Genomic DNA, 273804 nt, shown 5'->3' with positions numbered 1-273804 from the left:
GTCTTTTGAGCAAATGGAAGTTTCTTATTGGCTGTCGGGGTGCCTGACCCCTGGGAACCTCTTAGGAAATCGCTCTTCCTCTGTAGTTTTCAAGTAATTTTCATTTCATATTACTAATAAGCCAATGCAAGGATTTTAATGCATTTGTGGAAGAATATTGCACTTCATGAGAGTTGAAGTCATTTGTTCTTTGGCCTTATGCCACCAAATGCATTCAAGGTGTGCAGCTCTGAAACAAAGTGCCTGTCATGTCTTATTGCTTGAATATATGGCAAAAGATACACCGTCTTCAGGGGACTTGCAAGGTTCTCCAAGGGATTGCCAAAGGTGCTGGATTAAAAGCCCCATACATTTCAGTCCTCTTTTCCAGGAAGGAAGTGGAGCCTACGCTGAGGAAACACCTTTCCTTCTACCACTCTCCTAATAAGCCCTAAGCCCTGTTCCAGAGAGACTGTTCCTTCATAAGGATGCAAGGGACACTTAATCCCCAGCTTTGTCCACTAATTAGCCTCTCTCTCTTTGGAGGCAGCAAACACAGATGCAGATCCGGATGCGCTTTGGATAGTGGAATGAAAACCAGACTAAAAACACTGACTCATTTCTCCAGACGCCTTTTAGCAGCCTTTAAGATGGTAAAAACTTCTGCTATCTATGGATGTTCACGATGTTTGAAGTGGTGGGATGGGGCCTCTCCCACAGTAATGAAGCAAGAGAAGTAGCAAAAGACGCAGGGGTAAGTGGCTCGGAGGCCCTGGCTGCCACAATGAAAAGGCTCTGTGGTACAGCCCTGTCCTGTCGTGCCACTTACCCAGGCGTCTTTCAATAAATGCCATGGAAATGCCCTGTTTACCAAAACCGAAACCTCTGGAAGCACTGTATCATAAGCCCACTAACACAATTAACTTGTAGTTCATGGTGAAGCCCCCACAAGAACTCATTAAGCCAATGGTGCTTATAGCACAAAGGATTCGGGGCCTGTTTTGAAGCATCCATTGTGACATCATTTAAAAGTCATTTTAAACTCATCCAAAACTGTTGGAAACAAAGGCAGTGTAATGTTCCTAGAATTGTTGGTTTTATTTTCCCTGGGTCAAAAATCTGACAAAAGCCAGTTGAAACTGTCAAGGAAAAAAACATCACAAAATATGAGATTTTCCTCAAATTTGAAGTATGCAGAAAGAATGACAAAATCTGTTATATAGATTACTCTAACCCAAAAGTGAATTAGGGAAGTCTAGGAGATACGCTATCACAACAGATATATGAGTTTGCCCTTGACACATAAATTTTTCACACATTTGAGGACATAACAAAGAATTAAAATTAGATCAATTTGCTTTTAATTTGAATTACCTGTTAAGCCCGATATACAAAAGGTTCAATGCACTGGATATTTGTGTGTGTTTATCTACACAAAACCATGTTAAGAGACAAAAAGAATTTCTTTTCTTCCCATCTCTTGGTGAAAAGGCCCCACTAGCCTTCTTTATTTTTTTCCCCCTGAAGCGTCAGGAAATGCTCCAACTATAGGCTAAGATTTCATTGATTGATTGATTCATTCATGGACTGATTGCTTTTGTTGATTTATTCATTTTCTTTTAAGTATTTACCCAGGGGCTGGCATTGTGAGATAAATTATCCATCTAGCCTAAAATCACACATGAGTGTTTCCTTCTCAATGGTAGAGACTTCTGGTTGCTCTCTAGGATCCTTCTCTTGTCCTTCTTTAGGTGCGCTCTCAGATTGCAGATCATACCCCAATGCAAAAGTGAGTCATAAACAACATTTGTTCTATAAAATATAAAAATATGAAAATGCATCACACAAAGGGGTAAGTGTTCTTTTATAAAGGTTTTTGTTTCATTTCTATATTTGTATGAATATCTATTGGGTTGTCATGTAAATTTATTTCTTATTGAGAATCCTGGTTAAAAACTTTGAAAGATACTGTTCTGTAGTAATAACACTTTGATTTTTAGTTGGACATCTAGCCACCCAGAATAAAGATTACATTTTCCAGGCTCCATTGCCACCAGCTGTGGTCACATGGCCAGAATCTGATGAATAAGATGTGCAGAAATGATATGAAGACCCTCCGATGAGTGCCCTCACTCTCCCCTTTTCCATCTTCCTCCATTCTGCTGCTTGGTGTGTTATATTTGACCAAGGGATGAGAACAACACACTAGGGATGGCAGAACTACTAGCCAGAAGGGACCTCATTCCCAGGATGTCCTCTGGGAGCAAAGCTGTGTGCCTGTCCTGCATGCCCCACCCCCTTACTGGTAGGAAAGAGACAAATGAACTTGTTTTATTGACAATAATACTGGGTCTCCAACATATGCAGCTAGCCTTGAAGAACTAGCACATCCAATTTCTAATGAAAGAAGAGAAAGGAAAGGAAATAAATTCAATTCAACCATTATTCACTGAGTATCTATCATGGATCAGCCCTCTGCTAGGCTGCCAAAATAAAAATTTTGGCTCTGAAGTAAAATGCAATCTCATGGGGGAGATGAGCTATATATCTGAAATATTAAATAATATTGTAAAGGATAATGGGATTAAATGTCAACATGAGTGGAAATAAAAATAAGGCTCTGCAGTCAGATGAGCTAGGTGAGGAAGGTAGAAAGGGAAATCCAAGTAGGTGAGCACAAGTAAGGAGAAAGGAATTAGAGGATAGGAGGAAAGTTCATTCCCAAGAGGTTTTCAGCCACTCTGAAGAACTGGGATGAAATTAAAGACCCTCAAAGTAGAAGCAGCAATGCCCCTTTATCCCAGGTCTCCCCTTCTCAGCCTCAAATAGCATCAACCAAGGTGATCAGCAAGCTTCCACGCTATTGCAAAGCAGCCAACCTGCAGACTTGCTCCTCAGCTAGTCACAGATTCATTCTCATTTTTCAAAAATCTTTGTTGCCATCACAACAGACCAAAGGCCAAAGTTCCTTTGTTAGAACCTCACGCCGAAGAGGATGCCATCCTTTTGGGAAGTAACCCTCGATTTGGTAATAGTGGCTTCCTTTTGGGGTCATATCCATCCCACCAAGACACACGGCCACTTTAGGTTGTGTTGGTCTTTGCCCTATTATACAAGATTTTGGTAGGGCTTATAATATCCTGACAATGTGGATATTCTGGAATTCTCTTTTCTGCATACCAACTAAAAGCCATTTAGCACTTGGGCCTCCTTGCTTGGAAAATGCATGACTCGGAGTTACCTCGCTGGCAAGGCAGGGGCACGTTAAAAGGAAAAGTTTTATTTCAGCAGACTAGCCACAGAGGTATGCGTTAATTAAGTTAATTGTGCCATCAGTGATGCAGACGATGACAGTAACTGTTCCCCATAATGGGGCTGGGTTATTGCCATCATTTATTAAACATGCTGGTTTTTTTTTTTTAATGCAGTTACTTTTCCTTATTCTTTAAGCCCCTACACACACAATTTATAGTTTACCAACCACTTTCACATGAATTATTACATTATTTGATCCTTATTACTACTCTGTGGTGGAGAGAAGTTATTATTCTCTCTGAGCAGATGAGGAAACTGTAGCTCAGAGCTGTCTAGTAACTTACCTAAGGTCACTGCTTCACTGAGGAGGCAAGTTTTCAAGTGCAATGTCCTTTCCAGTGTGCCATACTATTTATCCAAGTCTTCATGCTATTCTTGAGGGCCGATACCAAATTTTTATATTCTGCAGCACCTACCACACTGGGCTGACAAGGGTTCAATAATTCATCTTTGAAAGTGGTTGGTCAATTGTCTAATTGCTTGATTCATGAAATAGTAAGGTAGTAACTCAAATGTATGAGTTGATCAGGATCAAATACAACCTTGATAAATAGAAATCTGGATAATTCAAAGAGTTATCCTAGGCCCCTTCCCCTCCATACCTTCCCCAAATCTTAGGGACTATTTGGACTAACCTGGGTTGTTCTCACTGTAATTACTATGAAGACTAAGAAATGGTTAAGAATGTCAGGTCAGCACAGCCTTTGAGTGGATAACTGAGACTTTCTTGGATATTTCCAAATCCAGTGAATGGCATGTCCATCCAAGGGCTTCAGGACAGCTCTCTATCCTCCCGAAATGATCCCCTACTTTGCTGGCTGCTGTCTGAGGGTTCAGCTTTAAAGGTTTGATATAATTACCATCTCCCGCTGTCAAAACATAAACATCTTTGGGGGAATTAACTCAGAAGCATTTTTAGTCAATTTCACTCTAATGCAAGTGAGTGCATTCATATATATATACAAGAATATATATACATATATATATACACATATATATACATATAAAGGCATATATATTATATATACTTACAATTATGTATATGCACATACAATTATATATATTAATAATTAAACAGAATTGCATAAATAAATAAGTGGATCCAGAAAAGGGGACTTTGTTTTGCCTTGCCAGAGGCACTCAGGCGAAAAGCTCACAGATGGCTGGACAGGGAGGTGTGTCAGGCTGGAGGATCTTGTTTTACCCCTAAAAATGGCCATGCCTGCACTGTGAATTCTAAGAGGCAGATGGAGAAATGGGGTCCTGCATAATCTGCCCCACTCACCTTGCATCTCTCCTCCTTCACTTTCCTAAGCACTTTGCTCCTCTTTTGTTTGGCTGAAGATCCTAGCATGTAGGACACTTCCTCTAGGAAGCCTTCTGGGCTATTCCCATGTTGAGCCTTTGCAAGCCTCTCATTAGACTTGAAATCCCTGGTTCAATACCTCTGCTAGTCTCTTGGCTTCATAAGGGCAGGGAGCAGCATGTCTGCCGTGTTCTTGCTGAATCCCAACACCTAGCACAGGCCTTGGCCCAGTAGGCACCCTAAATATAAGTTGAGTGAATGAATGATTTCTTATGCAAAAAGGATTTGAAACAATGTAAAGAGAAGTAATAAAAATAGAGGAGAAATAGATGATGTGTTACATTTAGGAGTGAATTTAGAACTTACCCTTACCAAAACAACTTCTAAATTTGAAGCCAAAGCCAAATCTTAAGGGTTTGTATTAATTTAGCCTTATCTAAAATAATCTCCCTCTTTCTAAGAAAAAAAAAATTTTAAAGAACACCAAGATTTATTTTAAAAGCTTCTTAGATGTCAGATCAGTTTCATAAAGGAAAATTAAAAAACCCTTTGGATGGATACATTTAAGTAGAAATGGCCAAAAACATGTGGATTGCATTTCTCTTAAACTTTCATGTGTTTGCAAATTGGAAAGAAGGGTCTGGAATAAAATTCATTTTCTATTTTCCTGAAGTCAGTATATTTGGGAAACAGCGATCTTTGAGATGTTCAGGAAACTGAAAATATATGTGGGTACTTGTTTAAGTACTGTTATTTTCAGTAGTACAGTCAAGTGGCTGATAAGAAAGAGGAAGTGGGCATTTAGCATCTGAAAAGAAGCAATTCAAAAAAAAATCTTTTTTTCTGAGTAGCTTTCACATGAGAGAAATCTCCCTCTGCCTCCCCCCTCTACCACAATCAATATTTTTAGGGGGTGAAGACTGGAGGAGAAAAGAGTTTATTTAACCTTTTGTATGAGATGGGGCTGTGGAAGCAGGATGAAGATTTTACTAAATCTGTCCATTTAGGGCCTCTAAGTGCTTTTAAAACGTGTCCTAGAGCAGAATGGAGGGCAAAAGAAAGAGAAACTGGGAATTAAGGCTAAATTATTACATTTAAGTGTCTTGATAGTGGAAATGTCAGAAAAAATAGTAGAGGTGTTGAGCAGATAAAACTTCAGATGTTCCACTTAAATGTTCTTTTGTGAAGAAGCATCCCTAAGAGCTGAAAAGTTGTTTGGGTTGTAAAATGGTCAAATTATGTAATTTTTGTGGAATGAGAATTTATTTTTCCTGTGTTCTATCAATATCAATATATCGTTTTTCCATAGATCTACTAGGTAAGAATTGGGTTAAAATATACCAACCTGAATGCTTAGGATGATTACCAGGCATTTCAATAATTTGCTACATCAATTGAAATTTCCTTCCTAATGAAGATATTTAGAAGAATACTTTCAATATAAAATCAAGAAGCTTAATTACATACAGGAAATTTGTTTAAATGTAAAGGACAAAAAGTGAAATAAAGAAAAGAACTTTTGACAAAAAATATCCATCATTTTGGACATGGATTAAACAATGTTTAGATACTATTAGTCTATTCATATTTAGAGATGAGAAAGAAAAGTCATCCATTTTTAGATTTGAATCTGGATAGCAAATCCATTTGTATCTGAAAGGTGGACTGCTAGAGCCCCCTAGCTGTTGGAAATAATTCTTTTCTCCTAGGTGTAAATAAATAACCTAACTGCAAAGGCAGTACACAGTTCACCAAGAAAGCTACTGGGAAACATTAAATCAAAGCATTCACGACGATTCTCTGCTATTGTCTTACCATTTGAATTGGTAGTAATGTCAAACCCAGCTGTGAGTATTCCTGGACATCTATCCTGGCCTTGCACAGCCGAAAAGAACTACTCCTTGAGGGGTCAACTCTAAGCACATTGTCATCACCTTTCTCCTATTATCATTTTGATTGGTTGGAACGGATGTTCTCCCAAACCCAGAAGCACAGTGAGCTCAACCAAAGTAAACAATTCCAGTCCCATTTTCAGTAGAAGGTGGGTCTGTCATACCCTGGTCCTTGGGATGAATCAGGGGATACAAACTCATGGCCCACAGACAAATGTGTTTTGTTTGACTTGCCAGAGCCTTTTTTTTTTTTCAATTTCAGATGAAACATCATATTTCTAGTTTCTCTTGAAAAATCAAAAGATTTGATAGCTATGGGTATGAGTACCTACATAGCACCAATTGGCAAGAGCTAAATATCCTTTAGATGGTGCGTACAAACTCCGCTCACCAGAATTCCTATCACTTCCTACTGGATAATATAAAAGCAGCATGCTAGTGCAATTTGCATTACCTGCCCAGAGCCTATAGGCATATGAGTTGGTAACCCTTGATCTAAACTCTGAATAATTATACTACTATTACTAAAGCTTCTAGTAATTGAATACTTACTAAAATTCAGGCATTTGTCATAATCTTTACATGCAAGGTCCTTTACATTATTATCTCAAACCTTCATATCAACCATTCAAGATTATTATTATACTTATTCTACAAATAAGGAATATGCGACTCGTATTGAAATCAAGCAATTCAACAGATACATAATAAGGGCTACTATGAGCCAGTTACTATACTAAATACGGGGGATGCAGCACTGAACCCGGCAGCTATGGTCCTAATCTCATGGAGTTTTTGGTCTAATTACAAGCAGATTACAAAAATGAAAGTATAGGTTGCTATGAAAGTATAAAGCAGGAGGGATTCAAGGTGGTCTATAACGGTATGGTCAAATTTTTATCTCAGAGTTACCTAGAGAGCTTGTAGGTACCTCCCTACCTCCCACAGCCTTATTCCCGCCCCTCCTCTCTATTTTTTAATTTAATAGACCTGAGTGGAAGTTGTAACAATTACCTAGATGAATCTGCTACTGGTGAGTCATATGCCAGACCTGTATAAGTGCTGGTGTGGTGGCTTGGAGCCATATACCCCAGAAAAACATGTTTTTGATCTTAATCCATTCCTGTGGGCATGAGCCCATTGTAAACAGAATATTTTGATGAGGTTACTTCAGTTAATGTGTGGCTCAATTGAATCAGGATAGGCCTTAATCCTTTTGCTGGTGTCCTTTATAAGCAGAATGAAACTCAGACACAGAAAAAGAAAGCCAAAGGAAGAAGCCGGAAGCCAACAGAACCCAGAGAAGCTGGAAGTGGCTGCCATGTACACTGCCATGTGAGAGAAAAGCCAAGGACTGAGGATGGCTGGCAGCCAGCCACAGAATGCTACAGTCTTCTAGGAGAAAGCATCGCCTTGCCGAGGCCCTGATTTTGAGCTTCTAGCCTCAAAACCACAAGCCAATAAATTCCTGTGGTTTAAGTCATCCCGTTGCATGGCATTTGTTTTAGCAAATAAGAAACTAAAACACTGATCAAGGAGTCAAGGAAAGACTTTCTGAGAAATCAACATTAAAGATGATTCTCAAAGCATGAGTAGGAGTTGACCAAGTGAAGGGGAAGGGACAGCTGTGATCCTGGAAACCTGGAAGTATGGACTCTGACCTTCAGCTAAAATACTCAGATATTGGAACCCCCAAAGGACATGCATCAGCACTGACGACTCTAAATGAGTTTTGTGACTTCATTGACTGTAAGAGTTATTATTCAGTCATTCCTTAGCAAGCATTTGTTAAGTGCCTTCCGTATGCCAGGCACTTTGGTAGGTATGGGAATTTTGTGTTCCTTCATCCACTTACTTACAATGAGCCAGGCACTGTCCTAGGTGCTGGGAAATTACAGGGAATTGTTGTACTATATCATTTTGCAATTGTTTCACACAGTCCACATATGTTATTAACAAATACTAATAAGTTCTCTCCATGATGATCCCTGAGGATGCCAAAGAACAAGTTCATACTTAAATACCTATCTGTAGGTACCTGAGCTGATAACAGTAGAATTTTTTTCTTAAATATAAGTGAAAGAGTTAGCAATGGTGATGATTCTGAGTTTTCTGAGGCATTCTTTATTTCAGTCATTAATCTATCCTTGTGTTACCACTGAAATATTGGCATTGATTTTTTGGTTTCCACATTTAAGAGTGATTCCCATTTACCAAAGTTCATCTATGCTGTAAGGCTTATCCTGACACATTGGCTCGGAAGCTGTGGTTCTTTGAGAGTGAAAACGGAGGAAGTCTCTTATGACTAAATTATTTTTAAAAGAACTGATATTGTGAAAAAAAAGTCTGGTGGTACATAATTTTTTACATACCTGGGTCAGAGATAAAGGTTTTAGACTGCAAGTCTCAAAGACATTCAGGAGAAAGCTTATCTGAACACATATCATTTAACTTGAATGATATTGATTACAGTCTACCTTGAATTATATGTTGCTGTGTACATTTACTAGTACCCTCACTAGATTTCAAGTTTCTTGAAGGTAGGGACTATTTCTTAATCGTCTTTGAATGGCTCTCAACAGTGAGTAATTCACAGCATTGAATAACTCACTGTATTTTATGTGCACGTAACAGAATAGCAATAAAAATTCAGTGAATGAATGAATAAGTTAGCATGATTCACAGAAAAGCAATTTGGAAAGAAGCAAAAATGAGTTACAATTTGTTTAAAATTAATAAATTTCTGTGTTAGAGAAGCTAAGTGGCAAAACAATTATTTTAATATGATAATAACAAAATGTGGATAAAAAACCTTTCTTTTTTTTTTGAAGCAGAAGAGGTGACTTATCCTTCAGAAAGACCCCCTCCTCAGAAGTGGGAAAAATACTCCTGTCAGGAAGGGAAACCAGGTTAAGTGTTAGGCTGAGAGAAGTTGAGTCACTCTACTGTTTGGGACAGAGGCTATTCGGAGTGAGCTATAGAATCCCAGAGAACGAATAAACATATTTTGTAGTCTGTGCATAGAGGGGCCCAGTGGCTCAGGCTGGCACATGGTCTCCGCTTTAGCCAGGGAAAGGCTAGGGTTAGAGAAAGAGGGTGGAGGACAAGGGATTCTGGAGAAAAAGGAAAGAGACAATTTTAGCTTGACATGTGAAAGGCTCTTTCACCTTATTCCAGGGAGAGAAAGAAATAAAGCAGTCAGTAAAACAAAGATTGGGCCTCAAAATATTTTTAAGTGACTTTGAAAATGTTTTTTTTTTTTTCTGGAATCACCTTAAAAAATTTTTTTTGCATATTTGGTCATCTTTAGGGGGATAATTCTTGCAATCAAAGTGGTTTATGATTGCACTCACATATGCCGCTTATCTTTCATCTACTCTTTCAGAGAGCTAATTCATGTCCCAGTTACTGCTTCAATTGGTTTTAATGAGAGTTCAAGAAAAATATCGAATCCATAGATTCTTGGTAACTGATTTCCTGGGCATTCTCTCTCCTGCCTCCTGATTCCCAGGTTTTTGACCCACATTTAACTAGAATATTTACTACTCGCTAAACCTACTTTGAGTTAAAGGCTAAATGTTTTGTAAACTAGGAGCAGCTGAATTAGTGAGAAAGAGGAGAATCTAAGGAGTCAGGGAAAAGGCTTGGAAAGACAGTGGGATGAGTTTGCAAATTTCTCCAGCTCTCTACAAATTCAAAAATGAAAAGGTGACATTGGCTGACATACTGTTACATAAGCCATATTGTTTCTGGACAGTATAATGCTTATAAAATTTTAAATCCTGTCTTCTCATGAGTTGACTTAGGGAGTCAGGGCTGAAGTGGTTCACAGTGTGTTTCAGCAAGTCAAAATCAAATATATAGGCTTCATTTCAGCTTGTTCTGGGCTGTATCTTATGGAACTAGGAATAAAGCTGGAAGTAGAAAAATTTCCCTCCATCATCTGATGCCATCTCATATATCATTCCTAGCACTTCACTGGCTCTGTTGAAAAAGTGCATGCTATCTGGAAAATTTGGGAATTATCGACATAGGAAAATTACCATGTGCAGTAACCCACTTACAATAGTTTCTACAATTTCTATAAGGACACAACCTGCAGTACACCCTCAGTCATCAAATTACTGTGCTCCAGAGAAAACCTACAGGCATTTGTTTTTTTTTAAATTCGTCTCTCAATCCATGGCATGTATGGAAGCTCCATAAATGATTGTGGCATGGAATGGGATTGGATAGAACAGAATGGAATGGAGTGGAATGAAAAGATGCTTGTAGATTATTGCACAGCATGTAATCAGGGAGAGCCTTCTAATTCATAAAGCAAGTGGTTTCCCATGTAAAGTGATTATCAAATGTAACAATTGTCAATAACTCAACCCTTTGGATTCATTGTTGTCAACATTGTGTTTATATTAGGTTGAACCACATGAATTGATTTTTGATCTCTCCAAATGCCAATTTCATATGGCTCAATCTAATATTCTAATTATTATAATAGGAGCAGTAATAGGTTGAACCATATGTAATGCCGTTTTTGTAGGTCGAACACTGTTGACTTCTGGTAATTTCATATGGTTCAGCTATAGTAATAACACCAATCTACTATTTAGGTGTTACGTAACTACTTTCAGTGTATAGTAATGATAGGTACTGCTACCAATCAAGCACGTACCATGTCCATACACATCATTTCATTTAATCCTAGGAAATAAGGATTAACATTATCCCCCCAGTTATGCAAATATTCCAGGAAATAATAAGTTTCTATTATTATCCCCCCAGTTATGCAAATATTCCAGGAAATAATAAGACATGAAGCTGTTAGTCATTTTCACCTCAGTGCATCATTGGGCTCAGAGGCATGTTTCAGGGAATTAGGGATTGAAGGTTAAGGCCAGAGCCTTGCAGAGAAACAACTTCTTTGAGGCAAGGACGTGGGATCCAGCGTACAATTCCAGGTGACCTTTTGTAGAGCATATCCTGTGTTTCATATATAGCCCCCAATGGGTCCTGGGATCATAGCCATGCCTTGGGAAAGGCAGTGAATATACCAGTGGGTGACAAGTCATCTACACAAAGCCCCTTGCAAATAGAGAGGAGTTCAGCAGATGGTGCACAAGAGGCTGGGGGAAACATACGGGCCATTTTGCCCAGGAAAATACTGATTTAGCCTATTGTCCCAGCATAATTATTAAAAGTCTCACATTTTACCCTCAAAAGCAGAGCCAGAACTAGGGTGAGACAAGTAAGGTAGTCGCCTTGGGAGCAAAATTTAAGGGGATGCCAAAAGACTCTGTAATCATGATAAATATTTTAATGCATTATTTTTAAAACTCAAAATTTGTGCAAAAATTCGTGATTAATAAAATACCAAAATTTTAAATAGAAGCTTCAGCCTTCAATATGGCTCTGCATGGTTCTTTCCCAGTTTGGACAATAGAGTATATGGTCATCATAACTTAGACCACTTTAGTAAAATAATGGCTAATACTCACTTAGTGGTTACTAAGTGCCAAGTACTAATCTAAATGTTTTCCATATATTCACTATGAGGCAAGTGCTGTTATTATTCCCATTTATAGCTGAGAAAATGGAGGTTTAGAAAGTTTAAGTATTTTGTTCAAATCGTACAACTAGGAAGTAGAGGGACCAAGATTTGAATCTGGGCAGTCTCTGGCTCCAAAACTCTAAGCCGTTACACTCTACCACATCTCTGAGAAAGCACTCAATAAATGCCACTGCTATTAATGTTATTGTAAATAATAAAGAAAAGAAGGTGAGAGGGCCGGGGAAACAGGCTTCACCTTCTTCTCAACTTGGACGAAATACAGCCCAGGATACAGCTGTTAGCCAGCTGTAATTTAACCTTTTTGAACCTCTGCTTCCCATCAAATGAAATGACTGGACCAACTGATCTCTAAGGCCTCTCTCAGCTCCAAATAATTGTCTTTTATTCTATGAATCCTCATAACTACACAGCATTTCCCTGGCACTTACTAGTCTTCCAAAATACTTTTGTTTCCTTCTTCCATTTTTAGTTCTTATGTGCTCATCCTCTGTCCTCCCTCCATACGGTTTTTCCTTGGTGATCTCATCCATTCTCACGACTTCAACTCTCACCTCTCTGTGGCTGACTCCCAAATCTTTATCTTAGCTCTGGCCTCTCTCCCGAGGTCCAGACCCACATTTTTAGCTGTCTGCTGGACTCCTCTCCTAAATCTCACACAGGAAATTTTAAGTGAACATGTCCAAAATCAAATACTTCACCTCCCATCATCCTCTCATTGTCCAGACTCAACCCTCCTCCCCCCACCTCTTGCATCCCCAGTCAAGCAGCTGCTGTGACCTGACAATTTTACCTCTACCATATTGTCTTTATTGCTTCCCTGCTTTTCATTCCAACTGTCCCTTCCCCAATCAGGCTTTCACCACCTTCCTCCTGGGCTCTCTTCCTCCATTCTGCCCCAATTCTCACTTTAAGAAGAATGCTGCTGGGATGATCTTCCTAAACCGTAGCTAGATCCCGTCCCTCTTATGAAAGAATATTCAATGGCTTCCCAGTGTCTGCAAAGGAAAGTTCAAATTTAATTTTGGCATTTAAGACCTTCCACAGATTGGCTCCAACCTGCTTTTCTTATCTTCCACTTTTCTACTCCTTGTATCTTATGCCATATATGTTGGGCTAATCCAATGCTTCTTGAATATGCTCATATTTTCCTTTCCTTCATCTCTCTCTACCCATCCTACAAGATTCAACTCAAATGCCCTCTCGTTTTTCAAGTCTTCTCAAATTCCTCATGGCAGAGATGATCTTTTCCTTTTCTAAATATTTACAGCACTTTATCTATACATTTCTTCAGGCACTGACTTCCTATTACATTGTTTGACAACTACACACATTTAATTTTTATCTCATCATATGATAGGCTTCTTAGCTGCAAGGATCTTTCTTCTCTCCCACCCTCATTCCTCCATCATGTCTATCACATAATCACACAGAAGGTGCTTGAGAAAAATGAGAACGCTAAATTGTGCAACGTAATATATTTTTAATGATCACATCCTCAAAACAAAGTAACTGACCCGTACTTTACAGCAAGTTAAAGGAAAGAATCTGGATTACCATTCTCTCTCACAGACCGTAGTTATCTTCTTTGAAGAGAGCTCCTCTCTTGCTGGCAGTGATCCTTCAGTGACAAGCCTCCAGCCCAACTGAAGCCCTACATCCCCTTGAACGGCCTGAGAGCATGCACTCCTTGTTACGAGGCTGAAGTTTGCCTTCCTCCTTCTGGGGGAGCTCCCTGGAGACTAGGGTGGCAACTCTTCGAGCTCTCCTCTTCCCATGCACGTTAAACTCAGGCATTCCTCGTATGGGGTCATTACTCATCTATCTCAAACCCCAAACTTGTAGGGAAGAAGGTTATCTTGGTTTTTGTTTGTCGTTTTTGTTGTTGTTTTAACAGTATTCCTAAGTGACTGTGTATGTATGTTGGGGTGGGGGGGTGATATTCAAGGAAGAAGTATTGAGACAGCTTGCTCTTGTGATTAATAACCAAAATCGGTGCAATACTTAGACATGGCTAAAGGAAACTTCCCAACTATATTTATATTTGGGCTAGGATCAAACATGGGACATGAGTTACAGAGACAGTAAAGAGTCACTGACCGTGAAAGGTCATTCATTCTTACTCTAACAGCTAAGAGGCAACATTTTAAAAAAATGCATTTCCTGCTCAAGTTTGTCCTTGAACCAACAACTGATTATGGAATTTTAATTTAATATTACAGCATATGTTGCCTTTTTGAATTTAAAAATCCATGACTTGACTCCAAAATCTTTTCAAGTTCTCCTAAGACCATTCTTACCAAAATAAGGTCATCAGTGGTAACATTGATAGTAAAATTAAAATTTCTGAAAAAAATGAATCGATACATACAATTAATATTGCAAATAAACGTCAAAATGATATACTTCCCACTATAAAAATGAACCCTGTTTCACACATAAATGTGCTTTGTGGCAATGGTTCAAAATTCTTTTTCTTCAACAGTAAGCAGATTGAGTGAAGTAAAAAATGATGTGCCAGGACTTAAAGGTACAAATGGTACAAATTTCAAAGTATTGATTGCTGACTGTGCTTACAGACATCAAACACTACTTTTTCAGGCAGCTATAATAGTCCACTTCAATAGAGGCATGATATAGTACAGGAAAACTGAAAATGTGGGGTCTATTTGACTGATCAATGGTCCTTTTAATTTATTAAGGTTTGGGTTTTTTGTTTGTTTGTTTTTTAGGTTACAGAAAAAACAATGCAAACTAAGAGGAACTTCATTAACTTCCAACCTTTCTGACCAAGCATCTTTACTGTAGTTCAATAGGTACCAAGATGTTCAGTCAGAATATAAACTCACTTTATATTAGAAGTGCACATTTGGCAGAATCCATAGGCTGTGATGTGCCTTAATGGGAACGCTAGCAGGCCAATGCAACCACTCGTGAGGGACACACTTTATATTTATGTAGGCCGGAAACTTTATGGGGGACTAACTTTTGATGTATAGGTGAGACATATGCTCAGAGTCTGAATCTGAACTCTCTCTACCTGCCCATTCCTTTAAAATCATTAGTAGCTTCTTCCCCAAAGTAATGATCAAGTATAGCATTGAAATTAAGGCAACGTCTTGTATCATTGCACTTGAAATGCTTTTTCTGTAACCTGGAAATGGGAGGCAGATTTGTGTTTTAGAAAAATCTATTAGGGCTCTTTCATTGCAAGTGACAGAAGCTAAACTCACACTAGCTGAGGCCAAAAAGAGAATTTATTGTCACCTGTTACTAGGAAGTTCAAATATGGCTGGATCCAGGGCTTTGGATGACATCATCAGGAATATGTCTGCTTTTTTCATTCTCTCCGCTTTGCTGCATTTGTAATGGCTTCCTCCCAAGCTGGATGTAGCCATGTGGGGGCAAAGATGACCCTTGACATTCCGGGCTACCGATAGTGGGTTCCAGCCCCGAGGACACTTTCTTCAGGCCCTCCAACCAGGGTAGACTGGTTAAAAATCTTTACACTGGTTTTGCACTGATCTGCACATTTGGGCTCAGGACACTCTTCTGGACACTGACCCTAGTAACATGCACTATCTTCATTCTTCAGCTATCTCCTCCCTCCCTTTCCCTCTCTCTCTCCTTGTCTCTCCCTGTCTCTGTCTCTATCTCCCACCCATCCCTTTAATCCATATCAAATTTCAAAACAAATGACCAGTTGGCTCTGCTTGGGTAACATCCCCAACTCTGGCCAATCATTGTACTTGGCAAGGTGGAATATTCTGATTGCTCTAGGACATGTCCGTTCCCTGTGGGTGGTGGCACTTACCTTGATGAACAGTCTCACCAATAACATGCCATGATTGGGGTGGAGGAAGCAGGCCCCAAAAGGAAGTGTCCTACCACATACAAATAAGAAATAGACTCCACCTCAACTACAGAGCCACCATGAAGAATCTGGCTTTGTTGTTTTATGTGGTTTTCTGTGAGCTCAGTTCCCTCACTCAGCTGAGACCCATAAAGCCAGTTGAAATAAGTCAAGTCTGGAAAACCCTCACCAGTTGCTGAATGAGGAAAGGAAGGCTTCTTCCTTCATCAGGCAGTTTGGCTTTGGATCCATCCCCACCAAAAATGTGTTGCTCCAACTTACAACTGCATAAATAAAATTCAAAACGTGGACAAATGGGGGTAGCCCTGGAGTAGTGGAGCTGGTATTAATTTTGGGAAATGATGGGGTGAGGGTGAGGCACTGATGTAGGGGAAACTTCTTTTCCCTTGGAATTTGGTTAAGATGGTGATTATGTCATTTTTGATGCAAAACCAAATAAACAGGTAGTGAGCCCTCCTATGTACCATGCATTCTGCGGACATATCGGTGACTAAAAATTTAAAAAAAAAATCCCTGTCTTCATAAAATTTGCAGCTTCTACTAAAGGGGAAGACAGAAAAGCAAATAGTGATTCGTGCTATGAGAATGGTATAAAGTAAGTTACAGAAGCAAAAATTAAGGGGTGGTTAATTTTATAGGAGACCGAGGGAGCAAGCCCTAAGAGGGAAGTGAGGATAGAGTTAGTAGAGGTTTCCCAGAGGAAGTGACATCTGACCTGAAGAATGAGAGGGAATGTGACAACTCAGAAGAACAGAATTTCAAGCTGAGGAAACAGTAATGGGAGGGGGGGGGAAATCAATGCAACATCTCTTCAATAGTCCCTGGCCAAGTTTCCACGGCCAGAACAAGGGGGAGGATGGAAGCAATTATCGAGAAAACTGTCTCCATCTTTCCTTTTCTCCTGGCTGTGGAAATATGGCCATCGCTGCATTTTTGTAAGAGAGAGTCTTGATTCCAGAGACCACACAATGTTAAGTGATTGAAAAATTATTTTTTAGACAGAACAGAGAAAAACTACAGCACCTGAATTCAACTGGGGAAAACTAGATTTTATGAGAAAGGAAAACTAAAAGTGTTGCTCTCTCTCCTCTCCTCTCTCTCTCTTTTCCTTCCTCTCCTCCCTTTCTTTCCTCTCTCTCTTGCTCTCTCTCCTCTTTATCTCTCAATTCACAATTTCTTTCTTTGGGTTTTCTCTTTAGATAGCAAATCCACCGAGTAAGAACTATGAGTATATATGAATTTGGTACATGGGAGCGTAATAAATACTTGTAGTAGGATGGTGAAAATTATTCAATAATTTACTAACAATTTTTTTTCAAGAATTTACTAACATCAAAATGAAAATAAAGTATACCTCCAGGAATTTATTCTTAAGATCTCTCCTCCATTATCCCATCTCCCCAAAAGCCTGGGTAGCTTGTTAGCATTCAACACTTCCTCTGAAGATTAAATAGTATTAAATCCTTGCCTTACAAGGAAAGAGATTATGGATTTATGTGAAAACAAGACCTTGGTAGAAATGTATGCAGATATCAGGAGGGGGAGATACCCTGGTTTAAAGTTCACAAAATGCACCATAAATGAACAGAAACTGATTGGGTCTCAATTTGATTTTCAGTACCACCGTTTATTAGCTGTGTGACTTTAGGCAAGTTTCTTAAGCTCTCTAAACCCCAGTTCTAAAATGGGGACAACAACTTTACCTGCATCATAAAGTTGTTTTGAGGATTAAAAAGGATAATCCCTGAAAAGAAAAGTTTAACACAGTATTGGTACACAGTATTTTCTCGAGAGCAGCAGAGCAACGGAATTTCAAAAATTGTGTCCCAGAACTGGTAGTACCAATCACAGAAACACATGTTATTTCAAGATTCTAATGTGGCACCATCCATCTCACCTGCTTATGCCTCCACCATGGTGTTGATATTTACACAACTTAGTGCTATCATTATGACATTGATCCATGTTGGCTATTACCAGAGGGTCAAGGGACAACCTTCAGTGCTTTTTGCCCTCCTGTTATTTATAAAGAAGAAAGGGAAGACATTGAATTCCCTTCATGAAAACCTTGGCCATTTGCCAACATGGGAGTTTGGTTTTCAAGATGGCGGAGAAGGCCCTAACGTGATGTTAACATGGTGCCCAAAAGGCCATGACACATGGCCTTTCCCTTACCCCATAGCCGCACTTCTTCCCATTATCTGAAAACACACTTCAAAACAATGCATCACTTCATGGGCATTAAGTTCCAGGAATTGCAAATATTTATTTATTTGACTTGAGTGCATATTCTCTTTGTAAGATAGAAGGAAGCATAAGCTTTTTGCCTAAGTGCAGAATGGGTAGCAGCAGAGCTGTCTATGGTTCAAAACCAAGTATGAATGTTCCCTTTATGTTACACATAAGTAGTAGGTATATAATTCAGTGCTGCATGTCTTTGAAATATATTCGCTTATAGGGCTCTTGACTTTGGATTGATTTCTTACAAAGGAGCTAAAATATGAATTTATGTGCAAACAAGTCGTGGCAGAATTTTCAGTCAACTGCAATAGTAAATAAACTTTTTGTTCCTTGTTTTTGTAGTTAACTATTTCAAAATATTACTCCTCTATCTCATTTAATATATAAGGAGTAAATATGAGTGATTTTGGATATCAACATGAAAATAAACACTTGGAAGGGAGTGCTTAGGGACATATTCCTTATGGGCAGAATCTCCCATGGCTTTGTTCACATCCCTGTGATGTGGACACCAAAGGGATGTGTCAACTGTTTGTGATTTATTGAAACAGCTGAACAGTTGCAACATATGAACCCTTGTGGCCATCTATCACTCTGAATGATGATTAAGTACAAAAGGAACATACAACTTAGAAAAAGAACAACATGAAGTTGGGATAACAGGAAATGGGCCACACCATCTATTCACAATGCAATTTAAGAAAAAATTTCTGGCAGGAAAATCAGTACAGATATGTTAGATTTTGTAAAAGCACAAAAATGTGACTGTATGCACAATGGGTAAAAACATGATTCCTGTTCATAACTAATAGTCATAATTAATCAACATAATACATAAAAACATAATAGTTTCTTACACTAATTTTTCAAGTGTCTGATGTCTTTGGCTTGTGTCTACACTGACTTCTCATGTTCCTTAAAAAGTGTATGGGGTTAAGGGAATTTTTAAAATGGGCAAAGATGCTGTGTACTTTAAAGGCTTCTCAGTTGAGGAAAAGTCAACCAAAAGTGGGGGCTTCTTAGTTTAGAACTATCTTCACTTGCAAACTTTGCTTTCATCATCTATAAAATAGAGACAATGGTGGTAATCATGCTGCTTCCTTCCCAGCATTATTTTAAGGATCAAATGAGAAAACAGATGTAAGTTGCCATTGCTAGTATCAGAAAATCAATTAATTTAAAGGGATGACAGCCCTTATTTCTTTTTAGGAGGTTTAGATGCAGTCTTGTGTGGGAGCAGGGTCACATAATGCACTCTTCCCAAAGGTTGTTATTGCTTTCAAAGTGAGATATCATTGTGCTATTTGTTTTATAACCTTATTCTCCTTCCTAGGCAAAGGGGACCTAAGGAAATATTGGCCATAACCAGATATCTATGAGAATTAATGTGCATAGATAAGCACTCCTGTGCATTTTTAAAAGCAGCTGTGTGTGTGCTTTTGTGTGTGCATATGTGTGTGTGCATTCAGAGCAGAGATTCTAGGACCAGATGGCCTGAATCTGAATCCTACTTACTTGCTGGAAACCTTGGCCAGTAACATAAACTTGCTGTGTCTCAGTTTCCTCATCAGGGAAACGTCAAAAACTATGTTTATGTGGATTAAATGAGTTTATACCCAAAGTACTGAGAATGGTGTCTCTACATGTTGGAAGTGCATAATAAGTGTCAATTATCTTTGTCATCAGGAGGACCTATGTTTCAGCAGCAAAATTATCAGTGATGATTTACTCTGTTCTAACCATATACTCATGTCTTGTCCTTCTTGTACTAACAGTTTACAGGAATGTGGGCCAAGACTAGAACCACAGCTTTTGGTGCTCCTGGCCAGAGGAGGAAGCTGAGTGGCCTATGACTGAGGCCTCGTTAGCTGCCTAAATAGAAATCCATACCAAGGTTTGACCCATGTTTTCTAGAGCATCATTGGTCAGTAAAGTGGTTAAGTATGCTACATGCAAAAGTGGTTTCTTAGTCAAATAATTTGGGGAATATTGGATTAAACTATGCAAATCAGGTTTATTTATTACAGAATGTCTCAGAAACTTTAATAAATTAATATGCATTACGAGCCTCCAGGGGGACTCATAAATGCAGTTTCCCAACATATTTTCACATAGAATCATTGCTTTTTTAAGGAAGGCCTATGAAAATCTTGAGTGATATTAAGCATTCCTTAAGGCACAGTTGGGAAAATACTTCTTTGTATAATTCTTTCCCAAGTGCAGATGTTTTAGGCTTGTGTGTTTTCCATAACAGGATAGTAAAGAACCCAAAGTACCCAATAAAATGCTCTTTTGGGGGGTTTCTTGGAATTCTTCATCCTCCTCTGGAAGGTCCTTGAGATGTCTTTGTTGGTAATGAGTTAATTAAAACCAATTATTATTATTATTATTTTTTATTAAATTCAGTTTTCTTGAAATACATTCACATACCATACAATCATCCATGGTATACAATCCACTGTCCACAGTAGGATAACATAGTTATGTGTTCATCACCACAATCTATCTCTGAACATTTTCCTTACATCAGAAAGAACCAGAACAAGAATAAAAAATATAAGTGAAAAAAGAACACCCAAATCATCCCCCCATCCCACCCCATTTGTCCTTTAGTTTTTATCCCCATTTTTCTACTCATCCATATACTAGATACAAGGGGTGTGATCCACAAGGTCTTCACAATCACACTGTCACCCCTTGTAATTTACATTATTATATAATTGTCTTCAGGAGTCCAGACTGCTGGGTTGGAGTTTGGTAGTTTCAGGTATTTACTTCTAGCCATTCCAATACATTAAAACCTAAGAGGTATTATCTATATAGTGCATAAGAATGTCCACCAGAGTGACCTCTCGACTCCATTTGAAATGTCTCACCACTGAAACTATTTCGTCTCATTTTACATCCCCCTTTTGGTCAAGAAGATACTGTCAGTCCCACGATGCCAGGTCCAGATTCATCCCTGGGAGTCATATTCTGCATTGCCAGGGAGATTTACAACCCTGGGAGTCAGGTCCCACATAGGGGGGAGGGCAGCGAGTTCACCTGTCGAGATGGCTCAGTTAGAGAGAGAGAGGGCCACATCTGAGCAACAAAGAGGTACTCAGGGGGAGACTCTTAGGCACAATTACATGCAAGTTTAGACTCTCCATTGTGGTAACGAGCTTCATAAGGGCAAGTCCCATGATCGAGGGCTCAGCACATCAAACCGCCAGTCCCAATGTTTGTGACAACATCAACACCAGTCCAGGTGAGGATGTCCAACACATCCGCACCTTCTCCCAGATCCTTGGGGCTGGGGAGGGGGAGGCTGTAAATATATTTTTTATTATCTGCCCAAATTACTCTGGGATGTATCACTATTTCACTCCAGCCTATACTAACCTACCATATCTCACTTCCTATTCAAAGTTCCATGCAATTGTGGTGTTTGAACAAATCAACTGTAGAGTTGTGCCGTTTAGAAAATTTAGATCCTGTACCAGATAGATATCTCTTCCCTTGGTCTCATATGGAAGTTGAAGTTTTAAAACACAATCAGTTTCAACCTTTACCCTTTGGCCTGGCTTGCCCTGTTCTTAACCAGACCTGCTTCATTCATATCACTAATTGAAGTCTGGACTCTTTCTCAGCTTTTTTTTTTTTTTTTTTTTGACAGTGGCTATATGCACTAATACTGACATTCATATCTGCCGAGCTCTAGCTCTGAGTTTCAGGTGTCTCAGAGATACGCATTGTTTCAGAGACCAATCAGGTTATACGCTAGGGGATCAGCATCTCAAAGTTTAGAGATAGGCATTACAATTCAGGGATAGAGTTAATTGCTGTAAGAGCTTACAATCTAGGGACTATTACAATTATTATGTCCATGTTAGGTAAAGCCAATTATTTTAAAAACAAAATTCCTCAAGCCCTAGAGATTGCTTTAGAACGTGGAACAACATTCAACATGAAAACTAGGCCTAAGAGTGATCTTTTGGGAACCCATTTACACAATTTAGAGATGATGAGAGTTATTCTTTATGGATTAGAACAAAGTTGTTAACTGCAGAGCAAAAGTCAGGTCAGAGAGAAATACTACTCTTCAGAATGTGCTGATTACAATTTGTATTTTATGGTAGCTGAAAAGTTTGAGCTGCTTGTTAATAAGATCAAAAACCATTACATATATTACTGGCATCCTCAGAAGCAGCAGAACTATTTTGAAATATTTTTATTCTACATTAGTTCAAAAAGCAGTGCGTTTCTGTTGAAAGGACACACCTGCACATTAAAATTTCTCTCTAATATACTTATAGTTTAGGGAAATATTTCCGTGTATCTCTTTGTCTGACTGTGGAGGCTATGCATTTTCTTTGAGTTCTGTATCTTCTGAAAACTAGATGTTGACAAATACAACTGTCACAGTGATTGTAGGACTGCGTTACCCTGATGATTTCTTAATTCGTTGCTTGAATTTAATGCCTCAAAATAAGAGCACTCTTCCTAAAACATTTTGTCATCTTACATTGTTTGAAAAATAAATGGTCTTAGAATAGTTCTTAGCTAGAATTGAAGTTTTCACATCAAGGTCTTTACCTGAGAGAGTCTAGATGTCAGGGATTTCTCTTTTTTAGGTAGGTTTTTCTAATACAAGTAGGGGGAATTGTGTAAAGTCAAGTCTACAGCAAAGAAGAGAAGGTAAAGGAGATGGATTTCCAAGTATTGTGTATTGGAACCAGTACAGGATTCAGGTCTGGGTCTGTTACTAAGCCTTGGGTAAATCAGACCACTGTGTCAATTTCTGTATTTACGAAATGAGGGTAATAGACATAAGTAATCTGTAAGATACTTTTTTTTTAGAAACTTAGTATGGAAGGAGAGAAAAAAGGAAAACTATGCAGTGTAGCAATAAATAGAATTCAGTTTAAAAATAAGTGGAAAAATTCATGTTATTAGAACTTATCATTTCTGTATTCTTGGGTTACCATTTCACACGTAGATAGCAACGGTGATTGCTTTGGGGGATATAACATCTGCAAGCTTGACTCGGTTTTCAGGCTAGAGTTTTGTATGTTGATGTTGTATGCCCAGAATAGATTTTTGCCACTTCTCATTTGAAAGGCTTTCACTTACTATGCCTATAAGCTATGATATTAAGGCTCAATGCCAGTAAAGTTTCAGGGAAAAGAGTGAGAAAATTATTTAAAAGGACCACTTTTTGATAATGGCAGTGTTTTGACAGCTTTTGACAGGCAATTTGGAATAATGCAACCTCCTGGATTACAGCCAACCTCTGAAATGGGTTGTAACATAGAATGATGGCGGGCGGCTTCTGTGACTTCTATATTGGAAAGTCACTGGAATTGAAAGAAAAAATTTCTCCAAGCATTTTAGGTCTATATTTGAAAATCTGGCTTAAATGTTTTGATGTTTAGCCATTTTATTTAATGCAAAGATTTTCTTGTCCTATGCACAGCTCCAAACACTTATCCCAAAGCTGAGGAAGATTTTCTGCCTTTTTGTGTGTGGTAAAGCTTTTCTTCTCAGATTCCACTCCCAACCAGATTACAGACATTTGAATGAACTGGTTGTGGGTATGCATGCCCCATCTCTCTCCTGGATGAAATGAGAACCACTCGGGCATGGGTAACTATATTAGATTGTCATCCCTCAGAGGATGGAAGGCCTCGGCTATAACGGCTTCCAACTTTCTGCTTTAATTCAAAAGTGCTGTCTCAGGTTCTAAGCTCAGGCCTTAAGTCCCCTTCAAAAAACATATTCCACTACTCCTTAAATTCGGAGGGTTAAATGCTTTTGAAAGAGTTGTGTAGCTTAAATATGAGCTGGTTGTGCAGTGCAGGATTTTTAACTGAACTGCAATTCTCCAAACATACCAATATATTCCAAAATTGCTGGTTGCAGTCCATAAAATATTTACATTACAGAGTACATAATGTATGTTTAGTAAGAAACAATGAAATATTTACAGTTTTTCTAAAGATACCATACGGGCTTTTTTCCTCTGCCAAAGCCATTTGTTTGAAGCAGGTAAAATAGGCAACTTGAAGAGCTTTGAGAACCACATGGAAGTATCTGTGAAGGAAGAGAATGTTTTGAGGTGTGAGTGGAAAAGTCTCCATAAGGAAAAGAAACAACAGTTGATCCCAGGTATCAAGATACATATTTCATATGGTTAAAAGTCTAGGGAGGGAGTAGCAAACACTTTTAGTATCCTTACTATTAAATTGATGAGTTGCTGGGCCCAGTTCATACGATATAGTTATTTGCCAAAGCTATTTTGTTGGGAGTGCTGTGAACTTCAGAGGATAGTATGACCTTCCAACCTTCCAAATAAATATATTTAAAACACCTCCCCCCAAGACACATTGACCCTGAACATGGTCCAGAGACCCCAATGACAGTGTTACTAAAATCTCACTGTAGGTGTTTGGTTAAGAGCCTGAAGAAGTTTTAATAGAGGTTTTCAACAAAATCACCTAGAGAGAGTTTTAGAAATAAATTCCAAGGAACACACCCTAAGAAACTCTGATAAGATAAATCTAGTACATGGCCTGGGGATCTTTATTTTTGAATATCTTCCAGGTAATTCTGATAATTATCCAGGTATGGGAATGGTGATAGGCTGAATAATGGTCCCCGAAGATATCCAAGTCCTAATCCCAAAGGGGAGTTTGCAGATGTGATTAAATTTGGGAACTTGAGATGGGGAGATTATCCTCGATTATCTGTGTGAGTCCTAAATTTAAGAGGGAGAAAGAGAGAAATTTGGCTATCTGAGAAAAAGACAATGTGACAATGCAAACAAGATACTATGCTGCTGACTTTGTAGACGGAGGCAGGGGCCATGAGCCAGAGAATGCAGGCACCTCTGGAAGTTGGAAAAGGCAAGCAAACTGATTTTCCCCTAGATCTTCCAGAAGGAACCAGCCCTGCTGACACCTTGACTTTAGCCCAGTGAAATCTATTTCAGACTTCCAGCCTCCAGAATGTAAGAGAATAAACTTATGTTGTTTTTAGGCACTAAGAGTGTGGTAATTTGTTATAGCAGCAATAGGAAGCTAATACAGGAACCACTAAACCACATTTGTTTCTAAACCACCTTTGTTATTAAACACAACTCTTCAAGGCAGAGCCTTAAAAGCCCTACATTTAACCAGTTTCCAGATGTGGAGGGTCATAAAAGCAGCCTTGTCTCTAGAAAATATGTCTGACCCCCCCATCTGTGTCTGACTCTTCCCCTGCAGTTGAAGTCCCTGGAGGATGCGATAATGGCCAGAAAGAGGCAAAGCAGTGCCAAGAGCTGCTTCCCTCAGGCTTGGACATCAAGCCACAAGAATTCATCACCCTTTCCTGTTTCTCAGCATTCTGCTAGCCACTGTGGGGAATTCAGAGGATCAAGAACGGTCACTCCCATTCTCTTGCTGAGTGTAGACATTGCAGAGTGATTATAAACACTTTGGTCGCATTTCCAGGAATGTCAAAGCTGAGGCTGTCCTGGCTAGCAAAGATATTGTCTCATTTGGGGACAGGACAAATGCATAATCGCAATTTAGGAGAAGAAGATGATGTCAAAGCATATTGTTTACCAGTAATACTTGGATTAGACGACCTGGAAAGCAGGTCATTTTTCCATAGTTTTAAGCTCTCAGTAAACCAAGGGATATATTAATGGATTATCTAAGCAATGTTTGAAAATATAGCTCTATTTTCCAAGGTGGGTGAATGTGTGTGGTGGTGGCAGTAGGTATGTGTGTGGGTGGGGCAGTATCTCTATATACTGTGGTACTTGTTCCTATTGGAACTCCTCACAGTGAAAGAAAATTAAAATATGGCAGCTCCATAGAGCTGGGATAGCATCTCGTTTCTATGACAACAGAGTCTGCTCTGCTCCCAAGCTCCATCTGGTATTTTCAGGCCTAACAGCCAGGTAGCATCTAAATGCTTAATGGAAAAAAAGGCATCAATAGAGATTCTTGTGGATTGGGCACAAATGAACACAGCAACACCATGCCCCTTATGAGGAAAACAGTGTATTACTTCCCCAGCAACAGGGCATTATGAAGACAGACCACTAAGTACATAGAAAATGCTTGACTTTCTCTTATGGACTAAGCGTGTACAATAGGAACATAAAATAAAAGCAGCTATTCGTGCTGACATGGGAAAGCCTTTTCCTAAAGACAATCTAACAACACCCACATGGGATGATTCTCTCCTTCCACTCTTGCTTCCTCTCCTGGAGCTGCTTTGTTGAGTTTTGTGTGATTTAGATAATATGGAAAAGCAGCTCTTACCTGCCTCACTGACCCTCCCTTCAGATTTTATCCTTGCTGATTTCTGTTCCCTGGTAGTGCTGCAGAATTTATTAGCAGCTGAATCTCAGTCCTCCATGGGCACCAGCTCGTGGAAAATCATGTTTTCAAGACAGCACAATCCAACACAGCTGGTCTCCACCATCCCCACCCCCATTTTGAAAACAGTGAAACGAAATGAAAGCGCTTCCTTTTTCTTCTTTAGCAATAACATCATTAAAATCATAACATCTGTACAAAGTTGTAATTTATCTAAATGGCAATATGATATGAATTTATAGATAGGTTGCCATGCAATACTTGGTAATTATTATACTAAAAAATTATTTGTTTATGTGACATTCAAATTTAACTGGGTTCCTGTATTTTTATTACTAAACTACCAACCTATTCATAGGCAGGACTACAGGCCTCTGGATTCATTTGATCCCTTAGGCTTGGATACACTAGATCAAAATGCCAAGACATTGAATTGAGTATTAGTTTTCAGTATTTCCTGGTTATTAAAATGAACATTTAAATGTAAGACTACTGTTTACACCAAACTTTTACATTCATTCATTTTCCTTTATTTCTTCAACTTAATGTTATTAGGCACCTGCTGTTTGCCTGACACAGTTCCAAGAGCTGAGAATTGGAGATGCACAAGACCCACAGAGTCCTTCCTCATGGAGCTAACATGCCACTGTTGCCCCTAGATTTTATTGCAGGACATCTACTTCCATTGCATGCAAAGACCCATCAGTTATGGGTCCTGCTTTCCAAGAGCAGATAAATTGTACTTGCTTAATCAGGCCTTATACATATTAATATTTCTCACCAACCTCATCAAACCAATCCCAAATCATTCCTTGAGCACCAAATTGCATATGCCATTCATATTGCCATTGTTTCTCTTTGTCCATTTGTTCATGTTCTTTGTCCCTCAGTATCCCAGATTAGGAGACAATCGATCCTGGAAGCGTTGGAGATTACCTGGTGCAAGCCTGCTATCAGTTTCTGAAGTCTCCTTTTGTTCTTGCTGGAATCCCTCCTTCTAAGTGTCCCCACTCACTTCCACCCCTCCTCAGCCTAACAGGATATCTGGATATATAAACGATATTTGCATTCTTTCTCTCTCTTCCTTACTCTATCTTGCCATGTTGCCCTAACTCTTTTCTCTTTTTAACTATCTTATCTATTTTGTACTGGTAACTAGTAAAGCAGAGGGGGAAGTTATAGGTCTTCAGTATTCCAGAAAGTTCTTCAGACATGGGCCTACTTTTAGCTTTTCATAGATGACTCAAATTCTTTCCCCTCATATCTCATCTTTTGATTGTGGCACACAGTTTTCTTTTATGAGAATTCTATATAGTTTATTGCATATACTCAGGTATGACAATTAAAATATGTAGCCATTGTTGTAGGGAGAATAATATCCTCCAAAAATACCATGTCCTGAAACCTGTGAATATAATACCTTACAAAAAAGATGTTGCAGATGTGATAAAGTTAAGGACCTTGAGATGGGAAGATTATCCTGGATTATGTAATCACAAGGGTCCTTCCTTATAAGAGGCAGATGGGAGAATCAGGGAGGAGAGAGACTTGAGGATGCTATGTTGCTGGCTTGATGATGGAGGAAGGGGCCAGGAACCAAGGAATGCAGGCAGCTTCTACAAGCTGGAAAAGGCAAGGAACCAGAATCTCTCTCAGAAACTCCAGAAGGAATGCAGCCCTGCCAACATCTTGAGTTTAGCCCAATAAGTCCCATATTGGACTCCTGACCTCCAGAGACATAAAAAAATAACTCTATTATTTAAAGGCACTAAGTTTGAGGTCATTTGTTACAGCAGCAACAGGAAACTAATATAACCATCTGTAGAGCACAGGCACTGAGCGATTAGAACTGACAATGTACAGAGTTCTTGAAGCCCTTTGCTAGGCCAGGTGTTAACTGTTATTTGCCACATTGTGGAGAGATCTGCACAGCTGTGGATATGGGGCCAAGACAGTCCATGTGCTGGGGTTGGCTCATGGAGTGCTTGGGACAGCAGATATTTACCAACCAGTATGGAAGTATTTCAACATTTTTACAGTCAGCATAAGTGTGCCAGAGCATTTTGGCTGAATATTTATATGAATATATTTATATACAACAAAATATAAAGGATATAGAGTGGGTTCTGGTATCACTCTTGAAGTTTTCTTCCCTAAGGCCCTAATAACAACCCTTAACCAAAGTGCCCAAGAAAATAATTCTGATGGATTTCTAGATTATCTTCTATGGTCTTACATGGGACTCTCCTACGTAGTGTGAGCTGGGAGGACTCCTTGCTTGAGGGATTTTATTATAAATTCTTTGTTTGTTTTCCAATTTATTATCTCTCCAATTTCCATCTGTAAATACTGAGTCTTTTTTTCCCGCATTGTCTCATTTCCTCTCTTCTTTTCCTTTGCCTCTCCTATCCCCATTTTGATAAAAAGGGAAATCAAGGGAAAAGAGATTCAGTGACTTGCTCAAGGTAACACAACTAGTTATCAGCCAAATTGAACCCCCTACTCAGGTCACCACACTCCGTCCCCATCCACTGTTGAGGACAGTGCTTCCTGGTGATCGTCTTATTCTGAAAATGCCACCGTTTCCCTGTATGACCCCCCTCTGGTCTCCCACTGGTGTTTTAACATCTGAACTCCTCCCTTGGCTTTCAAGGCTCTGCATGATGGAGCCTGCCCGCTTCGCCAGCCCGGATCTGTGTACTGGTCATTGGCCCTGTTGGTTCTTCAGACAGATTCTTCCAGCCTGAGGGACTTTGCTGAAGCACAAATGTGTTGTCCTTACAGTCTAAAGCAGGTTCGTACCTACGCCATTAAGTTTTATACTTCCACTCAGTCCATTTGCATTAATTAAATTGTGTGCTGATTCTTGTTGCCCCTCAACCCTGTAGGCTCCAAGAGTGTAAAGAGCTCATTTACCTTCTTCACTGTGGTGGCACAAAGCTTAGGACACAGTACGTCTTCAATAAACACTTGCAGAATGACACTTGTGGGCGTTTCTCATGGCCTCCATATGACGTATCACACAACTCTCAAAGCACAGAATTCTTAACCAACCTGTAAATCACCAAGACAGGCTGCCAATCAGATGTTGCAACTGAATAAGGGAAAAAGAGAGGTCTCTGGTCAGTTACATAAAAAGCCTAAAGGTTGTGGAAATGAGCTTTCTGACCTCTGCAGTAATCAGCTTACACTGTAAAGCAGAAGATTTGAATCCCCTTATCTACTTCTAGATGAGAATATTATGTCTCATTTACAGTTACAGCCTTCTGGACTGAAATATATTTTATGAGTAATAGCATCTGTAAGTAAGATAAAAGACATCACAAAAGAAAATGAAAGCATTTAAAATACAACAATTACTGAAATAAAATCATCTTTAGGACATTCTTCTGACAAGTTCTCTTAGGTTTTATTAATTTCCCCTAAGAATATCACCATGAATCTTTTTTATGAGCATTTGGATCCTGTGTGTACAATCCTTGCATTTATTCATTAGAGGCTAAGGCCCAACACAGTGTAGGGGCTCAGCTGTTTCCTGCTTTTCTCTTTGTTAATGTCTTGTAAAAGGGAATGGGAAAGCTAGATTACAAAGCAGACCTAATGGGTGTAATACCTGTGCGTGTACACATTTTATAAGTAGAATAATAGGCATGGAATTATAAGCCTGTCAATAGACAGATCACTAGTTTATTCTTGAAAAATTTAAAGGATCATATATACAAAACTTCAGTAATTATAGTATTTTGCAATATTTCCTTGTATGTTTTTGGATATTTAACTTTCACTTCCCTTATTCATTCCATTCAGTTGTATTCCAGAACCACTTACTATTACCTATAAAGTAATCAGCTTATTCTTTGTTTAAAATGTTTCTTAGTGAGCTCTTTTATTTAAATGCTAATTAATTGTTTCCTTTAACCAACTTACAGAGTTTTCTATATTCTATTATCAACACCTGCAATGTCAAATAAAAGATAAGGTTCATGAGCCATGTAAACTATGATAAAACATTTCAAACTTGTCTATGGCATTGTGGAAGGAAAATAATGGCAGCATCTGGCTTTTATAATGTAATATTGCACTAAGGCCACTAAAGTCATTTTTTTTTGTTATCTGCTTTCTACTGGCACTCTGTGTTATAGTTGACAGTAAAAGTCATTTTAAACATTGAAAACATAAAGTGAGTTCATCTTGACAAACGTGCAATCTAGCAAATTGCTTTAAGAAGAAACAAGGATATATGTTTCACTTTTTATATACATATATGTATATATGTACATTTTTCCCTAAACTTTTCAATCAGTTACTGTGAATAATTGATAGTAATAGAGGTATTAAAATTTACCTTAAATTTCCAAATGGTCACTATAAATAATTCATTAAAATTAATAGAAATTTTTGTAGAAATTATAATAAGAGACTAAAGTACAATTAATTATTAATTGTTGGTTTAGGTTTGAGCCTGCTCAAGAATCAGTGTCAATTATTTGGTGGGTAATTAACCAAGTACTTAATAGACAGGCAAATAATGCATTAATGACTAAAGCAGGTGACTGGTAAATAACAACAAAAATCTGTTTAAAATTTTTCTTTTAATTCTCTCCAAACCACCTTAAATTTACTGCCATGGAAACTACAACTTTGTACAACCAGATTTCAAGGTCCTTATCTTATTCATCTTTGTAACACCAAGCTGTTATTTTCATTACATATAACATATATTCAATAAATGTTTATTGAATAAACAAATGACATACACTGTGGAGAACAGTGGTTTCTGCCTTGTGTTTTAGTTTAGTTTTCTGGGGCTGATCGGCTAATCTCTTGGGTAGGGCACCCGGGGCAGTCTTCCTGGATCTTGTACTTGGTCTCTGGACTCTGAAAATGTGAACATCCAAGTTCACAAGCTATACTGCAGCTTTTTTCTACAAAATATTTTAATATTTAATGACTCCTAGTATGTTAATGAAATTTCTTCATCCAAGATATTTCATGAAGAAAGGTTGCTTTTCTTAATTAGTAATTAAGAATCAACAGTATACCTTTCTTTCTATTATAGAAGTGTAAGTCTGTTTGAAAATAAAATCGATACCTTTAAGCATTTATAATTTTATATATATGATCTTATCATAAATACATTTATAGATATATATAAGTATGCATATGTGTATGTATGTGTATACATATGTATGTATTTATGCATGTATGCTTGTCTATTTATCTATTATCTACCTATACTCCATCTCTATCTATCTATCTATCTATCTATCTATCTACCTACCTACCTACCTACCTACCTACCTGCATGCCTATCTCTAATATATCTCTCTTTAATGGGGAAAGGTCCCCAGAGTGGATGACTTGCTCCAAGCCAGCTCTGCATCTTTCTTTAAACTCTTCCTAGAAAGTTCAATATAGAAAACATATAGAAAAGAGGAGTTGCTTTTGTTTTAGTGATTGAAAGCCACTGGTGAACAAAAAGATCTTTCATTGGATCAGGAAGGAATTAGGAGGGGGTTCTAGACCAAGCTCTGATAATAACCATTTTGGGGAATTCCATCAGCTTCCCTGGCCTCAATGTTAACACCTGTTGAGTTTTATAAAGTCCCTTAAACCATTAAAAATTCTTTGATTATAATAGAAATAAACTCATCTATAATTTTTTTAAAAGTCTTAACTTATTTCTCACAATTTAAGTGTTTGGATTGTTTTACACTAATTTCTTTTTTAGTTTCACATATTAGATATGTATTTGGGAGGTAGATCTAAGATGGCGGCATAGAGAGGAGTGGAAGCTAAGCAGTCCCCCTGGAACAACTGAAAAAAAAACCAGAAACAACTAGTAAATAATCCGGAATCACTGCAGGGGGACAAACATGACCACTCATCATACACTAACCTGAATTGGGAGGAAGCCCGAGATCACAGCATAAAATCTGTATGTAAGAACTGCGGATCCAAATCGGGAGACCCCTCCCCCACAGCCTGAGCTACAAAGCCTCGTGATGCCAGAGAGAAGCTTTCTCCCAGCAAGTGAATATAGTTCAGCTGAGCTCCAACTGGGGTTTTAATTAGCGAGTGTGAACTGCTCACTACGAGGTGCGAGTCCCCAGCAGGTAGACGGAGGCTTTGGGTGGCGGCTGACCTTGGAGAGTCGGAGGGTCGCCTCGGACTAGCTCTGTTCCTTTTTTGGCTCAGTGGAGAAAGCCTCGGCCATTTTCAGTTTCCAGTTCTGTGACCCAGACAGGGGTGTGGCACAGGCAGAGAGAGACCAATGAAATGCCAGTGACCTCCCCCTAAGGCGTCCATCTTCTCTAAGAGGAAAGGGGTGGGGCCCAGCTCTACTACCTGCCTTTCATTCAGAACTTACACCAGTCAAGAATTATAGGCTAATCTTTGCATCAGGCAGAGAGCGCCCCTGCACAGCCCGGTGGCCGGGGGCTTCCCTTGAGGGATGATGTGCACCAGTGACATAGCACAGCCTTCCCTCAGCAGAGGTCCTGGAAGATCACAGCTGAGAAGGGGGGCCTGCTTGGAAAACCCGGGGATGCTACATCAATGCCAGTGGTTTTGGGGTCAGCGACAGAGAGGGTCTGGGGCAGAACTGAAATGAAGGCTTAGACTCTTGCAGCAGCCTTGAATCTCTGGGAACACCTGGGAGGTTTGAATATTAAAGCTGCCCTGCCTCCCTGACCACCCAGACACATGCACCACGTTCAGGGCAAACAACTCCAACAACAAACCCAAACTGAGTTCACCAACTGAACCCCACAAAAATCATTTCCCCACACACCACAGAGACAGAGTTGGGAGAACTGACTAGAGGGGTATAGCGACTCACAGACACCATCTGCTGGTTAGGTGGAGAAAGTGTATGCCACCAACTTGTATTTCTGAAAAATTAGATTGGTATCTTTTTTTTTTTTTACAACTTGAAAGAACCCTATCAAGCAAAGCAAATGCCAAGAGGCCAAAAACAACAGAAAATCTTAATGCATACGATAAAACCAGACGATATGGAGAACCCGATCCCAAACACCCAAATCAAGATATCAGAAGAGACACAGTACTTGGCACAATTAATCAAACAATCACAATCGAGGAATGAAAACATGGCACAGGATATAAAAGACATGAAGAAGACCATGGAACAGGATAAAAGGGACATAAAGAAGACCCTAGAAGAGCATAAAGAAGAAATTGCAAGATTAAATAAAAAAATAGAAGATCTTATGGAAATAAAAGAAATTGTTGGCCAAATTAAAAAGACTCTGGATACTCACAATACAAGATTAGAGGAAGCTGAACAACAACTCAGTGTCCTAGAGGTCCACAGAATAGAAAATGAAAGAACAAAAGGAAGAATGGAGAAAAAAATCAAAAAAATTGAAAAGGATCTCAGGGTACGATAGATAAAATAAAACTTCCAAATTTAGGACTCACTGGTATCCCAGAAGGGGAAGAGAAGGGTAAAGGTCTAGAAAGAGTATTCAAAGATATGTATGTGGTTAAGTAAGCATTTATAATAATGTATGACCAATTCTCAACTATTTTTCCTTAGATTACATTGGAGTTTAATTTTTTAACAGACACAGTGCATTACTAATCCAAATTCTAGTAGTCTAAAAATATCTTCAGAAAAGATATTAATTTGTTGGTGATAAGCAATTTTTGAGGAAATGTATCTGCCTTAAGAAACACAACTGACAAAATAGTCTTATTTTTTCTAATCTTTAGATGTTAGATGCAGTAAGGAGAAGTAGTTAAGGATGTGTCTTCTGGAATGAGACTATCTGAGTTCAAATCCCTGCTACTTCCTAGCTACATATGTGATCCTGGACCAGTTACTTAGGTCTCCCTGTCTCTGTCCCCAACCTGTAAAGTAGAAATAATAAAAGCATCAATCTCATAGGGTTGTTGTGTGGACCAAATGGATTAATGCATGTCAAAGACTCAGATTGTGATTGGCACACAGTAAGCTACTCAACACATGTTAGCTATTAGTCTCTTCCTAATTCACTGAGTTTCTAACTCACTGCTAAGAACTGACAGTATAATGCAACACAGACATGCCACTCACCTGCTTGAAAATATGGTATGGTCCTCCATCATATACATGAAAAAATTCAACACCCTCCAAATATTGCCCCACCTAACTTTCTAACCATTTTCTCCTTTACTCTTCATCTATTAGACTCCCAACCTCCTTAAAAGGCAGCTCACATTTTATTTCCTACAGTTAAGTCTTCCCAGATCACCCTTGTCATGCTTACTCTCTCCCTCTGCAACATTTCCATTGTCCAAGAGTGAGGCTCTATTATACACAGCTACCTGGGAGTTATTTGTGTATGCCATGTCCCATTTGATAGATTCTGACTTCTAGGACGGCAAGGCCTGTATCTTTTTTGACATTGTATCTCCACAGTACCTAGCAGAGATTTTTTTTTTAATTCAGTTTTATTGAGATATATTCACATACCATACAATCATCCATTGTGTACAATCAGCTGTTCACAGTACCATCTTATAGTTGTGCATTCATCACTCCAATCTATTTTTGAACATTTTCCTTACACCAGAAAGAATCAGAATAAGAATAAAAAATAAAAATAAAAAAAGAACACCCAAATCATTCCCCTCATCCCAACCTATTTTTCACTTAGGTTTTGTCCCCATTTTTCTACTCATCCATCCATACACTGGATAAAGGGAGTGCAATCCACAAGGTTTTCACACTCACACTCTCACCCCATGTAAGCTACATTGTTATAGAATCATCTTCAAGAGTCAAGGCTACTGGACTGGAGTTTGGTAGTTTCAGGTATTTACTTCTAGCTATTCCAATATATTAAAACTTAAAAAGTGTTATCTATATAGTGCATAAGAATATCCACCAGAGGGACCTCTTGATTCCATTTGAAATCTCTCAGCCACTGAAGCTTTATTTTGTTTCATTTCACATCCCCCTTTTGGTCAAGAAGATGTTCTCAATCCCAAGACGCCGGATCCAGATTCCTCTCTGGGAGTCATATCCTGCGTTGCCAGGGAGATTTACACCCCTGGGAGTCAGGTCCCACGTAGTAGGGAGGGTAGCGAGATCACCCGCAAAAGTGGCTTAGTTAGAGAGAGAGGGCCACATCTGAGCAACAAAGTGGCACTCAGGGGGAGACTCTTAGGCACAATTATAAGTAGGTTTAGCCTCTCCTTGCAGCAACAAGCTTCATAGGGGCCAGCCCCAAGACAGAGGGCTCAGCACATCAAGCCGTCAGTCCCCAATGTTTTGTGAGAACATCAGCAGCAATCCAGGTGAGGAAGCCCAGCACATCTGCATCCTACCCCAGCTCTTCAGGGGGGCCCTGAATATACATTTTTATTCTCCACCCAAATTACTTTAGGATGTGTTGCTATTTCATTCTAATCTATACAGATCTACCACAGCTCACTTCCTATTCAAAGTTCCATGTAATTGTAGTGTTTGAACAAACTAACTGTAGAAGTTATATTGTTTAGAAAATATAGATCCTACACCAAATAAACATCCCTTCCCTTGGTCTCACATGGAAGTTTTAACACACAGTCAGTTTCAACCTTTACCCTTTGGCCCTATTTGCTCTAGTCTTAACCAGATCTGCTTTATTCATATCTCTGATTGAAGTCTGGGCTCTATTTCAGCTTTTTTTTTTTTTTTTAACAGTTGCTTTATGCATTAATACTGATATTTATATTTGCCGAGCTCTAGCTCGGAGTTTCAGGTGTAACACAGATACCCAATGTTCCAGAGACCAATCAGGTTATACACTAACGGATCAACATCTCAGAGTTTGGAGACAGCCATTACAATTCAGGAATAGATTTGACTGCTGTAAGAGCTTACAATCTAGGGACCATTACAATAATCATTTCCCTCTTAGGCTGTGCTCTAAGATTCAATTCTGAGTTTACACATTGTGGTTAGTCCATATTGGTGAGGCATTATAGTGTTTGCCTTTGTTTCTGGCGTACTTCACTCAACGTGCTATCTACAGGATCCACTCACCTCGCTGGGTGTCTCACAGCTTCACTCCTTCTCGTAGTTGCTCGATATTCTATTGTATGCACACATCACAGTTCACCATTCTGTTCCTCAGTCAGTGTACCCTTTGGCCACCTCCACCCATTGCAAATCATGAATACTGCCTCCATAAACACCAATGTTCAAATGTCCATTCATGTCTCCGTTCTCGGATCTTCCAAATACATATCCCATAATGAGATTGTAGGACATTATGGCCCCACATACTTCACCTAGCAGAGATTTTTACACTTAGTAGATACTTGATAAATAGGTGTTAAACTTGGTGAATCCATTTTTTTTTTTCCTTTTTGGAAGATGCCCTAAGAAAAACATAAAATAAATGAATTACTTTTCTTCTTTCCATTGAAATATATATGCCCTGGGTAGTGGGTATTAACAAAGCCTGGTTTAGAACTTAGGGAGGTCATCAATCTAAGAAAGGAGAGGAAGTGCATTTTAAATCACAAAAGCAATATAGCCTTATATAATGCCTTCTAGCAAAGCAATTATCAATTGTTCAATAACCCAGGTGCTAGTGTTATTATGACAAAAGTCTGAGGTTTAAAGACAATGAGTGATCTTAACTTTTATATTCCATAGGTATGCAATTCAATGAAACATGTACAGATGGAAAATTTATATCTGAGAATCATATGTAGAAATCATAATAGAAATAATTGGCTTTCTTTCTAAAGAACATCTGTTGAAACATCTGAAAGCAGTTGTTTATAGTGCTGCCAAAATGTTGAAATATATAATAATTCTCCAATGAGGTTAGAAATAGCCGGGGGAAGAAAAATACATTTTATGTAGTTGTGTTTTTATTAAATCTTGTTGTTTCTTTCTTTAATATGACACATAGGAGATGCTCCATAATATTTGCTGAATGAATGTTGAATGAATAGCAGAAACTCATTAAACAGCTATTGAATGAATCATTTTCTTTTTTTAAAAAGGCTTGTAAGATCAATACCTTTTCAGAAAATAGTATGCCTGAATTTTACCCCATAATGTACTATTTTTATTTGCATAAAGTTAAGTAATGCTACTCCTGTTTTGAACATTACAGAATGTAATCTATAAGAAAATATATCTTAACATCATAGGAAATGTATGACTAAAGCTAAACATAGGATAGTAACATTTTAGTATCTTCATATGTTGCTTTTATTCATTATGAAACATTTAAAATTTGAATAGTGGGCTTGTATGTTCATTTTTGCTTCAACAAAACAAAATTGAATTAAAAACCCTGCTAATGTCTATAATTGTGGTACCTCTAAGAAGACTCTAACTCAGGATTTAAAAGGATAAAAATATTCTGGGATGTAAAGAAGATTGCAGAAGATGAAGAAATCATTTTTCCCCATATCTCCTTTCCTGAATTACCAGCAGCTCTCTCTTCCAAACTCTTGTGTGAGTGAGGCCACTGGGCTCCTCAAACAAAGGCTGCCCGAATTTCACTCTGCCAAGTTTCAATACAGAAAGAGCATGTTAAATAATAAATGTGAGTTTGAGTGTAACTAATAAAATTGGAATGTTAAATAGCAGCATGCTTTTGAAACCAGCCTCCTTGTGAGGATGCTCCCTGTGAAAGTCCATGGGAAATAATTCTGAAGGGAGTGATATTAATTAGTAATATAATTTATCTTCTGGGAAGTCCTTTCCTTTGATGGCAGCTGCAGTACAGTTCATAAGCCCCCAAATGAGTGTTCAAAGAAAATGATTCAAACAACAATTTCAGCTTTGTTTCCACCCTTGAACAGATAAAAGAGTCAAATTTATTTCTGTATATCTAAATTTTACACATGTAACTATATGAGGGAAAATTATGAGGTTATAAAAATGTGTTTATGATAAGTCTTCAGTGAAATGGTAAAATGCTTGTGATGTAATAAGAGAACAGAGCAGAAGCCAAAATTAAATTCAAAGCCTCTGATCTCATATTTCTTGGGTTCAGATCTCATTCTGCCATATTTGAGGTATGCAACCTTGTGCAAGCTTCAGTAGAATTTAAGTAGATTTACTTAAGTGTTCTGTACTACAGTTCCCTCAACCATACTATGAAGATAATAGTAAAATCCATCACAAAAGGATGTAAAGTGTTCATAATAGCACCTGACAAATACTCAAAAAATATTAATTATTACTATCATTCTCATTATTATATATTCACAGTAACTTCAAGTTTGGATAAGAAAAAAATGCAAGGGCAGGGGGTCGCTGGGAAGTCAAGGGACATAATATCATTAACATTTGCTTCTGAATGATGAGCTTATGAGCAACTCCTTTCTGCTTCATTACACTCTTCAGTATTTCTCCTTTTACAATAGAGTTAAAAATTTTATGCATGCATGGCTTGATGGGAATAAAGGTGGAAACCTGGAATAGGTTAAGATTTATAGCCAATTATACTATATTATAGCATTAATTAAATGTTAATTAACCCTATTGTATAAATGGTGTGATCAAATTTATGTTTACCTTACTTTACTTAATTCTAAATACATTTTAACTGAAAAATAGTTTTAAAAGTTTAATCAATGTCAATTTAACATGCAGAAATAAGTCAAATGTTTACTATAATCTCAATATTTTGACCTACTAAAACTAAAAATATTTTATTTTTTAATTTAAAAAATCCCATGCAAAAATCCCAAAGGTGCCTTTCATGTGTAAGCTTTAATTAGCAACCACTTTGGTCTCTGACACATATTGCGCAGATATTGAAGTGTTAATATTACTGCAGCTTGATTACAAAAGGCAATGATTAATTTTAAAGCAGACAAAAAAGATATGCCCTGATTACAAAGGAATGATTAAGGCAGAATGTCAGACATTGCACATTTATAGCAGTCTTTGCCATAGTCAAAGGATAAGACTTTGCAAAAGTTTATATTTAGAATCACCAGTACTTTGAACTTTATAATGCTGGGTGTCTGTGCCATGGAGACCGATCACCTCGACTCCAAATAAAGCCTAAGACTTTTGGGGGCCGCACGGCCCATAGCGAACCGCACAATGGCAGAATGGGCCCAACTGGACTCCGTAGTTGAAGTTCTCACTTTGCAAGGCCTGATCTGAGGCACTCACGAAGTGTTAACCGAAGGTTTCCACCCCTCGGTGTTGTTGGCAAATATACATTTTACTGAGAAATACAGCTGAGAGTAAAGGCTGACCACAAAAAGGGTTGCTGCCCAGACTGGGAAGCCAAAGCCCGGAGCCTCCATTTTTATTTGCCTTCGGGACAAAAAAGCAAAACTTTGAGAGGACCAGGCCTCGCCCGAGGGGAGCTGCTTTCCGCCAGGGACCTAGGCGAGATTTGAAAGGAGGAGTGAGGGCTGTTGGCAGAAAAAACCGGGTTAGTGAATTCTAACACGGGAAACAAAGGCAGAGGGAGCGGGCTGCGGGGCGCTCGGACCGGGTAGCGCAGGCCGGGGCGAAGCGGCAAGGGGCGGCGGGTGGTCGGCGTTCCCGCGGCGGCCGCCCCTTCCTGGCCCGCGGCCCCCGCGCGCGACCCCTTGAGGGCCCTTACCCTCGGGGCTCCGTGCTTGGTGTCGCGAGGGTGCAGGGACGCCGATCTGAGATAGTCCCAGAATAATCCTTCTTTATTGTGCTTCCCAGGACCCTCAGACTCTGTTATAAAATATTTAACGTCGAGAAAAGGATCCACAGGAGCCTGGGCCTGAGATGAGTTTAGAGACATTGTTTCAGCATATCATCTTCACAGAGCACCAGGCTGAGGAGAGTCGTCGCTTGATGCGAGAAGGTCGGGCTTTTCTGTCTTTCTGCAGGGGACTTTTTGTTTTCCCCCAGTTGGGTGCTTGGAGCAGAAAGAAAACCCGAAAGCTATGGTCAGCAAAACAGTTGGGGAGTTTGTTTTCAACTTTGAGGGAAAGAAAGCTGAAAGGTGTCTTTCCCAATGCTACAGAAATGGGGATTTTAGAAATATTAATGTGTTTAAGGATTTAATTTATATTACAGTAAGGTCGGAAATAAACAGATGTCGTGAAAAAATTAAGAAAGCGGCAGAGGAGCTGAATGAAGAGAAAATCAAGTTGGAATCTAAGGTATTGCCATGTAGAGCATGATAATTATCACTGGAAAAAAGTCTGGTGTAACTTGACTTTTTGAGGGTATTTCACTGATTAGCTGTTCTTCAAATAGGAAGCACACTCGTCTATCATGTTGCTTGGTAGTATTGAAAGTTCTGAATTCAGTGACACCTTTAGTTCTAATATGAACTTGTCCTAAAGAAACCAGTTCAAGTAATGGAGAATTCATTTCCATTTTGGGGAATGGTTAACATTTTAAAAGCATACAAATGTTCAATAAGTAGTTGATACAGTATATACATTTTGAATAATAAAGGTGTATGCTATGTTGCTGTAAGTACTGAATGTAACTATGGGATGAGTATCTGTCTTTTGTTTTTCCATTCTCTTCCACATTTTGGACACGTCTTTCAACGAAAAGTATAACTGTTTGACTAGCACTTCTCTTTGTAAATTTGCGTCATTTGAGATAGAAGCAAGAGAACCTGATGGTAGAGGGTGAAAGCAGAGAGTTAATAATCTGGGAATAGGAGGAAACCATCTCAGGGTTTTGATCTGCATGAGAAAATCAATTTTAGGGAGATCAGCTGAGCTCTAATCTGGAGGATAGGAGCAGGACAATTAAGCTAAGGCTTTCATCTAAGTATTTCACAATGAAGGCCTGGCTATGGATGGGGCAGACAGCCATACACAAATATTTATTCAGCACCTCATGATGAACTAAGCAAGTAGTGTGCAGTAGGAAGTCTGTTTGAGGAAGTTTGTTTGCTTAAAATAGAAATGTCTCCCTCTGTGAGGAATTTCCATTTTTCTGTATGAATAAAATAATCATACAACCCTTCTCCCAACTAGTGAGCTTCTGCTCTTCCTTCCAAGTCTTGCTCAAACATCACCTGTGAAGCCCTCCCATAGACATTTTGGAAAAATGTTTTTATTATAGCAGGCGGTGAATTACCCTTACTCATTTTTTTTTGTTCTCAGTTGCCCATATCCAAAGCCTAGCACATAGTATGCATTAATGTTTTGAGTGAATGAGTGAATACCAGTAATTGTGATAATAGGGACACCACTGTCTTTTAAAATAGAATTTGGCACTTTTCAGTGAGACCATGGTTCCCATTTTGCCTGTGATTAGCAGATAAATTAACTCCTATCAGCAATGCTAGAAGTTGGTCTGGGTGAAGTATTAAAGAATGCCATGATATAGGCAGGTTTTTCATTGAAGAAGAAGTAAGCTGCTTTCAGGATTGGTAACTAGAAGCTAATAGAAGTAGTAGGTGACACATATACAATTAGAGTTAGGTAATGCATAGCTAACGTTTATTGAGCACTTGTGTGCCGGGCACACCTCTAAATGCTCCACCCGCATTAGTTCCTTGAATCCTGACTGCAGTCCTGTGATGAGGCACATCTTTAACCCCACCTTAGAGGTGAGAGGACTGAGAAACAGAATTTAATGGCTTGCCTATGGTGTATGATTTTAAAACAATGAAACTATCCTAATGTAAGTAACAATTCAGTAGTGACAGCATATTTTAGTACAACAGATTTTCTTGAGCTCATCTTAAAGTTTATTCTTCGTGAAATTCACATATAATAATGTATCCAAAGCTTTAGAATCTAGTCGAGGGCAATATTTTTAAAAGGTCACTTATGTAAATTTTTGTACAAAATGCATTTTTTTCTCTGACTGGTGAAGATATTGACCTGACACATACAAATGATGGAAGAGAAAAAGTTTACTCTGTAATATTTTCTTTGCAGGAGCCTAGTTTGTCTGAAAATGGAAATGTAATTTGTTGATACATACATAAATGTAAAAATGTCAATTCAGATATTTGTACTAGAGAGATGGGAGAGCAAATCCCTAACATTGTTTAGAAACATTTTTAAAATGACTAATTAATATAAGCTCATAAATGTGCATTGCTTTTTAATCAGCTTATGTATGTGAGTAATAATACAATTGTATCTTACTAATAAAATTAACATATGAGGCTCACATTTCATACAATTCAAATTTGTAATTGAGATAATTTGATTTATCGTTAAAGTCAAAATTGTGTGTGTCTGTGTGTGTATATGTGTGTGTTTAAAGATTTTAAGTGTCACCACAATTATAAATGACTAATGGGAAGAACTGAAGAAGTAATCATAAATTGATTTCTTGTTCCTTTTATTCTCAGAGTTAATTATATGTCTGCCAATAACAATGAAAATATGTTTACTTGAATATTTGACTTGGCATTTATTGACCAATTTATCAAGTGGAGGCAGCATAAGGAAAAGACTAGAACATAATTTGAATAGGGCAGTGCTTAAGGTATTTGTACAGTGATACATTCAGAAATTATTTAGGGCATTTATTTTGGAGGTTGCTTGTGATAAAAAACTGTATTTAGGAAGTAGAATATTCATTTTTTTTTTCTGTTCTGTAAAATCCAGGTAGCATGTAATTAGAACTTGAATGATAGTATTTTCCTTTTAGGGCTCGATGAGTCCTTTAAAAAACATGGTTGAAGAAGTCTCAGATAATATAGTATGGGTACTTTGTGAATTGGACAGCTACACTATGCCTGGTTAGGTTCAGTAGTGTGAAAACAGAAAGATGGGAACACGCCTTGGATTTGCATTTATGCTTACCAGTATACTGAATGCTTCTTCTGAATGTTGAGGAAAGGTTTTATAATATTGATGTCAGAGCAACCAAACTTAAGGACTCACAGAAAAATTACAGTTTTTATTTAAGCATCTGAAAGAGGTTCTTCTACTTAAAAAATGGCATATAGGTAAAATTTCGGCATTTAATCTTTATAAACATATTATATAAAACCCAACATAATGCCATACTCTCTCAAGAGAGAGTAAATGGAGAAAAGTCTGTGGCTGTTTTGTGAATATTTTATTTTTTTCTCTCCCAATTTTAACTTCTTGCACAAGCATCATAGCAATAATAAAAGAATATTTCATGAATATTTAAAGGAAAATTATATTGAAATAAAAAATAACTTAAGGTATTTCCTTTTACTTTTTTCCCTAATCTTCAAAATCTACACATTTCTTTTTTTTATTGGTATAAGTTAAGAACCCTCCCAGAACAACAGGTGGTCATATCCTTTGGTACTCTACTAGCCAGTTAGGGAAAGAACAGTCACAAATTATTATCATTTATTATATTGAAATGGAGTTCTGAAATTGAGGTGTTTTTTTTTTTTTTTACATTTCATGCAAGAGATATTTAGATCATACCGAAATTTAATTCTCTTTACTTGTTGACTTAAAGTTGCTTAAAAACCACAAATTAACATCTGTTTAAATAACAGTGCATGTGAATTATTTAATCTTAATTTTAGAAAATAAAGTAGAAATTCTGCTTATCAAAATTTAATATAAACCTATATTTCTAATGGTGACCAAGACAGTTTTGTGGTAGTTTCTCACACTGTCACCACATGTGTTGCTTACGTTCCTATGCCTTTTTCACATGAAATTCTTTTAAGCCAAATCTCTTCTACCCTGAACCTGTACAGTTAATTTTTAAAAGTTGCAATATGGAACCTTGGATATATTGTCCCTGACTTTTCATCTTGTACACATGTACAATTTCCATAGCCAGTCAAGGTATTTCTGAATCTGGAGTCCTTTCTTTGAAAACTGAGATACCTCGTAGTTGGAGGTTTGGCCTATATTCTCCTCAGTCTCCAATGCCACTGCCAGCTTATGCAGTATTCTAGACTACCAGTTTACTTTCTTCATTCCTGTCATTGTACCAACCCACTAGATACTTCCCCTTGTTATTTAGATTTTACACCTGGCTTCCAGGCCTTCTCTCTGTCTCAGCTCTTGCCATCATCCTTGATGATATCACCATCCATATGAACTACTCAGCCACAAACCTGGCCTCTTAGTTCCTTGGCCTCCACATTTTCAGTGAACCTTTTCTCCATCCTACTTCAGTCACCTAGTTGCATAATCATACCCTGCACTTTTTCATTACCTAAAGCCACTTCACTTTCAAAATCAATAAAGCATTCTGCTTTCTATCCATAACCTTTTGTCATTCCATATTGCTTGCTTAAGTTCTCCTATTATGTTGTTCCTCAGTTTCATCAGGACCTTAGCAGTGTCCTCAGCAGCATCTGCCTCACAGGTATTGCTCTTTCCCCAGGCATCATGTGTGAATTACAGCTAGAAAAGAGGGAAGAAGCAAAAGGCTTTTCCTCATGAGGTTTCATTGTTTTAGAGGGGAAGGGAAATCCTTTCCCAGAACTTATGCCTGTATTTCAAGGATTAGAATATTGTCACATGGCCAGTCCTGGGAAGGAGTCTGGGAACATGAGTATTTTTAACTGGGTACATTTCTCTGAATAAATTTGGAATTTTGTTAGCAAAGAAGAATGGTAGGAGACTGATTCCCCTCTTGTCCTTGAAATAGTTACTAACAACTCCCAGGGGCAAATGCTTTTTTTTTCCAAAATCAAAGAGAAGCTTCCAGAGGCTTTCTTTGAAAAGTAGGATAACTTTTCCAGAGCCTCATCAGATGCCTTCTGTCTTATTTCAGCAAATTGTGACACATTACCAGCCTTGAACCACTACCTGTGGTCAAGGGGTAGTAACTTCTTCCAAACATAATGGCATGCAGTTCTCTAAGTATTGCTTAAGTATTCTCAAGGAAAGGAGGAATGCATATTAGGGAAGCAGCCATCTTGTCTAAAACAAAGGTTTTAGTGGCTGGATCCAGAATGGCCATGTAGAGATTCCCTGTAGTTGCTTGAAATTTTCTGTTAATTATTGAGTATGTACTCTTTATATGATTTATCTTACATGGCAGAATACAATGAAAGGTTTTCCCCTCTAAATTATACTTCTGTGAAGAATTGTTTTATGTTGGAGTCTTTAAAAAGCCTTTCACACTATGAAATTTTCTCTAAATGCCTTTATTTTGACAAATACTCAATTAATAATGTTTTTGGATATGGAGAGATGACCTAATTGAATTGATAAAAAAAGAGATGAAGACGTTTAAGAGATTGAGTAGTTATTCCTGGGAGTATGACCTCAGAATTCTGAGTGCTAGATATTATGTAAAAGCCAATTATTGATGACTTAAATAAATTCCATAAATCTATCAAGCATAATATTGTGATAAAAAAGCAAGCTATAAAAAGACGATAAAGGATGAAACTATTTAAAAACATGCAAAACTATGCTATATTTTATGAGGAGCATACGATACATAGTAAAAGTATAATGACATATGGAATGATAGCACATCAAGATAGTGATTGTCTTTGATGAGATGAAAGATATATGCAGTCAGGGAAGGGTGTACAGGGCACTTCAGCTATGCTTGGTAATGTTTTATTTCTTAATCTGGGAATAGGGACACAGCTGTTATGTTACTTTAAAAAATAAAATTTGAAAGTTACAGAGCGGTCTGTTGAATAAGGAGAAAGATTTAGCAATATTCCGTCATTCTCTGGCACAGATATTCTTTGTTATTTTTTTTATTGAGATAGAATTCATATTCTGTAAAATTCAACCTATTAAAATGCACAATTCAATGGTTTTTATTCTGTTCACAAGGTTATAGAGCCACTTCCACTATCTAATTCCAGAGTATTTTCACTACCCTAAAAAAAACTCGATACCTGTTAGCAGTCAGTCCCCATCCCTCCCCCAAACCCACCAGCCCTAGGCCACCACTAATCTCCTGTCTGTCTGGATTTGCCTATTCTAGACATTTCATATAAATAGAATCGTTCAATTTGTGGCCTTTTGTGACTAGCTTTTTTCACTTAGCATACTGTTTTCAGGGTCCATCTTTGTTATAGTATATATCAGTACTTCATTCCTTTTTATGGCTGAATACTATTCCACTGTATGGATATACCACGTTTTCCTTACTCATTCATCAGTTGTTGGACATTTGGGTTATTTCCACCTTTTGGCTATTATGAATAATGCTGTTTTGAGCATTTGTATGCAAATTTTTTAATGAACATGTGTTTCCAGTTCTCTTGGGTATGTACCTAGGAGTGGAATTGCTGGATCATATGGTAACTTTAGGTTTAAATTTTTGACTAAATGCCAAAGTGTTCCACAGCAACCATATCATTTTATATTTCTACCAGTGATGTATGAGGGTTTCCGTTTCTCCACATCCTTGCCAACACTGTTAATCTTTTTTTTTTCTTCTTCTTTTAATTATAGTCCTACTAGCGGGTAGTGTGATGGTTAGGTTCATGTGTCAACTTGGCCAGGTAATGGTGCCCAGCTGTTTGGTCAAGCAAGCACTGCCCTAACCATTGCTGTGAGGACATTTGTGGCTGGTTAATAAACCAATAGGCTGATTTATTAAAACATCAGTCAATTGGCTGCAGCTGTGACTGATGACATCAACAAAGGGAGTGTCTTCCACAATGAGAGAATGCAGTTGGCTGGATTTAATCCAGTCAATCAGTTGAAGACTTTGATGTGAGACAGATAGAGGACCTTCACTTCTTCTTCAGCTGCCCAGCGAAGCATTTCCTGAGGAGTTTGTCGAAGTTGCCAGTCGTTTCCTGAGGAGTTCATCGAACACGTTCATCAAAGTTGCCAGTTCGTTTCCTGAGGAGTTCATCGAACACGTTCATTGAAGTTGCCAGTTTGTTTCCTGAAGCTTTCATCTAACATCCTCATTGGAGTTGCTAGTTTGCTGCCTGCCCTGCAGAATTTGGACTCGTGCATACCCACAGTTGCATGAGACACTTTTATAAATCTTATATTCATAGATATATCTCTTTGATTCTGTTTCCCTAGAGAACTCTAATACAGGTAGGAAGTGGTATCTCATGGGTTTGATTTGCATTTCCCTGATGACATTGATGTTGAGCATCTTTGTGTGTGCTAATTGGCCATTTGGTCCATCTATTCTTAACACGAACTGCTTGAATGATGGTCATGTTTATGTTTACATTGTTTTATGGGGGTGGTGACCTGGTTTCTGAGAAATAGCAGTCTCTCTTCATATTAATAGAACTTAAATGATTACATTTCTAAATGAAGAGAAAAATATTACATACAGCATTTATCAGACTTTTTTTTCAACTTTGTTTTTATGGTCTTAAAATCAGAAGAATATTTCACGGTAATAGAAGTTAAGAGCAAACTTATAAATGTATATCAGATAACCCTTTTTGTTTGCAAATGTTTATAAATCACAAAAGTTACTTACTTCCTGGCCTGGATCCACATAGCAGAATATCTGCTGCACTGTTTTCAATTGTAAAATCTACCACAGTGCCTCTCCTCTTTTTTAAAATATTAGCCTGAAATATTAGAAATGTTTTGGACAGAAAAAAATGCCTCCTTTCTAGGAACTGAGAGGATTGTTCTCTAATTAAAGAAAAGTAAGTTTGTGGTTCAGTATGCAGAAAGCATAAAATTAAATTTTAGTTTACTGGCCCCATAAGACTATAAAGTACAACAGAACACCTTTTCTAAAGTTTACTTTTTGATTTATGAATTCTTGGAAGATCAATTAGCCTCGTTTCCCACTTCTTTTAAATACCTCCAATCACACATTGGGTAATTATTCATTCAACAAACATTCATTGAGAAACTTCTAAATTATACTGTGAGTAACTGGCAAATAAACTATATAACACTTTTCTCCATTAACTAGAGGATTGACATCAAGCAACTTCAGCTAGTAAACCTAACGGTAAACTAAATTCCTTATGCTCTCATTAAAAAAAAAGTTTGTAATTAGTTTTAATTTTTTTCTGTGTGATTCTGCAAAGAAAACTTTAGCACATTTGTCTTGAATAATTATCCAAAACTTGGAAACAGACAAAAGGAATTAATGTGTGTGACAATTTGAATGTATTATGTCCCCCAGAAAAAGCCATATTCTTTGATGCAATCTTGTGGGCAGATGTATCAGTGTTGATTAGGTTGTAATTCTTTGAGTGTTTCCGTGGAGATGTGCCCCACCCAACTGTGCATGATGACTCTGATTGGATAATTTCCATGGAGGTATTACCCCACCCATTCAGGGTGGGTCTAAATTAAATCACTGGAGCCATGTAAATGAAATGACAAACAGAAGGAACTCAGTGCAGCTGAGAGTGACATTTTGAAAAGGAGCTACAGCCAAGAGGGACACTTCGAAGAATGCACTGGAACTGAGAGAGGAGCTTCAGCTTACAGAGACATTTTGGAGACAGCCTTTGAAAGCAGACTTTTGCTCCGGAGAAGCTAAGAGGATAAATGCCCCAAGAGCAACTGAGAGTGACATCTTGGAGAGAAACTGAAGCTTAGAGAGGAACATCCTGGGAGAAAGCCATTTTGAAACCAGAACTCTGGAGCAGACGCCAGACATGTGCCTTCCCAGCTAACGAGGTTTTCCAGACACCATTGGCCATCCTACAGTGAATGTACCGGATTGTTGATGCGTTGCCTTGGACACTTTATGGCCTTAAGACTGTAACTGTGTAACCAAATAAACCCCCTTTATAAAAGCTGATCCATTTCTGGTGTTTTGCATTCCGGCAGCATTAGCAAACTAGAACAATGGGTGAGCTTTGAGTGTATTGTTAGCCTGCCTGCCTGGGAATTATATGATTAGCTAGAGGTGTGTACCTTTGTAATGGTTCTTTTGTTCTTGAACGTACCAACCGTTCTTTGACCTCAGGACCTTTGCATTTAGTTTCCTCTGCCTGAAATGCTCCATCCTTCAGCTATTAGTGTATCATTTCATTAAGATCTCTCCTGTGGGGTGACCAGCCATCCTGATGTGCCCAGGACTGAGGGATTTCCTGGGACATGGGACTTTCAGTGCTAACACTAGGATGTTTTCATGCAGACCATGATGATTGATTACCCTGGGTCTTTGCTCAGTTGTTGTCTTAGAGCAAAATGTGATCTGCAGAGCCAGTGGAGTCCCTACAACCTTTTCATGGTTTATTATCTGAAATAATGCAAAGATATTATTTGTCATTTTGTCTTTGTTGACATTTGCATTAATGAAACAAAAGCAATAGTGAGTAAGACTGTTAGGACCTTAGCACAAATCAAGTCGATGGAGCCCAAACTCTACTAGTGGCCATTGCATTCTTCACTGCTGTGCACTCACAGTTACAGCAGTTTCACTTTGTGTCCTTGATAAAGCAATAAAAACTATTATTATTTGGTAAAGACCCTTAGTATATATGTTTTTAATATTATGTGTGGTAAGACAGAAAGTTCACATAAAATTTTTCTGTATTCCAGAGTACAAGGATTGTCTCAAAGAAGAGCACTTGTGCACTGGTTTGAGTTGAAGTTAGAACTAGCTATTCCTTTTTCTGGAACAACATTTTTACTTGAGTGATTGACAAACTATAGTTTTTTAGACTTGGCTCTTTGGCAAAGTTTTTTCAAAAATAAAAAAGGGTGAGCCTGACATTTCAGGGAAAACAACTGACATCATCATCATCATCATCATCATCATCATCATCATTATTATTATTTTGCCAGTGATGATATTCAGACTTTCAAACAAAAACTAAAATTTTGGAAGACTCATCTGCTACTATAAGCTTGAAACTTCCTAGTACTTAAAGATTTTTCTAATTAGTTTGCTAGTGATATTAATGCATACTGTTTTTTAATATTGTGTTATGAAGTGTGTCAACATTTGGACAATCTGCATAACTCAGTGAAGCAATATTTTCCAGATGACCAATGCATGATGCTACAAAACCATGCATGGAATAAAGGTCCCCTCAAAGGACAAGGTAGATGAATAGATTTTAATGTAACAAAGAATGAAATGGTTTGACATTGCAGGTAACCTTCAAGGAACTACCACTTGTTGAGTTTTAGTGTACTCTAAAGAAGAATATGCACAATCATCTGAAAAGGGTATTAAAATACTCCTCCCATTTCTAGCTACATATCTGTGTGAGGCCATACGTTCATCATATATTTCAGCAGCAAAACATATTGCAAAAGCCTGAATGAAGAAACATATATGAGAATCCAGCTGTCTTCTCTTAAGCTAGGCAATAAAGAGATTTGCAAATAATGTAAATGCAATTCTTCTTACAAACTTTTTTGTTTGTAAGAAAATTTTGTCATTTAAAAATTATTTATAAATGTTAGCATTCAATGAATTTATTTTTTTACCTTTTTTTGCAACATTTTCAAACTTGCAGGACAGTTACACAAATAGTATAAACATTATACAGAGAACTCCAACATATCCCTACCCTCAGATACCCAGATCCATTAATTATAACATTTTGCCACATTTGCAATATCAGCTATCCATTCATCTGTCTGTCTGTCCATCCATCAATCCATCCATCCACCCATCCATCCACCATGTCATTTACTTCTTCCCAGCCATTCTAACACCCCAGCACCAAATATATATATATATATATATATAGATATAGATATAGATATAGATATATGTATATGATTATATAAAGTTTCAGAATTCATAGACTTTTGTTAAATATTAACTTGTTTGTTGCTATCCCTTCCTCTCACTTAATCTCTTTCTGCATCTTCAGGGGTGTCTAGGCCTTGAGCATCCTAACTTGTTCATATAGAAAGAGGGTGTCAGCATAATGGGGACGGGGGCCACATCTGATAGTTGACGTTAAAGAGGCTATTGCCTCTGGGTTTTAGGACTTGTGGGGTATAGGAAAACTCTGGTGGATTTAAGTTACTGAAAGATAAAACTTAGTGAGTGCATCCTTTATAGAATCTTCCGTATTTGGGGACTACATTGGTAAGTGCATGGCATACTGTAGCCATTTGGGATGTCTAGGTGGAGCTTGCATAATAAAAACCTCCAGGATAGCCTCTAGACTCTATCTGGTATCTCTCAGTCTCTGTGACCTCAGCTTGTTACCTTTCTCTTCCCCCCTTTTGGTCAAGTAGCCATTTTCAATCCCTCACTGCCAGGGCCAGGCTCATTCCTGGAAATCATGTCCCATGTCACCAGGGAGATTCATTTCCCTGGGAGTCACGTCCTTCGTGGGGGAGGGGTTAATGAATTTATTTGCCGAGTTAGACTTACAGAGAGAAAGGCCATATCTGAGCAACAAAAGAGGTTCCCTGGAGGTGCCTCTTAGACATCATTAGAGGAGGGCTCAGCCTTCTATATACAACCCTAAATTTCACAAGAGGGCTTGATTTATTAAGTAGTGGGTTCCTAACTTCACTTAATATATATTCTATCCCAAGGTAAGCGGTTTCTTATGTTATCTTCACTTAGTTGTACAATCATCATCACTCTCAACTTTAAATAATTATCGTAATGTAATACATCCCAGAGCTCTTATCAGCTGTGAATTATTCATCCCTAGTACTGTAGAGTTGGTAAGAAATTCCTATTAAATATAGTCATTAATACATAGTGGGTAGTTTTTCCACACCACTCTGTTGTTAACCCTCTGCACCAGTGTCATACCTTATAAGTGTATCATGCTAATGCTTATTTAAGTTTGTGGTGCTACTCTGTGGGTTACATGCCTTTAAACAACCATTTACAAAGGGTTACATGCCTTTAAACAACCATTTATGAACATGTTCACCTTCAATGCATCACTGATACTTATAATCTCATTAACGAGCCACAGTCACACTTGACCATTCCCATACTGTTAAGATCACTCTCATCATATCTGTACATATTAGATTATCATTCCCCCTTCATTAGCTTCTGACTATCTCTAGGTCCCCTATATTCTATAATATAAGACACTTATTTTACATTTTTCAGAGAGTTCACATCAGTGGGTAGCATACAATATCTCTCCTTTTGAGTCTGACTTACTTCATTCAGCATTATGTCTTCAAGGTTCACCCATGTTGTCATATGTTTCATGACCTTTTTGTTTCTTAGTGCTGCGTAGTATTCCATCATGTGTATATACCACATTTTATTTACCCACTCATCTGTTGGAGGACATTTGGGTTGTTGCCATCCCTTGGCAATTGTGAACAATGCTGCTGTGAACATTGGTGAGCAAACATCCATTTGTGTCAGTGCTTTTCAGTTCTTCTGGGTATATATTGAGAAGTGCAATTGCTGGATTGTAGGGTAACTCTATATCTAGTTTTCTGAGGAAGTGCCAGACTAACTTTCAGAGTGGCTGTGCTATTACAGTTCTACCAGCAATGAATAAGAGTTCCAGTTTCTCCACTAGGATTTGTAGTTTCCTGTTTGTTTAATGGCAGCCGTTCTTTTATTTTTATTCATTTTTTTGAGCTATATTCACATACCACACAGTCATACAAAACAAATCATACATTCAGTTGTTCACAGTACCATTACATAGTTGTACATTCATCACCAAAGTCAATCCCTGACACCTTCATTACCACACACACAAAAATAATAAGAATAATAATTAAAGTGAAAAAGAGCAATTAAAAAAGAACACTGGGTGCCTTTGTCTGTTTGTTTGTTTGTTTGTTTCCTTCCTCCATTTTTCTACTCACCCATCCATAAACTAGACAAAGGGGAGTGTGGTCCTTACGGCTTTCCCAATCCCATTGTCACTCCTCATAAGCTACATTTTTATACAATTGTCTTCAAGATTCATGGGTTCTGGGTTGTAGTTTGATAGTTTCAGGTATCTACCACCAGCTACTGCAATTCATTAGAACCTAAAAAAGGTTGTCTATATTGTGCATAAGAGTGCCCACCAGAGTGACCTCTTGGCTCGTTTTGGAATCTCTCTGCCACTGAAGCTTATTTCATTTCCTTTCATTTCCCCCTTTTGGTCAAGAAGATGTTCTCCATCCCACGATGCTGGGTCTACATTCCTCCCCAGGAGTCATATTCCACGTTGCCAGGGAGATTCACTCCCCCGGGTGTCAGATCTCACGTAGGGGGGAGGGCAGTGATTTTACCTGCCAAGTTGGCTTTGCTAGAGAGAGAGGGCCACATCTGAGCAACAAAGAGGCATTCGGGAGGATGCTCTTAGGCACAATTATAGGGAGGCCTAGCCTCTTCTTTGCAGCAACAGTCTTCCCAAGGGCAAGTCCTGTGGTAGAGGGTTCAACCCATCAAACCACCAGTCCCCTATGTCTGTGAGCACATCAGCAACCATCGAGATGAGGCAGGCCATTACCCCTGCATACTCCACCAGCTTCTGAAGGGGGCTCTGCATATTTTTTCCTTGTTTTTTTTTTTTTTAAACCAACTGTATAAAAAATTTTAAAAATTAAAAAAAACATACAGTAAAAGAACATTTCAAAGAGACCATAACAAGGGAGTAAGAAAAAGACAACTAACCTAAGATAACTACTTTACTTCCAACATGTTCCTACTGTACCCCAAGAAAGTAACCTAATATAGCAACATTTCTGTGAACTTGTTCCCACTATACCCATCAGAAATTAACAGACCATAGCCATTCCTGGGCATTCCCAGAACGTTAAATTTACCCATGATAGCTTATCTGTTCTTACTAGGTTATCATTCCCCCTTCCTTAATTGCTTTCTGTTGCTAGTTCCCCTACATCCTACATTATAAACCATTTGTTTTACATTTTTCAATGTTTACATTAGTGGTAGCATATAATATTTCTCTTTTTGTGCCTGGCTTCTTTCACTCAGAATTATGTCTTCAGGGTTGATCCACGTTGTCATATGTTTCACGACATCGTTCCTTCTTACAGCCGCATAGTATTCCATCGTGTGTATATACCACATTTTATTTATCCACTCATCTGTTGAAGGACATTTGGTGTTTCCATCTCTTGGCAATTGTGAGTAATGCTGCTATGAACATTAGCATGCAGATATCTGTTCGTGTTACTGCTTGAAGATCTTCCAGATCTTCCAGGTATATACCGGGAAGTGCAATTGCTGGATTGAAGGGTAACTCTATATCTAGTTTTCTAAGGAAGTGCCAGACTGACTTCCAGATTGGCTCAACCATTATACAGTCTCACCAACAATGAATGAGTTCCAATTTCTCCACATCCTCTCCAGCATTTGTAGTTTCCTGTTTGTTTAATGGCAGCCATTCTAATTGGTGTCAGATGGTACCTCATTGTTGTCTTAATTTTCATCTCTCTAATAGCTAGTGAAGCTGAGCATTTTTTCATGTGTTTCTTGGCCATTTGTATTTCCTCTTCAATATATTTTGGCCATTTATAATTGGGCTGTCTGTACTATTGTCATTGAGTTTTAGGATTTCTTTATATATGCAAGATATCAGTCTTTTGTCAGATACATGGTTTCCAAAAATTTTTTCCCATTGAGTTGGCTGCCTCTTTACATTTTTGACAAATTCCTTTGAGGTACAGAAAGTTCTAAGCTTGAGAAGTTCCAATTTATCTATTTTTTCTTTTGTTGCTTGTGCTTTGGGTGTAAAGTCTAGGAAGTGACCACCTAATACAAAGTCTTGAAGATGTTTCCCTACATTATCTTCTAGGAGTTTTATGGTGCTTTCTTTTATATTGAGATCTTTGATCCATTTTGAGTTAATTTTTGTGTAGGGTGTGAGGTAGGGGTCCTCTTTCATTCTTTTGGATATGGATATCCAACTCTCCCAGCTCCATTTGTTGAAAAGACCATTATGACCCAGTTCAGTGACTTTGGGGGCCTTATGAAAGATCAGTCGATGGCAGCCATTCTTATTGGTGTGAGATATCTCATTGTGGTCTTGATTTGCATCTCCCTAATAGCCAATGAAGGTGAATGTTTTTTCATGTGTTTTTTAGCCATTTGTATTTCCTTTTTCAGAGAAATGTCTTTTCATATCATTTGCCCATTTTATAATTGGACTGTTTGTACTGTTGTTGTTGAGTTGTAGGATTTCTTTATATATGCAAGATATCAGTCTCTTATCAGATACATGGTTTCCAAATATTTTCTCCCATTAATTTAGCTGCCTCTTTACCTTTTGACAATTTTCTTTGAGGTATAGAAGCTTTTAATTTTGAGGAGTTCCAATTTATCTATTTTTTCTTTTGTTGCTTGTGCTTTGAGTGTAAGGTCTAATACTAGGTCTTGAAGATGTTTCCCTACATTATCTTCTAGAAGTTTTATGGTACTGTCTCTTATATTGAGGTCTTTGATACACTTAGAGTTGATTTTGTATAGGGTGTAAGGTAGGGGTCCTCTTTCATTATTTTGGATATGGCTATCCACTTCTCCCAGCTCCATCTGTTGAAGAGAATATTAGTGGATTTTGGGGCCTTATCAAAAATCAGTTGACTGTAGATCTGGGGGTCTATCTCCAAATTCTCAATTTGACTCTACTGATGAGTATGTCTGTCTTTGGGCCAATACAATGCTGTTTTGACTACTGTGGCTTTATAGTAAGCTTCAAAGTCATGAAATGTAAGTCCTCCCACTTTGTTTTCCTTTTTTAGAATGTTTGTAGCAATTCAAGCCATCTTTCCCTTCCAAATAAATTCTATAAACCAGCTCTTCCAAGTCTGCAAAGTAGATTGTTGGAATTTTGATTGGAGTTGCATTGAATCTGTAGATCAGTTTGGGTAGGATTGACATCTTAACAATGTTTAACATTCCTATCCATGAACATGGAGTAGCTCTCCATCTCTTCCGGTCCCTTTTTGTTTCTTTTATTAAAGTTATGTAATTTTCTGTGTAGAGGTCTTTTACATCCTTGGTTAAGTTTATTCGTAGGTACTTGATTTTTTTAGTTGCTATTGAGAATGGAATCTTTTTTTTTGAGTGTCTCTTCGGTTAAGTCATTTCTAGTGTATAGGAACATTACTGACTTATGTGCATTAATCTTGTATCCTGCCACTTTGTTTAATTTGTTTATTAGCTCAAGTAGCTGTGTCATTGATTTCTCAGGGTTTTTCAAATATAAGATCATATCATCTGCAAATAATGACAGTTTTACTTCTTCCTTTCAAATTTGGATGCCTTTTATTTCTTTGTCTTGCTGGATTGCTCTGGCTAGAACCTCTAGCAAAATGTTTAATAATAGTGGTGACAGCGGGCATCCTTGTCTCATTCCTGATCATAGAGGGATGGCTTTCAGTCTCTAACCATTGAGTACTATGCTGGCCATGGGTTTTTCATATATGCCCTTTATCATATTGAGGAAGTTTCCTTCAATTCCTACCTTTTGAAGTGTTTTTGTCAAAAAAGAATGCTGAATTTTGTTGAATGCTTTTTCAGCATCTGTTGAGATGGTCATTTGATTTCTCCCTTTGGATTTGTTAATGTGTTGTGTTACATTGATTGATTTTCTTATGTTGAACCATCCTTGCATGCCTGGAATGAACCCCACTTGGTCATGGTGTATGACTTTTTTTTTTTTTTATTAAATTCAGTTTTATTGAAATACATTCACACATCATACAATCATCCATGATATACAATCCACTGTCCACAGTATGATAACTAGTTATGCGTTCATCACCACAATCTATCTCTGAACATTTTCCTTACATCAGAAAGAACCAGAACAAGAATAAAAAATAAAAGTGAAAAAAGAACACCCAAATCATCCCCCCATCCCACCCCATTTGTCCTTTAGTTTTTATCCCCATTCCTCCACTCATCCATACACTAGATAAAGGGGGTGTGATCCACAAGGTCTTCACAATCACACTGTCACCCCTTGTAATCTACATTATTATATAATTGTCTTCAGGAGTCCAGACTGCTGGGTTGGAGTTTGGTAGTTTCAGGTATTTACTTCTAGCTATTCCAATACATTAAAGCCTAAGAGGTGTTATCTATATAGTGCATAAGAATGTCCACCAGAGTGACCTCTCGACTCCATTTGGGTGTATGACTTTTTTAATGTGTGTTTGGATTTGATTTGCAAGTATTTTGTTGAGGATTTTTGCATCTATATTCATTAGAGAGATTGGCCTGTAGTTTTCCTTTCCTGTGGCATCTTGATCTGGTTTTGGTATTAGAGTGATGTTGGCTTTATAAAATGAGTTAGGTAGTGTTCCATTTTCTTCAGTTTTTTTGAAAGTGTTTCAGTAGGATTGGTGTCAGTTCATTTTGGAAATTTGGTAGAATTCCTCTGTGAATCTTGGCCCTTGGCTTTTATTTGTAGGAAGCTTTTTGATGACTGATGGGATCTCTTTGCTTGTGATTGGTTTGTTGAAGTCTTCTGTTTCTTCTCTGGTCAGTCTAGGTTGTTCATGTGTTTCCAGGAAATTATTATTTCCTCTAAATTATCTAGTTTGTTGTTGTACAGTTGTTCATAGTATCCTCTTATGATTTTTTAAAAATATCTTCAGGATCCATGGTAATTTCCCCCCTTACTTATTATTTTGCTTAGTTGGGTCTTCTCTCTTTCTTCCTTTGTCAGTCTAGCTAAGGGTTTGTCACTCTTGTTGATCTTCTCAAAGAACCAACTTTTGGTTTCATTTATTCTATTTTTTTTTGTTCTCCATATCATTTATTTCTGCTTTAATTCTTGTTATTTCTTTTCTTCTCCTTGCTTTAGGAGTAGTTTGCAGATCATTTCCTAGCTTCTTCAGTTGTTCCATTAGTTCTTTGCTTTTGGCTCTTTCTTCCTTTTTAAAGTATGCATTTAGAGCTGTAAATTTCCCCCTCAGTACCACTTTTGCTTCATCCCATGAGTTTTGATATGTTGTGTTCTTGTTTTCATTCATCTCTAGATATTTAGCAGTTTCTCTTGAAATTTATTCTTTTACCCACTAATTGTTTAGGAGTTGTTTTTAACCTCCAGATATTTGTGAATGCTCTAGATCTTTGATGGTTATTGACTTCTTGTTGCATTCTGTTGTGGTCAGAGAATATGCTTTGAATAGTTTCAATCCTTTTAAATTTATGGAGGCTTGTTTTATGCCCCAGCATGTGATCTATCCTGGAGAAAGTTCCATGCACTAGAGAAGAATGTATATCCTGGTAATTTGAGATGAAATGCTCTATGTACATCTGTTAAGTCTAATTCGTTTATCACATTGTTTAGGTTCTCAATTTCCTTATTGGTCCTCTGTCTTGTTTATCTAACTATAGAAGAGAGTGATGTATTGAAGTTTCCCACAATTATTATGGAAACATCTATTGCTTCCTTCAGTTTTGCCAATATTTTTCTCATGTACTTAGGAACCCCTTGATTGGGTGCATAAACATTTATGATTGTTATTTCTTCTTGGTGAATTTCCCTTTAATTAGTATATAGTGTCTTTCTTTGTCTCTTATGACAACCTTACATTTAAAGTCTCTTTTATCTGAAATTAGTATTGCTACCCATGCTTTCTTTTGCCTGTAGCTTACTTGGATTATTTTTTTCCATCCTTTCACTTTCAATTTCTTTGTGTTGCTGGGTCTAAGATGACTCTCTTGTAAACAACATATTGATGATTCATATCTTTTAATCCATTCTGCCTTTCTGTATATTTTAACTGGCAAGTTTAATCCATTCACATTCAATGTTATTACTGTGAAGGCATTTCTTGAGTCAACCGTCTTATCCTTTGGTTTTTATTTGTCAGATGTATTTTTTCCCCTCTCTCTGTTTATTTTCTTTAAGGTACTCTTACTAAAACTCTTCAGTTCTGTGCTCTTCTCCAGACCTCTCACTTCTTTCTTTTTTTCTCAGCCAGTAGGGCTCCCTTTAGTATTTCCTGTAGGTCAGGTCTCTTGTTAAAAAATTTTGTCAGCATTTGTTTGTGAAAATTTTAATGTCTCAATTTTGAAGGAGAGCTTTGCTGGATAAAGAATTCTTGGCTGGCAATTTTTCACTTTCAGAATTTTAAATATGTCATACCATTGCCTTCTAGCCTCTATGGTGCCCACTTCTAGCCTCTATGGTGCTTAGTCTTATGTTGTTTCCCTTGTATGTGATGAATCACTTCTTTATTGTAGCTTTCAGAACTTTCTCCTTTTCAGCATTTGACAATCTGTTCAGAGTATGTCTTGGAGTTGGTTTTTTGGATTTATTCTATTTGGAGTTTGTTGGGCATCTTTTATTTGTGTATTTATGTCATTTAGAAGGATTGGGAAATTTTCCCCAACAATTTCTTTAATCCCTCTACTCCTCTCTTCCCCTTCTGGAACAGCAATGATTCTTATATTTGTGTGCTTCATGTCATCTATCATTTCCCTGAGATCCGTTTCAAATTTTTGGATATTTTTCACCATTCATTCTTTTGTGCTCTTGCTAATTCATTCCTCTACCTTTTCAAATCTGGTAGAAATGAATCTTTTTAATTTGATCAATAGTATCTTTTATTTCCATAAGATCTGCTATTTTTTTTAAATTTACACTTGCAAATTCTTTTTTATGCTCTTCTAGGGTCTTCTTCATGTCTTTGTATCCTGAGCAATGATACTGATATTTGCATGTACTTCTCTGATTAATTGCTCCAAGTTCTGTCTCTCCTCTGGCTTTTTAATTTGGACATTTGGGTTGTCCATATCTTCTGGTTTCTTCATATGCTTTATAATTTTCTGTTGTTTTTGGCCTCTTGGCATTTGCTTATCTTGATAGGGTTCTTTTAGTATATGCAGACTTATTTGAACATTTATCTGTAATTTGACAGAGCTACAGCTTGTTGGAGTGCACTTTCCCTGACCTACCAGCAGATGGCGCTCCTGATCCACCTCTTACCCTCAAGCCAATTCTCCTCAACTTTGTCTGTGTACTTAGTGGGGGTCCAAACCATGTGGAGGTGCAATCAGTGCACCAATTTTTCGTGTGCACTGGTGACCACCAGCTCTGTGGGTGGGGGTTGTACCCTGTGCAGTTTGGCAGGGAGTCTGCTCCAGAATACAGTGGTCCTGTCCATTCCCGGGGCTGCAGGTGGAGTACTCAGTAGGTATTAAATGAACATTAAGTGAATAATTGGATTAAAAATTTTCTCATAGAATTCCGTGTTTTCCCTGTTGCTGAATTCTGTACATTTCATCTAATGACTTTCTTATGTGGTGATGAATCTTCTCCTGAGCTTAAAAGTTACGAGCTCATCTTTAGTAGGGGTTAACCTTCCTGGAAGTCCCACATATTCCCTTAATAACAAGGGTGTTCCTAAGAAGTTGTTTTACCCCTGCTGCCAGAGTCTTGCAGGTTTTACTTTTTCAGGACCAGGTTATTGTCCGGCGCCTTCTCGCTCGGTCCCGCGCGTCCTGTCCTCGGCCGGCAAGGAGAACAGAGGGAAAGAGGGAGAGACGCAGACAAACTGACACTTGAGGTACGCAATGGCAGTGAATGCAAGCCTTTTACTGGAGCCAGGAAGAAAATTTTCTCTGTTACATATTCCACACGAGGCCCTATACCCCGTGGGAGAACAACCTCTATGCGGCCGTCAGGCACGGCTCCCTGTGGGCTGTCTCCCCGAGGCTAGCCCGGGTAATTTCTTATATACAATAGTTACAACCAATGTGCTGGCAGTACGCAAGCGTGTACAATAGGCTAGCAGCAACCGCTGCCTCATGCGTCATATGCGGAAGCAGGATACGGGCGCCATCTTGGCTCAAACGATGGGCGGGGGGCTACTCTGGAGCAGGTCGCGGCGTGTCCACTAGGCCCTAACCCGGGTCCGCTGCAGTGAAAAAGGAGCGAGGCGAAAGGTATGTTGCCCCGTACGGTTAGCTCAGTTGGTTAGAGCTTGGTGCTGATAACGCCAAGGTCGCGGGTTCGATCCCCGTACGGGCCACCACTTGTCCGGCGCCTTCTCGCTCGGTCCCGCGCGTCCTGTCCTCGGCCGGCAAGGAGAACAGAGGGAAAGAGGGAGAGACGCAGACAAACTGACACTTGAGGTACGCAATGGCAGTGAATGCAAGCCTTTTACTGGAGCCAGGAAGAAAATTTTCTCTGTTACATATTCCACACGAGGCCCTATACCCCGTGGGAGAACAACCTCTATGCGGCCGTCAGGCACGGCTCCCTGTGGGCTGTCTCCCCGAGGCTAGCCCGGGTAATTTCTTATATACAATAGTTACAACCAATGTGCTGGCAGTACGCAAGCGTGTACAATAGGCTAGCAGCAACCGCTGCCTCATGCGTCATATGCGGAAGCAGGATACGGGCGCCATCTTGGCTCAAACGATGGGCGGGGGCTACTCTGGAGCAGGTCGCGGCGTGTCCACTAGGCCCTAACCCGGAAAGCGGCTCCCCACAGGTTATATTTTAATTTCTGAGCTCAGGATTTATGTACTGCATGGATAAGAAAAGTTTGAACCTCATATCCATGATCAGTTCAGGATGGGGAATTGAGTTTCTCAGGTATGACTCCTGTTCCACTCATGGCTCAATGGAAGGCAGCTCACTTATATGCTGTATCTCTAAGCTAGAGGGTGGAGTTATGCTACTCTCTTTCATAGCTGGCATAGACACTTCTCAATTCCTGACATGCAGTGAGCCCAGTTCCAGTTCCCTTTGTCCTTGACTTTTGGTCAAAATAAAATCCTAGACCCTAATGCTTGCATCCAATCTTAAGATAACCCTGTGGGCTTGAATTCTAGCACATCATTCTTAATGTGAGTTCTCTTGTTATTTCTGGCATGAAGATTTACCTCTCTTGCTTTCAGCTTAGCTATGTATATGACATTTTAAATATAGTTATATTTTATCCAGCGCTTGTCTATATTTGGTATAGAAAGTGGATCCTTCCCACATTTGCTTAAACCACCATATTAACCAAAATTTTCCACTATATAATTTTTTAATGCCTCAACTTCCTCATTCCTGAGTTTTTAATTTTTATATTTATATGTATATAAAATATTTAATATATATTTATAAAAGACAAATTTTATCTTTCTGTAATCTGTGTAATCCTTCAAGTAATTTTCAGGAAGAATACATGACTGGTATATTTTCTAAGCCCTTAATGTCTGAAAATGTCTTTCTGTTGGCTTCACATTTGAATGACAACTAATCTGTATACAGAATACTTGAGTGAAACCTGTTTTTAGAAAATTTCATAAATCTATTAGAGAAGTATTGAGATCAGCATAGGGTTTTAAAATCTTGTTTAGGTTACCTATTTTATTTTTCTTCCTTTATTGCTTATAGAAGTTGGTTTTATCTATATAATTCCAAATCTGTAGATATCTATTACAGATATATCTATTAATTTTGTCTTGAACAAGGGCAAGCCTCCCACTTCAGCCTCAGCTGTTACATTCTGGTTTCTTTCTCAAGAACCCCTAATTTTTATAGCTTAGATCATTGCTCTCTGTTCTCTGTTTTCCTGTTATTTAATTGCTATTACCCCCCACAGTCAAGGAGAACTTTTTATACTTTACGTCACTGATTCCATCTTTTGCAGTGTTAGATCTACTGTTTAATACTCTCTGCAAATTTTAACTCTGGGTTTCCTTTTTCTACTTCTTAAAAATTATATTTCCTTAATGTTCTGTCTTTTTATCTTAATGTATATCTTGTTCTCTCATTCTCTTGTTTTTTCTTTTTTAGTGGACGTGTCTTTTTTTTGCATCCTCTTGAGGACATCAAATAGTTGATAAACAAAAAATGTTTTGAATCCTGTAGTAATATATTATGCAGGTATACAGTGACCTTCTCTGTAATATCTAAGGCAATTCTCTTTTTCTCTTCTGTTACAGTATATTTTTCATAGGGTCCATGTTGATATTCTGTGATATCTGTTCAGACTGGCAGTTTGCCAACAGATAACAATATATAAATTGTTGTTTTCTCGAGTACTTGGAGAATGAACTGTCTTCTTAGAGGTAAAGCAAGTTGACAAATTGATGTGAGTAGCCCCAACCCAGTTTCTTCTTGGAGTACAGCTTTACTTAACTGAGGTATGATCTTTTCTTGCTCATGTGCCAAGTTTTCTTATTATGAAAAGGAAAATGTATATTTAAAAGACTTGACGTGTTGTAGTTCTTCCATTTAAAAGAGTACATGAAAAACTGCTACATTTAGCATCCACCACTTCCATTGTTTTATATCTTGGCAGACATGGTGATAGGTAAGGTAAAGTATTGACACCTGAGTTGTCAAACAGCAGCAGAGTTACCTAATTTCAAAGTATCTCCCCATCCCCAATGAGACTCTTTCAGTTTAAGAAGTATCATTACAAAATGTTCTTGGCCTGTCAGCATTTGTACATTATTGCCATTCTAATCAGATTAATATCTAGGTGAGATCAGCAGCTCTCTGGGATAGGAGATTTATTTGAGGAAAGGGGAGGGACAGTTTTGGAGTGTAGGGGTTATCTCATAAGCCTTTGGTGCTTATACGGTCTTATGAATTGTTATTGCCTGAATTAATATTCATGTAAGTTGAAAAGGCTGTGTACCACAGATTCTTTGATTCAGACAACGTCCATGTCTTCAAAGAAGTTCAGTTCTCCTGTTAAAATTCTAATCAACTCCCCCTTATAACAGGAAAAAAAAGATGGAAGGGGGAGATATGTAACCACCACATGGCAAAATAGATCATCTGGTTACTCTAGAATGGTCTTTTCTCTTTATTATGAACCTGTGTTCCCTTCCATCTTTATAAGGAATGCTTGCTTATGCTCCAGTGGGAATAGTAGATTATATTCACAGGAAATTCTGAGGGCTCTCTGCCATTATTTTTGGTGAACACGCAGAATTTTTTTTTTTTTAAATTGAAATAATTTTATTGTTTAACTCTTCATAAAAGTAGTACGTTTATTGCAAAATATTCCAGAAACAGCTAGGCAAAAGACAGAAAGTGAAAATCAATCATAATTCTAGTATGCAGTTTATATTTCATGTGATTTCTTTTGGAATTTTTTTAAATGCATGTATTTATTTTTCCTTAAATATCTTTTTTCCATCTACTATATCCTGCTGTGTTTTCGGTAGATATAGGTCTAAATAAGCACTTTTTAATGGTTGCATTGTATTTCATTGAATGGATTACCATATTTTAGAAACACTAATTTCCTATTAAGTAATTACTATTACTATTAATAAGTTACTAGTATTAACATCACTGTGATGACAGTCTTGTACATACATCTTTTTATACTTACCCTGTTTTCTTAGGATTAAGTCTTAGAAATGAAATTGCTGTATCATTGGGTACTTTTTAAGGCTTTTGATCACTTCCAAATTGTCCTCCAGACAAGGTTCAAGTGTATGTTGCAACAATTTTTCACCAACTTGTATGCTAGAAATTACCAACATTTTTTTGCAAATATAAGAAAAATGGCATTTTGATACTTTTCATTTGAATTCTTTTGTTACTCATATTTTTCCTTGTACATAATTGTTCATATTTATTTTATGAGTTACCTATCATATCCTTTCTTTTTTCTTATTGACTTCTAGATTTTCATTTGTTATAGATATTATTCTTTGTCATTTTTTGCAAATTGTATTATTTGTAGCTTGACTTGATGAGATATGTTTTTCTAGTTAAAGTTTAGATTTTCTGTGTTGCTGGAATTTTTAATCCTTTTATTTTTTTTTCTGAGATTCATTCCAGGTTTGTAAAAGCTTTCTCACTGCAAGACTTTTGATAGTATCTTTTTCTAGTACTTTTATGGTATTTTATTTTTTTCTTTACTATTTTAAATAAAAATAACTACCCAGTTGTCCCCTGGGTAATCCACACATTTCCCATTGATTTCAAGCACCACTTTTATGATATACCAATGCTTATATATATTTGTGTCTGTTTATAGATTTTCCATATTATTCTGTTAATCTGTTTGTTTTGGCACCAGTATGATACTGACTTAATCACATTAGATTTAAAGTATCTTTGACTCTCTGTGAGGGCAGTTTCTTTTACAAAACTTTACTGATTCTTTTTACAGATTTTTGTTTTTCTAGATAGCTTTGAAAACCATTTTCTCAAATTCCAAACAAACACACAAAACCTGAAACAAAACTATTGGTGTTTAATTGAGGTTACATTAAATTCATATGGTAATCTGGGAAGAATTAATGTATTTATAACTCTGAATCTTCACATACATGAACACAGTATATTTTAGTTAGTCAGGTGGTCTTTTACATTCCTCAGAAGTTTTTTCTTATAGGTCCCAGGTGTTTCTTGTTAAGGTTATTTGTGTTTTTGTTTGTTTTTGTTTTTGCTGTCATGAATGGGATATTTTCCATGTTTTTGTCTATTTATTGTTGATAGATAGAAGAGTTACTTCATTTTTGGTATTTATTTTGCCAGTCTCTTTCCTGAATTCCTTTTTATTTCTAACAATTTCCCAGTAGATGTTCTTTTTATCTTTTTGTAATTTTTATTAAGTATACAATAATAGCGCCTGCCCAAACAGGAAAGAGAGAATTGTGTCTTTGCATTTTGGATAATTATATCTTTCATTACTTTTTCTCACCACATTGTGTTGACAAGAACATCCAGTACAAACTTAAATAGCACTAGTATAATCAGACATCTAGATAACCCTCAATGAAAAGGTGAGATTGAGTAAAGACTTGACGCAGATGAAGGAGGAAGCTGGGGAAAGAGATTTCCCGGGAAAGGGAATAGCCAGTACAAAGGCCTTGAGGAGGGAGTAGGAGGGAGTGTACCTGGGATGTTCAGGGGATGGGAAGTAGGCCACTATGGATGGAGGGGAGTTGGAGGGGAGGAAACTAGAAGAAGACAAGCTTGGGGAGACAATGAGGGAATGCAGGTCATGTAAATGCAAATTAGTTCTTATAATGCAGCCAATTAAATGTAAACCAGTTTAATGGTTTAAAACCTTATAAACCATTTTAAGGATTAGTATTTCCTAATATTGAATCTTCCTTGCTTATTTATATTAGGATTAGTGTGTCATGATGACTTATCCTTTAATAATTCGTCTGTGTTTTAGAAAAGTATTTACAAAAAATAGATCTATTTTTAAAAACTTAATCTCTGCCATTGATGCAATATTCATTGATATACTTCAGATTTAAAATATCTCTTTATCTAAGTACCTGAAACAATCAAACTACAACCCAGAACCCATGAATCTGGGAGACGATTGTATAAAAATGTAGCTTATGAGGGGTGACAATGTGATTGGGAAAGCCATATGGACCACACTCCCCTTTGTCTAGTTTATGGATGGATGAGTAGAAAAACGGGAGAAGGAAAAAAAAAAAAAAAAGGCACCTAGTGTTCTTTTTTACTTTAATTGCTCTTTTTCACTTTAATTTTTATTATTATTATTTTTGTGTGTGTGGTAATGAAAATGTCAAAAATTAATTTTGGTGATGAATGCACAACTATATATAATGGTACTGTAAACAATTGAATGTATGCTTGTTTTGTATGACTGCATGGTATGTGAATATATCTCAATAAAATAAAAAAAATCTCTTTATCATAGTTGTAACAAACGAATTTTCCCCCAATTGCTATGAATTTAGGAATGTGTATCTTCTACGTAACTCTTTATGTTTTCTGTGTGAAGTTGCCTGTTATGCTATTGGGCAGAGCATTTAATCAGCAAACTGTCAGTTCCTCAAGGCCAAGATTATTTTTAACCACCACCACCACCACTTACTTGGACAAAAACATTAATTTAAAATTCTCAGTCATTTTCAATTTTCAGATTCTTCTGGTAGAAAAATACCGAAAGACACCCAGAAGTAAGAGTAGTAAAAAGTCACAAATTACGGCTATTCTGGAAACTGACCTAGTTGACCAGATAAGCCGGCTTACTGGGAAAACTATGAGTTTGTTAAAAAATTGCATATCCCAAGAGAAATAAAACAGGGAAAGGAAAAGAAAAATCTTTATTGCTGAGGGAAGCAGAATTAACCATGGAATTGTCACTGCTATAAATTAAAATTTTCCAAAACAGTAATGTTTTTTGACAAGCCTGGCTATTTGATTCGAGAGTGTAACTTTAAGGATGCATACAAATGTTTTATCTTCATTTCTGGTCACACGAAGGAGAGAGATGCAAAGGAAAAATTTGTATTACTGTCACTAGGAACCTTCTACCTTTTTATTTTTATTGTTTGTAGCCCTTTGGGATCCCTGGAACTTAGGAAATAGAGTCAGTTTCTGAAGTTTTTATTTATCATGAGATGTTCAGTCTACCATGATACAAGATAGTGCCTCAATTCAAACCTGGCTTAGAAAAATATGTTCAGAAATATTTTCTAAGCCACATTATTACACTTTTTCTAGTATCTGTCCAATTCTGATCTCCACCCATTGTCTCTGTAACAAAAAGATGAGAAAGAGAGATTTCTGATAATAATGTGTTCTGAGAAATGACCTCATCTTTTGATCCCATCAGTATATTCAGGATTGTATTTGGAGTATTTACCTAAATTTTACACATCAGTAGGTCTGGTTTCCAAACAAAGGAATGTGAAAAATAATTTAAGAAACTAGTTAAAACAACAAAAAAAACAAAAGGAACAACCAGAAACCCATTCTGCATATAGGTGACCATGAAAAGCTATTTTGGTTCTGAAGAGTTATTAATTTACAGTTGGCAGAAAGGAAGGAACTGGGCAGATCCAAAAGGTTTTTGTCTCTTTAGTTTCATTAAAATATGAAGGTTATATATTAATGATATTAGGCTTTATCTAGTTTCTGTGACATTAACTTATTGATGTCCCCCAAAATATGTGAATCAACATAATATAGGCTTTCTCTTCTTACTTGACCTTCCTGACTAGCTTTCCCAAACTCCTGCTTCTTTCTTTATTATAGTATTTTCCCATTTGCCAAGACCATTTTGTATTAAGTGTTTTCTTCATAGACCCTAAGTAAATTTAAAAATTAATGTTATTATAAACTCTCTGTAGCTATTGCCTTTCTGGGAATTTTTAGGTCTTAAATTAAAAGAGGAAAATTTAGAAGTAAAACATGATAGGAGGGTAAGACAAAGTGAGATTGAAAAAGAAAGGCAGACAAATAATAAAAACAGAAACAGGGAAGACCTCAAGGTGGATAGTCACATAGAATTTTAGGAAAGAGTAAATTATACATATACTTTTCTAAATTTTTTTGAACAACTGTCTACTATTCAGTTTTGTTTTGTTTTTCTTTAAGCTCAGTTTTATTGAAATATATTCACATACCATACAATCATCCATGGTATACAATCAACTGTTCACAGTATGATCATATAGTTATGCGTTCATCACCACAATCTGTTTCTGAACATTTTCCTTACATCAGAAAGACTCAGAATAAGAGTAAAAAATACAAATGAAAAAAGAACACCCAAACCATCCCCCCATCCCACCCTATTTGTCATTTAGTTTTTATCCCCATTTTTCTACTCATCCATCCATACACTAGATAAAGGAAGTGTGATCCACAAGGTTTTCACAATGACACTGTCACCCCTTGTAATCTACATTATTATATAATTGTCTTCAGGAGTCCAGACTGCTGGGTTGGAGTTTGGTAGTTTCAGGTATTTACTTCTAGCTATTCTAATACATTAAAACCTAAGAGGTGTTATCTATATAGTGCATAAGAATGTCCACCAGAGTGACCTCTTGACTCCATTTGAAATCTCTCAGCCACTGAAACTATTTCTTCTCATTTTGCATCCCCCTTGTGTTCAAGAAGATACTCTCAGTCCCACGATGCCGGGTCCAGATTCATCCCCGGGAGTCATATCCTGCATTGCCAGGGAGATTTACACCCCTGGGAGTCGGGTCCCACGTAGTGGGGAGGGCAGTGAGTTCACCTGTCGAGGTGGCTCAGTTAGAGAGACAGAGGGCCACATCTGAGCAACAAAGAGGTACTCAGGGGGAGACTCTTGGGCAAAATTATATGCAAGTTTAGCCTCTCCTTTGCAGTAACGAGCTTCATAAGGGCAAGTCCCATGATCGAGGGCTCAGCACATCAAACCACCAGTCCCAATGTTTGTGACAACATCAACACCAGTCCAGGTGAGGAAGTCCAACACTTCTGCACCTTCCCCCAGCTCCTTGGGGCTGGGGTGGGGGGGTGGTGAGGCTGTAAATATATTCTTTATTATCTGCCCAAATTACTTCGGAATGTGTCACTGTTTCACTCTCGCCTATACTAACCTACCATATCTCACTTCCTATTCAAAGTTCCATGTAATTGTGGTGTTTGAACAAACTGACTGTAGAGTTGTACTGTTTAGAAAATATAGATCCTGTACCAAATAGACATCTCTTCCCTTGGTCTCATATGGAAGTTGAAGTTTTAAAACACAGTCAGTTTCAACCTTTACCCTTTGGCCCGGTTTGCCCTGGTCTTAACCAGACCTGCTTCATTCATATCACTAATTGAAATCTGGGCCCTTTTTCAGCTTTTTTTTTTTTTTTTTAACAGTGGCTGTATGCACTAATACTGACATTCATATCTGCCGAGCTCTAGCTCTGAGTTTTAGGTGTCTCAGAGATACGCATTGTTCCAGAGACCGATCAGGTTATACACTAAGGGATCAGCATCTCAAAGTTTAGATATAGGCATTACAATTCAGGAATAGAGTTAACTGCTGTAAGAACTTACAATCTAGGGACTATTACAATAATTATGTCCACGTTAGGCTATGTTCTAAGATAAAATTCTGAGTTTACATATTGTAGTTAGTCCATGTTGGTGAGGCATTAAAGTGTTTGCCTTTATTTCTGGTGTACTTCACTCAAATACTGTGTTCAGGATCCATTCACCTCGTTGTGTGTCTCACAGCTTCACTCCTTCTCGTAGTTGCTCAGTGTTCCACTGTATGCATACACCACAGTATACCATTCCGTTCTTCAGTCAGTGTACGCTTAGGTCATCTCCACCCTTTGCAAATCATGATTACTGCCTCCATGAACACCAGTTTGCAAATGTCTATTCATGTCTCTGCTCTCAGATCTTCAAATGACATACCCCATAATGAGGTTGCAGGACCTTATGGTTCCCACATACTTCATTTTTTGTGGAACCACCACACTGACCTTCAGAAAGGCTATACCATTCTACCTGCTCATCAACAGTAGATAGGTACATCCCTCTCACCATGTTTTCTCCAACACTTTTACTCCTATATATATATTTTCTTACAATTTTATAGAGTTATATTCACATACCATACATTTATCCACAGTGTACAATCAGTTGTTCATGGTATCCTCATAAAGTTGTACATTTATCACCACAATCAGCACTTGAACATATTGATTACTACAAGAAAAATTGTTTTTTTTAGCAATAATAGAAAAAAATGATAAAAAGAAAAATAACATGTCATACAATACAATATAATAGTAAGGACAGCAAATAACACCACTACCAAGAATCCCATATTCCTCCCCTATATCCCCCTCTCATATACATTTAGCATTGGCATATTGCCTTTGTTACATTTAATGGAGGTATATTACAATGTTACTGTTGACCATAGACTCCAGTTTGCTTAGATTATGTTTTTTCCCAAATACCATCCCTTTTTCAACTCTCTACATGGTTGACATTCATTTGCTTTCCCACATGCAAAAACATTTTTGTATTTGTATATTTAGTAACAGTCATTGGCCACTCCAGTTTTTGCCAAGTTATACAGTCCAGTCTTTATCATCTATCTTTACCTCTGGTGTCATACATTCTCCTATCCCACCTCTTTCAGCTTTACTCACAGACATCTTTGTCCAGTGTACTTACAATACTGTGCTACCATCACACAGTATCATGCTATCTATTTCTGGATCTACACAATCAATCCTAAACATTCTGTAGTCCTTCAGCATCAAATGGCTGGTCTCTGCCCTCTTTCTATTTCCTGGTCGCCTGTGTTGTCAGCTTTTAACTCCCAAAGTTTGTTCATTAATGTCTGTTCATATTAGTGACACCATACAGAATCTGTCCTTTTGTTTCTGGCTAACGTCACTCAACATAATGTCTTCAAGTTTCATCCACATTATTATATGATCCATGTCTTTGTTCTGTCTTACAGCTGCATAATAGTCCATCATGTGTATATACCACAGGTTGTTTATCTACTCGTCCATTGATGGACATTTGGGCTTTTCCATCTCTTGGCAATTGTGAATAATGCTGCAATAAACATCAGTTTACAAATGTCTGTTTGTGTCTTAAGTTTCAGTTCCTCTGAGTATATAGCTAGCAATGGAATAGCTGGGTCATACGGCAAATCTATATTTAGCTTCCTGAGGAACCTCCACACTGTCTTCCAGAGTGGTTGCACCATTCTACATTCCCATCAACAATGAATAAGTGTGTCTCTTTCTCCACATCCTCTCCAGCACTTGTCATTTTCTGTTTTTTGGATAATGGCCATTCTGGTAGGTGTGAGATGATATCTCATTTTGGTTTTGATTTGCATTTCCTTAATAACCAGTGAAATTGAGCATTTTTTCATATGTTTTTGAGCCATTTGTATTTCCTCTTCAGAAAAATGTCTGTCCATGTCTTTTGCCCATTTTTTAATTGGATTGTTTGTCTTTCTGTTATTGAGATGCAGGATTCCTTTATATATTTGGGATATTAAACCCTTATCTGATACATGGTTTCCAAATACCATCTCCCATTGTGTAGGTTGCCTTTTCACTTTTCTGACAAAGTCCTTTGATGTACAAAAGTGTTTAATTTTGAAGAGATCCCATTTGTCTATTTGTTCTTTGGTTGCTCGTGCCTTGGGTGTGAGGTCTAAGAAACCACCTCCTATCACAAGATCTTTACATATTCTTCTAAGAGTTTTATGGTCTTGGTGCTAATGTTTAGGTCTTTAATCCATTTTGAGTTAATTTTTGTATAAGGTGTGAGATAGGCATCCTCTTTCATTCTTTTGGAAATGGATATCCAGTTCTCCAAACACCATTTATTGAACAGGCTGCTCTTTTCCAGTTGCTTTGGCTTCACTGTCTTATCAAAGATCAGTTGTCCATAGATGCGAGGGTCTACTTCTGAACATTCGATTCGATTCCATTGGTCAGTATATCTGTCCTTATGCCAGTACCATGCTGTTTTGAGCACTGTAGCTTTGTAATATGCTTCAGAGTCAGGTAGTGTGAGACCTCCCACTTCATTCCTCTTTCTCAAGATATTTTTTGGCTATTCAGGGCACCTTACCCTTCTAAATAAATTTAGTTATTGGTTTTTTTCTATTTCTGTAAAGTAAGTTGTTGGGATTTGAATTGGTATTGCATTGAATCTGTAAATCAGTTTAGGTAAAATTGCCATCTTAACTATATTTAGTCTTCCAATCCATGAACATGGTATGTTCTTCCATTTTTTCAGGTCTTGTTCGATTTCTTTTAGCAGTTTCTTATAGTTTTCTATGTAAAGGTTTTTTGTGTCCTTGGTTAAGTTTATTCCTAAATATTTGATTCTTTTGGTTGCTATTGTAAATGGGATTTTTTTTCTTGATTTCTTCCTCTTGTTGCACATTACTTGTGTATAGGAACACTACAGATTTTTGTGTGTTGATCTTGTAGCCTGCTACTTTGCTGTATTCATTGACTAGTTCTAGTAGCTTTGCTGTAGATTTTTCTGGATTTCCTACATATAGAATCATGTCATCTGCAAATAGTGAAAGTTTTACTTCTTCCTCTCCAATTTGGATGCCTTTTATTTCTTTTTCTTGCCTAATTGCTCTAGCTAGAACTTCCAGCACAATGTTGAATAACAATGGTGATAGTGGGCATCCCTGTCTTGTTCCTGATCTTAGAGGAAAAGCTTTCAGTCTCTCCCCATTGAGTGTGATGTTAGCTGTGGGTTTTCATATATTGCCTTTATCATATTGAAAAAATTCCCTTCTATTCCTATCCTTTGAAGTGTTTTCATCAGGAAAGGATGTTGAATTTTGTCAAATGCATTTTCTGCATCAATCGAGATGATCATGTGGTTCTTCTGCTTTGATTTATTGATGTGGTGTATTACATTAATTGATTTTCTTGTGTTGAACCAGCCTTGCATACCTAGAATAAATCCCACCTGGTCGTGGTGTATAATTCTTTTAATGTGTTGCTGGATTCAATTTGCGAGTATTTTGTTGAGGATTTTTTCGTCTATATTCATTAAAGAAATTGGTCTATAATTTTCTTTTTTTGTAGTATCTTTGTCTGGCTTTGGTATTAGGGTGATATTGGCTTCATAGAAAGAGTTAGGTAGCTTTCCCTCTTCTTCAGTTTTTTGAACAGATTGAGCAGGATTGGTACTAATTCTTTCTTGAATGCTTGGTAGAATTCACATGTGAAACCATCTTGTCCTGGGCTTTTCCTTTTTGGCAGCTTTTTGATGACTGACTCAATCTCTTTACTTGTGATTGGTTTGTTGAGGTCATCTATTTCTTCTTGAGTTAATGTTGGTTGTTTATTTTCTAGGAAGTTGTCCATTTTGTCTAAGTTGTCTAGTTTATTAGGATATGGTTGCTCATAGCATCTTCTCATTATCTCCTTAATTTCTGCAGGATCGGTAGTTATATTTCCTTTCCCATTTCTGATTGCATTTATTTGCATCTGCCCTCTCGTTTTTTTTGTTAGCCTAGCCAGTGATCCATCGATTTTATTGATTTTCTCAAAGAACCAACTTCTGGTTTTGTTGATTCTCTCTATTGTTTTCCTGTTCTCAGTTGCATTTATGTCTGCTCTAATCTTTGTTATTTCTTCCCTTCTGCTTGCTTTGGGGTCAGTTTGCTGTTCTTTCTCTAATTCCTCCAGGTGAACAGTTAACTCTTCAATTTTTGCTCTCTCTTCTCTTTTAATATAGGCATTTAGGGCAATAAATTTCCCTCTCAGCACCGCCTTTGCTGTATCCCATAAGTTTTGATATGTTGTGTTTTCATTGTCATTTGCCTCACAGTATTAATAATTTCTCTTGTAATTTCTTCCTTTACCCACTGGTTTTCTAAGAGGGTGTTGTTTAGCCTCCATATGTTTGTGAATTTTACTACCTTCTGCCTTTTATTTATTTCCAACTTCATTCCATTATGGTCTGAGAAAGTGTTCTGTATAATATCAATATTTTTAAATTTGTTGAGATTCGCTTTGTGACCCAGCATGTGGTCTATCCTAGAGAATGTTCCATGAGCACTTGAGAAAAAAGTGTATCCTGCTGTTGTTGGATGTAGTGTTCTATAAATGTCTGTCAAGTCTAGTTCATTTATCATACAATTCAACATCTCTGTTTCTTTAGTGATCCTCTGTCTAGATGTTCTATCCATTGATGAGCATGGTGTATTGAAGTCTCCAACTATTATTGTAGAGGTATCTATTTCTCCTTTTAGTGATCGCAGTGTTTGCCTCATGAATTTTGGGGCATTCTGGCTTGGTGCATAAATATTTATGATTGTTATGTTTTCTTGATGAATTGACCCTTTTATTAATATATAGTGTCCTTCTTTGTCTCTTTTAACTGTTTTACTTTTGAAGTCTAATTTGTCTGATATTAATATAGCTACTCCCACTTTTTTCTGGTTGTTGTTTGCATGAAATATCTTTTTCCAACCTTTCACTTTCAGTCTATGTTTGTCCTTGTGTCTAAAGTGAGTTTCTTGTAGACAGCATATAGATGGGTCCTGTTTTTTAATCCATTCTGCCAGTCTGAGTCTTTTTATTGGGGAGTTTAATCCATTTATGTTTAGTGTTATTACTGTAAGGGCAGTACTTTCTATTACCATTTTGTTTTTTTGGAATTATGTCATATCTTATTTTTCCTCTCTCTCCTTTTACCTTTCCTGATAATCTTCATTTCTGCACTCTTCTCCATCTCTCTCTCTCCTGTGTTTTCCTATCAGCCTGTAGCACTCATTTTTGTATTTCTTGTAGTGCTGGTCTCTTATTCACAAACTCTCTCAGTGTCTGTTTGTCTGAAAATGTTTTAATCTCTCCCTCATTTTTGAAGGAAATTTTTTCTGGGTATAGAATTCTTGGTTGGCAGTTTTTCTCTTTCAGTATCTTAAATATATCATGCCACTGTCTTCTTGCCTCCACGGCTTCTGCAGAATCTGTACATAGTCTTATTGACCTTCCCTTGTATGTGATGGATTGCATTTCTCTTGCTGCTTTCAGAATCCTCTCTTTGTCTTTGACATTGGACAACCTGACCAGTAAGTGTCTTGGAATAGGTCTATTGGGATCTATTCTATTTGGGGTACGTTGTACTTCTCGAATCTCTAATTTTCTGTCGTTTATAAGAGTTCGGAAATTTTCAGTGAATATGTCTTCTATTACTCTTTCTTCCCCTTTTCCCCTCTCTTCTCCTTCTGGGATACCCATAACATGTATATTTGTGTGTTTCATGTTCTCACTCAGCTCACTAAGACCCTGCTCATATTTTTCCATTTTTTTCACCATCTGTTCTTTTGTGTTTACGAATTTGAATGGCTTGTCTTCCAGTTCACTGATCCTTTCTTCTGCCTGTTCAAATCTACTGTTGTGTCCCTCCATTGTGTTTTTCATCTCCTCCATTGTGGCCTTCATTCCCATGAGTTCTGCTGTTTGTTTTTTAAGTTTATGAATTCTTCTTTGTGGTCATCCAGTGTCTTCTTTATATCCTTCAGCTCTTTTGCTATATCTTCCTTCATTTCATTGAATTTATTTAGCATTAGTTGCCTCCACTCCTGTATCTCAGCTGAGTTATTAGTTTGTTCCTTTGGCTGGTGCATGTTTTCGTGTTTCCTGGTATGGCTTGTTATCTTAAGTTGTCTAGGCATCTGATTTTCTTGATTAGTTTATTTTGGAGCTTGTTTTCTATCTTTTACCTAGTGGTTTTATTGTTGGTTGGCTTTGTTCTCTGGCCTCTGTTATTCAGTTCAACTTATTCTAGACCTCTAACTTAGGCTCTATTTAGTTGATCAGAATTTTTCCCCTCTTGTTTTTTCTGTTTCAGATATGGTTGACCCTAGTCAGATTTTCCCAGTCTAGTGAGGCCCAGGTCTCATTGAGAGGGTATGAAGTTTTTCTGAGAATGAGACCCTCCTATGAGGCCTTTAGAATTGGTTCTTTTCCCCTCCTGTCCAGCAGGTGGTGCTTGCCAGCCCACCACTCCCCCACCAGTGTAAGGAGGTGTGGAGACTTTAGTTCTCCTTGTAACTCTGATCCTGTCAGGGGTGTGGCTGACTGAAGCCAGAATCTGAATTCCAGCCCCTGGCATCTGAGTTCCCAGAAGAAGGACTGCCAGTTGAGCTGGACCTCCCTCCACTCTCCCAATCCTCAGAACTCCAGTTGTCTCTCAGGGGCACTATTCCCTTCTCCCCTCTCCTCTTTGGGGCATCTCCAGCTAGATTTCTTGGTCAGGCTGAGTTGCCAATTAAAGACAGGGGTGGAGACCTTCAGAAGTGAATAAGGAACTCAAAGATGCTGTGGGTACTCTGTCTCCCCCAAGCCCAGCCTAGTCCCTCAACCTGGGCTTTCCAATAGAAAATAACCACTTATGTTACTTTTAGATTAAAGAAAAATAGAAAAGAAAAAAAAAGAGAGAGGAAAAAAAAGAAGTCTCTTTTAAAAGTCTTTCCCCAGTCTGGAAGTTTTGTCAGTGTCAGAATAGAGCATTTAAAGATATACTTTGGGCTATTGTCTGATAATTACTCTCCAGCAGCTTCAGTTCCACCCCAGCTGGGGGCTATTGAAATACAAAAAGATAAGGGATCAGTGAGAAGCCAGAAGGGACAAAATGTAGGGGGAAAAAAATGACTTTTTTGGAGCCTGGGAATGGGTGCCCACTTTTACGTGCCCCCACTTCTCGGAGCTCAGCCCTTGTTTATCACCCCCAGCTCCCAAAATTAGTTAATTAATTTGTTAATTAATTCTGCAGTTGAGGCTGGGTTGAGCCCCCCTTCTGGCCCTCAGCAGATTGCTGTTTCTGTTTTTTTTTCCCCCTTTCAGACAGCCAGCAGCAAGACAGTCTGTGAGATCTGGGTGGGGAGGGGCGCCAGACCCCTGGTCTGGGGAACTTACAATGTTTGCTGCGATCTCAGCTTTTCCTCCAATTCCAAACTTGCATCTGATGTGTGACTGATTACTGGAGACCCCCAAAACACTGTTTCATATAGTTCTTGGGTAATTGCCAGCTGCTCTAGGGGAGAGATGAAATTCTGCACCTAACCACTCTGCCATCTTGCCCCGCCCCTCTACTATTCAGTTTTTGTTACATAGCTTTAATTTTTCAAGTTACAGAAAAATATTCCAACTAAGCTCCAATATGTCATTAATACTCTTTTTAATATTTGTTAATTCTCCCTTTTAAAAAAGAGAACATGAACTCAGTTGTAATTTTGGGTCTTAGTTGATGATAGCTAGAATGGAACACATGAATTCTGAGTCCTTAACATTTAAGGCTTTTCTGAATTTGAATAATAAATTTGCTTAAGTCTTATTAAAAATCCCTTGGTTTGGTAAGTAATATTTTTTTTTTTTCCGTTTTTGGGTTTTGACACAGGTCTTTTATACAAATCTATGGCAGAAACAGAATTGCAATTCAGGAATTTTCTTCTGAAAGGCATAATATATGAAATACCTTACTAGATCATCCAAAGTTTATCCAGCCAATATTTGGTCTCTAAAGCATTTTTTGTGGGCATTCATGCTTACTCTCCACAATAGCACCTCTAAGAGTTAGGTATATACGTTGCAAGCATCCTTCTCTCAGTAACCTCTGATGGATCTAATAGTCAGTGTTTTTTCTGAATGTTTATTAAACTTGTGTATTTTTAAGTTATACAATTACCAAAATTAACTCTTTTATTACTTTGAAATAGTTCTAAACATTTCCATGTTAACATGATTTAGAAGAAAAGAAGTTAGAAGACCTGGATTTTAGTCCTGGGTTTGTTCCTAATTAGTTATATAACTATTTTCAAGGCATTTAACTTCTCTGGACCTCATTTTATTCTCATTTATGTAAGTAGTACTAAATAGCCCTGAAGTGTTTTCTTATTTTAAATAATACTGGTAGAATTCATGATCATAGTCTTGTTTGTCTGTGTTACCAACTTCCATGTGATTTTATAGATTTGGCCGTATGTTTTCTAATTTCTTTCTTCTTAGATGGTAAAATATTAACTACCCCATTTCCTCTTCCCCCAATTTAAAATTTTTTTCTCAGTTCCTTTGGTAATGTAAATTGCACCTCTCTTATCTTTCTCTGTTGTCCTCTTACTTAAGATATGGGTGATGAGAACGGCACCACATACCAAAGGAGTGCTTAGATATAGATATAAGATCATATTTTCTGTTTTATTTCTGCTACTTTTTTTTTTTTAATACCAGTATTTCCAGAATTTTTTAGCCATAGCATTTCAAAATGTCTTTGAGGCCATCCTTTTCCTCTGGACTAGTCTATCCCTAAGCTCTTTACCATTCAATATCTTCTTGGATAGAGATTTCACAAGCTGTCTCTCACCTTGAGCAAGTTCTTATAGCTAACATAAATCTTGCTTTCTGCAATATAAGTTGAATTTATTTCCTTTTTCTTTTCTCTGTGGAGATGGGAACTGCTCCAAACTGGAAATGGTGCTTTCTTATGAGGGCTAGTAGTGAGCATAGTAGAAAGATTATTTCCAGTCCAGTGTCATTTTATCTTTTATATTAAAGTTGCCTGACTTCCATTTCAATATTCATGGCCTCAGAAGATTCTATTCTTTAAGGCCCAAATGAAGTAATAGTTGTGTATCTATTATTATTGTTTTTTATTTCTTTTGCCATTTAGAACCAGATGAGCTACTAAAATAAAATATGAGTTTTCAAAACCCATATGAGGAATTTAGTAAATTTGTATTTCATTTGGTGTAACTATAGTTATGGAATTAGGTTTTTTGCCTATGGTTTGTTGACTTTCTCTCATTATTTTAATAGTTATATTATACACATGATTTGTTTATCTATATCTTCCTTATAAGTTGTGGGAACAGAAACCCATTCTTTAAAACAAGCAATCTTGAAACAGACTTCAGTGTGTGTATTCAAAAAGCTTTGGTACCTAAGCTTGGAGAAGAAAAAGAGAATGAATGCATTCTCTGCCCTTGAGGAGCCTATAGTCTTATTGGGGAGAGAGACTATAGAATTTCAAAGCACTTATAAAATAAAATAAGAGAGTGCCTATAAAATAAGATGTTTAATGTGAATTCAATTTTGCAATTTAAAGATTAATACAGAAAATGTTACATACCTACTATATAGAATTGTTCTATTAACTAAGTGCCCTAAAATGCCTGCTTAGTGTCGGAAATAAAGCGGTACCTGTAAGGGAATAAACGCTCTCTCGGTTCTGGAGGAGAAAAGAATTTATTTACGATCTTGCAAGATAGGGCATCCAGCCAAATACATGGAAGGCTGGTGCACCAGAGGAAGAGAATGGTGACCTTTAAATCTCCTACTCCTAATTCGCAAGTCTCTCCCCTGTTTCCCCATTGACTGGGTACTACAGAGGTTACAGCCTATCCGAGAACACTAACTAATTCATCTTTTGAGATTTTAATTTGTACAGCCAATCCCAGAGAGCCAACTAGCTCATTATTGAGATTTTGAACTGATCAGCCAATCCCAGAGAGCCAACTAGCTCATTATTGAGATTTTGAACTGATCAGCCTATCCCCTCCAAATTTTTATTTTTATTTTTTTTGCTGTGAGTTCCCGCCTCTGATATTACCTCATATCTCTTTACATTCCAGTAACTATGGTTACTTTTCCATATAAGGAGCAGGCAGATTCTCTCTTCTCTTTGTCTGGGGCTTGTTTAAACTGGTTTTGCCTCCATTTCCCTTATTCCGTGTTGTCTCTATGTGAAAACGAAACTTATTCCTTCCTTACAGATTCCCTCCTCTTTCTTTTTAAACACTTTTAGTTTTCACATTTTAGATTCTCAAATTTGCTAAGGGCTTTTTCACATTCCTCATCATAGGGATCTTTCTTATTTTTGATTCTAGTGGTTTTGATGGGTTTTTGAACTAGCCTTTGAGCACACGGGATTATGTAGCACCCAGCTGTTATAAACATTTTGGCTGGAATGATAAGGAAAATTAAAATAGATGTTGCAATTCCTTTCCATTTCTTGAACCAATTTTCCAACCATTCTTTGAGTGGGTTGTTAATGCTAGAATTCTTTTCTAGTTTCTGAAATAAGGCTGTTAAGCCTTGTAGGGCTTTGGTGATAGTTCCATTAGATGCAGTATTATTGGGGATGAATGTGCGACAATTTCCCCCAACTATAGCACAGACACCTCCTTTTACAGCTAGCATCATGTCTAGGTCCATTCTGTTTTCCCATGCCATTCGGCTAGTGGCATCTAACTGTTCTGCTATTTCTTTAATGACATCCCTGGTATAGTTGATAAATTTTAGCTGATGATTGACATTTTCATTGATGGTGACCCACCAGAATAAGGATGATTTAAATTCTGCAGCTACTTGATTTTTAGCTTTAAACTCATTAGGAACTTTCTGGGGGAACCCCTATACTATCTACAAACATCTTTTTATTGAAGGAACTAGGTACATTTTGTACATTTTTCTTTTCTCCTTTGCCTTGGGTTGGTACTTTCTTATTACTTTCAAATGCCAGGGTAAATGAGATAGCCAATTGAACCAGAGCATAGGTTCCTCCCCACCTTTCAGGTAGTGTTGGCCAGAGGATGCCCTTCCCACAGTACCACCAGAGGTCTGCTCGGGGTATAGTTAGGCTGGAGAAGTTGCCAGTACTATCCTTGCTCACATTCCACACCTGTGTACACAGAGCCATGGTACCAAGATCCTGCAACCCTTCTTCCCATCTGGAGAGACAGGCAGAGTGGTTTCTGGGACCAAGGTGAGACGCTGGTATGGCTTTGACACTTCCCTTCTGGACTGGAGGGAAAAGGGAGGACAACGTACTACAACTTTCACCAGGAGTAGCATTTTGAAAGAGGAGTGTTATACATTTAAACTCCCTTTCATGCTTTTTCATCCCCAAGGGGAAGGGCATAATCTGAACAGTGGGTTGTTTGGTTGTACAAGCATAACAGTCACTTCTGTTTAGACTCTGGATGGTATGTTTGCCCCATTCTACCCAGGCATTTGTATTTCCATAACCTGTCTCTATTTCTGTGGTTTGCTTTAAGTCTTTGGCCTTAAGTATTCTAATGACCTTGGGGTCAATTTGAACTGGAGAGTTAAATTCCAGCCAAGTTTCCCTTAATGGTTTTTCCTCCAACTGGGTAAGACCCATCCCTCATACTGTGTGGTCCACCAAGCAGTGTTCCAAGAATAACAGGGGTTAGGTGTCTCATAAGTTTTACTCTCAAATGTTCGCCCCCCCCCAACAATCTTGCTTTCTATTTGAACAGTCTGCTTACATAAATGCTTATATTCCTCCCTCAGTTGTTGCTGATGTTTTAGATTTTTACAGCTCATTACTTGACAGACATCAAATTGTACATTTTGAGACTTTAAGCCTTTGACTACACTTATAACCAGCTTAGCAGAACCTGTTACTCCTTGAATATAGAACATTGTGATCAGTATAAGCAATTTCATCATTAAGCTATACACAGAGCACAATGCAAACACAGGGTTTAATCCAGCCCTCCCTCCCTCCTAGTATGTTCTTTCAACTGTTGCCTATTTAAAGTGATCCTTAGGGGATCTGAGGTAGGAGTCACTTTCCAGGATTCAGGTTGAGTTGCTGGATACTTATCGTCTGGTTCAGGCACTGGTCCCTTCACTCGTGTGTAATGAGTCCAGCCTCTTTCTGCCATTTGGGCTGCCGTCTCAGTTGTCAGCAAGACTTGATAGGGTCCTTCCCAGATCGGTTGAAGTTCGGATTCTCTCCACGACTGGATCAGAACCCAGCTGCCAGGCTGATGTCGATGGGCAGCAAATTCAAGAGGCGGGGTCTGAGCCAGCAGTCCACGGTGCCTGAGAGATGATAAAGTAGAAGACAAGGCCAGTATATAATTCTTAAGAAAAAGATCCTTTGTGTCTAGGGAGGGGAGCTCTCCAGTCCTCCTGGGGAAAGGCAAACCAAAAAGCATTTCATAAGGGGAAATTCCGTTCTTTTCTAGGGTCAGTCCTGATTCTTAGTAGAGCTATAGGTAAGCACTTGATCCAAGGTAACTTTGTTTCCAAAACTAATTTAGAAAGATGTTTCTTTATGGTTTGATTCATTCTTTCCACTCTCCCAGAGGATGGTGGATGCCAGGGAGTGTGGAAGTCCCAAGTGACACCCAGGCTTCTCATGACATTCTGCAATACACGGGAGGTAAAGTGACTGCCATTATCAGAGTCTATATTTTCCACTAACCCATAACGGGGAATGATTTGTTCAAGGATAGCTTTAGAAGTTCCCAATGCTGTAGCTGAGGATAGAGGGTAGGCTTCCACCCATCCAGTGAGGTGGTCGACAATTACCAAAATATATTTTAAACGACCGATTGGTGGCATTTCAGTATAATCAACTTGAATGCTCTGGAATGGTCTCAGGCCTGGCTCTCTTCCCCCTTGTACCTGTTTTCTTAAAACCTTTTTATTAATTTTTTGACAAATTATGCACCGTTCACAGATTTGTTTAGCAACTGTATAAAGGCCTACACATCCAAATTGTTTAAGTACTACATCACACATGGCTTGTACCCCCCAATGACTCCCCTGGTGTAGGACTGCTAATATCTCCCTCATTATTTGTTTATTTAACATTTGTTTGCCATCTGGGAGAAACCATTTCCCCTGATCATTTAAGGTTGCTCCTAACTGTTTCAACTCTTTTACTTCTTTGGCAGAGAATGTAGGGACCCCAAATTCCTTAGGGATAGAGGGTATTAGGACCATTATTTTTAAAGGGGGGTAGAGAGAGGCCTCCTTAGCCTTTTCATCAGCCAACCTATTGCCTTTTGCCTCAAAAGTAGGTCCCTTCTGATGTCCATTTATATGCACCACTGATATTTCTCTAGGTAAGAGTAGATTGGTTAATACTTGTTTCACCAATTCCCCATGAACCAGTTCTTTTCCTTTGCTATTGATTAATCCCCTTTCTTCCCAGATCTTTCCAAAGGTGTGGACTACCCCAAAGGCATACTTAGAGTCAGTGTATATTGTACCATCCTTTCCTTCTAATAATTTGAGGGCTTGATTTAGTGCATACAACTCACAAGTTTGAGCTGACCACTTATTGGGCAATCGGCTAGCTTCTTTTACTTCACAAGTTATCCCATCTACAGCTGCATAGCCATTGTGCCTTTCTCCTTCTAGGACTTTGGAGGACCCATCTATGAACAGTCTTTCCCCCGAGTGCAGGGGAAGATCCCTTAGGTCAGGTCGGACTCGAGTTTGGTATTCAATTAGGTCTAAACAGTCATGCTCAGGGGTCTCTACTTGCTCTAGGCCCCTTCCAGAGGAAGGAGGCTGGGTTTAGGCTATGATCTGTTGTTAAGACCAAATCATCTTTTTCCATTAGGATTGCCTCGTATGTTAAGATTTGGGAATCAGTTAACCATTTCCCTGCCCTTTGAGACAGAATAGTTCTCACTTGATGAGGAGTACTAACTACTAATGCCCCTCCAAAGGTTAATTTCCTGCTTTCTTCTACTAAAAGGGCAGTTGCTGCAATGGCTTGAACATACCCAGGCCACCCCTTAGAGACTGGATCTAAAACCTTTGAAAGGAAAGCCACCGGCTTTCTTTGGCCTCCCCAGATTTGGGTTAGGACCCCCAAAGCTTTTCCCTTATCTACTGTAACAAACAGGTGAAAGGGTTTTTCAAGGGAAGGAAGTGCTAGAACAGGAGCTTGCACCAGTGCCTGCTTGAGTTCATTTAATGCCTTTATTTCCACTTTCTCCTGTTCTATCTTGTCAGGCTCTTCCTCTAGTAATTTTTCGTATAGCCCTTTAGTTCGAGATGCAAAAGAATCTATCCACAATCTACAGTACCCTACCAATCCCAGGAATTTTCTTAGCTCTCTTTTTGTTTGAGGAAGAGGCAACTCTACTATGGCCTGGATCCTTTCTGGATGGATTTTTCTTTTTCCTTCACTTATGAGGTGGCCTAGGTACGTAACTTCCCTTGCTACAAATTGCAGTTTACTTTTAGATACCCTTAATCCTTGTTCCCCTAAAAAGTTCAGTAGATTTTTCGTAGCTTGAGCCACCACTTGCCTTTCTTTACCTGATATTAATAGATCATCTACATATTGCAGAAGGGTGATTTCAGGTGGGACTGGAAATTTTTCCAGTACCCTCTCTAACTCTTGCCCAAAGAGATTGGGGGACTCCGTGAAACCCTGAGGTAAGACCGTCCATCTGTATTGCTGCTTTCGCCCATTGAAGGGATCTTCCCACTCAAAGGCAAACAGGTCTCTACTTTCTGGATCAAGGGGACAGGCCCAGAAGGCATCCTTTAAATCTACTACACTAAACCACTTATGATGGAAGGGAATTTTACTCAGGAGAGTGTAAGGATTAGGAACTACAGGGTGTCGAACCTGGACAATTTTATTAATGGCCCTTAGATCCTGCACCATTCTCCAGCTACCATCTAGTTTCTGAATGGGGAGAATGGGAGAATTAAAAGAGGACATACAGGTTTCCAAGAGTCCATCTCGAAGGAGACCCTCAATGATGGGTTGGAGTCCCTGTCTTCCTTTAAGAGGAATAGGATATTGTTTCTGGCACACGACCTCCCCTTCCATTTTTAACTTGATTTTAATTGGGGGAATTTGCAACCCTCCCCTGTTTCCTTCTTTTACCCATACTTCCTCCTTAATGTCTTTTTCATCTTCTTCAGTGAGCAGGGCCAAAACCTCAATCCGTCCATTCCTTACCTCTAAATCCAGTCCCATAGGTATTATTAGGTCTCTTCCTAATAAATTACTCCCAGCTTCTGGGATGTGCAACAAGGGAGCTATGATTTGATTATTTTCCCAACAAATGTTAGTAGGTTCAAGAATGGGAACTTTAAATCCCTCCCCTTTTACCCCTGTGACGGTGAGGGAACTGCCAGAGAGCCTGGCCCCCTTTGGAAGATGATTTACAGAGGAGCAAGCTGCTCCAGTGTCTACCAAGAATGTAATTTCCTCTTGATATGGGCCCACCTTTAAATTTACTAAAGGCTCCCGGTGGGCTTCTGAGATGAGGAGCCTCTGACTCTCCTAGTCTTCAAAATTCATTAGCGGTATAACTCGACCCTCCTTCTGTAAGTCTGGTCACTCCCTTTTGAAATGGCCAGGTTTTTCACAATGATAACACCCTGCAGAGTTCTGCATTTTCCTTCCTCCTTTTTTTTAAATCAGCCCAGCCCCCTCCCCTATCTCACCTCTGTCTGCATCCTCCATTTCCTGTTTCTAATCTTTTCTTGACCAAGTGGTCAACAGTGGCTATCATGACTTTAGCCTACTGCTTTTGTTTTTCGTCCTCCGTTCTTACAAATACTTTCTGTGCTTCCCTTAATAACTCCTCCAATGGCTTATTCATCCATCCATCTATTTTCTGGATCTTTTTCCGAATATCAGGCCAAGATCCCTTCACATAGCTGACCTTTAACATTCCCTGGGCTACAGGGTCATCAGGGTCCATACCTGAATATTTCCTTACTTGTTCTCTCAATCTTTGTAGATAAGCAGAGGGAGACTCATCTTTCTCTTGATTTACCTCAAAGGCCTTATCCAAATTTTGAGATTTGGGTACTGCCAATTTTATTCCCTCTACAATGAGGTCTCTGAGATCCTTCATTTGTGCCCTATCCTCTTTATCATTATTATCCCAATCAGGGTCAGTATTTGGAAATTTTTGCTCTGCTGCCATCACCCCTTGCCCTGGCGGGTGTTGCCTTTCCCATTCTTTCATAGCAGCCCCTCTTATCATTCCTCTCTCCTCTTTCATAAAGAGGATGTTTAATATGGACATAAGTTCAGACCACGTGTATAGGCTAGAGCCTAGGAACTGATCTATTTGCTCAGCCAGCCCCATTGGGTCCTCTATTAGCAATTTCATCTCCTTCTTAAAATTTCTTACTTCTGCACTCGTTAATGGGGCATTTACATACCCGACTTCCTTTGGCCCCGTAGGCACCTCCCTCAAGGGGTAAAGGGATTTAACGGGGTGATGTTCCCTTACTCTCTTTCCTTCAAGAGTTTTTGGAAATGGAAAATTCTGTACATCCTTTTTGCACTGTGTCATTTCTTTCCTCAACCATTGATGGGTCATATCTGGTGGGGCAGTTGGCGCCGATGGGCCGCCTGATTCCCCTGGAACCTGTGTGGACTTTATTAGGTCCTCAGACTCTAACAATCTCTGCCCTGGGGGAGGAGGGGAATAGTAGGGAGGAGGAAGGCTTAATAAGGGGTCCCAGGGTTTAGATTCTACCAACTCATCTTCCAAGTTTGGGTTTTTATCTTTCACAGGGTAGAGGGGAGTTTTTTTGTTCTTTAGCCAGCACGTGGCGTAATCAGACACCTCCTTAGAAAAGGGTTTCTTCTCATTAACATAAATTACAAAGTTGGCACAGAGCCAGTCCTCCTCTGTCTCATACTTTGGCCAGAATACATCTGGTGGTGAAATGCTTTCTTCAGTCCAAATGTAACAACAATATTTAATCATTTTCTTTTTGTCCTTTCCCTTGGTCTGATCGCTATTGGTCCAATATTTTAACATCCTACCTAGTGGGCTATCTGGAGGGATGTCCCCGAGGGACTCTATAGGTGCCCCCTTTTCTTCTTCCCCGGCCGGCCAACTGCCTCTATTTCCCATCCTGAGTCTTGTCTGGGCTTCTTTCTCTCAGTTCCTTTCGCTTCGTCCGTCTCTGGCACTTTCCCTCGCGGGAGAAGGGAACCGCAGATTGAGACTCCACACTCGCTTCATGCAGTATGTCGCACGTCTCAGTCACACACAAGCAGCTCCAGACTCATCAGGAATTCCTGACCACCAAGGCAATATATTACTTTTCTTACCTTGGTTCGTACACGGAGTTGCCTGGTCAAACAGAGGCAAGCCTTTCCTTTTCCCCCTTTTCTCATCCACAACCGGCAGATCCAAGCGTCTGGTCTCGGGCCCTTTAGCTGCCAGAGATGGGCCCCCAATGGTGGAGTCCGAGACCGCTCAATCAGCGGGGCGCGCCTTCCCTTTGTCCACCTCGGGGGTCCCCCTCGGAAGCTTCGGATCCCGGACGAGCCTCCAAGTTGTCGGAAATAAAGTGGTACCTGTAAGGGAATAAATGCTCTCTTGGTTCTGGAGGAGAAAAGAATTTTTATTTATGATCTTGCAGGATAGGGCGTCCAGCCAAACACGTGGAAGGCTGGCGCGCCAGAGGAAGAGAATGGTGACCTTTAAATCTCCTACTCCTAATTCGCAAGTCCCTCCCGTTTCCCCACTGACTGGGTACTACAGAGGTTACAGCCTATCCGAGAACACTAACTAATTCATCTTTTGAGATTTTAATTTGTACAGCCAATCCCAGAGAGCCAACTAGCTCATTATTGAGATTTTGAACTGATCAGCCAATCCCAGAGAGCCAACTAGCTCATTATTGAGATTTTGAACTGATCAGCCTATCCCCCCCAAATTTTTATTTTTATTTTTTTTGCTGTGAGTTCCCGCCTCTGATATTACCTCATATCTCTTTACATTCCAGTAACTATGGTTACTTTTCCATATAAGGAGCAGGCAGAATCTCTCTTCTCTTTGTCTGGGGCTTGTTTAAACTGGTTTTGCCTCCATTTCCCTTATTCCATGCTGTCTCTATGTGAAAATGAAACTTATTCCTTTCTTACACTTAGTACATTCTGATTTGTTTCTTTTTTTTTGTTTTTATTTTGAAGGTTCAACAATTTTCTGAAAAATCCTTCTCCATACAGCTTTTGAAAACTCGTGAAAATACCTTAGAGAGACAGTGCAGTGAAATTTCAGATCAAAGGAATATGCTTCTTCAAACCTTTGTAAGTCTCTGGCAATTTAGAAAAATCTATGTCTCTAACTTTGTCAAAATCATTTAACTTTACTTAGGTGTACTTTTAGAAAACTATCCATATGCATGTTGGCAGATAGTCCTGTTTCAGATGTGCAAAAGTATTAAGAGCTATTTAAAAAACAATTGGTTGAAATGTACTATACCAACACTACGAGTCAACAATTGAGGGGGTTGGTTAGGGATATGGGAGGATTCGAGTTTCCTTTTTTTTTCATCTTTCACTTTATTTCTTGTCTGGAGTATTGAAAAGTTTCTAAAAATTGAACAAAAATTAAGTGTGGTGATTGATGCACAGCTGTATGAGGGTACCAGGGGCAACTGATTGTACCCTTTGGATCTTTGGATAATTGTATGATAGCTGAACAATCCCAATAAAAATTAAAAAAAAAAAAATTGGTTGAGTTACTTTTGTTTGAAAGAATTCTATTGGCAGGAAAGCAATTTAGAAGTTATTGCAATTGTAATAAGCATAAAAGAAACTGATTTGAATCCTTCAGGCTTGGAGACCCTGGTTTTCATACTTTTGCCAGGCAGAGAGTTTCACACTTTAGGCCTATTTATGGGTGTGGGTGAAAGGATGGACTTTGTCTTTTTATCTTAAGTCAGAGCTAACAGATTGAATGCTTTAAAATGACACAGTTTCTGAATGTGGTTCATAATTAGTTGAGATTTCTTAAAAAATCCAGTAATGTTTTTAGCATCAACAAAAGGTTTAGGTTCTAGCATTGTGAAAAGATTTTTGGAATTTTTATTTCTACTCCATGTTGATATTTTCATAAAATGTAAACTATTACTTAGAACTGAATTTTAAAAAATTTCCTTGTATTTTCCATCCTCTCTTTCCCCAACTTTCTTAGTTTTTTTTCCTTTGATTTTAGATTTGCATTTTCAAGTTTGGTCGTTTAATTATTTTATCACCTAATTTTATATTGCAGTGACAAATTGTCATATGTGATTATAAAGTTTAATACACAAATAAACACAGGTATTACAATGAATGGTGGGATTTCCATATCAGTAATTCTTCCAAAGCTTTAAGAATAAGTCTTTCAACTGAAGATGGTTAGTTGGTATTGTGTAACACCTTCAGTTTTTTTTTTTAATTAAGTTTTATTGAAATATATTCACATACCATACAGTCATCCATGGTATACAATCAACTGTTCACCGTGCCATCATATAGTTATGCATTCATCACCACAATCTATTTCTGAACATTTTCCTTACATCAGAAAGAATCACAATAAGAATAAAAAATAAAAGTAAAAAAAGAACACCCAAACCATCCCCTCCCATCCCATCCTACTTATCTTCAATTTTCAATTAATATTAATGGCAGAGTAAAGCATTTTATATTATGAAGTATAATTTATACTTTGGTTGTTAATTTCAAATGATTGCAATTTAAATCACTAAAGAAAATTGCTGCTGCAACTAATGCCTATATCTGATATTTCATGTCTATTTTTCAGGAGGCTACAAAGAAGAAAATGAAAGAGGAAGAGGAAAAATTCATTAAAGAAATTACAAATTTCAATAATGAGTATGAAATAACAAAGAAAAGAGAACTTCTCATAAGAGAAAATGTCAAGATTGAAATATCTGACTTAGAAGACCAAGCAAACATGTTGGAAAGGGGTATGAATACATAAGACCTCATTTATCTGGCATTAATGAGAAATATTTATTTTCATCAATAGATTGTCTATAAATTAAATTTTTCATAAACAGATTGTTCTGTTGTATAGCTATTCTTACACTTTTGTTGTAATCATCCTAATGGCTATTTATCTTCTATTGTGAGCAGTCTTAAACTCTTTAGAAGTAAATGGGACAAGAGTATTTGGTCATTCTTTCAAAAAACAATATCTGTTTACTATCTGTTATGTAATAAGCACAGTTTTCCATCCTGGGGATATAACCCAAAAAGTGGAGGAAGCAAATATTTAAACAGATATTTACAGTAAATGTGATGGAAGCTTAAAATAGGGGCTAGGACTGGTGTTGTAATCCTTGTTTTACCATCAATCCAGTATAAACTAATAAATAGAGTTTCACAGAAGGGTGGAGAGATTTTCATTTCAGGAACACTATTCTACAGGTTATTATAGTCTATGGTAAGAACTAAAGCACTGCCTAAGAGAAGAGGGGATGAATTCAAGAGATGTTTAGAAAGAGTGACAGGATTTTGTGACTGATTAGATGTGGACAAAAATAGGACAAGAAGGTTAAATCTCAGTTTTCAAACTTAAGAGGTTTTGCATAATGATAATATCAGAAGGAAGAGTATTAGTGGGGAAGGTCTGTGTGAATTATAACCTTTTCTGGACAAAATGATTGAATTTCTTTTAAGGTACTTTTAATTGGTGATGTCTATGGGATATAGAGGTGAGATGCCCAGGTAGCAGGTGGAAATTTGGTTGTGAAGTTGAGGAGAAAGATCAGAGATAGAAAATTAGGTTTGGGAGGATAAGTGAATCCTGAGCTGTTGGTGACATCATTGAGAAGGAACATGTAAAGGGAATATTGAAGACCAAAGACCAATGAAAGAAACCTGAAAAACACAGCAGTTAATAAAAGGAAGAAAAAAAGAATGACAGAGTAGTCAAAGAGGGCAAAGAGGAGAACTACAAGAGAGTAATATTTTGGAAACAAAGAGCAAAAAAGGTTTTCTTCAAATGGATGAATGAATTTTGAGAGTATTATCATGGAGAAGAGTGGGAGAAAATTGAAAATAATGGATTGAGGAGTGAGCGCAGGTTGAGGAAATAGAGAATGCAAATATAAATGATACTAAATGGGAACTGAGTTTGCTTTTTTTGTTTGTTTTTTTTTTTTCAAAGAGAGAAAGAGATTTATTGCTAGTCACGGAGCAGGAGAACAGATGGCTTATGGGTCCAAGATCTGTCTCCCCAAACAGCAGAAATTCTGATAGTTTTATAGCGTCCAAAGATGGGCAGGTTTTAGGATGATGAGTATAGTGGCCCCAGATGATGTAATTATAAGTGATCTAATTGTTGAGTATGCGCAGATTGATTATGTGATTAGTCACAGAACATATGTAAGAAATGGTAGGCTTAATATGATGCTGGGCCTGATTTTTAGTATGATAATGAGGTATAGGTGACTTGTAGGTTAAAGTTTAAGCTACTGCGCATGTCAGGCAGGCTCATTTTGGTTAGATCCGGCCTCGGTTGTCAAGATAACCTTGGACTTGGGGTGGGTTAGTTCTGGGCTGACCCAAGACCCTTCATTAATAAACCTTAGGGGCTGTTTTTAGTGAACATAAGACTCCAAAGTAGAAAAACTGTATAAATGGGTACAAGTGAAGGTTAGTCACAAGGTTTTTATAATCGCAAGGGCACAAGATAAAGGCTATACAATCATTATCAGAGATCAAGGCCGCTGGATTACAGTTCAGATTTCAGATATTTCCCTCTGTCTACTATTAACATATCAGAAAGTAAAAAGGAATATCTATGTAATAATTCAGTAATCATCATCAGTCCTTAAATCCTAACTTCTTGGTTACAATCTTCCTTCTCATTTGATAATTTTCCCTCAGTCTTGAGGGATATCTGGGCGATGACTCTTCTGATTGCTCTGTGCTGGAAAGGGGCATCAACATTATGGATCAGAGGGATGAAACTGGTCGTTGTTCTTTCTTGGAGAGACTGGTGCTTCTGGGTTTCAGAACTTATCTGGCATAGGAACAATCTGGAGGCTTTAAGTCTCTGAGAAACAAACTTACTAAGTAATATTTTTATAGCGCCCAAGGTTCTTTAGGTTTTCAGGAATACTGTTGGTTGGGGTTTGCATATTGTGGCGGTTTGTAATCTCTGGCTGAAATTTGCATAAGAGTAGCCTCCAGAATGACCTCTCAACTTGATTTGAAATCTCTTAGCCATTGAAAGTCTGTTTATTTCTTTTCCTCCTTTTGGTTATCCAATTCCATGATGCCAGGGCCAGGCTCATCCCTGGGAGTCATTTCCCATGTTGTCAGGACCAGACTTACCCCTGAGAGTCACGGGGAACTGAGTTTTAAAGGGAAGCCTTTCTGAAATGTACTGTTCCTTTATACCTTTATTAAATGAAGAATAATAAACATATTTAACTTTTTTATTACCTGAGGCTATCTTTATGAATAATTTATTGTTGGGCTTTCCATATAACAATTGCTATTATTATTGTGGGTGGTAATTATTAGGTTTGTACCATATAACAACCACCATCCTAAATATTACAAGTGCTGAAGTCAGGCTGACTGAATTTAAATCTCGACTTTACTGCTTAATAGCTGTGTGAGTTTGGGCTAACTGCTTAACTCTTCTTTGCCTCAGTTGCCTTATCTGTAAAAATGGAGGATAATGATAATGACCTTACAAGGTTGTTGAGAGAATCAATGAAATAATATTTAGACTCTTACGATGCTGCTGGGTATATGATCAAATCCTTAATAAATATGGAGATTATAGTTTTTAATTAGTCTCATTTTATACGTAAAGGACTTGAGGTTCACAGAGATAAATTACTTTGAGAAGAGAATGTAGGACAAAAGTTCTTCACCAGGGGTTCACATAATAATCTGGAAGCTTTTAAAAAAGATTAAATATTTGAGTCTCATCCCAGACCTATTGAATCAGAATATCTGTGGATGAGGAACAGAGAAAAAAATTTTTTTCTCTTTTCCTTTTTAAAGTCCTCTAGGTGATTTTGATGTGTTCCCTTATTTAATAAACAAAAGTGTAGAATACAAAGTATTTATCATAGGCGGTACTCTGAAACTAACTTCCTTAAAAAGTCATGGATGGGTGTTCTGTTTCTGATTTGGAGAAGAGAGTCCCTAACAAACAGATCCACCTACAAATAATAGCTTTAAACTAGGGACCAAATATAAAAACAAAACGAACAATTACCCAAAAGCTCTGTAGAATGATCAAAGGCAACCTGGTTTCGGGGAGGAGTTATATGTGGAGCAAGAGACTAAAGTGGAGAAAATTCTTCTGTGTGTGTGTGTGTGTGTGTGTGTGTGTGTGAGAGAGAGAGAGAGAGAGAGAGAGAGAGACTGACTTTGCCCTGAGGGCTGATGAAGCCACAGGCCTGGCTGTGTAGGGGTTGCTGAAACTCTGATAGAAAGCTCATTTTTCTTGTCACAGGTTCAGAGGAAGAAGTTCTGCACAATCAGGGCTGTGGGAGTTACAGATGAGGCTCCTTAGCTGTAGTTCCTTACATACTCCTTGAGTATATTTCCAATTAATCTGAAGACCTCAACCTAAAGAAACTAGTTACATTCCCCTCACACATCCGATATACTGTGGTGATACAGGCATAGTATAATCACTATAGTCACCTCTGTTCATGAACACGCAAAACAGGAGTAACACAAGAGTCATTGGTTCATAACACGTCTGAAATTCAGCCAGACAAATGGAAATTCCTTAATTGAGATTCAGTCCTCCTCCTGCCTGGGAATGATTCTCCATGACTCTTGGCTCTACCCTTTATGCTCTTGCTTCCAATCTCTGTGTCTTTCTTGCTTTTACATGAAGAAGTCTTTCTTGCTTTTTACATGTGTTTGCAGCTGCTAGTTTTTTTCAGTCTGTTCCCTGCCTGTAGAAGTTTGGTTATCCAGCGTTCCCTTTTTATTTTTAACGGTTTCTACCTTTCAGACTAAGCTCACCGTTTCTTCCAATACACTTCTTTGAAAAACTTTGAGGGTCTTGTGTGAATCTTATTGAGTTTCATTCCAATAGACAAAACCGCACCTATAAATCTCCGTACAACTTCAGCTTCTGCTGAAACGGCTGAGAAAAAATGCCCTTAAGCTATTTAGTAGCCCTATAGTTTCACTGAATGGTTCTCTGAAACACCACCTTGGATCTTCCCAAGGTCATAATGGAAGGGTTTACATTTAAATACTTGGCTTCATCTTTAGACTATGATTTCCTAAGAATGCCATTTTTTCCTAGTGGGAGTCCTGATTGCTGGCGATCTTGAAGAATGGCTAACACAGGTATTTTTCTATTTATTTTATTTTTTACGTTTTTATTTTGAAATATTTTCAAACATACAGGAAAGTTACAAAAATAATGCAAACCCCATACAGAGAACTACAACATACCTTTATCCCCTAGATAACCAGATACACCAATTTAAACTTTTTGCCACATTTGCTATATCTATCTGCTGTCCATCTATTATCAATCCATTTTCTGAACACTTGAGTGTAGGTTGTAAACATCATGCTTCTTGAACACTTAATATTGCTGTGTACATTTCATAAGAAATAGGATATTCACCTATGTAATTACCTTAAGTGCAGTAATCAAGTTCAAGACATATAACCTTGACGTAAAGTGTGTAGTTTATATTCCAATTTTTTCATATGTCCCTCTGAGCCTTTTCTCCTCCCTTACTAGATCTCATCCAGGATCATGTATTGAATTTAATTGTCATTGTCTCTTTAGTTGCTGTTTTTTTTTAAAAAATTCTGGGAACCAAATACAATATAAATTTTTCCCATCTCAACCACTCCCAAGCAGACCATTCAATGGGATTCATCACATTTGCAATATTGTGGTACTCTCACCACTTTCCATTACTTCCATTAAAACTTTTTTGTCTCCCCAAACAGAAACCCTACATCCATTATGCATTAATTCCCTGTTCTCCCTGCACCCCTCCTGCCCCTGGCAGCCTATACTCAAATTTCTGTCTCTATGAGCTTACATATTCTGATTATTTTCTTTGCAGTTACCATGGGGCTTAAATGTAATGTCCTAAATCTATAACTGTCTTGTTTGCTTAGATACCAACTTAGCTTTAATAGTATACACAAACTGTGTTCCTTTATACATCCACCTCCCCACCTTGATATACTTCTTGTCAAAATTATAAATTATATTAATAAACTCTGAGCCTCAAACAATTGATTTATCATTACATTTTTTTAAACATAGTGGGAGATTTTAATAAATTTTCTTAGTTTATGAAAGAATAAGTAGACAAAAAAAAAACTAAAGATAAAGATAATTTCAACAGAATAATTGACAAAATTGACCTAAGAGCCTCATATTGGATACTGTACCAAAAAAACTGCAGAATATACATTCTTTTCAAGAACACATTGTACATTTGCAGAAATTGACCATATATGAAATGTAAGACACATCCTGCAGACTATGTTATTTGCAATTAAGCTAAAATCAATTTTTAAAAAGTATTAAAAACAACTGTATTTGGAAATTAAGATATATACTTCTAAATATCCCATTACCTAAAAAAGAAATATAAAAATTAAAAAAATATTTTGAGTAGTAACAAAAGTATTGAATACTAAAATGTGTGAGATACAACAAAAAAAGTATGTAATAGGAAATACATAGACTTAAATGCATACATTAAATAAGACTAGTACTGAAAATTAATAAGCTAAGCATACATCTAAAGTTAGAAAATTTCATTCATGTTTTTGTGTAGCTATAGCTTATTTTAATTGCTATATGATGTTACATTGTTATATACCGCAATATATTTATCTATTCTCTGTCAAAGAGCATTTAGGTTGTTTTCACAGTTTTGCTATTACAGTGTTGCTATGGACTTGATTATAATATCTCCTGCAGTAGACATTTAAGAGTTTCTCTTTGGTAAATATCTAACTATAGAATTGTTAAAGTGCAACATCACAAAATAATGCCAAGCTGTTTTCTTAAGTGGTTATACTAATTTATATAGCAGTAGTGAATAAGAGATAGTCTTAGCCACATCCTCTCCAACACTTGGGTTGTTGGACGTCTGAATGTTTGCCCATCAAATGAATGTGAAGTGTGAAATGGCATCTCCCTGTGGTTTGGAAATTTATTTTGCTATCACAGTTGAGTCTTAATTTCTCTTCATGTATTTATTAGCCAAAATTTTTTCCAGTTCACATTTTTTGCTGATTTTTCTGTTGGATGGTTTATTTTGTTCTTTTTACAGTCTTGATACAATTCTTTTTTTTTAATTCATTTCTGTTGAGATATATTCACATACCATGCAGTTGTACAAAACAAAGCATACATTCAATTGTTAACAGAACATTATATAGTTGTGCATTCATCACCAAAATTAATTTTTGACATTTTCATTACTATACACACAAAAATAATAAGAATAAAAATTAAAGTGAAAAAGAGCAATTAAAGTAAAAAAGAACACTAGGTGCCTTTTTTTTTTCCTTCCCCCATTTTTCTTACTCATCCATCCATAAACTAGACAAAGGGGAGTGTGGTCCATATGGCTTTCCCAATCACATTGTCACCCCTCTTAAGCTACTTTTTTATACAATCATCTTCAAGATTCATGGGTTCTTGGTTGTAGTTTGATAGTTTCAGGTATTTACTGCTAGCTATTCCAATTCATTAGAACCTAAAAAGTGTTGTCTATATTGTGTGTAAGAGTGCCCACCAGAGTGACCTCTCGGCTCCTTTTGGAATCTCTCTGCCACTGAAGCTTATTTCATTTCCTTTCACATCCCCCTTTTGGTCAAGAAGATGTTCTCCATCCCACAATGCCAGGTCTAGATTCCTCACCGGGAGTCATATTCCTCGTTGCCAGGGAGATCCACTCCCCTGGGTGTCAGATCCCACATAGAGGGGAGGGCAGTGATTTCACCTTTCAAGTTGGCTTCGCTAGAGAGAGAGGGCCACATCTGAGCAACAAAGAGGCATTTGGGAGGAGGCTCTTAGGCACAATTATAGGGAGGCCTAGCCTCTCCTTTGTAGCAACAGTCTTCCCAAGGGCAAGTCCTGTGGTAGAGGGCTCAGCCCATCAAACCACCAGTCCCTATGTCTGTGAGCACATCACTGACCATCGGGGTGGGGAAGCCCAACACCTATGCATTCTCCACCAGCTCCTCAAGGGGGATCTGCATATTTTTTTCATTTTTTTTTAAATTAACTCTTTTTTTTATCAAGTATATTAAAAAAACTAAAAAAAAAAAAACATACAATTAAAAAAAAGCATTTCAAACAGACTGTAACAAGGGAGTAAGAAAAAGATAACTAACCTAAGATAACTACTTTACTTCCAACATGTTCCTACTCTACCCCAAGAAAATAACCTAATATAGCAACATTTTTGTGAACTTGTTCCTACCATACCCATCAGAAATTAACAGACCAAAGCCATTCCTGGGCATTCCCAGAACGTTAAATTTACCCACGATAGCTTATCTCTTCTTATTAGGTTATCATTCCCCCTTCCTTAATTGCTTTCGATCGCTAGTTCCTCTACATTCTACATTATAAACCATTTGTTTTACATTTTTCAATGTTTACATTGAAAACAATTTTTTCTTTTGTTGCTTGTGCTTTGGGTATAAGGTCTAGGAAGTGGCCCCCTAATACAAAGTCTTGAAGATGTTTCCCTACATTATTTTATGGGAGTTTTATGGTACTGTCTTTTATATTGAGATCGCTGATCCACTTTGAGTTAATTTTTATGTAGGGTATGAGATAGGGGTCCTCTTTCATTTTTTTGGATATGGATAGCCAACTCTCCCAGCCCCAATTGTTGAAAAGAGTGTTATGTCCCAGTTCAGTGGCTTTGGGGGCCTTATCAAAGATCAGTCAGCTGTAGATCTGGGGGTCTATCTCCGAATTCTCAATTCGATTCCATTGATCAATATGTCTTATCTTTGTGCCAGTACTATGCTGTTTTGACAACTGTGGCTTTATAATAAGCTTCAAAGTCAGGTAGTGTAAGTCCTCCCACTTCGTGTTTCTTTTTTTAGAGTGTTTTTAGCAATTCGAGACATCTTCCCTTTCCAAATAAATTTGATAACTAGCTTTTACAAGTCTGCAAAGTAGATTGTTGGAATTTTGATTGGGATTGCATTGAATCTGTAGATGAGTTCGGGTAGAATTGACATCTTAATGACATTTAGCCTTCCTATCCATGAACATGGAATATTTTTCCATCTTTTAAGGTCCTCTTTGATTTCTTTTAGTAGAGTTATGTAGTTTTCTTTGTATGGGTCTTTTACATCTTTGGTTAAGTTTATTCCTAGGTACTTGATTTTTTTAGTTGCTATTGAAAATGGTATCTTTTTCTTCAGTGTCTCTTCAATTTTTTCATTTCTAGCATATAGAAACATCACTGACTTATGTGCATTAATCTTGTATCCTGCTACTTGCTAAATTTGTTTATTAGCTCTAGTAGCTGTATAGTCAATTTCTCAGGGTTTTACAGATATAAGATCATATCATCTGCAAACAATGACAGTTTTACTTCTTCCTTTCCAATTTGGATGCCTTTTATTTCTTTGTCTTCCTGGATTGCCCTGGCTAGCACTTCCAGCACAATGTTGAATAACAGTGGTGACAGTGGGCATCCTTTCTTGTTCCTGATCTTAGAGGGAAGGCTTTCAGTCTCTCACCATTGAGCAATATGCTGGCTGTGGGTTTTTCATATATGCTCTTTATCATATTGAGGAAGTTTCCTTCAATTCTTACCTTTTGAAGTGTGTTTATCAAAAAGGGATGTTGGATTTTGTCAAATGCTTTTTCAGCATCAGTTGAGATGATCATTTGATTTTTCTCTTTTAATTTGTTAATGTGTTGTAATACATTGATTGATTTTCTTATGTTGAACCATCCTTGCCTGCTTGGAATGAACCCCACTTGGTCATGGTGTATGATTTATCATTACATTTTATGTATTTGTCTTTTAAGTTCTGTAGAAAGTAACAAGTATGGTTACAAACCAAAAATACAATACAATACTACTGGCATTTATATTTACCCATGTCATTTTCCTCACGAGAGATCTTTACTTCTTCATGCAACTTCAACCCATTATCTATTGTCCTTTTCTTTCAATCTTCAGAAATCTTTAACATCTCTTGTGGAGCAGTCAAGTGATGATGAACTCCCTCAGCTTTTGTTTATCTGGGAATATCTTGATCTCTCCCTCATTTTTGAAAGAGTTTTTCTGGAAATAGAATTCTTGGTTGGCAATATTTTATTTTCAGCAATTAAATATGTCATCTGACTGTCTTTTCTCCTGAATGGTTTCTGATGATAAATTGGCAGTTAGTCTTTTTGAGGCTCCTTTGTAAATGACATGTTGCTTCTCTCCAGAATTCTCTTTATCTTTGGCATTCAGCAGTCTAATTATAATATGCTGTGGTATTGATCTATTTGTGTTTATTTTGTTTGGAGTTCATGGAGTGACTTGAAGTTGTATATTCATGTCTTTCATTAAATTTGAGAAATTTTCAGCCATTATGTCCTTGAATATTCTCTCTGCCCCTTTCTCTCTTTCTTTTCCTTCTGGGACTCCCACAAAGTTTGTATTGGTACATCTGATGGTATCACACAGTTTTCTCAGTCTCTGTTCACTTTAATTCATTCTTTCTTCTTTCTGAGCCTCAGACAGAATGATTTTAATTGCCTTATCTTCAAGTTCTCTGACTTGTTTGCAAACTCCAATCTGCTGTTGAACCTCTATAGGGAATTTTTAATTTCTGTGGTTTTGAGCTCTGGTTTATTCTTTTTCATAATTTCCACCTCTTTATTGATGGAAAGAGGTTGATAATGTCTTTGTGGTCATCTTTTGTTTTCTTGATTTCCTTCAGTTCTTTGTCCATGTTTTCCTTTAGCTCTTTGAGCATATTTAGAACCATTTTTAAAAGTCTTTGGTATGTCCCTGATTGATCATCCACATTGATGGTTTCTAATGCTTTAATCTTCTCCTTTGCCTGCACCGTTGCTTCCTGTTTCTTTGTATGTTTTGTAACCTTTTGTTGAAGCCTGAACATTTTGATATTTTTTGTTATTGCTGAAATTTAGACTCTGTGGCATCTGTTCTTAAGCTTGTATCTGGCTAGTGTTATGATTGAGGTGTTTTTGAATGCCAAGAGCTTTAAAAAAGGGGTGGGGGGAGGAAGGGGTAAATATCTTTTCCAGTCTTTGCAGTTGACCTATGTAAATGCTGTCTTTTAGGGCTTACCCATACAGTAGGTTGCATATTGCATGAAATAGCTCTAGGCCAAATTGTAGGAGCCACCATGAATTTTCCCTGGAATATGCATATGATCCTAGGAATTCCCCCATTTACAAAGTTGCAAATGACCCCTCTTCACCAGGAAACAGTTTCCTCAGGGTCTTGGGCACTGCACAGTGTCATACAGCCAGCAGTCCCTTGCCCCAGGCAGCATGACTTGACTGCTCTTCCACAGTGTTCTGTAGGTGCAATCCCTGAGCTACCTTCTACAGGCAGGGCAAGCTCTGAGGGAAAGTCCCTCAGGCTACCATGAGAAAGACTGGGCCAGACATACATGTTCCCAGCATGTGCATGGGGGCCCCTCTGCTCACTCTGGAACCTCTGGGATCTGCATTGGGAACATGGCCCGGCTCCATACCAAGCTGATGAATATTAGAGGAGGGACCAGCCAGGGCACCATGAGATCCTACTGCTTTTAAGAAGTCTTCTTGATATGGTGCTTTCCCTGTTACTTCAATCCTTTAACTACTTTCTTGGGCCCTGAGAAATATATTTATTGCCAATTCTTGATGGTTGTTCAAAGCTTCTACAGGATATGAAGCCCTGAAGTGTCCCACTCCACCATCTTGATCAGGGACCTTACAGGGTTATTTTTTTCCTGGGACAATCACTAAGAAAAACATGTAAAGACACATAGCTGCAATAACAATATGTAAATTAAGGAGTAATCTTAAAAATATTTTTATAATCCAAGAGAAAGTGGGAAAGGAGGAACAGAGAAAAACAACTGCAGATAGCAGACAGAAAACAACTAATAAAATAGTAGGCCTAAATCCATCCATATCAAAAATTACAGTAAATGTTAATGGATTAATTACTCCAATTAAAAGACAGAGCTTGTCAGAATGAATATAAAGTCAAGACCAACTATATACTCTCTAGAAGGGACACAATTTAAAGATACAAAGAGATTGAAAATAAATGGATGAAAAAAGATATACCATGCCGTAAGAAGGCTGGAGTGACCATATTAAAATATAGTATAATCTAGTTAAAGTTGGAGACTATTACAAAGATTAAGAGGGACATTTCATAATGAAGAAAAGATCAATTCATCAGGAAGACATAGCAAACATCAATGTGTATTTGCCTAATAACAATTCCCCAAAATAACTGCAGCAAACATCTACAGAATTAAATTGTCTTATGGGGTTTATAATGTATATATGGGTAGACAGTACCAAAATCATAGGATATTTTAACAACTTTCATTGAACAATTAGGCAAAAAGTCAGTAAAATCATGGAGAACCTGAACAACACTAGGAAACCATCCTGACCTAATGATAATTATGGAACATTACATTGAATTTGCAGAATGTACATTCTTTTTCCATGCATCTGCTACATTCACCAAGATAGATTATATTCAGAGCCATACAGCAAGTTTCGATAAATTAAAAAGATTGAAACCATACAAAGTATGTTGTCTGACCATAAAAGATTAAATTAAAAATCAGTGAGAATAAGATATCCAGGAAAACCCCAAATATTTGGAAATTAAGCAACACACTGTAAATAATCCATGGATCAAAGATAAAATGACAAAGGAATTAAGAAAATATGTTGAACTGTGTGATAGTACAAACACATGTATCAAAATGTGTGGGCTGCAGCTAAAGCAGTGCTTAGAGTGTGTGCCAGTTTGGATATATTATGTTCCCCAGAAAAAGCCATGTTCTTTAATGCAATCTTGTGGGAGAAGATGTATTTAGTCTTGATTAGGTTGAAAACCTTTGGATTAAGTTGTTTCCATGGAGATGTGACCCACCCAACTGTAGGTGATAACTGATTGGATTATTTCCATGGAGGTGTGGCCCTGCCCATTCAGCATGGGTCTTGATTAGTTTATTGGACTATTAGATCTCAGACAGAAGGAGCTCAGTGCTGCAGCTGAGAGAGTCATTTTGCAGATGGCCATTGAAAGTAGACTTTTGCTAGCCCAGAGTTTGCCTGAGAGAAATTAAGAGAACAGTCCCAGATGCTTAGAGAGAAATGTCTTGGGAGAAAGCCATTTTTAAACCAGAACCCAGAGCAGATGCCAGCCACATGCCTTCCCAGCTGACAGAGGCTTTCTGGACTTCATTGCTGTTCTTCAGTGAATGTACCCTATTGTTGATGCCTTAGTTTGGACACTTTTATGGCCTTAGGACTGTAACTTTGTAACCAAATAAATCCCATTTATGAAAGCCAATCCATTTCTGGTATTTTGCATAATGGCAGCATTAGCAAACCAGAACAGAACTTTAAATGCTTATTAGTAAAGAAGAAAGATCTGAGATCAAAGATCTAATGTTTTACCTCAAGAAGCTAAAAAACAAAGAACAAAGTAAACCCAAACCAAGCAGAAGGAAGTAAATTAAAAAGGTTAAACAGAAATCAAAGAATGGGAAAACAGCCAAATTCAGGGGGAAAAACAATACACAAAGCCAAAAGCTAGTTTGTTTAAAAGATGAACAAAACTGATAAACTCCTAGCTGTATTGATCAAGAAAAAAAGACAGAAAACATAAGTCACCAAACTCAGGAGTGAAGGAGATGTTATAGATACAGATACTACAGACATTATGATGATAATAAAAGACAGTTGAACAACAGCATGGCACCAAATTTGACAACTTATGTATAACGGATAAATTCCTTGACAAACCCCAGCTACAAAACATTCATTCAAGAAGAAATGGATAACTCTATCTATTTAGAGCATTGAACTTGTAGTTAAAAATATTCCCACAGACCCGACTCCCAGGGTTGTAAATCTCCCTGGCAACGCAGAGTATGACTCCCGGAGATGAATGTGGACCCGGCATTGTGGGACTGAGAGTATCTTCTTGACCAAAAGGGGGATGCAAAATGAGACAAAATGGTTTCAGTGGCTGAGAGATTCCAAATGGAGTCGAGAGGTCACTCTGGTGGACATTCTTATGCACTATATAGATAACACCTCTTAGGCTTTAATGTATTGGAATAGCTAGAAGTAAATACCTGAAACTACCAAACTCCAACCCAGCAGTCTGGACTCCTGAAGACAATTATATAATAATGTAGATTACAAGGGGTGACAGTGTGATTGTGAAGACCTTGTGGATCACACCCCCTTTATCTAGTGTATGGATGAGTGGAGGAATGGGGATAAAAACTAAAGGACAAATGGGGTGGGATGGGGGGATGATTTGGGTGTTCTTTTTTCACTTTTATTTTTTATTCTTGTTCTGGTTCTTTCTGATGTAAGGAAAATGTTCAGAGATAGATTGTGGTGATGAACGCATAACTATGTTATCATACTGTGGACAGTGGATTGTATATCATGGATGATTGTATGGTGTGTGAATGTATTTCAATAAAACTGAATTTAATTAAAAAAAAAATATATTCCTACAAAGAAAACTCCAGGCCCTGATAGCATCACTGGTTAAATCTTAAAAAAAAAAAAAAGAAAAATTAAGAAAGAAATAATACATATTCTACACAAGATGATTCATAAAATATGTGATGATGAACACTTTTCAACTCATTTTGTGAAGCCATAATTACCTGATACAAAACCAAACTAAAATATTACAAAAAACTACAGGCACATGTCTCTTATAAACATAGACACAAAAATCTAATGATATGCTAGTAAACTAAATACAGAAATATTTTTAAATGATAATACACAATGACCAAGTGGGGTTTATTGCCTTAATGCAAGTTTGGTTTGACATTTAAAAATCAATCATTGCAAACCTTCCCATATTGACAGAATAAACAGGAAATTATTATTTTAATAAATGTAGGAAAAGCATTTGACAAAATTCAGCATTCATATATGACCAAAACTCTAGGTAAACTAGGAATAGAAATGGACTTCTTCAATTTAATAAAGAGCCTGTCTGCAAAGCCTACAGGAAACATCATATTTAATGGTGAAATATTGATTGCTAACATCATACTTAGTGATAAAATACTAAATACTTTCCTCCAAAGATTGATAATAAGACAAGGATGTTCATTCTCACCATTTCTATTCAGTGTGGTTCTGGATGTCCTAGCCATTCTAGCTATTTCAATAAAACAAGAAAAAAAGGCATAAATATTAGAAAGGAATAAATTTGCTGATTGCATGATTGTTTACATAAAAAATAATAAAAAATTACCAAACAACTACAAGAATTAATAAGTCAAAATAGTATGGTTTCAGGATACAAGATTTGTATACAAAAATGAATTAAGTTTTTATATACTAACAGCAAACAACTGGAAAATGGAATAGAAAATACCATTTACAACAGCATGAAAAAGTAAAATAGGATCAAATTTAACAGAAAAGTTGTTAGACTACATGGATAACATTGCTGAGAGAAGTTTAGGAAGACTTCAATAAGCAGAGAGATATGTCATGCTCATCGACTGGAAAATTCAATTTTGGTAATATATCAGTTCTCCTTAAATTGATCAGAGATTCAATTGGATGCCAACAGCAATGTCCTGTAGGCTGTCAAACATCGACCAGCTGATTCTAACATTTTCATAAACACAAATGTCTTAGAGAAGCGAAATCAGTTTCTAAAAAGAAGAACAAAATTTAAAGATTATACTCCCTGGCTTCAAAATTTACTAAAAAGCTACAGTAAGCAGATAAGAGGCCATTGGCTTAGGACTAGGCATATCAACCAATAGAACAGAAAAGAGTGCAGAAATAAACTTATGATGTATGGCAAATTGATTTTTGACAAACATGTCAAGGTAATTCAGTGGGGAAGGCAAACCCTTTTCAATAAATGGTGCTAGAACAATTGAACGTTAATTGCAAAACTTTTATTCTCAGCTCTTTCTTCACACCATATTAAAAATTAGCACAAAATGGGCATCCACCTAAATATAAAAGCCAAACTATAAAGCTACTAGAAGAAAATATAATAGAAAATCTTTGCCATCTTGGGATAGGCAAAGATTTCTTAAATGGGACAGAATCTTAAAAGAAAAACTAACAAATTAGACTTGTTCAAAATAAGTTTAAAAGATATGATTAAGAAAATGAAGAAAAGCCACAGACTTGGAAAAAATATTTGCAACGTATCTGCCAATGCACTGTTGTCCAGAATATAATGATGTCTTATAACTTAATACAATGGGAAACAACTAAATTAAAAAAGGAGAAAAGTATTTGAACTTCACAAAAGAGTGTATACTGATGACCAATAAGCATGTGAAAAGATGTTCAATATCTTTTTTTCATCAAGAAAATTCAAATTAAAACCATGAGTTATCATTATATATCCAATTTAACTAAAATTAGAAAGAATGACCATGCCAAGTATTGGGCAAGGATGTGGAGCAAGAAACTCTTATATGGTACTAGTGGGAATGTAAAATGGTAGAATCACTTTGGAAAACTGTTTTGCAATTTCTAAAATAGTTAAACATACATTTACTGTACAAACCTCAAGAAAATGAGACATGTTCACACAAAGTATGATACACTAATTTTTAGCAGCTTTATTCACAATAACCAAAAAGTGAACACAACTTAAACATCCATTAAGAGGTGAATGGGTAAACAAAATGGATATATCTATGCAATGGAATACTCATCAATAAAAATGAAAAATTGGCTGACATGCAAATGGATGAATCTCAAAATCTATGCTGACTGAAAGATGCTAGATGCAAAAGAGTAGATACTATATAAAATGCAAACTAATCTATAGTGATGACAAGCAGATCAATGGTTGCCTTGTTTAAGAGGGATAAACTGCAAAGGGGCACAAGATTCTTTTGTGGTTGGTAGATATATACTATTTCTTGATTGTGATGGTTTCTTGGGTGTATACAACTGTCAAAACCCATAGAATTGTACACTTTAAATGGTTGTAGTTTATATAAATTATTCCCCAACAAAACTGATAAAGAAAAAATAGTCCCTGAAGTCAAGTTGCCTATCAGACATCTGAAATATGAAAAAATATTTTGTAACACATCATCTTTAGAGCTTCTTTGGAAAAATCTGTAATATTACAGACATTTCAACAAAATATTTTATTCACTCTAGAGATCTTCAAAGGAGTACAGGAATTCCTTTAGAAACTGTGGAAATTTTGGTTTGCAGCATCTAGCAATCATTTTCTATAAAGCTCCTATAGATATAATCTATTTTAAATTGTTTTATTGATTCTCAGTTTCCCAGTGATAAATTTCCCATTTTCATTACTAAATGGTTTCTATCAGTATATTGCGTTTCCATGGCATTTTGTTATTTCGTAACATCCACAGGTCTGTACTGATTGCCTAACTAGAGCAAAGTTTGTAATATTATAATTGGGAGAATATCTATGTAAAACTAATGTCTACTATGTGCAAGAAACTGTGCTGGGACACACACACACACACACACACACACACACACACACACACACACTCTTTCAGGTGAAAAAATCTGAAGCTCAGAAAGTTAAGTGACATACCCAAGATTGCATGGTTGATGATAGGTAAACCTAGCTTCAAACCAAAGTTCATGCTTTCTCCAGTTGTCGGTGCTTTCTCCACATAATGAAGGGGGAAAAAATTAAAGGCAGGGAAAATCCATGGGCAGAAGAAGAAGTCCATTGTAGCCTTAGGACAGGGCATATAAACCAGAGTAGAGCAAGTGATATGCAGCATTCTCAGAGTGTTTCTTTCTCTTTCTTTCTTTACTCAGAAGCATGTTACGCAGTCAATTACACTTTTTAATTAAAAAACCTTTTAGAGAAACTCAAATACTTCTTTTTTTACCACAATCACTTCTTTATTATTAACTTTTACATTTGGTGCTTTTGAATAAGAATTCATTATTTAGCAGTTAAGGGCAAAAATAAAAATTAGATAAATATCACATGCACTGTAGTAGCCCTCTTACTTGGTGTCCTTTCTTCCAAAAATATGAATTTATTTTAATAGATTTGCTTCCATGGTACCTCATACTGTTGGTTATTTATACTTTTAGAAAGACCGTCTCTAGGTATTTCATAACATTTCCATATGAAACTTTAATCTCTGTAAGGGCAGGGACTTTTGTTTTGTTTAATGCTGTATCCCCAAAAGTGTGAAAGAGATAATTAGAAACTGATGACTACTTCAAAAGGAGAAATGCAAGATGTTGTGAGGACATGTAATTGGGGGACCTAGCTTGGTCTGGGTAGATAAAAAGACCTCCTGAGGAAGTGACCATTAGACTGAGATCTGAAGAATGATAGGATTAGCTGAGAGATTTAAGCACAGATGTCAGGTAGTTGGAGAGGACTGGGCTGGAGCTGTTAAATTTGAGAATCACCTAGGGAGAATGTATTGAAAGAACATGAACAGAACCCTGAGGAACTCAAGACAACAAGGAGAAAGCCAGCAAAGAGCCTGAGAAAGAAGCAAAAAGGTGCACAGGAGGAAATATAGGGAAGAGAGTATTTGAGGGATAATTTCCTCTGATGCTGAATGCTGGTGAACTAGAAATCAAGATAAGGACTAAGAAATAGCAATTGGTGACCTTTAGGAAAAACAAATTGAGGGGGAAGTAATGAAGGAGGAAGGGCAGAAGCCAGATTATAGAGGGTTGAGGCGTGGGAGGAGAGGATATGGTGACCATGAGCATAGGCAAGTCTTTAAAGAAGTTTCTCTGCGGATAAGCTATTAGGCCAGTAACAAAGGGGGATATGAGGCAGTTGGCAGTTTTTAATGAGGAAGGAGTGTCTTTTCTACTTTCTCTTTTTTTGAGATGGGAGATATTTGAGCATATGTAAATGCTCATGGACTAGAGCCCTTAGAGAGGGAGAGTTGAGGATTTGGGAGAGAAGTGAAGTTCCCTGAGAAGATAGGAAATGGTGTACAGGTGGCAAGGCTGGTGAGGTGTTTTGAGAAGAAAACAAAACAAAACAAAAATGAAAATCAAGAAACAACCTACATGGCCATCAATAGGGGACTCTTTAATTATCTGAGTATATATCTTCTTATACTTTTGTAAATATATTTGTACAGTAAATTCTACAAATGAAACTGCTGGGTCAAAGGGAAATTTTAAAAGATGTCACCAAAATATGCTCCTTAAAGCACTGATTCAATGATTTTTTTCCTACCAATTAGGAAGGAGAGTGCCTGTTTCCCTATATTAGTACCCCATGGAATTCTCAAACTGGATATTATCAATCATTTTAAGCTTTGCCAATCTGAAAAGTGAAGATATTATTCTCATTGTTGGTTTGATTTGTATTTCTCTAATTTCGTGTGAAGTTGAGTTTATTTCTCTGAATTTATTTATCACATATTTCTTTTAACTCTCTTCATATTCTTAGCCTACGTTTTTATTTTTTTCTTACTGATTTATATGAGCTTTTTGTATATTAAGGAAATTAGCCTTCTCTCATAATGTGTTATAAATATTATTTTCTGGTTTATCATTTCTCTTTGACTATATGTATAATGTATACATGTGCACATCATATAGAAACTTTAAATTTCTTTAAATCATCTTCAACAGTCTTTTCCTTTATGGCTTCTGGGTTTTGTCTTTGTCTTATAAAGGTTTTCCCTGTCTAAAGTTAATTAAAAAGTTTACCCATGTTTACTTCTGGTAATTTTTCTCTTCAGTTTTAACCATTTATATTATATACCCATCTAAAATTTATTTTGTTCTAAGGGGTTAAGGATCCAACTTTATTCCATTTTGTTATAATGGAAAGACCTCATAGGGGTAAAGCATAATTTCTCACTCTTAGGTATGATGTTATCTGTAGTTTTTTTGTGTTTGTTTGTTTTGTAGATGTTCTTTATCAAGTTGAGGAAATCCCTCCTCTATTCCTAGTTTGCTGAATTGGTATTGAATTTTTAAAAAAAGCTTTTTACACGTCTATTGATATGACAATATGATTTTTCTTCTTTAGTCTGTTGAAGAGATGAATTACGTTAATTGAATTTCAAATGTGGAAACTAGCCTGGCATTCCTGGAGTAAATCCCACTTGGTCACGGTGTATAATTCTTTTTTATACATTGTTGGAAATAATTTTATATATATATTTTTGAGGATTTTTGTACCTATTTTCATGAGAGATATTGGTCTGTAATTTTCCTTCCTCGTAAAGTCTTTATCTGGCGTTGATACTAGGGTGATGCTGGCCTCATAGAATGAGTTAGGAAGTTTTCCCTTTGCTTCTAATTTCTGGAATAGAATGTAGAGAATTGGCAATCATTTCTTCTTTAAATGTTTAGCAGAATTCACCAGTGAAACCATCCGAACTTGGTACTTTATATTTTGGAAGGTTATTAATTGTTGATTCAATTTTTTAATAGGTATAGGCCTATTCAGTTTATATGTTTCCTCTAGCGTGAGTTTTGGTAGATTTAGTCTTTCAAGGAATTGGTCCATTTCAGGTGAGTCAGTTCATAACATTCCTTTATTACCCTTTTGACGCCCATGGGATCAGTTGTGTTGTCCACTCTTTCATATCTGATATTAGCGATATGTGTCTCTTCTCTCTTTTTCTTGGTTAGCCTTGCTTAGAGGTTTTTCAATTTTATTTATCTTTTGAAAGATGAATAAAATTGGTTTTGGTTTTGTTGATCTTTCTTAATTTCCTATTTTCAGTTTCATTGATTTCTGCTCTGATTTTTATTTATTTATTTCTGCTTACTTTGGATTTAATTTTCTCTTCTTTTTTGAGTTTCTAAGCTGAAGTTTAGATTATTGGTTTTAGATCTTTCTTCTTTTCTGATATATGCATTAAATCCTATAAATTTCCCTTTAAGCACTGCTTTTGCTGCTTCCCACAATTTTTATTAAGTTGTATTTTCATTTTCATTTAGTTCAAAATATTTTGAATTTCTTTTGAGTCATCTTCTTTGACCCTTGTATTACTTGGAAGTGTGCTGTTTAATCTCCAAATATTTTGAGATTTTCTAACTAGCTTTCTCTGTTGATTTCTAATTTAATTCCATTGTGGTCTGAGAACATACTTTGTATGATGTCTTTTCTTTTAAACTTGTTAAGGTGTGCCTTATGGTCCAGGATGGTCAGTTGATTTTTGAGAAATATTTTAGGGTAATTCAATGAGAAAAGGATAGCTTTCTTCATCAAATGCTGCTGGAGCAACTGGATATCTATTTGTAATAAAAATAAATAAAAGTCCCCACCTGATCCTTTAAGTAGAGGTGGATCACAGACCTAACATTACAGTTAAACACCACAAAACGTCTAGAAGTAACAGGAGAAAATCTTTATGATCTTGGTATAAGTAAAGATTTCTTATGTAGGACACAAAAATTTGAACCATAAAGAAAACAACTGATAAATTGAATTTAATCAATAAAAAGAATATTAAGGGGAGGCGGGGCAAGATGGCAGACTGGTGAGCTGTATGTTTTAGTTACTCCTCCAGGAAAGTAGGTAAAAAGCCAGGAACTGCGTGGACTGGACACCACAGAGCAATCTGTCTTTGGGCATACTTCATACAACACTCATGAAAACGTGGAACTGCTGAGATCAGCGAAATCTGTAAGTTTTTGCGGCCAGGGGACCCGCGCCCCTCCCTGCCAGGCTCAGTCCCGGGGGAGGAGGGGCTGTCAGCTCCAGGAAGGAGAAGGGAGAATTGCAGTGGCTGCTCTTACCGGAAACTCATTCTACTGATTCAAACTCCAACCATAGATAGACTAAGGCCAGACACCAGAGACTCTGAGAGCAGCCAGCCCAGCAGAGAGGAGACAGGCATAGAAAAAAAACAACACGAAAAACTCCAAAATAAAAGCAGAGGATTTTTGGAGTTCTGGTGAACACAGAAAGGGGAAGGGCGGAGATCAGGCCTTGAGGCGCATATGCAAATCCCGAAGCAAGGCTGATCTCTCTGCCCTGGGCACTTTTCCTTAATGGCCCTGGTTGCTTTGTCTATTAGCATTTCAATAACCCATTAGATCTCTGAGGAGGGCCGTTTTTTTTTTTTTTTTTTTTAAAATCCTTTTTGCTTTTTCTAAAACAATTACTCTAAGAAGCTCAATACAGAAAGCTTCAAAGAATTGAAATTTGGGCACGTCAAGTCAAGAGCAGAACTAAGAGAACTCTGAGACAAAAGGCAATAATCCAGTGGCTGAGAAAATTCACTAAACAACACAACTTCCCAAGAAAAGGGGGGTGTCCGCTCACAGCCACCATCCTGGTGGACAGGAAACACTCCTGCCCATCGCCAGCCCCATAGCCCAGAGCTGCCCCAGACAACCCAGTGTGACGGAAGTGCTTCAAATAACAGGCACACACCACAAAACTGGGCGTGGACATTAGCCTTCCCTGCAACCTCAGCTGAATGTCCCAGAGCTGGGAAGGGGGAGCAGTGTGAATTAACAGAGCCCCATTCAGCCATCATTTGAGCTGACTGGGAGCCTCCCAACACAGCCCAGCAGCCCAGAACTGCCCTGGGGGGACGGCACTCACCTGTGACATAGCACAGTCATCCCTCAACAGAGGACCCGGGGTGCACAGCCTGGAAGAGGGGCCCACTTGCAAGTCTCAGGAGCCATACGCCAATACCAAAGACTTGTGGGTCAGTGGCAGAGACAAACTGTGGCAGGACTGAACTGAAGGATTAGACTATTGCAGTAGCTTTAAAACTCTAGGATCATCAGGGAGATTTGATTGTTAGGGCCACCCCCCCTCCCCGACTGCCCAGAAACACGCCCCACATACAGGGCAGGCAACACCAACTACACACGCAAGCTTGGGACACCAATTGGGCCCCACAAGACTCACTCCCCCACTCACCAAAAGGCTAAGCAGGGGAGATCTGGCTTGTGGAGAACAGGTGGCTCGTGGACGCCACCTGCTGGTTAGTTAGAGAAAGTGTACTCCACGAAGCTGTAGATCTGATAAATTAGAGATAAGGACTTCAACTGGTCTACAAACCCTAAAAGAACCCTACCAAGGTCAGCAAATGCCACGAGGCCAAAAACAACAGAAAATTATAAAGCATATGAAAAAAACCAGACGATATGGATAACCCAAGCCCAAGCACCCAAATCAAAAGAACAGAAGAGACGCACCTAGAGCAGCTACTCAAAGAACTAAAGATGAACAATGAGACCCTAGTACGGGATATGAAGGAAATCAAGAAGACCCTAGAAGAGCATAAAGAAGACATTGCAAGACTAAATAAAAAAATGGATGATCTTATGGAAATTAAAGAAACTGTTGACCAAATTAAAAAGATTCTGGACACTCATAGTACAAGACTAGAGGAAGTTGAACAACGAATCAGTGACCTGGAAGATGACAGAATGGAAAATGAAAACATAAAAGAAAGAATGGGGAAAAAAATTGAAAAACTCGAAATGGACCTCAGGGATATGATAGATAATATGAAACGTCCGAATATAAGACTCATTGGTGTCCCAGAAGGGGAAGAAAAGGGTAAAGGTCTAGGAAGAGTATTCAAAGAAATTGTTGGGGAAAACTTCCCAAATCTTCTAAACAACATAAATACACAAATCATAAATGCTCAGCGAACTCCAAATAGAATAAATCCAAAAAAACCCACTCCGAGACATATACTGATCACACTGTCAAACATAGAAGAGAAGGAGCAAGTTCTGAAAGCAGCAAGAGAAAAGCAATTCACCACATACAAAGGAAACAGCATAAGACTAAGTAGTGACTACTCAGCAGCCACCATGGAGGCGAGAAGGCAGTGGCACGATATATTTAAAATTCTGAGTGAGAGGAATTTCCAGCCAAGAATACTTTATCCAGCAAAGCTCTCCTTCAAATTTGAGGGAGAGCTTAAATTTTTCACAGACAAAGAAATGCTGAGAGAATTTGCTAACAAGAGACCTGCCCTACTGGAGATACTAAAGGGAGCCCTACAGACAGAGAAACAAAGACAGGACAGAGAGACTTGGAGAAAGGTTCAGTACTAAAGAGATTCGGTATGGGTACAATAAAGGATATTAATAGAGAGAGGGAAAAATATGGCAAACATAATCCAAAGGATAAGATGGCCGATTCAAGAAATGCCTTCACGGTTTTAACGTTGAATGTAAATGGATTAAACTCCCCAATTAAAAGATATAGATTCGCAGAATGGATCAAAAAAAATGAACCATCAATATGTTGCATACAAGAGACTCATCTTAGACACAGGGACACAAAGAAACTGAAAGTGAAAGGATGGAAAAAAATATTTCATGCAAGCTACAGCCAAAAGAAAGCAGGTGTAGCAATATTAATCTCAGATAAAATAGACTTCAAATGCAGGGATGTTTTGAGAGACAAAGAAGGCCACTACATACTAATAAAAGGGGCAATTCAGCAAGAAGAAATAACAATCGTAAATGTCTATGCACCCAATCAAGGTGCCACAAAATACATGAGAGAAACATTGGCAAAACTAAAGGAAGCAATTGATGTTTCCACAATAATTGTGGGAGACTTCAACACATCACTCTCTCCTATAGATAGATCAACCAGACAGAAGACCAATAAGGAAATTGAAAACCTAAACAATCTGATAAATGAATTAGATTTAACAGACATCTACAGGACATTACATCCCAAATCACCAGGATACACATACTTTTCTAGTGCTCACGGAACTTTCTCCAGAATAGATCATATGCTGGGACATAAAACAAGCCTCAATAAATTTAAAAAGATTGAAATTATTCAAAGCACATTCTCTGACCACAATGGAATACAATTAGAAGTCAATAACCATCAGAGACTTAGAAAATTCACAAATACCTGGAGGTTAAACAACACACTCCTAAACAATCAGTGGGTTAAAGAAGAAATAGCAAGAGAAATTGCTAAATATATAGAGACGAATGAAAATGAGAACACAACATACCAAAACCTATGGGATGCAGCAAAAGCAGTGCTAAGGGGGAAATTTATAGCACTAAACGCATATATTAAAAAGGAAGAAAGAGCCAAAATCAAAGAACTAATGGATCAACTGAAGAAGCTAGAAAATGAACAGCAAACCAATCCTAAACCAAGTACAAGAAAAGAAATAACAAGGATTAAAGCAGAAATAAATGACATAGAGAACAAAAAAACAATAGAAAGGATAAATATCACCAAAAGTTGGTTCTTTGAGAAGATCAACAAGATTGACAAGCCCCTAGCTAGACTGACAAAATCAAAAAGAGAGAAGACCTATATAAACAAAATAATGAATGAAAAAGGTGACATAACTGCAGATCCTGAAGAAATTAAAAAAATTATAAGAGGATATTATGAACAACTGTATGGCAACAAACTGGATAATGTAGAAGAAATGGACAATTTCCTGGAAACATATGAACAACCTAGACTGACCAGAGAAGAAATAGAAGACCTCAACCAACCCATCACAAGCAAAGAGATCCAATCAGTCATCAAAAATCTTCCCACAAATAAATGCCCAGGGCCAGATGGCTTCACAGGGGAATTCTACCAAACTTTCCAGAAAGAACTGACACCAATCTTACTCAAACTCTTTCAAAACATTGAAAAAAATGGAACACTACCTAACTCATTTTATGAAGCTAACATCAATCTAATACCAAAACCAGGCAAAGATGCTACAAAAAAGGAAAACTACCGGCCAATCTCCCTAATGAATATAGATGCAAAAATCCTCAACAAAATACTTGCAAATCGAATCCAAAGACACATTAAAAAAATCATACACCATGACCAAGTGGGGTTCATTCCAGGCATGCAAGGATGGTTCAACATAAGAAAAACAATCAATGTATTACAACACATTAAAACTCGAAAGGGAAAAATCAATTGATCATCTCAATAGATGCTGAAAAAGCATTTGACAAAATCCAACATCCCTTTTTGATAAAAACACTTCAAAAGGTAGGAATTGAAGGAAACTTCCTCAACATGATAAAGAGCATATATGAAAAACCCACAGCCAGCATAGTACTCAATGGTGAGAGACTGAAAGCCTTCCCTCTAAGATCAGGAACAAGACAAGGATGCCCGCTGTCACCACTGTTATTCAACATTGTGCTGGAAGTGCTAGCCAGGGCAATCCGGCAAGACAAAGAAATAAAAGGCATCCAAATTGGAAAAGAAGAAGTAAAACTGTCATTGTTTGCAGATGATATGATCTTATATCTAGAAAACACTGAGAAATCAACGATACACCTACTAGAGCTAATAAACAAATTTAGCAAAGTAGCGGGATACAAGATTAATGCACATAAGTCAGTAATGTTTCTATATGCTAGAAATGAACAAACTGAAGAGACACTCAAGAAAAAGATACCATTTTCAATAGCAACTAAAAAAATCAAGTACCTAGGAATAAACTTAACCAAAGATGTAAAAGACCTATACAAAGAAAACTACATAACTCTACTAAAAGAAATAGAAGGGGACCTTAAAAGATGGAAAAATATTCCATGTTCATGGATAGGAAGGCTAAATGTCATTAAGATGTCAATTCTACCCAAACTCATCTACAGATTCAATGCAATCCCAATCAAAATTCCAACAACCTACTTTGCAGACTTGGAAAAGCTAGTTATCAAATTTATTTGGAAAGGGAAGATGCCTCGAATTGCTAAAGACACTTTAAAAAAGAAAAACGAAGTGGGAGGACTTACACTCCCTGACTTTGAAGCTTATTATAAAGCCACAGTTGCCAAAACAGCATGGTACTGGCACAAAGATAGACATATAGATCAATGGAATCGAATTGAGAATTCAGAGATAGACCCTCAGATCTATGGCCGACTGATCTTTGATAAGGCCCCCAAAGTCACCGAACTGAGCCATAATGGTCTTTTCAACAAATGGGGCTGGGAGAGTTGGATATCCATATCCAAAAGAATGAAAGAGGACCCCTACCTCACCCCCTACACAAAAATTAACTCAAAATGGACCAAAGATCTCAATATAAAAGAAAGTACCATTAAACTCCTAGAAGATAATGTAGGAAAACATCTTCAAGACCTTGTATTAGGAGGCCACTTCCTAGACTTTACACCCAAAGCACAAGCAACAAAAGAGAAAATAGATAAATGGGAATTCCTCAAGCTTAGAAGTTTCTGCACCTCAAAGGAATTTCTCAAAAAGGTAAAGAGGCAGCCAACTCAATGGGAAAAAATTTTTGGAAACCATGTATCTGACAAAAGACTGATATCTTGCATATACAAAGAAATCCTACAACTCAATGACAATAGTACAGACAGCCCAATTATAAAATGGGCAAAAGATATGAAAAGACAGTTCTCTGAAGAGGAAATACAAATGGCCAAGAAACACATGAAAAAATGTTCAGCTTCACTAGCTATTAGAGAGATGCAAATTAAGACCACAATGAGATACCATCTAACACCGGTTAGAATGGCTGCCATTAAACAAACAGGAAACTACAAATGCTGGAGGGGATGTGGAGAAATTGGAACTCTTATTCATTGTTGGTGGGACTGTATAATGGTTCAGCCACTCTGGAAGTCAGTCTGGCAGCTCCTTAGAAAACTAGAGATAGAGCTACCATTCGATCCAGCGATTGCACTTCTCGGGATATACCCGGAAGATCGGAAAGCAGTGACACGAACAGATATCTGCACGCCAATGTTCATAGCAGCATTATTCACAATTGCCAAGAGATGGAAACAACCCAAATGTCCATCAACAGATGAGTGGATAAATAAAATGTGGTATATACACACAATGGAATACTACGCGGCAGTGAGAAGGAACGATCTGGTGAAACATATGACAACATGGATGAACCTTGAAGACATAATGCTGAGCGAAATAAGCCAGGCACAAAAAGAGAAATATTATATGCTACCACTAATGTGAACTTTGAAAAATGTAAAACAAATGGTTTATAATGTAGAATGTAGGGGAACTAGCAGTAGAGAGCAATTAAGGAAGGGGGAACAATAATCCAAGAAGAACAGATAAGCTATTTAACGTTCTGGGGATGCCCAGAAATGACTATGGTCTGTTAATTTCTGATGGATGTAGTAGGAACAAGTTCACTGAAATGTTGCTATAGTATGTAACTTTCTTGGGGTAAAGTAGGAACATGTTGGAAGTTAAGCAGTTATCTTAGGTTAGTTGTCTTTTTCTTACTCCCTTGCTATGGTCTCTTTGAAATGTTCTTTTATTGTATGTTTGTTTTCTTTTTAACTTTTTTTTTCATACAGTTGATTTGAAAAAAGAAGGGAAAGTTAAAAAAAAAAAAAAAAGAAAAAAGACAAACAAGGAGAAAAAAAAAAAAAAAAAAACGATGTAGTGCCCCCTTGAGGAGCCTGTGGAGAATGCAGGGGTATTCGCCTACCCCACCTCCATGGTTGCTAACATGACCACAGACATAGGGGACTGGTGGTTTGATGGGTTGAGCCCTCTACCATAAGTTTTACCCTTGGGAAGACGGTTGCTGCAAAGGAGAGGCTAGGCCTCCCTGTATTTGTGCCTAAGAGTCTCCTCCTGAATGCCTCTTTGTTGCTCAGATGTGGCCCTCTCTCTCTGGCTAAGCCAACTTGAAAGGTGAAATCACTGCCCTCCCCCCTACGTGGGATCAGACACCCAGGGAAGTGAATCTCCCTGGCAACGTGGAATATGACTCCCGGGGAGGAATGTAGACCCGGCATCGTGGGATGGAGAACATCTTCTTGACCAAAAGGGGGATGTGAAAGGAAATGAAATAAGCTTCAGTGGCAGAGAGATTCCAAAACGAGCCGAGAGATCACTCTGGTGGGCACTCTTACGCACACTTTAGACAACCTTTTTTAGGTTCTAAAGAATTGGGGTAGCTGGTGGTGGATACCTGAAACTATTAAACTACAACCCAGAACCCATGAATCTCGAAGACAGTTGTATAAAAATGTAGCTTATGAGGGGTGACAGTGGGATTGGGAATGCCATAAGGACCAAACTCCACTTTGTCTAGTTTATGGATCGATGTGTAGAAAAGTAGGGGAAGCAAACAAACAGACAAAGGTACCTAGTGTTCTTTTTTACTTCAATTGCTCTTTTTCACTCTAATTATTATTCTTGTTATTTTTGTGTGTGTGCTAATGAAGGTGTCAGGGATTGATTTAGGTGATGAATGTACAACTATGTAATGGTACTGTAAACAATCGAAAGTACAATTTGTTTTGTATGACTGCGTGGTATGTGAATATATCTCAATAAAATGATGATTAAAAAAAAAAAAAAAAAGAATATTAAGAACTTTCACAACTTACTAACAAGAAGCAAACAAGCCAATTAATAATGAACAAAATATTTGAATAGACATTTTAAAAAAGAAGTTATACTGTTGGCCAATACACACTTGAAGAGATGTTTGACATTTTCAGTCATTAGAAAGAAAGCAAATTAAAATTACAATTAGTTACTACCAAAATGCCTCAATTTGAAAAGATTAACCATGCTAAGTATGGCAAGGACTTGAGACAACTGGATTACTGTTATATATTGATTGTGGGAATGTAAAATGGAATAAGCCCTTTGAAAACACTTGGGCAGTTTCAGATAAAGTTAAGTATATACTACCTGTTTATCCAAGATAAATGAAAACATATGTCCACATAAAGATTTGTACATAACAGCTTTATTCATAATTGGTAAAACCCAGTAGGTGAAGGAATAAAAAGATTGGAGTATATTCATACAATGAAATACTACACAGTAATAAAAATGAACAAACTGCTGGTGTATAGCAATATGTATCAATATTAAAAAACATTTTGCAGAGTGTAAGAAGCCAGATACAGTGTATATTCTATATGATACTGTTTATATGGAATTTTAGAAAAACTAATCTTCTATAGTGATAGAAAATACATCAGTGTTTGTCTAGGTCTGGAGGTTGAGGGGAGGGAGATTGACTGCAGGAAGATGTGAGTGACCTTTTGAGTGTGATCAAAATATTTTATATCCTGACTCTGTAGAGGTGTTTACCTGAGTGTACTGTATACTTAAAATGGGTACAGTTTTCTTAAATATGAATTTAACTCAATAAAGTTGATTTAAAATAATATTATGTAGTAGGTGCTATAACAGTTATGGACTAGTAGCCTTGGGTAGATAGCAGAGAGGCACTTAGCATAGGTTGGCCATGCACAATATTCTAGAAGGGATGTGTCTTACAGGGTGAATTGGAGTTTGTTATAGGGAGAAAAGAAGGGCTCTCTGTGTTGAAGAAATATTATTCCCAATATTTTGGTATCTTGTATCCATATAGTGAATTCTAGGCAATGCCATTTTAAATATGCTTTAGTTAGGAAGAATAATTTTTTCTTGTTATCTGATTAGGAAGCTTGTTTATTTAGTGTTACTACGTTATTTTGAATTCTTTGGTAGCCTAACCATCATCTAACTTATTCTTCTGTACCCAGTTGGTGTACAGTGATTCCTTGTCAGTTTATTAAAAAGAGTTCCTAGGTGGCCAAGGAAATCCAGTTGGGGATTAAAACTGATCATATGCTCCTTAAATTATACTATGTGAAAAAAGTTAATAATTGCTGACATATTTAAGTGAAGGCCTAAATACTTAAAATAATTTTTTGTTTGTTTATTTCAAGAAATTAAGTCAATGGAACATGATAGTAGCCAGTTAAATGAACTTCAGAAACAAAAGAATGAATTAATACAAGAATTATTTACTCTTCAGAGAAAACTTAAAGGTATTACCTTTATGAGTTTATTTTTCAGATGAAAATAAATACTTACATGGGAGGGTTATATTATTTTTTCAAAATGTATGTATTTGTTGGGCTACAGTGCAGTTATTGGTATAAAGAAGTAATAGATAAATCCCTGAATTGATCAGTGTTAGATTTGGTGTTTTTAGTGTCACAACTTTTGTTAAAATCTTTTCTGTATCTTTAATTGCTATATTAAAATAGGAAAATGTGAATCACTACTATGCATATTTTTACATGCAAGCACCAAAAATTAGAGTATTGTTCTTATGAATGGATAAAGATTACTCTTATGTTTAATGTTTAAAAGATTGTAACATTTTCTGGATTCTTTAGTTTTTGAAGATAAAGAGAATGAGGCGATTTGTACTACCAAATACCTAGAGGCAGAAAAAATAAAAATCAAGGAAAAGCCTCAAAATGATGCTGAATGCTTAAGGTAAGTGTTACTGATCACGCTTTGGTACAAAATCTGGTAATTTTTCAAATTGTCAAGTAGATTTTGGAATACAGCCAAGTAAATAGATTTGTATTCAAGTTCTGGATGAAAATGTTTCCTTCTATGTGTATTCTGAAGCATGCTAAGAAAAAAACACTTAACTGGTTAGAAAACGCTACACGTAAGTTTCATGATGCGTTGGGTTGATAAATACTGAAATCAATTTTATCTTTTCTTTTACTCCATGGCTTCCATTTTATTCATATCCCAATAAAGAAGACAAAATATTGGTTCTTCAACTCTATCTTCTATTATTCCTAACTTTTTGGGAAATAATTGAAATTATTTCTAGCCTTTCTAGATTCCAGAAAAAAAACTTCACAATTTACTATTTTACTTGAAATTTCTTACTCTGGTTATATGCCTAAAACCTGAAAAAGTATTTTCTATATGTAATATTTTAGATGCTTTTTATGCATTTGGATAATGAAAGAATGGCTGATATTTGAAATGACATAGTCACAAATACAAGGAGAAAAGGCCACAAGTTTATTAATTTGACTAATATTTATTAATAATTCAGTGTTACATTTGCTATCTTTATTTTAATATAAGAAAAGAAATCTCTTACTGAATCTATGAAGAAGTAAAAGAAGCCTTTTTTCACATAAATCATATAGGAAATATGTCCATTAGAGCTGAACAAATGCTTCATATTAGCAGTGTATTGCCTTAGGCCTTAATTTTTAGTGGATTGTGAGAAAATATTTGCAATTTAATTTTATGTTACATTTTATAAGCATAGAATATCCATCTCTTGAGTGATATGTACAATGACAATCTGCTCATTGATTTTTTTTACACTTCTAAAAATGGCATTGCCCACTGGCATCATTAAGGTCTTCCAATATGAGCTCCAGTTTTGTGGGTTTATCACTCAGTCATAAAAATTCACTCTTGGTTAAAATTAAACATAAAAAGTCTGTTAGAAGGTGCTTTTTTCTTCACAAATGGTGGCAAAGGAAATTTGGATAGAAAGACTCATCAGTCTGTGTACTTAGTCTGCTCATTGCATTTTAGCAGTTATAAATGAGATGCCAGTATTGATCCATTTCCACTTTAAATTCTTTGATATGTATAGTTTAGTTTTCCTGTCAGTATGTTCCATGAAAGTTATCCTTAGTGTAAAGTGCAGAGTAAAACTGCTGCTTGTAAAGATTTTAGGAAAGAGGGCCATTAGTCTTATAATTAGTGCAATAACAAAAAGCTGATGATGACTCTGCTGGTTTGAATCTGTTATGTACCCCATAAAAGACTGTATTCTTTTAATCCACTCTTGTGGGGGCAGACTTGTGGATGGGACCTTTTGATTCGATTATTTCCGATGAGATGTGACCCTGCCCATTCAAGGTAGGTCTTAAATTAGTTTACTGGAGACCTTAAGATACCTTAGGGAGAAAGAGAGAGCTCAGAGCTGACACAGATGCAGACTCTTGGAGATGCAGATAGAAAGACATTTGGAGATACTAAGCTGAGAGATGAAGCCCAGAGTTTGCCTGGAGGAGCTAAGTGAGAAACCACAGATTTTTAAAGAGAAAGCTACTGAAATCAGAAGCTAAAAGCAATGCAACCTAGGAGCAGAGGACAGCACATGCCAGCTACCTGCCTTCCTAGCTGATAGAGGTATTCAGGACGCCATTGGCCTTTCTTCAGTGAAGGTATCCTCTTCTTGATGCCTTTATTTGGACACTTTTATGGGCTTAGAACTGTATATTTGTAATTTAATAAATCCCCTTTACAAAAGCCAATCTCTTTCTGGTATATTGGATTTTGGCAGCTTTAGTGAACCAGAACAATGACAAGAAATGATAAGACATTATCATATGAAATCATAGAGGCCAAAATCAAGGTGGTTTCATCTTCAAATTTTGGAGAATAGTGTTTACATCTATGTGACCAAATGTATACTGAATTCTACAATAGTTGCATTTGTCTTAATCATTCAGGTCAGATCCACACTAGTATGGGTGTTTTTATAACAGAGGTTTTCAAACTCAGCACTGTTGGCATTTTGGACCAGATCATTCTTTCTTGTAGGGAGCTGTCCTAAGCATTGTAAGATGTTTAGGAGCATATCTGGTCTCTATCCACTAGATACCAATAGCACCCCCATCCCCAGTGGTGACAACCATACGTGTCTTCAGATATTGCCAAATGCCCCCCAGATGGAGGGAAAATCACCCCCAGTGAGAACCAGTTTAATTGTAGCAGTTATTATAATTATCATTTTACTTTCATTAAACTTTGACCAGTAAGAAAGCAATAACAAAAAAAAAATTATATTAGTTCATCTCTATGAGCATATTGTTTCTACTTTTAGTAATTAAAATATTTTTATACATGTTTTATTCAGTCTGTATTATTGAGGTTCTTTTATAATGATTAGTTTTTTTTTAAGTTAATGTGCTATGTTCTGGTTATTTGTTGGACCCTATCTTCATGTCGTCCGTTAATGTAGAGAGCCAGTACTTTATATTCACAATGGTTTAATGGTCTCTGCTTTAGATAATCATTCCCTATTTATAAATATCAAGATATTTGTTTATTTACAAGATTATAGTTTGAAGAAGGTGGGATTGTTAACACATGCTAAAGCAGCTAACCACACAATATGGTTATGATTAATACTTGAGCCAGAGATTGGTTTAATTTATCAGAAACCTCCAGGAAAGTTGTATAACCATGAATGAACTAGTGTTTTCATATAGTCCAGGGAGCACAGATGATAAATTTCAGATCATAAAAAGCAGAAAGCGTAATGGTAAGATCACAGGTCCTTTTGAATTCTAGCTCTCATACTTTACCAAGTTAGTGACTGTTCTAGTTTGCTAATGCTGCGGAACGCAAAACACCAGAAACGGATTGGCTTTTATAAAAAGGGGGTTTATTTGGCTACACAGTTACAGTCTTAAGGCCATAAAGTGCCCAAGGTAACACATCAGTAATTGGGTACCTTCACTGGAGGATGGCCAATGGCGTCCAGAAAACCTCTGTTAGCTGGAAAGGCACGTGGATGGTGTCTGCTCCAAAGTTCTGGTTTCAAAATGGCTTTCTCCCAGGACGTTCCTCTCTAGCAAGCTTGCTCCTCTTCAAAATGTCACTCACAGCTGCACTGAGTTCCTTCTCTTTGAGTCAGCTCATTTATATGGCTCTACTGATCAAGGCCCACCCTAAATGGGTGGGGCCAGGCCTCCATGGGAATATCTCATCAGAGTCATCACCCACAGCTGGGTGGGGAACATTCCAAGCAAATCTAAACAGCACCAAAACATCTGCCCCACAAGACTACATCAAAGATAATGGCGTTTGGGGGACACAATACATTCAAACTGGCACAGTGAGCTTGGACAAGCCATTGAACTTGTCCATGACTCAGTCTCCACATCTATAAAATGGGGATATAACAGTATCTACCTTACAATGTTATGTAAAAAATAAGTGACTTAGTATATAAAAAATCCTTAGAATGGTGGCTGGCACATAGTAATTGCTTATAAGTATTAGGTATTATCACTTATGATTTCAAGACTTTCTGGCTTCTTTGTTATTTCTTCTGCCTATTCTTTAAATGCAGATGGTCCTCAAAGTTTAATCATTAGTCCTTTTCTTACATTGTATCCTCTATGTGCTATCTCACCTGGTCTGGTGGTTTTAGCCATCATCTATAGATAATTTCTAAATCTTTATCCCTAACTCCTCTTTCCTAAACTCAAGTCCTGAATCTCCAACAGTCTGTAGTAAACATAGAAATAGATCTAAAGTGATACTGCCTTGATTTAAAAACAAACAAAAACCCAAACAAAATCATTATCAAAAGTTTAAGGGTTTTCATAATATTTGCATATCCATCATCTTCTTGTATTTTTGTGACATTTCTTATACTACTATTTCATCAGAATGCTATTTTTAGTATCCCAAATATGTTATAGGCTTTCACACCTCTGTATCCTTCTTACCTTCTTCTCCTCAGCTAAAATCCAACTTAGTCGTCAAGACCTATGTCAGATGTTATCTTCTATGGATATTGCTAAAGTCAGAAATATAGCAGACATTCTTGACATGGTCATAAATCTCACCATTCTCATCCTATCCCAGTCCATCTCCAAGTCTTATTGATTTTATCTCCAACATATTTTTTGAATCCTTCCACTTCTCCATCTGTGTTGCTACCACCCAAATTATAGCCATTGTCCTCCTTCACCTGTTTGACTGTAACAATCTCTGCTCTTCTCTTACCCACTCTTGCACCTTCCAATCCATTATAAATTGGATCATGTCAGTTCCCTGATTCAAAATTATTCAGTGGCTTCATAGTGAACTTGGAGTAAAACCTAAAGTCCTTAAAGTAGCGTACATGGCTTTCACAATATGGCCTCTGACCATCTTCCTGATGTTATCATTAACCTTCTCACTCCGTCCCCTCAAACACTCCAAGCTTCCTCCCACCTAAGCACCTTTGTGCATGCTCTTCCTTCTCCTGAAATTATCTGTCTGCCAATCTGCCTGAGTATTTCCTACCAGGTAGGCCATACTCCATCCTTTAGGTCTCAATTTAAAGGCCTTCCTCAGAGAAGCTCTCCTTGACCCTCTGGTCTAAATTATGTAACCTAGATTATTTTCTCTACTAGCTAAGTGTATTTTTATTTAATCCCTGGGATAGCCCCATTTTGGAATGGAATGTTTTTCCCACACCTGATTTTTTTTTTCTTCTGTGTAGAAAAAGGCTTTACTAGTTTAACCCTAACTTTGCCTTCTTCCAGTCTTCACTTCGTATCCTAAACTGGGGAGGATTGACTCAATCTGATTTGTGAGTTAAACTATCTTTTTGGATGTTGTCCTGCTTCAGAGCATGTGTTCCACTCTTCTCTACTCCATAAGTTTTATAGTGATGGGACCCCATGAGAGAAAGCTTGTGGGGTCCATTGCTGCCTTTTAGGGTGTAAGTTAAGTTAGTATAATTCTGGAGTACAATATTAGAATGGCCCTTGCTTGCAGATGTAAGTAACGTTCTCCATTATCTGCTGTATCAGTACTAAATGTGATGTTTTCACCTCCTTCTGCCTTCCTTATTTCTTAATTGGGCAGAACTCAAGCAGGAAAGAGTGGTATATATTGAATGCTCTCAAATTCCCGACAACTATTACTTTTATTTTATTTTTATTTATATTATTACTATATTATTATTTATATGTTATTTTTACTATTTATTATTTATTTTATTTTTAATTAATTAATCAATTAATTTTATTTATTTATTACCCAAAACAAGGATCCCCCATACATGGTCCTTGAACATGATTTTTATTTTCTCCGAACAGTAACATAACAGACAACTTTTAAAATTTCAGGCATTTTTCTTACCGACAAAACTTTTTAGACTGGTTTTAAATTTCTTACAACCAATACTTGTGTTTATTTAATAGAGCAGGGAGTTTTCTTTAATAAATAAAGCTGCAGAGTCAACAGCATAGGATTGTTATTCTGAATACTTGAAGATAGTGTGATTTTGTGAAGAATATATTTGCAATGGAAACTGCACAAAAGTTAATATACACCTGCTACTGAGAAACTCTTAATGCATTTATATGAAGTATAAAGCAGTGCTGTTGCCTTTTCAGTGAAAAAGTCATCTAGTTCACATTAGAGAGGGTGAAAGGATTTTAATACTATAATATGTTTTTGTCATCTTATAAATCTAAGGACCATCAATGTGACCAACTATTGTTGGGGAGGGAGGGATCCTGATAGTTCTCTCTTACTCCAAATCCTGGGTTAGTTGGGTTAGGGCATCTCCTTTTACCACATTTTTTCTGTATCCCCCACCAGACAAAAGGGGTTTGTTTATAAAGGTAAACATACGAAAATGAAAATAAAAACCCCAAAATTGTATTACTATATTAAAAATACCAATTAATTTAGACAACATTCACAAATATTATATATAGCTTGTGTAATTTTGTTACATAGATAAATATGTATATATATGTATACATATTTGTATACATATATGCATACATATATGTATGCATATATATTTATTTTACTAAATATGTATGTATTTTTAAATTATGATACTAGGCTATGTTGACTGAATTAAAATTCAAACAGTACAAAACTGTAAAATGTCAAAGTCTCCCCTCTCATCACCTAACTCACACTCCAGGTGTGACCGTTGTTAAAGTTTGGTGTGTATCCTCTCAGAGTTTATGTATTTTTTGTGCATGTGTATGAGCACATGCACATATGCATATATACATGTGTGTGTGTGTTTAACAAAAATGGGATCATGGGATCTCAATTACTGGTCTGCAATTTGTTTTATTACTCAGTAAAATATTATAGACATTTCTGTAACATTATTTAGAATAACCATCTTTATATTTTTTTAGTAAAGTAATATGAATTCTTACCCTGGTTACCTTTAGAAAATAGTCTGTGTTTACCTTGCAACATTCTGTTTTATCAACAAGAATGAACTTAGAGTAGACAAGTGCAACAAGATCTTAGTTCTGAAGTTTCTACAAAATACTATAATAATAATTATATATCTATACCGAACCTATATCATCTCTCTCTTCTTTTTAACGTTTACAAAATATAAAAATTCCCATTTAATTCCTGGATTATTCTTAGCTGTGTATTTTGTTGACCCTACATGTTATCTGTGAAAACATCATCAGTTATTCACTAACAGAACTGTCTCTACAGTATTGATTATGTAGTCTTCAAACTAAAAGAGATCCTGTATTTTGTGAATTCTTGGCATATGCTGCAGTTATTAAAGCTTCTAAGCAAAGATGGGAAATTTTTGACAGTAAAATTGATTATTTTAAAACTTATATTCTGATATGTTTGTCTACTTTGCCCCTAAACCTGGAAATAATTTTGTTTCTTGTACAAAATTACACAAGCTATATATAATATTTGTGAATGTTGTCTAAATTAATTGGTATTTTTAATATAGTAATACAATTTTGGGGTTTTTATTTTCATTTTCGTATGTTTACCTTTATAAACAAACCCCTTTTGTCTGGTGGGGGATACAGAAAAAATGTGGTAAAAGGAGATGCCCTAACCCAACTAACCCAGGATTTGGAGTAACAGAGAGAACTATCAGGATCCCTCCCTCCCCAACCTCCTTCTCAACAATAGCCTCTGGTTCAGCCCCAGGCACCTGTGAAGACTCTTACCTGTCTGCTGGTGGCCTGGATTAAGGGAAGGTGTATTAGTCAGGGTTCTTCAGAGAAACGGAGCTGACAGAATATAACTGTTTGTGTGTGTGTGTGTGTGTGTGTGTGTGTGTGTGTGAGAATTTTCTGAGATTTATTATAGAAATTGGTTCACATTGACTGTAGGGATTGGCAAGTCCAAATTCTGTAGTGTAGATGCATGTTGGGAACTTTGATGAAGGTTTTGATGAATTCTCCAGGAGAAGCTAGCTAGCTGAAGTAGAGATATAAATTCTTCTCTCTCACTGCTGAAATCATCTGTTCTCCCTTAAAGGTTTTCAGTTGATTGGATGAGACTTCTCTCATTGCCAAAGGCAGTGTCCTTTGTGGACTGTAGATATAATTAGTCAGAGATGTGATCAACTAAGTAATGATTTAAATCCACAAAATACCGTGGCAGTAACAACTAGGCCAGTACCTGCTTAACCAAACAACTGGACACCATAACCTAGTCAAGATGACACTGTGAACCCAACCATCAAAGAAAGCATAATTAGAAAATTGTTATTTCTGCTTTCACACATTCAACTTTCAAACCCATTTCAGGAATAAATTACATATGAAAAAAGACAGCCTATATTACTTTAAAAATAGTAATTTTTTTATTTAAATGGCACTGAAAAATTTCAGTGCAAATTAATATAAAGCTGTAATTTGAAAAGTTCAAACCATAAAAAAAGTAGAAAGTAAGTAGAAATGAATACTTATTAAACTCTAACATGATTAAGGAAAGCAAAAAGGACAAGATTAACAAATTTAAAATTACATGTGTCAAAAAGTTATTAACATGGAATGGTAAAGTGGGGAACATGGTAACTATGGCAAACAAAGGATAACCATTTATTAAATAATCAACTGATAAAAATCAGTAAGAAAACACTAAGATCAATAGTTTTTCTTTCATGCACTTATTCTACAAACATATATTAATTAAATGCCTATCTTGTACCATACGCTATGCTGGTTACTGGGGAATAAAAAGATGAATTACACAAGTTTCTTGTTCCCAGGAAATTTGTGATATTGGAAATAAACTGGCAAAATATTTGAACAGAGAAATCATGACAAAAAAATTTAACAAACTGAGAAGAAAAATCCTGTTATAACGTTTATCAATGAAATGCAAATTAAAAACACTAAATTTTTCTAACAAATTATAAAAGACTTTAAAAAATAACCATAATTGATCTAAGATGACAGCATAGAGAGGAGTGGAAGCTAGTTAGTCCTCCTGAAACAACTAATAAACAACCAGGAACAACTAGTAAATAATCTGGAATAACTGTGGAGAGACAAATATGACCATCACTCATTGTACACTGACCTGAATTGGGTGGAATGCCTGAGATCACAGCATAAAATATGTAAGTAAAAACTGTGGCTCCAAGCCATGAGCTCCCTCCCCCCACAGCCAGAGCTGCAAAGCCTTGTGGTGCTAGAGAGAAGCTCTCTCCCAGCAAGCAAATATACTTCAGCTGAGCTCCAACTGGGGTTTTAATTAACAAGTGTGGACTGCTCACTACGAGCTACGAATCCCCAACAAGCAGACAGAGGCTTTGGGTGACAACTGACCTTGGAGAGCTGGAGGGTGGCTGCGGACTGAAGGGGGCTTTCTGTTCCTGTTTTGGCTCAGTGGAGAAAGCCTCAGCCATTTTCAGTTCCCAGTGCTCTGACTCAGACAAGGGTGGAGATTGCACAGGCAGAGTCTATTCAAATGCTAATGACCTCTCCCTAGGGGGAATTATCTTCCCTAAGAGGAATGGGGTGGGGCCCAGCTCTACTACCTGCTTTCCATTTGGAACCAGACCCCAGAGCCTGGGGGAAAACAGCCACGGGCCACACCTCCTTACACCAGGCTGGAGTTACAGGCTGACCAGTGCCACCTGCTGGGCAGAAAAGCACAGTGACCTGAGGCATCACAGGGTGTACCAATTTTCTAAGACACACCGTCAGGGAAACTGGATACTGAATATTTCTTCCTTCTGGGACCTGAGACTGTTCTGGTCTGGGAAAACCTTATTGGGGTAACCAAGGAAACCATGCCTAGACAACAGAAAACTACAACCTACACTAAGAAAAACGAAGTTATGGCCAGTCAAGGAACAAACTTACACTTCAACTGAGATACAGGAATTGAAACAACTAATAATAAGTCAATTCAAAAAGTTTAGGGAAGATATGGCAAAAGAGATGAACCATATAATGAAAACACTGGGTGTACATCAGGTAGAAATTGAAAGTTAGAAAAACCAACTGGCAGAATCTATGGAAATGAAAGGCACAGCACAAGAGTTGAAAGACACAATGGAAACATACAATAGCAGATCTCAAGAGGCGGAAGAAAACACTCAGGAACTGGAGAACAAGGCACCTGAAAACCTACACACAAAAGAACAGATAGAGAAAAGAATTGAAAAATATGAGCAATGTCTCTGGTCACTTAAGGACAGAATGAAAAGCAAGAATGTACGTGTCATTGGTGTCCCAGAAGAAGAGAAGGGAAAAGGGGCAGAAGCAATAATAGAAGAAATAATCAATGAAAATTTCCCATCTCTTATGAAAGACAAAATTACGGATCCAAGAAGCGCAGCATACCCCAAACAGAATAGATCTGAACAGGCCTATGCCAAGACACTTAATAATCAGATTATCAAACATCAAAGATAAAAAGAGAATCCTGAAAGCAACAAGAGAAAAGTGATCCAACACATACAAAAGAAACTTGATAAGACTGTGTGGATTTCTCAATAGAAACCATGGAGGCAAGAAGGAAGTGGGGTGATATACTTAAGATACTGAAAGAGAAAAAACGCCAACCAAGAATCCTATATCTGGCAAAACTATCCTTCAAATATGAAGGAGAGCTTAAAATATTGTCTGACAAAAAGAGAATGACAGAGCTTGTAAACAAGATACCTGCTCTTCAGGAAACACTAAAGAAAGCACTGCAGACAGAAAGGAAAAGACAGGCATGAGAGGTTTGGAAAACAATTTTGGGAGATAGTAGCACAGCAATGTGAGTACACTGAACAAAGATAACTGTGAATATGGTTGAAAGAGGAAGGTTGGGACCATGTGGGACACCAGAACAAAAGACAAAGGATAAAGGCTGGGACTGTGTAATTCAGGGAAACCTAGGGTGCTCAATGATTGTAGTAAAAGGTACAAATATGTTTTTACATGAGATAGAACAAATTAATGTCAGCCTTGCAAGGTGTTAAAAATAGGATGGGATTGGGGGGAAAATGCAATCAGTGCAAACTAGAGACTATAATTTAGAGAAATATTATATTATGCTTCCTTTAATATAACAAAGGCAATATACCAAAGCTAAATGCATATGAGGGGTGGGGAATAGGGGAAGGGTATGGTACCCCTGGCACTGGTGATGTTGTCTGTCTCTTTATTCTGCTTGAAGTTAATGCTATCTTTCCTTTTGTTGCTTTCTAGCTGTCAAGTTTTTTTTTTGTTGTTGTTTTGTTTTTTTCTCACTTTTTTGTCTCTCTGCTTTCTTTGACTCTTTCTCCTTCTTTGTGGAAGAAATGGAGATGTCCTTATATAAATAGTGGCAATGGTGCTGAAGACATAAATATTTTACTATACAGAGAACCAATGATTGTTTACTTAGGATGGAATGTATGGTGTGCAAACAAACCATCTTAAAAGAAAGGGGTTGATGAAGAAAACTTGAGGGCACTATATTGAGTGAACTAAGACAGACAGATAAAGGCAAATATTGCAGGGTCTCACTGACATGAACTAATTATAATATGTAAACTCATAGACATGAAATATAAGTTACCAGGATATAGATTGAGGCTGAAGAATGGGGAGCGGTTGCTTATTATGAGCAGAATGTTCAACTAGGGTGAACGTAAACGTTTGAAAATGGGCAGGGGTGATGGTAGCATGTTGTGAGAATAACTAACAGTGATGAAAGGAGTGTGAGGATGGTGGAAAGGGTAAGCTCAGAGTCACGTATGTCATCAGAAGGAAACTTGGAGGTTAAAAGATGGGAATGTATAAAACAGTGAATTTTGTGGTGAACGGTCCGTGATTAACTATACAAATATTAGAAATCTCTCTCACGAACTAGAACAAAGGTATGACACTATAACTAGAAGTTAATAATAGAGAGGCATATAGGAAAAAGATATATACCTATTGCAAACTATATACTACATGTAGTAGTATTTTAACATTTTTTTCATCAACAGTAACAAATGTACTATACCAAAACTATGATCAGTAATGGAGGGTGGTGTAGTTAGGAGTATGGGAGGATTTGAGTTTCCTTTTCTTGTCTTTATTTCTTTTCTGCAGTAATGGAAATGTTCTGAAAATTGAAAAAAATAATTGTGTTGATGGATGCACAACAGTATGGTGGTACCATGGGTGGTTGTACACTTTGGGTCTTTGGATAGTTGTATGGTATGTGAACAATATCAATAATATATATATATGTATATAAAATATATATATATATAATGAAATAAAAAAAATAAAAAAGGGAAAAAATAACCATAATCAAAATTGACAAGGGCATGGGACAAGATATGATTCATATTCGTTGGTGGCTGTATGCATTTCATGCATTTGGAATGCAATTTGATGTACATAAATTATTATAAACATCTTAAAATGTTTTTTTGATTTTACCCAATAATGCCACTTATGAGCTCTATCCAAGGAAAATAATTCTAGGTACAGAAGAAGCTTTATGCACAAAGATGTTCATAATAATGTTACTTATGGTAGAAAAACATAGTAGCAAACCTAAATGACCTACTGTAAATGATTAAGGTAACTGGTATAATCAATTGAACCACTACATATTATCTTATATGGTATTTATGTGGCTTGTGTAGTTATCAAGGGAAAATGTATTTGATAGAATCAAGCAAAATAAAAATAGAAGGAAAAATTGTCTTTACTGTATAATCATAATTGTATGGAAACAAAAGACTGGATGAAGTGTAACTAAATTTTGACAGTTTTGGAATTTTGGTAATAGGACTTTGGGTGAAAGTTTCCATTCTTTAAGTATTAATAGTAGTTCAGTATAATTCTGTAGCTATAAAGAATGTTCTTTCAGTTAAAGCTTGTCTTTGGCACTGAGAGGTAACTGAAAAAATTTTGGAATGGTACAAAAAGTCATAAAAATATATGGAACATAAATTTTTCTAGACCAGCAATGTTGGCCCGTTCTAGTCATTATCTGACGATTCAGAGAAAGATGACAATAACCAATGCAAACTGCCCTTCGTTATTGTGCAGTTGGTAAAGGAAGTCCTTCTTGACTTTTACTGGCAATCAGTCCATATGCTGAAGCATGAGATTTGCTTACCATTATGTTGCTTTGCCTAGTTGCAAAGTATTAATATTCATACAATTATCATCTAGCCTCCTTTAAAGCTAATGACAGCAACCTTAATTTTCTTTAAGTGTAGCTCTAAGTTCCGCAGCTTGATTATATGCTGAATGGAGAGACACCTTGTATAATTTGCTCTAAATGCCCTCAATTTCAGGAGTCTATAATTCTTATTCCTAGCAAACTGAAATGGAAAATGGTCACCACCTAACTCTGATGAGTATGAAAGATCTTACAGAATCTTTAACTGAAAGGAGGAGGGAAAGTATTGTTTATGATATAGTGGAGGTAAGATCCCTACCATTTTATATGAAAAATAAATATATTAAAATGAAGCTGTAAGTATAAATATAGCAGCATCCACAGTACATTGTAACTCACCACTTAACCTTACATTTGCTCTTTTTTTTTAAAATTCAGTTTGAGATATATTCACATACCATACAATCATCCATGGTGTACAATCAGTTGTTCACAGTACCATCATATAGTTGTACATTCATCACCTCAGTCTATTTCTGAACATTTTCCTTACACCAGGAAGAATCAGAATAAGAATAAAAAATAAAAGTAAAAAAGAACACCCAAATCATCCCCCCCATCCCACCCTATTTTTCATTTAGTTTTTGTCCCCGTTTTTCTACTCATCCATCCATACACTAGATAAAGGGAGTGCAATTCACAGGGTTTTCACAATCACACTGTCACCAATTGTAAACTACATTGTTATACAATTGTCTTCAAGAGTCGAGTCTGCTGGGTTGGAGTTTGGTAGTTTCAGGTATTTACTTCTAGCTATTCCAATACATTAAAACTTAAAAAGTGTTCTCTGTATAGTGTGTAAGAATATCCACCTGAATGACCTCTCAACTCCGTGTGAAATCTCTCAGCTGCTGAAGTTTTATTTCATTTCATTTTGCTTCCCCCTTTTGGTCAAGAAGATGTTCTCAATCCCACGATGCTGGGTCCAGATTCATTCCTGGGAGTCATATTTCACTTGCTGTTTTACATGGGTGTTCATGCTTGAATAAACATCTAATGTTCAAAATTAATAACTTTTTCTAATTGAGCATTCCTTTAGAATTCCTATTTATTATTAAATTCCTAAAAGTTCAGAAGGCAGTGCAGCTCATATTTATAAGGTTATTGATTCTCCATCTGTTTCAGTTTCCTTGGCTTCCTCAAGCAAATACCATGCAATGGGTTGACTTAAACAATGGGAATTTATTAGCTCATGTTTTTGAGGCTATAAGAAAGTCCAGATTAAGGTGCCATCAAGGCAATGCTTTCTTCCTGAAGACTGGCCTTTGAAGGCTGGCTGCCAGCAATCCTTTGTCATTTCCTCCTCTGTCACATGGCAATTACATGGCAGTTTCTCTTGGCCTCTCTATTCTCTTCTGGGTTCCGTTCAATTTCAGCTTCTTGCTTCCCTTGGCTTTTTCTCTCTCTGTCAGAGTTTCATTCTGTTTATAAAGGATGCCAGTAATAGAATTAAGATACATCCTGGGCTACATCTTAACTGAAGTAACCTCATCAAAAGGGGCTACTAACAATGGGTCCATACCCACAAGAATGGATTAAGTTTAAGAACGTGTTTTCCTGGGGTACATAACTCCAAACCTCCCTTAAAATTTCTGGGATAACTCAACCTGGTCATGGCATATATTTTTTAACATACTGCACATTTCTTTTGATAATATTTTAAGGTTTTTGCATGTATCTTTTTGAGTGAGATTGCCTTATTATTATTTTTTGTACTATCATTTACCAGTTTCAATATCAAGATTATACAGGCCTCATAAAATGAGTATGAGAGTGTTATCTTTTCTCAATTCTCTGGAAGTTTGTATAAGACTAAAATGATTTATTCATGAGAGTGTTTAGAACTTACTGCTAAACCCACCTGGGCCTGATGTTTCCTTTGTAGGAACTTTTGGACCAGTTATTCATTTTTCCTTATTAGTTACAGTAATATTAAGGCTTTCTATTTATTCTAAAGTCAATTTTGCAAAGTTGTCTGTTTTTAGAAATTTGTCCATTTCACTCAAATTTTCAAATTCCTCTCTCAAACTCCTGTGCTTCTAATTGTTTCCTCTAGACTAATTTCAATGGTGAATACCTCCAACAAAATATTAAAAAGTAATAGAGAGTTTCTTAAAACTCATTGATGGCAGGCGGGGCAAGATGGTGGACTGGTGAGCTGTATGTTTTAGTTACTCCTCCAGGAAAGTAGGTAGAAAGCCAGGAACTGCGTGGACTGGACAACACAGAACAATCTGACTTTGGGCATACTTCATACAACACTCATGAAAACGTGGAACTGCTGAGATCAGCGAAATCTGTAAGTTTTTGTGGCCAGGGGACCCGCGCCCCTCCCTGCCAGGCTCAGTCCCGTGGGAGGAGGGGCTGTCAGCTCCAGGAAGGAGAAGGGAGAACTGCAGTGGCAGCCCTTATCGGAAACTCATTCTACTGATCCAAAATCCAACCATAGATAGACTGAGACCAGACACCAGAGAATCTGAGAGCAGCCAGCCCAGCAGAGAGGAGACAGGCATAGAAAAAAAACAACACGAAAAACTCCAAAATAAAAGCGGAGGATTTTTGGAGTTCTGGTGAACACAGAAAGGGGAAGGGCAGAGCTCAGGCCCTCAGGCGCATATGCAAATCCCGAAGAAAAGCTGATCTCTCTGCCCTGTGGACCTCTCCTTAATGGCCCTGGTTGCTTTGTCTCTTAGCATTTCAATAACCCATTAGATTTCTGAGGAGGGCACTTTTTTTTAATCCTTTTTTCTTTTTCTAAAACAATTACTCTAAGAAGCCCAATACAGAAAGCTTCAAAGACCTGCAATTTGGGCAGGTCAAGTCAAGAGCAGAACTAAGAGAGCTCTGAGACAAAAGGCAATAATCCATTGGCTGAGAAAATTCACTGAACACCACAACTTCCCAAGAAAAGGGGGGTGTCCGCTCACAGCCATCATCCTGGTGGACAGGAAACACTCCTGCCCATCGCCAGCCCCATAGCCCAGAGCTGCCCCAGACAACCCAGTGTGACGGAAGTGCTTCAAATAACAGGCATACACCACAAAACTGGGCGTGGACATTAGCCTTCCCTGCAACCTCAGCTGACTGTCCCAGAATTGGCAAGGTGGAGCAGTGTGAATTAACAAAGCCCCATTCAGCCATCATTTCAGCAGACTGGGAGCCTCCCTACACAGCCCAGCAGCCCAGAACTGCCCTGGGGGGACGGCACTCACCTGTGACATAGCACAGTCATCCCTCAACAGAGGACCCAGGGTGCACAGCCTGGAAGAGGGGCCCACTTGCAAGTCTCAGGAGCCATACGCCAATACCAAGGACTTGTGGGTCAGTGGCAGAGACAAACTGTGGCAGGACTGAACTGAAGGATTAGACTATTGCAGCAGCTTTAAAACTCTAGGATCACCAGGGAGATTTGATTGTTAGGGCCACCCCCCCTCCCTGACTGCCCAGAAACACGCCCCATATACAGGGCAGGCAACACCAACTACACACGCAAGCTTGGCACACCAATTGGACCCCACAAGACTCACTCCCCCACTCACCAAAAAGGCTAAGCAGGGGAGAACTGGCTTGTGGAGAACAGGTGGCTCGTGGACGCCACCTGCTGGTTAGTTAGAGAAAGTGTACTCCACGAAGCTGTAGATCCGATAAATTAGAGATAAGGACTTCAATTGGTCTACAAATCCTAAAAGAACCCTATCAAGTTCAGCAAATGCCACGAGGCCAAAAACAACAGAAAATTATAAAGCGTATGAAAAAACCAGACAATATGGATAACCCAAGCCCAAGCACCCAAATCAAAAGACCAGAAGGGACACAGCACCTAGAGCAGCTACTCAAAGAACTAAAGATGAACAATGAGACCATAGCACGGGATACAAAGGAAATCAAGAAGACCCTAGAAGAGCATAAAGAAGACATTGCAAGACTAAATAAAAAAATGGATGATCTTATGGAAATTAAAGAAACTGTTGACCAAATTAAAAAGATTCTGGACACTCATAGTACACGACTAGAGGAAGTTGAACAACGAATCAGTGACCTGGAAGATGACAGAATGGAAAATGAAAGCATAAAAGAAAGAATGGGGAAAGAAATTGAAAAAATCGAAATGGACCTCAGGGATATGATAGATAATATGAAACGTCCAAATATAAGACTCATTGGTGTCCCAGAAGGGGAAGAAAAGGGTAAAGGTCTAGGAAGAGTATTCAAAGAAATTGTTGGGGAAAACGTCCCAAATCTTCTGAACAACATAAATACACAAATCATAAATGCTCAGCGAACTCCAAATAGAATAAATCCAAATAAACCCACTCCGAGACATATACTGATCACACTGTCAAACACAGAAGAGAAGGAGCAAGTTCTGAAAGCAGCAAGAGAAAAGCAATTCACCACATACAAAGGAAACAGCATAAGACTAAGTAGTGACTACTCAGCAGCCACCATGGAGGCGAGAAGGCAGTGGCATGATATATTTAAAATTCTGAGTGAGAAAAACTTCCAGCCAAGAATACTTTATCCAGCAAAGCTCTCCTTCAAATTTGAGGGAGAGCTTAAATTTTTCACAAACAAATGCTGAGAGAATTTGCTAACAAGAGACCTGCCCTACTTCAGATACTAAAAGGAGCCCTACAGACAGAGAAACAAAGAAAGGACAGAGAGACTTGGAGAAAGGTTCAATCCTAAAGAGATTCGGTATGGGTAAAATAAAGGATATTAATAGACAGAGGGGAAAAATATGACAAACATAAACCAAAGGATAAGATGGCTGATTCAAGAAATGCCTTCACGGTTATAACGTTGAATGTAAATGGATTAAACTCCCCAAGTAAAAGATATAGATTCGCAGAATGGATCAAAAAAAATGAACCATCAATATGTTGCATACAAGAGACTCATCTTAGACACAGGGACACAAAGAAACTGAAAGTGAAAGGATGGAAAAACATATTTCATGCAAGCTACAGCCAAAAGAAAGCAGGTGTAGCAATATTAATCTCAGATAAAATAGACTTCAAATGCAGGGATGTTTTGAGAGACAAAGAAGGCTACTACATACTAATAAAAGGGGCAATTCAGCAAGAAGAAATAACAATCGTAAATGTCTATGCACCCAATCAAGGTGCCACAAAATACATGAGAGAAACACTGGCAAAACTAAAGGAAGCAATTGATGTTTCCACAATAATTGTGGGAGACTTCAACACATCACTCTCTCCTATAGATAGATCAACCAGACAGAAGACCAATAAGGAAATTGAAAACCTAAACAATCTGATAAATGAATTAGATTTAACAGACATATACAGGACATTACATCCCAAATCACCAGGATACACATACTTTTCTAGTGCTCATGGAACTTTCTCCAGAATAGATCATATGCTGGGACATAAAACAAGCCGCAATAAATTTAAAAAGATTGAAATTATTCAAAGCACATTCTCTGACCACAATGGAATACAATTAGAAGTCAATAACCATCAGAGACTTAGAAAATTCACAAATACCTGGAGGTTAAACAACACACTCCTAAACAATCAGTGGGTTAAAGAAGAAATAGCAAGAGAAATTGCTAAATATATAGAGACAAATGAAAATGAGAACACAACATACCAAAACCTATGGGATGCAGCAAAAGCAGTGCTGAGGGGGAAATTTATAGCACTAAACGCATATATTAAAAAGGAAGAAAGAGCCAAAATCAAAGAACTAATGGATCAACTGAAGAAGCTAGAAAATGAACAGCAAACCAATCCTAAACCAAGTAGAAGAAAAGAAATAACAAGGATTAAAGCAGAAATAAATGACATAGAGAACAAAAAAACAATAGAGAGGATAAATATCACCAAAAGTTGGTTCTTTGAGAAGATCGACAAGATTGACAAGCCCCTAGCTAGACTGACAAAATCAAAAAGAGAGAAGACCCATATAAACAAAATAATGAATGAAAAAGGTGACATAACTGCAGATCCTGAAGAAATTAAAAAAAGTATAACAGGATATTATGAACAACTGTATGGCAACAAACTGGATAATGTAGAAGAAATGGACAATTTCCTGGAAACATATGAACAATCTAGACTGACCAGAGAAGAAATAGAAGACCTCAACCAACCCATCACAAGCAAAGAGATCCAATCAGTCATCAAAAATCTTCCCACAAATAAATGCCCAGGGCCAGATGGCTTCACAGGGGAATTCTACCAAACTTTCCAGAAAGAACTGACACCAATCTTACTCAAACTCTTTCAAAACATTGAAGAAAATGGAACACTACCTAACTCATTTCATGAAGCTAACATCAATCTAATACCAAAACCAGGCAAAGATGCTACAAAAAAGGAAAACTACCGGCCAATCTCCCTAATGAATATAGATGCAAAAATCCTCAACAAAATACTTGCAAATCGAATCCAAAGACACATTAAAAAAATCATACACGATGACCAAGTGGGGTTCATTCCAGGCATGCAAGGATGGTTCAACATAAGAAAATCAATCAATGTATTACAACACATTAACAAGTCAAAAGGGAAAAATCAATTGGTCATCTCAATAGATGCTGAAAAAGCATTTGACAAAATCCAACATCCGTTTTTGAGAAAAACACTTCAAAAGGTAGGAATTGAAGGAAACTTCCTCAACGTGATAAAGAGCATATATGAAAAACCCACAGCCAGCATAGTACTCAATGGTGAGAGACTGAAAGCCTTCCCTCTAAGATCAGGAACAAGACAAGGATGCCCGCTGTCACCACTGTTATTCAACATTGTGCTGGAAGTGCTAGCCAGGGCAATCCGGCAAGACAAAGAAATAAAAGGCATCCAAATTGGAAAAGAAGAAGTAAAACTGTCATTGTTTGCAGATGATATGATCTTATATCTAGAAAACCCTGAGAAATTGACGATACAGCTACTAGAGCTAATAAACAAATTTAGCAAAGTAGCGGGATACAAGGTTAATGCACATAAGTCAGTAATGTTTCTATATGCTAGAAATGAACAAACTGAAGAGACACTCAAGAAAAAGATACCATTTTCAATAGCAACTAAAAAAATCAAGTACCTAGGAATAAACTTAACCAAAGATGTAAAAGACCTATACAAAGAAAACTACATAACTCTACTAAAAGAAATAGAAGCGGACCTTAAAAGATGGAAAATTATTCCATGTTCATGGATAGGAAGGCTAAATGTCATTAAGATGTCAATTCTACCCAAACTCATCTACAGATTCAATGCAATCCCAATCAAAATTCCAACAACCTACTTTGCAGACTTGGAAAAGCTAGTTATCAAATTTATTTGGAAAGGGAAGATGCCTCGAATTGCTAAAGACACTCTAAAAAGGAAAAACGAAGTGGGAGGACTTACACTCCCTGACTTTGAAGCTTATTATAAAGCCACAGTTGCCAAAACAGCATGGTACTGGCACAAAGATAGACATATAGATCAATGGAATCGAATTGAGAATTCAGAGATAGACCCTCAGATCTATGGCCGACTGATCTTTGATAAGGCCCCCAAAGTCACTGAACTGAGTCATAATGGTCTTTTCAACAAATGGGGCTGGGAGAGTTGGATATCCATATCCAAAAGAATGAAAGAGGACCCCTACCTCACCCCCTACACAAAAATTAACTCAAAATGGACCAAAGATCTCAATATAAAAGAAAGTACCATAAAACTCCTAGAAGATAATGTAGGAAAACATCTTCAAGACCTTGTATTAGGCGGCCACTTCCTAGACTTTACACCCAAAGCACAAGCAAGAAAAGAGAAAATAGATAAATGGGAACTCCTCAAGCTTAGAAGTTTCTGCACATCAAAGGAATTTCTCAAAAAGGTAAAGAGGCAGCCAACTCAATGGGAAAAAATTTTTGGAAACCATGTATCTGACAAAAGACTGATATCTTGCATATATAAAGAAATCCTACACCTCAATGACAATAGTACAGACAGCCCAATTATAAAATGGGCAAAAGATATGAAAAGACAGTTCTCTGAAGAGGAAATACAAATGGCCAAGAAACACATGAAAAAATGTTCAGCTTCACTAGCTATTAGAGAGATGCAAATTAAGACCACAATGAGATACCATCTAACACCGGTTAGAATGGCTGCCATTAAACAAACAGGAAACTACAAATGCTGGAGGGGATGTGGAGAAATTGGAACTCTTATTCATTGTTGGTGGGACTGTATAATGGTTCAGCCACTCTGGAAGTCAGTCTGGCAGTTCCCTAGAAAACTAGATATAGAGTTACCATTCGATCCAGCGATTGCACTTCTCGGTATATACCCGGAAGATCGGAAAGCAGTGACACGAACAGATATCTGCACGCCAATGTTCATAGCAGCATTATTCACAATTGCCAAGAGATGGAAACAACCCAAATGTCCTTCAACAGATGAGTGTATAAATAAAATGTGGTATATACACACGATGGAATACTACGCGGCAGTAAGGAACGATCTCGTGAAACATATGACAACATGGATGAACCTTGAAGACATAATGCTGAGCGAAATAAGCCAGGCACAAAAAGAGAAATATTATATGCTACCACTAATGTGAACTTTGAAAAATGTAAAACAAATGGTTTATAATGTAGAATGTAGGGGAACTAGCAATAGAGAGCAATTAAGGAAGGGGGAACAATAATCCAAGAAGAACAGATAAGCTATTTAACGTTCTGGGGATGCCCAGGAATGACTATGGTCTGTTAATTTGTGATGGATATAGTAGGAACAAGTTCACAGAAATGTTGCTATATTATGTAACTTTCTTGGGGTAAAGTAGGAACATGTTGGAAGTTAAGCAGTTATCTTAAGTTAGTTGTGTTTTTCTTACTCCCTTGTTATGGTCTCTTTGAAATGTTCTTTTATTGTATGTTTGTTTTCTTTTTAACTTTTTTTTTCATACAGTTGATTTAAAAAAGAAGGTAAAGTTAAAAAAAGAAAAAAAAGAAAAAGAAAAACAAGGAAGAAAAAAAGATGTAGTGCCCCCTTGAGGATCCAGTGGAGAATGCAGGGGTATTCGCCTACCCCACCTCCATGGTTGCTAACATGACCACAGACATAGGGGACTGGTGGTTTGATGGGTTGAGCCCTCTACCACAGGTTTTACCCTTGGGAAGACGGTTGCTGCAAAGGAGAGGCTAGGCCTCCCTATGGTTGTGCCTAAGAGCCTCCTCCCGAATGCCTCTTTGTTGCTCAGATGTGGCCCTGTCTCTCTAGCTAAGCCAACTTGAAAGGTGATATCACTGCCCTCCCCCCTACGTGGGATCAGACACCCAGGGGAGTGAATCTCCCTGGCAACGTGGAATATGACTCCCGGGGAGGAATGTAGACCTGGCATCGTGGGACGGAGAACATCTTCTTGACCAAAAGGGGGATGTGAAAGGAAATGAAATAAGCTTCAGTGGCAGAGAGATTCCAAAAGGAGTCGAGAGGTCACTCTGGTGGGCACTCTTACGCACACTTTAGACAACCCTTTTTAGGTTCTAAAGAATTGGGGTAGCTGGTGGTGGATACCTGAAACTATCAAACTACAACCCAGAACCCATGAATCTCGAAGACAGTTGTATAAAAATGTAGCTTATAAGGGATGACAATGGGATTGGGAAAGCCACAAGGACCACACTCCACTTTGTCTAGTTTATGGATGGATGAGTAGAAAAATAGGGGAAGGAAACAAACAAACAAACAGACAAAGGTACCCAGTGTTCTTTTTTACTTCAATTGCTCTTTTTCACTCTAATTATTATTATTGTTATTTTTGTGTGTGTGCTAATGAAGGTGTCAGGGATTGATTTAGGTGATGAATGTACAACTATGTAATGGTACTGTAAACAATCAAAAGTACGATTTGTTTTGTATGACTGCGTGGTATGTGAATATATCTCAATAAAATGAAGATAAAAAAATAAAATAAATTGGAACTTTAAAAAAAAAAAAAAGTAATAGAGATAGTGGGCATCCTTGCCTTGTTTCTTAAGTTATGGGGGATTGACTCTACCATTTCCCCAGTAAATAAGGTGCTTACCTTAGGACTGACATATGTATTTTTTTGTCATGTGAAATGTATCCATTAATTCTGATTTTTTATTGAGTGTTTTTAATTGGGATATGTTTTGTATTTTTCAAAAACCCTTTCTGCAAATCTGGAGATAATGATTTTTAAAATTTTTTTCTCCTTAGAAATACTAATACGTGAATAATATAGTAGATTTCTAATATTGAACCATACATTTATTCCTGGAATAAATCCTACTTGATCACAATGCATTATTTACTTAATGTGGTATTGGATTCTTTTCACTAATATTTTATTTAGAATTTTTGCATCAGCATTCATAGATCAGTGTGTGTATGTGAATACACTGTCATTATCAGAGTTAAATATCAATGTTATTCTTGCTTCAGAAATAGAAGTTGAATTTTTTTCTTAGTTTTTAATTCTCTGAACCAGTTTATGTAGTATTGGGATTATCTGGTCTCTAAAAGGGTTTTTTGTTTTTGCTTTTTATTAATAGTATAGTTCTTTGAAAACTTTCTCCATTTCAGTTATGGTTATTATGGGAGAAATGGACAACTTGTTTGGGGCTGCAACCTTTAAAGACAGAGAAGGAAGCAAGAGATGCAAATTAAGGACCCTGGAGGAACAAAGGAAAATCATAAAATCACAAAAAGCACTCAGCTGAGAGGTGAGGCAAGATGGAATGACATAGGGAAGTGTAGAATTTAGTTAGTACCCTAGAGCATCTAGTAAATAGCCAGGAACAGCTAGAAAATAGTCTGGAACAACTAATGGGGTTACATCTGTGACTGAACCCACATCATACATGAGTCTGGAATGGGTGGAATGGCTGAGATCACAGTATAGAACTGTAAGTAATACTTTCCAAACTGCAGAGCTGTTGCCCCACCCCCACTAGCACAGCAGGCTGAGTTGAAAAACTTCACTGTGGGAAAAAGAAGCAGTCTCTGCCAGAAGCAAGGGACTGTGGCTCAACCAATCTCCAATTATGGTTTTAATTAACAAATTTGGACTACTGAATACATGCTACAAGCACAGATAAACCCAGAGCAAGCAGGAAAGGAATCCAGAGCTTTCTCCTGGCAGAGAGGAGGCAGGACTGACAGAAAAATAAATGCATAAATAAATAAAAAACAGAGGCTTTTGGAGTCTGCTGACCTCAGAACACTGGAAAAGGTCTGTGTCTGGTTCCTGCCTGGTGAACTGGAGAGCTAGGGACTGGCTATTAAAACGGGACTTCTCTTTCCTTTTTTCCCCCCTCTCATTCTAAGTAGCTTATTAGAGAAAGCCTCAGGCATTTTCAACACTGACTCAGGCAAGGGTGGAGTTAAGATAGCTAAGAGAGTCAAAGTGTGAGAATAAGCTCTATATCTGCAAAGGAATAAACACTTACCCCACTATGGAGTAGAAAAGATTTTATTTAGGATCTTGCAAGAACAGGTTTGCAACTGAAATGTGGTTGGTGCCCCGAACAATAAACACGGCACTGTTTATTCTCTAAGCCTAACATGCAAGTTCCTCCCTTTTCTCCATTGGCTGGATACTCCAGAGGTTACAGCCTATTCGACAGGTCTAACTAACCTATGCAAATTTGAAACATTTGCAACAAGTCTCCACCCCTGACTATAATGGTTATGCCCATATAAGGCACTGACACAACTCCTATGCTTACATGGCCTCTTCCCTTTGTTCTTTAACTGCAGAGCCAGTTTGAGCTAGTTTGGTAACAAGTTATGAGGCTATTTCAGGAGTTTCTACACCTGAGTCTCCATTTCCCCTATTTTATATCACCTTGTGTGAAAGCTAAACTTAATTTTTTCCTCACAAAAGGAAAAACTCAAGTGTAGGAGATAATTCCCTAAAGGGCTTATCTTTCCTAAGAAAAGGGGTGGGTGGGGCCTAGCTCAACTGGCAGCCATTCCTCAGAGAACATAGACCCCAGGACCTGGGTGGGAGTGGGGGAGCAGAAAAGCTTAAGCTTGGCTTCTGGCACCCTCAGTCCCTGGCCAGGACAGGGTCCACTGAGAATTAAATGTAGTGTACCTCTTTATATCAGTGGGGAGCTGCGGACTGACAAGTGCCATCTGCTGGGCAGGATAGGAAAATCCCAGAGTCTAGAGGCCTCACAGGAAAGTCTGACAATCTTCTGAGTCTCACCCTCAGGTAAACCTGATACTGAATGCAGCCTCCTCCTGAGATCTGGGCCCGTCTGGTCTGGGAAAATCTGATTGGGATAAACAAGGATACCAAGTGACAGACAACAAAAAATTATGACTCACACTAGGAAAAATGAAGATATGACCCTCAAAGAAATAAACTTACACTTCAAATGAAATACAGGAGTTGACATAACTAGTTAAAGATCTTCAAACAAATATGCTAGATCAATTAAAAAATCAAATCAATGAGTTGAGGGAAGATATGGCAAAACAAATGAAGGATATAAAGAAGACATTGGGAGAGGAGCTAAGATGGCGGCATAGAGAGGAGTGGAAGACTGTTAGTCCCCCCCAGAACAATCCATAAATGACCAAAAAACTAGTAAATAACCTGGAATAACTGCAGGGAGACAAACATGACTGTCTACTCATCATCCACCAACCTGAATTGGGAGGAATGCCCAAAATCGCAGCATGAAATCTGTAAGTAAAACTGTGTACCTGCGCTGAGAGCCAAGAGCTGAGAGCCCCTCCCTCATGGTAGCCTCGCGGTGCTAGAGAGCAGAACTCTCTCAGCCCAGCTCCAACTGGGGTTTTAATCTTAACTGCTCAATACAGACAGTGAATCCTCAACAAGCACACAGAGGCTTTTGGTGACAATGACCTTGGGAGAGTCGGGGACATATCTGTCTCAAGACGGGGAGCCCAGAGGATTGGGTGCTATCTCTGGCTGATGGGTGAACCTGGGAACTTTTCTGTCCCTTTCTCTCTCTGTGGAGAAAACCTCAGCCATTTTCAGCCCACAGCGCTTTGCAGTAAAGACAGCCTCAGCCATTTTAAAATCAAAACACTTTGTTCAGCAGAGTCAGAGAAACAAAGAACTTATTGATATGTAGATGACCTCTCTGGAGGGGGCATAGCTTCCCAAGAGGAAAGGGAGGGGCCCAGCTCTACTGCCTGCCTTTCCAGAACCAGACCCCAAAGTCTGGGGGAGGAGAGCCACAGTCCACACCCTCTTGTACCAGCCACTGACAGGCTGACAGGAGCACTTGTCAGGAAGAAAAGCACAGGTGTATCAATCCTCTAAGAAGAACCATCAGGGAAACCAGATACTGAATATTTCCTCCTTCTGTGACCTAAGACTGTTCTCGTCTGGGAAAACCTGACTGGGGAGGCCTAGGAGGTCAGATGCCTACAGAAAACTACAACCTACACTAAGAAAAACAAAGCTATGGCCCAGTCAAAGGAACAAACGTACACTTCAACTGAGACACAGGAATTTAAACAACTACTGCTAAATCAATTCAAACAGTTTAGAGAATATTTTGCAAAAGAGATAGAGACTGTAAAGAAAGCACTGGGCATACATAAGGCAGAAATCAAAAGTTCAAAAAAACAACTAGTAGAATCTATGGAAATGAAAGGCACAACACAAGAGACGAAAGACACAATGGAAACATACAACAGCAGATCTCAAGACGCAGAAGAAAACACTCAGGAACTAGAGAACAAAACACCTGAAAGCCTATGCACAGAGGAGCAGATGGATAATAGAATGAAAAAATATGAGCAACGTCTCCGGGAACTTAAGGATGAAACAAAGTACAAGAATGTACGTATCATTGGTGTCCCAGAAGGAGAAGAGAAGGGAAAAGGGGCAGAGGCAATAACAGAGGAAATAGTCAATGAAAATCTCCCATCTCTTATGAAAGACATAAAATTACAGATCCAAGAAGCGCAGCGTACTCCAAACAGAATACATCTGAATAGGCCTATGCCAAGACACTTAATAATCAGATTATCAATGTCAAAGACAAAGAGAGAATCCTGAAAGCAGCAAGAGAAAAGCAATCCATCACATACAAAGGAAGCGTAATAAGACTATGTGAGGATGTCTCAGCAGAAACCATCGAGGCAAGAAGGAAGTGGTGTGATATATTTAAGATACTGAAAGAGAAAAACTGCCAACCAAGAATCCTATATCCAGCAAAGCTGTCCTTCAAATATGAGGGAGAGCTCAAAATATTTTCTGACAAACAGACAATGAGAGACTTTGTGAACAAGACACCCGCCCTACAGAAAATACTAAAAGGAGCACTACAGAGTGATAGGAGAAGACAGGATGCATGGTTTGGAACACAATTTTGGAAGATGGTAGCAAAGCAATGTAAGTACATTGAACAAAGATAATTATGAATATGGTTGAGAGAGGAATGTTGGGAGCATGTGAGACACCAGAAGAAAGGAGGAAAGAAAAAGAATGGGACTGTGTAACTTGGTGAAATCTAGAGTGTTCAACAATTGTGATAAAATGTACAAATATGTTCTTTTATGAGGGAGAACAAGCAAATGTCAACCTTGCAAGGTGTTAAAAATGGGGAGGCATTGGGGGAGGGATGCAATCAATGTAGACTAGAGACAGTAACTAACAGAATGATTGTATTATGCTTCCTTTAATATAATAAAGGTGATATACCAAGGTAAATGCAAATAAGAGGGGGAGATAGGGAAGGCATGTTAGACACTTGACATTGGTGGTGTTGTCTGACTCTTTACTTTGATTTAAGGTTACTTTTCCTTTTGCTACTTCCTAGCTGTCATTTTTTTCCTCTTTCTTTTGCCTTTCTACCTTCTTTGACTCTCTCTCCTGCCTTGTGGAAGAAATGTAGATTCCCTTATATAGATAGTGGTGAAGATGGTGAACACATAAATATGTGACCATACAGAGAACCATCGATTGTTTACTTAGGATGGAATGTATGGTGTGTGAACAAAACCATCTTAAAAAAAAATGGGTTATGACAAAACCTCAAGGGTGGTATACTGAGTGAAATAAGCCAGACACATAAGGACAAATATTGCAGGGTCTCACTGATAAGAACTAATTATAATATGTAATCTCATAGACATGAAATATAAGGTACTAAAATATAGGACGAGGCTTAAAAATGGGGAGCAGTTGCCTAGTATGAGCAGAATGTTCAACTAGGATGAACTTAAATGTTTGGAAATGAACAGAGGTGCCGGTAGCAAGATGTGAGAATAACTAATGGTGCCAAATGGTGCGTGAATGAGATGGAAGGGGAAGCTCAGAGTCATATATGTCACCAGAAGGAAAGTTGGAGGTCAAAAGGTGGGAATGTATAAAACTGAATCCTATGGTGGGCAATGTCCATGATTAACTGTACAAATATTAGAAAATACTTCCATGAACCAGAACAAATGTATGACGAAACAACTAGAAGTTAATAATAGAGGGGCATATAGGGAAGAAATATATACCTATTGCAAACTATATACTACAGTTAGTAGTATTTCAACATTCTTTCATAAACAATAACAAATGTACTATACCAACACTATGAGTCAATAATTGAGGGGGGGTGGTTAGGGATATGGGAGGATTCGAGTTTCCTTTCTTTCTTTCTTTCTTTTTTTTTTTTTTTTTTTTTTTATCTTTCACTTTATTTCTTGTCTGGAGTAATGAAAAGTTTCTAAAAATTGAACAAAAATTAAGTGCTGTGATAGATGCACAGCTGCATGAGGGTACCAGGGGCAACTGATTGTACACTTTGGATCTTTGGATAATTGTATGATATCTGAACAATCCCAATAAAAATTAAAAAGAAAAAGCAAACAAACAAAAAAGACATTGGGCAAACATAAGAAAGAACTTGAAAGTTTTAAAAAACAATTGGCAAAACTTAAGGGAATGAAAGGCACAATAGAAGATATGAAAAACACAATGGAGGCATACAACAGCAGATTTGAAGAGGCAGAAGAAAGGATTCAGGAACTAGAGGATAGGACACTTGAAATCCTACACAGAAAAAAACAGATAGGGAAAAGAATGGAAAAAGATGAGCAGGGTCTTAGGGAATTGAATGACAACACGAAGCACACAAATATATGTGTCATGGGTGTCCCAGAAAGAGAAGAGAAGGGGAAAGGGACAGAAACAATAATGGAGGAAATAATCACTGAAAACTTCCCATTTCTTATGAAAGACATAAAATTACAGATCCAAGAAGTGTAGTGTATCCCAAACAGAATAGATCTGAGTAAACCAACTCCAAGATACTTAATAATTAGATTATCAGATGTCAAAGACAAAAAGAGAATTCTGAAAGCAGCTACAGAAAACTGATCCATCACATACAAAGGAAGCTCGATAAGACTATGTGCAGATTTCTCAATAGAAACCACGGAGGTGAGAAGGCAGTGGTATGATATATTTAAGATACTGAAAGAAAAACTGCCAACCAAGAATTTTGTATCCAGCAAAACTGTCCTTCAAAAATGAAGGAGAGTTTAAATATTCTCAGACAGACACCGAGAGAATTTGTGAACAAGATAACCTGCTCTACAAGAAATACTAAAGGGAGCACTATAGGCATATAGGAAAAGACAGGAGAGAGAGGTTTGGAGAAGAGTATAGAAAAGAAGACTATCAATTAGGATACTGTATGGTCTCACTAATACAGATTAACATTGATGAGCAAAATTTGAGAGTTGAGAACACAGGTTATCAGGAGATAGAAAGGGATTAGAGATCTGGCATTTGATGCTGAAGTTTCAACAGGATTGATTTTATAGATCCAGAAATGGAATGGATAGCATAATAGTATGTGATGGTAACAATATTGTAAGTACTCTGAACAAAGATGAGTGTGAGTATGGTTGACGGAGGAAGGCTAAGCTTGTATGACATCAGAAGGAAAGAGAGAAGAGAAAGACTGGGATTATATAACTTAGCAAAACCTAGAGTGGTCAATGATGGTGATTAAATGTACAAATATAAGAATGCTTTTAAATGAAGGAGAACAAATGAAAGTCACAATTGCAAGGTGTTGAAAATTGGATGATATGTGGAAAAATACAATCAATGCAAACTAGAATCTATAGTTAATGGTAACACTGTAAGATACTTCCAGTAATTGTAACAAAGACAATATACCAAAGCTAAATGTCTATACGAGGGGGATAAAGGAAGTGATATGGGATTCTTGGTGGTGGTGTTGTGTGACCTTTTCATTGTATTTTATTTTTCTTCTAACTTTTGTATTTTTTTCTTCATTTATTTTCTCTCCTTTTCCTCTTTCTTTGAGGAAGAAATGGAAATGTCCTCATATAGATTGTGGTGGTGAATGCATAATTATGGGATTTTACTGGGAATCATTGATTGTTTACTTAGGATGGATTGTGTGGTGTGTAAATAAAACTGTTTAAAAAATAAACAGAGGGATACAAGTGCTGGAGAAAATGTGGAAAGAGGGATGTACCTACTCCCTGTTGATAGGGAGATAGAATGGCACAGCCCAGCTGGAGGGCAGTGTGGTGGATCCACAGGAAGCTAACTATGGGGTTGCCATATGGTCCTGCCACCCTGTAATTGGGTAGATACTTGGATGAACTGAGAGCAGGGACATGAGTGGACATTGCACACTGTTGTTTATGGCAGCAGAATTCACGATTCACAATGGATGGTGGTGGCCTAAAAGGGTGCATCAACTGATAGGCAGAATGGTGAACTGTGGTGTATACATATAACGAAATACTGAGCAGCAATAAGAAGAAATGAAGTTGTGAGGTATGCAACTAGGTGAATGGACCTTGAGGACAGTATGTTGAGTGAAATAAGCCAGAATGAAAAAGACAGCATTATAACGCCCCACTAATATGGACAATGTGCAAACTCTGAGAATTGAATCTGAGAGCATAGGTTATCAGGGTAAGGTTTATGGTAAAGTTTCCTAGATTGTAAGCTCTTACAGCAGTCGTATCTATTCATGAGTTGTAATGGTTGTCTCTAAATTCTGAGATGCTGAGCTGTTTTTGTACAACCTGATTGGGCCCTGGAACTTCGGGTATCTGAACCAGAGTTCAGCAGCTATGAATGTCAGCATTACCCCATACAGCATATGTTAAAGAAGCTGAAAAAGAGATCAGACTTCAATTAGAGATATGAATGAAACAGACTTGATTAGAACTAAGGTAAACCAGACTAAGGGGAAAAGGATGATATTGACAGTGTTTTAAAACCTCAACTTCTGTGTGAGACCAAAGGAAGAGATGTTTATTTTATGCAAAATCTATATATTCTGTAGAATGCTATATAAATTAATTTGAATGGTCAGTTTATTCAAACACCATAATTACATGGAACCTTGAGTAGGGGGTGAGATCTGACTGGTTTGTACAGGTTAGCATGAAATCCCAATACATCCCAGAGTAATTTGGGCAGAGAATAAAAAAATATTTGCAAAGCCCCCTTGAGGGACTGGGGGAAAATGTGGAAATATTAAACTTCCCCACTTGGGGAATTACTGATATTCTCACAAGCATTGGGAACTCCAATTTAGAAGGCTGAGCATTCCATTTGGGCCTTTCCCTTATGAAGCTTGTTACTGCAAAGGAGCAGCTAAGCCTGCTTACAATTGTGCCTTAGAGTCACCCCTAGAGAACCTCTTTTGTTGCTAAGATGTGGCCTGTCTCTCTCTCTAAGCCCACTCAGCAGGTAAACTCACTGCCCTCCCCCCAACATGGATCATGACTCCCAGGGGTGTAAATCTCCCTGGCAGTGTGGGACATGACTCCCAGGGATGAGACTGGACCTGACGTCATAGGATTGAGAAAGCCTTCTTGACCAAATGGGGGAAGAGAAATTAAATAAATAAAGTTTCAGTGGCTGAGAGATCTCAAATGGAGTCAAGAGGTCATTCTGGAGGTGATTCTTACTCATTATATATATATAGCTTTTAGTATATTAGAATAACTAGAGGGAAATACCTGAAACTGTTGAAGTGTAATCCAATATCCTTGATTCTTGAAGAGGATCGTATAACTATATAGCTTATACAGTGTGACCATGTGATTGTGAAAACCTTATGGCTCACACTCCCTTTATCCAGTGTATGGACAGATGAGTAGAAAAAAGGGGGACAAAAAATAAATGAATAGTAGGGGGAGAATAGGAGTATTAGATGTTTTAGTATTAGATGTTTTTTTTACTTTTATTCTTATTTTTAGTTTTATTTTTTGGAGTAATGAAAATATTCAAAAAATTGATTGTGGTGATGAATGCACAGCTGTATAATGATACTGTGATCAACTGATTGTACACTTGGGATGATTGTATGGTGAATGTATCTAAATAAAATTGCATTAAAAATATTATTGATCAAAATTTTTAAAAAAGCACACAACCCTTCCTACTCAAAAAATGAAAGAGCCATTGATTAAAAAAGCTTCTTTTTATTCAACAGTAGCCAGTGCTCTCAAGTGTGAGTGTGAAATCTATTCTCAGTGTTTCCCTACATTGTCATTATCCTTAGGCTCCTTTTTCCTTTCTCCTCTCTTCTATTCATTTACTGCCCAACTCTTAGACTTTCTGTAGACTTCAGGAGCTGGTTCTGCTAGATTAGATATTTATTTTCCTAGTTACAGTACTTTCAAGTTTTTAATATTCTCTATTTCCTAATTAGGTTGTATGGATAGCTTTGGGTAGCTGTTTTTGCTCTCCTTACTGAGAGATTTTGATTTCAGTGGTTGTCATTATTCTATAGGAACCTGGATTCCTATCACTGTATATTTTTTAAGATAGGTTTACTAAGGTATAATTGCATGCAGTAAAATTAACCATTTTTAGTTTACAGTTCTGTGCCTTTTGGCAAACACTGTCAGTCATTTCAACACCCCACAATTGAGATTTAGAGTATTTCCATCATCCCAAAAAAGTTCTTTCTGTTCCTTTATAATCAATTCCTTTAATCCACCTCCAACCCCTGATTTATTTTCATTTCCTTGTTTTACCTTTTCTGAAATGTCATATGAATGGTGTCTTAGTTTGCTAATGCTGCAGAATGCAAAACACCAGAGATGGATAGGCTTTTATAAAACGGGGGGTTATTTTTCTACACAGTTACAGTCTTAAGGCCACAAAGCATCCAAGGTAACACCTCAGCAATCGGGTACCTTCACCGGAGGATGGCCAGTGGTGTCCGGAAAACCTCTGTTAGCTAGGAAGGCAGCTGGCATCTGCTCCAAAGCTCTGGCCTTAAAACGGCTTTCTCCCAGGATGTTCCTCTTTAGCAAGCTTGCTCCTCTTCAAAACATCACTCCCAGCTGCACTCAGTTTCCTCTCCTTGAGCCAGCAAGTTCATACTGCTCCACTGATCAAGGCCCACCCTGAATGGGTGGGGCCACTCCTCCATGGAAATATCCCATCAGTTATCATCCACAGTTGGGTGGGGCACATCTCCATGCAAACAACCTAATTCAAACGCTCCAACTTAATCCCCACTATTCTGTCTGCCCCACAAGATTGCATCAAACATAAGACATTCAAACCGGCACAAATGGTATAATATGCTATGTTGACTTTATGTGTGGTTTCTTTGGCTTAGAATAATGCATATAAGAATCATTTGTACTGTTGCATGTGTCAGACATAATGACAGAGAGTTTTACAAAAGTAATGAAATATTTCAAAACACAGATACAAGAAGCCCAGAGAACCCCAAGCTGGGGAAATAAAAAAGAAAAAAAAGCAAACATCTGTATGCATTTTACTCAAACCACTGAAAACCAAAATTAATGAGAAAATCACAAGATCAGTCAGAGAAAGAAAAGATACTTTACATTCAAAGGAATGAAGATAAGAATTATAGTAGACATCTTGTCTGAAATTGTGTGGAATGGCAGAAGACAACAGAATGGCATCTTTTAAGTATGGAAAGTAAGAGCTGTCAACCCAGATTTTTTTCTCAGTGAAAATAACTTTCATGAATGAAGGAAAATGCAGGTATTTTTAGACAAACACTAGCTGAGGGAATTCATTGTCAACAGACCCACACTACCAAAAAGAAGGCTATACTAAGTTTTTCAAGGAGGATAGGATAACCAGGTAGAAACTGGCATGAAATATAAAAGAGGTCAAGAAATGGTCAAAATGAAAGTAAATATAAAAACTTTTTTCATGTTTAATTGCTTGACAATTAATTGCAATAAGAATTGATTAAAAAGATAAATGATGAAAGCAAAACCAGAAATATATTCAGGGCTTCTGCACTATGTAAAAGAAAAATGTATGATGACAATAGAACAAAAAGTGGGAGAGAGAAATTGGAAATACACTACTGTAAGTTGATTACACAATATAGCAGTATATTATTTGAGAGAACATGATAATGCATTAGGGATTTATAATGTTAACCCAAGTGCAATCATTAAAATTTTTAAAAAATAAGTATAAATAATCAGTCCATAGAGGAGATAAAATTCAATATTATGAAAAATTAATCCAAAAACAGGCAGAAAAAAGAGGAAAAAAAGAACAAAGAACAGAAGGAACTCAATACCAAGGTGGTGTATATTTAGTCCAACCATATAAATAGCTATTTTAAATGTAAATGGCCCAAGCACCCCAAATAAAAGACAGAGATTATTACATTAGATAAATGACCAAGCAAAACTATGTGGTATCTACAAGAAACCCACTTTAAATATAAAGTCATTACAGGTTAAGAGTTTAAAAAATGGAAAATGGAAAAAGATATCCTATGCAAGCACTAATTAACCAAAATAAAGCTCAAGTTTCTATACTAATGTCAGGCAAATAGGCTTTAGGACAAGGAATAGTATCAGGGATAAAAAGGATATTACAGGATGATAAAAGGGTCAATTCTTCAAGAATATAAAGCAATCGTAAATGTATATGCACCTCACAGCAGAGTTTCAAATTATTTAAAGCATAAACTGATAGAACTGAAAGGAGAACTGCACAGTTATTGTTGGGGAATGCAACACTCTGCGTTCAGTAATTAAAACAAGTAAACATACAAGAAGAAAATTATAGATCTAAACAATACTATCAACCAATTTGACCTAATTAAAATTTATAGAAAACTCTACTTGACCACAGTAGAATAAACATCCATTTTGAGTGCATATCTGTGCCGGTTTGAATGTATTGTGTCCCCCAAATGCCATTATCTTTGTGGTCTTGTGGGGCAGAGATTTGCTTGGAATATGCCCCACCCAGCTGTGGGTAATGATAATTTTGATGAGATGTTCCCATGGAGGTGTGGCCCCGCCCATTCGGGGGTGGGTCTTGATCAGTGGAGCCATATGAAACATGCTGACTCAAGAGACTGAACAAAGTGCAGCTGTGAGTGATGTTATTTGAAGAGGAGCAAGCTTGCTAGAGAGGAATGTCCTGGGAGAAGCCATTTTGAAACCAGAACTTTGGAGCAGACGCCAGCCACGTGCCTTCCCAGCTAACAGAGGTTTTCCGGATGCCATTTGCCATCCTCCAGTGAAGGTACCTGATTACTGATGTGTTACTTTGGACACTTTATGGCCTTAAGACTGTAACTGTATAGCCAAATAAACCCCCTTTTTATAAAAGCCAATCCATCTCTGGTGTTTTGCATTCTGCAGCATTAGCGAACTAAAACAATATCGAACATTACACTCAAACAAATCTCAACAAATTTAAAGGATTTAAAATAATGCAAAGTATATTTTCTGGCCACAACTGAATTAAACTAGAAAGCAATAATGGAAAGATATCTTGAAAATCCCCCAAAATTTGAAAATTAAAGAACATTATTCTTAAAAAACAAAAACAAAAACCATGGGTCAGAGAGGCAGCCATAGGAAATTAGAAAATAGTTTTTAATTGAATGAAAATAAAAACAATATATCAATTTCTGAGGGATGCTGCAAAAGCAATACTTAGAAATGTATAGCACTAAGTTCTTATAGGAGCAAGTTCTCAAATCAATAGTTTAATCTTTCATCTTAAATTAGAGAAAGAATGGTATTTCAGTTTGCTAATGCTGCCGGAATGCAAAACACCAGAATTGGATTGTCTTTTATGAAAGAGGGTTTATTTTGTTACAAAGTTACAGTCTTAAGACCATAAAGTGTCCATCAACAAAGGGTACCTTCACTGAGGATGGCCAATGGTGTCCAGAAAATCTCTGTTAGCTGGGAAGGCACGTGGCTGGCGTCTGCTCCAAAGTTCTGGTTTCAAAATGTCTTTCTCCCAGGATGTTCCTCTGTAGACTGCAGTTCCTCAAAAATGTCACTCTTATTTGCTCTTGGGGTGTTTGTCCTCTGTAATCTTCTCCGGAGCAAGAGTCTGCTTTCAACGGCCATCCTCAAACTGTCTCTCATCTGCAGCTACTCTCTCATCTGTGCATTCTTCAAAGTGTCCCTCTTGGCTGTAGCAAGCTCGCTTTTTCTGTCTGAGCTTGTATAGTGCTCTAGTAAACTAATCAAGGCCCATACTGAATGGGCGGGGCCACACCTCCATGGGAATTATCCAGAGTTATCACCCACAGTTGGGTGGGGCACATTTCCATGGAAACAACCTAATCCAACAGTCCAACTTAATCCCCACTAATATGTGTGCCCCACAAGATTGCATCAAAGAACTTGGCTTTTTCTGGGGGACATAATGTATACAAACCAGTACAAATGGCAAGTTGAAACAAAGCAAGCAGAAGAAAGGAAATAATAAAGAGCAGAAACCAATACACTGATTCTTTGAAGATAAAAAAATTGATAAACCTTTAGCCAGACTGATCAAGAAAAACATGGAAATTAGTGAAAATACCAATATCAGGATTAAAAAGAGGGGAAATCATTGCAGATTCTACAGACATTACAAGTATAATAAGAGATGTTTCAAACAGCTTTAGAATAATAAATTTGACAACTTAGATGCAGTAAATTCCTTGAAAGACTCAAACTGCCAAATTTTACTCATGAAGAAATAGATCACCTAAATAGTATTAGTTTTATTAATGAAATTGAATTCAAAGTTAAAAATCCTTCAAACAAAGAAAAATCTATGCCCCAATGGCAAATTCTACCAAATGTTTAGGGAAAAAATAATACTAATTCTATGCAAAGTCTTCCAGAACCTGTTATGTGAGGCCAGCATTACCCTAACACCAGAACCAGACAAAACCACCATAAAAGAATGCTACAAGCCAATATACATAAACATAAACACGGACAAAACTATCCTCAAAAATATTAGCAAATCAAATCTAGCAACATATAAAATGGATAGTACAACATGGTTAAGTGGGATTTATCCTAGGAAGTCAAGGTTGGTTTAATATTTGAAAATCAATATAATTCATCATATTGGTAGACTAAAGAAAAATCGTAATTAATTCAATAGTTTCCGTAAAAACATTCAATAAATTCAAGATTCATTCTTAATAAAAGCTATCAGTGTTAGTGCAGAATCCTGTGTCCAAGAAGGTTTCTTATCTCTCTTCCAGAAGCAGTGGATTTTGCCTAGGACCCAGGGCCAGGAGGGTTTCAGCCACTTCTGTGGCATATGGCCTTTCCTTCTTTTGAGAAGAGTCTAGGCAGGTGGTGGGATTTGATGTCTGATCTGCAGAGGCAGCTGATTACCATCTGCACACTGGCAACACTACTGGGGACTGTCTCCAGCCTCCTACCCCACTCCCAGTCATACTCATGAGCACAACTGGAGGTCCATGTTAGCTTGTGAGTGATTGCCCACTCCCTTCTATCAGCCCCCAGTTATTCTAAACTGCTTTGCTAATTCACACTCAAATTTTAAGAATTTATTGACATTTTAGCTGATTCTTTACTTGCTGTTATGGTGGCTACCTCCTCCTTCCATGTTCTCCATAGATGAAACAGTTTGTATATACTTTCTCTTTTTAAAGGGGCTTGTCACCCTTTGAAATTTAGTCCATTTCACTGCTTTACAGCTTTCTGATGGGCTCAGGAAAAGTTACTGTTTTTTTCTGTCATTGTTTGGGGGATAAGATGTGACATTCTTTTTGGCTTTCTACATCCTAAGTAGAAATGGAATCTCCTGTTTTTCTTTGTTTACTTTTTATTGAAGTTATACACACACACACACACACACACACACACACACACACAAAGTATACATATAAGTACGCATATGAGTCCATATAAGTATCCAGCTCAATGAATTTTGATACACTAAACAGACCCATATTATCAGCTACTAGATCGTGAAACAGAACACTACTAGCACTGGAGAAACTCCCCTCATTTTCCTTTCTAATAACTAACACCCCTATGATAGCCACTATCCTGATTGCTCACAGTATAGATAGTTACCTATTCTTGAACTTTATATAAAACAGAATTATAGATGCTTGCTTTTCTTTTTGGCTTCTTTCACTCGATACTATGTTTGCAAGATACATCCATGTTATTGTGTGTAGTTGTAGATTATTTGTTCTCAGTGCTATTTATTACTCCACCATATGAAAAAACCACTATCCCTTCTACTCGATGTGCGTTTGGATAGTTTCCGATTTGGTGAAATTACAAATAGTGCTGTTCTGTCCATTCTAGATCATATGTACACCTTTCAGTTGGGTTAAAGATATTGAATTGGAATTGCTGGGTCATAGGATATGCATGCTTTCACTATTAATAGATACTGCCAGTTTTCCAAAATGTTTATACCAATGTACACTCCTACCAGCAGTGTCAGAGTTTTCTTTATATCCTTGCAAACCCTTGATGTTGACTTCTTTTATTATAGATACTAAGGTGGCTGTTTAGTGATCTCATTGTGGTTTTCATTTGTACTTCCCTGATGACTAATGAAATTGAGTACTTTTTCATATATATATTAACCAATGGATATCTTCTTTTGTGAGAAATTTGTTCAAGTTTTGGGGTTTTTTTTTTTTTTTGCTTTTGGTGCCTATTTCCCATTGTGTTATCTTTTTCTTATTTAATTTTAGTTCCTTATATATTCTGGATATGATCTGTTGTTTGTTGTCTCTGCTGACGTTTACTCTGGGTGGCTTGCCTTCTTGGGTGTTTTGTGGTCTCTAATTTTAAATTCATCATTTGCCTTTAGTCTGTGGGAAGGCTATGGGTCTAAATATGTTAATCTCTTCTTTAGAGAGATTTCCTGATGGTATTCAGGAAATGCCATTGACTTAGGATCTCTTCAGCTTCCCTTTGAGGGTGAGGGCTAAGCAAAGGTTCAAGTCGATCTGTACTTTTCACCTTGTGGCTGGCGGAAGGCTTGTTCAGGGTTCTGAGAGCAATGTTGCTCTTAGTATCTACCTACAAAAAAGGTTTGCCCTTCTAGCTCAGTCTCAGGCCTACCTCTTTGCCTTTCCAGCAACATCTCATGGGTTTTGTTTATGCTTTTCTTTTTGGAAAGAATCTTCAACAGAATAAGGGAAGTGAAAGACTGTTTCTTTACTATTTCCCTCATTAAAGATAGCCATAAAATAATTTAAAAAAACTCAAAATCTTCAAAGGATTAAAGGCTTAATTGGGAAAGGAAACTGTAATATTGGTCTCTCACTCTCAAATTAAAATATATTTTAATTACATATGTTATAAAGTTATTGAATTTTAGAGAAGGAAGAAATCTCATTTTTTTCTGTACTTAAAACATTTTCGGTTGAGTTTAAGAGAAGTTAAATAATTTAACTAAGGTGAGTCAGCTTGTTGGAAGGCAGGACTCAAATAGAGGTCTTCAGGCTACTTTTTTTCCTACTAAACCTGTTGCTCTTTTAATGGCCCTAAAATTATTAATTGCCTATTATTTATTCAGTCTATCTTATTTTCTTTATGGGAGTTTTTCCCCCCAAATTTTATGTAATTCTTACAGAATTATAGATAATTAATTTTTTCCCAAATTATTTAGTTTTAGTTTGCAATTCTGGTTACAGAAGCCACAAATCTGACATTTTCCATGTAGTAACGAGTTATTATAAAACATAGTTTGCTACTTGACTGATAGGGTAAATTTTTCTTTTAAAACAGACTTAAGAAAGAATTAGAACTTTATAAGGAAGATGACATGGAAAGTATTTGTAAAGCTCTCCAAACAGAAATAGAATTTTTAGAGGTGGTAAGCCATCATTAATTCTTTTAACTTCTGTTCAGCTTTCTGTTACCTTCTGGTAAGAAAAGTTTTACTGGTATACATATCATTGAACTAGTATTTTGCCCTTCACGTAGATTTGCATTAGATACAAAATACAAAACATAACAAAACTAGGGTCAGGATGTAAATCTGTGAAGTGTTTTGAGTTCCGGGAGAGTTAAGTGCTACATAAACCAAGATATACTCAAAAAGAATGTGTACAATTTCAAACTAAATTAAAAAAATTCAAACCTGACCTCACAATGTTCCCTTGACTGAAACTGTTACTAGAGGATTAATATGCACTGAAGGAGTTTAGCCTTCATAATGGTTAAAAGCTTTTTGTTTTTGATAGGCATAAATTATACTTTTATTATGCTTTATCCTAAAACTTTCTTATTTCAGATTTTTCTGATCTCAGAAAGTTTGGATTCAATTATTTGAAACTTATTTTCAGATTGTGTGGGAGCACTTTAAATTGCTTTTAACCTCTTTGGTTGTTTGTAAAATGAACAGAATATTTGCTGTTCTCAATTTTAATGGAGCCATATATATCTTCAAAGTATGTTAAAATATAGTTGTAATTTGATCCATTTAAATTTTGTTTGATGTTTATTTTCTGTAAATATTTCTTGCTTAAAAATGTTCCAATAGCTTATGTCAGGGTAATTTTTTTTTTATAACAACTTTAAAAAATAAAATTCAGAAGTACCCAGAATTATTTTTATGTTAAAATTAGGTAAATGTTATGTGATTCTTCTGTTAAAAATTTAGTTTTCCCTGTGAATAATTATTATATGTTTTCTTTTTAGACATTGGCACAGAAAGGTCTCCAGGAAAATGAAAGACTTACAGAGAATTGATCAGCCATCTGAGAATATATCAAAACATTTTAGAATCAAATCTTTCTGATAGATACATGAATAGTATCCATTACAACAGATTCTTGTAGAAAATATGTGGTCCAAAAATGTTCAAAGTTGTTTTTATCTAGAATTGGTCTATTAGCATTTTAAAAGAATAATTTCTTGGTCCTATTATTTATAGGATCTTTAAAGATTCTTGGGTGGTTTGATTTTGTTTCTAAGGCAAGATAAAGAGGAACAAGTAGATATTGTGCTTCTGGACTTCTTATATATCCCCTGACCCATAAGCTAATCTATACTTTCTGATCTATACTTTCTATCCTTTGTTGCTGCCCACCTTGGGTCTTATCCAATGCACATAAGAAATTCTCAGATTATTGACCCAATTTTATTGGTGCATGCTTACTTTCATTTAAATCCATCTCTAATCATAAGATGTCTGTCGGCAGAGGTCCTTTGAGTCCCTTCATCTACAAAAGCCAGTTTTTTCCATTTGTCTCTAAGTGCAGCATCAGATATAAAGTCTGGGGCATCTGCAGCAGTTGTTCCAGCAATTTGTGACTGCCAGTTTCTCTTTGTAATGCCAGTGCTGGCTAGAATGAAATATGCTATCCACTTGGGGAGGTGCATAAGCTCCTTATAGCCATCAGGATTCATGTTAGCTGGTGGCTTGAAACATTACAACTGAGTACAGTGTACGTATGTTTAGCTCAAACTTGGTATTGCCACCAAGTTTCCAAATTTCCACCATCATGCATCTTTCTGCTGTTAGCATTCCTGACTAGGAAGAAATGTGGATTTTCTCTGGTGTCTAAAATTACACTGAAACTTTTCAGTCACCCTCAACAAGGTCCTAAATTGGGAGGGAATGGGGGAAGGGAAAAAAACCCCTTTATGTGTATGTTGTTCTTCGCTCTTATTTTTTTTAAAATTAGAAAAATTAAAACACTTCCTTTGGGATGGTTAGCAGATGTCCTCTTATAAATAATTTGAATTTTTAGAAGTGACTTCTGTTTTTAGTTTTTTAATATTTAAATTAATCATAAATTATTTTTACTTAAAAATATTAATGGTGCCAGGGAATTGCAGTTTATTTTATATGCAAATATAGAGGAAAATGGTTATTGGGATTAGTCATGACTTCAGGTCTGTCTTATTTTTAGTCCATTTATCTACCCATATTCTAAATCTTGTGAATATAATTATATGTGTATCATATTATTAATATGCAGATTGAGTTTACACATAAAGCCTTTTTTACCTACCATTAATTTTTGTTCATTTTCTATTTTGTAGCTAAAATGTAAATGTCAACTAGAGATCTGTCCACTTTTTTGCATAACACAAAATGGCATATATGAAGAATAAACTATTACTGATACAACTGCTCTTTCACATGTGTGTTGTATAGAATATTTAAGTATTCAATAATATTTATGGATTAAATATTCGATAATAGAATTGGGATTCATATGACTTGAACTTGAGAAAAAACTGAGGGACAAATATTTTAATTATTTTAGGATGCTTAAAAACACATATCTTAAGATTTAAACTAATTTTCAAACAATTGAAATGAATGATTATTTCAGCACTACATGGTAAAGCAATACAAAGCACTACCCACATGATTCCAATCAACTTAACTGGGACTATTAGAATCAATGTAATCAAAGAAACAAGTTCACTATAGCCAATAGAATACAACAATCAAAAGAAATCACAGTGTATGAAAGGAAACTGTGCCATCAATATAACATATCAGCTGAAAATCAGGTCCATTTATAGTTTTTTTTTTTTTTTTTAAACTAATAATTCATAAAACTCTTAAGTAGGAAAAAAAAAACAACCCTGAAATTGTCTGGGTAAAATTTTTTTCTGACAGGACTTAATTATCTGGAAATAAGACTTCGATTAGGGAGAGAGGCAATTTTTAAATGAATGTTCATTCATTAAATAAATTCACTAAATTTGCCATATGCTTAGTTATAACCAAAGCTCATACTAACCCACATAAAATGATACTGCTCTGAGGTTCATGGCATGCCACCATAGTTCTTTAATGTAACAGAAGTTCTTCTAGAAACAACTTTTTAATCCACAGCTCTCCCTTGGGAATACTATTAGAATGTAGAGGTAGTTTGCTACATATTTTTCCTGCTGATTAATGGAGCTATTCGGCTGGGAGAAAAACAGCAACGAAATTATAGAATGTGGAACATGATAACTGGACTACAAATTCCTTTCTTCCTTCCCTAGCCTAATTATTGAGATGGGGGAAAAAATAAAGAAAAGGAAAAGTTTTAAGGTATGTACAATCAGGAAAATTTCTATACTATTCATTGTTTTGTCAACAGTAGTATTTTCTTCCATAAAAGAAACAAATATTGAGGAGTACTTTGCTTGCCTTTTTTCCCTTGGAACCTGAAAACTCATGCTTGATATTCTAAAAAATCCAAGAAAGGGTTGAGGTCATTGCATTGTAATGAATTGCAATCTAGAAATGTCTTAAAACAGAGTTAATTTGGGATTGGTAATTTGTTGTAGAGTGGAAATTATGCTGTGAAAATTTATTGAGTTTCTTAAGAGAAGGGCAATCAGTAACTCAGCTGGCTAGCCACAGGTGGATGGACAGCATACATAGGACAGGCCCTGCTCTAGAGTTTATGTCAAGGACAAAGTCCCTTTCTATTTCATACCAATCAATCATACAAAACTGTATCACATTATTGTGAATAAATTATTTATTTGTAGTCCAGACAATAGTAGCAGTTCAATGACATCATTAAAAATACATATGAGATGATTTTAATACTGGATTTGCTAGGGTAAGGTGTTTATTCTGTCTTTCAAATATTTATTTATAGTATAAAATTTGAAATTTGAAGTTGTTCAGTGAACTAAAAAATATTTTAAGATTTGAAACTGACCTATTTTTGGCCAATTTTAATGTTTCTTTTTGACCCCTTTTCTTTCCTTTGTCATCCTGAAAAACTTAAGTGACACAAATATATTTTCTTTCAAAGTCTAGTTCAGAACATTTTCTGTTAAGGGAATTTTTTTTTCACGATGTGAACTAACAATAAAATATATATATATATATATATATATATATATATATATGTATATGTATATATGGTCATTAGCCTGAAGCAGGGATTAAGTCTTAGAGTTTTATGGCAATTTTATCTTAAGAAAACAAAGTTTGTTTGTTTTTGTTTTGTTTGTTTTTTAATGGAATAATGGGAAGGGTGAAGTTATCTTTGAAAATGTTTGAGGTAGGAATGTTTAGTTGCATTTGTGCTTTCTAAACATCGTATTTTCAAGTTAAGTTTTTGCTTGACCTGCTAATGCTCAAATCATTGTACTGGTGTAGAAATTTTATTTTCTTCTTTGTTTTACTGACATTTGACAAAAGAATAGTACTGAGACAGTATTGACTAATACATAAAGGAAATAACGTAATAGTATTCTAAAAGGGGAGAATAAGGATGTTTTGTTTGTTATTAATTGTACTGAGAGTCACATTTACTAAACATAAGGAAATATTTTGCAAGGTGATGATTATTGTAAGAACATGTATTTCCTTTGGTTCAAGTTAAGAAAGAAAGAAAGAGCAAGAGAGAGAGAGAGAGAAAGAAAAGAAAAGAAAGAAAGAAAAAGAAACCCATGATGGGAAAGCCTGTCTCAGTAGCTGCTATGAAAAGTACCAACAGCAAAGCTGTCAGAACTGAATGCTTATTTAAACAACTGCTTTTGATACACAGCAAATTTATCTTTAAAAGATATGAAAGCGACAGCACCAGAATTCAGATGCCTGGGAAAATAGAGTTGGTAAAAATGTGAAATTAATAACAATGACTGATATAAGTAGCTATGCCATACAAGGGCTATAGAGTGGGAGAAAAATGATTTTTTTTCTTACAACCAGAAGAGCTACACTATTCTATTAATTCTAAGTTAAATTATTTTCACACTTATAATAAATTGTCATTCTAATTAGTTGGTAAATAAAATTTGTTAAAATTAAATCCACTTAATCTACATTTGATAGATGCAAATACAATTACTCATGAATATTTCTGGATGTGATTTTGTGATTGCAGAGAGAAGATATTTGCAAATTCAAACCACCATTAAATGGTGTGATTGTTGAAACAGTTTTTCTGGACTTTAGACAAAGAAGTTCCTGAATGGGTGACATGGGGTTAATCATCGGGTCATTGTAATGTCAGCTCTAAAATCTGATGCCAATTAAAATTTGTAAAATACCAAGGTTATTTTTACAACATATGTATCAAATAAAATCAAAGCTCTTTTTTGAGATTCTAGTTGGAGATCAAGAATATACCCAATTCTTGAAAAGGAAGTGAGATTTTAAATGATGATCTGATTTGTGTGCGGTCCCAGAGACCAACTAGCCTCTTTATTTACAGTTTCATTGCCTGGGTTTCACTTCTAACGTACCTTAAAAGTTAACTGTTTTTGAAAATATAATCAAACCTTACCCAACAGGACAGTAGAAGATAGAAATTTGGAAAGCATTCAAATTGCCCTTTTGGTAACAGGAAACATTGATTAATAAGAACCAGTGGATGTGAGTCTTTAAGAATAACTTTCTACACCTCAAGAGGAGAAAGGGAAAAATCAGCACAAAACAGACTCAAATCAATTATTGAAAATTCACCTTCTGGGTATCTCTTGAAATTAATACTTACCTATTCATACCACTTGATGACAATTTCTGCAGATGAATTTTTCAGTGCTAGCTTGGGTTCATTGATTTTTAAGGTGATAATCTGAGGGATGGCACCTCCTTAAAACATCAAAAATAAAGAGTTATATTAATTCTTCAGTATGCTAAAGCAGGAGTGTGGACTAAAAGAAAACTTCCAGAAAAGAGCAACAAGAAGAATTTCTGATTAATCTGAAATTAGCACTCTTGCTCATTTCTTTCTTTTCTTCTTCCATTCTTCCTTCCATCCATTCTTTCATTCATCCATCCATCCATCCACCCTGTCACCTGGATACCTCTCCAAACCCGTCTCACACCACTGATAAAAGAAAAACTTTTCATACAGTTTAGGATCTCATGGTTTTATTGAGAGATTCATGAATCTGGCAGCATCCCATTCAGAAAGTAGAAGTGAATTCCACTGAGGGAGTAGAAGGGGAACAGCTCATATAGGACAATAACAGAAGCAAGTGAAGAAGTGTTCTGGTTGACTGACATTAAGTTTCCATTTTACTTTGAGGAGGTCTTACAAAGTGGGGAGCAGATATATATTGATTAGTATGGTAATTAGTGTGTCCATTCTGATAAGCTTTCTCTATTGGACTGAAACTAATTTTATCAGGAGGTATTGCTTATCAGGAAAACTGTAGGGTGTGTTCTGTTTTCTGGAAAAAAACCTGCAAGTCAATTGTTTTTGTCCTCTGGAAAAGCCTTCTCTGAAAGGTTTCTTCTCCCAACCATGCCGAATTCAGGTGGACATTTTATTTTATTTAACACCACTCATGTATACATCTCCTGAGACACACTGGCTTTCTTTCTGCTCCCCAAGTAGGCCAGACTTGCTCCAGCCTTAGGACGGTGGCAAGAGCTGTGTTTTCCTCAGCCTGGGTTGCTCCTCTCCCTAATCTCCCCTGGCTGCCTCCTTCTGGTCATTCAAGTGTCAGCTGAAATGTCACCTCCTCAGAGAAGCCTTCCCTTAGACAATCAATCTAAAGTAGTCATACGGTCCTATCACAACACCCTAGTTTAATTCTCCTCCTGGTACTTATAATTTCTGATGTCTTTCTTGTTTATTTGTTTTTATTTTCTATTTAACACCATTAAGGCATGAGTTCCATGAGAGCAGGGGCATTATTTGTCTTGTCCACCACTTTTTCCTCAAAGCCTGGAACAGTATCTGGCATATAGGAAGTATTCTATAAATGTGTGTTGAAATATTGGTTGAATTACCATATTCTTTCAACCCATATTTAGTAATTGAGGATTTAAATATTGATTCTGGATTTGTTTATTGTTGATTTTTGTTTCTTGGTTAAATTAACTTTTCATTTTAGTCTTTCTGAGCCTCTATTTACTTAGCTGAAAAATGGTAGTAATAATGTTTCCTTATTTCAAAATCTGTCTATATAGAGCACCCAATAAAAGCATTGAAAAGAAAGTGGGATAAAATGATGATTCCACATCCCATCATGGAAGAAGTTGGTGAGTCTCTCAATGGTCACTTACAGCTTTCTATTTTCAAGCTATTGATGAGCAGGTAATGGTTATGAATGTTTACTTTCCACCAGCTGCTAGAACAGGAAGTGAAAATTGTAAGTTGCTTACAAGCTATGAAGGTGCATTAGAGAAGCTTAAAAGTATTATCTCTCCATGGTAACAGAAAATTTTGAAATGCGTTTACTTCTGACTATGATTTATTCCATCTTCCTGGTCTGCAGTACAAAGGTCAAGCAATCCTGTTTGGCACCATATTTAGAAAAATGTATGAGTGCCATCTGCTGGATTTCTGTGGTATTACATTAAATAAGATAATTTAACAAAATTGAAGTCATTGTTCCTTGTGCTCAAGTTTGGGAATGACAAATCCTTATTTTAAAAAGTAGTCTATCCTTTCCTCCCTCCTTCTCTTCCATTCCCTTCCCTCCCCTTCCCTTCCCTTCCCTTCCCTTCCCTTCCCTTCCCCTCCCTTCCTTTCCCTTCCCTTTTTCCTTTCATTTTTCATTTATGTAACTATAAATGTTGAATCTCTCTATATAAATTTTCAAATATATATGTAATTTACAAATATATATTTATTTGATATTAATTTTTAAATTAATGTGATATGCATCCCAGAGAAACTATAAAGCCTAAGGGAATTAAAGTGAAATTTTAGTAATATTGTAGTACTGTTTCCATTTGTGCTAACCTTGAAGTTTAGGAACCTAATTGATTTCATCTATATATTTTCTTTATTTTTGAATTATAAAAATGTAAATAACAGACTTTCCCTCTGAGATCACATGAAAAGTTGGTGTAAATTCAAGTTGTTCATTATTTATGTAATTTCTGGGTATTTACCTTGATTAATCAGTATTTGTCTTTGGTCTTCAAAGATTCATTCAGGATTTGTTGGTCCATCAAATAAAGAAATAATAGATCAAGTGAAATCATTATAACTATTATCTTTGGTAATTGACCTGGCAATCAGCTTTATTACCAGATACTTGTTTTCTTTAAAACTTTAAAATTTCTATCTCCTTATCACTTACCATCTATAGAATTCATATTGTTTCATGAATCAAGTGATTAGATTATTTTCTAATGTAATTCTGTTGATGTAGGGAAATTGGGCTGAATCCTTATTGACTACAAGACTATCTTGGTTGTTAAATATTTGATAGTACATCATGTGTCCAATCCATCAGCAAGTCCTGTTTTTCTACCTTCAAATTATATGCAGAATCTGAATCTCTTCTCACCACTGCACGGCTACCACCTTGCTCTAAGCTACCTGACACTTCCTATCTTCTTTTTATGCTTTTTCTACTTAGCACTTATCCTATACATTTAAATTATTTATAAATTTTATCTTATTTGCTGTCTGTCTTTCAGGGTAGAATGTAAGCTTTATGAGGGCAAGGATTTTTGGTGTTTATTTACTGCTATATGCCCACTGTTTAGAAAAGTGCCTGACAGACAGTATGTGCTCAAAAAGCTAATTTCTTAAAAGAATGGGTTTGCTTTGAATGATTTTCTTCTTTCTCAAATAAAATATTTAAAATAGTAGGGACATTGTACACTTTGGAGGATTGTATGTTATGTGAATATATCTCAATAAAATTGCTTTAAAAACTTTATGAACACTGAAAAAAATGAAATAGTAGGGACATATTCTCAGTGCCTCTGTACACTGTAACTTATAATGTCCAAATCAGTATAATCTTGTCATTATCTAGACTTGACTGTATCTCACTACATTTTAAGGTGAAAAATGAGCATCTAGTAAACAGGATATTATGATAGTTGTAGAATGGGACAGTTTTAGTTTTCTTGGCTGCTTAAGCAGACACCACGAAATGGGTTGGGTTAAACAATGGGAGTTTATTTGCTTATGGTTTTAAGGCTAAAAGAAGGTCCAAATGAAGGTATCAAGGTGATGCTTTCTCCCCATAGACAGTAGCATTCTGGTGCTGGCAGCCAGAAATATTTGGTCCTTGGATCCTCTGTCACATGGCAATGCACATGGTGGCCTTTCCTGGCTCCTGGGTTCTCTTCCTGGTTCCACTGAATTTCAGCTTCTTGCTTCTGTGGCTTTCTTTTTCTCTCTCTGAATTTCACTCCACTTATAAAGGACCCCAGGAATAGGATTAGACCCATCCTGATTGGGCTAGGCCATACCTTAACTGATGTAACCTCATCAAAAGGCCCTACTTAAAATGGGTTCACTCCCACAAGAATGGATTAGATTTAAGAACATGTTTTTCTGGGGCACACACATCTTCAAACCACCAGAGGAAGCATGGTCCTTGTGCTTAGGGAACTTAAATTTATTCTTCCTGAGGGCTGTTAAGAACTATTTGGCTGTGAAACAATGAAACACTTCCAACTCAGAGCTAATGAATTTAATCATCAGTGAAATAAAAGATGGACTTAGATTTTTTTTTCATTTTGCTTTATTTTTCTGAAGGGCATTGATTAAACTTAGCATGATTCTTAAGGAGTTTTGGGTATTCCCTGACCTGTGAACATTTGATATATTGTATATATATTAACTTATATATATATATATATAAAATAATGAGAGAGAAAGAGAGAGAGAAAGAGAGAGAGAGAGATGATGTTAGAAAGTCCAAATTCAGAATTCCTTCCTTGACCTCTCATACTTGAAACTTTACATAAATCACCTCTAATCTTAAAAGAGATGAGAATATTGACTATTTTACATCCAAGGTAACAGAGGTTGCAAGTTGAAGCAAATTGCCAAGATAGTAAAATGTCCACATCAAAGTAGAGATTTGAACCCAGGACTGCTTCAACTCAGTGCTCTCTAATAAAGTATGTATTTCCCCATCCAGAATACTAGGGACTGATTGACCCAGATCTATAAATGCAGCAAGAACCATTTCTTTCACAGATGCAGAAAGCATTTTGCTAAATATCAGGAATATTTAAACTGCCTCTTTCCCAATGCAAGTCACTACTTACTCCTTCCCCTCAAATGTGAAGGCAATTGGAATGGAATACCCATTCCTTTCAGATTTTACACAAAGTGCTCCTTCCTCTCCCAAGTGCCTCCTGATACCATCAAGCAAATTGAGTGCATCTTCTGTGTCCCACAAAACTTGTTCTAAATGTGCATCTCACCATCTTCCAGCAGTAGTCATTTCTGGATTGTGAACTATATGAGGGCAAGAATTTTCATTCATTATCTTTGCATCTCCAATCCATACCAAAATGCCATGCTCATAGCAAGAACTTCATGCAAATGATTAACTTATACTTCATAGGTAGGTTTTATAGAGTGGGATCTAATCATTTTCAATACCCTTGCTGAAAGAAGATGAACTCTAAGATTTAAATAACTTAACTAACATTGCCTTTTGGAACATTAGAGGCCTACCTTAATTTCTTTCTGAAGTACTTGTTCTGGAGAAGGTTTTTTTTCCAAAACTCAGATTTGTACTCATTACAACCAATTGCCATTTGCCATTTACAGTAGCACTTTATAGTGCTAAAAGGGAAATTGGGAATACTAGTCGGGGAACATTTCAAAGGAATGAAAGTAGCATCTAGAAAGAATATTGATGATCAACTGCCAGACTTAGTTAAGAAATAATTCACACACATAGACCAGCGGAAGAAATTCTTAGGAAAGAATGTCTTGGTTAACTAACTTCATTCTGCAAGTGTAGAAAGGAGATGTGAACAAACTAAAACTGTATTATATAATGATGATAATGTGCTAAATGGATTATATATCCATGATTAATTCAGTTCTAATTTCTAGTTTTTGTAAACCCTCATTAATTAGGTTTAACTGAAATATACCTATTTGAAAGTCAGTTTTTGTTCTACTGGGCTGCATTACTTTCTAGAGGCTTTGGGAGAGAATATGTTTCCTTTCCTTTTCCAGCTTCTAGAGGCCACTTGCATTTCTTTTCTCATCCATCTTCAAAACCAGCCATGTTGACTCAAGTTCTATATTGAACCTTTCTGGTTCTCTGTCTTCTGCCTCTCTCTTCCACTTTATAAGGACCCTTGTGATTACATTGGGCCCATGTGGATAATCAGGGATAATCTTCCCATCTCAAAGTCAGCTGACTAGCAACCTTAACTCCATCTGCAACTTTAATTCCCCCTTTTATATATTCACAGGTTCTAGAGATTAAGGTGTATATGTCTTTGGGGGTAAGGGTGGGGGTTGAGGCATAATTCTGCCTACCATATCAGTGACACGTTTGTGTTCTCGAAAATAGGTTAAGCTATCCTAAACGGCGCCATGCATTTTATGTTAATTTTCTTGGCAAATCCTTTAAAGTTGAGAGAAAAATTCAGCATTAGTTAATGATATTTTACCTTTCATGATTCTGTGGCCCATCTCCTGACCTGCAATGAGGTAAAAACATGATTTAATTGAGTGATTTTCCTCCCAAGGTCCTGTGGTGCTATAACAAAGACATTTCATGGACAATTTTAAATTAGCACTTTTTCTCTTTGTCTTCTTCCTTTTCCTTCTAATTGTTAAAATCACTGCTTTTTCTTTCTGATACTTTCCCAAACACTTCTTTATAAATTTTTCTTTTTTGTCACCTACTACTCTTCCCACACTTCTCTTTTTTATCTGTCTTACTGGATTACATCCACTCTTGGGTAGTAAGTGAAGTTGGTTCCTTTCATTTTTAGATTTTAAAGCTTGATGATTACTTTCTAGCTGAATGTCACTTTCTGGTAAAATTCTTCAATTGGAAGTTCCCCCAAAGAATATAAAAATCTCAAAGTGACCTAAATAAGTTAAGACAAAAATTTCCACTCTCAAATTATCCTTTGGGAGAACCACCTTGTTGGTTCAAATGTTTAGAATCTGTTTTTATTTTGAAAGACAGAAGATATTATAAAGTAATGTTATGTAATAAGGTCTGTGCGTCTCAGAAGGATTGTCTGTGTTGTTTATTCCTTTGGCAGAAATCCATCTAGTGACTCACCATACATATCTGTAATAATCTTGAATGAACTTCTTCTAGTGCAATTTTCTCAGAGCTATTAAATATATTACAACAGTTTTTCAATTTAATGAGTATTTCTTGAAGTTTTGCTCTGGTAGGTGCTGTAGAGATTGAACAAAATAGTAATAATAACATAAGGTTCATGTCTGTAAAAAGCTTAAAATCAAGAAGGGGGTGATACATTACAAAATCGGGTTGGGTTTTGAGTTCATAATAAGTATGTTTATTTGCTTTTACCTCACCTCATTCCAAAATTGTCATGTGGTGTGCTTTAGAATGAGACAGGCCTGGAATCTGTCAGCCCTTCCTGTGTGTTCTTGGGCAAGTTACTCAACTCTTCTGGAATTCAGTTTCTTAATTGGTAATACAAGAATAAATACCCACTTTGTTGGGTTATCAAAAAGATTTTATGAGATAGTATACATAAAGAACTAACATTTTGCCTGACACTCAATGTTTTAATTATTGTTGAGCAGACAACAGTATGGCATAGAGTGCCATAGCATAGTACTACTATGTTTGATGTTATTCTTTATATGCAAAGATGAACTTACTAGTTCATATGCTTTGATTTCTTTCTTTGAGTCACCAAAATTTCATATGTGTGGCTTGTATCCCAGACTGTGATATACTTGGCTGTGGTAAAGCTACAGTGTAAAGCTGTGAAACAGATTTCCCTATGCAAACAAAATTGGCATCTTTGCCAAGTCTGAAGAGATTGAACTGGCCAGCATAGAAGAACTTTTGGGTGGTTCCATTTCTGTGCAGACTAATCCTATTTGTTTTATTTTATTTTATTTTATTTTATTTTATTTTGTCATTAGAGTTTGTGTATTTTATATCATATAGGAAGTAAATAGTGGAGTTACAGTTCAAAAATTTTTGACTTCTATTTGTATTCCATTGTGGTTGGAGAATGTGCTTTGAGTATATTCAATTTTTTTTTTTTTTTTAATTTCTTGAGGCTTGTTTTATGTCCCAGCTTATGGTCCCTTCTGGAGAAAGATCCGTGATCACTAGAGAAAAATGAGTGTCCTGGTGATTTGGGATGTAAGGTACTATATATGTCAGTTATAGTACTCCTTTCTTTGTTTCTCTGTTGGTAGGGCTCCCTTTAGTATCTGAAGTAGGGCAGGTCTTTTATTGGCAAACTCTCTCAGCATTTGTTTGTCTGTGAAAACTTTAAGCTCTCCCTCAAATTTGAAGGAGAGTTTTGCTGAATAAAGTATTCTTGGTTGGAAATTTTTCTCTCTCAGAATTTTAAGTATGTCATGCCACTGCCTTCTCGCCTCCATGGTGGCTGCTGAGTAGTCACAACTTAGTCTTATGTTGTTTCCTTTGTATGTGGGGAATTGCTTTTCTCTTGCTGCTTTCAGAACTTGCTCCTTCTCTTCAGTCTTTCAGAGTCTGATCAGAATATGTCTCAGAGTGGGTTTATTTGGATTTATTCTATTTGGAGTTTGCTGGGCATTTATGCTTTGTGTATTTATATTGTGTGTAAGGTTGGGGAAGTTTTCCCCCAACAATTTCTTTGAATACTCTTTCTAGACCTTTACCCTTCTCTTCCCCTTCTGGGAAATCAATGAGTCTTAAGTTGAGACATTTTATTTTATCTATCATATCCCTGAGATCCATTTTGATTTTTTCAATTTTTTTCTCCATTATTTGTTTTGTTCTTTCATTTTCTGTTCTGCAGACTTCTAGGACAATGAGATGTTGTTCAGCTTCCTCTAGTCTTGTATTGTGAATATCCAGAGTCTTTTTAGTTTGGCCAACAGTTTATTTCCATAAGAGCTTCTATTTTTTTATTTACTCTTGCAATTTCTTCTTTATGCTCTTCTAGGGTCTTCTTTATGTCGCTTATATCTTGGACCATGGTCTTCTTGCTGCCCTTTAAATCCTTTGCCATTTTTCATTCCTCGATTGTAGTTCTTTGATTAATTTTGCAAGGTACTGTGTCTCTTCTGATATCTTGATTTGTGTGTTTAGAGTTGGATTCTCCATATCATCTGGTTTTATCATATGCATTAAGATTTTCTGTTGTTTTTGGCCTCTTGGTATTTGCTTTGCTTGATAGGGTTCTTTCAAGTTGTAAAAAAAAAATACCTGTCTAATTTTTCAGAAACACAGTTTGATGGCGTACACTTTCTCTAACTAACCAGCAGATGGCGTCTGTGAGTCACCTATACCCCTCAAGTCAGTTCTCCACCTTGTCCCCGCAGTGTGTGGGGAAATGATTCTTGTGGGATTCAGTTGGAGAACTCAGTTTGGGTGTGTTGCTGGAGCCGTCCGCCCTGAGTGTGGGGCATGTGTACGGATGGCCAGGGAGGAAGGACAGCTTTAATATTCAAATCCCCCAGGTTCCTGGAGATTCAAGGCTGCCACAAGAGTCTGAGCCTTCATTTCATTTCAGCCCCAGACCCTCTCTCTCGCTGTCCCACAAATCACTGGACTTGGGATAGTGTTCCTGGGTTCTCCGAGCAGGTCCCCCCGCCCAGCTGCAATCCTCCAGGACCTCTGCCAAGGGAATGCTGTGCTACGTCACCAGTGAGCACCGTCCCTAAAGGGAAGCCCCGGGCCGCTGGGCCGTGCCGGGGCACTTTCAGCCTGATGCAAAGATGGCCGAACGGGGCATCTCAACACCCTCCTCTTCACACAGTTCCTCCTTCCCAGCTCCGGGACAGCTGGCGGGGCTCTGGGCTGTGGGCATGACCCCAGGCAGGAGTTTATCCAGCCCTCCGGGGAGCCAGCTGCCAGCCGCGGGGTTTCTTTCTGCTTCCGGCTCTCCCCTCCATTCCCCCGGCTCCGAGGGTATCTGCAGCAGGCTATCTTCCAGGCCAGACACCGAGAGGCTGGCCCAGCCCCCTCTTGCTGTGTTTTACTGCATGGTTCCCACTATTGCAACTGCAGCCACTCCTGTTTTTTTTTTGTTTTTTTTTTTTTAAAGAGCCAGTCGGTCTCCAAATGCCAAACCCTGGCTTCCCCAGACTGCTGCGTGGCTGCTGGTCTTCCAGCCAGCTTACTCACTCATTTCAGAATGCAGACTCCCGGTTTCACCAAGTATATGGCCCCTGTGGAACTAGCAGACCTCGTCCAGCTGGCGCATCGCTGTAACAGGTATTCTGGGTCACTTTCTGGTTTTTATCTAGTGTTTTTCACGGAGGTGTTTTTTTGCCCTGTCTCACCTAGCCGCCATCTTAGTTTCCCTCAATCCTATTTGCTTTAAATGCTGAGACATAATCAGTCTAGGAATGTGTTTTGCTGGACACTAAAGACACTTCTGACTTCCAGTTGAAGGTAGCATATTGAACACAATGCTTGACATCTGCTCCTTCCTCAAACTCCACCAATATGATAGTGAAATGATCTTTTCAAAGACCTAAAGGGCAAAGAGAATTGTTGAGGAAATGATAGCAGTATGATTTTGGAAGTTGAGAAATTAGAGGGATGAGTGGGAAATGACTTAGTGAGCCTGAGAAAACTGATCCCAAACTGGCAGAAGGAAATATGAAAACCAAATTGATTTGCCCCCACAGAATCCTCAAAAGGCTCACGGATTGGCAGTATCAGGTACCACTGGAATAGAGGTGTTACTGAAAACAATGTATGCTTAAGAAACACTTAGCTCCTCAGATCTTCTTACCCTTCCAGCTGGGGAACAACCTCTCCCCACCCCTGGCAGTAGATTTTAGGTTAATTTTATAGAGAAGATAAAACTTAGGATATCTGAAGAGAGGATACCAGGCACTGTTGAGGGTAGAAATCAGAAGGATTAAGAAAAGTTTATATTCTGAATATTGTCATCTTTACCCTTTAACTCAGGTCCTGATTGGGGAATTCTAATTTATATCCTCCAGGACAATGTACTCAAATGTTCTAGGATCAAAAACATTAGTATCATCTAGGAACTTTTAGAAATGCAAATTTTAGGATCCTATCCCATATATAGGTTGGTCTAGGAAATCTGTGTTTAAACAAGCCCCCCAGGTGATTTTGATCCATAGTCAAGTTTGAGAACCACTGCTCCAAGGAAAATATTGGAATATCCTTCTCTGAGGAATCTCATAGACATAAAAGAAAAGACTTAAGAAAAAAGTTTTTTTCAATGAAACAGTCCAACTGGATGACCCTAGAGTGAAGCGCCTGGTTGACAAGTGCCACCCATGTGCCCAGAGCTTCCAGTTAATCTCTCCTGGCCTTACTCTAAAAGAAAATAGTCACGATTCACAAGACATGCCTTTAACCTGAAGGGGACCTAACCGAACAAATGGGTGGGTGGGGTCTTGGAGGAAACAGTCTATGCAAGGAGATGAAAACTTTTAAAAAATCACTGCTGTCCTCTAAAAGGTAAGAGGAGATATTTGCATTATAGGAAGCTACGAATAAAGGAAATTAAAATATGTTAGAAGTTTAAAAAATCAATAAAAGAGTTAAAAGATAAAGTTGAAGAAATATCCCAGAAAGTAGAACAAAAAGATAAAGAACTGCAAAAAAGAAAAGATAGATTATACATTCATTTTGTTTCACTTCTGAATAATAGGAGTTCAGAAAGAGAGAGCAGAATTAACAAAGAGAAAATGTCTAAGAATTAAAGGACATGAGTTTTTAGATTTAGAGAACCCATTAAGGGCCCAGTGGAATGAATGCAATTAAATCCACTGTCCAAGTCACTTTATCACAAAATTTTGGACTCTCAAGGACAAAGATCATATCCTAAAAACTTCCAAACTGAAAAATAGGTTAGGATCAGGAATCAGAATAGCTTTGGACTTCTGAACAGCAACACTTGGATCAATCCAACAATTGGTTTACCAATTCAAATGAGAGTTGATGATAATTTCCTAGACATGGGGAATATAACTCCTAGGATCATAGCTATGCCTCATACCTACAGAGCAATCAGTCTAAATTAGAGCAGCCTTAAGAGAGATGTTTCCAAGAAGATGAAATTGCTAGAATATCTGGTTGAATTGTTGGAGGAAATTTAGAAAATATTTCATAGAATTATGCATAAAAAACTAAGCAAGTAAAACAAAACAATTATTAACTCCAGGGAAAGCAAAAAGTTGTGCAAGGAAGGAAAAGTAATCATAATGCTAGACAGCTCAGCTGTGAATATTTTCATAATCATAATAGTGTAAACACTGAATATTGAAGATCTGAAAGTATAATAATGCAATGCTAGAAGGATGAGTGTGGGTGAGAAGTGTGTTTGTGATGGTGGCAGAAAACTGAATTATCTTCCATGGTGGGAAATCAGTAGATAACTCCAAAATATAAAAAATAAGAAGCAGCAGGTACATGTTATTTAGTGATATGGAGGTAAATTGAAAAATAAACAGCCAAATGAGTTGAAATTATTGCTTGGGAGTTGGAGGAATGAAAAGAAAGGGTGAGCAAGGAAAGAGGTACTAATAGTTTTTATTATTGTAGAACAGTTAGATTATATAAACCTCAACTTCCTGTAGAAGTTTAAATTTAACCAGTTTATTAAAAGAATGTAGGAAGAAGCAAGAAGCAGCTCTCTGAGAATGGGGGAGGGAGTTTCTCATAAGATAGAAGTATATAGAAAATGAAGCATTTAGCTTCCTGAAGGACTACAGTGGTACATACAGATGAGGGATGCTCATAATATCAACCATCACCTCCGCTCACAGTCCAGGATTAATAAAAATAGTTCAATGCATGGAATGTCTGCTGTGGGCTGAATACGGTGCCAGGCACTTTATAAGCATTCAGCTAATTCTGACATTTACAGCAGGACACCTGACACACATGCATACACACATACATACATACATACACATGAAAAACTGGAAAAAAAAAAGATTTGCAACAGATGATAAGTTAAGGGTTAACAATAATATATAGAGAACTTCAAAAATTAATAAAAAGGCAAATAGATAAATGGGCAAGGGACATTAATAATTAATAGGTAAAGATACAAAAGGCTAATAATCATATGAAAAGATACACAAACTCATTTATAATTAAAGAAATGCAAATAAAAACAAGAAACAATTTTTCCTATAAATTGGCAACAATTAAACAGAAGGATTATGCCAGTGCTGGTGAAATTGAGGGGGAAAGGGCATGCTCTTACATTACATTATTTTTGTAGACTCTAACAACATTTTAAATTCAAAATTTATAACCTAGAAGACGCATTACTAGGTATTGATGGGGTTTGTGTGGAGGTTTGTGAACAAGAATATTCATACAACATCATTTGTAGTTGTAAAAAAATTGGAAATGGCCCAAACATTGAATGTCCAAACAAGGTTATATTATAAACTATTAAAAGTTGAGGAATATCTATGTGTATCAACTTTGGAAAATGCCCATGACCCCCACGATCCTACATTACCCCTCTGACCCCATCTGTCATTCTTTCCCCTTTGCTCACTGGGCTGCAGCCACACTGGTCTCTTTCCTTTTTCTCAAATAAACCAGGCATGAGCCCAGTTCAGTTCCTCAAGCTGTTCTGTTTTCCTGGAAAGCTCTTCTCTAAAATATCCATTTAGTCAACTTCTTCACCTCTGTATAGTCCTTGCTCAAATTTCATTTTCTCAGTGAGCCCTGACCAACCCTGCTTTGTTATTTATTTTGCTTTGTTTTCTATAGCACTTAAAACCTGCTAACATATTATATAAGTGACTTATTTATTGTGTTTATTATCATTGCTTTCCCTCTTCCCGCCGTCTGTATAACCAGAAGGTAAACTCCTGGAAGACAGGGAGCTTTAAGTGTTTGTTCATTGACATACCTCAAATACCTGAAATAATGACAAATTCATATTATTTCTCATTGAATATTTGTTGAATCAAGCTGAATGAGTCCATGATTTGCCCCAGATACCCTCAATATCAGATATCCTCAATTCAGGTCCAAGTGACCTACTTGATACCCTGCTAAGTTCAGGGCATTTCCAAAACCTCTCATACACATGGACACATTTCAGCCTCACAATAAACAAGAAAAAAAATGAGGAAAATCTATATATATCAATTTTGGAAAATGCCCATGATATATTAAGTGAAAAAAGCAATTTACAAAACAATATGTAGTGTAATTAAAGTTAAAAAGCCTGCAATATGTGATTCTGCATGTGTGTGTAAAATTATATAGAGAGAGATAGATGTTGACACATTATATTGTTTTCCTATTTGCTGTGAGAAATTACCACAAATTTAATGGCCTAAAATTTATTATCTTACAGTTCTGAAGGTCAAAGGAGTGAAATGGGCTTCATGGAGCTGAAAGCAGGGTGTTGGCAGGGCTGCATTCAATCCAGAGACTCTAGGGAAGCTTATGTTTCTTTGCCTTTTCTAGCTTTAGAAGCTGTCTGCATTCCTTGGCTTTTGGCCCCTTCGTCCATCTTTCAAAGCTCGCAACATCTGGCTAAGTCTTTCTTAGGCTGCATCTCCCTGGTTCTCTCTCTTCTGCCTCCCTCTTCCACTTATGAGGACCCTGGTGATTACATTGGGCTCACTTGGAAAATCCAATATAATATCTCCATCCCAAGATCAGCTGATTAGTAACCTTCTTTCTTAATTCCCCATTCCCATATAACATAACATATTCACAGGTTCTGGGGATTAGGATGGGGACATTTGTGGAGAGCTGCTATTCTGCCTACCACATTTATACACATAACTATATTTGCATAAGTATAAAAAAAGTCCAGAGGGATATACATTAAACAGTGGTTTCCTCTGATAGAGTATACTTGAATCTAGTTTAAAAACATATATATTAAGTAGTAATTATTATCCAGTATGGAATTAATGTAATATTGTAATTAATCAAAATTGTTACTTGGCGGCAATATATGCACTAAAGCATATATCAAAAGAAGTAAAAACAAATATATGCCCCTGTTTTTATCCATGTCACTAAAGAAAGAAATAGACAGTCTACAGTCATAGTTGAAGATTTTAACACCTTCTTTCAGTAATTGATAGAACAACTGGAGAAAAATCAGTAAGGATATAGATGATTTGAACCACACTTTTAAGCAATTTGATCTAATTAAAATTTATAGAACATTCCACTCAACCACAGAAGAATACACATTCTGTTCAATTGCACATAGATTAGTCATCAAGACAGAGCATATTATGGTTCATAAAACAAGTCTTAATAAATATCAAAGAATTAAAATGATATAGAATGTATTCTCTGACCATAATGGTATTAAATTAGAAATCAATAACAATAAAATAGAGAATCTCTAAATATTTAGAAACTAAGCAATTGACTTCTAAATAGTCCATAGGTCGATGAAAAAAATCACAAGGAAAATTAGAAAATAATTTGAACTGAATGATAATGAAAGTACAGTACATCAAAATTTGTGGAATGCAGATAAAGGAGTGCATAGAGGAAAATACATAGCTTTAAATGCTTATGTTAGAAAAGAAGAAAAATATAATTATCTAAGTTCCCACCTTAACAAACTCAGAAAAGGAAAACTAAAAAAATTAAACTCAAAATAAGGAAGGAAATTAGAAAAATAATGCAAATCAAGGAAATAGAAAACAGACAAATAGAAAAAAATCTTCTTTTTTTCCTTTGAAAACGTTAATAAACTTGACATATCCCCCAGAAAGTCTGATCAAGCAAAAGGGAGAGAAAACACAGATTACCAATATCTGGAATGAAAAAGAAGATACTATTAGAAATTCTAAGGACATTATAAAGTGGTAAGTGGCTAATATAAACATCTTTACTCCAATAAATTTGGCAACATAAATGAAATGGACAAATTCTTTGGAAAACATAAATTACCAAAACTGATACAAGTAATAGAAAATTTAAATACCCTATGTCTACTAAAGAAATTGAATTTAAAATCAGAAACCTTCCACAAAGAAAACAATAGTCCCAGATAACTTCACTGATGAATTCTATCAAACTTTGAAGGAAGAAATAAATCCAATACTACACCATATTTTCAGAAAATAGAGGAGGAAAGAACACTTCTTAACTTGTTTTATGAGGCTAGAATAACCCAGATTCCTAACAAAGACATTATAAGAAAAGTAAATATTAGACCACCGTCCCTCATGAACAGAGACACAAAAATTGTTACAAAATATTAGCATACTAAACACAGCAATATATACAAAGGATAATACATTGTCATGAAGTGGGGTTTATTCCACAAACACAGGGTTGATTTAGTATTTGAAAATCAAATCAATGTAATACACCACTTAAGGAGAAAACCCCTAATAGATGGAGAAAAAGCATTTGACAAAGTCCAATACCCCATCATGACAGAACCTGTATGCAAACTAGGAATAGAAGGAAACTTTCTCAGTTTCATAAAGGGCATTACAAAATACCTATGGCTAAAATACTTAATGGTGAAACAGTAAAGTCTTTTCTTCTGAGATCAAAAATTGGGCAATAACATTTGTATTCACCAGTGATGAACAATTGTAAAATTAAATTTAAAATTATACCAAGTACAAAAGCATAAAAAATTAAGTACCTAGGGGAAAAAATCTAACAAAAGTTGTACAAGACCTCTACTCTGAAAAGTATGAAATGTTACTCAGAAAAATTATAAAACGTGTCAATAAGTTGAGAGATATATTATGTTCATGGATTGGAAGTCTCAGTATTGTCTGAAAGTCATTTCTCTCCAACTTGGTCTATATAGTCATTGAAATCTCCATTAAGGTACCAGCAAGCTTTTGTGATGAAATACACAAGCTGATTCTAAAATTTATATGGAAGTGCAAAGGGTCCTTAATTGCCAGCGCAGTCTTGAAAGGTAAGCAGAGTTGGTAGACTGGCACTGCTTGATTCTAAGACTTACTACTTAGGCTACAGTAATCAAGACACTGTAGTATAGGCATTAAGATAGACATACAGATAGTGGAACAGAGTAGAGAGGCCAGAAATAGACCCACATACAGTTAGTATTGGCCAAGGCACCAAAGCAATCCAGTAGGGGAAAGGAAAGCCTTTTTTAACAAATATTGCTGGGAAAACTGGATATCCATATTGAAAAGAATAAACTTCAAACCCCCTCTCACTAAATACATAAAAATTGATTTGAGAAAGACTGTGGACCTCAGTGTAAAACCTAGAACCCTAAAGCTTCTAGAAAACAACTTACCCATTTTGAAAACATCTTACCAACTTTGGGATAGGCAGAGTTTTTTGGACAGAGCACAAAAATTACTAACCTTAACTAACCTTAAGTGTGTGTGTGTGTGTGTGTGTGTGTGTGTGTGTGTGTAAATTGGTTTTTATCGAAATTAAAAATTTCTGCTCATCAGAAAATGTTATTTAAGGAGTGAAACAGCAAGCTACAGACTGGAAAGATATTCATAGCTCATATATCTGACAAAGGATTTTTAACAGGACATAAAACTCCTCTAAATTAACATTAAAAAGATGAATAACCCAGTTTTTCTAAATGGGCAAAATACTTAAACAAGCCCTTCATAAATGAAAAGATATCATTGACCAATAACTACATGAAAAGGTCTAGAACATCATTAGTCACCAAGGAAATGCAAATCAGATATACATTGGTTAGTATAGTATAATTGTCAATTTTAGTAAGCTATCCATACTGGACCAAGACCATCTTATCACTAAATGTTGCTCAAATTGCAGCTTTATCAGGAGTGCTCCACTTTTCTTGGAACATCCCATCCTTGGTCAGCTTTTATCTTCTTTAAAGTCTCTGCCATTTCTTGGAAAGGGGTCGCTCCTGGAAATTCCCAATGCAAGTGGCCATTTTATTTTATTCAGCAAAATAAAAACACAGTAAGATACTATTTCATACCTACTAGAATAGCTAAAATTAAAAAGACAGATAATACCAAGTGTTTTGGTTTGCTGATGCTGTCATTATGCAAAACACCAGAAACGGATTGGCTGTTATAAAGGGGGTTTATTTGGTCACAAAGTTACAGTCTTAAGGCCATAAAGTGTCCAAGGTAATGCATCAACAATAGGGTACCTTCACTGGAGAGAGGCCATTGGCATCAGGAAAACCTCTGTTAGCTGGGAAGGCATGTGGCTGGCGTCTGCTTTCTCCCAGGTTTCCTTTCAAAATGACGTTCTCCAAAATCTCTGCATCAGCTTCCAACGGCTGTCTTCAAAATGTCTGTCTTAGCTGCAGCTTCTCTTCAAAATGTCACTCTCAGCTGCTCTGAGGTCCCTTTGTTTGTGAGCTCTTTTTATAGGACTCCAGTGAACTAATCAAGACCCATTCAGGGTAGGGCCACATTTCCATGGAAACTTTCAATCAAGAGGTCACACCCTAATCAAAGGTGTCACTCACAGTTGGGTGGGTCACATCTTCATGGAAACAATCAGAAGGTTCCAACCTAATCAACACTAATACGTCTGCCCCCACAAGATTGCATTAAAGAATATGGCTTTTTCTGGGGGACATAATATATACAAACCAGCACACAAAATGTTGCTAAGAATGTAGAGCAACTTTAACTTTCAAACATTTTTGATACTCACATGAAATGGTACAATTTCTTTGGAGAATTATTTGGCAGTTTCTTATAAAAATAAACATACATATATATTCAGCAATGACTCAGCATTGTATTCCTTGGTATTTAACCAAGAGAAATGAAAGCATAGTCACAAAAAGACTTGTATAGTATGTTCATAGTGGCCTAATTAATGGAGTCCCAAAACTTGAAAGAACCCAAATGTCTATCCTCAGGAGAATGGATAAATAAATCATGATATATTCAAATAATGGAACATTACTCAGTGATAAAAAAACAACATGGATGAATTTCAAAAAGTGAAAGAAAGCAGACAGAGAGTACATATTTGTATGGTTTCATTTATATGAAGTACAAGAACAGGTCAAACTAATCTTTAATGATAGAAGTCAGAAAGTGGTTGCTCAAGAGGATCAAGGGTGTAGATAATTGACTGGAAAAGGACATGAGGAAGATATAGAACAAATATTCTATATCTTGTTTTAGATGGTGATAACTTGGATATATATAATTATCAAAACTCTTTGAACTGAACACTTAACAGTGTAGATTTTATTGGATGTTAAATATACCTCAATTTAAAAATATGTTTTTAAAGAGAGAGAGAAATAATGCACTAAAAGATAAAATACTGATGCCAAGGCCTTTAAAGCTAATCAAGTAATCCCAATATGCCTCCAAGGCTATGGGGTACTCTATTAATGTTTTTGTTATTGAGTTCCTTGGGGAAAACATTTTCAGTTGGCCAGTCTGGAGCTGCTAGTCCATTGCACACTGTATTGTGTATTTCAAAGTTAGATTTCTCAGTACCAGCGACAGAAAACAATCTGGTCCAATTCTCAATTCTTTGCCAAGACCTGCTTGTTTAAGATGAGTGAAGGGCAGGTACAGTCAGAGCTGGTTGCAGAATGGGTGGTCATCTTGTTTGTGACTTCTCTGTAAGTCTGTATGGAGACAGCTGAAGCATGGATGAGGCACCACCTCTCTTGCATTCCCTGGACTGACTGGTTTTTCATTTGGAATACGGCTGCCTGTAGAGTGATGAGAAACCCAGTGAGTTTTGATGAAAATCTTCACACTATGTATTTGGTGATAATCATTGTCATCTGCATCTTCCTGTCAGCCTGACCATTTGCTGGAGGCAACCATGAGGGCAGTTCAAACAATCCCTTAGTTCACAGATGGCATAAATCAGCTGAGACAAAGTGATTAGTTTTTTCAGACTCAGTGTGAAAAACTTCCTATCTAGTGATCCATCAGTTGCAAATAACTGCAAAGAACTATGATTGTGCCCTAAAGATCTATTTTCTGTGTATGGTGGCTCAAAACCAAAGATAATTATTTCATTTTCCACATCTTTAGATTATACTCCTACATGCTGTTGTGGAGATTATGGAGGTGTGGATTATACTGATGTTTTCTCTATCAGCTGTTTTTTTTGTGTATTTTTTTTTTCTTTTCTGTAAATCTCTAGTGCAACACATAAACACATATTCTCTTGTTCCCCAAGCCCCATTCCTTGTCTTCTGTTTGGGGAAAAATTTCACTAGACACTGCCCTGGCTTCCTGGTCACTGAGGGAATATCCCTGAGCCTGAACATTCTCTTCTAGATGCCTGTTCTCCACTAAAGGCACTGCCATCTGACTTCATGTGAATAAGGCTGGTATTCTATTTGCCAGTCTTGTCAGAAAGTTCAGGTCCTATTAATCCAATCACTCTTTTCCTACTCCCACTAGGCTTAATTTTCTCCATAAACCTCTCTCTACTACTTCTCTCTGTCCAAGTAGCCAAAACATACGTATCTTCATTGTAGCCCAGAAAGCAGCTTATAATTGATATAAATTATATAGACATAATTGTGGACATAATTCTAGAACTTCTTGTCTCTGAGATAGAATCATGGGCTTCCTTTATATGGTTCCATTTTGTAAACGACATAGTCCTTTAAATATGAGCATTTCCTTCCTCAGCACCACTTGATTTCTTAATATGAAGCAGAAGAAATTGTGATTTGTGTTTGTAATGTTCCAGCACAAATTCAGAATTAAATACCTGCTTGATATTCCAGAGAGCATCTCTGTGCTGGTGAATTTAATGTAATGAAGCAACATTTTTCTAGTGGGCTATAAAATAATTCAGCAATAGTGTGCATTTATAAAAACGAACTATCTTGTAAGCACTAAATATGGGCACATGGGTTCTTCTGATGGGTCACTGGTGGTGTCCTCAAATGTTCCTGCAGCTTTAGGTTTGGGGTCATTTGAAGGGGGTTGGTGTGGCCCACTGGGATTGTCCCACTAGTCTGAGGCCCTCATTTTTTTCATTAGCTCAGGTTTTTGTTTTTTTCCCCTTAAAAGTTAAACACTACACTTTTTAACTTTAACTTTTTAACTTTAAATTAGTGTAATGTCTGGATCCAGATAGAATTACACTGGCTCTTGTTTCTAAACTCCTAGTTCCTCAGATTGTATCTTGGGAGATCCATCAACAACTTGCTGAGGTCATATAGCTTGAATATGATCAATCTGTTGGACTGGAGATCTTAATGGTGCAAATGACTTCTCTCCTAAAACAGTTTTCTAAGTTGTCCCCCTGTCTGGCATGCTGTCGTCCTCTGTGAGAGAGGCTGTGTCCTCCTTTGCACTGTTTCTATCTATATCAACCATGGTGCTGATTTTAAAACAGACGATGTTAGAGAGTATTCATTGTTGACTCCCAAGAACTGCAATAGACATCATTCAGTCATGACTGTTTCTGAGGTCTGAAGTTTCCGTGCCCTGAGGCCCATGACCTAGTCTAGACCCTTTGAATAAGGCACTTCTATAATAAAAAATCATGTAAATACTCATATCTAGTCATGAACAATTACAATACCAGAACTTGACTAAAATATGTTAAGTCTTCACCCTAATGGCAGATTCACACAAAGGGGCCCTTCCTGAGAAAATGTACACACTGTATCCTTGAATTTGTAGAGAAACCTTTAGATACTACATTGCCAAAGGTAGACTTCTCTTGTCTGCTTGTGTCTGGGTGCCTGCCTTTTCCTGTGTTCTGCTGTCTTTGTGGGCAACAGCACTCTGCCAGTGGAATCTGGACAACATTAGTATTTAGGTTGTTTTCTTTAATTAATGTGATGCTTAGTTGTGTGGTTTCACTGACTGGATTTTTGCTTGGGCTCATTTCAGCCAGGAAGTATCTTGGGAGGACTTTATTCTAACTCCACATTACATCTTGTGCTAGGTCATCTAAAGAAATGCAAAAACTTGGAATTTAAATATACAGATATGCAGGTCTTTAACATAAGCAACACAGTTTTTGGTTCCATTTTTGAGGGGACACTCTCAGAGCAATGTCTGATATTATGGCTTTAATCATCAATTGTGCTACTATAAATAAAGCAATAATGATGGAAGACCTTATTACAATATATGAGTGAGTTCCACAAACTGCTCAGGGACCTTTATTTCTTTGGCATAAAGGATAACTGTTCTAGTTTGCTAATGCTGCAGAATGCAAAACACCAGAGATGGATAGGCCTTTATAAAACGGGGATTTATTTCGCTACACAGTTACAGTCTTAAGGCCACAAAACATCCAAGGTAACACCTCAGCAATCGGGTACCTTCACCGGAGGATGGCCAATGGCGTCCGGAAAACCTCTGCTAGCTAGGAAGGCAGCTGGCATCCGCTCCAAAGCTCTGGCCTCAAAATGGCTTTCTCCCAGGACGTTCCTCTCTAGCAAGCTTGCTCCTCTTCAAAACATCACTCACAGCTGCACTCACTGAGTTCCCTCTCTCTGAGTCAGCTCATTTATATAGCTCCACCGATCAAGGCCCACCCTGAATGGGCGGGGCCATGCCTCCATGGGAACATCTCATCAAAATCATCACCCATAGCTGAGTGGGGCACATTCCAAGCAAATCTAACCAGCATGAAAACGTCTGCCCCACAAGACCACAAAGATAATGGCATTTGGGGAACACAATACATTCAATCCAGCACAATAGCCATCAAGGAAATCCTGGGAAGTAAACGGATCAACATCACACTCATTTTAAAAATGAGTGTTCATTTTAAAACAAAGGATCTACTTAAGTACTGGCATGGGGATCAGAATTATTCCTGGGGGTCAGTGAGTTAATTTTTCCTTATCCAGTTTTCTTTTCAATAGAATCCTGCCTAGTCTTCCATGTAGCCCCGTAGTGGGCAAAAACAATTCTAAAGCCCATCTTCTTCTAAATTATTGCCATAACACAAGAACCCAAAAGGAACAAAAATTCTAACAATTGATCAAAATCATTCTTGATATGCAAAATTTTTGTTTAGTTCCTAGTTCCCTGCTATTTCTTTTATCCCTATCCTGTAATCAGTCATATACCAACCCAACATTTCAGATCTCAGTAGATCAATTTTAGTTTGGTTTTCACTAATTATTTTCTATATTTAAAATAGTCAATAACAATAGTTCCTCTTATCTTTCTTACTGTACAGTCCTTGCTGATGAGATGTTGTTTTCATTTCTCTATAATGGGAATTTTAATCATTGACCTTTCTTCTATTCCTTGATTCCTTCAACACTCCTACTAAGCTCCTCCTCCTAATTCCTTTGCACTGTGCTGGGGTCAAAAGAAACAAAACAAGGACCCTGTTCTTGAAGAGCTCACAGTCTAGTGGGAAAGATAGTCTAGTGGGGGGAGATAGTCTTGTGCACAACCTTGGTTCTTACCCATTAGGAGCTTACAACTGGGAAGTGGTAAGAAAACATAGTTCCTTGCATTCCTTTTTTCCACCCTACCCCCTCAATAACAAGAATAAGAGTGGCATCTTTTTGGGAAAAGTTCCTCATAGCTGTGGGAAATGATATTACTCTCTAGAGTTTAGTAGGGGAAGAATGTTCCATACTAGATCCACACTTGATCTTGTAGAGCCAGAGGGAGGTAACTAGTGACAGCTATTAGAGTTTTATTCAACATTAAAGCAACCAGATGTCTCTTCCTGTGTTTCTTACATGATGGTATCACCTTTGGACATAAATGCAAAACTGGATAGCCTAACTAGATGGTATGGACTACATACCCAAACTTCTCATTTGTGAGAATCTACAGTTTGAAACATAATGCAACATTTAAAAAATTTAAACTAATTACTTCCATGCATCTTTTTTATTTGAAAAAAAAAAGATATGTCTGTGTAGATTTTTATGTTATATAGATATAATAACAGAAGTTAAGCTAGGAAAAGAGACGCTAATAGATTATATGACAACGTATTCCTTTTCAAAAAAAATAAAGTAGAAAAATGCTTAGCAACAGTAGCTAAGCAACATATTAAAAAACACATTGATTTCGAGGAAAGAGATCTGTTCACTGTTGTATAAAAGACTTAAAATTTTAGTATACTATTATTTAAGATCAGTGTGTTATGCATTGATAATACATAGCTATTTTATTCATTTGGTACTTACTTTAACTAAAAGTAAGTTTATCCCCTGAATTAATGAAAGAGAAAAAGATTCCATTAGAATAAAATACATTTTAAAAGATGTTCAGAAATATCTGTGTTTCTCTAAAGCAAAACATTGGAAAAGTGCAAATTTTCACGTTTAGAGCTTAGACTGAGTTGCTTTGTTTTTCTTTACACAATTAAAAATTAGATGTTATTTTTCATTTTCATGGATTAATAGCTTGATATTTGTGAATATGAGATTATCAATTAAAAAATACACTATGAAAATTATTCAGGTAGTAGTGGATTTTTTTTTTTTTTAACCTGGAAATCCTTTGAACTAGTTCACTTTTAAAATGAGACACTGCCTAGGTATTTGGGGACTAGTTTTGGTAAGGGCCAAAAAGAAAAAAAAGTAAGAAAAAAAAATAAAATAAGACACTGCAATATGGTAATTGCTGTTTTAAAACAGTTTTAGTCTATTTAAGCAGACTGGATGACCTTCCTTATGCACATTGATAATAGTGAAAACTACTAAAACCTTCATTAATAATGACTTAGTTTTTGTGTTTTTTTTTAATTTTAAATTCCTAATTTAAAACTCTTGTGGATCCTACATATTCATTATTTCATGTGTTTCTTTGAAACAAAACATGTGAAGCTGGTTCAATAGGTGATATTTTCTACATTTTATGTCTGAAATGTGTGTGTTTTATGAGTTTTTATGTGTGTTGCATGAGATCATTTAACTGTGAAGAATGTTAGTAATAGAATCCAAGTCTTCTAGTTTGAGTTCAAAACTTTTTTGATCATAACAGTAGCATATTATTATGTGTACCGTCGTTGTGTAAAATGAATTTACAAATGTTTACTACCTGTATTTTATTTGACTTTATTGGATTTTTCAGAATAGAAAGGAAAGAGAATCCCAGACATGAGCGTGGAAACAATCTTTCGTTGTCAGTTTCTTTCTTATTTTGAATAAATATTTTAGCATACTTTTGTTGATCTCTTGACTTGTAGGGTAATCCCTCTGTTCCACTGAATACCTTGATTGGGTTGGCTGTGCAAATTTTAGGGTAAACTTTGTAAATAGAGAAAATTGATCTGCATAGCAGAAGGAGAAGAAGTTGGAGTTCCTATGACGATTCAGGATAAATTATATGAATAATTTTTTAATTTAAATGAAATACTTTGATTCACCTGAAAGTATTTGAAATGTCAAATTCTAGGAATAGTATTATTAGATGGGCAGATATGGCACTGTTATAATAATCTGTTTACTTTTCTTTCTTTCTCAGAAGAAAGATTTTGGATTCTTGGATCCTATCACAATGTGAGGCACATAGTAGAAACTCAAGTATAAATGAATTAATGAAATAACTTAAAGAATTTAAATATTTCCTGCTTTCATACAGAAGTGATTTACTAGATGGTTCTAAGCAATTAATTCACCTTCCTGAGAACATTTTTTAAAATTCCAAATGAGGCAATTAAGTTAAAAAAAAAGAATTTGCAGCTATAAATGTCTTATAATATCTAACATTATTAAGAGGAAACAACTATAGATTTATATAAATGAGGTAAAGATATTTTTAATTTGGGAATTGAAAAATGAAATCTTACAAAATATTTATACAAGAAGGTAAGTATTTTAAAATTCAAAACAGTAATGGAAGTTGATTCATAATCATATATATATATATAATTTAAAACTGAATAGTTTCTGGCCTAAACTAGTCAAGTGTTAGATCATCATTATGTCAAAAGAAAATAAATTTTTCTTATGTGTTTATTGGAGGTGACTGTAATCAGTAAAAAGAGTGACTGACATGTTAGAGACCAGTGAATAAAGACATGGCACCTAGTTGTGCTAGAAAGTTGGTGAAGAAGAGTGAAATGTAAAAAATGATACAGAGTTGAAAGGAGCAGCATTTGAAGAGAAAAAAAGTAATAATAAGAGAAAGGAAGCTAAATTGAAAAATTACGTGAAAGAACATCACCTTCAATTATTGGAAAGACAGTGAGTTGGGGAGAAATTGAGTGTAAAAGAAAGATATGGAGATCTACTTTTGCTGTATTTTGTATAATACCAAGTTAATTCAGCAAAAATAATTAAGCTAATTATCTTTTTTGGTATTATTAAAGAAGCTATAACAGAAAGAAAAGTAAATATATATGTTTTTATCTTTAATTATAACAGCCTTCCTTGCTGGAGTGTTATTTTAGGTAGGTCTGACCAGCTTGTCCTAGTTTGTCTGGACTGAAAGTGCCAGGTCCTAGGGAACCCCTCATTCCTAGGCAAGCAAGAATGGTTGATCACTTGACTTGTAGGGTAATCCTTCTGTTCCACTGAATACCTTGATTGGGTTGGCTGTGCAAATTTTAGGGTAGATGTTGTAAATAGAGAAAATTGATCTGCGTAGCAGAAGGAGAAGAAGTTGGAGTTCCTAGGACGGTTCAGGAGAAAGGTTATAAAAGATAAGACAGAGACAAAGAAGGAGCCAGAGAACTAGGTAAAAGCTGCAAGCTTCCTTAGGTTCTTTAAATCTTTAATTCTACTAAATTTCTGTAATGCTTCCTATGACTGTATTTTTTGTGTAAACAGATTTTCTATAATCTTGATTTTCCTTGAGCATTCATTTATCCATTCAATAATTAGTGAAAACATACTATATGCAAGGCACTGTTCTTTGGTGCTGGGGACACACAAACTCATCCCTTGCCCTCATGGAGGTTATAATTTAGGATGGGGTCAGCAAATTGTGGTCTGCAGGTCAAATATGACTTGCAAGCTAAAAATGATTTTTAAATGGTTGAAAAAATTCAAAAGAAGAATAATATTTCATGACTCGTGACAAATATATGAAATTCAAATTTCAGTGCCATAAATAAAGTTTTACTGGAACATGACCAGACTCATTTGTTTCCATCTGCCTTCTACCTAATATGCAGAGTTGGGTAGTTGCAACAGAGGCGAGCTGCCCCACAAAACATAAAATATTAACTGTCTCGTCCTTTATAGTAAAAATTTTCCAACTGTTGATCTTGTAGGTAAAGTATATGTTAAATAAGAGATTACAATTAAGTGTAGTGAGTTATGAAGGAGAAAATTCAGGATTATATGGGACAGACATAAACAGACATAAATAGATAACTAATATTAGTTATCTATATTAGTCAGAACTTTTTGCAACTCTTATGGAAATCCAACTTAAGCTGCCTAAGCCAAAAGGGAATATATTGGTTTATGTAACTAGGAAGACCAAGAAAGACTCTGGCTTTAGAAATGGCTAGATTCAACAGTTCAGATGATATTATGGCCATTTTGTCTCTCTGCCTCCAGGTTTTGGTGTTGGCATCATTCTGAGTCAGATTCTCCCTACATGGTGGCAAAGGTAACCATAGACCATTCTAGATATCTTTGTACATTCAAGTAGTGAACCCCAAGAAAGAGAGACTATCTCTTTCTCAGTTGATTTAACAACAACAACAAAACAAACAAACAAACAAAAACCTGGGAGAATTCCGACTAGCCTGGCTTGGGTTTTGTCCCTATCTGTAAATCCCAGAAATCCGGCCAGCCTGTATCATGTGATATTTCTCTGACGGTGGATGCAGGCCACATGACTGATTTGACATTCCTACCAGATAGGGAGAAACTGTTGGGATAACAAAAATAAGAGATTCACACTACACCATCTATAACAATTTTTCCAAATACCTGAGGTGTTTGGAAAATTTATAGCATTCCAATTGAGGTTGATGGTGTAGTCTCAGAAAAGAAGAGCAAAGTTCTATGAAAATTTATGACAATTTAATACAGAGATTGAATACCGATTGTCTATGGGCCTAATCTAGCTTGCTGACATGTTTTGTCTGGACTGTTGCCCTGTAGGTTTTTTTTTTAAATTGAATTTTCAGCTTTTCTTTAAAAAAAGAAAATCAGTTCTGGTAATACTGGGCCTGCAATCCTGCATAGAAACAATCATCTACCTCATGGAGCAACATCGGAACATTTGTTCTCCCTTAACCATAGTCACCTTCACTTCTCTAACACTGAAGCTGATTTCAGTTGCTATTTGCACTTGTTTCTCCTAGAATAGAGAATTGTTTTCTATTCTCGTGTCTCCACTGAATGTGGGAAAAAGAAGCTTGATTCAGGAACAATGGAAGAGATCGTCTTTCTTTGTGGAAGTGAAAATATTCTTCCATGTGTAATGTGCAAATAAGACATTTGCATTGACAAAAAAACCCTACAATTTAGGAGTCCATTATGAAATAAATCATAGTAAGACCTATGGCTTCTATATGAAGATGAGGGATTAAAAATTTAAATTGAAAAAGGACTGAAATTTCAACAAGCAATTGCTTTTCATGTAAATAAAATATGTGGTGCTACTATGAAAGAAATTATATATTAATTGAAAAAAATGCCCAGGCATCAAAATATTTTACAGCTGGCAAGTTTATAAAAGAGCATCCATAGAATGCTACACTGAGACAAGCAGCTGTAAATTTAAGTCTTACTGGAAATACTGTTGACCAGAATATTGAAGATATGTCTGAGCACTTACAGAAAAATTGTATGAAAAGAGTTAAATCATTTGCAGCATTTTCTATTGCAGATGATGAGAGCACAGATATAAATAGTATCACCTAGTTAGCTATATTTAATTTGTGCTATTGACAAGAATATGTATATGACAGAAGATGGGAGACCATGATTGGAACTCAGCAAATGACTTCTTTTTTTTGGTAAGAAAGTTTTGCAAAATGTCACCCAGTTGGTCAGAATCAATAAGTATGACTCAGCTCCTGCAATGGACAGTGTTAATGTAAACATTTAAATTGAAGGAGGCAACATTTTTCAAGAGGCACAGAATTTAGAGTTTACTGCTGATATCTTTGGCTAGGAATTGCTTTGTGCCAAAGATTTTTAACTGGAATGTACCATGAATAGATAATCCAGGCTTCTCTTTATGAATTAGATGTATAATATGGTAGTCTGTTGTAGTACATGGACTTAGCTGGTTGTTAAAATATATTTTTGGACACTTTTGAGTCAGTCAGACTAAAAAATGTCCAAAAACTCTGAGTCAGTGTAGGGCTCTGGATCAAAGTCTTGGCCTTTTTTGGTTGCGATTAGAACCTATCAACTTTGAACATTTCTTTGCAAGGGCATTCACAATTCAAACAACTACACAATGTATGATTTGATTTTCTCATTTCACATAAGATAGTGTCTTTAAGATACTAATTTGGCAAGGAATAACCAGGCTCATTTTCCTATATGAAGTCATTTTCCTGAAATCAACGTAATAGCCTGAAAACATTACCCAAACTGTGAAGTTGAAAACAGAATTCCAAAAGGTTTCGCTTATTTTAAACTTTAGAATAATAAACTAACAGTAATTGAATTTACTTTTCTAGTTTGATATTGATAATATGAGTGAAGGGCTATAAATTGAAGTTATTAAACTGCAAAACAATAAATGACTGAAAACAAAATACAATGATGTTGGAATGCCAGATTTGAACACATATCTATATAATCACCCTATGTAAAGAATCTGTCCTTGCACCAGTGTTTGTAAACTCCATTTTTGCAGATTAAACTGAGTAAAACAAATTATTGCTTCAAGTTGAAGGATTTGTGGTTTAGTTTTGTATGTCCAGGGTGACATGTTAGGTTACAATGACAAGTCAAAGGAGTAAAAAAATATGAAAGAAAGCTTCAAGAATGAAATATTTCTATTTTTAAATTTATTTTTTTATTTAAAAATTTAAAATATTTATAATATCATACATATATTTGTACTACATAATATGCTTATATTATTGTTCAAGAAACAAAGTAAGTTTGGTTGTTTTCCTGGCACTTGATTTCCCTTGCATCTAGTCTGTTTCACTTATTCACATAACAGTTGGCTCCTGTAGGTATTTGAGCAAGTGACCTCTGCCTTGACTTAATCTTCTTTTTGATGTTCTTTTGCCCTGTTGAAAGACTAATTAAAGAAAATCTGTAAGGTGTCTATAAACAGAGAGTCCAAAGAGCAAGAATTTGTCAGAGTGTCTACAGTACTGCCTAGGGTAAAAAACGTACCCGGACCAGTGGCCTCCAATACCAGTTCCCCTTGGCAGATACATCCTGTCGAAATAGATTCTTCAGTCTCTCCTAGACTGAAATTGGTGGCCATAAATATCATTCAACTAAAAATCCTTGATCAGATGCTACACTCACCAAGCAACAAGACTGTTCATTATTGATCTGGCCTGGGGAGAGATCATAATTAGTGGGCACCAGAGCATCTTTTCTTCTTGGAAGTGAAATAAATGTGCTTTCCAGTTTACATAGCACTCTTATCAGTTTGGGTAGCTTCATCTATCCTTGAGCCTTACTACCCTTGGTCATATTGACAAAGTAAGTATCTTGACCTGTAAACACTATTTGTTTCCCCATCCATTTAGCAAATATTTACTTAGGTATTTATAACTCAGTGTTTTAAGAATGGTTTGCCCACACCCATTACTATTCAACTGAATTATGTGTGAGTATTTAGGAATAAGAGCAAGAGACTCACTTATCACAAAAACTTAGAAATGAAATTACTGTTTGAAAGCCCACATAAAGTGGGTGCACTCAGGCATTGGTGGAGACAGTTGACGACATTTTGGATCTATTCAAAGTTCTAATCAAAGTTGCTAGTGTGTGGTTCCAGGAAAGGATGTTTTACTAATCCTTTTTTTTCTTTTTCTTTTTATCTTAGTCTAGTCCACTGATTTCACATCTTGAAAAATTTCGCCAGTGTGCTAGATGAAGGGTTTACTGTTAATAGAAGCACCTTAAGGTAGAGTGGGCCGAGCTGTGGGCTTCCCAGCACTGCCAGTGGCTGCTCGCACTTCACTGTGTAATGCAAAGGCAAAGTGGTTAATGGCCCCATAGGCTTTTCTGCAATAAATTAATTAATGTGGGTTTACATCCATCTCAGATGCAACTAGGCTTTCTCTGACACCCACCCATTAATATAAGTTATGTGACAAAGTATTTTAATTATATATCATGCCACATAAGGCTTTATAACTTGTACCAAGTCTGTCGATATTGGAGTCAATAAAAGTTGAGTGACTGTGAAATAAGATTCTGAACAATTAATCTTAAAGCTGAAATAGTATGAAGATTGAAAGAAAATTATAGATGAATGTAAGTCTATTATATTAGTCTTCTTTTTTTTTGGTTTGTGTTATATAAAATAATTCTTTTCCTATAAAAGTCTATCTCATTCTATTGAAGAAAATGTATTTGCTCTTTAGGAGTAGTTTTAAACATGATCTGTTGGTTTTTTTCTAACTGATTGAATTCTCAGGCATGTTTTAAGTGGATTAATTAAGAATGTTTGTTCTAAGAACTAATGTTGGAAAATGATGGTATATAATGCAGAAATTTTCTGTAAGAAAAAACAATAACATCTAACAGTTGTGAATGAAATAGAAATATCATACAATCCTATTTTTTTCTCTAGTCCAAGACTATAGTAATAGTCTTAATAAAACCACAAAGCATTTGCTGGAAGAGATCTTGAAGGTCATGTAGTTTAACTTTCTACCAGATGTATAAATCTCCCTTATGTCACCCCAAGTAGTCATGCAGCCTCTCCTTGAACATTGCCAATGACATTGGATTTATTACCTTTCTACTCAGTTCATAAATTGTACCTTCTATCTGGTTTTAGAGTTCTTTATGTATATGCTGTATGACTTCTACTAGACTGTATGACTTCTACTAGACTGTAGTCTCCTTGAGGGCAGTGTTTAAATCTTTACTACCCTCATTATAACCAGTGTCTTCCCTATAATCACACTCTCAAATATATTATTGAAGTAATCAATTAATAAGTTCCAATTTGGGGTACTCTACTTATTAGAAGATTGCTCCTTAAATTGAGCTCATTATCTTCTGCCAACTGGTCCTCATTCCTTTCTTAGGAATCTCCCAGCCCTAGGGTGAGGCCTCATTCTCTAAGGTGTATATTTAGCTTCTTGTTATTGCTTTCATTATCTCCTTCTACAATGGGGAAACAAGCTAATCCCATTTTCTGTTGTTTTAAAATAAGGGAGTGGTATTCCATTTCCTCTTGGCACTGTAATACCTCAAATTTGATTGGACCTAAATCAGTCCCCATATTCCTCAAGACACACTGATTCTTTGGTTATTTTAATTGCAATTCAAGTCACTCTCCATTCCTAAAATTGCTCAGTGATATCCTGTTCCAATACAGGAGCTCCTTTCTGGGTGGTGCCAAGAGCCAACACCTGACTATGATGAATCCTGAGTCAGCTAGGTGGCAAGAAATAATTGCACTTTGGCATGATTTTGTGGTTATAGTACCAGAATCATAGAGAGTGAGAGAGGAAGCCAAATTGCTCAAGTCCTCCCCCGCCCCCACTCCAAAGAAGAGCTTACTCAAATATCTGTTAATATGGTCATCAAATTCAACGCATAGACTGTTTTAAACTACAGTAGACCTTATCACAAAGTTCAGTTTTCTCACTTTACAAACAAGGAAGTTGAGACTCAGAAAGAGGATGTTGTCCTAGGTCATAGCTAGCTGATGGCAATATCAGAGATGGAGCCCAAGACCCTTTACTTCTAGTATACTGCTCTTTCTCACACTGTTCTCTTCATATTTCCAGTTGGGTTATCTTTTCTGTATCATGCCCTATCAAAGAAAGTTTAACTAAAAAATCTACAGGAGGATTGTAAATGCTTTGGTTAAAATGTGTTTTGTGATTTATTGCCAAAAGAGCTTAAGGATATATATTTACTAAGCCTCTCATAATAACATGTCATTCATTCTATAGCAACCTAAGTGCCATTTCTCTTGTGAAAAAAGAGCACTGAGTTGTCTTCAGGTTACCCCAAGTCATCTTTTCCTCAGAAAATTTAAATTCATTAAGATGTCAGTTAGCTTTTAGAAACATGGAAGCACAAATAAATAATAATGAACTAATAACATTGAATATGATATGATTAGAGGTGAATGTTTACCAGTCATCAAGTTTTAATTCCTGGCACTATTTGTTTTAGGAATATATATTTCTCATGTTGCAGTATGTATACCTTTTTTAGTATAATGAAGAGAACAATTTATGATGTTGATTCCTGGATTGCAGAAAATAGCCAGACCTGAAGTTGATGTGTGTGTGTGTGTTTTTTAAAATAGCCTAGATGTACGAGAAGACATGAAGAATAGAGTGAGTGAATTTCTAGAGTTGCTTCCTCCTCCCTGATTTGTTGAAGGTTATAATTGTAGAAATTTGGACTCATGGATAAGAATTTTAGTTTTTTTATATGTTTAGCCAATTAAGATGAGTCCATTTAATATTTATCTTCCTCCTTTCCTTCCTTCCATTCATTCTTGGGTTCATTCACTTATTTGTTGGAACATTTGTTCAAGAACTACTGAGTGTCTATCATAGGAAAAGCCCCTTACCTGGACTGGGGAACACAAAGATGACTCTGAGGCATTAATTTCCTTTATCTCAAGGAAATGTCTGGATGGGACAGTCCAACAGGTGGTTATTTAAAATGTAATGTCATCAGAGTTAAAGATTTGTCTAAATTGTGTGTGGGGGGGAGTCTGGAGTAAGGAGAATTAACTTCCAAATTAGGGATTGGAGATGATTTTGCAAGGTGGATAATGTTTGAGCTGGGTCTGGATGGAGGATTAGGATTGTACTTGGTAGAAGAGGAGGAGGAGGAGGGAAGGGTCTTACAGAAAAAATACAAATGAAGGCACAGAAGGATAGGTACAGCTAGCTTGTTTGCAGGGTCCTAGTGGCTCAGCTTGATGGGCACTCAGAGTGGGAGTGATAGGAGAAGCACCCAGAGCCAGTTTGAGAAAGGCCATGCATAACATGCTGATGCTATCTCATGGATGCAGCGTGGAAATGAAATGGTCAGACCTGTGTTTTAGAAAGAAAACCTGTACTAATTACATATAGCAAGTGTACAATCTTGTTGGCCTTTAAGCCTAAAATTTAGTAATGGAGATGCAAAAAAAAAAAAAGAATAACAATAATACAAAATGCAGTGGGTATTCAGAAACTGGAGAAATATTATAAGACTGAGAAGAATCAGGAAAATAAGTTCATGAAAGAGTCTCACCTTTGAGCCAGGCTTTGGATTATGGAGGGGATTTAAATACAGTGAAGGGTAGGGAAAGACCTTCAAGGTAGAAGAAACAGCATGAATAAGAGCTCAAAAAGAGGGCAGGAACAATGAGTGTGTGAAGGGGCATAGGCTTTAAGGCTCAGAAGGTATACTGGGGAGGACCCAGGAGGTCCTTGAATAAATTAAATAGTTTGAGCTCCTTTCTGTAGAGGTGGTGTTTGAGGACAATATGATCAGAGATGTGATTAAAAATTTGTTTATCTATAAATGCTGTCTAGGATGCATATTTGGGGAGAGAGAAGCCTGGGACAGCAGCAATATTTCAGGTATGTGGTATGATCCTGAGTGGAAATTATGACAGTGAGTCTGAAGAAGAGAGACCACAGGGAGGGAGAATCATCAGGACCTGGACAACTCGCTGAATGTGGGAGGCAGTGACCTTGGGAGCATCCAAGATGATGTGGACATTTCCAGCTCAGGTGATTCAAAGAGTAGCAGCTCCAATAACAGGATTGGGGAAGGCATGAGGAAGAGCTCTTTGGACAGAAAGAGGCTCTTAGGCCTTGGATATGATGACCTTATGATCTGGATAGAAAGGTCCAAAGATAATTGATAATAGTGGGCTGGAAGCTCTGGAAAGAAGATAGAGGGAAGTTTGTGATGCAGAGACAAAAGGTGATGTTATAGAGTGGAAATATCTAGGATTCTGCGGAGTACAGAGAAAGGAGAAGAATATTGGGGAATAAATGTATCTGAAGAATAAGAAAAGAAAAAGAAGGTGGCACTGGAGAAGCATTGAAATAGGTGGGAAAACCAGTCATTTCAGGAGCCTGTGAAAGAAGGAAATGAGTTTCAAGAACTAGGAAAAGTAAATGCTGCAGAGAGGTTGGGGAGGATCAATTTGAAAAGGCTATTGCAAGACATTGAAGTGTTTGGGTTTCATACTGGGCTCAAATCCTAGCTTAATTGTTATGATTATCTTGGAAGAAATTTCTTTAACCTCTTAGAACTTCACCTTCCTCATCTGAATAAAAATTGGAATAAAAATATCAACCTTGTAGGGTAGTTGTGAGAACAAAATGAGGTAGTGTATATATAACATAGAGTACAGTAACTGATACATAAAGGTGCTTAATAAATATTAGTTTCCTTTCCGTACTTCCTTTACTTCATTGCTGACCTGCCATTCAGTAACACACATTTCATTATCATATAACAGATCCTGACTTGTACGCAATACCTACAAGCTCTCCAGTTAATTAACCAGGTCACTCCTTTCTTACCGTCATTTGATCTTTTGATTGCCAACATTCCCTCTACACATTGATTAAGTAACAGTTGTATCAGTCTCATTATCTTGCCTGTACTCATTTTATTTTGATATTAATAGGTTTGCCTTTTCCCCTTTATCCATCTATTCATTTCTTTTCCCCTTAGCTAACACTTCTTCCCCAAAGCCCTATACTTAGATCATAGACCATAGATACCAGATCTGGGAGAGCAATAAAGACCAACCACAGTTAACCCAACCACTCATTTGAGATCTGAAGAAACTTGGTACCTAGACAGAATAGGAAATGTATCTAAGGTCACAAGGCCAGGACAAGATTCTAGGCCCTTTCCACTGTGCCACACATCCTCTTTGGTCCACAGATGAATATTGTTTTTAGAGTATGTGACGGTTAATTTTACGCGTCAACTTGGCTAGGTTATGGTCTCCAGTTGTTTAGTCACATAAGCAATGGGCTGATTGTTATTGCGAGGGTATTTCATGGATATAGATCATTACTCAGTCGATGCATCTATGGCTGATTACATCTACAGTCCACAAAGGATATTACCTTCAGCAATGAGAGGAGTCTCCTCATTCAGGCAGTTGGAGGCCTGATTATTTCAGTGGTCAGAAAGAAGAATTTCTGTCTCTGCTTCAGAGAGCCAGCTTCTCCTGAGGAATTCAACATCACCTTCATCAAGTTTCCAACTTGCAGCCTGTCCTATAGAATTCAGACTTGCCAATCCCCACAGTCATATGAACCAATTACTATAATAAATAAATCCCTTAATATATCTCCATCGTGTCAGTTCTGTTTCTCTGGAGAACCATGACTGATGTAAAGTATAAAGTAAGAAAGTAGCAATTAAGCTATATTTGTATCCAGACTCCTTTCAGATCTCTACTTTGCCATTCCTAGGCGTGGCTTCTGGAGCTCCAGCCATCACATCCATGTTCCAAGCAGAAGACTGGAAAGAAAGAAGATAAACCTCCTCCCTTTTAAGAAGGCTTTCTAGACTTCTCATATAAAATTTCCCCTGTCACTCATTAGCCAACACTTAGTCCCATGGCTGCATCTAGCTGCAAGGGAGGCTGGAAAGTGAGTCTTTATTCCTGGAGATAATATGCAAAGTAAAAACCAGAGTTTGTGATCCTAACAGATATGGGAAAAATAAATACTGGAAGGGAATTAGCATTCCCTGCCATGTTATGTCATGAGGCTACTGTGATAGTGAATGGAGGTAAATCCCATAAAGTCTTTAAAACAAGGTTGACAGAGAAATAGCTCATTACATGTTGGCTATTACTATTCTATAATGTCTGCCTCATTACATATCACCACCTCTGCTTCTTAATTCAGTGGTTCTCAGAGTGTGCACTTTTCAGAAATTCCATTAACTGTTCCAAAACATAAAGCAATGCACTGTTTGGTAATGTGTTTATTCCCAGCATAATAAGAAAAAAGAGGAAATGAATACAATACTCTGAGTGCCTTTAGTGTTGGGAACTCATCAATTGACTTGAGAGCAGTGGAGAGACTTGCTTCAAGGATGCTGACTCATGCCAATTTTGCAGTAAAAAATCAGGTGGTGAATTTATCAAAAGCATTAGAAGTTTTTGACACAGTAATTCCATTTCTGGGAATCCATCAGTAGGAAATAATGCTAAATGTGGAAAACAGCTTTATATAAAATGATATTCTCTGCCAGGCTATTTATAATACTGAAAAAAAAATGGGAACTATCTTCAGTACCAACAATAAAATACTAGGTTAGGGAAATAGCATCTTAGTCACCTGACAGAATATTATGTAGCCACTAAAGTGGTATTTATGAAAAACACTGATGCTGTAATTTTAAATGATAAAATACAACACAAATGATAAGTACAGTGTTAACATCACTAAAAATACACATAGAAAAGAATTTGGGAGAAAATATATCACAGAGGATTTTGGATAATTACTAGTCCCAGCCCAGGGACTAGGATTTAAAAAAATAATAACAATTTATAGACCTTAAATACAATAGCTTTTTTTTTTTTTCTTCAGAGTCAAACATAAACATCCTGTCTGGCACAGGTGTTTAATTTTTTTGAGGAAAGTATGGATCCTTTGAGTATATGGAATTGAGTCATTTAACCCCAAATGTCTGTATTTTATCCATATTTTTAGATGTAGTATTCTGAAGAAGGATTCTGGTCTGAAAAATGGAACATACTTGCAGGTATTTGTAGTTAGGCTGTTTTTTTAAAAACAATTTTTTTAAAAATTTAAAATAGAGGTAGATTTACAAAAAACTTGCAAAGATAGTACAGAGAGTTCCCATATACTCCACACCCAGTTTCCCCTATTGTTGGCATCTTGTATTACTATGGTACATTGTCACAGTTAACAAACTGATTTTAATACATTATTAGTAACTAAATTCCAGACTTATCCAGGAGGAGGAGGAGGAGAAGGAGAAGGAGAAGGAGTGATGAGCCCGAATGTAAAGGAGTAAAAAAGGAAAAGGTCAGGTACATACAGGACACCTTAGCTGTCCCTGCTCTTTTTCCTTGGGCCACCCTTCCTTCTGCCTTGCAAAATTATGGGTTAAGTAAGCAAGAGAATAGGTCTGAAGGCAATGTTCCTTGGTTGTATTTTGGTGGTGGTAGCTGAGACCTAAACATGGTGGCCACTGTCTTTTATATAAAAAGTGGTGTGGACACCAGAAGTTTGAAAACCACTATTAATGAATGAATGTTCTTTGTTATCTCAAAATTATAATATTATAAACACATCATCAGTAAGATTGGCTCCCAGGAAGTCCCAGATGCTGTGAGGCATTCTTTAAGAAGATTACAAAACTCCAAATTTGAAAGTAGATATAAAAGTGAATATTTAGAATAAGAAAAAAAAATCACAAAAATTGCATTTAAAAAGCTTATAAATACCCAAATCATCACAAAATCCAGAAACATGACATATTTTTATTAATTAAGTGCCTGACATACCTCTAATATTCTTTTCTGTGTCATTTTTGGTTTACTTACTCTTTGATGCCTCTTCATGTGACAATTGTTTTATAATCTTTTTTTGGAGATAGAAAATACAGAGAAGTCAGTCTTTCTTCCAGAAAGGTTGATTTAAAAACCTATTTTTATCATTCACAGTTTGGAATGGTTTGCCCATTGTACCTACAATGGGCACAAGATCCCAAGTGACTGGGACACCCATTTATACATCCCAGGCTGAATTTGCAGGGGAGGGGTGTCTGTGTTCGGTTAGGATGTCCTGAGTCCTCTTTAACGCAGGGCCCAGGCTGGGGACCCTTGTGCCTGGGCCTAGTTGTGTAACTGATTAGACCCAAACTAAATGTGATGTGACCACCCTACAGAAACAGGATGGACCCACACCCAAAATTTGGTTTGGATGTCAAAACTGATGAGGTCACACACCTACCAAGAGGGTGTGAAAAGGTTTATTAGTTACATAACAAGACTTCCCAATCTGGTCTGAAAATGGCTTGAGAGGGCAGGGAAAGGAGACCGTCTTGGGGTTTTATGGGAGTTAGGAGGTAAGGTTTGTAGGAGGGCTCCGCATGTGAGGGGAGGGCTTGCATGTTTTGAACCTCCCACAGGCACCAAAGGAAAGCATCCAGGCTTTCTTATCCATGTTGCCAGATGTGGGGCAGAAGAGGAAGAAAGAGAGGTTAGGCTTAAAAGATGTCAGCAGTCAAACATCAAAAAATGGATTCAGACTATTACAAAATGTCTTCCTAATTCCCCTTAGCTGGACCCAGAAATACCCACCTACATGAGAAGAAGTGTGACAGAAGGGAAGCCAGAGTGCAAAAAGAGACTAAAGGGTCTCAACCAATTGCTGTAAAATATCTTAGCAATATCTTGCAAAGGCCCCCTCCGGGGCTTTGAAAGTGCCTCTAAGGAGTCATAAAGCTCCACATAAATCCTTTTCTGGATGAGCATTTGAGTTGTTTTAAAAATTGTTTAGCTGGATTTCCACTAGTCTACTTATGCTCTTGTTTTCCTTGGGTTGGGTTTAGTAGACACCCTGGTAGTTAGTAGACAGAACTACTAACCAAAGTTAGAAATGTTTTGGTCATGAAATAAGAACTTCATACGAACAAGTTTAGTTTGCATTGAAGCGAAGCGTCAGCCTCCTCCCACTACTCTCTTACCTGTAAGTCCACTTCTTGTGACCTGTCCTTGCGTATACTTTTCCTGTTCCTTTTCCTGAAATCCCTGTTCAGCAATCATCCCTTTCATCATCTGTATCTGTCTGCTTCATGATGCTGTCCTCTGTGACTGTCCTCCCCCTGTGGTTCATTTCTGTTGGGTCTGCAATTCCTTAGGAACCTCATAATTACACAAGCCGTTCACATCCAGACTTCCCTATTGTAAATACCCTCCCACAGAAGACCTAACCTTTCGGCCCCATTCCCTCCTGCCTTTCTCCTGGGCTTGCTGAGACAGATAGCTCAGCCACTCTCAGTGATGTTCACTGAGTGCTGCTTCATGTATAACAGGAGACTGAGTTGTACCTAAGATAGCAATAATAATTATAGCTCCCGTTTATTGAGTGTTTACTATTTGGCTGGTGCTGGACTAAGTTCTTTGTGAGCATGATTTCATTTCATCTTCACAGTCATGCTTTGTGTTACCTATTATACCTCTTTCTCAGATGAGAAACCCAAGGCTCATAGAAGTTAAGTGGGTTGCCAGACATTGAAGCCAGATCTGATTCTAAAGTCCAGACTCCAAATCACCACGCCATACTCCCTTTGTGAGCATCTAATTCAAGACTTTAGACCTTTTCAAAATGTGTCAAAGTCCCACACATGATTTGCCAATTCTAGAAGCAGGTAAAAATCCTCTCAACTTCTTTCCCTTGCAGTTGCCTCTTTGACAGCAATACTTTTCTACATTCTATTACTCTGCTTTCTTTGCTGAAAGTGGAGAAATTTAAATTAGTATTTCAAAGCATTATTTTAATAGAGCGTATTCTAGAATAGTAAATTATTATGAAACGTGAGCTACTCGGAAACATCAAGTAGCCTTCTAGGGTCCATTGTAATTATAATGAATTGTGTTGATGCTATGTGCATTTTTATTGCGTATAATTTAACAAGTGTATGATGACTACGGTCTATAGTTTACAAAGTAATAGTTCACAACAATATTTCCTTGGTAGAAGTTATGCTTCCATTTGAGATGCTTGGTTTATGTCTCTATGCAAGTGGTATATTATCACAAAATGTCCATAGAAAATGTGCATATTAAAAATATAGGCTTTAGAGGTATAATCTGTTTTAGAGGCACATTAAAAATTTTTCTCAGAGAAATTATATTTCTGAAACCAATCAAGCTAAACAAATTCACTAAAAATATTTTTGTCCTGTCAAACATTATAAAAAATTTTTCTGAAAGTACTCAGGAGAGAACATCCTTTGTTACTTGAGGGAAAAAAAAAAAAAACAGAATAAGAAAATGAGTCAATTTTCCTACTTCTGTAAAACTTGTCATCCTTATCTTTGAGTAGATGTGGGGCCTAACTGGTGCTAGATCAGTTCATTCTCCAGCTGCTCACTGCATTCCAGATGATCTCATTTAAAGTAACTGAAATAGTCACAGGTATGGTCTGAGTCTTTGCTCGAGTGTCACCTCTATGTCTCTCAGACAACCCAAATTAAAATTGTTGCAAAAGAAATTCTCCCCACCCACCACCCACCCCCATCAAATTACAAGTCTCCCAAACTCCTTTACCCTGCTTTTTATTGTCTTCTTTGATCCTTGATGTTCAAGACCCTGGAATAGTACTTGGCACAAGGTAGGCACTCAAATATGTGTTGAATGAATGAATGTTAAGATTACTCAAGTTTTTGACTTTTTGTTTCATTGTTCCTTTGCTTTTCCAAAATGGCCATGGTGCCTGTCTCTTTGAAATTGTCTATGATTTGAAGAGCCATGCCTTAAGAAATACCCTAGAATGTGATTTTTAAACTAAAGGCATATTCTTCAGAATTCTGATATTGATATTGAAATATTCATCATGACATCTTAGAAGGTCCTCTGCCTTACTAAATCCTCAAAATAATTTATCATGTCAGGGACAAAATTAATTGAATTATTATCTACTTGTTGGATCAAGAATTCAATTATTTGCTGTTTTTTTCCTCCTTGGTGTGTTGTCATATATAAACACAGCTTTGATTTTGTGATGAATTTATTAAAGCTGTTGTTAACTCTTGCATATGACATTTTTCAGGCAAAGCTGGCATGAGTTCAACAAGCATTTATGGATTCAATAGTATCTGATCTTTATTAAATATAATTGTTAAAATAAAATGAATCTTCAGTTCTCAGAATGATAATCTCTTTAGAGAAAGAATTTTCCTTGGACAATGTAAGATCAATGAAATCTAAAGCTTTTTCTTTCAACTAATATTGACCAGGTGCCTGGTATGATAGACCTTTTGTTAGATGTTGGGGCCCAGAGGAGAACAAAAATCAGTGCTTGTCCTAAAATGGGTCATTATAGGGGAGGATGCCAGCAGGTAAATGCCTAACAATTCTGTGATATGCTAACTGCTGTAGCAGATACATTACAAATCTGTAAAAGCATGGAAGAGAAAATGGTTAAAAATTATCATTCTTAATCTCTGAATTTATTCATTTTTTAAAGTTTATTAAGTACCTACTAAGTTCTGGGCACTGTGCTTGTCACTTGGTATCAGACACAAATAAGATGTGATCTTCTGAGAGAATCAATTTTATGCAATTGATGAATATGTTATTCATGCTTATCCTACATTTGTGGCTGAAAACATTGATACTTGTTATGCCACTTGCAAAAAACAGCCAGTGATGCTTTTAAAGCATTTTTTTGTTTTGTTTTGTTTTGTTTTTTGGTTGCTGTTGTTTTTTAATTGACTGGTTTCTGGGTGCTTGCTGTGTGCTGGACACTGTGCTCCCAGATGAAGTCTATTTTCTGATAACTGCAGGCCTGCCTGTCAGTGTGGACCAGCTGCTATAAGTGCCAAGAAAGATTTCAACCGAATAAAACATCCAAGACTTGCAATTACTCTTGTTCATAATTCCTTCTTTTTCTAATTCTTGCATAATGTAATAAGGTATGTATGAAAAGGCTGTGTCTCATAAAGACTTTAAAATTTTCATGCTATCACAATGAGAGGAAAGAAAATTAAGAAAAAGCAAGAAATGCTTCCATCATCTTCTATGAATATCTGAAAATTGAGAAATTGACTAAGGAAATCTGTGGATTGAATTGTTTATCACTTTAATGTAATAGAAAAAAGGTGAGTTTGCATTATATTAAGTGTATCATGAAGCCTGTGTAAAATGACGTAAGGGCATAATTAGCTATATGTGGACATAAATTTGCCTATATAACCATTAACTTAGTTGAAAAATGACAACAGTAAAAAATAACACTTAATATAGTACTTACCGTATTTATACTATTCTTGTAACAAGTAAATTAATCACCTCAATGATCCTATGAGTTAGAAACCATGATTATCCCCATTTTCCATGGGAGGAAAAGCACAGTAAAGCTTAAGAGTGTATGGTCACACAGCTAACAAAACGCAGAGCCAGAATATGAACACATGAGTTTGGTCTCCAGTGATGATAACCACTAAGTTATATTTCCATGCAGGTAAGAGGGGCAAATTAGTCGTGTTCATTATTTAACTCATATTTCAGCAGATTCGGTTTGTATTACATAGATGCTTACACTCAAAAATATGTTAAGAAAGAAATACTGCAAATATCTATTCCCGGTTTGGAAAAATAATACCTTTTAAATGTTTCTTATCTAGGATCTTGGAACCTTAAAGTGACTTTCAAGAGTGGCTAAGTTTGTGTCTAATCAAAATATTACTAAAGAGTGATGAAACAACAAACCCTGGGAAGTTTAAGTTACAAAACACATGATGTAAGACACACCCTGCTAATTATATCTTTTAATGCGAAGCCAAGAGTCTGGGCTATAGTACATTTACTTTGTAGAGCCTAAGAACTAAAGCTCATGTCGACTACATGCTCTTCTGTGCCTAGAACTTAAGTATTGAGTGGTTTCATTTTGAAGATATAGTGAAGTGACTTTACAAGTCAAGGCCTTCAGATTTTCTGTGATTTTTTAAAAATCAACTTAGATGATTAGAATTTGGATTTCTGCACTCTTATTCTTTGGTGCATCAAGAGGTAAGACATAATTTATAATGTTTATTAAAAATAGTGTATGTACCCACATTCAAAATGCAATTTATGTTTACTGTATTCTTTAGAAATTACTGTTACTAATTTCATTCCAGAGAAGTGTCCTATATTCTATTTCTTTGTCATCAAATTATCTAAGGAAAATGAGCATTTTCTTAATACTGAATGAATCTGATGAGGATATGAGAAGCATCCATTTCCAATAATGTAAAAGTTGTTAGGCAGTCTTGTATTGGGCTTCCAGCTCTTCCACATCCTAGTCTTATGGCCTATGACAAGTAACTTATCCATTAAAGTCTCAGTTTCTTTACTTCTAAGATGGGGATGCAGCAGTAAATGAGAAAAAAAAATACCTATTTCCCATTTTAGTGTCTGACTCATAATAGATGCTCAATAAATATTTGAATGAATGAATGAATGAATGAATTATTAATGTCAGTTGGAACTTCCTTGCTGATATTCCCTTATAGGTCATGATTTTCTGGAGGAATCTTGCTCTCTGTGTATTTTTTATGCACTGACTTAATATTGGCTTGCACTCTTTATACTGTGGTTTCCTCATACATTACCTATGTAATAGTTATTGATTTTGTCTCTTCCTACTACCCTGGTTTAATATTGTTCCTATAAGCACCAAAGTTGGTTAACTGACTTGTTTTAAACAAAATAGAATCAAAGGGTTTTAGTGTTGAAAGAGGTCATGGAAGCAGACAAACCCCTTTCTTTAAAAGTAGAGTGTTGTGGTTGAGATGGTATTGTTGTAAGAACATAGCCATCAAGTCTTACCTTCAGTTCAACCACCAGTTTGAATCTTGGCTCTACTTGGGTTTGAATCCTGGTTCTGTTGCTTGGCAGTTGCTTAACTTTAAGCAAATACTTAAACATTTTCTTAACCATCTCTTCATCTGCTAAACAAGGAAAATAATAACTTCATAGGGCTGTGAAACAAATTAATTCATGTAAAGTGCTAGTTACAGGATCTAGTACATTCTAATAGTGAGCAACCAGTAAATAATAGCTTTTATTTTCACAGGTGAAGAGAGCAAAGCCAAGAGGTTAATTGTGCAAGGTCTTGGCACCAGTTGGTGGCAATGGCCAATCTAACTTTTAGTTCAATGCTTTTAGTCCCCTCCTTCCAGCTTTCTCTTGGGATAAAAGCAAAGGAAATGGAATTATCATTAGTTTTTGCTGTTTCAGTTAATCAATTCAACAAATATTTATCAAGTATCTACGCAGTATGTGCCAGGAACTGTGCCCTATTTTGCATGATTTTTGGTCCCAGGATAGCCCTGATTTAATGCTGAAAGCAGGGCAGAATTAAGAAGTGGACAAGGATTCCTAGGGAAAATGGTGGCGTAGAGAACTCCAGGACTCAGTCCTTCCACCAAAACAACAATTAAACAGGCAGGAACTGTCAGAAACAACTATTTTGAAACTCCAGAGGTGAGAAGAACATTGTACAGTATCTGGGGAAGAGTGGAAGGAAGAGGCAGATGAATTACAGTAAAAAAACAGTGAATTGACTCTCTGTGTGGCAGCTACTGGTTCTCCATCCTCCACTCTCACAGTAGGCTACCTTGGGTTCCAACCCATGGCTAGCTTGCTGGTGAAAGAAAGGGACATAAAAATCCTCTTCCCCAAGAGCAGGCGTGGGTATGGCTAATCACTGATCATGGCTTTTGATTAATGAATTTGGATCATTGTGTACCTACTCTGAGGGCGGCCATTATTTCAACCCCACACCAGATAAAGCAGTGCCAGCCATTGCTTCAACCCCACCCCAGGCAAAGGCAGTGCCAGCCATTGTTTCAAACTTCCTGGGACAGGGGTGGATGTGGGGGAGATTTAAAGATGCAGCACTTAGGGCTTCAGGGTACAGTCATCTGAAGGGCTGCATTTGCTGGGCAGGTCTGGAAAGCTCAGCTTTAGAAACCCATGGGAGAAACTCTTGGTGCCCCTGCTGATCCCCTCTCTGGGGCACTTTGGAGCTCTTACGCCCCCTTTGTGGGTCCCTGTCCTGTTTTGGCTGGGAAAGACTGACTTGGAAAAGTCTTCTCCAGGGTGATCCTCCTCCCAGAATTTGCCCTCCAAGGCAAAAATCAGCTTGAGACAATGAAAGGAGTTTAAAAAACTATAGAAGCAGACAGTCTGGGACAAAGGGCTGCTGACGTCAAAAACCTGGGAGAGGGAATTTGGGGACAACCAAATTCCTGTAAACAGGGAACTCCAAAACAACTAACAAGAAAAAGCCCAGGACAAGACAGAGGCTTAGAAAGATAGAGAAAACCCTGCACACTGCATTTGCCATGGTCAGACCTTCCTGATAGGAGGGCTGAAACTCAAGAAAATCTCTTATTATCAGCTGGTTACAAAACTAAAAAACAAACATCCCCATGAGTAAATCCCAGAGTTAACATTTTAAAATATTAAAATGTACAGTGTGAAACAAGAGTACAAGACAAAGAAACAGGAAATGATGGCCCATTCAAAGGAAGAGGATAAAACTAAAGAAAAAAAATGAAAGGAGACAAGAATGTAGACAAATTGAACAAAACCTTTAAAAAATGATTTTAAAAATGCTCAAGGAGGTGAAGGAAATTACAGAGAAAGAACTAAAGGATGTGAGGAAAACAATGAATGAGCAATGTGAAAGTCTAAGTAAAGTGACAGAAATTTTAAAAAGGAACCAGTTACTGGAGTTGAAGACCATGATAACTGAAATAAAAAAGGCCCAGGGGGGTTTCAAGAGAAGATTGGAGCAGACAGAAGAAAGAATTGGTGAACTCAAACACACATGAAATGAGTCAGGCTGAGGAACAGAAAGAAAAAAGAAATATTAAAAGCAAAAATAGTCTTTAGATCTAAGATGGCAGCATAGAGAAGAGTGGAAGCTAAGTAGTCCTCCTAGAACAACTAAAAAAAAAACAGAAACAATTAGTAAATAATCCAGAATAACTGCAGGGGGACAAACATGACCATTCGCTCATCATACACCAACCTGAATTGGGAGGAATGCCCGAGATCACAGCATAAAATCTGTAAGTAAAAACTGCGGATCCAAATCGGGAGACCCCTCCCCCACAGGCGGAGCTACAAAGCCTCGTGGTGCTAGAGAGAAGCTTTCTCCCAGCAAGCAAATATAGCTCAGCTGAGCTCCAACTGGGGTTTTAATTAGCAAGTGGGAACTGCTCACTACCAGGTACAAATCCCCAACAAGTAGACAGAGGCTTTGGTGACGACTGACCTTGGAGAGCTGGAGGGTCACCTCCGACTAGCTCTGTTCCTTTTTCAACTCAGTGGGGAAAGCCTCGGCTGTTTTTGGTTCCCAGTTCTGTGACCCAGACAAGGGTATAGCACAGGCAGAGTGAGACCACTGAAATGCTAATGACTTCCCCCTAGGGAGTCTATCTTCTCTAAGAGGAAAGGGGTGGGGCCCAGCTCTACTACCTGCCTTTCATTCAGAACTTATATGAATTATATGCTAACAGGCACCACCTGCTGGGCAGAAAAGCACAGTGACCTGAGGCATCAGATGGTGTACCAATTTTCTAAGACACACCCTCAGGGAAACCAGATACTGAATATTTCTTCCTTCTGGGACCTTAGCCCATTCTGGTCTGGGGAGGCCTGATTGGGGTAACCAAGGAAACCATGCCTAGACAACAGAAAACTACAACCTACACCAAGAAAAATGAAGTTATGGCCCGGTCAGGGGAGCAAACTTGCACTTCAACTGTGATGGAGGAATTGAAACAACTAATAATAAGTGAATTCAAAAAGTTTAGGGACGATATGGCAAAAGAGATGAACCGTATAATGAAAACACAGGACGTACATAAGGTAGAAATTGAAAGTTCAAAAAACCAACTGGCAGAATCTATGGAAATGAAAGGCACAACCCAAGATATGAAAGACACACTGGAAACATACAACAGCAGATCTCAAGAGGCAGAAGAAAACACTCAGGAACTGGCGAACAAGGCACCTGAAAGCCTACACACAAAAGAACAGATAGAGAAAAGAATGGAAAAATACGAGCACCATCTCTGGGAACTTAAAGACAAAACGAAAAGCAAGAATTTATGTGTCATTGGTGTCCCAGAAGAAGAGAAGGGAAAAGGGGCAGAAGCAATAGTGGAAGAAATAATCAATGAAAATTTCCCATCTCTTATGAAAGACATAAAATTACGGATCCAAGAAATGCAGCCTACCCCAAACAGAATAGATCTGAATAGGCCTATGCCAAAACACTTAATAATCAGATTATCAAACATCAAAGATAAAGAGAGAATCCTGAAAACAGCAAGAGAGAAATGATCTATCACATGCAAAGGAAGCTTGATAAGACTATGTGTGGATTTCTCAGTAGAAACCATGGAGGCAAGAAGGAAGTGGGGTGCTATATTTAAGATACTGAGAGAGAAAAACCACCAACCAAGAATCCTATATCTGGCAAAACTATCCTTCAGATATGAGGGAAAGCTTAAAATATTCTCTGACAAACAGAGAATGACAGAGTTTGTGAACAAGAAACCTGTTCTACAGGAAACACTAAAGGAAGCACTGCAGACAGAAAGGAAAAGACAGGAGTGAGAGGTTTGGAAAACAATTTTGAGAGATAGTAGCACAGCAATGTAAGTACACTGAACAAAGATGACTGTGAATATGGTTGAAAGAGGAGGGCTGGGATCATGTGGGACACCAGAACAAAAGACAAACAATAAAGACTGGGACTGTGTAACTCAGGGAAACCTAGGTGCTCAACAATTGTAATAAAAGGTACAAATATGTTTTTACATGAGGTGGAACAAATGAATGTCAACATTGCAAGGTGTTAAAAATAGGGTGGGTTTGGGCGGGAAATACAGTCAATGCAAACTAGCGGCTAGAATTAACAGAAACATTGTAATATGCTTCCTTTAATGTAACAAAAACAATATACCAAAGCTATATGCATATGGGTGGGTGGGGAATAGGGGAAGGGTATGGGACTCCAGGCATTGGTGACGTTGTCTGACTCTTTATTCTACTTTAGGTTAATGCTATCTTTCCTTTTGTCACCTTCTAGCTATCAAGTTTTTTTGTTTGCTTGTTTGTTTTTCTCTCTTTCTCTTGCCTTTTTCTTTTGCCTCTCTGCCTTCTTTGACTCTTCCTCCATCTTTGTGGAAGAAATGTCCTTATATAAAGAGTGGCGATGGTGCTCAACACATAAATATGTGACTATATGGGGAACCAACAATTGTTTACTTAGGATGGAATGTATAGTGTTTGAACAAAACCATCTTAAAAGAAATGGGTTGATGAAGAAACCTTGAGGGCACTATATTGAGTGAAATAAGACAGACACATAAAGGCAAATATTGCAGGATCTCACTGATATGAACTAATTATAATATGTAAACTCATAGACATGAAGTATAAGTTACCAGGATATAGAATGAGGCTAAAGAATGGGGAGCAGTTGCTTATTGTGAGCAAAATGTTCAACTAGGGTGAACTTAAATATTTGGAAATAGGGTGATGGTGGCATGTAATGAGAATAACTAACAGTGCTAAAAGGTGTGTGAAGGTGGTGGAAAGGGTAAGCTCAGAGTCACATATGTCACTAGAAGGAAAGTTGGAGGTTAAAAGATGGGAATGTATGAAACAGTGAATCTTGTGGTGGGCAATGTCCATGATTAACTATACAAATATTAGAAATCTCTCTCACAAACTAGAACAAATGTATGCCACTATAACTAGAGGTTAATAATAGAGAGGCATATAGGGAAAAAATATATATCTATTGTAAACTATATACTACAGTTAGTAGTATTTTAACATTCTTTCATCAACAGTAACGAATGTACTGTACCAAAACTATGAATCAATAATGGAGGGGGGGCATGGTTAGGGGTATGGGAGGATGTGAGTTTCCTTTTTTTTGTCTTTGTTTCTTTTCTGGAGTAGTGAAAATGTTCTAAAAATTGAAAAAAAAATTGTGTTGATGGATGCACAGCTGTATGGTGGTGCCGTGGGTAATTGATTGTACGCTTTGGAACTTTGGATAGTTGTATCTGAACAATCTCAATTAAAAAAAAAAAAGTCTTTAGACAGCTATGGGACACCACCAAGCACATGAATATATGCATTATGGGATGCCCGGAAGGAGAAGAAAGAGAGAAAAGGATAGCAGGAATATTCAAATAAATAATGACAAAGAACTTCCCAACTTAGCAAAAGATGTGAATATGCAAATCCAAGAAGCTCAGAGAATACATAACAGGATAAACATTGTTACTGGACAAAGGTGGTGGACTCTCTTGCCCGATGTGCTCAAATGACCAATTCCTGAGACACCGGGGTTTCAAAGAGAGAAAGAGTTTTACTGCCAGGCTCGGAGCAGGAGAGCAGGTGGCCGGTCAGTCCAAAACCTTTCTCCCCAAACAGCAGAAATTCTGATAGTTTTATAGCGTCAAAAGATGGGCAGGTTTTAGGATAATGAGTACAATGACCCCAGATGATGTAATTAGAAGCATTTCATGGCTGACCTAATTGGTGAGCATGCTCATATTGATTACATGCTTAGATGCAGAACATATGCGTGAAAATGGTGACCTTGATATGATGATGGGCCTGGTTTTTAGTATAATGAGGTACAGGTGACTGGTAGGTTAAAGTCTAAGCTACTGTGCATGTCAGGTGGGCCCATTTAATTAGATCCAGCTTCAGTTATCAAGATAACTTTGGACTTGGGATGGGTTATTTCTGGGCTGACCCAAGACCTTTCATTAATAAACATTAGGGACTGTCTTTAGTGATCATAAGACTTTGAAGTCAAAAAACTGGATAAATGGGTACAAGTGAAGTTTAGTCACCAGGTTTTTACAATCACAAGGGCACAAGGTAAAGGCTCTACAATCATTATCAGAGATCAAGGTAGCTGTATTACAATTCGGGTTTCAGGTATTTCCCTCTGTCTGCTCTAAAAAGAAATATGTTTATAATGATTCAGTAATCATAATCTCAGTTACAACTCCTTCCTCTCATTTGATAATTTTCCCTCAGTCTTGAGGGATATCTGGGTGACAACTCTTCTAACTGCTTCGTGCTGAGAAAGGGGCATCGACATTATGGGGCAGAGGGATGAAACCGGTTTTTGTTCTTGGAGAGACTGGTACTGCTGGGTTTCAGAGCTTATCCAGCATAGGAGCAATCCAGAGGCTTTAAGTCTCTGAAAAACAAACTTAATAAGTAAAACTTTTATAGAGCCCAGGATATCCTTTAAGGTTTTTAGGAACACTCTTTGTTGGGGCTTGCCATATTGTGGCAGTTCATAATATCTGACTGAAATTTGCGTTAAGAGTAACCTCCAGAATGATCTCTTGACTGGATTTGAAATCTCTTAGCCATTGAAACTCTATTTGCTTCATTTCCCCCTTTTGGTCATCCAATTCCATGATGCCAGGGCCAGTTTCATCCCTGGGAGTCATTTCCTGCATTGTCAGGGCCAGACTTATCCCTGAGAGTCATGTTCCACATTGCCAGGGAGACTTATACCCCTGGAAGTTATGTCCCATGTAGTGTGTAGGCAGTGAGTTTATTTGCAGAGTTTGGCTTAGAGAGACCACATTTGAGTAACACAGGAGGTGTTCTAGGGTGACTCTTAGGCATTAATCATAAGTAGGCTTAGCTTTGCCATTATAGAAATAAGTTTCACAAGGGCAAGACTTAAGCTCAAGGGCCTGGCCCATCAAACTGGAGCCGCCACTGCCTAAGAGAACATGAGGAATTTCCCAGGTGGGTAAGTCTTAACAGTTCCATTTTTTTCTCCAGTCCCTCAATGGACCCTGCAAACACTTTCTCTCTCTCTCTTTTTTTTTTTTTCCTAAAATACTTTGAAATGCATCAGGGTATAACGATAACTTGTACAGAATATCAAGATTTCATTCCCCATTCTGGGTTTTATGTCAAATAAAGCTGAATTAGTTTGTTTACATAAACTGACTAGACAGGTTAAATTACAGAGTATGCTACAGAAAATTTAAATTTTGAACAAAATAAACATCTCTTCTTTTGGTCTCGCACAGAAGTCAAAGTTTTAAAATACAGACAATATTATCTTTTACTCTTTACTCTGATTTACCTTAGTCTTAACTAGGTCAGCTTTATTCACACTTCAATCGAAATCTAATCTTTTTTTCAGTTTTTTAACAGCTGTTGTTTGGAGTAATGCTGACTCTCAGAGCTGGAGACTGCTAATTCTGAGTCTCAGGTGTCATAGAGATATCTAAAGTGCTAGGGAACTACCAGATTATACAAAGAGCAAACCACCTTAGAATTGAGAAATAACAGTTGAAGTTTAAGAGTAAATGTGACTGCTGTAAGAGTTTACAATCTAAGCCCTAATTTTCATATAAGCATTTCTGAATGAAGCTATTTTCAGGAATAACATTTGACAGTTGCCTTATACTGTCAAAACATAGCAGAGGTTTTGTCCTGTTTCACCTTTACACATTTACCAGGGTTATGTTAATTAACAGGTAAGACATAATTTATATATTTGTCTTGCTTCTCTTTTAAAGTCCCTTTTGTTGCAAATGAAGTTCTGACTTACAGCTGACTACATATACTTTTAGAGAAACATTAGGGCAAATCAGTGCAACTGATAAGTAGATTTGGCTGTTTTTATGATCTGCAGCCTTTTTCTAAGAATAACTAAAACCATGACTAATGACATCATACTATTGTTTAGAATCATACAGATCAGTATCAGGATATAACATGGACAGTGAGAACACTGTCAAGTTTTAAGGAATTTTATACAGATTTAGCTAACAGAAGGATAAAAAAAATCCATTTTAATTATTGTAATACTTCCCAATCACCTTATGTAATATGTTAAACTATTTTAGCACCTCACTTTTACAAGGTGAAAAAACAAATTTTTGGAACAGTTTTCCTTTAAAAATGAAATAAAGGATGATAACGTCAACATAAACGTCAATAGGGATATTATTCTGATATAAAATCTTTGTCTTCTAGACAGAGTACTCAGATGGTTAAGGAAACTTTTTTATAACTTTTCATTAAGAGCAGATGTTCTGGTTTGTTAATGCTGCCAGAATGCAAAACACCAGAAATGGATCAGTTTTTATAAAGGGGGTTTATTTGGTTACACAGAGTCTTAAGGCCATAAAGTGTCCAGGGTAAGGCATCAACAATCAGGTACCTTCACTGGAGGACGGCCAGTGGTGTCCAGAAAACCTCTGTTAGCTGGGAAGGCATGTGGCTGATGACTGCTCCAGAGTTCTGGTTTCAAAATGGCTTTCTCCCAGGACATTCCTCTCTAGGCTGCAGCTCCTCAAAAATGTCACTCTTAGTTGCTCTTGGGGCATTTGTTCTCTCTTAGCTTCTCCAGAGCAAAAGTTTACTTTCAAAGACCATCTCCAAAATGTCTCTGCAAGTTGCAGCTCCTCTCTCAGCTCCTGTGTATTCTTCAAAGTGTCCTTCTTGGCTGTAGCAAGCTTGCTCCTTCTGTCTGAGCTTATACAGTGCTCTAGTAAACTAATCAAGGCCAATGCTGAATGGGCAGGGGCACCGCTCCATGGAAATTATCTAATCAGACTTATCACCTACAGTTGAGTGAGTCACATCTCCATGGAAACACTCAAAGAATTAAAATCTAATCAATACTAATACATCCACCCACACAAGATTGCCTCAAAGATAATGGCATTTTGGGGGACATAATACATTCAAACTGGCACAGTAGACTAACAATCTGCATTATTTTAACAGTGCAAATGAAACTTCAGCTTTGTATGAATACAAGGTTTGACCCAAGAGCTTTTTGTTTTTTTTTCAAAAGACATTATAAACAGGCTCATCAAATTTTTGGTCAGTATTGACCATGACAGACAGAATTCACTTTTATAAACCTTCTACAACTTATCCATTCAGGGCTTATAGTTGCACAAACGAAATTCACTTTCTCAAACCTACAACTTCCCATATTCATTCAGGTTGCTGACTACAGCAAACAAAATTTACTCTAATCAGAAAATATGGTCATGGTAGTATGGAAAATGATAAAAATACTGTCTGTCCTACTTATAGTTTTTACTTATCCAGACTGCATATAATTAGAAATAAATTTGATAACAAATTCACAAAGCTCTTTGAACATGCATACTGCCTTCCAATAACAGTATTCATGAAGGGAGAAGAGACAGAGCTACTACAATGTAATGGAAGAAGGAAAAAATTATGCTTAGGTTTGGAACACAGCCAGGCAATTATAAACTTTATACTTACAACACACAAATGATTACTTCACAATATACCTAAAATTTGTAAGTCCAATCCAGCACTACCTTTAAAGGTCAGAAGAGCCCAAATTTGAAATATAAACAGTTCTTTAATGATTAAGGTATTTATATCTAGGAAAAAAAAACTCAAAATTTTCAACATTATTTCCAAGTTCTAAATAATACCAGGAATATGTTAGTTCACAATATTAAATTATGGCTTCTAAAACAACTAGTTTAAAGCTCTATTTATTCTAATGCTACTTTCTTATTCCAAGGACTTACAAGTGTCGTCTCTTTTATGAGGTCTTCCTAGGTCATTATTTATCTGCTTTTTAAAATTCTTCCAACATTTTTATTTCTTTATTCAAGTACTTTAAATACTACTGTCTTATACTATGCTCTGGTACTAGTATATTCTAACTAGAATATAAACTCTTTGAAGCTAAGAATTATGTCTTTCCCATTCATGACAGCACTTACTAATCTGATTATGTAATATACTCACAGAATATATTGCTTGACTTTAAAAAAGTCAGTACAAATTCAAATTCTTTCACATTCTGTGGTAACAAAGGACAAAGTAATTAAAAAGCCAGATTCTTTGAAATCCAAGTAATCAAGGTTACAAAAATTTCTGTTATATTTCTTAATAAACTTAACTGATTTCTTAGGATATATTTGAAGCATCAGCATATCTTTCTTTTTATACATTTTAATATAAATATCATCATTACCAGATCATTGCTCAGTTTATACAACTTGTCTAGTTAGGCTAATTTTAAGAGGAATTTTGAGAATGTATTTACAACATTAGCTTATTTTATCAGTAAGCTTGCACAAATTTAGGGAGAACATACTTAAGCAAAATAAAATTGCATTTATTCGATTCAAAAAGTCATCAGGAATCAGACTGGACTTTGCCACTGCAATTTTTCAGCTGTATTTGCTTTTTATTCCTTCTATTGGAGGTTAAAATTTTCTTTGTTTTCATAATATCATAAAATTATGGACAACCTTAAAAGTATATTGACTATCAAGTTCTGGAAAATATACTGCAATTGTTTAATTTGTCTCAAGCCTAAATCCAGGAAGACTTTTCCATAACTCTTAAAGATGTTTCATTTCACTTACTGAAAATTTGGCAATTAGATCTTATTCAGTTACTCCTATCCTAAGACTATTTATATTTTAATAATGATCTGATTACTATGGTTACTCTTGCAAAAGTATTATTGGGAAAAAAATAATTTTAACAATCATGGCCTATTCCATAGCGTTTCTTCTATGCCTACTATTTCTGTTTGCAGGCTCAGTTGAAAGAATCATAAACCACACCTCTGCCATCTTTCTACACCCAGCCCTTTCCTCATAGCTGCCTTAGGTGTAGGCCATGGGGGCAGGGATAGGTGAGACAAGGTAAAAATGAGGTCTGGGTTGTGGAACTTGTATTTACAAGTTTTAGGTGTGGGCGTTGTGACCTGAGAGTTTCCACACCCTTCTTTTAACCATTTCCAATTATTAGATCTATTTCACTTAAGGCTGTGACATGAACAATTGGAAAAAGCTTTGCTTTTCCAAAGGCAGCAGGGGCAGTTTCTTTCTAATGTCCAGGTTTATTTACAGTAATTACAAAACTAAGGCTTTGAACCCTACTGCCTAGAGGGTTTTCCTTTTGGACTTCAGGATTATATACACACGCACACACATTCATTTTAAAGCAATTTGAATAGAGCTCTTTAAGAATTTTTTGTTAATTTGCTATTACCATCCAGAGGTGTGAGAATATACATTTAACAGGCAGACAAGATACAAATAGAAAGTTAGTCACAAGAAACAGAAACACAGAAATACTTTTGAGAGGGACAAGTAAAGGATTGAATATGCATTATTTTATCCCATTTCTGCCCTTTTGCAGAACAATTATAGAGCCAGTCTCAAGCCATTTCTCCCCTGATCTTAAATCATATTGAGGCTAGATTATGTTACAGAAATAAACCTTTTATTCATAGGCTCATAACTAAAATCTTTCCAATTTTTCAAAATACATCCCAAAGGACTACATTCAGGAATGCTGTTAGAATTAGAATTTCCCATTGTAAAAGATTTTTTCTTTGGAATCAGTAACTAATTAGGAACATTTGACCAATATAAATGCAGTAAAGTACCAACTAACAAATTTAAAATATATTTACAATATATTTAAGTAACATGCCAATTGATAACTAGACCAAACACACCAATTAACAATTGAGCAGGCATTATATATCTAAGTAACACATCAATTAACAAACAAGCATTAAACACTTACTATACCTAGGCAACATACTGGTTAACAGTTAAACAGGACTATTTAATGTCATTAAATACCAGTTAACTGTTGGATGACTTACTTTTTTCGAGAGTATACTCAAAAGACAAATTTGAGGCAGGGTCCTCAAACCCCATATAGAATGAAAACAGAAAGGTGTAGAGGTCAGAGCAAGGGGATCTTTCTGGAATCGAGACCCAGGCCTTCAACCTAGGTCTAGGGGACTCAAACCACTGTGCTAACTTCCCTATCCGTTTTTACCTTGATGACTCACCCAGTCAGATGTCCAGACTTGAAACTGCAAATGGTTTCTCTCTTTGAGGCTTTTTAAGGTGCCAAGGGTTTGGAGTGCTGACTGGACAGAAAAACCTGATTACCAAGCCTTTGGACTAAATACAATCCAGTGACTGAAAAAGTTCAGTTACTGTGCTTACCTGTCCTACTGGGGCTCCATAGTCTCAGGCTTCATCCCTTCATGGGGTCACCAAATTGTTACCAGACCAAGCTGGTGGATTTGCCCAATGCACTCAAATGATCAATTTCTGAGACACCAGGGTTTCAAAGAGAGAGAAAGAGTTTTATTGCTAGGCATGGAGCAGAAGAGTAGATGGCCTATTGGTCCAAAATCTGTCTCCCTGAATAGCAGAAATTCTGATAGTTTTATAGCATCAAAAGATCGGCAGGTTTTTGGGATAATGAGCACAGTGGCACCAGATGATGTAATTAGAAACATATGACTCATCTAATTATTGAGCATGTGCAGGTTGTATATATGCTTAGTCACAGAATGTATGTAAGAAAATGGTGGCCTTAATATGATGATGGATGTGGCTTTTAATATTGTAACAAGGTATAGATGACTTGTAGGTTAAAGTCTAAGCTACTGCGCATGTCAGGCGGGCCCATTTTAGTTAGATCCAGCTTCAGTTATCAAGATAACTTTGGACTTGGGGTGGGTTAGTTCTGGGCTGACCCAAGCCCCTTCATTGATAAACATTAGGAGCTGTCTTTAGTGATCATAAGACTTTGAAGTCAAAAAACTGAATAAATGGGTACAAGTGAAGGTTAGTCACCAGGTTTTTACAATCAGGAGGGCACAAGATGAAGGCTATACAATCATTATCAGAGATCAAGGTAGCTGTATTATAATTCAAGTTTCAGGTATTCCCCTCTGTCTACTCTAATATACCAGAAAGTAAAAAGGAATATCTATATAATGATTCAGTAATCATAATCAGTCCTTAAATCCTAACTTCTCAGTTACAACATGGAGAAAAATACACTGTGACATATACTGATTTCACTGTTAAATACAAAGGACAAGGAGAGAGTTTTGAAAGATGCAAAAGCTAAACAATGTGTTACATACAATAGAGACTTCCCACTCTGGTCCTTACATTATTAGGCAGCTAACCAGGGAACACCTTATCTCCCTTTCTTTCTCCCAGGCCCTTACTGGCTCCAGGTGGCTTGATCACAGAAAGAGAAAGCATTTTGAGCTATGTGGCGCAAATTGCGAAGTCAGTAAATCACTACCCATCCTAGCAATCAACTTCCTTTACGTCCTCCAGTGCTTTTCCACTATGTTATCCCTTTCATTAAAAACCCTGCTGCCCTTTGTTTCAATGGAGTTGAGCTCACACTTAGTTCTGGTCTTCCTCCTCTATTGTAATAGCCTTAGACAAAGTCATTCTTGCCTGTTTAACATTGTTTTATGCAATTTTCTTTGATAGTGGTTTTGATTTGCATCTCCCTAATGACTAATGATGTTGAGCATTTTTTCTTGTGGTTATTAGCCATTTGTGTATCTTTGGAAAAATGTCTTTTCAAGTCTTCTGTCCAATATTTTAATTGTTTTTTTTTGTTTGTTTGTTTTTGTTTTGTTTGTTTGTTTGGTTTTGCCTATTTGTTGTTAAGTTGTAGGAAGTTTTTACATATTCTGGGTATTAATCCCTTATGTGTTTTACAAATATTTTCTCCCATTCTGTGTGTTATCTTTTCACTCTCTTGATAGTGTCCCTTTGATGCACAGAAGTTTCAAATTTTGATAAAACCCAGTATGCATTTTTATTGATGTTGCTCTCATTTTTCATATCATATCTAAGAAATCTTTGCTAAATCCAAAGTCATGAAGGTTTTCCCCTATGTTTTCTTCTAAGAGTTTTGTAGTTTTAGCATTACATTTAGGCCTTTGATACATTTTGAGTTCATTTTTGTATTTGGTGTAAGGTAAAGGTCAAAGTTCATTCTTTTGCATGTGGATAACCAGTTTTCCCGGCACCATTTGTTGAAAATAGTGTCCTTTCTTAATTCAATGATCCTGACAATCTTGTCAAACCGCAACTGGCCATATATATGAGGATTCATTTCTGGACTGCCGACTATCCCATTGATCTATGTATCTATCTTTATGGCAGTACTACATGTTCTTGATAACTGTAGCTTTGTAATAAGTTTTGAAATCAGGAAGTATAAATCCTCCAACTTTGTTCTTTTTCAAGTGTGTTTTGGCTATTCAGGCTCCCTTGAAATTCCATCTGAATTTTAGAATGAGTTCTTACCATTCTGCAAAAAAGTAATATGGGATCATGATAGGTATTACATTGAATCTGTAGATTCTTTCAAGTAGTATTGTCATCTTAACAATATTGTCTTCCAGTCCATGAACATGAGATATCTTGGCATATATTCGATCTTAATTTCTTTCAGTAATGTTTTATAGTTTTCAGTGTACAAATCTTGGACCTTCTTGATTAAATTTATTTTAAGGATTTTATTCTTGTTGCTATTATAAATGGAGTTGTTTTCTTAATTTCCTTTTCAGATTGGTCATTGCTGGTTTATAGAGACACAAATGATTTTTTGTGTGAGTTGGTTTTGTGTCCTGCAACTTTGCTAAAATTGTTTGTTAGCTCTAACAGATTGTGGATTCTTTAGAGTTTTCTCCATGTAAGGCCATGCTATTTGGGAATATAGAGATAGTTTTACTTCCTTTCCAATTTGGATGCCATTTATTTATTTATTTTTATTTATTCATTTATTTATTTTTGACTAATTGCTGGCTCAAACTTCTGGTACTATGTTGAATGGAAGTGGTGAAAGCAAGCATCCTTGTCTTTTTTCTGATCTAAGGGATAAAGCTTTTAGTCTTTTACCTTTGAATGTGATGTTAGCTGTGGGTTTTTCGTATATGGTCCTTATCATGTTTAAGTTCCCTTTTATTCCTATTTTACTGAGTGTTTTTTTAATCAAGAAAGGTGTTGGATTCTGTCAGATGCTTTTATGCATCAGTTGAAATGATCTTGTGGGTTTTCCTTCATTCTAATGTTTGTATTACACTGATTGATTTTCAATGCTGAACCACCCTTGTACTCCTGAGATAATTCCACTTGTATAATATTAATATGCTGCTGAATTTGGTTTGCTATATTTTGTTGATGATTTTTCTTTTTAAAAATAAATTTTATATTTGGGACTTTAAGTGTGTAGAAAGTAATTTTGTCCTAAATGACTGGTTGTTTCAGAATGAAGAAAAAGAGAAACTGTAGGACAAAACCTGATTGGATATAGAAAGTTGCTGAAAGTTTGTGGAAAGGGAAATTTATTTCTGTGGTCAAAGTTAGGAAATGGTAAAAACTAGACATAGACTAAAGCAGACTGCCTGGTAGCTTTATCCTTTAGCTATTTTAGCCCCAGGTATACTTGTGCTCTAATTAATATTCAAGGTTGTATTTATATACCTGACAATTCCCAGAATTGTAACACAAGCTCTTAATCCATGCAAGATCATATACAAAATATTGAACATTTATCTGATGATCCTTTGTCCAAATGGTTTAATTCCTTAACTTGGCCATGGCACCACTTGTTAATAGGATTACTGTCCATATGTACTAGTTTACTTGTACTCTGCTGCTCACGGTATTGTTGTGGATTATGGATGCAATGCCTGTCCTACAGTCAATGCAAATCACTGCTTGGGGGTGGATTGTGGAGTCCCATACCCAGGGCCTTTCCCAAGTGTGTTGACGTCTGCACTCAGCAGCTTGCTTGACCTAGGACAGTTAAGGTGTGACCTACTCTCCTTGTAAAATCAGGCCTCCAGTGCTAAATGTGATCTTTGGCTTGCCTCCTTCCTGAAACTCCCTGAGGTACTATTGTCTACAAGCTAATCTATAATCCTTCCCTCTTCCCTGTTGACTACAGTTGATCCCTCCCTACCTCACAAGACCCTGCGCTCCTCTCATACCCATTTTTTTTCTTTTTAATTTTTATTGGGGTTGTTCAGATACCATACAATTATCCAAAGATCCAAAGTGTACAATCACTTGCCCCTGGCACCCTCATACAGCTGTGCATCCATCACCACACTTAATTTTTGTTCAATTTTTAGAAACTTTTCATTACTCCAGACAAGAAATAAAGTGAAAGATGAAAAAAAGAAAAGGAAACTCGAATCCTCCCATATCCCTAATCAACCGCCCTCAATCATTGACTCGTAGTGTTGGTATAGTACATTTTTACTGTTTATGAAAGAACGTTGAAATACTACTAACTGTAGTATATAGTTTGCAATGGGTATATATTTCTTCCCTGTATGCCACTCTATTATTAACTTCTAGTTGCATTGTCATACATTTGTTCTGGTTCATGGAAGAGTTTTCTAATATTTGTACAGTTAATCATGGACATTGCCCACCATAAGATTCAGTTTTATACAGTCCCATCTTTTGACCTCCAGCTTTCCTTCTGATGACATATATGACTCTGATCCCCTTTCCACTTCATTCACACACCATTCAGTGCTGTTAGTTATTCTCACATCTTGCTACCAATACCTCTGTTCATTTCCAAACATTTAAGTTCATCCTAGTTGAACATTCTGCTCATAGTAAGCAACTGCTCCCCATTCTTAAGCCTCATCCTATATCTTGGTACCTTATATTTCATGTCTATGAGTTTACATATTATAATTAGTTCTTATCAGTGAGACCCTGCAATATTTGTCCTTATGTGTCTGGCTTATTTCATTCAGTATATTGCCCTTGAAATTTTGTCATCAACCCATTTTTTTTTAAGACGATTTTGTTCACACACCATACATTCCATCCTAAGTAAACAATCAATGGTTCTCTGTATGGTCACATATTTATGTGTTCACCACCTTCACCACTATCTATATAATGGTATCTACATTTCTTCCACAAGGCAGGAGGAAGAGTCAAAGAAGGTAGAGAGGCAAAAGAAAGAGGAAAAAAATGATAGCTAGGAAGTAGCAAAAGGAAAAGTAACCTTAAATCAAAGTAGAGTAAAGAGTCAGACAACACCACCAATGTCAAGTGTCTAACATGCCTCCCCTATCCCCCCCTCTTATCTGCATTTGCCTTGGTATATCGCCTTTGTTACATTAAAGGAAGCATAATGCAATGAATCTGTTAGTTACAGTCTCTAGTTTACTTTGATTGCATCCCTCCCCCAATTCCTCCCCATTTTTAACACCTTGCAAGGTTGACATTTGCCTGTTCTCCCTCATAAAAGAACATATTTGTGCATTTTATCACAATTGTTGAACACTCTAGATTTCACCAAGTTACACAGTCGCATTCTTTATCTTTCCTCCTTTCTTCTGGTGTCTCACATACCTTCCTCTCTCAACCATATTCATAGTTGTCTTTGTTCAGTATACTTACATTGCTGTGCTACCGTCTCCCAAAATTGTGTTCCAAACCATGCATTCCAGTCTTCTCCTATCACTCTGTAGTGCTCCCTTTAGTATTTCCTGTAGGTCGGGTGTCTTGTTCACAAAGTCTCTCATTGTCTGTTTGTTGGAAAATATTTTGAGCTCTCCCTCATATTTGAAGGACAGCTTTGCTGGATATAGGATTCTTGGTTGGCAGTTTTTCTCTTTCAGTTTCTTAAATATATCACACCACTTCCTTCTTGCCTCGATGGTTTCTGCTGAGACATCCTCACATAGTCTTATTAAGCTTCCTTTGCATGTGATAGATTGCTTTTCTCTTGCTGCTTTCAGGATTCTCTCTTTGTCTTTGACATTTGATAATCTGATTATTAAGTGTCTTGGCATAGGCCTATTCAGATGTATTCTGTTTGGAGTAAGCTGTGCTTCTTGGATCTGTAATTTTATGTCTTTCATAAGAGATGGGAAATTTTCATTGATTATTTCCTCTATTATTGCCTCTGCCCCGTTTTCCTTCTCTTCTCCTTCTGGGACACCAATAATATGTACATTCTTGTACTTTGTTTCATCCTTAAGTTCCCGGAGATGTTGCTCATATTTTTTCATTCTTTTCTCCATCTGCTCCTTTGCATATAGGCTTTCAGGTGTTTTGTTCTCCAGTTCTTGAGTGTTTTCTTCTGCCTCTTGAGGTCTGCTGTTGTATGTTTCCATTGTGTCTTTCATCTCTTGTGTTGTGCCTTTCATTTCCATAGATTCTACTAGTTGTTTTTTTTAACTTTTGATTTCTGCCTTACGTATGCCCAGTGTTTTCTTTACAGCCTCTATCTCTTTTGCAAAATATTCTCTAAACTTTTTGAATTGATTTAGCATTAGTTGTTTAAATTCCTGTATCTCAGTTGAAGTGTACATTTGTTCCTTTGACTGGGCCATAGCTTCGTTTTTCTTAGTGTAGGTTGTAGTTTTCTGTTGTCTAGGCATCTGACCTCCTAGGCCACCCCAATCAGGTTTTCCCAGATGAGAACAGTCTCAGGTCACAGAAGGAAGAAATATTCAGTATCTGGTTTCCCTGATGGTTTTTCTTAGAGAATTGTTACACCTGTGCTTTTTTGCCTGGCAGGTGCACCTGTCAGCCTGTCAATGGCTGGTGTAAGAGGGTGTGGCCTTTGGCTCTCCTCCCCCAGGCTTTGGGGTCTGGTTCAGGAAAGGCAGACAGTAGAGCTGGGCCCCTCCCTTTCCTCTTGGGAAGCTGTGCCCCCTCCAGAGAGGTCATCTGCATATCAATAAGTTCTTTGTTTCTCTGACTCTGCTGATCAAAGTGTTTTGATTTTAAATGGCTGAGGCTGTCTTTACTGCAAACCACTGAGGACTGAAAATGGCTGAGGTTTTCTCCACAGAGAGAGAAAGGGACAGAAAAGTTCCCAGGTTTACCTGTCAGCCAGAGATAGCACCCGATACTCTGGGCTCCCTGTCCTGAGACAGATATGTCCCCTGACTCGCCAAGGTCAGTTGTCACCAAAAGCCTCTGTCTGCTTGTTGAGGATTCGCTGTCTGTATTGAGCAGTTAACATTAAAACCCCAGTTGGAGCTGGGCTGAGAGAGTTCTGCTCTCTAGCACCGCGCGGCTTCTGTGAGGGAGGGGCTCTCAGCTCTCCGCTCTCAGCGCGGGTCCGCAGTTTTACTTACAGATTTTATGCTGCAACCTCAGGCATTCCTCCCAATTCAGGTTGGTGGATGATGAGTGGACAGTCACATTTGTCTCCCCACAGTTATTCCAGGTTATTTACTAACTCTTTGGTCATTTATGGATTGTTCTGGGGGGGACTAACAGTCTCCAACTCCTCTCTATGCCGCCATCTTAGCTCCCTCTCTCATACCCATTTGAATGTCTTTGTCCTAACCCTTATAAACCACTCCCTGGCACCCCCTGCTTTTGCGGAGTATCTTATACACCACTCTGAACCCACCACCATTCAGAGCAGGTGACTTCCCACGCTGTAGGTAAGTCCCCAAAATAAAAGCTCATGTCTCAGAACATGTCCAGTGCTTTCTTTAGTCCTTTGGCTGCAAAAGCCCTCTTGGGCCATGACAGTGTGTGCTAGGAGTGAAATGTTATCCTTTACTGATACAGTATTAAGTTATATTTATATTGTTAGCTTCTTCTGTTTTATTAATTTTATTCATTTCTATGGTTATAGAAAAATTATTTCATATAGAATAGTCTTGGCTTTCAAGAATGAAGTAGTGTACATTTGCATAACTTCCTATTTTCTCTCTATCCTCAAAATATAGAGAAACAAAGTCCATCACTCTCAAAACACAGAATAAAGAGATTATTTATGAGAGTCAATGAAGTGTGGACCAGATTTTAAAAGGGTTGCAGGAGTTTAGCTCATATCTTCCAATCTGGACTAGGGAACACATTTTGCATAGTTGGTGAGAGGATTCAGAAAGGCTTGCAAGAGATGAGGACCAAAAATATGGGTCAACCATAGAAGTGAGGAGTTCTCTGCTCTGAACACATCTTTACCTCCTTAGAATGGCAGTGGAAGGAGGACTGAGGAGGGCCTATATGCCATGCTGCAAGAGCAAAGGAAAGAAAATTAAGAAAACTAAACCATTATAGAAATGAAAGTCACATTAGAAGCAGCAAAAATAAAGCAACATGAGGATAGACTTGAGAAAATCCACATGCAGGCATAAAATTGACTGAAAAGAGACTGATTGATGTGAAAACAGGCATGGGGAGTTATAATACAAAAAACTGATATTTCTGTAGCCGCAAATGGAACAGGAGAAAATGTACCCTCACCAGAAAAAGAAAATACACAGGGGAGTTCTGACTAAATGCTGTGATAAAGTGGAGTAACTTACAATGGTCAAGGGTGCAAGTCATAATGAAAATGGAACTGTCATCAAACTGTCCATGCTAAATAGTATGACCTGAAACTACACAAACCCAAAACTTGCGATAATGTAAGGAAAAACTCAGGAAAAGGCCATAGTACTATGAAACGTTCAGGTGGTTGAGAAATCAGTAAGGATGTAAAGGACAAAAGTATATAATTAACTAGTACATACACAATGTATACATTCCTAGGCCCTGCAGTGACAATAGGTTCTAGTTAGCATATGTGAAACATTTACAAAATTGACCCTAAATAAACCCATAAAGAAAACTTCAGAATACCCTACAAAGGAGAAATATTAGAAATGACATCATCTACCAGGAATCTTGGAAATTCATAATAAAGGCAAAAAATAAGTAAACAAAAACTTGAAAATTTGAAATGCTTCTTTAAGAACTCAGGCCAAAGAGAAAAGAAAACACTTCAATTGCAGAGTATATTAAAATATAATAATAGTGTAAACATAGTTCAAAATCTCTGAAATATAGGTATAGGTGTATTTAGTGAAAATATATAGTTTTAAATGCTTATGTTAGTAAACTAGAAATGAAAATTGGTGAACCTAGTTCAACTTAACTAGGAAAAGAACAAGTAACATTGAATAGAGAATTTAATTAATAAAATAAAAGTAGAAATTAATGAATTAGAGAAATGGGGGAAAACCCAGTATAATTAATAAATAAATTTATGTGGTGGTTGCTTAATAAAACTAATAAAATAGAAAACTGTGATGGCAGATTTAAATAAATAAAGGGAAATAACCACAGATGTGGAGGAAATTAAAATGGCTATACTTTGCACAAGTTCATGCTGAGATTTGGAGTTCTAGATGAAAATCTTTTTCCTGGCACCAAAATAAATCCCAGATGGATGAAGATTTACAGGTAAAAATGAAAATAAAAGTATGAGAAGAAAACAGTGAAATTGTTAATAATCTTGGAATGAGGAAATCTTTTCTAAACAAGACAAAACCCCAAAAGCCATAAAGAAAAAGACTGAACATTTTGATTGCATAAAGTTCTAAACTTCTATATGACAAAAAGAAAAGAAAACAAAAATAAAAACAACAAACTAGACTGGATAAGGACAAATATCTGACTGAAAGAGGGCAAATTTCTTTACTATTCAAACAGTTTTTAAAAATAAATACAAAAAAAACAAAATTTACAAACTGCACCTAGGACATGAAAATCTCATCCACAGAAAAAAATGCAAATGACCAGAAACACACAAAAGGACTTTTCAAACTTTGTAGTACTTAAAGAATTGAAAATTAAAATAACAAAAATTTTTATTCTGGTGGTATATATGAAAACTGATATCTGCATATCCTTCTGTGATAGACTGCATTATTGTTCCCAGTTATTTACTATCCCTCCCTGTAAAAGGATTCCTCTACCTCCACTTTTTTCCACATAACTTGCAGTGCCTTCCTGGGCTTTTCCCAATGGAAGAGAGTAGTTCCAGCCCTGGGTGAAAGAGAGTATGCCATGTCTTGACACCTTTCTTAAGAGCCTTTGCATGGTTTCAACCATTGCATCCTTCTCCTCCATCCCAAGAGCAGCATGTTCTGAACAAGGGCTACTCCTTTAGCTGGGAAGCTGGAATGAAGAAGACTGGTGAGTCAGAGCCACAGCCAATTTAAAGGCACCATAGTCAAAATACAACACGGGCAAGAAATAAACCTTAATTTTTTGTAGCCAGTGGGATTTGGAGGCTACTTGTTACCACAGCATAACCTAGCAAAAGCAAATCAAAACACTTTCCAATTCCACTTAGTGATAGAATGACCTGTATTATGATTTGTTTTTTTTTTCTGCCACTTAATAGCAATGTAACATTGGGCAAGGTAATCACTTTTTCTAAGATTCCATTTCTTCATATATATGTATATGACACATAAGACAGCTGGTTTTGCTATTTTAATTATTAATAAGACAAGGAAAATAGATTGGGCATCATATGGTAAAGACGCACTCTTCTTTTTTTTCATTTGTTACCTTCTTATTGTAAAAGTAAGTCATGTTCATCATTAAAAATTTGAAACTATATATAAATATAATGAAGAAAATTAAAACTGCTTGTGACCTCACCACTGTTAACATTTTGGTGCACTGCCTTTCAATTTTACTTTATTTTTTTTCCCAAACATTTTAAATGAGGTGATACTCTATACTGTTCTGTAACCTGCCTTTTCTCACAAAATAACATTGTATCATTCGCACTTTCATTACAAATTCCATTGTAAATTCTCTATAAGCATTTTCAATGGCTGTATAATATTCCTCAACATCATAATTTATAGACTATTTTCCTTTTTATTGGCCTGTTCCAAATTGGTTAAATTGGATTTAATTAAGTGGAGGTCAGGTACAGCACAGTGGAAAACCCAGGCCATAAAGCAGGAGAAAAGACAGTGAGTTACTCAGAGCCTCCTAAAGAGAGAAAGAGGGGCCATGAGGGGTTATCGGGAGGCACGGCCAGCTTGGGTGGCTGCACCAGCAGGTGAGTGCCCCCAAGCAGAGCGAGAGGGACCTGTGAACTTGTGCCTCTATTGTCATCCAGGCTGGAGGTTAGTAGATTTCCCTGGGAGACACGATTGGTTAGTTTAAAGCAAACGTGTGTGAAAAGGGAAGGGGTCTGCAGGTTCGAGGGTGGTGGGAATGGTTAGCTTATCATTTGGGACCAGCTGTGGCTTTTGGGTGAGGTGTGTGGGTGGTGTGGATGGTGGCCGCAGACCCAGGTTTGGGCTCTGGGGGGTTTATGCCCGCAGGGCTGGAAGCTGCTTCTTCACTGGACCCAAGGTCAGCATTGAGGCAAGTGACTTAGCCAAAGTAAGACGGATGCTGAGGCAGCACACACACGAATTTCCATAGTTATAACAGGCTGCTAAAGTTATTGACCCAATTTCAATTTTGAATTTTATAGCATGTTATTTTTAGAAAAGTATTAATCTTTCAATTTTCTCATAAGTGGCTTTAATACCTTATGATGTTGATCTAGTTATCAGTCTGCTTCCTGCTTCATAGCATCTAGTTTCCTCTAGCTTTATGCTATTTCTTTTTGGAAAAGAGCATGGTAACAAAGAATCCTGATGTTATAAACAGAAAGAAAGCAATATTTTAAAAAACTTTATTTCAAAAACCAAACTTTCTTCCATGGACTGGATAATGTAGTTGAGAACTTGAGGGGGAAAGCTACAGAACGCAAAAAATAAAGACAGCTGAACATCCTAGGAAAAACGGAAGGCTGTATTAGGATGCCAGAATCCAAAACTGAAGTCACTTGTCCAAAAGAGAATTGGATGTGTGTGTCGTTCAAGAGGAAAATCAGAATGGAGAGATATTGATTGAGAAACTGCAAATTCTAATGATATATTTAAGAATGTACATGTTTACACTTCCAACAAGAGAAAGGAAAGATAACCAGGAAATCTAGGAAAACAAAAATAGCACAAGAAAGACATGATTCAGATATGGCAGAATCAAAAATGTGACTGACTTTGAGCATCTGGAGTATAAGAAAGAATTAATTTGAGCGTTCTATTTGAAGAGAATGGATGTCTGAACAATGGAAGTCCAGAGAAGGAAATGTAATTAAAGAGAGCTAGGTGGCTCTGACAGCAAAAATATTTCTCTAGTCATAATGATATAAATTCTATTAATTGATTTTCACTTTTTTTTGAAGTCTGCCTATAGGCAAAACATGGAAGACTTAATCATGATTACAAAACAAATTCTAAGTATTATCAGTCTTGACAGTCTGAAAATGAAAGTGCAGTTGACAGACATTGGAAGAGGGAAGAGACGATGGGAAGGAGAGACCATATCACCAAAAACTTCCCCTTACACAGTGGGGAGATGACTTTTAGGGAACATACCATATGGTTTACCAGAGAACAGGGTGAGGATGTCAGGGAGTTAAGGTTTAAAGTATACAAAGTTCCCATTTGGAATGATGGAAGTGTTTTTGTAATGGATGGTGGTGATGGTGGCACAACGTTGTGAATGTAAGTAATAGCACTGAAATATATATTTGAATGTAGTTAAAAGGGGAAATGGGGGAAATGTTAGTTATTTTTATAGTAACGAAATAAAAATTTTTAAGAAATCCATGGAGCTGCACTACAGTGCACCCTAAGTTAAACCATGGACTTATAGTTAATAGCACAATTATAAAAATGTACTTTCATCAATTGTAACAAATGTACCACACCAATGCCAGGTGCTAACAATAGGGTGGCATATGGAGAGCCTATATTTTATGCATGATTATTCTGTAAACCTACAACTTCTCTAATAAAAAAAAAAATGAGAAAATCAATAAATGAGCTAAAAACACTATTTATTGACTGTGTTGGGAGGAGAAGTGAACAAAATGGAGTGCGGGACATGCTGGTTCCGGAGCCATTGCCTCTCAGCCTCAAGCCCACCTTTCTCTGCTCTGCAGCAAACTCATTTCTCCATTTCATCTGCTCCCAGTGAGGTGTTGCTACCAGGGGCGCTGACAGGAGCCTGGAAGCTTCAGGGATGTGTTCCTTCCTGTCTGCTCCTGGTTCCTCCCTGCGACTTTCTAGCAATGGCTCTTCACACTAGCTTCGGCATTCAGTTCAGTAGCAGCACTTGGTTCCGGTTTCTACTTTCTCTATTACTCCCAGAACCAGCCTGAATCCCAACTCCAAGGCCCTCCCCCAAACTCCTGAGGTCCAGCCCCAGCTGCCCAGCTGAGCAGCAACAACCCCCCACCCCACAAACCACCACCACCACCATCTCTACGACTACTTCCACCACTACCACCTCCACCACTACCTCCACCACCACCTCCTCCACCATCACCACCACCAACATCATGACTACCTCCACCACCTCCACCACCATCACCACCATCTCCACCACCTCCACCACCACCTCTACCACCACCACCACCACCACCATCACTACCTCCATCACCTCTACCACCACCTCCACTACTACCTCTACCACCATGAGCTCCACCTCTACCACCACCTCTACCACCATCTCCACCACCACCACCTCCACCACTACCTACACCACCACCACCACTACCACCTCCACCACCACCTCCACCACTACCACCACCACCATCACTACCTCCACCACCTCTATCACCACCTTTACCACCACCTCTACCACCACCTCCACCACCACCACCTCCACCACTACCTACACCACCACCACCACTACCACCTCCACCACCACCACCTCCACCACCATCACTACCTCCACCACCTCTATCACCACCTTTACCACCACCACCACCCCCACCACCTCCACCACCACCACCTCCACCACTACCTACACCACCACCACCACTACCACCTCCACCACCACCTCCACCACTACCACCTCCACCACCACCACCTCCACCACAACCACCACCACCACCATCACTACCTCCACCACCTCTATCACCACCTTTACCACCACCTCTACCACCATCTCCACCACCACCACCTCCACCACTACCTACACCACCACCACCACTACCACCTCCACCACCACCTCCACCACTACCACCACCACCACTACCACCTCCACCACCACCTCCACCACTACCTACACCACCACCACCACTACCACCTCCACCACCACCTCCACCACAACCACCACCACCACCATCACTACCTCCACCACCTCTATCACCACCTCCACTGCTACTTCTACCACCATGACCTCCACCTCTACCACCACCTCTACCACCACCTCCACCACCTCTACCACCACCTCCACTACCACCTCCACCACCACCACCACCACCACCTCTACCACCACCCCCACCACCTCTATCATCTCCACCACCACCTCCACCACCACCACCTCTACCACTACCTCCACTACCACCTCTAACACCACCACCACCACCTCTACCACCACCTCCACCACCACCTCCACCACTTCTATCACCTCCATCACCACCTCGACCACCTCCATCTCCACCACCTCTACCACCACCTCTACCACCACCTCCACACCTCTACCACCACCCCCACCACCTCTACCACCACCTCTATCACCTCTATCACCTCCATCACCATCTCCACCACCACCTCTACCACCACCTCTACCACCACTATCACTACCTCCACCACCACCACCACCACCTCCACCACCTCCACCACTGCCTGGGAGCCCCTGCCCCAAGTTCCCAAATTGCAATAACCCAAACTCTTTCTTTTTCCAGCCCCATGGTGGCAGCTGCTTCCTACAATTACTACTTCTGAGCTTCTGCAGTGTGCCCTTTTGTCTTTTCAGTTCTCAAGTACCTGATTAACAATTCTTTATATTAAATTCTCACAATTAAAATAACTGGTGCAGTTTGTTTATTGACTGGTCCCTGATGGATACCAGGAAAAAGGGAGCTAAATCCTCATTTATCCTTGCAGAAAGTTAATAGATCATATATGTCTAAAGTTGATACACCAAAAATTGATAGTATAAGCACATTATATATGGCTATGAAGGCAACCAATAGAAAAGCTGCAGACTTTCTTAAATGTGTGGCCCCTGGGAGATGGATTGGGATTGGGGTGGGCAGGGGATGTTGCTCATCCGTATACTTTTTAAAATGTACACTTATTTTATTTTAAAATATGATTTAATCCCCCATCGTCTCTCTGTATATTTATTGTGGAATCTCATTCTTAGGGAGTGAAGAAAATGCAAAAGCAACTAAAATTTTGAATTTAAATCTCATGATCTGAGAATCAAAAACTTTTATAGCAATTTTGGTAAACAATAAAAGAAAAGCCTCAAATTCAAGTCTTCAGACAACTGTAACCAATACTAACAAATGATCTTAAACATCTAATTGAATAAATTAAACTATCTCTCTATATCACAGCATGAAATGAAGTTATTTGTTTTTGTGTTTTAATTCTTCTCTCAGTGCTAAATGAAAATAAATGTGAAAAGTCATAGTGAAAGGATAAATCAGAATCAATGAATGGCAGAAATGTTTGAGACTGAGTTTTCCCAAGGGTCCTTGTTTTAGAGATCAGTAAACTGAGCTCCAGAAAGAAGAAACGTGGTTAAAACTAAATGAAACTGCTCTCATTTACACACTCACTCATGGTGCATGTATTGCACTCCTATTGTGTGGCAGGCATGGTGCTAGGCTCTAGGAACACAGGATCCCCTTCATCAAGAGATTTCAGTCTAACAAGAAAAGACAGAAGTTCAGGGAAGATGGAATCCTGTCTTATGTCTCAGGCCCATTAACAAGGGCTTTGCTGGGTAGTAGTTCATTTAGTCCTCATAACACGGCTGTAAGATAAGTGGTATTATCCCCATTTTGCAGAGGAGGAAACTGAGACTCGAAAGGGTAAGATATTTGCCCAAATTGGAAAAGTCTGATTCCAACACCTACAGCATTGTGATCTGCAGAGTCATAATGTTTATGTATTATGGGGAGAGGTGGTGGGGAGAGAAGAAAATTTTTTGAAGAGAATCTCCCTAGCTCAGACTCATTTAACTTAAAGACTAATTTAAATTAATCCCCATGGTGTGAAACAGAGCCTCTGTCCAGGCCTGGTTCCTGTAAAGCTGACACTCCATCTTTTTGCTGCAGCAAAAGAAGTCTGCTATGAAAGGCTGGGGTGCTTTAAAGATGGTTACCCTTGGACCGGGACTTTGTCAAGAGAGTTGGCAGGTTTACCCCAGTCTCCAGAGGAGATAAACACGCGCTTTCTGCTCTACACCATACATAATCCCCACACCTATCAGGTAAGTTAACTTGCTGCCCTTCCACAGAGATTATTCTAAAATATACCATGTAGATGATATAGCTATAGACACATAGCTATAGCAACCCATTCTGACATAGATTATTGACTTAAATGTTAGTATTTCTTTTAATATTGTGAATTGGATTTGTTCCAATAATATTTGTTTGAGTATTTAAACATGAAGATATGTTGTTTCATAAAAGGTAAATTTGGTATTAACTTGAGATAGATAGATTTGAGACTGTGGACAAGCAATAGTGCCTTTTATGTATTGAACTGAATAAACTAGACCATTGTCTTACACACATTATATTAGGGGAAATTGAGTATGTAATCAAATGCCTCTATTGCAACATAAATTATGATCTGTTATGTAAGATACAAATATAAGACCTGGAACAAAGTGAGAGCTTGCCTTTACCTTGGGGATAAGGATTGGAATCAGGAATGCTTTGAAAAGGATACCGTATTTCAGGTATGCCTTGAAGGATGGGCAGGATTTTTATAAGCAGAGACAAATAGGGGGAGGAAGGTAGGGATGTCAGTTAGGGCAGAGGAAATGACATGAAAAAATACATAAAGGAGAAAAACTGCGGGGCATGTTTGATGAATGACAACATCTTAGGTTATTCTGGGAACAGAAAGGAGTCCTCAAAAATAGAGCTAGTTAGAAAAGTAGTTTAGGGACAAATTGTATAATCCCTTCCTGTGGAGTTTGGCCATTAGAAACCATTGGGAGTTTGAACATTGACCCCACAGCAGTGTATTCTGTTTTCTAGAGCTGGAAGAGACTGAAGGTGACTGTGAGACCCTTTAGAACTGAGCTGTCCAGTACAGTAGCCACTAGCCGCATATGACTATTAAAATTAAAATAAATTAATCCTTCAGTTCTCCAGACATACTTACTACATTTCAAATGCTCAGTAGCCACGTGACTAGCAGCATAGTTCAGTGCAAATATAGAATATTTTCCTCATCACAGACAATTCTATTTTTCTATTTGGCAGTGTTGATGGAAAGCTACAGTGCAGTTTTGATTAGATATGGGGGAATAGCCTGAGCTAGAGCAGTAAGAGTGAGCATGATGACGATGAAACACTGACATGACAAACATGCAAACTCTCCTGAGATTTCGCACGTGAGTGACTGGAAGAACAATGACTTTCTTATCAGAAAGAGGAGTAGATTTGAGGTGAAAGAGAATGTTAAATTTTGGAGAGGTTACATTTGGGCAGGCTATTGGAGATTTTAGTTTTTACAGCTTAGCAGGCAGTCCAGAGCTGAAGAAGAAGATTCAGAAGTCTACCTGGATGTGAGAGTTTTAACCCAGGAATGCAAGAGACCCCAGGAGCAGGAGAAAGGGGTGAGTCTAGACCTACTTGGAACACTTATATTAGGGAGCAGGAGGGCAAGCCACCAGAGAAGGAGCACTCCCCAGGGCAAGAAACATTTCCAGTTCCTACTTGCATCTATAAACTTAAAGTTTGCTTTCTGTCAGATCCATCTAAGCAGAGTGGGCCTTGCTAGACAAGAGAGCCAAATATAGTCTGATTTGTAGCTGTCTGCTTGCCACACACACACACACATACTCAAACACAAGTCTTCAGTGAAATCTGTCACCTGTTCTGTAAATGATGGCTCTACCTAGAACAAAGAAAACACCTTGTTTTTCAGTTTAGAGAAACTTAAAAAGGAACTGTCATCAAATGTTTGATTTTTATAACTGTCAATAAATAAAGAGAATCTATGTTGAATTCAAATGTTTGGGAGCACCTTCTCTGTCTATTTAGAACTTGCAGAGTATATCTGTCCATTCAGGGCTAACTGTATACCTGGATCTTCACTGTCAGTATTCACAGGACTTACTGATTCTTTTATCCTTCTGTATACGTGATCATGCACTTGAATGTTTGGAGGAGCACAGTTAGTAAAACAGATGTGATGATGACCACTCATTAGGTGAAGCATCATAAAGCCATAAAACCAATGAAGACAAAATTGAAAAATCAAATACTTCCTGTTAAAGGACCCCAAAAAACAATGTCTTTCAGGTGTTTCCACCCCTACCCCCCATTTGGATGGATGCCTGAAGGTTTGCTGTCCAAGTGTTTTTTTTTTTTCTTTAAACAGCTAATATAAAGGATGAGTCAATGTGTGACACTCAAAACAAGCATTGTCCCATCCCTAACCCCACATTCTGTATTAGATTGTCTTTGTTTATGCAAAGGTAGAGTTAAACTCTGCAGTTGTTTAACATACTCTTCTCCAGGGTTGGAGCTGTCGTAGGTGAACCTGATGCAATAAACTCAGTCAATTCTGAGGAATAGAACCAACCCACTTCCCTGTAGAATCCACGACTCCTTAACCTAGAGTGGCTCATTCAGTGGCTGGGCTGATGCACCTTTTGCATATTTCTGTTTTTTCCTGTATCTGCAGCTTTCGGCAAGCTTAAAGCATAGCTGTGACCATTTCCACTGACTTTGAGATCATCTGGAATGTAGTGAGCAGTTGGAGAATGAACTGTTCTGGCACCAATTAGACACCAGGTCTACGCAAAAATGAGAATGACAAGAGAAAAGCCCCCACACAGTTAAATAATAGTGAAACTTGAATTAGCTCTTTGCTCTTGACACCCATTCTGTACGATATTGACACTGTTTTAGTTTCTGTCCTTGTAGCAAAGTCTAAGTTGCCTTCTTTTGATTCCTTGAAGTGTACGGAGTTTCCTGTTTTTTATGTTTAGTGTGCTATTTTAGAGGACCTAGCCAGATTGAATGTGAAGTGAACAAAAATGATTTTCCTCAGTGTCTTTTGTTGACAGGGAAGGATACGAGGATCACTTTGGGGCTAGAGAGGGATCCCACTTCATAAAACTATTCTCGTGATGCATGAAGAATAAACACACTTTTTCTACTAAATTCCCTCTCAAAATAGGCTTTCACGATGTAAAAGCAGATATCTAGTAGGTGTTTGAGGGGTCCCTCTGAAGGAGGTGGAATGCTTTTATTTGAACCTGGATTCTTTTAGTTACGTGTTTGGACAAACGGTTCTGCATTTGATTGCATTATTTAGCAGAGAGGTGCTTCCTAGGAATTGATTTTAATATCTGCTCAGCAAATATCACATCTGGTTTGAGTCCTATCAGTAGCGAACACCATGGTCAGAAAACAACTCACAAACCCAGAGGTTAAGCATGCAACTTCAGATAAAGACCATGTGGGTTTGAAGCCCAGTTGCAGGACCCTTCAGCTTCAGTACTTTGGGCAACTTGACAACTTAGTGTTCCCCTTTTCTAATTCCTAAAATGTGGGATGATGATTATAGCACCTACCTGACAGTGTTGTGAGGGTTAAATGAAGTTTTAAAGCTTATAAAGTGCTTAGGACATGTCCAGCACATGGACACACACAGCCGTTAATTATTGTAATTATTGTATAAACCAACTACGACTCCCATAATAGTTTGCTTATAGTCTTGGAGATGCTTTTACAGCAAGTTGTATAATTAATTGCATATTACTATTAAACACAGGTAGTTGGAAATAGGCTCTTCGTTTGAATTGCATAAGTATCTAAATGTGTTGTTTTTCCAATTATAGGATTCACACTGTCAATCTTGCTATTTTCTGATTACACTCTTCATTTTTCAATAGAATTGTTACACTTGTAACTTTTTAATTTTTTAAATAGCAAAATCACTTAAATTCATAGTATTCTAAGGTCTTTGAGAGTTCAGTTATAAAAACAAACAAAATACCAGAAATACAAAAACGTGTTTAACATAGTACTACAATATTATCTTTAATATGCTGTTGTATTTCATGTAATGAGATTCTAACTTCTATTCCTCATTCATAAATGAGGTGAGCAATCTTTATTTTGCCACCCTTGTCAGATGTTTCTAAGCCCTAATTAAGATAATTCTTGTGAATTGTATTTACAACTGAGAAGTGTTATTCAAAAGTAAGGCTTAGTAAAATTTTCATTGAGAAGGCTATAAACATTTGCATAAAATGCAATGTCTTTTAGATCTTTCCTCATGATTAAATTTGTATATTGCATTTTATAATGCATTAATAATTCCTTGGTGCTTTTTACAATATGTAGCAGAATTATGTCTTTGGTATAATGTATTAAAGAAGGTTGGTACAAAATTAAATTTAGTGAAAAACTTTTGAGCAACTTTAGAATAATTCTACTAAATGTTAAATAATTTTGAATTATCTTTTTACCTTTCTTTCACTTGAAACAGGAGATCAGTGCAGTTAATTATTCAACCATCCAAGCCTCACATTTTGGAACAGACAAGATCACCCGTATCAACATACCTGGTTGGAATACAGATGGCAAATGGCAGAGACACATGTGTGATGTAGGATATGAAAAAAACCTTCTTTTTATTTGATTGTGAAAGCTTCATGTTTAATATGAATGTACTTTGCAAGATATTAATCCACATTAATTGGAATCCCACATTCAGTTATCTCCATGGTCCATGTTGCAGGGCCTCATATGAGCTATCATTCCCTGTTTATTTTCATTTATTGTGAAATGTATAGATTATAATGGGTGTCGATTTTATAATTTTAGAATTGCTAAATTCTTACCTTTGACAAAAGATTGAGTGGTATAATCAATTTCTCATGTAATTTAATGGAAAGAAAATCCTAGTTTACTCCCTGAAATTAATTTTCCTCTCATACTCCCAATTAATGACTACTAGCATAGTAAGCGATTAGTTGTTTGTTAGGACATACAGTGTAGTGGAGTCAGGTTGTCTGAATTCATATCACGGCTTTCATACTTACTAGCTCTGTGATCACAAGCAAATCCCTTTATCTATCTGTACCTCAGTTTCCTTGTCAGTAAGTTGAAGATAACATTAGTACTTACCTTGCAGAGTGGTTGTGAGGATTAAATAAGTAAATATGTGTAAAAGGGTTAGAACAGTGCCTCACATGCAGCAAGACTCAATAACTTCCAGCAAGTGTTATTTCTTTTAACTGTGGAATCACTTACCTGGACGCTTTGGTTTTCTTTAATACTTACGTCTTTAATATTTATAATACATCTTGTACCAGGTGTTGCTACAAGTGGAAGATGTGAACTGCGTTAATTTAGACTGGATTAATGGTTCCCTGACATACGTCAGTTCTGTAAACAATCTCCGTGTTGCCGGTGCTGAGGTGGCTTATTTTATTGATGTCCTTGTGGTAAGAAGTGTTGATTTTTATTTAAAGTATAATTCATTGAATTTGCATTGCAACATCCAGAATTCTTGTCAATTTTATGTACTTTTTATTAGCTTAGACAAATACTGAACATGGAAAATAATAAGCATTTGAATAAAGTAGACAGGAAAGGGAATTTATTTTTCTATGAAAGAAGGGGCTGTGGTTATATGAAGTACCACGAGGTGGCAGTATCCCTGCACAAGCTCATCACCAAAAGTCCCTCCAAGGTCTTGGGCTGTGAGTAGGACTTCTTGGTTGGCTTTCAAAAATGCTAACCTATCTTTGAAGACTGCAAGCTGTTTCCATCTTACAAATGCTATTTGTTTAGAACACGAAATGAATTTTCCCATGGAAACAGGGTTCTAGGGCAATGAATTATGCCTGTAGGCCAGTCCAGGCACAACTGTTTGATATACATTCCAAAAGAATGAAATAGACCTTTACTATTTGTGAGGGATACACCCTGAGGCATTTACAAAGCTCCAAATGCTCTGCCGTGATAGGAAGTAATTTTCCATCATAAAATGTGGTAAAATAAAATTTAAAGATGTAATGACCCTTTCAGACATTTTAAGGGGGTTAGTTCATTCATTCCGTGAATATTTTACTCTGCACTTGCTGTGGGCTGGGCACTGTTTTAGGACCCAAGGATCCAGTGGTGGACAAGATGGTGTCCCTGCTCCCACACAGTGAGCCCTCTAGCAGGCAGCAGAAGCAAACACATAAATACACGAAGGAGGAAATGTTAGTTGCTCGTTAGTTTCAGTAGTTGCTGTGAAGATAACCTGAGACAGAAGATGGAGAGCAGCAGAAGCTAACTTAGATGGGGTGACCAGGGAAGGCCTTTCCAAAAAGGTGACATTTGAATCCTGACTACTGTTAGTAAACATCCTGGAGGATGATTCGGGGGGGCTTTATATGCATCTCTGCTGCCACCCTTCTCCTCTTCCATCTCAGGGAAAGTAAGGTGCAAGGAGGTACTTGTAGTGGGTCACTGCATATAAAGGAAGAAATGAGAAACATCTTCTCTTCAGAGAAAAACAAGCTTTAAGCTTTTGTGAATTTCTTCATTGGTCCTGAGGCCTGAGCTGTGGGCTCTTCTAGTTCAATAAATAACCCTTGGTTGCTTGTAGGAAGTTGGAAAGAGATGTCAGCTGAACTGAAGGAAATGTGTGTGCTGAATTGAATGTCAACTGAATCGAACAGGCAGCTTTGGAGGCCCCGTGTGCTCAGTGGGAGAGGCCTGGGGTGAGGGTGTCCCAGAAGAACCCTGGGAACAGTTAAGGAGTCAGGCCTGAAGAAGGAAGAGCTAAGGAACCGCTGCAAGTCTCTTTCCTGCCTCTTTTCTGTCATCTCATCACAGCCAATTAGTTCACATTTCCCCAGCGGACTGATCCTGGGGCAGCAGGTGCCTGGGAATAGGCTTCTAGGTAGATGGGGAAGGAAGAGGAGAAGGATGAAGGAGAGGAGGGCTGAGAGCCAACCTCAGAGAGACAGGAAAGAATGTAGACATTTAAAATGGCGGCGGCAGTGGCAGAAGGGATGCCCTGATGACCACAAGCCATCTTTGCGGAGCCATTCACATATGAAAACAAGAGAGAAATACTCTCTGTAAAGCAACACATAGTACTACCATACTAGTGGGGAAAAATGGAACATTCAATCATGACACATGTATCCAATGAAGGCAATTGCTTAGTTTTCCACTATTAACATGAAGAGAGCCTGAAACTTAAATGGAACTAAAAATGCTTGTTCCTTTGTTCCCCATTAAGTTGGTTGGTTGGCTTTTGACCTCTTAGGCATATAGCCTCTTTGTGAATATTCTTCAAAGCCCCTCTTCTAAGACCAAAGTCTTCCCAAATATTTCCTAAGGTTGCCTTAACATGCAGGAGGCAGACACAGATGAGGTGGATAACAACATAGGGGTGAGCTGACTCCTGGGGCTGTGCTGGGGGCACACTGGAAGGGTTGGGCCTCAGGAAGGTTGAAGCCACGGACGCAATAGCTGGGGTGGTTCCTTTGTTCCCCAGATCCACAAAGGCCCTTAGCACTGGGAGAACTCAGACCACAGGTCACCCTCCTGGCCTACTTGAGGCTGTCCTTTAGCCAGATGAGGATGTACAGGCCCTGGGTTGTCACTATGTCACTCTTGCTAGTCCCTATACTGTCTGTGAAAGGGAAAGCCATGCCCACTCCTTTTTTTTTTTTTTTCTTTTTAAGCATATTTAAGCCATTCTATCTTCCCTTTTAAGAATACATGTTCTGTTTTCCTTAAAAAAAAAAAATTCTATCAGACAAAATTTGGATATTCCCCTTCAAAAGTGCACTTGATTGGCCACAGCGTGGGAGCACATCTGGCTGGGGAAGCTGGATCCAGGAGGCCAGGCCTCGGAAGAATAACCGGTAAGCACTCCCTGGAGTTGGGCCTTGCATCAGTTTATGTATTTTGCTTACACATATTCAAGTATCTGAACAGCTATCACTACATTTAGTAGCAAGTACAAATGTAAGATACTACTAAAAGTGACCCTTCTAAAATAAAACATATACGCGTTTTCAAAGCGTGAGTGTGCAGATACATTTATTTCTTGCTCAGGTCACATTCCCAGAGAGTTCACTGCAGCTCTGCTCTATATCCTCCCCACTCTGGAACCTAGTCTCCACATTACAGCAAAGAGTGTTTTGTAACAATATAGACCTTGCTATAAATCTTTCCTCTTGCAGACTTGCAGCAGTTTCCCATTGACAATGAGTTCCTGTCCAAGCCCCTTCACGTGACTCAGATAACATCTGACTCCGGCTTTAATGCTATTTTCATCATCCACCAAACCCTAGAACTCTACCCACCAACCTAAGTAAGCTAGTTACATTTTCCCAAATTGCTTACTGGATGTGTGCATTTTCTTTCATCCCTGGGGATACTGCTTCCCCTTTTTCCACCCTGGCTCCTCTTCTGCTCTGATCTCTGATTGCATTTCCCAACTCCAGCAGGAGCAGGTCCTAATTCCCCAAGACCAGATTATATGTCACTTCTCTGTGCTCACATGACACCTACACTCACTTCTCTTTCTGCACTGAGCATGCTGTGTTGAGGTGCCTCCCCCACCGAATGGAAAGCAACCCAACGGCAAAGCTAGGCCTCATTCCTTCTTGTATCTGACTGTTGAGCCTAGTTCCTGACACATACTAAGTGCTTGATAAATAATTGTCTGGTGTATAAAAGAGTGGATTTGTGAATGGTCATAATGTTTTAGAGACTGTCAGATATTTTGCCATTGTTTTATTAGACATCTGAGCGTGAGACAATGGGCGGAGTCTGGATACCTGGGCTCTTGGTCCAATTTTGCCTCTAACATACTGTGACCTTGACATATCACTTCTCTTCTCTGGGCTTGAGGCTTTTCATTTGTAATATAATAAAGTGGAATTAACAAGCCTTAATTAGGCACTAAGATTCTATTATTTTAACTGTATTCCTCTGGAGACTCATCTTTACATACTGAAAAGCTCTTATCTTTTTATTTTTATTCTTATTTATTTTTTGCATACAGATGTTGCTTTTCAAGATCCTCTGCCATCCATAACCTCAACTGTATACACAGTAACCCGTATACAGTCCCTAGTATAGCCACTTTGATTCTTCTGAATTTGTTAGCTATCTTGGCATTGCCTAGACACAACCTTGTTTGTATGTGGGAATTTGGCATTGCCATATATACAGATCTGCATTTATATACTCAGTTCATCTATCTGTACTTTGTCCTGAGTGATGTCTGACCTTTCTTTTACCTTCTTTCCATATAAATTGTATAGGAAAGAATAGCTTGCTTTCACCATCTATCTTTACAAAATAACATCACTCTCAAGTGTGCTTTTGTATGGCATGTATCTCAGTTTAATAGACATTATGCTTTCTCCTAGGATTGGATCCAGCTGGGCCATATTTCCACAACACCCCAAATGAAGTCAGGCTGGACCCCTCAGATGCCAACTTTGTCGATATTATCCACACAAATGCAGCTTACTTTCTGTTTGAGTTTGGTAAGTTTTTAACAAAACTGAAACTGCATTCAAACACAAAGGAGAGTTTTAAAAGTTTTACCCTGATTTTATCTGTTTCAGGCACTGGAACTATTAATGCCTGTGGTCACCTTGACTTTTACCCAAACGGAGGGATTTACATGCCAGGATGTGATTCCTTGATTCCATCTTTATTTAAATTGATTTTCAATGTTCATACAAAAGGTAAATATGAAGGCTCAGCTCCCTCCTTGAGTGGGATCCCACATCCTTTTGAACATATTTATATATTCAACCCAAAACAACAGTTGCATGTATGAAGCTTCTCACTAGCTGAGAGATTTGCAAGTCTGGGGACTGTGTGCCAGTTGCTTTTGTATTCTCCATGTCCAGCACAACATGTAGCATATTGTAGTCACACAATATAAACAGGGAGAATGTGTTCATTCATTCAACAAATATATACATTCAATAAATATAGTCATTCAACAAATATATATTGAAGGCTTACTATGTGTCCGGCATCCCTCTAGGAATATAGGATATCCCTAGATATAGGAATGAATACAAAATTCCTGCCCTCGTGGAGGTTATCTTCTAATCTAAAAGAAAAACAATAAACAAATAGTAGAAATGCTATAGAAAATCTTACGTGTTTGTGAGAAAGGCGGTGAGGGTAGGGGAAGGAGATTTTAGATAGAGTCGTAGGGAGTCCTTATTGTAAAGATGACTTTCAAGTAAAAACCTGAAGATGTTTTAAGGCCAGAGATGTGGATACCTGGAGGAAGACAGCAAGTGCAAAGTGTCTGGGGCAGGAGCCTGTCTGACAGGTTCGAGGCAGTAAGGAGGCTATTTTGGCTGGAATAAAGTGAAAGAGAAGAGAGTAGTGGAGGATGAGGACAGAGGGAGGATGGGGCAGAGAGAGATAATGCAGGACCTTATAGATTGTGATAAGATTTTATTCAAGTGAATTGGGAGTCATGGGAGAGCTCTGAGCAGAGGAGAGATATGGTTTGCCAGACTTTTGAACAAAAGAACTCTGGATGCTGTAATCACAAATTAAATAGATAGGATGTAACATCATATAGTGACTGCCAATAATAATATCCGTAAGGTACTAAGTTATAAAGCACTGAAAAATTATTTGGGAATTTCATTGCTCCCTAGCTTTGCTTATTATCATCATGTAAATAAGGATATATATCATATATAATATGTAATAATACATAGTAGTAATATTTATAATATGATAGTGATAATAGGCTAACATGATATGATATAAAATAATGTTGTGCTTTGTAACTGTGCATCCTATAGACTTAAGCCTTTTAATTGGAGGTTTTCAGTCAAATATGAGCTTTCTAATTTGACAAGTGGGAGTTACCCAGAACACTAGTAGATTTACTTTACTTTTTAAGTCATTGGACACAAAAGGAATATATGACTCATTTTGTGATGTTTAAACATCCAGATAGTAAAGTAAAATATTCTGAGTTTTGCTCACAGAATCCTGAATATCTGGATGAATCTAAATATCTCACCACCTGATCCCATATGGTCAGAATATCTAGATGATGAAATTAGTTGATCTTTCACTGGGATGTTTCAGAATGAAGGTACACAGTTCATGAAGTTGAGAGTAGCTCAGATTTACTTTTCACTGGAGACGAATTACAATGTTTTAATATTTGTGCTGAAAAAACAATATTATACATAGAAGATTTGAGATTCTGCAATGGATTAATTCAAGTAAAACATACATTTTTCATAAGCTATCATTTTGAGACATGTATTTCCTATCACTTTATTGTATTAAAAACACATTTATTTATCATTCACTGTAAGTCTTTAGATAAATTTGAAGGATTCTAGATATTCTATTTTCTATTACATATATATGTTTAGTAAGAACCCATTTGCTTTTAAAATTCATAGCTCACTATATTCTAATGAACCATCTTGTTTAAATCACAATTAATGGTGAATATAAATTATTATTGCTCATAGTTCTGTGGGTCAGAGTTCAGCAGGCACTACTCTGGGTGATGTCAGTTGGGTAATTCACGGCTGGTGGGGCTAAGCTGGGCAGGAAGGTCCAAGGTGGCTGTTTCGTGTGTCTGGAGCCCTGGTGCTGATTCTTCTCCAAGTGCCCTTTCTCACATGTGCCTATCTACCCAGCCAGAGAGTCTAGATTTCTTTACATGGTCTCTGGGTTCCAAGAGAGGAGGGTGGAATCTGTGAATTTACACAATGTCACTACCTCTGCATTCAGTTTTTCAAAACAGGTCAAAGCAAGTCACAAGCCCAGCCCATAATCCAAGGAGGGTAAAAAAAGTAGATTGGATCTCTTGATGGGAGGGATGGTAACATAACATTGCAAAGGGGTGACGTATATCATTATACATAATTTTGGCCTCCAGTGAATCACTCCTTCTTAGTCCAAGCCATGCAGTAAGAATGCTGCTCTATAAGGTAAAGAAAGCATAAATGACTAGAATTCTGTGATAACTTCAGATGACATGGCTCAAATATATTTTGATCTATCTTTTAAGTATCACAATAATACTAACTATTGGTGGCAATGATGCCATGCCTGACGATGGCAAACCTATATTGCCTTTAACATTTTTATAATAGGTCCCACCTCCCACATCTGTAAGCTCAGCTAAAGTTGTACACTGTTAACATTGTTGACGGTTTTATGATTGAATCAGAGGGAGTTCAGTCCTTCCTGCAGAAATACGAAGACAGAATTAATTGGGCTAAGGTGGAGTTGCTATATGCACAGGGATTCTTAAAGCTCTAAGTGTTTATATCAGAGATCCCAGGGAGTGTTTGTGGTTATTAGTGTCAGAGGACAAAGTCATCTAAACTCGACTTTGCTTATTTCCCCTGCTTGTATGTCCTGTTAAATTCACACCTCCAGAAACCTTTGGTACAAAGAAAATGATATGAAAATACTGATGGATTTTGTGTGATATCCAAGCCTACACACAAATTCTGGCTGACTAGAAACCGCCCCCCCCCAAGTCAATAAATTGTCATTTTGAAATTACTCTTTCTAAGAAATGGTTCAGGCTATCAGATATCTGTTAATTGGTATCAATTAATTGGCAATTGTTTTCACAGAAGCAGTTTCCTTCTTTGACTGTCACCATGCCCGAAGTCATCGCTTTTACGCTGAAAGCGTTCTCAATCCTGATGCATTTATTTCTTATCCTTGTAGCTCCTACGAATCTTTTAAAGCAGTAAGTAAAACATTTTGCGGTGGAATTTAATTATCTAGTACTTTTTTTTGACGCACAATCAGCCAACTAGAAATTAGAGCTTTGAGTAGTTGGCAAAAAAACGCTTCTGCCATTTGGGGAAATAATTGATCGTTTCTGTGCTGAGTCCTGAACCGTAGCTGGGATTGCTGAAGGGCTGAAATAACTAAACCAACTATTTGAATTCTGGTTGTCTCAGCGGTTTTAAAAATTATATTCAATTTTCTGGCCATTTATTATGCAGCAATTTGATGCCACTTTCTAACAGGCATAAATCCAGGGCAAAATTTCTCTATGTATGTATTTTAAATGTCATCTTCAAAGATGTCCTGGGAAGGCTGCACCTATCAATAGCTACAGCCAAACGTATTACTATGGACTTGGAACATGAAAATCATTGTATTAAAATTTAATTATTTATACATAGCAGAACTAAAGCACAGCTCGCTCACAGGAGTTCCATGCAGATCAATATGTGACAAAATACCAAATCTGATTCTGCTGGAGTCATGAAGCACATCCTGCCACATCTGAGCTCATTTTTTTTTTATTTGGTTATCACTATGAAAAGGAGAAAAAAAATCTATTTTGTGATGAGAAGTAGAAAAGATTTTCATTCCTGCATGTTAGAGACCTAATCTCCTGGTTTCTTTTTCCTTCACATACTATGTGTTTATTCATCCACATCTGCATTAATTTTTATCTTTTACATACATATTTTAACACTAATATAATAGTTCAGATGCAGCACTGTGTATTCTAGCTTTATCAGTTAACATTCAAAGTTATTTTCTGATTGAGCCAAGTCATTGTAATTATGATTATGGCCACATAAAAATAGAAATTTAGCAACATATTAGATTTTTTAGCGACTGCATATATTTAAAATTACTAAACTTTACAAATAAAGTAATGTCATTATCCCCTGTTTTATCTGTGTATAAAGTATGGGGTTTCCAGCTGAAGTTTTTGCAAGTAACAGCACTCTGTGAGTAAGGGCAGAGTTGGCACATGAAAAGGAACATGGTGGGCCAGTGCTCTCAGGCAGTCCTCTCATCTTCCCGAGCCAGTTGTCCTTGCTGATAGCATACCCTGGTGAACTTCTGTTCTCAGAAAGCTCAAGAGCACTTTGGAATATCCCGAACGCTGGTATTTCCCAGATAACCCCGCCTTCTCCCTGACCTCCCACCACGACGCTGCTTTGAAGGGCAAAGGAATTATGTCATTTCCTAAACCAAAGGCCAGTGGAAGCAGACCCTCAAAGTCATCGTGTACTCAGAGAAAATGGGGTTCAATCTGCTAGACTGCAAAATCCTTAGGAGTTAGCTCATATACCACATGAATGCTAACTTGGGTTAAAAATGAGAAAACATTGAGTCGATTTCCTTGATGTGTTTTAATGTACTTTTACTCAAAGAATCTTTAAAAAAAACAACAAAAGAAAACAGGGCTTCTACTGTCAGACTTTAGGATTAAATGAGTTAAATGGAAAGGAAGTGCTTAGAACACAGCCTGGCACATGGTAAGCACTCAATAAATTTGAACTATTGTTATTATTATTCTCTTCCATTAAAAATGGAGTTCTAAATGGGTTGTTTTATAGATAGTCCTAGCCTAAGTGCCCATGGTTTATAAATTTAAAATTCAAAATCTAAAATAGCAAATACTCAGGGACCTGCCATCCAGAGTTTTTAAAAGTTAATATCTTGTTAATTTGCCTTAGGTTACAAATCATACAGATAAAATTAAAGAATTGAAGTCCCTTGTATTCCCTTCACTCTTCCTCCAAGGCAGAATTTGAAGTGAAATCTATCTATCTATCTATCTATCTATCTATCTATCTATCTATCTATATCGTATAAATGGTATCATATTGTAAGTATCTTTCTGGATTTGCTTTTTTAATTAAATATTATAACTTTGAGAATTACATTGATATATATGTATAGATAGATATAATGTATATATTTTATAGTAATCAACCACAGTTTAATTTATTCATTTTCCTACAATGTGCATTTTGCTTGTTTCCAGTTTTTGTTATGAAAAGCAATGCTGCATGATTTGTAACAAATATACCACATTAATGTGAGGTATTAATAATAGGATAGTATATGGGAACTTTGTATTTTATGCATGATTTTTCTGTAAACCTACAACTTCTCTAATAAAAAAAAGCAATGCTGCGATAAATACCACTTTACATGTCTCCTTATGTACTTGGGTGGAATTTTGTTTATGGCATATAATAAAAGTGAAATTGTCAAAGTGTATGTTCATTTCCATTGTTATTAGACATTTTTTAATTGCTGTCTGTGACATCTATCAATCTATACTCCCTTTGCAGAGAAAGAAATTTCCCCTACTCCCTGTCTCCACCTGTAGTTGCTATTGTCCATTATTTTAATTTTGCAAATCTGCTGAAAATGAAATTGTCTTGTTTTAATTAGCATGTCCCTGATAACTAATGAGTTTGAGCATGTTTTTACATAATTATTGACTATTTGAGTTTCCTCCTCTGGATTGCCTATTCATATCCTTTACCCGTTTTCCTAATAGACAATTTGTCTTTTTCTTTTAGGTGTGTTTGTTTTGTTTTGTTTTGTTTTTGAAAACTGGCAACTTGGTCATTTTTAATGCATATACTTTCTTAGATTCCAAAGATTTATTATAGTTATTGAAGGGCAAAATTTCTAATTATGTAAGTACCTCTTACTGTATTTTCTGTCCAGGGAAAATGCTTCCATTGTTCCAAAGAAGGTTGCCCAACAATGGGCCATTTTGCTGATAGATTTCACATCAAAAATATGGAGCCTAATAGATCGTATTATTTTTTAAACACAAGGAGTCTCCCTCCATATGCCAGTAAGTATTATAACTAAGGTTTATTATAATGCTTTAAGGTACTTGTCATAAAATTTCAAGTTTTTATTGAGTGTCTACTAAGTACTGGGCATTGGGTCAGACTCTGGGGATGCAGTGAGGACTAATGCAGTGCAGTACCTCATTGAGCTTAGGCTAGTGGGGAAGGCAGCAAATAAAATCTGTTTCAATCTTGAGTTTAAACTTTCTTAGGAGACTTTCAAGATACCCTCTGAGCACAAAGGAGGAACTGCTGCAGCTGAGTCAGGGGAGCCTTCAGAGCAGAAGTGATTTCTGAACTGAATCCTGAAGGGCGTTTAAAAAGAGAAGAGGAATATTGCAGGCAGAAGAAACCACATATGTACATGCCCGGAGGTTACAAAGAACAGAAACTCAAGGAAAATGATGAGACAGGAGAAGTAAATTGGATAAGAAAATGGAGGGCCTTGTGTGCCCTGTAGAGAGTTTGGGCTTTATCTTTGGGTCAATAGAAAGCCACTGAAAGGGCCTAGGGATTAGCAGAGCAGTGTTTGGAAAAAAATCACTCTAGTTCCTGCATGGATTAGAGGGGGCAAGAAGGAAGCAGGGGGCCCTGTAAGGCAGCTGTTGCAACAATCTAGGCAGAAAGAGAGAACTGGAGAGATTGTGGATCTGGTTGGGAAGTGGAAGCAAAATGAAACTTAGTGAATGAATGTGAGGGATATAGAAAAGGGAGAAGACAAGGATGTTTCTGACTGGATGGATGATGTGACATTTGTTGTGCTCAGTAACCCAGGGAGAGAGGCATGTTTGGAGTAAAATGACAGGTTCAATTTCTGACATTTTAGCTTTGGGGCTCCTTTGGAGCTTGTGAGTGGGCACATCCCACACAGCTGTAGGAGATACGGGTCAGAGCCTGTGGGGATGGATGTGGTCTACAAATAGAAATGTGGGACTCTCTGTGTATGGACAGTAATCAGAACTGTGAAAGCAGATGGTATAATTAACCAAGGAGAGGGTGTCAAATGAAACAAAAGAGAGCAGAGAAAGAGGCCCCTGCAAAGGAGAATGAGGAATGGGCAGAAAGGTAGAAGGAAAATTGGAGGAAGGGAGGAGGTTGAAATTAAAGGAGCCAAGGGAAGAAGGGAAGAAGGAAGATGAAGAAGGGGGAGGATACTTTTATCACAGCAAACATGCTGAGAAGTCAAATGAAACAAGGGCTCAAGGGGGTCATTGGATGGAGCAACAATTAATCAAGGGGAGCTTGGTGAGATGGGTTTCGGTGGAGACGTGACAGTGGGGGCCACATTTCAGTGGAATGGGCTAAGGAGGGAAAGAGAACACAGTAGTTCAATTCAATAAATTAAATAATCCTCTCTGGTAGTTTTCCCCCTTTTGCATGCCTTTCAAACAATTTTATGAAGCACTGCATTTTTACAAAGTGTTACTAAACATACAACGATTTCAGAATTCAAGATGAATTTTAAAAAGTTATTCTTGACCATTTGGAAGGCAATTATTCTATTACCAGTATTGTCCTGACCAGAGCTATGCTGACTGGACGTTCCTAGCATGCACCCTACAGCAGAGGAAGGGACAACTCATTTTGCTTCTGAATGATTATGAAAGCACAGACTTTCTTGCCCAGCAAGTCTTCTGGATTTATTATTTTTTTTCTGGATTAATTGTCAAACTGCAGCAAATAAAAATCTGGCTATAGAAAGTATATGTGTTAGAGAATCCAAAGGAAATGGATGAAAGAAGACACATTTATAAACCTTAAAAAGGGCCCAGAAAATTAAAGAATTTTCTTTCTTAACTACTTTTGGGAAATTAAAATATGAACATTTCCATCTATTTTAAATGTACCTTTTTTTTTTAACCAAACGCCCTCAAACAATCTAAAGTTGTATTTTTTCATGAATATGTAGAGCCTCGTCTTGCTTTGACCCTGAAAGTTACATTTCCACTCAAGTGCCCAGGATGTCATGCTTTTCAAGTGTTTTTAATCCTTCGTCTTTTTTGTTTTCTTCTTTATTTCCAGGTTGGAGGCACAAATTGTCTGTCAAACTCAGTGGAAACAACTTCACTCAAGGGAGCATATTTCTCCGTGTAGGTGGCACAACTGGAAAAACAGACGAGTTTGAGATTGCCAGGTAGGCCCAAAGCGAAGAACTGGAGGCTGACATAGTGTTGGGTGCTCAATAAGCAGCTCAGTCTGTTCTTTTTCTCCAGAAGACAAAAGTAGAAAGTAGAAATCATAATACTTACATTTTCCCACTGTTCCATCTAGAAACAGAAGAAATTAGGAAATGGAGACATGAAAATGTAGATCTAGATAATAAAGCAAGCGGAAAAAAATTGACGCTAGAACACACAAGATACATATTTAATCCATCCCTTTTATTATTATGCAAATTTGAGCATATATTTTTATTTGTGTAAATCACAAATTACTTATAAAATTAAAACAATGTCTATCAATTGCTAAATTTCTAATAAGCTATCTAAGTAGTATCCACAGATCTAGAACATATATTCAAACAGTCAGCGGTAGGAATAATTTAGTACAGATGTTTGTGTACCTTGCTTTCTCCTTTTATCCTGAGTTTTCCTTAATCTTTTATTTGATCAGCCTTAGCATTTTTTTTTTAATCTTCATTTTATTGAGATATATTCACATACCACGCAGTCATACAAAACAAATCGTACTTTCGATTGTTTACAATACCATTACATAGTTGTACATTCATCACCTAAATCAATCCCTGACACCTTCCTTAGCACACACACAAAAATAACAAGAATAATAATTAGAGTGAAAAAGAGCAATTGAAGTAAAAAAGAACACTGGGTACCTTTGTCTGTTTGTTTCCTTCGCATATTTTTCTACTCATCCATCCATAAACTAGACAAAGTGGAGTGTGGTCCTTATGGCTTTCCCAATCCCATTGTCACCCCTCATAAGCTACATTTTTATACAACTGTCTTCGAGATTCATGGGTTCTGGGTTGTAGTTTGATAGTTTCAGGTATCCACCACCAGCTACCCCAATTCTTTAGAACCTAAAAAGGGTTGTCTAAAGTGTGCATAAGAGTGCCCACCAGAGTGACCTCTCGGCTCCTTTTGGAATCTCTCTGCCACTGAAGCTTATTTCATTTCCTTTCACATCCCCCTTTTGGTCAAGAAGATGTTCTCCGTCCCACGATGCCGGGTCTACATTCCTCCCCGGGAGTCATATTCCACGTTGCCAGGGAGATTCACTCCCCTGGGTGTCTGATCCCACGTAGGGGGGAGGGCAGTGATTTCACCTTTCAAGTTGGCTTAGCCAGAGAGAGAGGGCCACATCTGAGCAATAAAGAGGCATTTGGGAGGAGGCTCTTAGGTACAACCATAGGGAGGCCTAGCCTCTCCTTTGCAGCAACCGTCTTTCCACGGGTAAAACCTGTGGTAGAGGGCTCAACCCATCAAACCACCAGTCCCCTATGTCTGTGGTCATGTTAGCAACCATGGAGGTGGGGTAGGCGAATACCCCTGCATTCTCCACAGGCTCCTCAAGGGGGCACTACATCTTTTTTTTTTCCTTGTTATTCTTTTTTCTTTTTTTTTTTTTTTAACTTTCCCTTCTTTTTTAAATCAACTGTATGAAAAAAAAAGTTAAAAAGAAAACAAACATACAATAAAAGAACATTTCAAAGAGACCATAACAAGGGAGTAAGAAAAAGACAACTAACCTAAGATAACTGCTTAACTTCCAACATGTTCCTACTTTACCCCAAGAAAGTTACCTAATATAACAACATTTCTGTGAACTTGCTCCTACTATATCCATCAGAAATTAACAGACTATAGTCATTCCTGGGCATCCCCAGAACGTTAAATAGCTTATCTGTTCTTCTTGGATTATTGTTCCCCCTTCCTTAATTGCTCTCTATTGCTAGTTCCCCTACATTCTACATTATAAACCATTTGTTTTACATTTTTCAAAGTTCACATTAGTGGTAGCATATAATATTTCTCTTTTTGTGCCTGGCTTATTTCGCTCAGCATTATGTCTTCAAGGTTCATCCATGTTGTCATATGTTTCACGAGATTGTTCCTTCTTACTGCCGCGTAGTATTCCATAGTGTGTATATCCCACATTTTATTTATCCACTCATCTGTTGAAGGACATTTGGGTTGTTTCCATCTCTTGGCAATTGTGAATAATGCTGCTATGAACATTGGCGTGCAGATATCTGTTCGTGCCACTGCTTTCCGATCTGCCGGGTATATACCGAGAAGTGCAATCGCTGGATCGAATGGTAACTCTATATCTAGTTTTCTAAGGAACTGCCAGACTGACTTCCAGAGTGGCTGAACCATTATACAGTCCCACCAACAATGAATAAGAGTTCCAATTTCTCCACATCCCCTCCAGCATTTGTAGTTTCCTGTTTGTTTAATGTCAGCCATTCTAACCGGTGTTAGATGGTATCTCATTGTGGTCTTAATTTGCATCTCTCTAATAGCTAGTGAAGCTGAACATTTTTTCATGTGTTTCTTGGCCATTTGTATTTCCTCTTCAGAGAACTGTCTTTTCATATCTTTTGCCCATTTTATAATTGGGCCATCTGTACTATTGTCATTGAGTTGTAGGATTTCTTTATATATGCAAGATATCAGTCTTTTGTCAGATACATGGTTTCCAAAAATTTTTTCCCATTGAGTTGGCTGCTTCTTTACCTTTTTGAGAAATTCCTTTGAGGTGCAGAAAATTCTAAGCTTGAGGAGTTCCCATTTATCTATTTTCTCTTTTGTTGCTTGTGCTTTGGGTGTAAAGTCTAGGAAGTGGCCGCCTAATACAAGGTCTTGAAGATGTTTTCCTACATTATCTTCTAGGAGTTTTATGGTACTTTCTTTTATATTGAGATCTTTGGTCCATTTTGAGTTAATTTTTGTGTAGGGGGTGAGGTAGGGGTCCTCTTTCATTCTTTTGGATATGGATATCCAACTCTCCCAGCCCCATTTATTAAAAAGACCATTATGACTCAGTTCAGTGACTTTGGGGTCCTTATCAAAGATCAGTCGGCCACAGATCTGAGGGTCTATCTCCGAATTCTCAATTCGATTCCATTGATCTATATGTCTATCTTTGTGCCAGTACCATGCTGTTTTGGCAACTGTGGCTTTATAATAAGCTTCAAAGTCAGGGAGTGTAAGTCCTCCCACTTCGTTTTTCTTTTTTAGAGTGTCTTTAGCAATTCGAGGCATCTTCCCTTTCCAAATAAATTTGATAACTAGCTTTTCCAAGTCTGCAAAGTAGGTTATTGGAATTTTGATTGGGATTGCATTGAATCTGTAGATGAGTTTGGGTAGAATTGACATCTTAATGACATTTAGCCTTCCTATCCATGAACATGGAATATTTTGCCATTTTTTAAGGTCCCCTTCTATTTCTTTTAGTAGAGTTATGTAGTTTTCTTTGTATAGGTCTTTTATATCTTTGGTTAAGTTTATTCCTAGGTACTTGATTTTTTTAGTTGCTATTGAAAATGGTATCTTTTTCTTGAGTGTCTCTTCAGTTTGTTCATTTCTAGCATATAAAAACAATACTGACTCATGTGCATTAATCTTGTATCCCGCTACTTTGCTAAATTTGTTTATTAGCTCTAGTAGCTGTATCGTCGATTTCTCAGGGTTTTCTAGATATAAGATCATATCATCTGCAAACAATGACAATTTTACTTCTTCTTTTCCAATTTGGATGCCTTTTATTTCTTTGTCTTGCCGGATTGCCCTTGCTAGCACTTCCAGCACAATGTTGAATAACAGTGGTGATAGCGGGCATCCTTGTCTTGTTCCTGATCTTAGAGGGAAGGCTTTCAGTCTCTCACCATTGAGTACTATGCTGGCTGTGGGTTTTTCATATATGCTCTTTATCATGTTGAGGAAGTTTCCTTCAATTCCTACCTTTTGAAGTGTTTTTATCAAAAACGGATGTTGGATTTTGTCAAATGCTTTTTCAGCATCTATTGAGATGATCAATTGATTTTTCCCTTTTGACTTGTTAATGTGTTGTAATACATTGATTGATTTTCTTATGTTGAACCATCCTTGCATGCCTGGAATGAACCCCACTTGGTCATGGTGTATGATTTTTTTAATGTGTCTTTGGATTCGATTTGCAAGTATTTTGTTGAGGATTTTTGCATCTATATTCATTAGGGATATTGGCCGGTAGTTTTCCTTTTTTGTAGCATCTTTGCCTGGTTTTGGTATTAGATTGATGTTAGCTTCATAAAATGAGTTAGGTAGTGTTCCATTTTCTTCAATGTTTTGAAAGAGTTTGAGTAAGATTGGTGTCAGTTCTTTCTGGAAAGTTTGGTAGAATTCCCCTGTGAAGCCATCTGACCCTGGGCATTTATTTGTGGGAAGATTTTTGATGACTGATTGGATCTCTTTGCTTGTGATGGGTTGGTTGAGGTCTTCTATTTCTTCTCTGGTCAGTCTAGGTTGTTCATATGTTTCCAGGAAATTGTCCATTTCCTCTACATTATCCAGTTTGTTGCCATACAGTTGTTCATAGTATCCGCTTATAATTTTTTTAATTTCTTCAGGATCTGCAGTTATGTCACCTTTTTCATTCATTATTTTGTTTATATGGGTCTTCTCTCTTTTTGATTTTGTCAGTCTAGCTAGGGGCTTGTCAATCTTGTTGATCTTCTCGAAGAACCAACTTTTGGTGATATTTATCCTCTCTATTGTTTTTTTTGTTCTCTATGTCATTTATTTCTGCTTTAATCCTTGTTATTTCTTTTCTTCTACTTGGTTTAGGATTGGTTTGTTGTTCATTTTCTAGCTTCTTCAGTTGATCCATTAGTTCTTTGATTTTGGCTCTTTCTTCCTTTTTAATATATGCGTTTAGTGCTATAAATTTCCCCCTTAGCACTGCTTTTGCTGCATCCCATAGGTTTTGGTATGTTGTGTTCTCATTTTCATTTGTCTCTATATATTTAGCAATTTCTCTTGCTATTTCTTCTTTAACCCACTGATTGTTTAGGAGTGTGTTGTTTAACCTCCAGGTATTTGTGAATTTTCTAAGTCTCTGATGGTTATTGACTTCTAATTGTATTCCATTTTGGTCAGAGAATGTGCTTTGAATAATTTCAATCTTTTTAAATTTATTGAGGCTTGTTTTATGTCCCAGCATATGATCTATTCTGGAGAAAGTTCCGTGAGCACTAGAAAAGTATGTGTATCCTGGTGATTTGGGATGTAATGTCCTGTAGATGTCTGTTAAATCTAATTCATTTATCAGATTGTTTAGGTTTTCAATTTCCTTATTGGTCTTCTGTCTGGTTGATCTATCTATAGGAGAGAGTGATGTGTTGAAGTCTCCCACAATTATTGTGGAAACATCAAATGCTTCCTTTAGTTTTGCCAGTGTTTCTCTCATGTATTTTGTGGTACCTTGATTGGGTGCATAGACATTTACGATTGTTATTTCTTCTTGCTGAATTGCCCCTTTTATTAGTATGTAGTGGCCTTCTTTGTCTCTGAAAACATCCCTGCATTCGAAGTCTACTTTATCTGAGATTAATATTGCTACACCTGCTTTCTTTTGGCTGTAGCTTGCATGAAATATTTTTTTCCATCCTTTCACTTTCAGTTTCTTTGTGTCCCTGTGTCTAAGATGAGTCTCTTGTATGCAACATATTGATGGTTCATTTTTTTTGATCCATTCTGCGAATCTATATCTTTTAATTGGGGAGTTTAATCCATTTACATTCAACGTTATAACCGTGAAGGCATTTCTTGAATCAGCCATCTTATCCTTTGGTTTATGTTTGTCATATTTTTCCCCTCTGTCTATTAATATCCTTTATTGTACCCATACCGAATCTCTTTAGTACTGAACCTTTCTCCAAGTCTCTCTGTCCTGTCTTTGTTTCTCTGTCTGTAGGGCTCCCTTTAGTATCTCCAGTAGGGCAGGTCTCTTGTTAGCAAATTCTCTCAGCATTTCTTTGTCTGTGAAAAATTTAAGCTCTCCCTCAAATTTGAAGGAGAGCTTTGCTGGATAAAGTATTCTTGGCTGGAAATTTTTCTCACTCAGAATTTTAAATATATCGTGCCAGTGCCTTCTCGCCTCCATGGTGGCTGCTGAGTAGTCACTACTTAGTCTTATGCTGTTTCCTTTGTATGTGGTGAATTGCTTTTCTCTTGCTGCTTTCAGAACTTGCTCCTTCTCTTCCGTGTTTGACAGTGTGATCAGTATATGTCTCCGAGTGGGTTTATTTGGATTTATTCTATTTGGAGTTCGCTGAGCATTTATGATTTGTGTATTTATGTTGTTTAGAAGATTTGGGAAGTTTTCCCCAACAATTTCTTTGAATACTCTTCCTAGACCTTTACCCTTTTCTTCCCCTTCTGGGACACCAATGAGTCTTATATTCGGACGTTTCATATTATCTATCATATCCCTGAGGTCCGTTTTGATTTTTTCAATTTTTTTCCCCATTCTTTCTTTTATGCTTTCATTTTCCATTCTGTCATCTTCCAGGTCACTGATTCGTTGTTCAACTTCCTCTAGTCTTGTACTATGACTGTCCAGAATCTTTTTAATTTGGTCAACAGTTTCTTTAATTTCCATAAGATCATCCATTTTTTTATTTAGTCTTGCAATGTCTTCCTTATGCTCTTCTAGGGTCTTCTTGATTTCCTTTGTATCCCGTACTAGGGTCTCATTGTTCATCTTTAGTTCTTTGAGTAGCTGCTCTAGGTGCTGTGTCTCTTCTGATCTTTTGATTTGGGTGCTTGGGCTTGGGTTATCCATATCGTCTGGTTTTTTCATATGCTTTATAATTTTCTGTTGTTTTTGGCCTTGTGGCATTTGCTGAACTTGATAGGGTTCTTTTAGGATGTGTAGACCAATTGAAGTCCTTATCTCTGATTTATCAGATCTACAGCTTCGTGGAGTACACTTTCTCTAACTAACCAGCAGGTGGTATCCACGAGCCACCTGTTCTCCACAAGCCAGTTCTCCCCTGTTTAGCCTTTTTGGTGAGTGGGGGAGTGAGTCTTGTGGGGTCCATTTGGTGTACCAAGCTTGCGTGTGTAGTTGGTGTTGCCTGCCCTGTATATGGGGCTTGTTTCTGGGCAGTCAGGGATGGGGGGTGGCTCTAACAATCAAATCTCCCTGGTGATCCTAGAGTTTTAAAGCTGCTGCAATAGTCTAATCCTTCAGTTCAGTCCTGCCACAGTTTGTCTCTGCCACTGATCCACAAGTCCTTGGTATTGGCGTATGGCTCCTGAGACTTGCAAGTGGGCCCCTCTTCCAGGCTGTGCACCCCGGGTCCTCTGTTGAGGGATGACTGTGCTATGTCACAGGTGAGTGCCATCCCCCAGGGCAGTTCTGGGCTGCTGGGCTGTGTAGGGAGGCTCCCAGTCTGCTCAAATGATGGCTGAATGGGGCTTTGTTAATTCACACTGCTCTACCTTCCCAACTCTGGGACAATCAGCTGAGGTTGCAGGGAAGGCTAATGTCCACACCCAGTTTTGTGGTGTGTGCCTGTTATTTGAAGCACTTCCGTCACACTGGTTTGTCTGGGGCAGCTCTGGGCTATGGGGCTGGTGATGGGCAGGAGTGTTTCCTGTCCACCAGGATGATGGCTGTGAGCGGACACCCCCCTTTTCTTGGGAAGTTGTGGTGTTTAGTGAATTTTCTCAGCCACTGGATTATTGCCTTTTGTCTCAGAGCTCTCTTAGTTCTGCTCTTGACTTGACCTGCCCAAATTGCAAGTCTTTGAAGGTTTCTGTATTGGGCTTCTTAGAGTAATTGTTTTAGAAAAAGAAAAAAGGATTAAAAAAAAAAAAAAAAAAAGGACCCTCCTCAGAGATCTAATGGGTTATTGAAATGCTAAGATACAAAGCAACCAGGGCCATTAAGGAAAGGTCCACAGGGCAGAGAGTTCAGCTTTTCTTTGGGATTTGCATATGCGCCTCAGGGCCTGAGCTCGGGCCTGAGCTCTGCCCTTCCCCTTTCTATGTTCACCAGAACTCCAAAAATCCTCCGCTTTTATTTTGGAGTTTTTCGTGTTGTTTTTTTTCTCTATGCCTGTCTCCTCTCTGCTGGGCTGGCTGCTCTCAGATTCTCTGGTGTCTGGTCTCAGTCTATCTATGGTTGGAGTTTGGATCAGTAGAATGAGTTTCCGATAAGGGCTGCCACTGCAGTTCTCCCTTCTCCTTCCCGGAGCTGACAGCCCCTCCTCCCACGGGACTGAGCCTGGCAGGGAGGGGCGCGGGTCCCCTGGCCGCAAAAACTTACAGATTTCGCTGATCTCAGCAGTTCCACATTTTCATGAGTGTTGTATGAAGTATGCCCAAAGTCAGATTGCTCTGTGGTGTCCAGTCCACGCAGGTCCTTGCTTTAATGTTCACTGCGATCTCAGCTTTTCCTCCAATTCCAAACTTGTGTCCAATGTGTGACTGGTTACTGGAGACCCCGAAAACACTGTTTCATATAGTTCTTGGGTAATTGCCAGCTGCTCTAGGGGAGAGACGAAATTCTGCTCCTCACCACTCCGCCATCTTGCCCCGCCTCTCAGCCTTAGCATTTTTGTATTACATATTTTGCTTCCATTATTTAATTCTATAATCCATTTCAGAATTGACATTATACACAGAAACTAGATGTTACCTTTTTGCAAAGAGATGCATGGATTCGATGTTTTGCCTCTTTATTTTCCATCATCTTCAAATAAAGGGCAAAGGCATGAAAAGCAGAGATCTTGTGGTTATTTCATTCATTGAGGGCTATACTGGTTTAGTCCCTCTGGAAGAGTTTCTGCTTGTCATCTTGCCTTAGTGTAACTGCATGTAATTGTGGGTCCAGTCAGTGATCGTCTGTATCCGAGGTTGAAGCTCACTCTCCAGCCCACCTTTCTAGCTGTGTCTTCCACCATTTTGCATCAGCTTAGCCAGGTTATATTGTTTATACTACCCAGCATGGGATAGCTCCCACCCTTTCCTCTCTTCCTGGCTTTGCCCATGCTGTTCCTTTATTCCAGATACCCTTCCCTGTCTCAGTGTATCTTGTTTCTTCCTGCCCTTCTTGGTTCCATGAGCCATCCCTCTGAGAGAAGTTGGCCACGACAGTGTACCTATGGCTCTTTGGCTCACAGGACACTCTGAGGCTGAGTGGTCTGTGCCCTACATAAAGGTATCTGGCCCAGGTGCCTGGCCTGGGGCCTGGGAAATACACAGCTTCTGTGACTTTTAAGATTCATGGGAATGTTTTTGACATCCCTGTAGTTCTTTTGGTAATGTCTAGAGAAGCTATTTGTAATGTTGTTGCACAGTTACTCAGTCCTCTTTTAAGAATAAATAAGCAGTTAAAGTTCACAGCAGATGTCTCATCTTGAAATGAAGTCAGCTAACCGCATTTATATTCTGCTCTGTTCCTTACTATTATTCAGTCTAGTTTTAAGAGTCTGACTTCACTATGGATTTTATTTTAGTTTTGGGGGCTTCTAATGACACTTCCATGAAGCGCTGCATTATATGGGCACTGAGTGAAGGCAGTTCATTAAGCCACAGGGAGATTACTCTTACAAACTTGGAAGAAAAGTTGTTTTCTGATAATTAAATCTAACTCTATGTGTACTAGAATAAGACAGGCTCTAGGAATAGCAAAATTCATTTATTCAACAAACATTTAAATGTCTACCATGTGTAGTAACTGTTCTGATTGCTGGGATATAAACATATAAGCTCCACTCTGATGGATCTGATACTTCAGTTAGAGAAGACAATGAATTAACAAATGATCAAGAAATGGCAGAGCCCTGCTAACTACTGTGTGCCCTGCTGGTTTGTAGCCTGTTTAGCTCTTTTGAGAGAAAACAGAAGGTCAGAAACCAGCGACTTATGAAAAGATACTTCTTGTTAAACTACTTTGGATTTGTGATATTAAAAACAAATCTTGACAGAGCAATCTGTCTTTGGGCATACTTCATACAACACTCATGAAAACGTGGAACTGCTGAGATCAGCGAAATCTGTAAGTTTTTGCGGCCAGGGGACCCGCGCCCCTCCCTGCCAGGTTCAGTCCCGTGGGAGGAGGGGCTGTCAGCTCCGGGAAGGAGAAGGGAGAAGTGCAGTGGCTGCTCTTATCGGAAACTCATTCTACTGATTCAAACTCCAACCATAGATAGACTGAGGCCAGACACCAGAGACTCTGAGAGCAGCCAGCCCAGCAGAGAGGAGACGGGCATAGAAGGAAAACAACACGAGAAGCTCCAAAGTAAAAGCAGAGGATTTTTGGAGTTCTGGTGAACACAGAAAGGGGAAGGGCGGAGATCAGGCCTTGAGGCGCATATGCAAATCCCGAAGCAAGGCTGATCTCTCTGCCCTGTGCACCTTTCCTTAATGGCCCTGGTTGCTTTGTCTATTAGCATTTCAATAACCCATTAGATCTCTGAGGAGGGCCGTTTTTTTTTTTTTTTCTTTTTTTTTTAAATCCTTTTTGCTTTTTCTAAAACAATTACTCTAAGAAGCTCAATACAGAAAGCTTCAAAGAATTGAAATTTGGGCACGTCAAGTCAAGAGCAGAACTAAGAGAGCTCTGAGACAAAAGGCAATAATCCAGTGGCTGAGAAAATTCACTAAACAACACAACTTCCCAAGAAAAGGGGGGTGTCCGCTCACAGCCACCATCCTGGTGGACAGGAAACACTCCTGCCCATCGCCAGCCCCATAGCCCAGAGCTGCCCCAGACAACCCAGTGTGACGGAAGTGCTTCAAATAACAGGCACACACCACAAAACTGGGCGTGGACATTAGCCTTCCCTGCAACCTCAGCTGAATGTCCCAGAGCTGGGAAGGGGGAGCAGTGTGAATTAACAGAGCCCCATTCAGCCATCATTTGAGCAGACTGGGAGCCTCCCAACACAGCCCAGCAGCCCAGAACTGCCCTGGGGGGACGGCACTCACCTGTGACATAGCACAGTCATCCCTCAACAGAGGACCCGGGGTGCACAGCCTGGAAGAGGGGCCCACTTGCAAGTCTCAGGAGCCATACGCCAATACCAAAGACTTGTGGGTCAGTGGCAGAGACAGACTGTGGCAGGACTGAACTGAAGGATTAGACCATTGCAGTAGCTTTAAAACTCTAGGATCATCAGGGAGATTTGATTGTTAGGGCCACCCCCCCTCCCCGACTGCCCAGAAACACGCCCCACATACAGGGCAGGCAACACCAACTACACACGCAAGCTTGGGACACCAATTGGGCCCCACAAGACTCACTCCCCCACTCACCAAAAAGGCTAAGCAGGGGAGATCTGGCTTGTGGAGAACAGGTGGCTCGTGGACGCCACCTGCTGGTTAGTTAGAGAAAGTGTACTCCACGAAGCTGTAGATCTGATAAATTAGAGATAAGGACTTCAACTGGTCTACAAACCCTAAAAGAACCCTATCAAGGTCAGCAAATGCCACGAGGCCAAAAACAACAGAAAATTATAAAGCATATGAAAAAACCAGACGATATGGATAGCCCAAGCACCCAAATCAAAAGACCAGAAGAGACACACCTAGAGCAGCTACTCAAAGAACTAAAGATGAACAATGACACCATAGTACGGGATATGAAGGAAATCAAGAAGACCCTAGAAGAGCATAAAGAAGACATTGCAAGACTAAATAAAAAAATGGATGATCTTATGGAAATTAAAGAAACTGTTGACCAAATTAAAAAGATTCTGGACACTCATAGTACAAGACTAGAGGAAGTTGAACAACGAATCAGTGACCTGGAAGATGACAGAATGGAAAATGAAAGCATAAAAGAAAGAATGGGGAAAAAAATTGAAAAAATCGAAATGGACCTCAGGGATATGATAGATAATATGAAACGTCCGAATATAAGACTCATTGGTGTCCCAGAAGGGGAAGAAAAGGGTAAAGGTCTAGGAAGAGTATTCAAAGAAATTGTTGGGGAAAACTTCCCAAATCTTCTAAACAACATAAATACACAAATCATAAATGCTCAGCGAACTCCAAATAGAATAAATCCAAAAAAACCCACTCCGAGACATATACTGATCACACTGTCAAACACGGAAGAGAAGGAGCAAGTTCTGAAAGCAGCAAGAGAAAAGCAATTCACCACATACAAAGGAAACAGCATAAGACTAAGTAGTGACTACTCAGCAGCCACCATGGAGGCGAGAAGGCAGTGGCACGATATATTTAAAATTCTGAGTGAGAGGAATTTCCAGCCAAGAATACTTTATCCAGCAAAGCTCTCCTTCAAATTTGAGGGAGAGCTTAAATTTTTCACAGACAAAGAAATGCTGAGAGAATTTGCTAACAAGAGACCTGCCCTACTGGAGATACTAAAGGGAGCCCTACAGACAGAGAAACAAAGACAGGACAGAGAGACTTGGAGAAAGGTTCAGTACTAAAGAGATTCGGTATGGGTACAATACAGGATATTAATAGAGAGAGGGAAAAATATGGCAAACATAATCCAAAGGATAAGATGGCCGATTCAAGAAATGCCTTCACGGTTTTAACGTTGAATGTAAATGGATTAAACTCCCCAATTAAAAGATATAGATTCGCAGAATGGATCAAAAAAAATGAACCATCAATATGTTGCATACAAGAGACTCATCTTAGACACAGGGACACAAAGAAACTGAAAGTGAAAGGATGGAAAAAAATATTTCATGCAAGCTACAGCCAAAAGAAAGCAGGTGTAGCAATATTAATCTCAGATAAAATAGACTTCAAATGCAGGGATGTTTTGAGAGACAAAGAAGGCCACTACATACTAATAAAAGGGGCAATTCAGCAAGAAGAAATAACAATCGTAAATGTCTATGCACCCAATCAAGGTGCCACAAAATACATGAGAGAAACATTGGCAGAACTAAAGGAAGCAATTGATGTTTCCACAATAATTGTGGGAGACTTCAACACATCACTCTCTCCTATAGATAGATCAACCAGACAGAAGACCAATAAGGAAATTGAAAACCTAAACAATCTGATAAATGAATTAGATTTAACAGACATCTACAGGACATTACATCCCAAATCACCAGGATACACATACTTTTCTAGTGCTCACGGAACTTTCTCCAGAATAGATCATATGCTGGGACATAAAACAAGCCTCAATAAATTTAAAAAGATTGAAATTATTCAAAGCACATTCTCTGACCACAATGGAATACAATTAGAAGTCAATAACCATCAGAGACTTAGAAAATTCACAAATACCTGGAGGTTAAACAACACACTCCTAAACAATCAGTGGGTTAAAGAAGAAATAGCAAGAGAAATTGCTAAATATATAGAGACGAATGAAAATGAGAACACAACATACCAAAACCTATGGGATGCAGCAAAAGCAGTGCTAAGGGGGAAATTTATAGCACTAAACGCATATATTAAAAAGGAAGAAAGAGCCAAAATCAAAGAACTAATGGATCAACTGAAGAAGCTAGAAAATGAACAGCAAACCAATCCTAAACCAAGTACAAGAAAAGAAATAACAAGGATTAAAGCAGAAATAAATGACATAGAGAACAAAAAAACAATAGAAAGGATAAATATCACCAAAAGTTGGTTCTTTGAGAAGATCAACAAGATTGACAAGCCCCTAGCTAGACTGACAAAATCAAAAAGAGAGAAGACCCATATAAACAAAATAATGAATGAAAAAGGTGACATAACTGCAGATCCTGAAGAAATTAAAAAAATTATAAGAGGATATTATGAACAACTGTATGGCAACAAACTGGATAATGTAGAAGAAATGGACAATTTCCTGGAAACATATGAACAACCTAGACTGACCAGAGAAGAAATAGAAGACCTCAACCAACCCATCACAAGCAAAGAGATCCAATCAGTCATCAAAAATCTTCCCACAAATAAATGCCCAGGGCCAGATGGCTTCACAGGGGAATTCTACCAAACTTTCCAGAAAGAACTGACACCAATCTTACTCAAACTCTTTCAAAACATTGAAAAAAATGGAACACTACCTAACTCATTTTATGAAGCTAACATCAATCTAATACCAAAACCAGGCAAAGATGCTACAAAAAAGGAAAACTACCGGCCAATCTCCCTAATGAAAATAGATGCAAAAATCCTCAACAAAATACTTGCAAATCGAATCCAAAGACACATTAAAAAAATCATACACCATGACCAAGTGGGGTTCATTCCAGGCATGCAAGGATGGTTCAACATAAGAAAAACAATCAATGTATTACAACACATTAAAAACTCGAAAGGGAAAAATCAATTGATCATCTCAATAGATGCTGAAAAAGCATTTGACAAAATCCAACATCCGTTTTTGATAAAAACACTTCAAAAGGTAGGAATTGAAGGAAACTTCCTCAACATGATAAAGAGCATATATGAAAAACCCACAGCCAGCATAGTACTCAATGGTGAGAGACTGAAAGCCTTCCCTCTAAGATCAGGAACAAGACAAGGATGCCCGCTATCACCACTGTTATTCAACATTGTGCTGGAAGTGCTAGCCAGGGCAATCCGGCAAGACAAAGAAATAAAAGGCATCCAAATTGGAAAAGAAGAAGTAAAACTGTCATTGTTTGCAGATGATATGATCTTATATCTAGAAAACCCTGAGAAATCAACGATACACCTACTAGAGCTAATAAACAAATTTAGCAAAGTAGCGGGATACAAGATTAATGCACATAAGTCAGTAATGTTTCTATATGCTAGAAATGAACAAACTGAAGAGACACTCAAGAAAAAGATACCATTTTCAATAGCAACATAAAAAATCAAGTACCTAGGAATAAACTTAACCAAAGATGTAAAAGACCTATACAAAGAAAACTACATAACTCTACTAAAAGAAATAGAAGGGGACCTTAAAAGATGGAAAAATATTCCATGTTCATGGATAGGAAGGCTAAATGTCATTAAGATGTCAATTCTACCCAAACTCATCTACAGATTCAATGCAATCCCAATCAAAATTCCAACAACCTACTTTGCAGACTTGGAAAAGCTAGTTATCAAATTTATTTGGAAAGGGAAGATGCCTCGAATTGCTAAAGACACTCTAAAAAAGAAAAACGAAGTGGGAGGACTTACACTCCCTGACTTTGAAGCTTATTATAAAGCCACAGTTGCCAAAACAGCATGGTACTGGCACAAAGATAGACATATAGATCAATGGAATCGAATTGAGAATTCGGAGATAGACCCTCAGATCTATGGCCGACTGATCTTTGATAAGGCCCCCAAAGTCACCGAACTGAGCCATAATGGTCTTTTCAACAAATGGGGCTGGGAGAGTTGGATATCCATATCCAAAAGAATGAAAGAGGACCCCTACCTCACCCCCTACACAAAAATTAACTCAAAATGGACCAAAGATCTCAATATAAAAGAAAGTACCATAAAACTCCTAGAAGATAATGTAGGAAAACATCTTCAAGACCTTGTATTAGGAGGCCACTTCCTAGACTTTACACCCAAAGCACAAGCAACAAAAGAGAAAATAGATAAATGGGAACTCCTCAAGCCTAGAAGTTTCTGCACCTCAAAGGAATTTCTCAAAAAGGTAAAGAGGCAGCCAACTCAATGGGAAAAAATTTTTGGAAACCATGTATCTGACAAAAGACTGATATCTTGCATATACAAAGAAATCCTACAACTCAATGACAATAGTACAGACAGCCCAATTATAAAATGGGCAAAAGATATGAAAAGACAGTTCTCTGAAGAGGAAATACAAATGGCCAAGAAACACATGAAAAAATGTTCAGCTTCACTAGCTATTAGAGAGATGCAAATTAAGACCACAATGAGATACCATCTAACACCGGTTAGAATGGCTGCCATTAAACAAACAGGAAACTACAAATGCTGGAGGGGATGTGGAGAAATTGGAACTCTTATTCATTGTTGGTGGGACTGTATAATGGTTCAGCCACTCTGGAAGTCAGTCTGGCAGCTCCTTAGAAAACTAGATATAGAGTTACCATTCGATCCAGCGATTGCACTTCTCGGTATATACCCGGAAGATCGGAAAGCAGTGACACGAACAGATATCTGCACGCCAATGTTCATAGCAGCATTATTCACAATTGCCAAGAGATGGAAACAACCCAAATGTCCTTCAACAGATGAGTGGATAAATAAAATGTGGTATATACACACGATGGAATACTACGCGGCAGTAAGAAGGAACGATCTGGTGAAACATATGACAACATGGATGAACCTTGAAGACATAATGCTGAGCGAAATAAGCCAGGCACAAAAAGAGAAATATTATATGCTACCACTAATGTGAACTTTGAAAAATGTAAAACAAATGGTTTATAATGTAGAATGTAGGGGAACTAGCAGTAGAGAGCAATTAAGGAAGGGGGAACAATAATCCAAGAAGAACAGATAAGCTATTTAACGTTCTGGGGATGCCCAGAAATGACTATGGTCTGTTAATTTCTGATGGATGTAGTAGGAACAAGTTCACTGAAATGTTGCTATATTATGTAACTTTCTTGGGGTAAAGTAGGAACATGATGGAAGTTAAGCAGTTATCTTAGGTTAGTTGTCTTTTTCTTACTCCCTTGCTATGGTCTCTTTGAAATGTTCTTTTATTGTATGTTTGTTTTCTTTTTAACTTTTTTTTTTCATACAGTTGATTTGAAAAAAGAAGGGAAAGTTAAAAAAAAAAAAAAAGAAAAAAGACAAACAAGGGAAAAAAAAAAAAAAAAGAAATGGCAGAGAGTGATAAGTCTGATGAAGAAAATAAGACAAGATGATGTAATAGGGAGTGACAAGGGCACTAGCTTAGATTGAACTGTAGCTTTATCAGTTATGAACTAGAGTTTATTGTTATTATTATTGACACAAAAAAGGGACAGTATCATCAGAAGGAGGATGGTTATTAATAGACATAGAAAATGAGGAGGTGGGTAGCCCACATGGAGGTAAGAGATGTTGATATGAGTGACACAAGAAATCTAGCTCATACAGAGGGATTTTTGTATCATGGGGAAGGAAGATTTCATCCAGCTTCATCTGAGCATGGTTGGATATGCCTCAAGGTAACCCACTTATCTCTCTTCTACTGCCATGCTCACCAAAACATCTTCCGATCACTAGTCTGGTTACCCTTGTCCCTTTGTATGGATAAAGGGATAGTGTAGGAGATAGTAAAAAGGAAGCACTTCCCATTGTGTGTTGATAATCAGGCTTCTGGATTATAGATCAGTCTTGTGTGGATTTGTTCATCATTGTCAGTTTGATCATTTCCTAGTGTCAATAAAATCTGGTTTCTAATGCAACAAAGCCAAGACCAGATCTTTCACAGTAGATAATTCATTAAGATAGTGCTTCTCTAGGCTTCCCCTAAAAGTCAGCAAACCAAGCTTCCTGTTTACATCACCCTTCTTTCAATTTTTGGAATCATGCTATTCTGAGATGCTCATCAATGTGAATGGAAAGGGTAAATCTCCTAAAAGCAAATGCCAGCAAACACAAATTTCCCTTTCGTGGTACACACACACAGATATTTTCTTTCACTTCATTTTATGGATACCCAGTACTAGTTCATGTGTCTTATTTTTCTGTTTACAGTGGAAAACTTGAACCAGGCATGACTTATATAAAATTAATTGATACAAATGTTAATGTTGGAAACATTACAAGTATTGAGTTCAATTGGAAGACACATTCATTTGGACAGTCTCAGAATAAATTGGGAGCAGAAATGGTGACAAATGTTTCTGGAAAATATGGATATAGGTAAGCATTACTTTATCCTTTGCATTTCCAAAACAATTCAAATTTTATACATAGTTTTTAAATCCAATATGTAATTTGAAATTTCCAAATTTTACACCTTAAAATTTTGCAGTTAAAGAGGGAAAATTATGTAAGAAATCAGTATTATTTTTGTAAAGGTGTTTATAAAATTATAGTCATTAAACTAGAAGACTCATCAATGCCTTTTCCCTGCCAGACTCATGTTAAAACACTTTTTTTTTTTTTTCCTTTAAAATTTTCAGATCTACCTTCTGTAGCCAGGACACTATGGAACCTAATGTTATCCAGATCCTGAAACCATGCTAATTCCCCGATATAGTCTTGGTGGATTAATTTAATGGAAGCAATGGGAAAAAAAAAGAGAGAGCGAGAGTCTCTTTCTAGTTGGTATCCAAGTAGAGTCCTGTGATACATAGGAACCTGGATAGCTGTGTTGGACTTTCCCAAAATAAAGGAGGCGATGCAAAAGTATGGCACAAGAACTCACTGGAAGAAAGTGAGCCTCTGTCAGATTGAGTTTTTGGAGTACATTTATAGTATTTCCAACCGTAGCAATCATTCTTTTAAAATGATTTAAAGAGTACTTATGTTATTAAATCTTGCTG

At 37.4% G+C, this 273804-nt stretch overlaps 2 protein-coding genes, 1 non-coding gene and 1 pseudogene across 3 annotated transcripts; all 4 read left to right on the top strand.

Moving 5' to 3' along the window:
• Positions 1-40271: 40271 nt before the first annotated feature.
• CCDC172 (coiled-coil domain containing 172) lies at positions 40272-161209 on the top strand. Its single transcript, XM_037803877.1, has 8 exons — positions 40272-40350; positions 40566-40651; positions 88225-88341; positions 89846-90011; positions 119951-120052; positions 120407-120509; positions 160244-160331; positions 161159-161209. The coding sequence occupies exons 1-8, from the start codon at positions 40272-40274 to the stop codon at positions 161207-161209; spliced, it is 792 nt and encodes a 263-aa protein (XP_037659805.1).
• Positions 61180-61258, top strand: TRNAI-GAU. Its single transcript has one exon. It is a non-coding gene; the product is annotated as a tRNA-Ile (tRNA).
• Positions 161210-232727: 71518 nt separating the features above from the next.
• Positions 232728-236562, top strand: LOC119509841 (annotated as a pseudogene).
• A 184-nt stretch (positions 236563-236746) lies between these two features.
• On the top strand, positions 236747-273551 carry PNLIPRP3 (pancreatic lipase related protein 3). The gene is made up of 12 exons (XM_037803876.1): positions 236747-236786; positions 237859-238013; positions 242267-242386; positions 243096-243227; positions 245546-245654; positions 247173-247292; positions 247374-247496; positions 250401-250519; positions 253270-253402; positions 255423-255534; positions 273011-273178; positions 273442-273551. Exons 1-12 carry the CDS (start codon positions 236747-236749, stop codon positions 273503-273505), a joined length of 1395 nt encoding a protein of 464 aa, XP_037659804.1. The 3' UTR covers positions 273506-273551.
• Positions 273552-273804: the final 253 nt, after the last annotated feature.

The sequence above is a fragment of the Choloepus didactylus genome, chromosome 15 (genome assembly GCF_015220235.1).
Source record: "Choloepus didactylus isolate mChoDid1 chromosome 15, mChoDid1.pri, whole genome shotgun sequence".
In the NCBI taxonomy this organism is placed as follows: Eukaryota; Metazoa; Chordata; class Mammalia; order Pilosa; family Megalonychidae; genus Choloepus; species Choloepus didactylus.
Note: the sequence above shows the minus strand (reverse complement) of the source record. Positions and strands in the feature narration are given on the sequence as shown.

Bases quoted from the DNA above. Each gene is read 5' to 3' on its own strand.
- CCDC172 (XM_037803877.1), top strand. From the start codon at position 40,272: ATGAGTTTAGAGACATTGTTTCAGCATATCATCTTCACAGAGCACCAG. The intron at 40,351-40,565 runs GTCGGGCTTTTC...TTTATATTACAG, and splicing joins TCGTCGCTTGATGCGAGAAG to TAAGGTCGGAAATAAACAGA. The intron at 160,332-161,158 runs GTAAGCCATCAT...TTTTCTTTTTAG, and splicing joins AAATAGAATTTTTAGAGGTG to ACATTGGCACAGAAAGGTCT.
- PNLIPRP3 (XM_037803876.1), top strand. From the start codon at position 236,747: ATGAAGGCAACCAATAGAAAAGCTGCAGACTTTCTTAAAT. The intron at 243,228-245,545 runs GTAAGAAGTGTT...AAATTCTATCAG, and splicing joins ATTTTATTGATGTCCTTGTG to ACAAAATTTGGATATTCCCC. The intron at 250,520-253,269 runs GTAAGTAAAACA...TTTTCTGTCCAG, and splicing joins CCTACGAATCTTTTAAAGCA to GGAAAATGCTTCCATTGTTC.